Source organism: Dermacentor andersoni, chromosome 5, assembly GCF_023375885.2.
Source record: "Dermacentor andersoni chromosome 5, qqDerAnde1_hic_scaffold, whole genome shotgun sequence".
Lineage (NCBI taxonomy): Eukaryota > Metazoa > Arthropoda > Arachnida > Ixodida > Ixodidae > Dermacentor > Dermacentor andersoni.
Genome location: NC_092818.1, coordinates 133949823 through 134238180, shown reverse-complemented (window position 1 = coordinate 134238180; position 288358 = coordinate 133949823). Strand labels below are relative to the sequence as shown.

Below are 288358 nucleotides of genomic sequence, written 5' to 3'. Positions count from 1 at the left end.
ACATACTCGAGAAGTATAAAATAAAGCAAAAAACATGGCACGTGGCCGGGTGTACACAGCTGGCTATGTAAGAAGGACTAATCAAAGGTAAAATTAATGCGAAGGTAACGAACAGGAAGTGTACTAATTCTCGCAGTGAAACCAACGCGGAACGGCCGTGCGCCTAAATTTCATTGACTTGCCGTTAGACATGAGTCCGCATTTGATAAAGCTTTAGATCTAAAAAAACCGGCATCGACTTAAAGCGCCCATCGAGTGGTGTTTGAAAAATTCCAATGCCTAGTCCACAGTGTATCCGTGTCGAGTTGCAAAATGTTCAAAAATAGAGCCATAATCGCGAGTATAAACAAAAATAAAAATAATAATCCCACCAATAAAAAAAAAAATTAGACCACTTTCTTTTTTACAGGTTATGGCGTCACTTCCACTTTGTTTTGTTTTTTTTTCTACCGGAATTTTCCCCTCCTGACATAGGCGGCCCTAAGGCCCATATGCTGTTCGATAAATACTTAGATATAAGATTGACGGAAGCATCAACCAGTCAGCAGTGAAGATAAGCAAGAGACGTTAGGAGTATTGGTAGATATAACAGGAAAGAGATTGATACGACCGGATCCGTTACGGGAATAGCAGTGGTACAAGGTAGATACAGAAGTTATGAATAAGCGAAAAAAGATTAAAAAGACGCTAGAATGAACACATGTATAGCATACCTGATTAACTCAAGTAGACTAGATGACTGTTGTCGACGCCCCTTTCAAGGGCGGTGCCCATAAATAATTGTCATCGTGGATGAACAGTCATTTTCCGAAAGCATGGACTTTAAAGCTGCTCTACCACGTGGCCGAAACGTCTCAATGTCCTGCTCTTACGTGACCACTGTCTGTGTCATGACGTCATCACGCAGACATGCATTTCCTGAGAAAAGAAACCGAGACTTGTTCATACAAAAGCTATTATAGTGAATTGTTAGGGGCGCTCTGAGGCTTTCCAGTATATTTTCTAACATTTCTAGGTTCAGGTCTTTCAAAAATGAGCAGGGAAAAAAATTATCGCACGCCCAGTCTTTGCAGGCATTGGAAGTAATCAACCGAAATAAGAGCGAGTACTCCCCTGAGCAAAAGTACACGGACCAGTGATTCCGCGATCAAGACGGATTTGCTGCACTGCTTATGAATGTAACTTAATATCGAGGAATGCTGTACATACTTGCCGTGCCGACTTTCCAGCCCAGTTTTCAATTTCACTTCTTGCATCTGACTTGCGAGTAAATGCAGTTTTTTTTTTGTGAGCCTTGGGGTCCGTATACCCATACGCTCACGTGTGTATGCATAACTTATCCGTGCCTCATACTCCCTCGCTCCCCTTTTAACTCTAAGCCGATCGGCCGCGTCGTTCGTAGACCATGTGGTGTCGACACAAGCACTCGATTCCAGATGCGTCTCGCGGCCGTTCAAGGTCAGGTGCAATGATTCGCCTTCGATCGAATCCCGAGTAAGACCCGTGCCGGCGTGTGACATTGGCTCTCGTCTGATGAGGATGCGGGGGCCTGAGATGCGCACTCGGAAAGGCCAGTACTAGGATGCGCCTGTTTGTTTGTCATTTTTTTTTACTCGCGATGTCACTGGCCGTTTCCATGGCGACCATACGTTCTGCGTGTCAACGGTGGAATGCGTTACGATGTGGCGAAGAAACAGTCAGTGTGCACCCGGCGTATTGTTAAAGTAAAAAGGCAAAAATATTTACATCCCGAACCCTTAAGGTCCTCGATTCCAAGGTAGCCCTTGTCCTTCGAATAACTTGAAATTAAAAAAAAAAAAATTATCGGTAGCATTTTGCGCGAATCATTTTCCAACAATCAACTGTTGAAAGAGCGGAATGTTAGTCTTCAACTCTGCGCATTCAAAAAAATGCACTTGCAATTTTTTCTGACCAGGAGGAGCCATTGGCCGACAGGTATTACGTCTGTCGTTCTTTCTTAGTGTGTATGTACGTACGTCTACTATTCTCTGAAATATACTTTCGAGGGACTATTGGGGCAGTTATTGAACAACAAACAGGTATAAATATTTCACGACAACGTTAACTTTAATATGTGAGAACAGTATCAAATGAAATATTCCGCATAATATTATTCGATGCACTTAATCATACGAGATTTTGCATCGAGTCATGGGGCTTTATCTACCCGACGCACTGCACACCCGTAAGCAAAATTCAGAAAGATTCTACGAAGATCGTTGTCTCAACTTCAAAAGGTGCACCCTCCACGCGGCTTCTTCCTTTTAGACATACCCGCAGTTATCGCATAGCTTCTTTATCGCATTCTAACATAAGGTAAGGCAAACAAATAATTAATTTTACCTTTGTACTGTGGGCCTCAGCTTACATAGTACACAAGGCAGACTGCACATACTAGTTAGCTCTTAAAGACCTCACCAGGTCTGACCATTTCGAGCTGACAGGCGTAAAGCATACAATGCGCGATAACGATCGGTTCTGCAAAATATTGCATCGTTACGCGCCGCGGAAAGATCTGAAATGTCAAACCAAACGCCGCTTTCCCTTTCCCTTGCGGCCACCGCGCTCCCAGCCGCAGGATGACGTACACATGCTAGTGCGCCTACGTACATGTGTTCGTGGTGTGACGTCGCTCGTGGTGATACATGACTTCGAGAATTATTCAAGCCAGTATCTGTCATTTGTGTAATATGTTGCTGGAATAGACGAATTAAAGCTTAGAGAAACAATAAAACACACAAACCGTATGTCTGCACGTTGTTGTTTTACTTCGCACCGCAGCATGGTAAGCAATTCCATTTCGTCTGCTTGTTCCCACGTCCTGCAGTAGCACGCGTAGACACAGAAACTATGTAATTTTCTACTGTGTTCCAGCGCGGCATCATGCTCTGTGATCCACTGGTGTCTGCCACAGTATTTGTGTAGCACAGACATATACCGCTAGTCACGTGTCCTCGTGCACAGTGCCGCGAAATCGTGTGCTGCGCGAAACGAGACAATCGGAACAGCTCGCACGCGACGCCGTAAACAAGAATGCACCGCGCAGAAAAAAAAAAAAAAAAAAACTCTGCGCCCGTAATCTATGCATCACGTGATCCTCGAGGTCCGGTATGGGAGAGCGCAGGGAAGGAATTGCGCTTGCGGAGGCTAGACGGGGCAAGTAGAGAGATCGTCTGTTTGCAGCGAAGCTCGCCTCCTGAAATCATGGGTTCGCAGCACTGGAATATCTATACCTCGGCTATTAATGAGCCGATTTGAAAAAAAATTCGCGGCAGAAGGCTTCCTAGAGGACACGTAACAACTTCCAGCGTATAACAAATATTTGCTATGGGACCTAGTGATTGGTCTTTTAACTCAAAATGTATGTGAACAACGTGCTTTGCCTACTATATTACGGTTCTGCAATGTGAAATGTCATACATTGGTGCAATAACACGCAAGAAACCTCCACCTACTTAACTTTGATATTTGAAAGTTTTAAATAACACAATAATTATCCTACTGTCCTATACTTCGTTAATGCTGGCAAAGAAATAAAAAAACTAGCTCGCATCTCTGGTGTTGAATCCGTCACGTATTACGTGTAATTAATACATTGCACCGTGCTTTGGTGAACTGAAATGTTTTCGTGTGTTCTGTTCAATAATAAAAAAGGAGCACACATCGCTGTTTGCTTGACTTGTTTTATTAAAACAGCCTCAGCATATGTACAATTGCCACGCCTGTGTTACGCGTGGATGCTTTAAGTTGACAAAGATGTGGCACGCATTGTAAACACGAAATATCGAACACTGAAGCTGGAACGAATAAAAGACAGAGAAATAATGGCGAGACCTCGTGGCGTCAACACTTGAAGCAACAAACGATTGCTTTAGGAAATATTTTGGAACTGCGGCGAACAACCAGCTGAGCTTCGACTTCGAGTCTGTCTTGAAGAACCGCATTCATCATTGGCTGGCTGTGAATTGTATTGAACATAGTGCTTGGTAAAAATGTTTACAACTCCGTTAGGCAGGGTTCAGCGGGTGTCCTTTTTAAGTGCTTTGCGGGAGTCATTGCCGTGCTCCATTTGGGAGTTGGCGAACTCTCAAGAATGGGTTTGAGTATGGAACATGCATGCAGTCTCTCGTGCGAATGTTACGTGCCAGGGCTTTCTTTGCTCTTAGAGTAAAGAAAGTTCGCCGCGATTAGGACGCAGTACACGCGCTAGCAACAGGCTCAACAGACTTCGCTTCGATAACGAAAAAAGTTTTTTCTTTGTCATTGTGGCAGCTGCACGTTTTTCAGAAAGAAACAACAGATTGAGCATGAACTCGTACGAGGAGACGCAGAAGCCTGCGACGATAAAACAGCGACCTGAGCCTGTATTATGTGACGATTCCATTCATTTTTCTATTCTTACCCCTTCGTAATTGGTTTGCACGCAGAGACGCTCCCACTGTCACCGATATCAGCAAGTCAGCGGGACGGACGAGCAAAAACAAATAGCATCGGGCGAAGAGAATCCTTATATAACACGGCCCCTCTTCCCCGTGCAACGATTTCTGCACTAAAACTATGCGACGATACATAGCGTGAAGTTAGTGACACTCTACCACTATGCATGCATGTTTGGATATCTTACATCAAATAATGAACACTGGATAGGCAGTTGAATGCACTGAATCGACTTTGATCAAGCTGTAATGATTATTTCTGTTGTTCAGGAGAAATTGAGAGGCAGCGCGTTTTTCGGTGAATGCTCAACGTTTTATGACAAACAGGAACAATTGTCTGGGACGCCACGCTGTGCATATTTGATCTTCGTCGTCGTAATCGTTGTCGCCATCGTCATTATCACCGGCTTCGTCATATTTTTTTTTTTTTTTTTTTTTTTTTTTTTGAAGTTTGAAGTTTGAAGTTTATTTCCTTTCTTCACTACAGAAAGAGGAAGCAAGAGCTAAAGGCCAATTGGCCTGACAGGGGCTCTTGCTCCTAAGTGCGTTCGGCTTACATGATGATTCCATGTACTAAAAAAGCAAATATAACAAGAAACAAGCAAGTATGATGTAGAAAATACAAATAAACAAGATAATGTGTACATTATACAATGACTATGTGATAGACATTTCTGCTTCAATTTTTGTTTGTGCAATCACATTACCGCGCAGATTAAGGAATACATATATAGTGCATAAAAAACAATTTAATGCGAGAGCAATTTATGTGTAAATAATTTGATAGTGTATGAGTAGGTTTTTTATACATTGCTTAAAATTTGGCGCACAGAAATCAATTTTTTGCTCAACAATGTTTAGTAGCCTTGGTATTTGATAGTTTATATCCTGACGTCCGTAGTTAGTACGCGTGAATGGTATTTTCTTGATTTGATAACGTAATGGGTATCGAAGAGAAGTGGGTATGCTGACAACATGGAGCCTGTGTTTTTTTATATGTAAGAGTAATCTATAATAAAATACTTGATTTGCTCGGATCAATAAATGTTTGACGAAGAGATTGTGTGTGGGTAAGTCACGCGGCCTACCATGGTAGTTTTCAAAAATTCGGACTACTCGTTTTTGCAAGCTTAATAACTTATCATAGTTTTTTGTTGTAGTTGTTCCCCAGATCAAGACACAATAAGTTAGCTTCGAGTAAAAAAGGGCGTAGTATATTGCTTTCTTTAGCCATAAAGGTATTAGATCACCTATTTTATATATACAGCCTACTACTTTGCTAAGATCATTGCAAAGCTTATTGACATGATTGTCCCAGGAGAGGTTTTCTTGGAACCATACCCCCAAAAACTTTTGCGTTGTTACTTGTTCTAGCCTCTTTGCTTGAAATAGAACAGTTATATTAACAGGCAATGGCTTGTTTATTGGTCTAAATATTATATATTTGGTTTTGCTGACATTCAATTGTAGTTTGTTGATGTACAGCCATTCAGATAATAAATTTAAATAATCATTTATTTCTTTTTGTATGCATTGCAAGGAAGAATTTGCAAAAAAAAGATTAGTATCGTCTGCGTACATGATGATATTAGGTGAGGAAGAAATGTTAGGAAGGTCATTGATATATAGATTGAATAATATAGGACCAAGGATGGATCCCTGTGGCACGCCAGTCTGTATTTTGAGAAGTGAGGAAGTGGCCTGATTATATGAAACAAACTGGTAACGATCCGTTAAGTAACTTCTCATTAACTCTAATGCTGTACCACGTATACCGTAGTCATAAAGTTTGCACAGAAGTATACCATGATTTACGCTGTCAAAAGCCTTACGCAGGTCCAGAAATAAGCCTACCGTGTATAAACGGTTTTCCATATTTTGCAGTATTTGATGTTTTATATTTAGGAGCGCATCCTCACATGATTTATTTTTTTGGAATCCGTACTGCGCCGTACTAATAATAGAATATTTCCTTAAGAAACCTGCTAGTCGAGTGTTGAGAACAGTTTCAAAAAGTTTTGAAAAAAGAGGTAGTATAGATATGGGTCGGAAGTTGTTTACACTATGATCAGCACAGCCTTTATGAACCGGGCAGACTCTGGCTATTTTAAGTTTGCTAGGAAAAATTCCGGACTCAAACATTTTATTAATAATATGAGCTAATACATTAGAGATGATGTCAGACACATATATTATAGGAGATGCCATGATACCGTCGAAACCTGCAGCACTGTTTGACTTAAAGTTTTTGATCACGCTTTCTACTTCGGTTGGTGTCACCGGAAATAGCATTAAAGAATTTTGCAGAGACGGTTTCATAGCATGCCCTATCTCTTCTGGATCTGCTGCAGAAATGTTGCTGCAGCATTGAACAAAGTGAGTGTTTAGGATAGAGACGGCTTCTTCACCTGAAAGAGTGCCGTTAACCGAAGTTATTTGTAGCTCTTGAGGGCTAGCCTTTCCTCCAGATATTTTCTTAATTTCCAGCCAAACTTTTCTTGGATTCGTATATATGCGCGAGAACACCTTCTCATAATATTTTTCTTTTGCCTTTTTTAATTCTGAATTTACATGGTTACGGTACTCCTTAAATTTGGCTAATTCATTCATGTCTCTAGTTCTAAGGAATGTATGGTACATTTTATTTTTGTTTTTGATTTTTGTAAAAAGCTCTACATCTATCCACGGCTTTCTAATTTTTTTGGGTCGTTTTGTAGCACTATGTTGTGGGAAGGCTATGTCGTAGCAAGTGATTAGTTTATCGAAAAATGAATTGTATGCCTTATTTGGGTCACTTTCAATTAGTTCAGATTCCCAGTTTTTTCCCCGAATAAGAGAGCGAAAATAGGCTAGCGTCGTTGTATCTATGAGACGGTAGGAATATACAGGCGCATTATGCTTGTATTTCTGCGAACAAGGCAGAAAGCAAAAAATTGGAAGATGATCGCTTATATCAGAGGACATGACACCAGCAGTCACAGTGGAATCATGTACATTAGTGATACAGACATCTAATAAGGTTTGGCTATGTGCTGTAACTCGTGTTGGCAAGGTTATAATATTCGAGCATGCGTAAGAGTAAAGCAGGTGATTATATTCTCGTGTTATTGTATTTTCAGCCATCATATCTATGTTCGTATCACCTAGTATGGCAAACATTTTGCCGGTGCTGCTGAGATAAGCTAGCAGTTTATTCACAAAGGAAAAGAAATCTTTTTTGTTCCCACAGGGTGGTCTGTAGACTACTGAAAATGTTCCTGCTTGAAGACGAATAGTGAGGCATTCAACGTTGCGATTAATTAGGGAGAAATCTGCAATTTTCTCCGAGTTTAGATCATTTCGTACATATGCTGCTAGACCACCACCTCTTGCGTAGGTACGGTTTAGTACGTGATGCCTGTAGTTTTCGAACTGTATGGGGTAGTCCTTATCAGATATCCACGTTTCAGTAAAAAGAAGAACATCGGGATTAGTGTTGGTGTCTTGAAACAATTCTTCAATTCTATCTTGTTTATTTTTTATGCTTTGGACGTTTAAATGAAAGATTGAAATATGTTTTTGCAAACCCGCAGATATATTTGCAAATGAAATGTAATCATGATATAAAGATTTATCGACTGAAGCCATATCTGGACTTAAACCAACAAGAATTATTCTGACGAAATAAAGCTAAATATTAGGTTATCATCTTGCTGATATCTTCAGTGCTGAAAATATGCAGAATAGGAGATGTTTCATTGCGCCTCGCCATTACTTTCCCTCCAGTGGTCCAGACATATTTCCAACCAACCTCATTCTTCCTTTGTTTCGCAGCACTTAGTAATTGTTTACCTTGTCTCGTCAAATGCTCATTAATGAAAATAGGACGATTCTCACCAAAGCCAAGCATTCTGGCATTAATTTTTTCCTTTCGCGATTTAGCAAGAAAACTGTTCCTTTTGAAACGGCGCACAAATCGAACAATTATGTTCTGTTCATTGTGTTTCGCTGTCGGTACTTTATGGCATGCATCAATATCGGAATCTTGCACTTCCTCTGCAACAAGTTCGCCAATCTTCTTTATAATAGCTATTGGCTCAGCATCAACAGGAACACCCTTGATTTCCAAGTTGTTGGAACGCTGGTACGTTTCAAGCTCCTCTAGTTTTCGCGTCAGCTTAGCATTTTGCACTTTAAGTACCTTGTTTTCTGTTACAATGGTATCGATTACTTCTTTCAATGCTCCTAAGTCCTTAATTTCCTGTTTCAGTTCTTTTAGATCCTCTAGACTTTTTTTTATCTCTCTGAGTTCATCAATTATCTCAGCGCGCAATTCGTCCACAGCTTTCTTTGACATGAGGCTTCTGGACTATGACACTTTTTCACGCGTGTAGAGTCTACAATGTTTAAGATGCAGCTCGGCAGCAGTGCATAAATTTGAGAGGGAGGAAATCGAAAATGTATAGCGCTCACCTGCAAAGCAGATAGATTTTAGTTGTGTGCTCAAGATGCACTGCTGCCGAACTGCAAGCTCTGTCGTCGATCCGCCGCTTTTTAAACCAGCCGTGCTGTCCTGCTGCCCTCTTGTGGTAGAGAAGGCGCCCAGGGAACCACGTGGGTGTCAGATAGGCGATACAAGGCCAGGGCGATGAAGCTCCGCAATCTTGTAGGCGTCACCCCACTGTTCCACGTGCGGCAAATCCAGCGACGAAAGCGATCAACTGCAAAGCAGATAGATTTTAGTTGTGTGCTCAAGATGCACTGCTGCCGAACTGCAAGCTCTGTCGTCGATCCGCCGCTTTTTAAACCAGCCGTGCTGTCCTGCTGCCCTCTTGTGGTAGAGAAGGCGCCCAGGGAACCACGTGGGTGTCAGATAGGCGATACAAGGCCAGGGCGATGAAGCTCCGCAATCTTGTAGGCGTCACCCCACTGTTCCACGTGCGGCAAATCCAGCGACGAAAGCGATCAACTGCAAAGCAGATAGATTTTAGTTGTGTGCTCAAGATGCACTGCTGCCGAACTGCCCTACTCCGTGACAAAAGAATCTCAGGTATTTCAAATTACTCCTGTTTCGCGTCAAAATGAACTCGTGCTGTAGCTGCAGATTTCGTCACCTCAACCTTGCCTCGTTTGCCTATGTTTCCCTTCATCTGACATCGGTGCTGTTCCACACAAGTTCTCTCCTTCTTTGCATTAAGTTACCTTCCCAACTCCACTAGTCCCCCTTAATTTCAACTAGAATATAATCGACTCTTGTCCTATTCGCGTCAGCACTGCTGTTTTTCTACTCCGTGACGTTACACCTATCAAATTCGATATAATTGCTCGTTTGCACTTCCTAGCTTTCTTTTAAGTTAATTTGTTATCATGAAAGTTTCCGCCCGATACTTACGTACTGGAAGTATACGTGTCCATAGGCAGTGGTTCCGCTTTCCCTAAAATTGATGCACAATTATATCTAAAAACGTTTTCCTTGAGACAGGTGAACCTGGAATGAGTCGTGCATTGATAGTAAGCAGAGAAATAGTTGAAGGCGGAAGGACTGCATGAGGTTATTTTAACGTCCTCTGTTTTACGACAGTTTTCACTTCTATCAGTTAGTTTTCGCCCGTCGTGGTGGCGTAGTGGTTTTACCTTTGCGCTGCTAAGCCCGAGGTGATAGAATCCCGGCCACGGCAGCCGCATTTCGATGGAGGCGCAATGCAAAAACGCCCGTGAAACATGCACGTCAAAGATCTGAAGTGAAGGCGGTAAAACGACGGTGGACGAAGAAGGTCCACCGTCGTTTTAGCGCCTTCACTTCAGATCATGCTTAGCCAACACGCCCAACTATCCATCCTAACGTCGTATACTTATTGTACATCGGACTCTTCATTATGTGACCTTTTCCATCCACCGTCGTTTTAGCGCCTTCACTTCAGATCATGCTTAACCAACGCGCCCAACTATCCATCCTAACACTTTAAAGAACTCCACGTGACCAAAATTTATCCGGAGCCCCTCACTATACGGCATGCCTCGTAATCATATCTTGGTTTTAGCACGCAAAGCCTCAGAATTTATTTTTTAATTTTATGAGTTAGTTTGTCGAGAAATGCATTAAGGCTATACGGGTATCAACAGTTTTACCGCAAACCATCGAATATTAGTTTTTTTATGCTCATGAATCGACAAATAAATCAGGGCTGTGCGTAGAGTCGTAGATAGTTACGTATTAAGGAGTCACATTTTATATGAATTCTCATTTGTTACTTCTGTAGTTGTCCCGATCTGATCGCAGCGGTGCTCTGTGGTAATCATCACAAATGAAAAACTGACAATCACAAGTGAGGAAATGATTGGTTACGTTATCACGTTGGTGATAACGTATCACGTTGGTGATTATCACTTATAAGTGCACCTGTAAAACAATGGATGCGTTACTACAGATGCACGCAAATGTATTGTTATAATTTTTTTCACGGAGATCCTTTTAAATTTGAAGTGGTACCATCTCTACCAGGAAACGAAAAAGAGGAAACACACCAGAACGGTAGTAATTAAAATGGTAGCTTAAGCACATGAAGCTAGTTAAGCCCCTGTATGGAGGCATGGTGGTGGATATGAATGACTACGTGAAGCACAAACTACCTGGGGCAACTAAGCAACTTGTGCTCTTGCGGACTTTATTTGGTTCTTGTTTTTATACTGACACGAATTGTTTAATGGTTTCGATTTTCGCACCGAAGGACGATGGCTAGGTTAAACAAAGGTGAACGGTTGCCACGTAACTGGAGCTTACCAGGTAGTCGTTCACAAACTGTTATGATAGCCTTGAAGCTAGAACCAAGTGAAAATACTAAAATTGATTACAATTAAGCGTCGATGGTAAAAGTATGCTCAAGCATTCGTCCTTACAAGCGTGCGCAGGAAATGACTGCGTCCGAAGAACACCCAGGCCATCCATCACCATACGTGCGTATAACCTAAAGCGTCCTGGAAATGACTGAACGTGACAAGCACTGCCTTCGCCACTCACGACGACACAGTACGCACAAGAATGAACCGAAGGTTGTGCATTAGTCACAGTATTCCATCGTAAGCAGGAAGTAAGCCATCCGCCGTTATGGTGGCAAGCGATGTTACTGCCATACGGCTCCGTCTCGGTTGGTTATTGGCACAATTTGACTTAACGAGCACGTAATCGTGCACGCCTTTGTGACCGGTGCAGCCACACCCTTTCTCCTTGCCACTTTCGAGGCTGAATGGCTGTGACTTCGAAGGAATGTGCAGACTCCTCGGTGTCTGCAGCCTGCTGAAGGCGCTACGGACTCACTCACGGAACAGCGCCGCATGCGGAATCAGTTCAGCACTGCAGCACAACACTTGGGCACACGTTCTGCTTCTTTAGCCACATACGCTGACGCTAGAACCAACCAGCAGGCGTTCGCAGTAATCACGGAATGCGCACCACGTCACTTAAGAAACGCGCACACCTGTTGGTTGCAGCGCCGAAGTAGTAGACGGCGAAGTACAGCCATCTGGACATCCAGAAACGCCTCCTGTGCAGAAGCGTTGCAGACGCTAGCGGAATGTTCCCGTCGCCAGACACTCAGTACGACTCCATTCGACAAGGTCGCTTTCCGTTTTCCAAGCGTCCGACGGAGCTCTTCCAGAAACACCCACAAGCGTACATGGTGGCAGCGTGTGACACAATCTGCCCAGTGGTTCCGAAGGCACAGCGGCGTCCGGAAGTGTCACCCACCACAGCTGTAGATTGGTCGACGGAACGAGCGGCACAGACCGACCTTCCTGAGTGAGTATGCGCGGGGACGGGTTTGTCTTTGGTTGTCGTTTTCCTTTCGGTCTCTGTCCGATACCGTGGCGAAACCAGGAGGCCTCGATCCTAGGTGGCCGCTAGCCCGGCCTCGCAGCCCTCGCTGACGCAGACACCACGAGGGTTGAGCGTGACCTCCTCGTTTTCGTCGTCCCCTTCCGCGGTCGTGGTTATGATGGTGGGTAGTTGGGGAGCGGCGGCCTCTTTCCGGCGTCTCTCCCAGCGCGAAATCCAGGGAAGTGGGAGGCACATGAGACCCGAAAGCGTGATGACCGATCCGGCGACGTAGAAGGAAGCGTCGTATGTACCCGTCAGGTCGTAAAAGATACCTGCGGACAAAAAATGGGGGTGGAATGTGCAATTTTGTGAGACGTAAGCGAATATACTGCGTAGGATAACGAGATGGAGAACTGTCTTATTATTCAAATTTAGAAAAAATTGGCTCCGTGCGTTCGTCTGCGTAATTCTGCGCAGGGCGAGCGGTACTGTAAGTCTTTCTCGTTATAACAAAAATACGCAAGGTTTGCAGGTATAGCTTTTGTTAATTGAAGAACACAGTTGCCATTGTTTATTATTAAGGATCAATCGTACAAATACATGGGGCAATGCGCTGCTTCCATCTCTGACCCCACGGGGATCTGTTGCAGCTGACATTTGAATGTGACACCACCGCTCCTCTATTGCTTTTATTTTTTTTAAAAACTAAGCTTCTATACTGAGTAGAAGTAACTTGTTTGGTACTTAATAACCGTAATGTTTTGGTGTTTTAGAAAGCTAACATTGACTTTCTTGTCTTTTTCAAGGACAAAGCCCTTCCTCAGCTTTCAAATATACATCCCGTCCTACGCGGATCAGGACCACAGATCACGGCTTCGCAACTGCGCACTGTCGTAGGTGGATCAGCGATACATTGGTGAGGCAGCCTTTTGGTAGTGAACAATTGTGTTTGCTGCCCTCGGCAGAGATCGAGTCCATTTTCTACTCATGGCTCAAAACCACCTCCCCTGTGTCATATTGTTTAATTAAGGTAAAAATGTGCAAATTACATCACTTGTCTTTCGTCCTGCCACGTCTCGGTTCCCGAGGTAGTCATTAGTCAGCAAACGAGGAGTTAAATATGAGTAGCAACGAGTCAGGGATAGGTAGTTGCTGAAATATTCGTAGACCTCGCCACTGATATCTTCACCATGTATAATAAGAGTTTCATAGGTGCATCTGATTCGTGACTTTGTCTCTCCTTCTTTCCTATCCATTAATTTAGTCTAAAAGAGCATCTATAGCAGTGTAGCACCACGGCAGGCAATGGTCAATGTTAATCAGCTTAACGTGAATTGCAACTTACCGGCGACAGGCGAACCGATGACGGAAGCCACACCTTGGAATAGCAGCAGTAGTCCGAACGCATTCGTGAGTTTTTCGACGCCGAACATCTCGACAGCAATTATAGACCGAAGGGCAGCAAAACAAGCTGTAAAAAAGGAAGAAGAGAGAGACGCCGAAAATTTAAGTTCAGAAGTGCAAAGTGAAGCGGATTTCATTTTAGTTGACCTGCGTCGAGAAAAGGAAATGAATGCACTGGGTTGGTGCTTTATGTATACGCAGTTACGCACACAGCAAATCTCACACGTGAGAATTCCAGCAAAATAATAATACGGGCATCCTTGCACACTTATGAAAGGTACTTCATGACGTGTCAATCACTGGCTCAAAGAAATATTCACCACAGCATGGTACGCTGGGAAGTTATGTCCTTTACCAGCATTTTTAGATGTCCAGCAGAATGAGGTATAGAATTATAATAAATTTCCTTAAATGCCTAGGTCTTTGTTTCTCTCATTCATAATATTGCTGACATTTATGGTAAAACTATGTGCGAGACCTCAGCGTGGAGCCAACGCTTTCACATGGGGACCTGACTTCAATTTTCAAGTTTTAAGTTTATTTTCATTACTGTTACAGTCTGCCATTGAAATGTGTAATAATTTGTTTGGGCGAATATCCAAAGGCTAGATTATAGGCTTCGTCGAATCCAAGCCCCTTTGTCGAAAAGTTGGCAACAGGACGAAGCTTTCCCTGTTCGGCCACTGTTCCATTTTCCTTTGGCGTCTGTGTGTTATTTGGATTTTGACATCACGAAGAAAGTTAAAAAGCATGCCAGATAAAACGAAATAGTTGCAGGTCATCTACGTAATGGGGGTCTGTGGGCCACCAGTACGTGGATGACACTGAGCTCTTACATGGATGACACGAAACTTAACACTAGCAACTACTCTTCCGGGATGGAGCGCTTGTCCTCTGCTTAAAAGCGCTTTAGAGAATTGTCGTGATTCACATTTAATGGGCACAAGAAGGCTAAACGCACTCCGTACTCCTTTAGAGTGCAAAAAAAAATTTAAAATGTGGAGAGATCGTCTCCCATTATAAAGAGGAACGCAGGCGCTTCCCGCCTCCACACCCGAATCTATGCAGATCTCACTCGATCACGCTTAGGATGCTTCAGACGAGGTCATATCCCTCGCGAGGTTTCTTAAGCAGGATTTACCCAGAAATTTACCCACACTGCCAGGATTGTGGGGAGGAGGTTAGCACTCTATCTCATATGCTCTGGCAGTGTCCTGCGTTACGGGATACATCCTTCACCAGCGAACGGGACTGGGACGAGGCCACATCTAGTACGGAACTCAAGCTCCAGTCCATGGCCGTCCAGAGGGCCCGTGAAAGAGCGGAGAGGCTTGGCCTCCCGATTCCGACATGGGAGCAGCCAGCGGCGAGCCGGGGGCCCCAACGGGTCTCCGCCGGCTAGTCCCTCAGGACCTCAATAAAAGTTCATTGTCTGTCTGTCTGTGGAGTTAAATTTGGGATCGCACCGAGGAGTGTCGCCAGCACTCAAACATATTCAGCTTGTATGAACTCACCTATGGAGAAACCGAACACGGCACTGTAGACGAGGAGCATAGTGTAGGTCTCGAAGAAAGGACAAAGCGCCGTGGCGACGCCGCCCACAGTGAGGGCAACGTTATTGATGAAGAGGGCATTCACCTGCGGCCGGTCAGACACCCAGCCGGAGAACACGCGGCCCACCGTGTTGGTGATGCCGATGGCAGACAAGATGAAAGCGGCCTTGTCCGGTGAGATGCCCGACAAGATGGCCTTGTCAACAATGTACATGAAAGGAACGAAAAAGCCCGCCAGGGTCAGGAATCCGGACACGGCCAGAGTCACGAATGTAGGGCTTTTCAGGAGCGAGACGTCGAGCATCTGCGTCAGAGTGTCGGTCATCTCCGGCGAGAGGCAGCCCCACTTTTTGTGTGGTCCCTCCTTGGGCAGGTTGGCGATGCTCTGGTGGTAGGAACCGATGTCCCTCTGTGAGCGGTACTCCGGTATGCGCAGAAGGCTGGCGCTGAAGAGGATGTCCTGGCGGTAGAAAGGCCTCATTTCGGGCGCCGTCATTCGACGAGGCCTGCTGTTGTTGCTCTTGGTGAAGGAGAGCTTTCGAAGAACGGGAGGAGCCTGGTACGCAGGTTTGTGCTCGACACGGAGCTGGTTGTTGTTGTGGCAGCAGCTAAACTGCTGCTCGTCTTTTACAGCTTCGGAGTAAGGCGGAGGTGGGCTGTTGTTGCTGCCGCTGGTAGAGCTGGAAGCACTGCGTTCTTCACTGTTCAGGATGACATCATGGACGATGCGGGGCGGAGGGCAGCTGTGCTTGCGGCGTGGCCCACCGCCGGTAATGAGCGTGTCGTCGATGCCATCCTCTTCTGAATCCCACTTGGTCATGGCGTCGCGGGCTTCCTTTATGCGCAGTAGCAGAGGCTTTAGTGGCACGGGCTCCGACTTGGGCTGCGGCTCCTCTATCGGCCGGAACAGGGCGCCTACCACGCAACAGTTGAGCGTCATGCCTGCCAGGATGAGCATGGAACCTCGCCAACCGAATTCGGAGACCAGTAGCTGACAACAGGGCGCCATCAGGAAGCCTCCGATTCCGGAACCGCAGACGGCGATGCCCGTGGCGAAGGCTCTCTTCTTCTCGAAGTAGAAGCTGATGTTAACGGCAGCAGGTAGGAAAATGAAGCCGAACCCAATGCCTGAAACAACATAAACGTATGGCATTATCTAGGTGAACAAAGCGACGAATAATATAACATAGGCGCATGAATCGATCAGCCCAAGAAACATGGTGCAGTTTGTGCAAAATTTCAGTGGTGATTTAGCGGTACACGCGAGAAAAATGCTTTAGCATTACGTTGCACTTCTTTGAGGTTCGGGATCCATGATTTAAACTGCGCTCACCACATTCGCCACCGTCGCACTTCAACGGGGGCGGAATGCAAAAACGCTCGCTTACGTTAAGGCGTATACGTAAACAACCCCAGATTGTCAAAATAAATTCCACACTGGTGGCTTGACTCATAATCAGATGTGATTTTGGCACATAGAACTCTGGAATTTAGTCAACAAAATTGGTGAAGATATGCAAATATGCATATATAGAAACGTCTTAAGAAATTGCTTTCTGAAATCTCAAATTGATCCGTTCTAGCAGATTTGAAGCCCCGTTTACACGGCAAGCGATTCACCTGACCTTTACGTGAGTGGTCATCGCACTGTGAGCTGCAAAGCGTTTTATTACGAGTACATCATGGGCGGTTCTTATGTTGCCCAACGGTGCCTTTACAAGATCGCCGCGATATGATCGGCTAGCTTACCACTAAAGAGTCCGATGGTGATGTAGAGTTGCAGGATGCTTTGTGCGAAAAGTGCACCGCAGAAGCCGGCTGCCGCAAGCAGGCTGCCGCCGATGGTCACGGGGCGACAGCCAAAGGCATTTGCCAGGCCCGCAGCCACTGGGCCTGTTCAACCCGTAGAGAAGGTAACACGAACAAATCAGTGAAGGACGCAGAAACATTGTTTTGCGCGCATAATCTCTGTATGCGAGCAACTGTCAGTTTAAAAAAAAGGACACCGTAAGAGAAGACACAAAATGTCAAATTTTGTGGCCAAGTGCTGTTGTGTAGATGAGGAAGAAAGCACTTAACAGAGACTGAATGCAATGACATACTCAAAGGGCGCAATATTGGCGAGTGAGTGAACTGTCCAACCGAAAGCACAGCAGTCCGGGATACATAAGATCTTGTTCTTAAGAGCTAGCACCTTCTTCTTAAGAGACTGGGATTAAACAGATACATATACAGATAGAACGTAAGGCAGGTGGCCGTGAAGCATGCAACCAGGTGGAGCTCCGGGCTCCTGCGCCTGGAAATCTTGCGTGGACACAACTGTCTAAGCGTACAGTCCAAGCCAATCAGCTTCTGAAGCCATTTAGCATCATATTGTCTGTTTATTTATTCTATTTACTTATTTATTTACTTGCATACCAACATTCGCCCTGAGGCATTGTTGTCGGTCGGTGTTTAGACTGGAAAAAGTACAAAACAAAGCAGTTACACTTAGAAAAAGCCGTGCATTGTTAACGCGACATGTCATACCCTACAAGCCCAAGTCGGTTCACTTCACCACCATACTGCGTTCCTTAACAGTCACGTGCTGCCATTATTGTCGACACGCATTTAATTTAGCTGGTTTTGTTTTTCGTCACAAACACACTACGCAGCGGTGGCAAACGCAAGAGTTCGTCGCAGATAAGCGCGGTCCCGGGTGTAACGATCTGGAATTTCTTATCGGCGGACACTTCTTCAAGGAGGAGGAATGCCGGATAACCAGATGGCGAACTGTTGAAAGACGTTGCGCGTGCATTCGGCCCGTTGGCGCACGCGCGCCAACTGCTTCGAAACCCCGAATAGAATCGTCCTTGCACACAAGTGGGGACCCCGATCTCAAGGAGTGCGCGAGATTATCACGGGCTGCGCGCAGCTCCACGTCACGCATGGGCCGACTCCTCTTGGAGGGAATTGCGCGCTCTGGCTATCGAGACAAGCCACGCCTCGCTATCGGTATCACGTGTTGGCCGACAAGCGGTTGCTGGCCCGTGCCGCGCACCCTGTTGGACAAGAACTTTTTACGGAACGGTAGCCGAAATGATCGCAGCGATGAACGCAAGAGCGAAATTCGCTCGACATTTGAAGTTCCACGCATTTGAGTTGTGAGAGAGGGCTACCGCTTCATGGTTAGTGGTACTTCTGTGGCTTACACGTTTCACGTTTGAGTGTGCGTAATAGAGGTACATGCGAAGAATAGTCTACACTGTTACAGTTACATGTTCTTCACTGGCCAGCGCCTCGACTGGCTGTGTTTTTTAACTATTATAAAAGGTCATTAGTCATAATCATAGATCGTTATTAGCGACACAGACGCGCAAAAATGGACGTGCCGATCTCTTGTGCACGTCAATGTCGCAATGAACTCATTGTGCTTTGAAGCAGGACTAACTTGGTGAACAGCGATATAATAGAACAGAAAATTGAGTAATTAAGGATTCGTGGTTTAAAAGTTTAGGCATAGAAGCCACAAACACCAGAAGAGTGAAAAGGCGTTAGTACTGTCGTTTTCGACGAGTGCAGATCGTCTTCTTGTGTCATTCACTTCTATATGCCTATAACATTTCAAGTCATGAGCGTATAATTTGGGTCATCGTCGGGGTGCCGGCCTCTCATGAGATGTTCTTGTTTACAAAATATTGTGCGAATTTTCGGCGTGCATCTGTAATAAACACTGAAACGGTTGCTGCGAATTTCGCGCTGCCGAAATAACAGCAGAAATCATAGCCACCACAATTTTAGAGACTTCGAAGAGCTTTCTGGAAGCCACCTCTGTGCGTTCGCGTGGTCTCAGCACCTGTGCCAGGTTTCAGTGGTTAACTAGGAAATATTACGGTGTATTAAAAACCCACTTGTTTCTTTTACCATATTAGTCGTTATCATCATTACTGCTAATACCATCATAATTGGCACAATTATTTCCAGCGGAGGACAAAGGCCTGTCCTAAAGATCTTCATCTGCTTTAGTCCAATGCAACTTGAACCATATTATAACTGGAGAAATTTTGTAATTTTATCACTTATTCTGACTCTCCGCGATGTTCCAATGCCCTTCTTTCAACTTAACACTCAATTTGCTGCTCTAACAGGGCACATGTTATCTTATCTATGCTTGTCAAGACTTGGCCAGCTTCACTCCTACTTCTTAAATTGACTAAGTTATCACTTCATGAATGCTCGGTTTAACGTAATTTATTGCTGCAAACTTGTGTCACCATCCTCTCGGACAAATTCACCTGGTGAACAAATGAATGAGGGAGTCAGCCTGCGACAACCTACGGAGAGATGCTAAAATGTTCGTTCTGTGAACAAATTGGACGATGAAATCGGCGGCACAATGTGCAATTCCTACATCGGTTTAATGGCGCGCAGAGCACAGTGCGCACAAGTGATAAAGCAAGATGGCTGGGTGGGCGAAACTTTGGGCCAATAAAACCATTATTATTCGCTGATGCCCAAAACTTTGTCACACCGAAAGTAAAGGAAGAAAAGAAACAGCTAGTGCACTCGCTAAACGCGAATATAGGTAATTTTAAGCACCCGTTTGGGAAACGTACCAGCAAGCAGGTAGCAGCCGGTCTGTATGGAAGCCACCCAGGCCGTGGCCCCCTTGGATTCTCCAAAGGTGGCGGCGAATTCACGCAGGAATATGCCGAACGAGAAGATGATGCCGTCGACGATGACGAAGCAAATGAAGGAGGCGAACACGATGACCCATCCGTAACCACCGTCCGGGGGACTAGGCAGCTCCACGGCTCCGTCCTGGTCGTCGGGTAGTGACGCGGTGCCTTCGTCGTCCTCTTCCTCGCCCTCTGTCGGTAGGGCTTCCTCCTTGCGCAGGGATTCGTTGGACTTGTCGCTGCTCATGGTTGACTGCTGTTGAGGGCACTGCTTGTCAGCCCTTGTCACCTCTCCTTGTCACTGCACCGGCCGAATCAGTCTTCTCGGCTCAACTCTCTTCCGGGCTTCGACACTGCGTAGACACAGAGAAAAGACACATTGCTTCAAACGACGCGCAAGTATCATCGGTTGTGCTTCCAACAATTAGAGAAAAGAAAATGGGCAGAAGCCATCGGCGGATGATTGTCAAAGTTTAGCGATACCTTCTCGTTACACCCGCTGAGAAGTGCTGCTGGGTAGACTTCTTGGTTAGCTGTGTTCGTTAATGCAATGAAGTGTGTGGTGTACTTCAACAATACACTCCATGACCGGTACTGTCAACGGAGATCGAATCTGCATTTGACTCAAGCCTTACGAACTTGCAGGTAGTAAATGCTAAATGCTTTGTCAGAAGTTTAAATTGGAGACACACAGTGAATGGGCTTTGCTGATGTACGCGGGTGCACTGCGTGGTATTTGTTTCTAGATTTTTCCACAGTGAAATATGAGAGTTATAGCAAAATCGCTATATTGTTTTAAACTCGTACGTGTTTCAATGTATCTTTGAAGAGCTCCTGATCGAACGCCCAGTTTCCAGTGATGGACGTCACACTGGATCCATCATTTCCTCTTATCATGCGAGCCTCAAAGTCACCGCGCAGACCTTCAATGACCGCACTTGCAGGTACATACGTTCTGAAAGCACGCGAGACAGGATAGGCATTATCTGTTTTGATAAGCGGCAAAAGCAGCAAGCGAGATGCAAACCGCATCAGAAAAACAAAAATGCGGGACGCTTAGCTGCTGGTGTAGCGCAGAAGCCTTTGATGTGCCGCGTCCTCTCGTGAACGGAACGCTTTGATGCTCAGAGCATTGGGCGAGTTTCCTCAGATAATTAGGCAGCGAGCTTCGAGAAATTCAGAATTCTGATGTCAATGAGCGATGTGAGTTCAATTGTCATTCATGTGGACGACAACTTTATCTTTCGTGTTCTGATACCCTTTTCGGTCTGCAGGGAGGCGTATTTGCTGTCAGTGACGAAAAAACACTTGAACACATTTGGCTCCTACGCGTGGATTTGCCATTGCTTCTGATTGTGACTTACCCAAGGCCCCCCAAAACATATTCATGGTATTTAAAAAAAAAATTGGTGCGTATGTTATTTTTCTTCGAACCACCATTCGTACTGTGCCTCGTTGACCTTTTGCTTCGAAACAACTGCAGCAAAAGCTGGTGTAAGACAAGAGTCCTCTCTCGGAGTATATAAATTGCCGTAGAATTGTATGGTCATCGTAGGGGAGAGCACACGTATGACGAAATATCATCACTGTCGCACTGAACGTAGTGTTAGCGAGATAAACCAATTGATGGTAGCTCGCATGATGCAGGACTCAAAAGTATTGGAGTCTACAGTCTGCACCTTTGCATAAACTGCACGTTACGATAGGAATGAACAATTGAAACTGATCGCCAAACACAAGCATAATACAGATGGATATTTCCCTAGAGTGTAGAAATTAGCACAGGGCAAGCGGGACCACTACAACCGCAACTCTATTGCAATGAATTGCCCCTTAAGTGCCAGTATGTGCCAAATTGAGAAAAGTAGTGCCTCTGTTGTCACTGTGTGTTTAAAAGCGACATGTCCAACGAACTCGCTGCAATATATCGCTGCCAACTCACGCAAATATAACGCAGGCTTTCAGAACCGACACAAGAGTGAAACACAAAATCGAATAGCCGCAATTCTCAAACTCCCGCCACAGGCAATCTTTCCAGCGGCAGAGCCGACACTTCATCACCCTACGGTGACGCTGACAATAGAGCCCTTGTATAGCCCACATGGTAACCCTATTCCAACACCAACTGCACTTTCAAGGCACAAGGAATAGCCTTTCGCGTTCACGTCACTGCGAATGTGCGCACAGTATTCCTGGCACAAAACGCGTCGCTGACCAGGCAAAGGATTCGCTCACCGGGTTTTTCGCCGCTGCGGCCACAGCCGATAAGGAGCCTTCCAACTGATGTGAAGCCCGCGACTCGAAAGACCCCGGAGGACTCGAGGCAGGACACATCTTCGCCGGTGTGGGTGCTTATCGGTGCCGGCCGCCGAGTGGCAGATAGGGCGCGCGCGCATGCCTCTCCGAGGCCGACCGATTTCTCGACGACGACCAAGAGCGAGCCTGCCTTCAAGAAGACACTTCCCTGGCTTCTCCTCTAGTACGTTTGCCCCATGTGATCGATACATGCACTGCGTCTACGGACTACCAGCTATCGTGCAATGCTGCTTCTGTGGTGGACACCCGGGCCGCGAAACAGGCCTTGAAGTGTACACCAGCTGCAGATCTCCCAATTCGCCAAGACAGCCCTTTCTAAACCTCAATGTCCTTCACTTTTCGGAGAGCTGGAAGTTACGTTTTAGTTCTATGGGATCGATAGGTGCAATACGTCCGCAAGTTTCCAGGTCGCGTGCAATGCAAGGGTTCGGGCGGATAGCCAGACAATGAACAGGCCTTGAAGTGCACAGCAGCCACTGCAGCTCTTCCACTTCAACACAACCCTTTCTCTGCCACTGGTTTGGACGCATGCGATGGATATATGCACTACGTCCACACGCTACCAGGCCGATTACAATGCATGGTCTGCGGTGAACATAACGACAATAAACAGGCCTTGAAGTGTGCAGCAGCAGCCGCATCTCCCCCACTCTCAAACACTACCGTTTCTCAACCAACCAAATCCTATACTTTTCGGCAATCTAGAGTTGGCATCGCAGTACCATTGATCGATACATACACTATACGTCCTTACGCTACTAGGCCACCTGAAATGCATGGTCTCATGGGGACATCACGACAATGAACATGCCTTAAAGAGTGCAACAGCGACCGCCTTTCTCCGACTTTTCCAACGCGATTCTTTCTCAACACCCCATAGGATAGGATAGGAATAACTTTAATAAAGTGCCGGCAAACGACGATTTAACGAGTCGTGACGCTGGCCAAGCGTCGACCCGGGGTTATACCCTACTCTGCACTAGCCCAGTTGGGCCCGTTTGTAGTGGGTCATGAGGCTTGTATTTTTCGAGCGCACCCCGGGCCTGCTGGACGGCCCATAGTTGTGAGTCCTTGTCTGCAGACTGCAGTGCACTTTGAAGTTCTGACGGGTAAGTCCTGGAGGTAGCTGCCGTCGGGAACCTGGCACAGTCCCACATGATGTGCCATTGGTCCGCCGGACCCGCTGCACAAACACCGCACAGCCCACTCGGATAGAGCTCTGGGTGAAGCACGTGCAGCATTGCGGGGGCGAGGAGTGACGCGGTCTGTATTTGTCTTAGGATTACGCCCTCCTCCCGACTGAGTGCCGGGTGGGGAGGCGGCATTGTCCGTCGAGCTAAGCGGTAACACTTGGTTGCTTCGGCATAACTAGTCAATCTGTCCTTGGTTTCGAACCACCACACGGAACGGTCACTCTCGGGGGCGCGGAAGGTAAGCGCTCGCGCCGCCGAATGGGCCGTCTCGTTGTGGTTCGGTGAGGTTGCACAATCGCCGGCGTGCGCCGGGAACCACTTGATACGGACGGTGCTGCCGCGGTCTTGAAGTTGGAGCTTGCCAATGATGGCGGCCGCCGGCGCGCATATTCGCCCCTTGGCAAAGTTGCGCACGGCATTCCTCGAGTCGCTGAGCACGGTGCGACACTCGGCCTCGGTGATCGCCAGAGCGATGGCAACCTCCTCGGCGTCTGTGGCGTTCGTGCACCGCACGCTCGCTGCCGTTGTCTTGGTGCCGGTAGCCGCCGCAACGACCACTGCCGCGAAGCCTTCCCGCTTGTATTCCGCGGCGTCCACGTACCGGGCGTGCGGGTCTTGGGCGTGTTGCTCGGTGAGGGCCTTGGCCCGCGCCTGCCGCCGTTCTTGGTTGTATTCTGGGTGCATGTTCTTCGGGATGGGGTCCACGTAAATGTGGGCCCGCGCCTCATCTGTGATCTCGCACGGTTGCCGGCTGGGAGCTTGGGGGTTGTAACCCAGGGACGTCAGTATACTGCGGCCCGTCTTGGTGGTAGAGAGGCGCTCGAATTGCGCGGTGAGCTGCGCCTCGGCTATTTCTTCTAGGGTGTTATGGACGCCGAGCTGCAAGAGCCGAGCCGTACTCGTGGTCTCCATTAAACCCAGCGCTGTCTTGTAAGCCCGTCTGATCAGCGTGTTGATCTTGGTCCTGTCAGTGACGTGCCAGTTAAGGTAGGGCGCAACGTAGGCGATGTGACTGATCACGAACGACTGGACAAGGCGCACGAGACTGTCTTCACGCATGCCCGCCCGTCGTGTAGAGACTCGATGTATGAGCCGGATGGCGTCCATTGCCTTGGTGGTAAGCTTGTTGATGGTCTCGTCGTTGCGGCCGCTCTTGTTGAGCAGCAGGCCCAGGACCCTGATCTTGGGAACTTCGGGGATGCGTTGCCCCGATGCAGTCACAATTTTGATGTGATCACACGCCCGAAGAGGAGCGCGCTTCCGTCCCGGTCGAAGCGGTGTGACGACGAACAGCTCGGATTTGGCGGGCGAGCACATTAGGCCTGTGCCATCAAGGTGCTGCTCGATGGCGGTAACCGCCGCTTGCAGCTGTTGCTCGATGCTGGCGTCGGTGCCGCCGGCCGCCCACAGGGTAATGTCGTCGGCGTAGATCGTATGCCGGACGCCGGTCCCCGTTACTGCCCTCGCTACCCCGATCATGACGAGGTTAAAGAGCAACGGCGATATGACCGAACCCTGTGGAGTACCCGTACTGCCGAGCTTGTGTTCGGGGAGCTTGAGGTCTCCGGCGTGCAGTTCTACCATGCGGTTGGTCAAGAAGTCTTGAATATAATTGTAGCTCGTTACCTCCATGTTGAGTCTTGATACTTGTCCTAATATGGCTGAGTGTTTGACTTTGTCGAATGCACTTTGTAAATCGAGACCCAGAATTACTTTGCTGTCTTGTGTCTTGTTGTCGACGATTTCTTGTTTGAGTTGTAACATGGCATCTTGTGTGCTGAGTCTGCGCCGGAAGCCGATCATCGTGTCAGGATAGAGGCCTTCCTTCTCTAGGTATTCCTGCCACCGGTTGGCGACCCAACACCCCATATGTTATGCTTTTCGGGGAGTTCCAGGTGGCTCTATTGCGAGCTTTGCAAGTTGCTTAATAGCAGTGGATCACCCCCCGTGAACGTCATGCAACGAGTACCCAACACCGCTTCCTCCTCGGAAGGCGAAGTGCATAGAACTCGAATAATATTTTTCTCAAACATTATTGTCTTTATTTCATTGCATCATTCCCGCGTACTGTCTTGAAAAAGAAGTGTCTGGCTCCGTCTTGGAAGTTTTGCGGGAAAGATCACGTTGGAAAGCGAGAGATTTGCCGTCGTTTACGAAACCGCTGATATTCGGCATCGGAGCTCGGGGTATCGCTAATCTTGCAGGTTACGACCGGACAGTAGCTGATAGAAATTCGCTGAGCTCTTAGGTAAGGCTTTTAGAAGAGAAGCACTCCTGAATAGTGCTTGTGAAGACATCGATCTACGGCGTGTTCATGCTGGTTTTTTCTAGGAGGTGGTTGTGAGCGTCATTTTCTTGTGAGTATAAGGAATATGAGGGCACAAATAGTGACAAGTGGAAAAACCATATGGTCGGCATTTTATATTGAAAGAATAAATAGATGCGTCGACACTGAAGACTTTCTGTGACATGAAATAAATTGAATGTTTTAAATATTATGTTAAAGAAAATGTGTGCGTGTGTGTGCGAAACCACACACACGCGTCTGCGCAGCCGGACACACAGACACACGTGCACCAATCATTGTGGTTGGACGACGACAGGAGAAACGCAATACCAAAGCGCTGTTGTTACTTTGTTGGTCAAAGGGGAAATAGTCATCTATCCGTATGTAGCACCGCCCGACGTTTCAGCCCGCTGAGCCACGCATGGCCGCGGATTGTCTATGTTCGCAGGCACAGGCTTTCCACGCATATCAGAGGGCACGCCCTTAATTGGCAGCCCCGCCGCTAGATGGCGCAGCTTCTGTAGATGGAAGTGCGAGAGAGGAGCCCGGCTGCACTACACGCCGCATACGTGACGTGTTTCCGCTATTTGCATATTTGCATAGTCATCATTGTAGATGATTTCGGCGCAAATTTTAGTGCGCAGCTCTTAGGCGCCCGTTCCCGCGTTTAGCGTCGGCGTCCCCCAGCGGCGCCCTTCGGCGTATTCCGATCCAACAAGTACAGCGAAGGATTAAAGAGCGAACGCGGAGCTCAGCAGGGGATGAAAGACGGCGATGAAGAGAGCTCGAGGAGGAAAGCTGAGGAAGAAGGTGCAGCAGAACCATGAGGCGGAAAGCGGAGGAGGAGGGCATGGCGAAAGGCGTGAGAGGAAAAGCGTAGTGCCGCGCACGATGGGCTCTGCGGCGACGAATGCTACGAGATTGCGCCAGAGTAAAGCGCCCTCGTCTGTTCACCGATGGCATGCAGCGAGCGCGTCCACTGATAGCATATAGGAAACAAAGCGCTGCATGAGCGGAGGTCTGTCTGCGGCGATTGCTGTGAATCGCGCCCACGCGTCACACACGCGCTGCCTGCTGTCTTTCACCATTTCCCGATCAGCGAGACAATCGCGCCACACTTCGCTTGGTTTGTAATTTACCGCACGATACAGGTTGTCCGCGCCAGCCAATATATCGCTAAATGAAAACACGCATGGAGCTGCGCTCAAATTTTGCATTAGGGAGTATGTAATCGCCTGTAAATATTTGTTCCTGAATAACTGCTCACTCACTAACTTCTAAAACAACTTTGACGAGAATACTGATAGCTCGAACCTATTTTTTTTCGCCCAAACCACTCCAAAGATATAACCATATTGCGAGAAAGTCCCGAGCGTTCATAAAATTGCTCAGCAAAAGTACGTTGTCCTGAAATTGGTGCTTCCAGCGGTGTTTTGCTCCGCCGCGCAACTTGTCGAGCCTGCCGCGGACGCAAGCCGTCGTACCCGCTCCTTCAGTGGTGCGCTGTCGCGCTCACAGGTGACGTGCAAAGGGTTCCGGTTCTGTTTCTGTTGGTAAACCCAATAATTTAAGTGAATTTTCGCCCCATAGACATGATTTCTTTTTTTGCTTGGTTCCCATGTGGAAGCGCGCCACGCGGAGTTATTTACTGAGCGCAACTACTCCGCCATTTTACGCACAGTTAAACTGGATTAACTGAAGGGGTTGGAAACAGTAGGGCTCCAGCTACTACATTTCGCTTCTATGCAAAAAAAAAAAAAGAAACAATTAACTTTATATTAAATAAGAATCGAAAGTAAAAGGAACACTAGCATGCACAGACACTCAAGCATGTAAGAGTGAAAGAACAAAAATGATCACTCTCCGTAATCGAGAGTAGATGTAAGCATTAAATGGCTACCGGCAAAGCGGATTGGTTGGAGTAATTACGACGATTACTCACAACCATATCCTAGCCATCCCACCCATCTCGCAAGCATCCGCGGCGCGCTGGACGCTGCCCGCGTGATCACCAGCGAAGCGCCATCTCTCGAATGGGGCGGTGCAAAACCCGCGCCGCAGAACTCACGGGCCACTGGCATTGAAAAAAGCACAGGCAACCCTGTCTCAGTGCCAAAAGATGACAGTCAAGTGTATGGTGCACTGTATCTGCCTTTTGAATGTTGCTATTGGAAAATGACAAATACAACTTCAGCTTACTAGAAGTTACAGCTTCAGGGATATTGTGACCAAGCATTAAAAGCACCCCAACATGCGGGAGCACATCACGGTGGCCCCCTATCCCCAGAATCATTGCACCCGGAACATCATTCCGGTCGTCGCCAAGCAGTCTCCCCACCACACTATGCACAGATGCCACGCACTACCCCCAAAAAGCAGCCATGACGGCCAGCGTTGTCGACCATAACCTTCTAGAGGTGGTCTTAATTACGGACCGCACTCGCAGTGCCATCGATGCGGTGGAGACAGCCATCGCCTTGGCCATCACCTCTAGTCTAACCAACGAGCACGTCACAATTATTACTGACTCCCAGTCACCTTGCCGTAGCTACGCGAGAGGCAGAATATCTTCCATCGCCCACCGATTCCTCAAACAAGCCTCCCGATTCCCGGACGTTGAAATAGTATGGACTGCAGGATAGGAGTCTCTCCGTGGAAATAAGCGTGGGCACACTGTAGCCCGAGCTCATGCCTCACGGGCGCCACAAGAGAGGTATACGGCCGCATCTGTGCAGCCCGTACATTTAACATACAACGCCATACTACAACACCACAGATTAAACAGACGACAATGCCCACCTCCACACAAGACCCTCTCATGAGAAGACGCCGTAGCATGGCGACAGTTGCAAGCCAACACATGCCCCCATTTAAGCAGACTACACGCAATACGCCCTACACTATACTCATACAAATGTCCCTTTTGTAATGACGACGCCTCCCTATATCACACCACATGGGCGTGCCCAACGTAAAGGCAGCCCCGCAAATACCCAGCCCCGCACCGGAGCAGTGGGAGGCCATGCTGACTAGCTCGGACCCTCGTGGCCAGCAGCGACTGGTGCGGCGGGCCCACGAGACAGCAAAAGCCGCAGGAACCCTGGACTGAGGGCGCCTCCCCACACAAGCAGGAAGACACCTGCCTGTCCTTTTTTTTTTCGATAAAGGTTTTTCCTTCTCCTCCTCAAGAACTCGGAAGAAATATTTTTGTAATTCGTTTGGGTAGTAACTAGCGTATGTAGTGCGGTCTTGTACAAAGGTTTGGGGACCAGAGACCACATTTTCTTAAGTTTTGACTGGTTACCCGGGTGGTCTCGTTTTGTTATCGCAATTACCCGGCTAACGACTCTGGCTTTTGGCCCAAGATCACTTGAAGGTCGCCGACAACGGGAGCTAAAAGCATTTCAGGCTTAAAATAAATGAAACATAACAATGAAAGCGAGTCACTGCACATAATCGTCCCTATAGTAGGCTGAGTCCATGTCGATACATATAAATAAGTATTTAACTGTACAGAAAGATGTTATTTCAAGGCCACTAACTGACCACGACCTGAGTATTGTCCCAAGTGACCATGAATATAGAGACGTAAGTTTCAAGCGCAGCTGTCGCCTTTGCTGGACGTGGCAGTCCAGCAACACGTGGGCTATTTACTCGTCCGTCACTTAACACGTACACGACGCGGGCCTTATTTTCCCACCAATTTTCTAATTTATGCTAGTTTTCGTACCGTGTAATGCTGCAATTTTTTTACTCAATCCGTCTTTCAGTTCTCTTTATACAATGTTGCGCACATGTCTAGCACACGCTAGTCCATGCACGCGCAGAGCGATTCCAGTCCTCCTAGCGCTAACACTTTTGCTGTGAGACCTCCGCTACAGCACAGATATGGTTGATGCATGGTTTCTGTTCCATTGAAGGAGGTATAAGACTTCGTCGCAGGCGTAACAGGAAATGTGCGTTTTTTTTAGGATATGATGTGCCTGGTTACATGCTGCGAAAAAAGGTATCGATGCGCACGCTGTTTGCTGAGAATCGCAGCATGTCAGGCTTCGTTCAGGCTTCGAAAGTGTGAGTTGTCCTTTCGAGAAAGGAGAGTGTCGGTTGGTTTGCATTCTTTTCTTATTTTCTTCTTGTTTAGTTTTTTTCGAGGAACGCATTGAACTGCCTCTCCCTCTTTTTCATCATCGTCATTGTCATTGTAGTAACTGTTGTTTTGAATCGTAACAGTGGCTTTAGTTAGGAGTTGGGAGACCACCATAGTTCTGAAGGTGCAGTTACGGCCCAGCCGCTCGCATTCTTAACCAAGACAAAGAAGAAAACCTCTGCACTTTAGCTTTATCCAGACGCCAGAAAAAAAATACTTAGAGGCCAGCAGAAAAGACAAGTTTCACAGAGCATGTTGGTTACGGGTTTGAGGAAGGCCGCGTGCGAGCGACATCTGTGCGCGGGTCCTCGTACTATGCGCGCCCAGGCTGTTCAAGCGCCGTATCTCTCCTCGGGCACCGGGAATCGGGGGCGCTCTTGTTTATTACGTCGGTTGATGGGTTCAGAGAATGGCTTCTCGAACGCGCTTGCTACCAGCAGCCCGTGTTGACACACAGCTTGCGGACTCCCGTTTCTCAAAGTGCCCCGCGGTATCTAGAAAGGCTGCTCTAAATATAGCCGCACGTGCTGCTCTCGCGGGACGCCTTAGTCCTGCTAATCACTGACAGAAACCTCAAATATACAAACAAAAAAGGACATTTTCTTCGTTATCTATACAGACAGTGATAGGCAGGGCAAGAAGCTCCTTGGAAATGCATGTAGTACGGTCAACAAGATTAGCAAGCGGTTCACCTGTGCAGGTGTTCGCCGAGTTTTTGACGACAATGTGGCAATCGCCCGTTGCGAGAATGATAAAATGTCTTCGCGACACCCAATTCCACTGCGAAGAGCAGTGTCCTGACTGACAAGGAAGGTAAGCAGACGACGGAAACTGATTCCTTAGGAGACGTAGCTGAAGAGGGAAAAGGAGAACGTGGCGCATAAAAGTGAACAGAGACAACAACAGGGATAACTTATGATGGTAAGCTATACCGGCAGCAGTAGATCGAATCAAGTGCTAGTAAAGGAGAACGTGCAATGGCATTGTTGCGCCAGTTTAGGAATAAAAACACAGGGATGCGTACAGCTACGTTGCTGATGATTTATTAACTTTACATCCGCCCCAGTCTCGAATCTGGCTGTGTTCTTTTTTCGGGATGTGCAGCATACAAGCTAAGACCTTTAATACTACTGGAAAGGCAAGCGCTGCGTCTATGCCTTGGGCTGCCATATTTTGTGGCTGACCATGTAAAATAGAAGTAACGGTGGTGATATGCTGTGTTTAATAGCCCTCTCTTCTGTCACGGTTTATGTATTCTCTGTTTGTTGGTGTACGATGTAATTAACTTTGTTTTGATGCAACTCCTCGCGTCCGACTGTTCATTATGCCGAGTGGGCTCGACAGGTCGTGCTTAGCGTGACAAGCAGTAATCATCCCAAGCTATTTGCTAAAAATTTGCAGAACATCCGAACTTTCTCAATAGCAAAGGTACCATGGCCACATGTATCGCGAGCTGAGAAAACGGCAAGTGCATCGCTGCAGTTCCTGAAGTCGACGGACCTTAGTGAGCGACTGTAGTTTCGATGCGCACCTCCGGATAGATGAAGCAACACCTAAGCGTTTTCTCTCCTTTCTATGTTTTCATCCTTTAAAACCTTCCCCATGTGTAGGGTAGCAAACCGAACGTGCGACTGGTTCGACTTCCGTGGTGTTCTTTCTCTTTTGAAAAGAGGCGCCAGGAATGGGATGTTAAATAATGGTGCAATCATTTAGGCTGTCGGGGTTGCTATTACATTTAACCATGCATGGAACGGTTCGCTCACCACAAGTCACGCGTAGAGCCTATTCCCCTGCGAAGAACCGGAGACATCTAAGGAGCTTTACGTAGGTACCTCTCGACTAATGTGGCGATTCACGTGTCTACGGGTTCGTTACAGCTCACTGAAGCACGCATAGTACAGCTCGACCATTATTATGTATGTATGGAGGTCGTAAAGTAGCCTTAATGCGGACACAATCGTGAAATCATGAACCTATATAGTTGTTTAGAGTCGCAGTATTCTAGACCCAGGAGCAGCCTTACGTAAATAATTGAGATGTCTTCAGCGCAGGCGGAACGAGTTCGAAAAGATATTGAGGAGGAAAGCCTGACATGGCTCGTTGCAGTGGCTCATACCTGAAAAAAAAAAAAAAACAGCGCCTGGTTCAGTGATACAAAAAAGTAGACGAGTGGTGAGTGAGTGAGTGAGTGAGTGAAGAAACTTCGTTATGGATGCCTGCAGAACGGTTAGCCTTCCCCTGTTAGGGAGGCGTCACCGTGACGCGGCCACGACGTCTTCGCGGCGTGTGGCGCCTCTATTTCGGCCGCGGGCGCACTAGTTCCTTTGGTCGACCGCGCCTGCCCCTCTTTTGGGGTGGGAGGTGCAAAAAATATCATCAGCAACGGCTCATACCCGAAAAAAATAAATAAATCTGGAATGGCTCATACCCCCCTAAGCAAGCAAAAATGCAATGGCTGAATATGAATGAAAACACTAAAGAGAAAACTTCAGCGTCATGCCACTCTGTGAAGGTGTATGACCAGCGAAGCTGTGTATGTGGGCTCCTTAATGGCGAACTGTCCACTGCCGGGCGTGAAACGCCGTATGCACATGAATGAAAGGCGAGGAGCGACTAGTCGCTCGTCCACAATGTTGTGCCTCGGAAGATGATGAGACGTCAGGGGGTACACATACCCGCAAAACGCGGCACACCTTTCCTTAACGAATCCCGGCACGTAGAAGCGCACCTCACCGCACTCCGAGGGCACACGCTGTTTCATCGTAGCCAAGGCGATCGTGCGTTGGTCGACGTCCCGCAATGCAGTAATGGTTGTGAGGTCACTCGAAAACCACAAGCGGTCACACACAACACAGGCCACACAGAATTGGCTTCCCCACAAACTCCCTATGAAACCTGGCCGTTGCTCCGGCAAAACGTTCCAAGTTTGCGGGATCGGGCCCACATGGACGGTTTGCATTTTTTTTTTTTTTTTTGCCTGGCGGGCCTGGCAGCGCGCTTATGGGACCGCCACCACGGGAGAACGGAAGGAAACGGAAGGAGATGCGCAAGCGCTTGGAACGCCGACAGAGAGAGGGCGGTGGAGCGTAGATATGGCCAACCGGGTCAAAGTGTAGCATCTTTTTTCATCAGCTTAATATCTGATACGGGCAGTATTTGGACCTGAGATATTTAAACTCATACTTGCAAGTTGGTGGAGGGCTTTAAAGCATGCTTAACTTCCGCCGGGGGTCTGCGCGGTATTGCACTATCTTCGGGATCGATCCACATAGGGGGAGAGATTCTCGATCTACGCCACTCTTGCCCACGGACACATTTTTCATCAGAACCTAACCATATACAGCTTCGCTGTAAAAAGAACGAAGAAAGAATCAACATCAGGAGTGGCTCATACTCCCGTAAGAAAGCAGATGCAATGGCCGAATATGAAAGAAGAAACGAAAGAAACAAAGGAACCAAACAAAGAACGAAAGAAAGAACGAACGAATGAAAGAACAAAGAAAGAAAGCACAAAGAAAGAAAGAAGGAATTAAAGAAAGAAAGAGAAGAAAGACAGAAAGAAAGCGAAAACGAAAGAACTTTTGGGCAGTTGATTAGGTGCTCGCAGGTGTCGTTAAGGGGATCGGCCTAAAGCGCAATACGTTTACTCTCCACTGCAGTTCGTTATGTCTTGCAAGAAGTCTGATTCTACCGATCGGATAACTTAATGCATTGCCACGTGTGCAGCATGTTTTCGCGTTCACGTGTTACAGGGGTGTAACATGCTGCCGATATTTATCCGGACAGTCCAGGCATAACTAAACCTGAACAGGCATGACCAGCCGCAACAACCATCACGCGTAAACGGTTGCCAATGAAATCAAACACTAGTATCTTGCGGTGCCTCTCTGCTGCTGCCGCGATCGCGCATGGCAGCACGACAACGTAAGCATGTTGGCGCCTTCACGCGCCGCCATCCACAGATTCTAAATTTTCGTTTACAGAAGTGGAGTGTCTGTTCTCATTGTGGTTTTGCAACTTTGCAAATGTGGTGCTTCGGTTCTCAAGAGCACCCGCTTCTGGGCGAGTTGGTTGCGCATAGTAGATCACGCGGTCAAGCGCGCACAAACAAGGACAGAGTGGGGAGTAGACAAGACAAGCGTTTACTTCCAACTGACCGTAGATTTACAAAATTGCATCGTATGAACACTTCCCTTCATGACGTCACAAGACCGAAATGCCCACATCAGGTGGCCAGGCTCAGAAACTTAGTTCCCTTGCACGACAGAAAAGCAGAAGGTGCGCTGACACACGACACACCCACCTTTCTAATGTAATCTGCTTCAATTACCTCCCTAACATCCTGGTTCTTATTTTTGGCTACTATCTTACACGTGTTGAACGAGGGTTTGCACGGTTTCTTGTTCTTAATTCCACAGTCATGATAATGCACAGAAAGATTCCCATCGCGGTAGGTCCCCACCTTCCTGCCGTTTTATGGAAGTATTTCATTCAGACACCTTCTAGTCTGACCGGTATAGCTGGAACCACACGATAAGGGAACTTCATATACCACGCCAGACAGACATATTACAAAAGGATCACGATGTCTGACAGCGCACGGCTCTTTCTTTTCCTGGAAAGGATAAGTCATTTCGAAAAGTTTCCGTAGCTTCTCAGGGGCGGATAGCACTACTCTGACGTTGCTACGATTTCCTCTCTTTTTTAGGCGGTGTTACGTGACTGCATGAACAGCAGGTTGCCACTATCCCTCAAGAGGAAAGTGTATAACAGCTGTGTCTTACCAGTACTCACCTACGGGGCAGAAACCTGGAAGCTTACGAAAAGGGTTCTGCTGAAATTGAGGACGACGCAACGAGCCATGGAAAGAAGAATGATAGGTGTAACGTTAAGGGATAAGAAAAGAGCAGATTGGGTGAGGAAACAAACGCGGGTAAATGACATCTTAGTTGAAATCAAGAAAAAGAAATGGGCATGGGCCGGACATGTAATGAGGAGGGAAGATAACCGATGGTCATTAAGGGTTACGGACTGGATTCCAAGGGAAGGGAAGCGTAGTAGGGGGCGGCAGAAAGTTAGGTGGGCGGATGACATTAAGACGTTTGCAGGGACAACATGGCCACAATTAGTACATACCGGGGTAGTTGGAGAAGTATGGGAGAGGCCTTTGCCCTGCAGTGGGCGTAACTAGGCTGATGATGATGATGACGTGACTGCGCTTCTCACATATTCGCGTGAACGAAACTTCCTCTAGACACCTGGAAAATATTGGCAAGATTTATTGGGCGTATAGTTACGAAAACTATTACTGTAACCTGGTCTCTGGATAACAGTTGCTCTAACCATTTGCGCACTTTTTAATGACACCTGTCATCAAACAAACGTTAAATACGTATTCTAAGATCGTAGTTATAAGCAACATGTTTAATGGGAAGCACCTGTAAAGCATTAACATCCATTTATTTACTATTCTTCAATGACAACAGAGAACTTTAAATTGCATTCATGTCTGTCGGGAATAAGAGAGTGCAATTTCTGTTTTAAGAGCTGAGGTATTCTACAGAAGACGGTTTATAAGCTCTAGTAGCCAGAGAGATAAGTCATTAAGGGAATTGGCCATCTTTGTTTCGTCAAGCATTTCCGTGTTTGCCGGAAGTTTTATATCTTGAGTGGCTGGCGACGAGTGAGTTAAAGCACAATTCATTCGCTTCCGCACGTGATCACTTCTTTTCGAAGTGCTAGCATTAAATAGCTTATGCACATAATCTTTTCTTTTTTCTTGCACGGCAAAAGGAGGCGGTAGCGTTATTTCTGCAGGTTATTAAATTTTGAAAGATCGTCGGGCCACGTACTGTCCAGAAGGCACCGATTGAGGGCATCTTGCTGGTTTGTCATTTTCAGGCGCCTCTCCTTCTCTAGGCAATAGCTATAACGCAGATTGTTCTTAAAAGCGAAACAAAATTCCTTTAGATCAGTCGAGTGGTTTTCCAAGAAGTGAATTTATGTGTTTTACGTGCATACTTCATTAAGTACGTATATAAGCAGCTAAATATTCAACTTAGGTGCCGCACCTTCCTGAAAGAATATAGTGCTGACGTTGAACGATATTTAGTGAGCTGTCTTGTGAAAGACAGCGAAAGAATGGCACGCGCGCAAAAAGCAGAACTTCACTCCCAGGAGTCAGGGCAGCGTTATTGTGGAATGCCACCGGTGAAAGTTACTCGACGAGGCGTCACTATCAACGGCTTGGGTCAATAGCCGTTGTGAGTACCTCGCTTAGGGAAGCGATTTCTCAAGGCAACCACTCTAGGCCTCTTAGCCTTGCTGGCTTGCGATATCTGGCATATCCAACATGTGTTCGACACATGCCGGACGACAAACAAACACGAGGCCCCCTCAGATGCCCGTTCGATATCCGCAAGCTTGCGTTTGATACCGGCCGTGAAAAGACAAAGGCAACCGTGTAGGTGGACGTTGTACCAGATGACGTAGTCGCCCAATTCGTAGAAATGCTTAGTTAATTTGCCTGAGCAGCTAAATATTGTGCACCTAGACAACACCTCTATGCATGCGGAGCAGTTCAACCTCCGTTAAACCCAAATTGGTGCCGTGCGACAAGGTGCAGGGCTGAACGCTTCAAACGCGATACTCGGGGTGCGTGGCTACCGGTGGGCGCTGGGGACACCGAGCGTTGCGCTGCTGAGCTCGAGGTCAAGGGTTCGATCCTGGCCGGGGTGTCCGTATTACGATTGGGGTGGAATGTAAGAACGCTCGTGTACCGTGCATTGGGTGCACGTTAAAGAACCCCAGGTGGTCAAAATTATTCCGGAGCGACCCACAACGGCGTGTCTCACAATCAGATTGTGGTTTTGGCAGGTGAAGGTCCAGAGTATATTTTTTTCTGGGAGCGGGAGGGGGGCGCTCAGCTGATGCATTGTGGTATATACGATGAAAATAAGAGCCCATGTGACGTATTGTGACTGCATTTCGTTAACTGCCATTAGTGCTGAAAAAAAAAAATGGCGCGTTGTGTGAGACGTAGTGTTGCGTATTATCACCTACGACGAAAAAAAAATGTTGCACTTTTTAAATGCAAGTAGATGATGCGGAAATCCAGATTAAAAAGTGAAGACGAAGAACCGCTATATAATATTAAGCCTGTATCCATCTTCTCAAGAACACAAAGGGCGCTTTTATCTGAACGAACTGGAGAAATTGACTCAATATCGACTCGGGAGAAATTGCTGGTGTGAGCATGTGTCCTTACAATTCGGTCGAGCTTGCGCTTTCTTCAGACAGACCGGTTGACAATACGAACCGACTTGGAAAGGTATTGCCACTAGGATTTCATTGGCGTGTGAAGAGGCTAACGTCGTAGCTCATTTCAGGTGGCCAGACGCAGTAAAAAACGAATGAAAAAATAACAAAGTTTTAATAAACGAACCAACGAAAAAATAACTTATTAACCCGCCGTGGTGGCTTAGTGGCTATGGCACTGCGCTACTAAACCTGAAAGCGCAGGATCGAATCTCGGCGGCGCAGGCCGTACTCCGATGCGGACGATATGCAAACGCCTTTAACCTGCATTGGGTGCACGTTAAAAACACCCAGGTGGTCAAAATTAATCCGATGTCCCTCACTACGGCGTGCCTCATAATCCAGTCGTAGATTTTGTCACGTAAAATCCCAGAATTTATTTTTTAATAATTGGAAAACGTCAGTCAGCAGCACTATGAACGGTCACGGCACCTATACGTCTTGAATATTTGGGAGCCGACTCGCCACAATTTTTAATCTATTTTAGCAGTTGGGCGCGTTGGTGCATAACCATTATAGAGGTACTGTGGCGCAAAGTAGACGCCAGAAAAAGAAGTGGGAACAGAAAGAGCGCCAACTTGCAACTAAATTTGTTTCAGGAGGCAACACCTAATATAGAAGCACGGCACGTGCAAACGAGCTATCGCAGAGCAGAATACAAAAAAAAAAAAAAAACTGAAACTCGCACTTATGAAAAGAGACGGAAGCAACAGCGATGCAAGAATCCCTTTTTTCTTTGTTGTTTGTGTAATGGGCTGCCTGTAACTCTCGAGTGACCGCATACCGGCCTCTTCCTATCACGCGCTGTGTCCCCAAACTGTGGCACGCAAGCACGCTGTCGCGCGAGGCACATCGGATAAGCAGGTGTGGCCTTGTGCCGATAAGTGTGACAATATACTCCTCATCTTGGGCCGATATTTAGGACCAGGAAGTACAGTTGCACAGTGGCTCAAATATTTTGCAAATGATAAGATATTGGAACTCTGCAGCTTTTTTCAGCGAGTAAGGTTGTTCGTATAAGTAGCAATAGTGTTAATGCGTTGGATTAGGCAACGTCAATTTGAGAGCCAGCCTGCAATGACGCTTTTATTCACGCCTGCATCGCACAGCGCTCTTGTTACTCTCTTGTTTTTTCTGTAAAAACTACAACGTCAGCAAAAAAAAAGTAAGAAAGCGACAGAAAGAGACTGCAGAGATTATTTGGCATGAGTGCGATTCAGAATGCTACGGGCACATGTTCAAAATTTGCTGTCAACATCATTTCGCTGTAGATCCTGGCTGTGTTAAATGTAGCCTTCCTCATGTCATCCGACAAGACGGAAAGAGTTCAGTGTTTGATGAACAAGTCTATCACTGATGACATCAGGCACAACATCCGTAGAGAGGCTAAACTAAAGCCGAATGTCCCTGAGGAATTCGCTCTTTGGATAACGAACAACACGTACGCGAATTCATTGCTGCAGCACCTACATTAAAAGGCCTGCATACATTCATTTGGTGCTTCTTCCTAATTTACTTCCTACACATGCTTTGCGGTAACTCCACCGAATAAACTAATGGGTAGGAAAATGTTTATCACCTTATTCTTGTTTTCAGATTTCCCCTTAACTTCTATGGCTGCCCCTCGACACTGTTCGTTTTCAAAGGCTTACCTAGCTCTACGACAGCGTTTCAAGAATAACAAATGAGTCTAATGCACAGCTTGTGTTTTGAACCTCAGCTTTTCTTGAACTTTCCCCAGTAGCATTTCTTTGTGTTGTGGCTGCGTCATTGTTCAAACACTTCAAGAAATATGGAATGCGAGCTGATACTCGCATTAGAGGTAAGGCTAGTCAGTAAGTGAGTTAAGATGTAGGTGCTGCCGTATGTCCACCGCATTTTGCACAAACTAAAAAGGCCGGTGGGTGAATGAGATGTGCCTGTGGTGTACGGTCCACCTTCCCAACATTGCTTATGCGTGAGAATCAGTTGAGGTAATTGCACAAAACTATAGTGCACAACGAAAAACTCTAAGCTGTTTGTGCCGTGTACCGTCGTTGTCGTTTACAACATCCGCGTGAGCTGTGACCGTGCGCATCCTGCATCCCGAGTCGTTGTCAACGGTAATTTCAATTAGTTCCTTTTTTCCGAAAAATGAAATAGAACTGGACAAGTAACATTTCATTTCATCTTATAATACAATACCAGGATGTTTTTGTAATGAGTAGTTGAGCACTAGTGACAGAATTTAAGTGAGGGGTGCTTCCGTCATCGGACAAGTTCTTGAATGCCCCGGGGGAGTCAAATCATGTCCTCTATTTACCTCGATTTCTCCATTATTAAGGCCCTGTTCGATATAATATTGATGCCATAGCGATTCTCGAGCACTAATCTATCCCTTTAGTTTGACTTAGTATTTCCCTTTAGTATCACTTTAAATTGCCTGGATTTCTGTTTTCGTCTCTCTCTATGTTTGAGCATGCAGCATAAAAATAAAGTTGGTGGGCGAATATGCTGTGTACCCGCTGCGACAGTACGGTGAGAGATTGCAACTCTGAACAGGTGTTTACTTCGTGAGTGGTCGTTTAGACTTTGTCGCAAGGCACCCTATCATTAAATTTCATGTGAACACGTTATTACATTTGTAAGCAGGAAATGCTTTTAGCTCCGGTTGTCGGCGATATTCAAGTGACCTTGAGCCAAAAGCCAGAACCGTTATCCCGGAACTCAAATGAGAACATCCGGACAACTTACGAGAACAAAACGAAATCACCCGGGCAACCAGCAAAAAAAAAAAAAAAAAAAAAAAAAAAGCGGTCCCTGTCCCCATACCCTATGTACAGCACCGCATTACATACGCTAGTTACAGCCCAAAGAAGTTACAAAAATATTGCTTCCGAGTTCTTCCTAACGTTTATTCACAATATCCCTCAAGCTGTAACTTCTAGTAGGCTGCAGTCTTATTTGTCATTTCCAATAGCGACGTTCAAAAGGAAGATACAAGGCACCATAAACTTGATATAGTTTGTAAATAAATATTAGTATGAAACTGAGTGAAATTCATTGTCATCTTCTGGCGCTGAGACAGGGCTGCTTGTTCAACGCCAGCGGCAATGGCGTACCAACTATTTCTCGAATGGGGGGCAAATCGCAAACGATCTGGCCTCTCCCTCTCCCTCCCTCCCTCCCTCCCTCCCCCTCCCTCCCCCCTCTCTCTCTTATATATGTATAACGAATTACTACTGCGAAGTGTTGCACTTTCGCTCGAGAGGCGAAGCATCGATTGCGATAGCAAATTACAAATTAGTAGAAAGCCATATTAAGTAAGAACAGTAGTTTTATCTGCCGTATATATGGCATCTCGGTCGATGAAGGAACGCCCCAATGGCAGGCGCATCCCGCGACCACCGAAACGCATCGGAGTTCCCCTGGCGTGTTTGGCATTAAATCTTCGCGAAATCGAAATTTCCCTGATGTCTACAATGCTCCGAGTCGACTCTACATGTGGTCCTAGAGATGGCCTTTATTTCACCATTATCAAACATTTCTACAAAGCCTTCATAGAATTCAGCTGTTCTACTTTGACATTTGTTTTGTACCGCCGGCACGACACAGTCATATGGTTCAGATATATTCACTTCCTGCAAGCGTTGGCGCTTAACCCAGTAGGTAAAACACTCGGCTTCTGACCTGGGGTCGTAGGTTCGAAACTCGCCACCGCCAACGTTTCCCCTTTCGAAATTATTTTGTTTTGTACATCATTTACTTTAAAGCGATCCGTCTTACGCGATAGATGGATGGAGGGACGGGTTTCTTGTCGGGTAGGCATATAAATGCTGACGTACTTAAAAATATGACACCAACGCTTTGCAAACCTCTTCCGTTACGTGTCACTTTTTCTGCATCAGTCTAGTGACACCAGGGCAACTCACGCGACAAGCGTAAACACGCCCAAGCAGCCTCGGTGCAACTGCAGAAAGTCAGCCCACGTTCCGTAGTATTACTGTTCGCAGTTCGTGCCGCTATTTAGAACAGCGGCATGGTTGCAAGAAAATTGTGCAGCTTCGCACCGTATGCAGAACGGCGGAAAAGGATGTTTGACGCGTCCAACATCGCCATGAAACTTTAGTACATGGTAAACGCGCTTTATCGGCAACTTCTTTCCTCAATAAGAGACATAACTGCCGCTAAAAGACGTACACGAGAACACAGAACGAATGAAAACAATCACAATGACACAGGGGGTACGAAATGAATGTTTTGCTTTGCATCATTTCAGAGGCAATTACGTCTCACGGCAAGTACCAACTAGTCGTATATTGTATCGATGCCTGTATGTGCCCATGCGTTATACGTTATCACAGTGAGAAGCTTCTTTTGTCATCTATGCGTGAGGTGCCAGTCCACACATTTCAAGATTTGCCCGCACATTAACAAAGCACGCCCCCCACTTCCTTCAAATTTAAATTCAGTGCATCATTTAGTTCTCTGAGGTCACCGGGAAAGCACTGATACAACCTTTTCGAGCGGTTAAACCAGACGACCTTTCGTAGTATACAACGCGTGTGTGACGTTAGCGCACGAGCCGCAATATGTCCCACAGCTCTAAGCTCTACAAGTACTGTGGTCGTAAGAGATTGTCACTCTGACAAGTCGGCAGCACTCGCGTGAAACATGTTGTAAGTCCCCAGGAACGTTAAGCACCGAACACCTTGGCATTCTGTCCTCCACTGAATTTTACATTCTTTATCTAACTATTCTTTAAATATTTAACTATTTTACATTATTTATCTAACACAGGTGCTTGCACAATATCAATGCCATTTTAGTGCATTTTCTTTTTTGCACTGCCTTACACATTGTTTTCGACGGATCAGCTCACGTGCACACGAAAGTCTTGACACGTCACGTTGAAATGCTTCATCATTATTGGAAAGTTTGGAGTAGGCGCTACGGTGGAGCAATTGCCGACAGCAACTGCAAGGCTAATCCCACTAGTAGCCTACGACCACTCAACTTAACTAGGTGTAAGGAAGATGACGAGTAGTTTCACAGCATCGTTCAATTGTAAGTTGGCGCTCATGGTGTTCCGTGTTCCTGCTTTGCTGTGTCTTTTGCGCTGGCTTAATTAAGTCAGCGCAAACTTTTAGGCGACGCCACGCCACAGTGCGCACGAAACGAGCGTCACTTGCTGCAGTAGTCTTTCCAATCATGCTGTCATAGAAGAAGCCGGGTTTCTATCATGACGCGTTGTACGAACGTTCACGAAGAGGAAGCGATTTCTGATACAGAAGCAAAGTTGTAACGAATACAAAGCCGCCACCCAGTACGCTGTACTTACAGAGTGCCATTGTAACAGGCGGAGTACTTTGCAAGACCCATAGTTTCTTCTTGGAGGAAGTAATAGCAGTCTGACTGTCCTATCTATAGCAGTTTACCCACCTGCCGGGCGTACGCGATTATTCGCATATAATATTTCAGTGGAATTAGCTGTTCCTCGCAGAGCCGCAACAAATTAGGCGTTTTTCTTGCCGTGGTTATTTACATACGCGTATGCTCTCACGGTGCTTTGTTTTATTTTGTAGCTATTTATTGTTTCTCGCACGTGACACCATGAGATGGCTCATCGTTGCGATTTCCGGTGAAGACAGTTACGCCGAATTCAGATAAAAACGAACCAGCATGCGCCTTGGCTGCACCGAATATGTCCACGGTAGGCCATCATTCGCTAACATTCCCAGGAAAACCCCCTAAAGGTATTACACACTGTGGCAATCATTGCCAACTTGACCCTCTGCCCAACAGCTCACATCGTAAGCTCTTTACGCGAGCATTCCACACTCGGGAAGCGCTTGCGTCAGTTCTCTACCGCCATCCTCTAGGATCAAAAGAAGGCCAAGGTGCTTTTCAGGTGTGGTCCTCGTGCAGAAGTCACTTCCCGGTATCGCTTAGGGTAAGACAAGTACGTGGGAGGTTCAGTGCTGCAGCCGGGGGCGCCATATCGCGCCACCGCTATTGGTCTTCCGCGCGGGCCAGTATCTCGAGAGGGGGGGGGGGGGGGGCTCTTGTCACCCCTTTTTGTCATCTCTCTATCTCGCCAGAGAAAGGCAAACTGCGAAACACAGTAGCACACGGAAACACGTTCAACCACGTTCATTTCTCGCACTGTGAGCCACTTAAATGTAAGCCCTACTGTTTGCTTTGGATCTCGGCGCTAATGGACTAGCAGCCCAGTTTCTTTTCGCCGATGACTGCAGATAGCGCACAACGACGATCGTTATTGGCGCCTGCCTCATAGATAAGCTGGCAGTCCTCTCAAGGTGCACGTGAGTGCTTCTTTGACATGGCCATCAATGATGACTCCGCTTCCAAGGAAATATCATGAACTTAACTCGCTGCTATTATTGCAGTTGCGTGCTTACGACACAATGTGCAAACCCAACTGGCTGCGTAATAAGAGCTCTTGACGGCATGGCTCATTTGTACGAAACATTGAGCCTGTATGTAGTGCCCTAGCGTGCTAGAAAAATGCACAGTGAGGCGAAAAGAACAACAACAAAAAAGACCGTTGCGTTGTAGTGCTTTGCGCTTCATTTAAGAGACAATGTTTATGGGTCGACAAGTACAGATCAAGTTTATTTTTTTCTCACCATGTGTCACAGCGCTACGTGAGGCCCATTCGTAGTGATCGCGCTGTGCGTAACCATAAATGTGCGCACTTGCCAGTGGATTTCAGCAAAGTTGAACAGACATCAGTGAAGCTCCGCACATGGCCTGGCAGAATGTCGCTGTCACTTAAGGATTTCGCAATCACCGAAAAATTTTCGTTCACTCCGTATTCGATGCTCAACATGCCATAGGAAGCAACTTTGCGTTCCGAAAGTTTAACGGTCAATGTCAAATGTATTCATCCCTGCAATTCCTGGCCTTGAATCACTCGTAAATACCAATATTCGGTACTACGCGTGCTTTCCGTGCGACATCTATATGTGATAGCAGTCAGTCTGCGTATGCTTATTATACCTAAATGCTTCTACAGTACCTTAGAAATACACGCGCGCACACACGCAGGCACCTTAGCAAGAAATAGAAAGCAACACAACGCTTGGAAATCTGACGCAAATAGTACAGCGCTTCTACATCATTAGCATAAATGGGCTGTGTACTCATGTCCTTCGTATATCAACAATGAAACATGTATGAGCTGCTCTTGACTTCTCTTTCGTCAAATGACGCTGCCATTCCCTTTCAGAGAAAGGACATAGAGATACGGTGTTACGAACAACACATTCGATCCTGGAGCCTTGGTTGTGGCCTATATTAGGCATTATGTACGTCGCGTTGTAAAGTAAGTTCTTTCTTCGCCGTGCTTCCCTGTGAAACGACGGAATACGCAAATATCATGCAGTAAGTCTGACAACTTACCTCACTCACTTACCTCACTCACCCGCTGACACTGTATGCGCGCAACAGCGTGACGGCTTTGTGAGACTGAGGGCTGTGTCAAGCTGGTTGGACAAAGAGGTAAGCTTATAGCTAGGCCGTTTGCATCGAGTCCATTATGCGCTGAAGTATTTTGCGAGGCCTCGTTGTTTGTCCTTGTCGCGCGTGGAGATCTCGTCTTCAAATCCTTGAGCCCAATTGGGCACTGACAGAAATTTCGCCGGGGGATAAACGCGTATCGAGGCGTTTCTTGTATCTGCAACATACGAGCTTGCCGAGAGTGAACTCGACGTGCTACTCGCACATTGAACTCGCAGCTGTGGTTGCACCCCGCATTGGCAATCTGTAGGCATTTAGTATGTGTGCGCGGGTTGGGTTACTCCACACAGCTAGCCTTGCATGCTGTTGGATATTTCGCTCTTGGCCGTCCTTCATACCAAATGGACGACCAGAGCAGAGTTCATTGCTACTGGCCTGCGAAAGCAGACTCCTCTAAAAGACGACGAAGTAAACTAGTGACTTCTATTATTTTTAATGTGAATAGCATTGTTTTCCTACTTCAGGCGCCTTGAACCAGTCCGTCCGTCCGTCCATCCACCCATCCATCATTGCATTGTCATCATTCCAGCTTTTGCCGTTATCATCGCGCCAGCGTCGTTACACAGTCATCGTTATGTCGTCGTCATCACGCTGTGGTTTTTTCACTGTCATCACATCAGTAACATCGTCCTATTGTCGTGATGCCGTCGTGGTCGTCATACCATCGTCGTCATACATCACTCGTCGTTCCACCGACGTCTATCTTCCTTCTTCGTTGTATTGTAGTCATACTATCGTCAGTCAATCGTGATTATAGTGCCCTTGTCCTGCCGTCATCATCAATCGCCATCATGCCTCTATTGTCAGCCCGTCGTCGTGACACCGCTGTGGTCGTGCCATCACCGTCACTCAAGCTACGTCATCCAACTCTCGTCATGCTGTCGTCGTCACGCCATTGTCATCATACACTCGTCGCCATCCCATTGTACTCATGCCGTGGTCTCGCCATCGTCATCACTACGTCCTCATACCTTTGTTGTCATGCCAGTGTCGTCAAGCTGTCATTCCACCATCGTCATCACTTCAGTATTGTGCGCACTTCCGTTGTCGCCATGCCTTCGTCGTCATACCACCTTCGTCGATCCGTCGACGTCAATCCTTGTTCCTCATTCGATCGTATTTATGATGCCAACATTCAATCATGAATATGCCGTCGTTGTCATGCCATCGTCCTCACACAAACGCTATCATGCATCCGTTTTCATACCGTCTTCGCCATGCCGTTTTGGTCGTGCGATAGTCGTTATTCTCGATTCATTGTCCGGTTGTCGTCACGCTGTCGTCGTCACGTCATTGTCATCTCATTCTCCTCGAGTCGTCGTCGTCGCATTCTAGTCGTTATACGCCTTTGTTCCATTGATATTCCTCTTCTTCATTACATCGCCTGTGCGCCGGCATCGCACGGCCGTTGTCATGCCTCCACGCTAATGGGTGACCTTGGCAAGCGAGTGCCGCAGCAAAGTGGGATGATATCGAAGTATTTGTCATATAGCCCAATCAACGAAAGTCTCAGAATTACCCACTGCATCGCTACATTGCTCGATAGCTATTCGCATCACCGTCGACAGCCGGCGTGATACGAGTTCTTTTGCTTTTGTGCAGCTGTACGTAGCTGATAAAGATAAGCTCTTGAGTACTAGTGGCGTCGGTAGCCACATCGTCATGTTTTTCTTGTCAGAATTAGTGTCCAGAAAAGGATGCGCTGTTTGCTCTACTTTATGCCGGCTTATTTCTATGTCAGAACTGCTAAGTAATGTGTGCCTGAGTTATACGTTGAGCACGCAAGCACTTAACATTTTTTTCTTCATTTATATCGGGTTCGAGGGCTTTTCCTCGTTGTGGTGGTTTCACACGGTAGGAAGGCATGAATAACTTGGATATGTACAGTCGTCATCAATACGAAAGGGAGAACGATTTTTTTTTAACAATAACTCGTGATGCGTGGGTTCAAATTTAGTTTACAATTACTTGATACATAACGGTTAGTTTACTGTTCAAGATTCAGTCTCCATAAATACTTATGAAGAACACGTGTGGTTAGCACCTATGGGCGTCTGAAAAAAAAACGGTGTTCCCTTTCATATTACCGACGACTGCACGTCCCAATTTTCACTCGCAGCTCTTCACTGTAAAATGTTCGCTGGCACCAAGAAGCTATCCCGCAGAGCTCACACATAAACAGCGTTTCTGCCCCATTTCATTTCTGAGAAGGTCTTGAATTGGGCACTTTATTGTGCACCTTTTCTTCGTTTTGTCCTGCAGTCCCTTCATTCCTCTTCGGTCTGCCTAGTGACAGCAACTTATCTTTGTACGCTTCTTATCGGGAGCGCGAAAACACTCCAGATTGAGGAAGAGCTACATAATAGCAATAATGTCGACCCACAAATGATACAGGGCTGCTGGTGGCCAGTACACACGCCTGAAGGCCTGTTTGCCAATTGAGGAGTTTGCTATCAGCCGGTTCAAAGGAATGCGCATGAAATGACGCTAGTTTACACTGCTGCAAAGCTTAGGTTAAGTCAGAATACAAACTCTCCCCGGCTACCTCTAAGCGGGCTACAAACGCGTGCCATTGTGTACATATGTGCCTCTAATCAACGAAGCTCTTACACATCGAAGCCGGTCACTGCAGATGGGGGACCGCTGTTTGAAGAAACTCTTTGACGCCGGCTTGTAGCCATGGGCATGTGCCATTCGGTCTGTGCTGGTCCTCAATCAACCTCTTTGATGCCAACTTGGGTTACTGGGTATGTGCAGCTCCTCAATTAATGTATTTTATGCTAACTTCGATAGCTATAGGCATGTGCTACTCGTAATGTGCCGCTCTACAATGACGAAAAGGATCCCTTAAATATGTCGATGCAGAGCGGAATCGAACCTACGTTGCAAGGGCTCCTCAAGGACAGCAACCCGAAGCATTAGCAGGCTGCGCCGCAAATGAACGTATTATACAGGGGTTGGATTCTAACTTGTCAAGTGTCCGTTTAAACCCACCTAGTGGTAGGACCCAGGAATACCATTACAAAGAGCTCCGTCAAGCCAGTGCGGTTTCTTTTCGCTAGTGCCCCCACGTATATTTCCATTCGATACTATATCGTGGTACAATGACTGAGCATACCTCTCGGGGGGCCTGAACCTTTGTCAAGTAAACTAGTTCTCACTTTTTGTTCAGGCAGGCATCTCTCCATTCCTTCGTGGAAAATAAACCTAATATAATACACAAACGAATTCGTGTACTGAGAGATTGGAAAATGATATGGAAAAGGCAGGAACGTTGACCGCAAAACCACCCATTCGTTTTGCTCTTCTCTACACTGGGTGAGTGGTAAGAGAACGCAAAAAGAATGAAAAGGAGAGCGGAGAAGTGAAGTACTGACACATAAAGAGAAAGAGAGAGGAAAAAGGAATACAAATGCAGGGAATAGGCCATTATTGCGGTCACCGATATCAGCAAGAAGGATGCCGCCTTTGCTGGTGCAGACAATGGTGTCGAATGTTTTAGCCAAAGGTAAAAATAAACGCTTCAATTACCAATCAGTGCTCGCGCTCTCTCTCACTCTTCCACGTCTTTTGTGCTGTCTTCACTACAAGAAAGCAAGACTATAACAAAGAATGCAGCACAGCCACTGGAATAGAAGAAAGGAAGAAAATATCCGGGATTCTCATTAAATCGGAGAACGTTACAAAACTCTCGAACAAAGAAAGAGCGTGTCTGTGGTTTGATCCGTGAATGCACAGACAACAAAGTCACCGACAGATTACCACACCACAAATGCCAGCCCAGTTCAGTTACATTCAGGTAAAGCATAATTACGCGATGAACCTCGTACAGATATGCACGGCGACCATTATATGAATATTCATTGACGGTGGCGCACAGCGGAAGTTGAAAAATAATATTCTGGGGTATTACGTGCCAAAACTATGATCTGATTATGAGGCACGCTATAGTGGGGGACGCCAGAAAATTTTTACCACCTTGGCATCTTGAACGTGCACCCAATGTACATCACACGGGTGTTTTTGCATTTCGCTACCATCGAAATGTGCCCGCCGCTGCCTTGATTTGATCCTGCGACCTCGTGCTTAGACACGTAACGCCGTAGCCACTAAGCCTCCACGGCTGTCCAAGGCCATCCTCGCTCTTGCCAATCTCGAGGCCCAGAAGGGCCTCCTGGACCAAGCTGGGCGGATCGCGGTGGCCACTGGAGTCTTGGAATAGGGGACCCACCCTGCACCGCTCCCTTTCGCCCATTTTTTCCTTCATCAATAAATGTTTATTCCTCCTCCTCCTCCATGGCGGATTAGCTAGAACGGCGTGCGCTTTTCTAATAGGGCATTCCACAATCAAGTAATCAAGGGTTTCGAAGGATCTGCAGAACGCAAATGACGAGATTTCGGCGTGTTCTTGTTGGTGCTAGTAGTTCAAATGTCATTGCGCATCCAACTTGTATCTGCAGCAGTAGGAACATCTTAGCAAAAGGAGGCACACCTCGGGCGTGGACTGGAGAAGAGAATAATTTGGTGGATACAAGGCTGGGCGGGTTGCTGCCTGAGCAGATACTGGCGAATCAACACACGTGTTTCGTCAAAGGCACACTGGTAAAAATGAACGCTTCTAAAAGTAAAATTCAATCGCAGCTGATGTTATGAACATTTCATACGCCGTAGTCTGATAGATGTGACAAAAGGAAGTACGACTGGAGGGAAACACAGCACACATTCATTGCTTAAACACGCAGTCTGTCGGAAATACAATACATTGGGTCATTCCAAACCAAATCAACCAGTGTTTTTTTTCGACCATCACAGATATAGTTGAACAAATTTCCACTTGTTTGTTCAAAGTTCAAAACTCATTCCTCCCGTTTATTTTCCATCCCATAAATTTTTTGAATTTTTGTGAAAATTTATTTTTCTTGCCCAGCTGAGCCAGAAGGCATCAATATTTTTTTTCAGAGGCACATCTTATGATCCAGTCGTTAAAATGGCGTGTATGGCAAGACAATGAAGTGATGTGACTACTAGAAAAACCAATATTTCGAATGTTTGAATACTTTCGGTGCTTTTGGCATCGGCAAAAGTTGGTAAAATTCCAAAGTGTAAATGATTTTCTTGGAACTCGGGAGAATCCAGAGGCCACAAATTAAATACGGAATGGTAGCCCGGTTGACATTGTACAGTCGAAAGAAATTTGAAGCAACCGCTGCTTCCACCATTGGCAGTTGCCGGATATCCAACTGGAAATAATTCACAAACAAAACAATGCCTCCATGACGTCACTGATGATGTCACATGGTAGAGGGAGAGGGCGCGCCGTCGGGAGGAGAAGGCTTGCCACGAAGCATTGCTTTCCCACTTCGCATGCGAGCGGGCTGTGTGCGTACTCTCTTGCAGGTCCGCTTGCCGCGCGGTGACATTGGCCAAATCCCGGAGCAGAACCCGCTCAAGTGTGCCGTGTTTACGAAACGCTTTTTTTTTTCTGCCGCGTTTACATTCGAAGCTTCTATTCATCTTTTAAAGCACTGGAACAGCGCCCGTACACACCAGTGTCAAGCGATTATAATGAAAAATATTCATATAGCAAACCGTTCTTAAGTACCAGTATTCGCGTGTAATACGTTACATTTCGTCATTTCGTGAAAGTAGTCGCCTTGAAATTCCTAACTTGTGTTTAAGTTTAGGGCCGCAGTTCAACTAGTCCACAGATATAGTGGGGAGGTAGTATAAAGAAAACAACTTCCTGGCACCTTGAATCGTTAATTTTGTTCGCGTGTTGTGGAGTGGATCAACTAAAGCTGGCCGATTCCCTCAGTCAGCCAAAACTCAACACAAGTAAAAGTTGGGCGTTGTTGTTTTTATTCACACATTCAGTGCTGGAAAAAGACTGACCTCCACGCATTGCGAAAGCGTCAATGTGCACAAGCAATTTTCATTCACAACTTCAATTTGTACATAATGAGCCAACATAGATTCCAGAAGGTCCAAACAAATGCGAAAATTAACCATCATGGACTGGTCACACGGAAATTGACTATCACGAGCGGTCTTTTGCTTGCTCTTTCCTGGGATTTTCACGCCGCGGAAACGTGGTTCACAAGTGGGACAGCTACTGCAATGGTGAGCAAGATGTGTATTCTCCTTATTAGATAGATTTCTTTTGTGCTCCCTGAGTCGGTCATTGATGCATCGCCCCGCCTGGCGGATGTATACTTTTCAGCAGGATAGGGGGATCTCGTACACGACGTTGTTGGCACACTCGACGAGACGCTTTTCATAGTTCTTTTTACAGCCCCCATTTTTGTCTGCACAAGTGATGCGACGGCTCAGCTGAGCAACCTTCTTGGGGTACCAGCCGTGGTTGCTTAGTGGCTATGGTGTTTGGCTGCTAAGCACGAAATCGCGGGATCGAATCCCCGCCATGGCGGCCGCATTTCGATGGGGGCGAAATGCAAGAACACCCGTGTACTTAAATTCAGGTGCACGTTAAAGAAACCCGGGTGGTCGAAATTTCCGGAGTCCCACACTACGACGTGCCTCATAATCAAATCGTGGTTTTGGCACGTAATACCCCAGAATTTAATTTTAGGCTTTTTGGGGGCTGAAGAAAGCATCGGCTCGTTAAACCAAGTAGCCACTTTTTTCAGGTAATGTGTCACCTTGTGCATGTACGGAACCACTACCGGCCTCAAAGTACGCACCAGGATTCCCGCGGCATCCTTGCAAGCACGGCGCTTCATTTTCTTGAGGAGCGTTTCCGCTACTGACGGGATGACCGACCCAGGCAAGCCAGCTGAAGAAAGCATTCCCAATTGTAGATCAAAACTGGCTTGCACATTGTGAATACACGACTTTCGGAGCGCGGATTCCAAACAGTGTTGCAATGCCTCTCTTAATTATCTTAAAGTGAGCCGATTTGTATGGGAAGAGCTCTTTCTTGCGCGCGGGGAATACGCCCAGCGCACGTACGTTTCGCTGAACTTAAGACGTAAATCTAAGAACTACTCTTTCGTTCATCCGGACGCTCATATGTAAAGGTAAGCCGTTTGCCGCGAGTTTTAAAATCGCCGAGAACACAGTTTTGCTCATGCTCATACGAGATGGAGCACTTCTTAATAAGAATTAAGTTGTCCTGATAACGAAAAACTTTAACCCGCCGTGGTTGCTCAGTGGCTATGGTTGTGCGCTGCTGAGCACGAAATCGCGGGATCGGATCCCGGCCACGGCGGCCGCATTTCGATGGGGGCGAAATGCGAAAATACCCGTGTACTTAGAATAAGGTGCACGTTAGAGAACCCCAGGTGGTCGAAATTTCCGGAGTCCTCCAGCGCGGCGTGCCTCACAATCAGAAAGTAGTTTTGGCACGTAAAACACCATAATTTTTTTAAACTTCAAGGGCAGTGTCATTGTTAGTGTAAATAAAACGATCGTGTAAAGAGCGGTCAGTAGAATATAAAAAGATGTGGCACAACACAGGCGCTATGCAGGAACCAATGTAAACGCCTCTTTGTTGTAGTCACATCTGGTCGTCAGATTTGATGAAAGTACTCTGAAGACAAAATTCTAAAAGGGCTAAAAGGTTCTCTAATGATATGCGTGCCGCAATTTAGAAAACAACAGCACCATTTTCATCTATGCAATGTGTAACTGCAACAAACAGTTCCCAATGAGGTATAGCTTAAGAGCGCTCTTTTACATCAACAGAAAAAGCAATCTCAATGTCCTTGTTGTCTTGAAGGAAACGCACCACATCACCTGAACTTCTTGTCAGGAATGGGTCACTTATCTCAAGGTTATTGAAGACTTTGAGCAAAAACTTACTGACACAATGCTGCAACGTGCCATTTTTGTTCACAATATTACGAAACGGAACATCGGGTTTATTCGTATTAACACTGAAGAAAACTTTCAGCGCAATACTTTTACTGTTTGTTATATCTCTTTCGAGCCTTAGTAAATCTAAACGCTTGCAAAATTCTATGGCTTTACTCTTAAATATTGTTTGACCTTTTTATACACGAAAGAAGTTCCTGCTGACAGCCAAAGCAGCTTTTCCTTTGTACGTGGTTTTTGGCATGGTGACAAAACCACCTACCTTATCCGCCTGCAGAACGCAAAGGTCATTTTTCCTAAAAAATTTTACAAAAATTTTCAGACGATCTTTACCACGCATAGGACCAGGCTGTAGGGCGAGACAGTCAATCCCTTCCAAGAGACAGCGTTCATGATCTTCCATCGAGGCCTTCGCCGCAATCCGTCGGTTCAAGGCCGTGAGTTCATGGGGGGCAACAGAAGGCTCCAGTTCAAACTTGGGTCCTTCTCTAGAAGAATTGAGATATTTGCAGGAATGGAAGCTCCACCCGTTAGAATTAGGTTTCTCTTACGATTTCCCGGATTGTTACCTTTCTGGACTGTTATGTTCTGACCGTTGTGTGTGACCACATTGCGTGGGACCTCTTTGGGTCCCGCGTGTGATGCGAGTAGTTCAAGGGCGTGTTACAGGTGCCCGAGCCCACAGGGTATGTGCCGTTGAGCTTGCACCCTTTCCGCAGTATCACCAAGATCTGCCCACATGATGATTTGTTTTTATCGACATATCGGGGGAGGGGGGGACACATTTTTTTCCAGATCCTAGACATGGACAGCTTCGCTTTAAAAAAAGCTAATGGGTGCGTTCTGGCTCAGTCGGGCAAGAACAATAAATTTTCGCCAAGGAGCTATAATTTTTTTTCAAAAAAATTGAAAAGCTTCGAACTTCAACAAACACAGGGAAACTTTTTCAACTGTATCTATGACTGTCGAAAAAACGCTGGTTGACTTGGCGTGGTATGACCCTATACAGAGAGCACGAAGCAGCATTTAGGGACCAAAATTAATGTTTCTTTACACATAAGCCAGTCAAACACTGTCCCCATCCTCATCAGCAAAGTACGAAATATATTTTCCGACAATAATTTCATTTCGTGCAGAAATTGTCTTGCAGGCACTGCTATCACACTCAAGCAACACATGCTAAAGAAAAGAACGTGAGCGCCGATTACGCGAAGCGTTTAACCGTCGTCTGCACTTTTACTCTTCGTCTTGTCCGCCTTGTTGTAAACATCAGGAGAAATAGTATGCGCTCATGTTTCACCAGCTTTAGTTAAGAACTAAGTAAGCCTTCGATGCTGCCAGAAAGCATTGCGAACGCTCCGCGATCCACAGTCGAACACCTCTCATAATCAGAAACGTTGGACGACTACATCGCTATCACTGTGAGGCATTTCGCACTCGGAAGGTGTGAAGGCCGTACTTCCCACTAATGTTGTTGCAACGACCCTGCCCTGCCAACTTATCGCCGGGGTCATTACGTTTGAATCCAGGTCACCGCGGTATTTCTGCTTCGGTAAACACGGTGGAGTTAAGGTGCAGTGCCTTTGTTGCAGTCTTCGCTATAGTGACAGCGATACTCGGAGAAAGTGCGAGTGGCGTTTTGAAGACCACGCTGAAATCCGGAATCGGCCGGTTACCGCCTGCTGAGCATTTATCACCTCGCGTGAGTGTTTCTTATGCTCACCCATCAAGCCTCGGCACTTGCGAGGCTGTCTGTTAGCTGATGGGTTGGCATCAAGTGTGTGCCTCACCCAACCACCATGCCAAGTCGTAAATACTGGCAGCCCTATCAGTTCATAGAAACACGCGTTCTATGTAAGCATTTGGGAAAAAGCCTCACTTCTTGTTAATGAAGGGTAGTAGCAACAAAAAGCGCCCCCTGCCATGTTAGCTTAGCGGCTATGGCGTTGCGCTGCTAAGTACGAGGTCGCGGTATCAAATCCCGGCCGCGGTGGGCGCGTTGCCATGGGGGCGAAATGCAAAAATGCCGGTACATGTGCCGTGCATCAGGTGCACGTTAAAGAACCCCAGGTCGCCCAAATAAATCCGGAGTCCCCCACTACGGCGTTTCTCATAACCAGGTCGTCGTTTCGGCACGTAAAACTACAGATGTTCTTTAGAAGCAAAAGCAAAACTATTAGTGTTGTACTCGATACTAGTGATCACCGAGGAAAAAAAAAATGTTCAAGACGAAAAGGGAAACTTTGTTTGGCGATGGCACTCTTTAGTAGCTCTGAGAAAAAAAAAAACGACGCGATGCGTTATGTCAAAGATGAACGTCCGTAAGAATTCCACTCGGGCCGCGTGTGAAAACAATGGCTCGCACGACCGGACTCTTCCAAACATTACGTCACTCCATGAGTCGCTACCTCGCCCGCTTGTTCGTACAGGGGTGAGGGGAATGTGTGGAAAGGGGTGTCTACCGCTGCGACGATCGTGTTCTCGCAGACAATCTCCGTGCTCCCACACGACGTCTATGGAGGCTCGGGACATAACGCCACGCGTTTTCTGCTCCTCGCATTACATCACCAAGGCCGCATGACGTGCGACGTTCCAAGCGGTGGCATGCACTATGCACACACCGCGTGGAGCAGAGACATCTGTTTGTCGAAGCTGATCCCTGTGTCGTCGTCGTCACGCAGATCGTTTAGCATGGGGAAATGCCCTCGCGCGGTGCGCGATCGAGGCATGCGCTGGCGATCGACGAGTAGAAGAGGATGTTTTCGGTGGGACAGGAAATGGACCGCGGTCAGCGAACGGGACGATGCTTGCGATCCCGTGGCCTGCTATACGAATGGCCCCCGCGTGTCTGGTTTGAAGCGATCGGTTGAGAAGGAAAACACACATACACACATGTAGAAAAATGAGCTCTGCATCTGTCGTGTTTGTGTACTCCTTCCATTACGGTCAGTTAGGAAGGTATCCCTCTCGCCTCGCATTCATTTTTCTCTTAGTGCTTCTCACATCTTCTTCTTTTATTATTCAGGTGCTCCCATTGAAGTATTCATAATAAAGCAAGAGAAAAGACAGAACAAAATCTACCCTGTATTATGTATAACCGGCAGAGGCCTGTTGTGCGTTCGAATGGGAAAATTTGGGAGAGAAACCAACGTACTTTGCGTAAGGCAAAAAATAAACAAATTTGCGTGCCAAAAGCACGCTATGATTATGAGGCACGCCGTAGTGGGGGACTCCGAATTAATTTTGACCACGTGAAGTTCTTCAACGTGCCCCCAATGCACGGTACACGGGCGTCATTGCATTTCGCCCCCATCGCACTGCCTACGTTTAAGCCCGCGCCCTTGTGATTAGCAGGGCAACACCAAAGCCACTGCACCACCAGAGCAGGCGAAAAAAAAAAAGTCGAGAAATTTACAGTTCCTAGGGCAATGGAGCATCGAAGTTTATGCCTCACACTTGAAACTACGGATTTTCCCGCACAGTGCTGATGAATGATGATCAATATTTTGACAGTGACATCGAAAACCACATCCTAAAGTACCGTCGTCTGCGCAGATCTTGCATCAAAGCTGCCTCATTGGGGAATTTTGCTCCGCTGAATAGCTAAAAGACATGTTTTTTTGCCGCAAGTTAAAACAACAAAACACGTCTTTTAGCAAGCACCAACTAGGCCAACAAGCAGTTATTTTGCAGTTGAATAGCTGTTGTGAAGTATTTCTGCGGTGTGCAGTTCATCTTCTCCAACACGTTCATATTTACACATGCGCAGCATCACTGTACACGTGTTGGAGAGCCTTCTCATTTAATCTTTGAAAAATTAATTGATGTCATCGCATTTTCAGCACGCTTCTGTGTATTTAACATGCCAGAGAATAGCAGTAATCTGCACCTTCAGCAGGTGACATCATGTTTTTAAACCTTAACAAAAAGATTGTAGGCAGTCTGGCAACATGTCAGTTACCCACGTTTCTAATAAATGTCAATAAGTAAATCGAAACCAGAGCGTAACACGGTGCGCGGTAGCAGCAAATGTTGGACAAACTTTCCGCAATACTGCAACAACTTTTGTCCTCACCACTACAGCAAAAAGAGAGAATGGGTACTTAGCCGTGGAACCGATTCTCAGCTACATCGTAGGTGTCCAGGCAAGGAGATATGTACGTGTGTCCCCATCAAGCTGACAATCAACAAAAAGGAAGTGTTTACGATGAACACGTGCAATGTGTTGCGCTTTGGAACATTTCATTGTATGATAGCGAATCTGAAGGGGTAGATCACGCATTTCTTATCACTGCAGTTCATCTGTGCTGCTTCGATAAGCTTACGCGTGTGCCTCTCGGCGTAAATATTGTGCGATATTTATCTCCAGCTTGTTTGTGAGTCTGATCATGATGTGCAGTACAATCAATCAATCTTCGGTTGCGTAAACGTTCAACATCGCCTGCACCGACAGGGACGTGTGCCGAACCCTTCGTGGCTCGCTTGTGGACACTCCAGCGAAGTGCTTGGGCAATTGTTAGAATGTCCAACTTTCTGCGGTTGTCGCTGTGCCCTGATGAGCAAGTTTCAACAACTTAGTCTCGCGCGAACTGCGCTTTATGATATATTGTTTCCGAAGGGTCATGCGTCAACTATATATGCGGCTCACAAAGCTGTACTAGAACATTTGTCAACCACCGGACTAGATTCTCGTCTGTAACGTTGTTGCTCCGCGAGCGACTGCGGGATGTGACCTTTATCTCTCTCACCGCATCTCTCTCTCTCTCTTTTTTCTGTATCTCCTTCTTCTCTATCTCCTTTTTCTCTCCTATGCAAGCGGATGGGCGTCGCGCCCCTTTTAGGAAACGATTGCTAGCCAGCTTTTCTTTCGTTGTGATGTTTGAATTTATATTCACATGATTAATAATAATAATAATAATAATAATAATAATAATAATTCAAGGCAATACATGCATATAGTAGGAGGGTTCCTTGAGTTTTTACTCTGGCACCTCCTAACACGCTAATATATTAATGTCTTTCTTTGCACTTGTACTCGAAACAATGGTAATGAAATCTCACCTCCCTAAAAAAGTATGATGATAGGCAACGTCACGTTCTCGCAATTAGATAAATGCCCACGCTCTTCCTATGTGTTCTTGTAGTCTGACATTGCTTTGGGGTCGAATTCGCAAAGCTTTTCGTTCGTAAGATGTGTTTGCTATCCCCGACGCCGTCTTATTGATACCTCCAACATCATGATTGGCTGGCGCGTGCGCTTACGAACAGTTCCGGCGTAAGAAATCCTTTTTTGTGTGTGTGCGTGTGTATGTGTGGATACAGGTCGTGGTGCACAATTTATCTTGGCGTTAAATTTACCGATTTGTATGTCAATTACATAACCAAAGACTCATGTCAGTTACATAACCAACAATGATAAACGCACGCTTGGCTATCTACGGAGAAACTTTTCCAATGCACCTTCCCCTCTAAAAGTCTTCCTTTATAAAACTCTTCTTCGTTTGAAGCTCGACTATGCCAGTTCTGTGTGGGATCCCGGCACTGACACTCTTATTCGTACCTTGGAATCTGTACAAAATCGCAGCGCACATTTCATTTTTTTTTTTCAGAATATACGCGCACATCTAGTGTATCGTCTATGGAAACAGGAAGCTGCCTCGTTTATTTCTGTTTCACAATATCTATCACAATCTGCTATTAAAACATGATCTTCCGAAGCCGTCCTACGTGTCGAACAGATTTGATCACCAACACAAAGTACATGTTCCTTTCTCCCATACAAAGTTCTTTTATGATTCTTTTATTCCAAGCACCTTGAATGACTGGGACCACCTGCCCACCTCTATTGCCCAACTGACCGACGTAACTGCATTTAAAGCTGCAGCTGAATGTTATATATACTCTTAGCCGCCGCATTATTTTGTTATAGTCGAAGCTTATATCATTCTCCACTCCCCTCTGTAACGTCTTCAGGCCTTGAAATAAATAAATAAATAAATAAATAAATAAATAAATAAATAAATGTTCACTATGCGTCAGCAAATATCACAACGCTTGAAAGCTTGTATAGATTTATCGAAAAAAAAAAAACGAAAGTGCAGTTTCATGAAGTGACAGTGTTAAACCTAAGAACAAAAAGTTACAACAATAATTACGTCTTTTCGCTCGTCACATTCATAGCGACAATGCCGTCTGCGCTCTATAAGGAGAACAAGCAAATAAATACGTAAAACAACCATCTAGTATGACGCTTATGTTCCTTTGGCACAACATTGAATCAAAGAGCTCGCGGAAAAAGAAAGCAGCTTAAAAACTCGGGCAACTCACGCGCACACGTGAGCTTCAGGATAATGCGGCCTGCGAAGATATGCGCAGCAGCTTCACTAGGTCGCTTTTATAAGTGTGCATGAAGCTACAGTGCCGCTATATTCTGTTTCCCTCCAGCTACCGGCAAAGCAAGAAAGGCGATAATACCGGAAGCGAGAAAGCGGGTTGCAGAGCACGTGCCGTCCATCTCAAAAGGCGAAAAACAGTTAAGCGCTGATAGTACGGCCAGTACAACGTCGCCCATCGTAGCGGTAGGTCTTCCTGGAAAGACAGACCTTGCATCGCCACCGCCGCACATGTGACCCACACATGCAAGATGACGACATCGGCGGCGATCCGCGAAAGTTGCCACTCCTCATTCGCTACACGGAGCGGACCGCTTTGAAAACAAACTCTGCTCGGAAGCGGCGGTCTCATCCGTGTTGCGTCACGGGATATTATTGCAAAACGCTTTGCATCGTTTGCCTTCGTATATAGTGTTACGTCGGCCCGCCACTGCCTCTTCTCACCCCCGACGTCTGATCGTACGCAGCGCCGCAACCTTGGAGCGGCCGCCAGCCGAGAAAAACTTTCCCGTCGGTTCGCGCGCACTCAGCAGCGTGCACTGTGGCTTCAAGGAGAGAGCCAGCGCTCGGCCTAGCTTTGACCACGTCCAAGTCTTAACCCTCGTCGCGTCTCGTGTTTGCGTCATGCGGCGGCGTGAGCGGTTGGCGGTGGCGGTGCACCACATGGATGGCCTTTGACGGCCTGCCCCATCTGGCCGCCATTTCCAAGAATAGGCTCATTGGGTGAGACAAGCGGTTGTCCGCCGATATTGAACGCACAGAACTTCTAAGAGGCACCACGCTGGCTTTCGTTCACGCCCTACCCAATTGAGCAACCGAGCACGTACTCCGATGTGGTGTTCGTCGACGGTGCCTTCGAATGGCAGAAAGGTGATAGAGACCTTTTCGTCGTAGGGTGACACCAGCTCAGTCGTGCTGGTACAACTTCGATGATCTTGATGTCAAGGGCACTTTTCTTTCGAACTAAATGCACCCAATCAGCGTAATCGGCCGGCTCAGTCAGTACTCGCAAGGCTGGAAGAAGATAACGCCATGAATAAATCGACTCGGCGCCATTTCTCTTCAACGGTCATGACTGTACGTGGCATTGCGTTTCATCGCTGCTTTAGCACATGCATGCCTTCACGTCGGATGTCTCCTCCACGTGTAAACAAGTGCCTCCAGCTAAGAGAGGCATTTTTCATGCCCATGAAAAAGATTTATTGCCGCTGCCAATTAACGCCACCCTCTTTCCAGTTTTTTCCCTTCTTGGCAGCTCTGGCATATTACAACACGAGTAACAGCCAGGACTCACGCGATGTTTCACGCTTGGTAGCCATAGCAAATGAGTCAATACTACCTGTAGTATTGAGCAGGGCACTTACAAAAGCATTTCTGAATGACTTCACAAATGAGGTGTGGTGGCAAGTAGAGGGCGATAGTCAGGTTCCAGATCTGCACGCCAAATGTTTTCTGTTTCAACGCCGAAACACCGCAAACCGAGCGTGTATTTTTTGGTCCTGGTAACTGCTGAAGACGAACACGCGGTCATGCGTAAGCTGTTCGTGTAGCAAAATTTGCGGTAAAGTGGTGACGTATGCTCAGAAAAGCAGCTGACAAGAAGTCAGAGAGTGGTCGTACTCTTAGGAACTGAAACAGTATATTTGTGACACACACTGGCAAATGACAATTTACGTGAAATATGCACGCTAGGCAAAATCTCTGTAGCGTTTCCGACAGTCTTGCTTGTGGGTGAACTGCCTTGAGAACTGCCTCCGATAGGCTATAAATAAAAGACAAGTTCATTAAAACAATAATTTTATTACCAAAAGATTAGTACAGTTACGGTTACTTTTCGACATAATCACCGAAGAGATTGAGGCATTTGTCATATCCGTGGACAAGCTTTGCAATACCCTCTTCAAAAAAAGTTGCCGCCAATGAATTCAAGTAGTCCTTGACGTTAGTTTGAAGGTCGCCATTAGTTTGAAAGCGCTTCCCAGCAAGCCACGTCTTCAGTCCAGGAAAAAGATGAAAGTCACAGGGTGCTAAGTCTGGACTGTATGGCGGATGATCGAAAATGTCCCATCCAAATTGTTCGAGAAGCCGTTGAGTTGCTCCAGCAGTGTGTGGACGGGCATTGTCATGGATCAGAACAACTCCAGCGGTCAGCTTTCCTCTTCATTTGTTCTGAATGGCTCTACGCAAACGTCGTAAAGTTTCACAATAAACAGCTGCAGTGATTGTGGTTCCGGGCTCCCTAAACTCCACGAGCAACACACCTTGTTGATCCCAAAACACAGTAGCCATGGTCTTTCTGTTGTTGAAGGTTTTTTTTTTAATTTCTTTGGTTTGTTTGGTGAATTTGAATGCATCCATTGTTGTGATTGTCCTTTTGTTTCCAGTGTGTCGTATTGAATCCAGGTTTCATCCCCAGTCACGATTGATTTGAAAAGGTTGTCTCCTTCATCCTGATAACGCTCTAGGAACTCCAAAGCTGACGCCATTCGTCGAGTTTTGTGGCCATCCGTCAACATTTTTCGGACCCAACGTGCACAAAGTTTTTTGTAGCGTAACCATTCAGTAACAATAGAGTACAAAACAGACCTTGAAACTTCTGGAAGTTCCGTAGATAAAGCAGTAATTATGAATTTGCGGTTTTCTTTAACCATTCTGTCAACTCGTTGAACCAGGTCATCTGAAACGACAGATTTGCGTCCTTGGCCCCCTTCATCATGCACATCATTACGTCCATCTTTAAAATTTCGACACCATTCACGCACAACACCATCACTCATGAAGTTTTCCCCATACACTCGACTCATTCTCCGATGGAGTTCTGCAGCACCATGGCCTTCAGCCTGTAGAAAACGAATAACACTTCGAAATTCACACTTGGCGGAAGCAACAATAATGGCAACCATGTTTACGTGGCTGTAGCACAATGCCGACTGACGCCTGAATGTCAACAATGGCGGAGTGTGTAGTGCGAGAGCTGCGCAGTTGCCTACAGCGCATGTCCGCTTTCTGCTGCCCGCGTAGCGCCTGCACGGAGCGATCGGAGGTTGAAAAAAAAAACGGCCCTCGTATATGGTCTGTGCGCTTCTTAGATACACGGTAAATTGCGCTGTAATGTGAAACATTTCAAACGCGCCCGCTTGTGTGAGACTTTCGAATTCACATTGCAGTTTGTTCCTTTGAAGATAGAAGACAGGAAATAGCAAAAAACAAAAAAACAAGTACGCCCTATAGTGTGTGAAAGTGCTTCGCGGTGTCGCAAATATATTGTCGTGTTTCAGGAGCCTACATGGAAGTCAATGGTTGTGCAGCTAAGCAATGCAAGGTTACGCGCGCACACGCACGCACACGCATACATACATACATACATACATACATACATACATACATACCTACATGCATGCATGCATACATGCATGCATGCATACATACATACATACGTACATACATAGATGCATACATAGATGCATGCATGCATGCATGCATGCATACATACATACATACATACATACATACATACATACATACATACATACATACATACATACATACATACATACATACATACAATCAAGTTGTCTCCGGCGGAAAAGTAGGCAACGCAATAAACAGTTGTTCTTTAAGCAGATCATGAACTTTTGAATTATACTGTTCTTTACAAACTGTCAAATACTGAAACATGTTTGATTGGACGACGAAGAGTAAACAATTGTATAGGGTGTTAAGAACGGCCAGCTGCAGTGCAAGTTTTGCCAACAAGTTGTGACTGTGGAAGCAACATCTCGGGAGCATCGCCGCCAACCTCTAGCCACGGCGTGGCGAAGTCGACTTTGTGTCGATATCAATACGCGCATCCTCCACTCTCCATCGGTTCAGCTAGGATGCGTTGTGGCTGAAAGAGTTCGACGCAGCAGGCTTTGTGCGCAACACGACAAAGCGGACCTGATCTCCTACGGGCGGGGGAGCTGCCGCGGGAACGCTGACGGACACTCCTTCCCACGCACCGACCAAGACGCAGGACAACGCGCTACCCGGAACGGCTCCGAGTTCTATGAAATTCGTGTGGTGTCGGTTTCGGACCGTAAACACGTGTGTGTGTGCATGTGTGTGTGTAGACCGTCCTGCGGAGAGGCGGCTAGTTTGCGATGACTAGACGAACGTTCGCGTCACCTTGTATCGAGGGGGGGACCGAGTGTTTAAAAACCGCTGTTGTGCGGCTGCTCAGGTCACTCTCTCTCAACCAGTCATGTTAGACTGATGTACTTTCTCAAACAGTCATGTTGGACTGATATAAATACTGTAAATAAACCCATATTCCTCGTTCTCGATGAGAAGCAGTCCTTCCCTTCATCAACGTCCTCAGCGTGGATAAGTTGGACGACGGCATGGGCCAGCTACCTTCTAATTCATGCCCGACTCCAATCTTGAGAACGGATCACGAGCGATGGGATTGAGCCCCCAATCATAACAAGGGTCAAACTGCAAACAGGCTCGGTTATTTGTACTAACATGCGCGTTGAGAAATCCAGAGTGGTCAAAAGTAATCCGCAGCTGTGCCGTACGGCGTCCCTCACAATCTACGCACTGTGTCATTTCGGCGCGTTAAAGCCCACACACACAAAAAAGGAGAGTTACAAAGGTATGTTCACACTGCAGTCATAATGCTAGCAAAGCGCCCATCTGTCGTAAAGCCCGTATTGCGCGTTACTAGCCTTAACATCGTTAACAATGCTGGTCGTGCACATTGTAAGTTGCATACGTTACAGCTATTAAGACTGGTCAATCAAAACTTGAGCTGGCTAGTTGCGTCTCGGTGGTTGTCAACACGGCGAAACCACCGAAAAACACTAAGCGACGGCACCAAAGAAATACGGGCGGCGTTGCAGTTCGAACGACGCACATACGCATACGTAGTCACGACTGTTGCTCCAACTGGGGATGTCGGAAGTCGCGTCACGGGAAATTTAAAACCGAAGCTGCGGCGCTAGTTGGCCACGTCGTAACAGTCGTATCTGCATGAAACGTAAAAGTAGCGAGCCTTCCAACAAATGCGCTTGCGCGTGTGACAACTTTTGCGCTCTTAACGCTTCCTGCGATTGTAGCCCGAACAATTTAGTCGCGCTTTTCGCATTTGCGCTTGCGTTTCTTGGGAAATATCTGCGCATAACTTACGTAGTCTAAACGTAGCTTAAGCTAAGTAATTACTCAATTTGTCGTTTTATAAAACCACGCTGTCCACTTTCAAGGTTTACGAGTCAAGGAATACAGATGATACCAGTGAAAAAAAAATGGACTTCAAGGTCCTTTATGAATTTTTTTTTCATAGGCAGGAACAAACGTTAAGCGGAATAAATACGGCACACACATTAAGTCACAAACTAAATAAATAAATACTGAGTAATAAGGGACTTGTAGCGGCACAGCACAAACAAGCAAGAAAACCCAAAACATATTTTTATTGCTCGACTTTTTACAGGAACACAGCGCCCGCAACGCACATGTATAAGCGAATGCGGGAGCGGACCGTTCGGAAAGGTGTTTGCGTTGTCTATAACCGTAGGTAGCTAGTTCGAGACGACTTTGCTTCGAGCATGCGTCACCTGATCGCATGATCCGAGCTGTACTTCTCGCTGCTGCGATCGGCTTTCTGCGGTCAATGGGTCAGTTTTATCAACGATGCCGCACTACGCCGCGCCAGCCTGAGCAGTCGCGCCGAGATGCAAAACGAAGGCACGTCTTATCGTATCGCGTGACCTATGATACTCACCGCTCACTGCATGCGGCGGCTTCCTTCACAGCAGAGGCGACAGCAGCGCGACTAGCGCTGGCCTACTAATAAGGCACCACTTCAGGAAGAAAAAAAAAATTCTCAGCGTCACCCACTAGAGGAAGCAAACGCACGTTCACGTACTAAGCGCAACTGTTCGAGGTGCCGTGCATCCCTAGCGGCAGATCCGACCCATCACGTCCACGATACAAATTGGACGCCAGGAGTAGATTGAAAATGGTATACATCGGGGAGGTAATGCGGACTCTGCAACCGGAACATCACGTTGCAGCGCAGTCAACTTCACGCAACTTCGGCACGGAAGGCGAACAGCAGCAACGTTGACACGCGAAGCCACCACAGGAACTACGTGAACAAAAAAGCAGCCGCGTATCGCAGTGCCAACAAGGAAAATCTTTGTTTATAATCATGTCTCAGAAGGTGGACGAATTTTTTCTGGCATATTATATTTATCGGCAAGCCAGTCAAAAGTCTGCGGAAAGGACTAAACTGCAAATTCAGTGGTGGGATCGAAGGATCGCTAGACTCTGAATGCATACAATCGTTAACGCGATAGGGCTACCACTCAATTAAAATTTAGTTAAAACAATAATGATAAGACTGAGTGTAATGACTCTTGCGTTTTTCATCACTTTTGCTTTTTTGCTCTGTAGAGAAAAAAAAAACTGGACACTAAAGCTGCAAAGCTACGAAACGAGCGCTGGTTTTGTCGCAGCTAATAAACCTATATACTATTAATTTACAGCCTCGAATACCTTCTTGCAATATTTCGTTTGTGATGCACCAGACAGTTGGGAGCGACTGTGGAAGATTTGTGTTTTCTTCGGTTTTTCAGGTGTCGTAAGGACGTTCATTTGTGCCAGATCCGAGTCGTTAAAGATAAGGGCTTATCGCGAATTGCCGCTCATAAAAATCTCCAAAGCAAACGCGGCCGGTTCTTCTGCGGAATATGCATCGTTTCAGGCCTCCGCGCCGGTTGGTGCATGTATACGTTCCTAATATCTTCATCAACACGGCATATTAAACTTAATGCCAAATTTTATGCCTTTGTTATTTCATCTACAGCTGCTGCGACACATGCTTGCAAATATTATAAATCTTTAAAAAAAAGGAACGCGAGGCCATAGTAAATAAAATGGCTGGTTACAACGTTGTTGTGATGTCCTTTCTTATCATATGACTATCCCGCCCTTGCAAAACATCGACAAACATTACAACTACGTGTTACGCGTTCTAATGAAGCTAGTGAATTTTAATCGTGAAGTCAGTGATTATAAGTAGCGACCGTTGCATCTATGGATTATTCAAGCTATCTTCAAGTGAGATTGGGTTTTTACGTGCCAAAAACGCGATCACACTGTGAGTTACGCCGGGGTTGCAGACCCCTGGGTAATTCTGATCGGCAAGATTTCTTTAGGGTGCACACAGTGTCCGGTATACGAGCGTTTTTGCATACCGCCCCTTTCGAAATGCGGCCGCGATCGAACCCACGACCTCGCGCTCGACAACGCAGCGCCGTAGCCACTGAGCTACCGAGGTGGGATCGGTCTTCATGTCGTGAGGCATTTCTTAAACGGGCTAATCTGTCAAGCGGTAAGGGAGGAAAAAAAAGTGTGAAATCTCCATGAAGACTGCTTCACTTAACGTGAACCTCTGCAACGAGTATGGGATGACCTCATTCGTCAACCTAATGCTGCAAGTGCTCCTCTCTACTGCATCAGACCGAGAACTGACGGACAAAATATTCACGTTCACTATGAACTCGATTATGTCTTGGTACCAGCTAGAATAGCGTTTTTAGGCGTTCAGCGCTTAAAAGCGACACTTACACGTTTAACCAGTGTTTTTTTTTTTTTGTTGTTGTTAGCTTCATTAAAGAACGGAATGAGTGATGCGATTCCTTGATCGCTGAACGTTAAAACAGTTAATTACTAACCATTACACAAGGTATTATTTCAATATGCTTCCTTGGTATACGCGTGTTTTATTATCATGCTAGGTAGTTAAGAGATAGAAAAGGGTGGAGGGAGGGACGGTTATGCGGCGTACAATACTTCTCATAGAATGCCCATCTTTTCCCCCACCTAAACGAGCTGTGCTGAGAAATAAATGGTTTATTCATTCATTAATTATTATTCTATGGTGCTTTCGTTGATCCTTCTTGGTGCAATATATTGTGGCATTTGCCTTGTAATGCATTTGTGTCCTTCTCCCGTTATATTGACACAGGCTGCCGTATTCAAATAACGCGTGCCGATTCCAATGCGCCATCCAAATTTACAGCGCACTTGTGAAAGCGAGCAACTGCGAGGTGGTGAATACACGCACTCGCACGGTATGCCGTGGCCGCTATCGATCCATCGCGCAATTTAAACGTGACATGACGCAAAAAGAAAATCAGCCTGCGAAGGAGAACAACGTACGCTCAATCTGCAAGGTAGGCTGGAGCTTACGTTTGCTTGCTGAGCCCAAGTTTGCCCAAGATAGGCTAATTATCTACATTACAACCCTTGAACTGTTTTGTAGAATGTGATGGCTAGCAAAGGGCGTTTAAGGGCTGTAATAATGAATGAAGGTGCACATTTGGCATTGCTGTAGGTGTTACAGCGAAGCTGGTGTGGCTAGGATTCCATGTATTTTTGCGTTTGTGCGTCAAGAGTAAAAAAAAAGTGAGCGCAAGCAGATGCCGGAGATAGTGCGATACCGGGCCGAACCACGCCGTAGGTGAAGCAGGCTTGAAGCACTCCGCCCATGATAATAATAATAATAATAATAATAATAATAATAATAATAATAATAATAATAATAATAATAATAATAATAATAATAATAATAATAATAATAATAATAATCTTTATTGCACAAAGGAATACAGAAAACAAGAAATGGGCCTGTCAAAGCCACAAGTGGCTTGAGGGACTTGGCCCGGCAAATCTGCGGACGAGCGTGCAATATCTACTTTACCATAGACATCTGGCAAGATAATGCAGGAGGATTAAAAGTTAGGAAGGATAATAATAATAATAATAATAATAATAATAATAATAATAAATGAAATAAATAACTTAATATGCATTATTTCATGTCGATGGGCATACTGGAATCGTTTGTGATCAGCACATGGACTCACAAGCAAGAGGCGTTGCCATATATGCAAAGGACACAATGTATGTACAACCGTACAGCTTTTACTCGCAAGAGGACAATGCCACCGACAGTAGGGATGCATGTTCCGTACAAACGAAAGACGGAATTGTGACGTCCACAGTGTATATATCTCAGGAATACCCAAGTGTGATATCGAGAAGTTTATGAATACGCAGTTTGCATGGGTTAGCTATGATGACACTACCCCTGTGATCATTATTGTAGACTTCAGTATAGAGATTTCAAAATCGTACAAGAAACGGTTCACTCAGTTCGTGCTAGAAGAGTTTGGTTTGAAGTGCCACATCAATCCAAGCCACTCAACTCCTCAACAACACTCGTGTATAGATTTAACTTTGGCCAAGAATCCCATCGATAAATATGGCGTAGGGCGTCATTGGTTTCCACGTAAACGATACCAGCGTACACTTCTGAGGTGAAATCTGGAGACCTTGTTCGCCAAGATACGCCGATATTGAAGTCGCGGCTCTTTGAAGCCTATTTTATGTTCTTATGTTATGTTATCTTATGTTATGTTATGTTACGCCAGGACGCACATATTCTTAGGGGTGATCATTCATCGAGACCTCAGCTGGAGTGCCTACGTGGCCTACCTGAAGGAAAGCCTACCGGCCGTTTCACACCTTTTCAAATTTATTGGAGGAAAAACATGGGGTACATCAGTACACGCCATGTTACAACTGTACAGGACGCTGCTTCTCGGGTATCTGAGGTACAGCTTACCTGTACTGAGCAATACCTGCAGAAGTAACATCCGTACAATGGAGAGTGCATAGGCGCGGGCACTCAGAGTCTGTCTTGGATTGCCGCGCTGCACATCAACAGTGGAGCAAATTGCGATAGCTCAAGATTACCCAGTCACAACTGATATGGCATTCCACGTGCTCAGATCACACACCGGGCACGTTGCCCGCGCCCCTTTGCACCCCCTCGCCGCGCTACCAAAAGACCGACCCAGTGCTTCTTTTTTCCAGGAGATATCGGCATACCGTGACTGTCTCCCTACAGACCATACGCCTGCCGAGAGGCTCTTTGCACTTCCTTGGTGTTTGGCTCGCCCACAAGTTTGACTTTCAGTACCGGGAATTCGAAAGAAAGCAGGACTTCCGTTGCCAGCTCTCAAGCAGCTATCTCTACTCATGCTGCACGAGACATACAAGGATCACCTCCAGATTTACAGTATTCGCTCGACAACTGTGGACGGATCCATAGGAGCTGTGATGTTCCCCGAAAAAGCCGCGACCATCCAGTTTCAAACATCTCACCGCACAACATCGACGGCTGCGGAGCTTGCTGCACTTCGCAGCGCTCTTCGTCTGATCCATGAAGATCTACCACGAAGATGGAGCATATTCACCGACTCGAAGGCAGCTCTGCATTGTTTGCTATCCGCTCTACATCTTGGACCACAAGACCAACTTGTGCTAGAAATATCAGTTATATCACCAGCTAGCAGAGAAAGGACATGCCTTTTTAGTGGTTCCCAGGCCACTGCGGCATCAAGGGCAGCGAAAACGCCGATGAAGCTGCTAGGAGGACTCACGCAAATGCCGTGAAGGAACGCATCCCCCTATCAAGAACTGACGCATCAACAAAGCTTCGCATACTAGCGCGTGATACCACACGATCTATGTGGAACACGCCAGCTTTCCGACATTCTCGACTGCACCGCCTGCACCATCCCTCCGATTACGCATTCCATCTGAACTATCCCGAATCGAGGCAACTGTTATCTGCCAATTATGGCTAGGAGTGTCTTTCACGAATGCATTTGCTTGCCGCATTGGAATGATTGACAGTGCTGCCTGTGATAGTTGCGGCAACGAGGAAACAATCGAACATGACCTCTGTTATTGTCCTAGCTACAGCTCCCATCAGCTCATTGAGGTGGCTCCCGACTGACTTCGAATGCAGCCGCAGATCACGTTCCGTCTTGGTTTCTGGCATGCCGTGTGGGATTGGCTTGTCGTCCGACACGACGCTCATTAGAGCATGGGCGTTTTTTGAGGGGTCAGAGGAAGAACTACGCGAAACAAATTTTAGCTGATTCCTGCGAAACTCCGAACGCGAGGGAACAGAGTCACGCCATTGGCGACTACTACTGACCCAGTCAAGCCTCGCAACAGACCTTTAATTCCCCGACATGACAGATGACGAGCAGCGCTGTCCGCGCTATCGTGCCCTCTTCCTCGTGTTTCTTACGAAGACGTATCGCGGATAAGTCAGGCAGACAGGTGGGACCGGCCGTGGCCAGCTCGCAGCGGGAACCCGTTAACGGCGCACACAGCGCGCAGTAAATGAGCAGGCTGGCGTGGGCCTCGGGCACGGCAGAGTTGCGCAAAGGGTCAAGCTCCGGGGCCGAACCGCGAGAGACGTGTTGCGTTCGAAGCACTAATAGGTAGCGACGGCACTATAGCTCGCGTGCCTTGCCGGTCTTCTCGAGTATGATGAGAAGCGACGTGCTAGCGAGAACTGCGAATCTACAGGAATACAAAATAAAGAATAAATAAATGCTGCACATATTGCAACAGCGATAGCTCGTCTTGCTTTGTGCATGGGGCGTTGTTGGATCTATCTATCTATCTATCTATCTATCTATCTATCTATCTATCTATCTATCTATCTATCTATCTATCTATCTATCTATCTATCTATCTATCTATCTATCTATCTATCTATCTATCTATCTATCTATCTATCTATCTATCTATTTGATTGATTGATTGATTGATTGATTGATTGATTGATTGATTGATTGATTGATTGATTGATTGATTGATTGATTGATTGATTGATTGATTGATTGATTGATTGATTGTGCTTAACGTCCTAAGCCAACATAGCCGTTATGGGAGGCGCCGCATATCATTCAGACCCCTTATACATCATAATGCGCCTTGCCTCCAATCTTTCTTAAATTTAACTGTGAAGTGATTGCATAAAATATTGCACGATATAAAGTCAGATGGTTTCGGAACCATACGGAAGCACTTTACTCATATTCTTGCGGTCAGCTTTCGTGAAAATCAAAATTGATCTGATCTGTAGACCGCTGTGTTGTCACAGACGCCAAAGCGCACTCGTGAAGTGCGTTTTGAATACCGCCAGTTGCCACGAAAATCTGCGATATAGAATTCAGCATGCCAACCTATACCACTCACTGCTACCTCTTCATATCCGTGCTAAACAAACAAACAAAACATCGGTTTTGCTATAAGAAACACGAGGAGCTCGTTATATTTTGTCCACGTACATGGAGATAACGTTTTCAGCATCTAACCAACTATATAACTGATGTTGCCAAGCGGGCTGGTTGGTTGCTAGATTCTTGATACGTATACCTGCGTGATAGAAACGGGGCATAAAGAGAAATACGCCGACGCGACAAACGCTGGACTACAACCGAAGTTTACCTAACACCAGGCTATATACATCAGCAAGAACCATAGCATTGTTATACCTCTCTCTCATCGTAATCTCTCTGTGTTCAGTTTCCTGTTGCGCTGGTAATATGAGAAAAGCGTCTGATCACGGTATTTGAACAAAAAAAATGCTTCATTCTCTATCTCTTTCTCTCTTTCTCGTACTCGTAACATAACGAGAACCGACTTGAAAAGCAATTGTGTCCCTCATCTTTCTTCATGTCCGAGGAAAATATGAAGGAGAGCTCCGGGTTCATTTTGACCACGTGGGGATCTTTAAAATTCACCCGGAGCTAATCACAGAAGCATTTTTGCAATCCGCTGCCATCGAATGTCATTACCCCGGCTGGTGATCGCCACCTTGAAGCCTATACTCAGCGCGCGCATCCGGCGTGCGTGTGCATGTTTGTGTGTAGGTTTCTTTCTTTAATGTTTTTTAATCCTTCTGTCTCTCACCTATCGCATCCCCTTGCCCCTCTCCCAGTACAGGGTAGCCAACCGGAGCTAATCTCAGGTTGTCCTCCCCGTCCTTTCTTTGCCTTTCTCTCTCTCTCTCTCCGCTGAGTCTTCGCGCAAGCTGCGCATGCGCGGGGACTTCACGATTTATATTTTCGGCGATCTGGAAACAGTGTTTTTATGTCAGAATCAGTGGCTTGCAAATTTTTTTTACTTATTGGATCCTCAGGCAGATCCAAAGGCGACATGTCTCCCATAAACCCATTACTGCCTGCGCAGTGGACTTGGCTTCCCGGGTGATTTTGCTGCGTACAAACTTGATGTCGCGCTCTCCTGTTACCAGGACGGGAATGACGGGTCTTAATGCTAACACGTCCCTTAACACTACGGCAGTCAGCATCATCGTTTTATTCGTGATGCCTCCTTAAAACGAACGCACCGCATGCTGAATGCAATCAATGCTCAATGCACAACCCATGCAAACTGAACGCCATCATACGGCAAACAGCGCAGAAGCTGGACAAAGAATTTACGGAATTGAATCCATAGGCGCTATTTTTGCACTGTTTGCCGTATTATTTGGTCATATACCAATAAGGCCGGCTAACAACTATATTGAAGCTGAACGCGTGCAAAAAAGAAAAAAAAAAATGAAAAAGAAAATGCGGAGCGCGTGCTGAGATGTAGCTGTTTGGGTCCTTGTACACTGTACAAGATGTTGCAGCTTTCTTTTGTATGTTTTTTTTTCTCTGGCGCCATAGTACGATCGAAAGCAGATGGCAATAAAGAGGTGAGGCGGACTTGGTGCCGCCCAACGACGCGTGTTGTATACGTATATTTCGAATGCTCACAACAGACGCTTGACTGAATTCGAGGTGTCACGCGAAAGAGACTAGCAGACGTAAAAAAAATTAAATTATGGGGTTTTACGTGCCAAAACCACTTTCTGATTATGAGGCACGCCGTAGTGGAGGACTCCGGAAATTTCGACCACCTGGGGTTCTTTAACGTGCACCTAAATCTAAGTACACGGGTGTTTTCGCATTTCGCCCCCATCGAAATGCGGCCGCCGTGGCCGGGATTCGATCCCGCGACCTCGTGCTCAGCAGCCCAACACCATAGCCACTAAGCAACCACGGCGGGTAAGCAGACGTAGAGGCCAACGGGTTCACCCTGGACCGTTTCTTGGAAATGTCCCTACCTTTCCTCTGTTTGATCTATCTATCTATCTATCTATCTATCTATCTATCTATCTATCTATCTATCTATCTATCTATCTATCTATCTATCTATCTATCTATCTATCTATCTATCTATCTATCTATCTATCTATCTGTCTGTCTGTCTGTCTGTCTGTCTGTCTGTCTGTCTGTCTGTCTGTCTGTGTCTGTGTCTGTGTCTGTGTCTGTGTCTGTGTCTGTGTCTGTCTGTCTGTCTGTCTGTCTGTCTGTCTGTCTGTTTCTCTCTCTCTCTTCTACCATTATTAACGTTCCTTTGTGGGTGGGTGCACACTGACGCGTTGTACTGTTTCTTATATTTTTTCTAATCTTCCTCATTTTCAGGACTCTTTCTCCTTCTCCAAGTGTGGGGTAGCCAACCGGGCACAACCATGGTTATCCCCAATGTCTTTCTTTTCTCTCTATCTGTATCATATTAGTGCGTTATTGAATTGCACTAGATATTAACGTCGTAGACGTACAGCAAGTGTTGTTAGCTCACAGGCGTTATTTGGATCAGGGCGGCGTGTCCCATGTCAAGCAATGCGCCAGCGCAGGATATTCTTCCAAACACTGATAGCGTTTAACTCGTATATTAACGTTGCAGCGCTTCGACACTCGGAGAAGTGCTCAGATATGTACGTGTTGTATTTTAGTTGCTCGAAAAATATTGTACAAGCCCAAGACTAGCGTCTATCCGCGCCACTAGCTTTATAGCGCCGGAAATTGAGTATAGGAGATGTCCGCTGACAGCGCATCGTAGAGTTGAAGAAAAATGTAGTGCTCAATCTGTGTTGTCCAATCTGTTTATCTATTTTTGATTAGCCGGCCCGTACAGGGAGAAAGAAGATAAGACGTGTGGAACGTCATGTCAGATGCACTGGTTATGAGTTACCTCGAGCGATGTTTGCGAGGAACGTCGGTGGACATCAGCCTTGCATAAACGCGTCAACTTCCGCAGCGTGTATACACTATGCGCTATCGCAATCGGCTGCGCGCAGCAACGTTATTGGAAGACTGATATTCGTAGCTGAAAGCTTCAGGACATCGTGCAGGCAGCCACGCTTTATTTTCCTGCATTCTGGATTTTCATATTGCATGACCCCCGTCTCCTTACTCCTGAATCTCGCACTTCTTTCTACGTTTGTCTGTGAAGGAGGCGATGGTAACGTTTCCATATATGAACCTCTATGGCAGTTTCCATTCGAGGAAGTCTTAGAAGGCGTGCGTTCTAACTGTCATCCATTCAAACATAGCGCTTCACACCAAGTTCAGTGTTAAATTCATAACACAGCTCGTGTTGATTGAGTAGACGAGCATTGCAGCATCTTTATCCATGCTTTTCTACCCTTTCGCTGATTCAGTAGCTTGTGGATATGGAGATGTAAATGACGAATCAATCAATTGATCAGCGACCTATCGCCACACAAAGAATTGACACAAACCTTCTGTACTCTGGTTGTGCAAAAAGAAGAAAAACAATCGCTCATTCAGTCAGCCCGACGTTCGTTCAACTTCAAAAAAGAAAGCGTGCGCAAAGCGACCAAATGCAATACCGTTCCGTCCATTGCGATGTGGGGTTAAGAGTGTGGAACATTCTCTCCTTCCCACTCCCCCGCCCCCTTCCCTTCCAAGCTTTTCGCCTCCCATCCTTACCAGCCCAGACCCATTACAGCGTTCGACCTGGGCGCCCAATTTAAACCGCGTCAACACGTGGAGCGGGAGCAGTAAGACTGAATGAATTCTACAGGTCTGAAAACAAAAGAGAACTGGGGAAGCCCTGGGAGGCGCATCCAAATGAATGCGCGTGGGACGTCTTAAATAGAACGACTAAAGCACTAAGCGGAGCTACGGCAAGTCAATGCAACGGCACGCGCTAGCCTTTGTGTCTGTTGCTCCTTCGTTTGCTCCTTCGCTTTGTTTTCTTTTCCCAGCGCGTTGTCTGGCAGCGCGGAACCCGCTGGGTTTTTTTCCGCTGCCTCGCGACTGCCGCATCCTTTGCTCGCGCGACACGCGGTCTCGCGTCTCCCGAGTGGCTTCGCTCATCCTCGGCGCAGTTAGTTGCATGCAGTACTTGCCGTGGTGGCGCGATGGGTATGGCACGTATAGGTAAGGTTAAACGGGATCTGAGTGGAGATGTTGGAAGCAACACGCGTCGGACTACTCCATTCACCTGTATGGCAGAACAATAAGATAATAAAAAATAAATAAATCATAAGCTTGTTTCAAGAATGAGTAAAAAAAGTAAAGGTAAAGACATGGGGACATCTCGCACCGCGGGAATCTGTGTTACGAGAAGCATTTTGCTGGTAGCTGGCTACCCAGCATCGTTTGGTATTGCGCAAAGCGTTACCAGGTAGACCAACGCGTTTGTGCAAGACGAACACCTATGTGTCTCACGCGAGCATGCGTGTGACGACAGAAGCACGACGACGGTGACTGCGATCGTGTGACGCCGACGGCGTGATTTCTACACGATCTTACGATGTGTCGTTTGTTGAGTTTTACATATAGATACTGGCCAAGGGCGTAAGCGAAAGAAACGTGGATTGGGACGTCATCGACTACATGTTGTACAATCGTACGTACCTATACGGCTATGTCGTGTGCTCTATATTAGAACGACAACGGCATTTGCACTCCAGCAATGAAATGTTGAAAACTGTTCGACCAGAGCCGATCATGAAGCTGGTACAACGTAGCACAGTTTCTGCACAGCGCTAGCTGCAACGCGGAGAGTACAGAGGAATGTGGGCCGATCCCAAAAACGACAGTCTGGCACAACTTCTTAAAGCGCGAGCTGTCACAGGGAAAGAACACGAGAAACTGCCACGTAACGCACGTGCCAACAGTCTCAAAGAGCTAGTCGGCTTTGGCACAAGAGGCGTTTGCGTGCGATCGTAGCCTGTGTGCTCAATGGAACGCTCGTACGCATGCAAGACCGAAATGCAGAAAGGAGTTTCTTCAAGGATAAGTTTCACTCAGATTACTATGCACCTGAAGCGCATTTACGATCGAAATGAATATCAGACAGATTGGTATTCACTTTTCATATGCGATGACCATTTGATGCTCATCATATTGCAAATAGTTCCTGAACGTCGGCCATTTCATTCATTGTAATGAATAACTTGCGAGAAAAAAAGACTAAGTTAATCGCGACCTATTGCTTAGAACATTTGTCTGCTGTGTTAGAAGATAAATTTTAATTCCACAGTCGGTGAAAATTTTTTTATTACACGTAGTCGGCCTTCAAGCCAACGCTTAATAAAGACATTTCATCATCATCATTACAGACGGTCGAAACGAGGCAATACAAGAAATACCTGCCTACCTACTGACTTACTGGAAGATGCCTGGAATGAAGCAAGAAAAAAAAAGAGGCTTTAGCACGCACAAACGACAAAGTAATGAAAGCTACGACAGAGTAATGAAATGTTCTTTTACTGCCATCCCAGCCAATAGAAAAATAAATAAAACATCATCAATGAAGACGAGTCACTGCATAATATTGTCCCTAGTATGTCGCGCACACGTCCGTACTTATAAAAAATTATGCAGAAACTCCATCGGAGTCGTCAAAGTGTGCTTAAGCAAGCCCCCAAACTTCATTTGGCCCACCCGTAAACGGCAACCTGGGACACCACTACCATAGGCTTCCCGATGCATATTCTATGGAGCCCTATGTATGTGGGTATCCTCTCTGATCATTCCTTTTTGTTTTGTTTAAATTGTTCCCTTTCACTTATAAAGCTACCAATCATATACTTTAACCCTATTGTAACGATTAAATCTCTTCGTAAATTGCGCATTTTTTGTGCAGATACAATGCATTAAATGTTTCTTGCCAAAGAATGCTTACACATTAAATGTCTTTCACAATGGCTCCGGCATTCTGCTGCAAAGCATGCACTGGTGGCGAGTTCCATTCTCGGCCGTGAATGCTTCATCTTGATGAGGTTATAAATGCAAAAGCGCTGGTGTACTTAGATTTAGGTGCACGCTAAAGGCCTCCAGGTGGTGAAAATTAATCCGGGGCCCCCTCCACTACGGCGCCCCTCACAGCCCTGCGGTCTTGCTTTGGGAATTGAACCCAATGAATGAATGAATGAATGAATGAATGAATGAATGAATGAATGAATGAATGAACTAATCAATCAATCAATCAATCGGGAACTGCCTCTGACGCATGGAGAGGTGCGAGCAAGCGTTCTGGTATGGTGGTGGCGTTAGTGGGCTGTTAAAGCTGCACGTCAGACAACACAAGAGCAATACAAATAGCGTCATATTGAGCTTTCGTTAGGAATTAATTGCACATTGAGCGAGGCCTAATTGCTTTGGAATGTTAATTACTTTGATCTGTGATGCAATGAGGGAGGTTGAGGGCGTTGTTTTCTAACGAAAGCCGCGTTTCAAGAATAGTGCAGGGAAATCGGGAGGCTTTCGCAATGGTGCGACTTATGGAATTGCATCAGAATTGGTCCAAAAATAGGGCCAAGAAACTATGGCTAATGACTGTATTGCGCTAAAGGAAGTGCACTAAAATAACTTGATATTTTTGCCTTCAGGAGCATGGACTGGCCATGGCATTCAGAAGAAAAAGCGTGTCGCACTTCTTGGCAGAACGAAAATTAAAAGGATTCGATTGGTCCACTTGAGGCTCACTTAAACTAATTTAAAAAGGGGAATGAACATGGCGGCATTGGCGTCAGTAGACCAAACGACGTTCGTAAGATATTACGAGCAGTACAGCAGAAAATTAGAATTTTATTTTACTACTACCACATCCAATGACAAAGCTATTCTGTTATAATTTTTAAAGAATTCTAGCGAGTGAGACTGCAAGGCATACCCATTTGAAAAGAATAGTGTGGGAGACACCATGTACGAGATATGCGCCGTCATACTTGCGGTAAAAGTGCACTATCTTTCCATTTGCTTTCTTAACGAAACGACGTTTTATCTACTCAAACACAGAAATAACTAGAACGCCAATGCATGTCTCCGGAAAGTTCGGGAATTAACACCTCGAAACTGGTGCCATAAGGTAATTGGTAAAAAAACTTAGTCAGTCAATTTGTTAGTTAGTCGATATTGCATTTCAATTTTTGGTGCAAGTGATGTCCGCTTCTTCAAGTACACCATCTCATGGATTGTGATTGTGCTATCTGCCACAAGCATTAAAACAATTTTGAAAGTGTTCCCTGAAAACCCGAGATATATATATATATATATATATATATACTCTTGCAACCTAAGGATTTAGGAGAAGCAATTCCCTCTGCGCCCGACAAAGAAACAGCTGCGCCACGGCTTGCAGAAGCACAGACAAGATGCGCCGCATTGTTGCGCGCAGGGATCATGGAGGGAATGTCCAGATGTCGCCTTCCAGGAAACTCTTCGCGTGCTAACTAGAATTCAGGGGCGTGTACCCCCGCGTGAAACAAGCGCCACGGGAATCCGCGTTAATTCCTAGCCATCCGTGACGATCATTTGAGCCTCTCGCTCGAAATCACCTTTCTGTGATGTTCGCATCACTGCTTCGCCTAACGAACGCGAAAGAAAATCTACCCGCTAGCGCCAATCCTGCTTCGCTTTCTCTTGTGCGCGCGTGTGTTATCTTTGAGTTCTCATTCACTGCTGCAGCGTAAGTCACTTCCAGGTTGTCCCACAGTTCGATGACATTTTCACTCGGTCCTATCCTGTAATTTTTGGGGGAGAGGATATACTTTCTTACGCCAAGATGCGCTATACTTTGTTGTCTGTGCTGGGTGAGTTTACGAAGCGGACTAATTAGTTAAACCGCTGTAATTTCATTACACGTCGAACACGCATCAAATTAAACCCACGGTCGGAAGAAAAGTCAGCATCGCTACAAAGCCGCCCCGTGATCCAGGCACCTCGCTCATTCACGGAATTTTCCCGCTTACTGGTTGACTCGCTCACTTACTGACTCACTCACTTGCTCAACTACCCACTCGCTCACTCTTTGTCAGTTCTTCAGTCGCTAATTCTCAGATTCGCACACTTGGTCACCTGCCCATTGACTCGATGAATCAGTCGCTCTGTCGCTCACTCATTCATAAGCTATCCGCATATTGATTCGCCTCATTACCCGACAGCATACTCTCTTGCGCACTCAATCACTCGCTTGCTCACTCACTTACTAATTCACTTAATCATTCTCTCAGCTCACTCGCTCAGCTCCCTCACTCACTCGCTCATTCAGCTCACTCACTCACTCACTCAGCTCACCAATCACTCACTCACTCACTCACTCACTCACTCACTCACTCACTGAGCTCACTTACTCAGCTCACTCACTCACTCACTCACTCACTCACTCACTCACTCACTCAGTTCACTCACTCAGCTCACCACTCACTGAGCTCACTCACTCACTGAGCTCACTCACTCACTCACTCACTCACTCACTCACTCACTCACTCACTCACTCACTCACTCACTCACTCACTCACTCACTCCAGTGTCGGATAGTTCTGCGCGCAACAGCTAGCAGTGCAGGAGAGGCGAAGTGCGCTGTCGCGCTCCGCGGGGACATCAAGGCGGCAAGTTCTGCCGTGCGGAGGCGTGTCTGTTCCGCATGTTGCTTCCGGCACGGTGATTAGGCTAATCACGCCGTCGGCGGGGCGTCTTCGTGAACGACGTTTCTCGCGTGCGCCTAGTATGCGGACATCGAGGCAGGCGCGTGAGCCGATTGCAGGCGTCTTACTTCTGGCTGCTTTTGCTCTTGGGCGACGATGTCTCAGGCGCGCAGAGCGGCGCTGCGAGCTGCCCTGTTGCCATGCGCGTCCCGTCTCCCGTGTATAGCTCGCCGAGCTAATAGCGGGGTCACCTCGCGTCAGTGTGCTGCTGCGTGCGGCAATCAGCCCGTCAAAGTGGCGAGGGGAGCGAGTTGGGAGGGATGGGACTCCCCGTACTCCGCAATGTTTACACGTGCCACGTCTACAGTGATATTACGGAGAGGGCACTCGGTCCTATTTGTCCACGCTGTTTATTTGTCCTCGTACATTTTCTTAGAAAAGCCATCAATATTTAATAGAACATTTGTGTCGTCTCACCGCTCCAAGAACTCAAAAATGGTGGCATCTTCTTTATGGTATTTATATCCATTTTCGGCATTTATTGCAGTCCCAATTAAAAGTATTCATGAAGCCTGAAGCCGTATTCTCTTGAAGCCCGTTCGAAGGCATTGAAAACGGAGGCAGAAGGGCCGCTCTTTGGGCCATGGCTGTCTTCAAAAAGTCACGCGACTTACTTTTGAATTGTTCCGATTAGGGACAAGAGAAAGACTTTGAACATAACGCTGAATGCAAGCTCAACCCTTTGCTAACCAAAACACACGTCATAAGTCGTTTTAGTTCGGGGAGGTATATAAAATTGTCGTGTTTTAACAAAAGGTGCTCCTGCAGGTTTGACAATAAATTCAATATGTTGGTCGATATCACTACTGTTAATTTGAGTTCTTCCTAGCGTCACAAGGCCCTCTACTCAACACTAACCAGCAAATATATTCGCAACAAAGCTTTTTTTTTCATGATGTAACTCATCATCTGTCAGAGGCCATTATCCATAATTATATATATTTAAATATAGAAGGCCGTGCAAGCGCTACTGCGCTTCTTGCGATCTACCAACCTTTGTGAATGTCTCTAACTGGAACGCCCTTCGTGTGTGTCTCCGTGTGCGCATCTTTTTAACCCTTTCCTCTTTGTCCTCTTTCTAACCCCTATCCCCCAACCGTAGTGCAGGATAGCAAACCTGAGACTAATATCTGGTTAACCTCCCTGCCTTTTCTGTTCATCTCTCTCTCTCTCTCTATCTCTCTCTCTCTCTCTCTTTTAAATACGATGGCTGTCTTCACGTGACTTGAATGCTTATGTTACAAGTGGGAAATATTGTTTTGCAATGCTTGCGCCGTGTTTGCAGAAAGAATATCAATTTGGAGGTGCCAGAACACCCCTGCACATAATTCGCGGCTAAAGGGGCTAAAACTCGCACATGAAAGCACAATCAGCACTTAAACATTCATTTAATTGTACTAAGGCACACGTTCAGTTGCGGACACTAATGAAGTGAGAAAGAGAGAGAGTGCGTGCGTGCTTCGTCAAGGCCGACAGCCAGTGCGGCTACGGCCTCGCGCCAATGTGGTCGTTCAGTGATTTCCTGCACTGCCGTCTGGGGCTGAGCATAAAAAAAAGAAAAGAAAAAAGAACCAGCCCAAGCGCAAAAAAAAAAAAAACCACACAGGAGCGCCTTGTTCTCCCATAGCCGTCCTCGCGTTGGTCACTTCTCTGTGTCTCTGCGTCACCGCTTGCGTCCACGGCCTTGGAAGAACGCGCACCTCGCGGGCTTCGCGCGCTCCCCCCCTCACCCCCCACCCCCCATTCCTATCGCTAGCGCCTGCGTTCGCAGCTCTGTCGTCTCGTGATTGTTTCCTTCTGTACTGTAACTGGATGTGTTCTGATATCTTTCTTTGGTCACAACCGTAATCGACCGCAGCCTACATAGCAGAAAGCTCGTCTTTCTTTTTTTCAGACTGTTACCTGCTTGATGAGCTACTTAACATAGCCATGGCTCCATGGGCTCGGCTGCGGGAGGTGCGTGATTCGAACTCCACTGTCAGGGCACCCACTGGTCTGTTAGACTGGCATGCAAGTAGCGCCACGGCCACGCGCCCCGGTTTTCAGGGGGCTTGCGAGAGGCGAATGCAGGCTTTACAAGAATCGTAACAAAGGGGAACACGAGAAGCTAATCCCCTTGGGTGGCTAGTTTGCTTGAGATTTTCGAAGGGGGAATTACAGCGCGTCTGCAAAAAAGAAATTAACGCAGGAAGTTGGGCTAGTTGGTGTTGATGCAGGGAAATATTTGAGGCGTATGGCATTTCAAAAATGATGAATGTGTAACCGCTTCATCTCTGGCACTCACTGATAAAGAAGTGTTGTACCTTGAGAAGAACCTGGTGAATGCGATGTAATGGCCTGTTGTGAGCTCTTATCGGCTTCGTTGCGCATTTGGTTGTCTCCAACGTGGCACATTCGTTTATGCGTCTGTCTGCTCATTTATTTGAGCATATGGTGGCCTAGCTCTTTGCGTGTTTTTCTCAATAAAGCTTGTCAGTACTAGCGCTTGGTCTTGTCCTATCCTTTTCTTTTTTTCGTTTGTATTGTTCACGCTAGTAACTATGTCACAGCAACTGCGAGGAAGAAACCGTGCAAGAGGACACACATAAATAGTGTAAGCACACCTGCACTGTTTCTACATATCTTTATGTGTGGTGTCCCCTTTCCTTGTATTCGTGCCGGTAATCCCTTACTATAAGTAACTTCGATTTTGAAAACCTAAACTTACGGAACGTGGCGGCATGAAGGCCCGCTCTTATAGTCCTCTCGACAGTGACACCACTACTGGTGCAATCTACGACCTGGACGTCTCCATCTTCAGCGCTGACTTGCCTATTCTAGTGAAGCCAGTCGTTGATGGCTTCGCCATAACTCACGTGTTTTGACTCGGCGCATTCCGCTGTGTGAAGGTAATTTTCAAGGGCGAATCTCTTCCCTCACACGTCAAGGTGGGCCACTTTAGACAACCACTGTCTGACAACCACTAGGCCACTGCAATGTCGCAATTGCATGAGGCTGGGGCACGTAAGCATTGTGTACGAGAACAGGAGAGTTTGCGCGCGCTGCGCAGAGCCCCACGCTGCAGATTCCCTCTGTAGCTATATATGGTTCTCGAGTGCCCCAGGTGCATTGGGTCTCATGATGCTGCCTAAAATCAGTGCCCCAACATGAAGAACGAAAGGGATGAGGTCTTGAAGCATATGGCGAGAGACCGTTCGTCTCGTCGGGAAGCTGTTCCGGCTCCTAGAAAGCGACGCTCCTGACGCCGTCGGACTTCAAAGAACACAGATGCCTCTGTGAAGAGCGCTCCACAGCCGAAAACTCCTCCTACTCTACCCCCTAAGACTGGCGGAGTCGAGTCTAAGGTCGTGCCGTACAACACCACTGTTGAATCTCAGCCCGCGCTACCAAAGCAACAGCCCCCACCACAGCTGAAGCCACAGCCGAAGCAACAACTGGAGCCACGACCGAAGCCACAGCTGGAGCCACAGTCGGAGCCACAGTCAAATCACAGGATACCGCAAACCGCGGTAGAGTCCACAGCGCCGACTCTCGATAAATTGTCCGAAGGACACCGGCAACTGGTTGTGATGCTTCGGTCCCTCAGAAATACCCTTCGTGTACTTTTCAGCAAGTTGAATACTCCGTCAGCGTGAAGTGCAGTGCAAGTGCTGGATGCTCTTAATCCAGTGCTTGCAAGTCTCGAGTAAGCCCCATAGCTCACACGCAGCTTCCTATACGCGCAACGACCACTGGCCGTTCAGTCGTCCCAGATGTCATCAACGCAGATCACCAGCTATGGAACTCCACCTTGGTGTTACGGTGCTTCACTTCACAAACAGTCATCACTCCCTTCTTCTTTTCTTCTTTCTATTCCTCCTTTCCTTTGCCGCAAGTGTAGGGTAGCAAATCGGACGCTCGTCTGGTTGACATCCCTGCCGTTCCTCTCATTGGTCTCTCTCTCTGTCTCTCGCACCAGAGCGAAATCACACTGACAGCGACATTCACCTGCGTTTCATTTTTAATTGCTGCAGTCTGCATATTTCGAGTGAAATATATATCCTTCAATGGGGCAGCTATATCATCTCAGCTCGATAAGTTTGCGGGATATGACATCACGGTAGTTCCTCTGACGCATGCGGCCTTGTTATTGTGCGTTGATGCAAAACGAGCAATCAGTCAACAAATCTAGCTTTCTTTCATGAACATCGTAATCGGGCCATTGCCTTGTGTTAGCAAACAATAACTTCTGTGGCATAGACCAAGCGGTGCGTAAACCTTAAACGTATGCCCAGCCAGGATTCCTGGAACCTTGACTGCGATCGAGCACCGCAATGTTTTGTATCCCGTAACGGCTACCAGCTACGGAAAAAAAAATGCTATCTGAGCAGGATATAATTGCTTATTTGCCCCTTACACATTGTCATAAGGGAGCGAAAATAAAGTGAGAGTGCAAAGTTTTCCGAGTGTGTATTTTATATCGTTTATGAAAGACATGAGCAGGACTATCTTACCAAAATCGGAAAGCAATTCTAACAGCTGCTACCGCGACTTCTCCGCACGAACATCGGTGCTGCAGTGAAACACCTCCTCCGGGAATCACTGTTGTACTAATTTTCTTGCCAGTTAGTATCATCGCATAGGCCCCACACGAGCGTGATTTTTTTCCTTGTTGAGATACAGGTCTTGTTCATTTAATATTTTCTTTTGTAAAGAATTTCTAGAAATTACGGAAAATATATTTTTTTATTATTAACTTTCCCTTAGCGCCATTCTATAGCTCCACCTTTTCTTGTTTTTTTCTTTTTTATTTGGCTTTGTTATTGATAAGATACAAAGGCGACATTAACGCGTGCACGCAGTGCCGGCTCCCCCTTGTCCCATAAACGAAATGCAGTCATACACATTGCATACAACTTCAATTTTTTATAACCCTATGCACATACAGTGACATATTTTCCTGCGCTTGTCTCTTTGATCGCATAAGTAAAACGGATGCTGTGAGATCACGCCCTATCTGCAGCTATCCTGGCTTGCATGCTGGCATATCTTTGAGACAAAAAAATACTTCTCTAATGAACTAGCTTCGAGTGGCGCTAAATGTCGAGTCTTTCGAAGGAACCGTTTCCAGTAATTTCCGAAAAAGAAATGAATGAATTAATTAATACATAAATAAATAAACGCAGGCATATATCTATATATATCGACGGCTAAATGCGCTAACTTAGACATGCAAGCCTCTTAGCCTTTTCCTTTCAACCTTTCATTTCTACGCATTAGCATTTTCCACCAGGAAAATTCCACTCCAATTTCCTTCGCAGCTTTCGTAATTGACAGCGAGTTGCAGCTTAGGCCACAATCAAAAGCTCATATATCGACACACGCTCGGAAGCATACGTCTAGAGGTCCGAGCGCTACTTTATCGCGGGGCACATGCCACGTATATGGTTTTATCGAAGAAGCCCCCGTTCGGCTCAGACAGCATGGTCCATTTCTGCACACGTCAGCTGGCAAGGATTCTGGGAGACGTGCGAAAACCGACAAGGCGACTTGAGGGATCACCCGTGAGACGATAAGATTGTTGCCTTCTAACCCCAAGATTGGGGTTGCGCCGCGCATTCGACGCTGTCGTAAACCTCGTTCTTGCCTCATTTCTCTCAGTCAGCGTTGCTTGTTTCGTTGCGTACGTTTTTTTTTCTAGGGAAGCTAAATAGGGCGAAATTAAGCGCGCTAGTATATGGCACGTGGGCTGCGTGAGCAGTCGTCCACGGTTTAGCACGAGATGCGCGAAACGTTCGCGTGAGACCCGAAGGCCACACGCATCAACGAGAAAAGTAAACGTTACGCTAGTCAGCCGACAGCCGCATTTACGGAAAGGTGACCTTTCTTTGGGGTACACGTGGTCAAGATACGTATAAAGAGAGGCCCGCGGAAGATAAGCGAGCGAGAGTGTGGCTGGTCGTAATGCAATAAGAAGACAAGCGGGGCAGCGGGACGTTGAGATGGCCGTAGATATACTGGGTTAGCTTCCCAGCAATGCAAACGACTGTCAGTGGTAGGTGCTTGCACCCCGACAGGAGACAACGGTCGCATTCGACCTACCGCCAACAAGGGCTCCTATACAGTCCGTACTACACTATATGGCATGAACTCCTTGCGGCGAAAGGTACGGGTCATGTCAGCCAATCGGAAAAAAGAACGACGACGAAAGGGTCCTCCATTGTGCGCCCCTGAGCACGTCACGCTCCTCGCGAAGCTGGCCAAACAAAATCCCGGCAGAAAGATTACAAGCCGTATTGTGGGCGAGCCCTGTTCGCTTCTGTGGAACACGTAAGCGGCTCTCGTTACTAATTAGCTGACACAAACGCTAGCCTTCGCTGCATTGTGCTGATGAGATTGAGCATAGATTACATTTCAGCTAACGGTGTTCGGCGCCCGCGTCTGGTACTGCCGACCTTTGTTAACCATATATGAGCAATTGTTTCCATAGCGGCTTCGTGCTACATTATAGAGTACTTCTGATGAACGTATCTGGTTAACGTATGCTTTTGCAGTTATCTCTTAAATTCGTTATCCCGCCAAGAACGGTTAGACTTCCGGTTAAGCCAACTGGTGGAGCTATGCCCCCTGAACAGGCTCTAGTCAGACCACAGAGCAAATATTCTTTACCTGCGAAATGTCCTTCTTTTTTCTCACGAAGAATGTCAAATTTTAGGGGAGAGGACTTTTCCATTTCATGCCAGCCTAAACCTTACGAGAACGTAATAATGTCAGAGCTGTTGATTTGGACAATACATCCAACGCTCTCGTGCTCCAACGCTATTCCTTACGCTTTCCTAAGGAAAACGAATTTGTAACCACGTGCACTACCCACCCTGAGGTGCAGTAGCGCAGAAATATAAGCTAACGTAAGAAATAAACATGTTGTGCGCAGAAGAAACACCACACAACAAAAAGTATAGTGTGCGTCGGTCTCTATGGCGTCTTGTGCGCGCAACATCTTTATTTCTAAAAATCCCCAACTGTAGCTCAACGCCAAGTCGTTTTGTAATTGACCAACTATAGCTTGACGTTTACTGTCCGTTCCTTTCGGACCAGAGCGTGCGCACAACGTTCATGTCAGAAAGGGAAGGCAGAACGCTCTCCTGCCTCCGGCACCGAGCCGATTGAGCGGAGCGTTGACGGTGCCTCCACTTCGCTTCGTCGCGTTTTTGCAGCCAAACACACTCCGCGTCTCTGCAGACCCTCTAAGCCACCACGTGTGAGCCGCGCATGGGCCGCCGATGGCGAGGAAGCATGATGGCGGCGCTTACGTAACGGATGGCGGGACTTGAGCATCCGTACAATCGCCATCGCAAAAAAAAAAAAAAAGCGTATAGATTCTGAAGCCTCGAGTTTAGGTCAGCGCTAAGCTCTGTCACCGGTGCTCACTCCAGTGCAGGCTGACGTGCACCAACACTCCCTGACAGTCACTCCCGTTGACCGGCACTCGCTGCTGTTCATACTCACGTCCCGTGGGAGGACCGCTTAACGTAACGTACCAACTCTTATCGCACAAGAAGCAGTGCTCAAGATTACTCTTCGCTTGAATCCGACTTGCACAGCTCAACATGCGCCTCTACGAACGGTTTAATTGATCTAATAAGAGACGGTTCAGGTTATCCATAACATGAGCTGTAAAGTGAGCTCACTTTGGTTTTGTAGACACAGGGCAAACGTGCTCGACTCAAGAGCACGATATAAAGCGGAGTTGAACGAGAAACGAGAACTTGCTATGACACAAGACTGCAGCCTGACATGCGCTCCCATTTCGGCAAACATTTATTCCGTAACTCTAGAAAGCTTACCACTCGTTATGTGCTATTGCGGAGACGCGACGCACGTCCTACAAGGTATTGAACTTGTTGCCTTTCCTTTGAAAGAGTCTAAGGAAATGTTTGAGTTTGAAGGAGGTGCCGGATTTTCTTCTGTGGCTTATGTGTAAAAGCGCTGGAAATACTGCGATCAGAAAGGACACGACAAGGCTGTTCCCAAAGCTCAGAAATCTGGATGTTCGGATACAAGTCCCGCACGACTCGCACAGGCCGGCTTACTCACTAACCGGTACACTGACTGATACTCGCTCAACATTGTGCCGTGAGTATCAATGTGGTTGAGCATCAGGGGGCTTTAATGGGCGTGAGTATGAACAGTAGCGAGTGCCGGTGAATGTGAGTGACTGTCAGGGAGTGTGAATGAAGTACCCAACCTTCAAAGATAATTGTGAGTGAGTATACGTGTGAGTGCATACATATTCTGCCGACCTCTTCTCATGAGTGCAACGCCACGAACACGTCATTCGCGTACATGGACACCTTAGGTCTTATTTGTCGCCTTCTTGGAGATTCCCAAGCCCTAACTTCATCATCAGCAGCATAATCCTTTTACTGCACGTAGTCTGAGCAGCGACGGTTTTGGCAGTCTGGTAAAGCATTGTAGCTTCTTCGAGGAAGAAAGCAGTCATTATTTAGGTAAGTCTACTTCAACGTATAGCATGGATGTATAATGTACTTTTTTTAATATAGGTTAAAAGATGCACGGCCATATTTCTGCGTTGGTTTGAGTTTTACACGATGTTTGAGTCATACACGCGATTTAAATATACAAAAATAACAATATCTACATGTACACTTTCATGTTTAAATACACATGTTACATCTGAAAACCAATAAAGAGTATAAAGAGTACATAATAAAATTACGTATTAAACGGGAAAATGTTATACACGCATAGATGCACCTACGCATTCTTAATAAAAAAAAAGATCGACAAACCACGGAACCTATCTCAATTCGCACATAATTCACATACGCTATGTACCGTCTCACATATTTAAAATCCTCATCAGGTGTCGAATAAGAGATATTGTTGGCAGGAACCAACGTTCCGTCAGGGAGCTTTGCCTCTGTCCTCGACGAAGAACAGTCTCCCTCTCGAAACGTTGGTTTCGATCCGAGAGAAATCTTTGGTCGAACCACTGTTCATTCAAGTCTCCACGTCCTGGGAATCTTTTCTTTGCGTGCGGTAAATTGTGAATCATGTACTCGTTTTTTCTTTCTCCGCCGCCGCGGGTTTCTCTTCCTTGTGCGCTGTTTTTCGACGGTTTGGCTTTGCTCCGACAACATTCGTGCGAAAACATTTGCTTTTCGCAACTCGCGCCCACTGCTTCTTCGGCAAGATGCGTTGACAACCCGATACTGTAGTCAGCACAGGAGTTGGCGGTATCGCAAAAGGAGCTCTCAAACGCGGAAACCCTGGCGCTTTTATCGAGGATACGAACGAGTGGGTCTGCTATGCTGCCGTTATCGCGAATCGTGCCTGCAGAGGTCGAGAATCGGACACGCGCTCAGCGAAGGAGCCTTTCCTGCTATCGATCCCTGCTTGCGAGCCCGTTATCGACACTGTCCTCGGGTCAAGCGTCGTGGTCGCATCTCAGCCGGACCGCTCGTCCATCCGTTTGGCACGACGTAAGCCCCGTATCGAGAGGCCTCAAGAGCCGTTGCAGCCTGAGATCGAGGGTTTGCAACTGCCGCAGAAAACCTCGTCGAATAGAAGGGCACAAACTTTGCTAAATATTGCTTTGAAGATTTCAACAAAGTTGAATTATTTTATAATCTTGCGTTCTGCGAAGGATCCTCTATCGCTTAACCTTCTATAACTGCGAAGTTTTTCTCGGTGTATTTCTGCAGAGATCCCTGAGGTACCATCAACGAATATAAATGCCACTGTGTTTGCGGTGTGTGTGTGCGGGGGGCGGGCGAGGGGGGGTTGGAGGGAGAGGATTCTGGAGGCTTCATTTACTGTTCGCGGTAAGCCGTCATGAGACGTACAAAGACATTCGCCGTCCGCTATGCTAAGGTTACAAAAATCTAAATTGTCACGATGACAGAAACAGTGACCGAGATCCTCGTGAGTATGACCGATGGGCATAGCACTGAGGTGTCGTAGTCAAATTAGCGAGATCATGTTCGCCTCATCGTAAAACACGACCGGCGGCAATCGAGACCGCATTGCCACCGGTGGTTGTTTCTGCCGAAGACAGCTCCATATATATGCTTAAGTCGTAATCTCCGATTGTCTTGAATACTGTGGTTCTCGATAAATGTCCACATTCCTTCTGGACGCTTTTCTTGAAGATATGAAAGCCGAATTTTACAGCGAAGCTGTGTATGGCTAGGGTTCCATGCATTTTCGTTCTCCGTGAACAGAAACTATCATCATGAATGGCTCATACCCCCGTAAGACAGAGACCACAATCACTCAGCAAAGTGAAGCGAACAGTGCTTAAATTCTTCCTAAACGCGCATACAACATGCAGAACAGCATGTCGAAAATTCAATGTCTCTTACTCCCGTGAGCCCCGTGAGAAGGGAGGCAGACCCAAAGATTGGAAGCCAGTCTCCGAAAGCAGCATCAGCCTTCGAACTTGTGACGGGGAGGTGGTACCCAGGGTAGACGTAATTCGGGTTCTGCGCATGTTTGTCGAATTCAACGGCGGGAACGGAAGCGCTCTCTGCAAGATCATCGCAAAGACGGACAACGCTTTCCGCCTCGTTCGCAGAATTGCAAACCGACACCGAGGCATGAAGGAAAACAATCTCCTCAGGATGATCAACGGCTTCGTACTATGCCACTTCACGTATATGATTTCTATGCACAAATGGCTCAGAGCGGAGCGAGCCAAGCTTAAATTATGGGGTTTTACGTGCCAAAACCGCTTTCTGATTATGAGGCACGCCGTAGTGGGGGACTCCAGTAATTTTGATCACCTGGGGTTCTTTAACGTGCACCTAAATCTAAGTACACGGGTGTTTTCGTATTTCGCCCCCATCGAAATGCGGCCGCCGTGGCCGGGATTAGATTCCGCAACCTCGTGCTTAGCAGCCCAACACCATAGCCACTAAGCAACCACGGCGGGTCGAGCCAAGCTCAACGCTGTCATCCGCAGAGTAGTCAGAAGGGCTCTCGGCCTTCTGACTCAGGACCCATACCGAGGATCTCCTCAAGCTTGGGATACATGACACCGCCGAGAAGACTGCCGAAGCCCAAGAACGCGCGCAACTAACTTGCCTGACCACCACAGCGGCAGGTAAACGCATTCTCCAAAATCTGGGTTACCACCCTGCGGGATTCCCCATGGTCAGTACCCCGATCCCTAGGCGCATCCAAGACAAGATTGAAGTGGCCCCCGTGCCCCGAAATGTCCATCCCGTCCACAACGTGGGCAGACGCAAGGCCAGAGCAGCAGCGATCCTCAAATAGATCAAGCAACAAAGCATCAGAGCAAGCTTCGTCGATGCCGCGGAGTACAGCGATGGGCAGACCGTTGCCGTCGTCGTGGTCGACTCCAGCGGCAAGATTTCCAATAGCGCCTCGATTCGCACTTCAGACCCCGAATTCGCCGAGCAAGCCGTCATCGCCTTTGCCCTGCTAGATGGTCGTGGGTCCGAGATCTATAGTGATTCCGAAACGGCAGTTAGGGCTTTTCAGAAGGGTTGCATCGCCGAGCAAGATTCTCGTCTTCTTAATGTCTCGAGTCCGTATGCGCTCACGCATCATTTGATTCACTGGTTTCCCGCTCACGTAGGGTCGGTCGAGGATGCTCGTCCGAACCTTCTCCCGAGGCTGCGACGTCACTGACGGCGCTTCCTCTTGGGGGGAGGGGAATCGGCGAGGACCGCCGATTCCCCTCCCCCCAAGGGCTATAGGGACGCTCCCGCTACTCACAACGAGGTTATGAAATTCTTCTACAAGTCTATAAGGTTCTTTCCACCCCCTCAGGCCAAGTTGAATAGGGCGCAGGCCGTTTCTCTTAGACTGTTACAGACCGGCACATATCCGTGTCTGGCGTTGTACACGCTTTCACAACACGTATATCGCGACGGCACCTGCCCGTCCTGCGGGCAGACCTCCACTCTAGCACACGTGCTCTGGGAGTGCGGGTCGAGATACCCCAAATTCAGCTAGGAAGACTGGGACTCGCTTCTGCGTAGCCCCGCTCTAGACAAGCAAATCCTGGCTGTACGGCGTGCCCGCTACCGGGCCAGTGGGCTACACCTGCCGGTCCCGACGTGGGACTAGCTGGGTGCGCGACGAGTTCGCGTCCTCGCCGGACGTCCAATAAAGTTCTTTCACCTATGTCCCCGTGAGTAATGGCTCATACACCCGTAAGCAAGCCGAAACTGCAATGACTCATAGTCCCGTAAGGTTCATGATTGCTCACTTTGCGTGAATTAGTTGCGCTAACACTACCCTTGTTATCGTTGTCGGTGATTTCAATGTGGATGTGTCGGTACCCAAAAGGGAGCGGTTTAAGCGTTCCTTGTTGTAGACATATTCATTGCAATGCCACACCGATCTGGCCCAACCAACCACCCAGCGGCGTACGTGCATCGATTTGACATGAAAGAATATGATTGCAGTTGTGAGTGAGATAATGACCACTGATCAAGACAATAAATCCAAGACAAATAAAGAATACGATTGCAGTTGTGAGTGAGATAATGACCACTGATCAAGACAATAAATGAGTGTGCATACCTTTCATCGCGATGACCACCCAACAATACAACGAGTTCGTACCTTTGTTCAAAATTATGTGTTGCCTCCGTGTCGTGTGCTAAACAGCTTAGCTGGTCAACCACTTTCCCAGAGTGGAATGGCTCACGATTTTTAAAGCTGCATATACCCGCTTCTAGCGAATCCATTAAAAAAATATTTTTTTTCGACGTTAACTGCCGACATACTGCCCTGAGGAGGGAGCGAGTGGTGAAGTCTGTATGGTACGTTACTTGGTACGGCATAGGATACTGCGTAGCCAAGCGATTTCGTCAAGAGAAAGCATCGTCATGACATCGTATAAAGACAGGATTTGCCAATACTGTACTTTGTGCAGTTATACAGGGAACATCGAACAATGTCTGTGGTCGCGCCCACACTGCCGCAAGGAAAAGGACGTTCTTCTCGAGAACTTGCAGAAGAAATAACTTACGCATGCCTGCCTGCAAAACGTTCCTTTTCCAGAACTCTTATAGCCCTCAAGAAAGCTTCTCGTCTCCTTGGAGTCCTAAGAGGCACTGATTTGCTGGACGTGTGGTTAAATGCACCAAAGTCATTTGAACGGGTTCAAAGGCGACGCATTTGCTAGCTTCGATCGGCAGGCTAAGCCCACCGATTGCACACTCCTCCAGATAAAGCCTCCGCTTTTTCTATCATTAAAGGGGTATTGACATATTTTCTTAGTATTCCTTTTTTTTTCTTTAGACATAGGTTCTAGACCTCTAAATCCTAGAAACAAACAGTGATAAACCTCCGAGTGCCGTCAGTAACTTATATAATAGCTTACCTTCAGCCATATTTGGTTGCGTTTTCCCAGGAGGAGATTCTGTTGTGACTTCACTACACTTTACGTGGACACGTGGCAGCAGAACGTGGGAGCAACGTCACGTGGGGGCGACGTTTGTACACTCGCTCCAGCTCGCTCGGTCGTCTCGTGTGCTGCTACTCCTTGTGAGGGCCGATGTAGCAGCATAGCGGAAGACGGAGCGAATGTCAAAACGTCTCAATGTCCAGCTCCCACGTGACCACATGCTGTATCGCGACCTCACAACACAGCAGAAATGAAACCGAAACTGGCTGCAGAAAAGTTATTACATGAAACTGTCCAGGGTGTGCTGAGATTTGCGAGTATTTTTTTGCTGGTGTTGGGAGGCGCCGGACTTTCATTTAAAGCTAGAAGACTCGAAAAGATCGTGCTAGTGCCACTTTAAACATCCTTTGGTACCTGCATTTTGCTACGGTTCACAAGCACCACCACCACAGAGCAAAAAGAAAAACGAGTAGCCAAGGACTGTAATGGACGTAAATGTTAGTGATAATTATAAATAGACAGAAATAGTTCAGGCGTTAGCATCGGGGAAGCAGGCATAGACCAAAGCTTCTCAAGAAAGCAATTCCCAAAACAAATGACCAGTATAAGTCTGTTTAAAAAGGCCAGTCACGGTTCCTAATATTTTTTTGAGAGTCCTTGAGTCGATACAAATCGCATTCACGTGAGGTTAATAAGAAGATCGCTCTTCGGGACACGCATAACATATTAGCAATGAATGCTACGCATTTCTTCACAAACCAGTACAGGGTCATGCAGTATAGGGACACATTTACCTGAGTCGCATACGAGCAACCATAGGTAAATGCAAAATGTTCAGATATTAGGTAATATCCCATTTCGATATTCGAAACTACTTTTTCTTGAATTTTCTTACTTGATTCTGTCTGGAAATAATCTTATTTGAACCACCGTATAGTAAAAAGAATAGTAATTCCCTTCGTCACAGTGTCTTGAGAACGGTCGAATATAAATGGTAGCATGGGATGAGCTAAGATTGTCCCCCGCGTAGGCGCAGTGCATTCTCAGCTTTCTTCAGCGAAAGGCATAGGATGGACGACTGTGTGCACGTTAAAAAAAAAGAAAGAAAAAGGAAAAATACTGCAGACTTTTGTGAACACAAAGAAGCTGCCCTTATAGCCAGCTCTGTACTTGATTTCTCATCCATATTTAACATATCGCAAGCGTCAACGTTCTGTCCCCACTTCAGGTACATCGCCTCAGTAAAGCGTAAAAGAGAACTCGCGTCACGGACTACAAGATATCAATGCACCAAGTATGCTCACGCTATTCTTCAGTCACTTGATCGAAAGAGGTGAGCTCTGTACTCTATCTCGCAAGTCGTTTGCAGCACTGTAGAAGCTGAAATACTCCTTAGCCAATCGGAAGGCCGAACGCCCCTTGAGATGTGTTTAGCCGCGCCGCGTCTTCTGCTGACTGCCACAGTAATTCCCGGTATACAACGTGCACACGCAAAGGTACTAATATGTCACGCATCGCTGTAAAGTATCATCCACCAAGCCAAAATAAAGCTCTCTAATCCCGCCAATAATCAGACAGTTACGCCAGTAACTATATTCTGCTGCGCAAGGGTATTACCTGTGTACGCCTCATATACCTTCGGTAGCACTGGAAACGACTTGTGAGATGTAGTATAGGCGACAACCTTGTCGCGGCAATTAAAATTTTATTGCTACTTCAGTGGGAATACTGCTTAGTATTAAGGCTACGATACGTTATCAGCGTTGAATAAGGACAATTCTTTGTTGAGTGGTTATAGCGAAATGTGTGCTGAACGTAGAGTTTGCGCAAGTATTTATCTCTTATCAGTTAGCGACCTCCAGTCATTCCTTTGAAATTTAGTGTCATGACTTGCGGGAACATAGGCGTAAATACCGATTTGTTTTCTCTTCGCTTCCCTCAATTTTTGCTAAGTCGAGTGCCGGTTTTTGCTGTGGTATGATATGATAACAGGAAATTCCCCCTTCCATTCCCTTCATTTACTGTTTTGATAAATGCAGCAAAACTTTTTCTCTTCATCATCGAATGAGAAAGAGAGAGAGAGAGACAAAAGGGAGGTTAGCCAGTGCAAGTACCGGCTGGTTGCCCTGTGCTGGGGAGAGGGGTAAAGGGAATAAAAGGAGAAAGAAGAGAAAAACTGAAAAAAATTCACACAGTAACGCGATGCCACACGCTACAACATTCAAAGACGGTCGCACAATTCACAAGCCCTTAAAATCTTCAGCAAAGCCCATAAGGCTTTGAGTCACAAAACCCGTCTGGGTCAGTGTCCTAGATCTTTTTGTTCTGTGAAGGGGCGATTGTCCAGATTTTCGGGCGCGGTCACGAGCAGTTTTCTTGGCACATTTTAACGGCAGTCACAACATGTTAAAGTGAACATAACTGATATTATCCTGGGAATTTTAGCCCCAGGTTTGTTTCCTCCTAGGCTATCTTTCTGCTGGCAGTTTAGTCGGCTTGTTTCAGGAGAGAAGCCCACTACGAAAAATCAGTATGTTTGCTTGTTGTCGCGCATTGACCAACGCGCACGATCTTCCTGTGAACGATGAACAAGTATTAAAAAGAAAAAGTCAGGGAGTGAAGTACTATGCAAGCCCAAAGCAGGCTTACTGTTCGCACGGGTGCATTGTTGGAAAAGCATGTTTACAGGACCAATTCGCCCGCGAAAGGCGTCAGAGGTGGCTGTTGCTTGCCTGCGCTTGGGCAAGCACTGAAATCTCCGCGTTTCACCAACCTCTTTTCTTTTTTTTCACTCGCCTCACCGGGGCTTTGTATATTAGATTTAAAACAAAAGGAAACAAACTCGCTAGCAGAAAACGAGAAAGAAAAAAAATATATAGCGTTGGTGCCCGGACCGCGAGGCATGCCCGTGGAACTGCCTTCGTCGCCGGGAATCTTGGCGCGGCCTCAACTTCACCTCTAGAGAGCGTGCTGTCACTTCGCAAGAGAGAGAAAAAAAAGCGTGTGGCAACCTCCTGCGGTTGGTGGCTGTTTGCATTTGCCGAGACCACTCGACGTGTGTAGCGCTTACCTCGATGCCGATAAGCCCGGCTGTTGCCTCCGGGTCTGCGACGCACAGTGCCGAAGCAGCCGGGAACTTCCGGTGATGTTAAGCAGCAGGTGTGACGGAAACTTGGCCCGGTCGTCCGCCGCGGCGATCACGGCGAAAAAAAAAAAATATATCCCAGCGTGGCCTGTGCAGGTGACGGCAGTCAATTGCGTGTAACTCCACGCTGAGCTTCGTAAAGAAGAGAGAGATAGAAAGCGAAAAAAGAAATTAATAGGGAACACCACACGGAGTAAGAGAACGCTGTACGTCTCGCAGGAGAAGAGGCAACGAGCTCGGACTCTTCGCTTCTCATGCACGCTGGGGATAAGGCTCAGCCACGCGCTCGCACGCACGGTCCGGCAGCGGAGACCTTCGCGAGGTCTTGGAGCGTAGCTCGCCGCCAACGGATGGCGATGCTTGTCCAGGGCCCGGCCGACGCTTGGCCGCACGCGCCCTGCCGTGGCGGTCCCCGAAAGCTGTCGTCACGTGCGCGAGGCCGGCGGAGTCGCGTGACGCGCCGGCGCGAGGCGCGAAGACGCCGCGTTTTGCATCGCCGCGCGCGCGCGCGCGGTTAAACCAGTCTACGATGCAGTGACGGAGTGAGAAGGACTTGAAAAACCCTTGTCAGGCTTCCCTTGTGACACTTTGGTTCTTTCGGCCTTCGATGGCTCATGAAAGGCTCGAGGGAGAGTAGGCCGTGTTCGACAGAGGCGAAAGAAGCATGAAGAACACAAAGTACGCGGACAGCTCGGCCCGTATTCTCCAAGACATTCTTACGACAAGACTGTTCGTAGGGGTTGACGCCAACGAATTTGAATGTCGGACATATTACTAACGAAGGTGACGGCCAGCTGCAGATGGCACCTTCGAACGAAAAGCTTTCTGAATTCGACCCCTGCAGGACACGCGTCTTTCTCAAAACTCAAGGTGAATCGTTCGGACGTGTAGGTCTCAGTAACGGGAATAGACTCGAAGCAAAAAAATAAAGTAAATAATATGCTCGAAAAGTTGTTCAAGTTATTACGACGAGCGTTTGTTAAAGATCAGGCCCGAAAAACTCTGCCGTGTAGTCATAACTGTAACCTTGTTGCTAAATTAACGAATTTCAAGGAGTCCAAATGTATGCTGAGGAACATTTAGTAGGTACCCTTTTGTGATGTGACAAAATAACTGGGGTGAAGCGCAATTGGTAGGCCACACTCACTACTGCAGCGATCCCTTCCGCAATAACCAAAGCTGGTGCATGTCAAAATGTCAACCATGAAAAGGCAACAATCTGCAAGCTGGTGCGTGTTTTCCTCTGCATTTCCTCGTCAGACAATTGTATGCAAGAACAGAATGAGATAAAGCTTATTGTATGTTTACCACTCATCGCCTATTCAAAAATGAAATATAAAAATGAGCTATACAGTTAAATTAGGATTCGTGAAATAATGACAAATAACTCGCAGACTCCTGGTGTCTTCAAGTGGAGATTGTTATGCATGGTATACTGGCATAATATTCATGGTGCCCACATACTTGATTTCACCTCCCTTCTCTCCTATTATATTATTAAAAGAAAATCATTATCGTGCTCAATTTCGAACATCTGTCTGTCAGTTAGGTTACCTTATTTATATCTTGTGTCCTCAATGTCTCAAAAAACAGTGGCAGAAAATATCGGTTGTGATTGTCAAAGTCAGCGGCAGTTTTCTCGTGTAACCTGCTGATATTCTCATGCCAACCGTGAATCATAAAAACCTTATGGGCACATCAACAAGGCACCTGAAGTGGCAATGTCGCGGCCAACAATACTGCCGAGTGATATCGCGACACAGTGTACTTTGTAATTACTGCCACTCCCCCCCCCCCCCCCAATTCAAACAGCCGTCGGTCTTTGCCTGATCGGCCGTTATATCTTAAGAACGTAATCATCATGCTTTTGATGCGAAAGCGCCAAATGGCCCGTTGAGCGAAAAAGCCGGCGTCTGTCGTCTGTAGCAGCGAAATTGCAGGCAAATTCCCATTGGATGCGACGCCACGTCACTACGGCACCTCGACGGAGCAGAGCGGGCGAAAGGGAACGCCTGTAGCCCCCTTAGCGCGTGCTAGGCTCTGCGTGAGGGGAGAATGCGTCGCCGCGACGCCACGTCACGCTCCCTCTCGTTCTCGGAAGCCTGGGGAGGTATTCTGTAAGAGTGGACCTAGTGGACTGTCCATTTCGGCCGCTGCTGGTTGGCTGGGGCCGCTCGTCTCCTCCTCGCTTGTGCAGCTGCATACAATCAGCAGCGGCAAATGGACAGTCCACTAGGTCCACTCTTACAGAATACACCCCCCACCTCCCCCACCCCTGTGTTAATGGTGCGTTCCGTTTCCGCGCAAAGCTCTTGCCTGCGTTCTAAGTATGTCTCGGCAAGGCCAAATCAAAACGCGCCAAGCGTCTCAATGCGCTCGCTTGCCGTCGAGGGGTCCATAAATCGAAGGACCACTAAGCGGCGTTCAATTGCACATTAATGGTTTCGCATTGACAACTTACAAGAAGTGCTTAGGTGTTCCAGGGCATTACTTATTATTATGCATTCAATTTATACGAAAGGGCCATGCCATTATAGTGGTAAATTCATAAGTAAATTCTTATTTGGAATGTTCCTCCCGTCACCGATTGATTAGGCGTTATAACTTCCAAGCGAACAAACGAATGTGTAAATTTCCTCTGGTTACGTTGCATATTTATAATCGGCCATCCGTTCTCTCTTTGAGGGTCAGTGAAAAAAGAAAGGATCACAGTGCTGTGGGTCTCTTTTCACTTATCTTTCCATCGTGCGCAGGTTCACGTGCACGCTACGAACCCAATAAAGATTCTTGATAGAAGGCCGCTGTCGCTGGTGATACTTTTGGGCGCGTGTCTAGTTGGAATATCCGAAGTACGGGTAATGCGTGCACTTGTAGAGGTTTCTTGATTAAATTTATTTGTATTTTATTTCACAATACTGCAGGCCGCATTGGCTCAAGCAGGAGATATGAGAGTCACGGAAAATTGTTTACAGATTTAGAACAGTTGGAAGATTTAGGGCTTGGTATTAGTCTCATATTAATTGACTCAGGCGTGCGCATCGACATTTGCGACACTTGTGACATCGATCCAGCAAATGTGACCCAAAATACTAATTGTACATTCTTGTAGTGTGGTGTATGGCACATTCTCGGGATATCTACGTTCGCTTTTTTTTTCGCACGGATTACAATGCACTTGTGTTCTAGCTTGTGAACTTGGATTGTGAACTAATAGCTTTTGTGCAACCACTTATGATCTACTGGTGGGTACGTTTTTATATGCTATTGCATTGATATAGCTTTGTTATCCCAAGCGTGTTCATCTTTCTAATGCTCGTCGGAGCAGAGGAATAGCGGGTGCCTCTAGAAGGCGCCAAGATATCATTACGTACATATATTTTAAACATATCAGTCCCATCACTATTGCCTGCTGACACCGGCAAATGGCATGGAAGTTCCACACGTCAAAGCCTGTGGGTTAGTCACCGAGGACATTTTTTCACTGATCGCCTTGGTCATTATCGCTTCGTTACTCTCGACACGCCAAAAGCCAAGGTACGCGCACTGCATTTGTCTCATCGCTTGCTACTCCGTCCTACACAGCTTTGCCGCCTTGCTCCGTTAAAAGCGTCCTCCCACTTCCGCGCTTATCGCGACCACGGCAAGAGAGTAAACAACAGTCTAATCTTGTTTCTAGCGGCAGAGCACTTACTTGCATGCATGCTCGCGCTCGAACACACGTAGCTGGCGCTTTCCTCGACTGAACTCGGCAGTGTGGCCACCGCCGATGGTTCGCGACAAGTGTTTTCACCTTGCAATTGCAACAGGAAAAAACAATGGAAGGACGATAGCAGATCGAACACACATGCACGGTGGAGCACGCTTTTTTTTTCACAACACTTTCCTGTTTAGTGAGCTTTCTTTCGCAGTGTTGTGTTCATCTGTTACAAACAGCTGTTTCGTTGCGTTGTGACTACGATATAACGAATAGATTAAGTTCGTATAGTTGGCGGCTCCCATCAAACTTTATTCAAGTCGGCGCCAGTCAAGCTGGAGCGTAACAGAAATTGGTAATTCATTTCAGTGCTTCAAAACACCGTAGTACACTGTCTTTCTTAGGCACCCGCTCACAAGCATTCCGGCGACTGTGACCTACTACTACCCGGCGATTCTATATCGAATTCATGAATACTTCGAATTATCGACAGTAGGCGGACAAGGGAAGCTTCAGGACGGGGCTAGCATTTCTACTAGGAGAATTGTCTTCCTCAAGAAACTGACGAAGAGAGCCTTGTGACAAATTGTTAGCAGAAATTTGCCGACCTGAAGCGATGAGCTGCGAGCGAACAAGGAAAACTTCAGGCTGGCTCCAACGTTTTGCCGGTGGAACTTGGTTTCTCGAAGGCACTGAAGAGCGAGGCTCTGGCAAAACGGTCAACAGAAGCGTGGAGAATTGAAGCACTTAGCAATAAACGAACAAGAGAAACTTGACTATAGCCGGCATTTCCACAAGGCGTATTATCGTCAGGTCCCTGACGAACAGGGCCCTGTGACAAAATCACCAACAGGAAAGTTTAAAATTGAAGCAATCGTCAGTGGGCGAACATGTGAAGTTTCAGGCTTCAGCCAACATTTCCACAAGAGCAATTGACTTATACCCCTGTCACACTGGGAGTTTTAATGTCATTCGAACCGAATGGCATTAGCATCAAATGACATTATTCAGTTGCTACACAGCGATATTTAATGTCATTAGCGCCGAATGACTTCCGCAATCGAATGAGTTCGAGAAACTCATTCGGCTTCGCACTCGGAGCGAATGTGTACTCTCAACCCCAGAAACAAAGCAAAACACGACAGAGCGTTTGTAAATTGAAAGCCGTACTCGTGAAGAAATAATAACTTTTGCGTGTTTTAATGGACTTGTTACATTAAAGAGACAAAATCTGTGCGGCAGGCTGTCGCAAAATGTTGTGAACTCTCCAGCTCAGCAGCGTCTGGCCGCCGCCCATGCCGCCGCCACTCTGCTCGTCGTCCATAGAACGTCTAATCGTTTCCTTTGATTATTACGCCTTGCTCATAATGCAGAATACGCAGCAACTAATCGCTTCACCTGCTGCAACTTAGCGTCGTCGTCTATTGTCGCCATGTCAGCCATTTTGTTTGTTTTCAATTCATCGGCTACTCAGGTGGCTAAGCCTTGTTTTGGCTTATAATAGCCACATAGTCCTAAATAGAACAACTTTTTTGTACGCATTACTAAAATATTTTTTTTTTCAGTAAAGCAACGTCCCAAAATTATGATTAAATATATGGATTGCTTATGCAAGCACTTGATAGCTACCTTGTTCTATTTTAGTCGCCACGTTTTTTCGGGATGATCGCCATTGATATCGCCACCGAATGACATTAATTTTTCTAGTGTAGCACCTCCGCGGGCGAATGACATTTCTTGCACCGAATGCCATTCGATTCGAATGACATTAAAACTCCCAGTGTGACAGGGGTATTAGTCACGGCCCTGAAAAACATCACGGTCTGACAAATGGCTGACGGGAACGTGCGGACTTGCCGATATCAACAGCAGCCGAACAAGGGAAGCTGCTGGCTGGAGCCAACGTTTTAACTCAAAGATTTGACATTGTCAGGGCCCTGACAAACAGGATCATGTGACAAGATGGTTTACAGGAGCGCGGAGAATTAAAGTGATCAGCAATGGGAGAACAACGGAAGTTTCAGGCTGCCGCCAACCGAGATAGGACAAAGGGGTAAATTAGAGATGCATTAGCGCAAGTTCTTGGGCCAATTCGTGCATGATGAACTTGAAAAAAGGGGGTATCAGCGAAACACTAAAAGGACGCGCGCGCAAGGAAAAGGCGTTAGACACGGGCCGCCCGTGTCTAACGGGTCAGCGTCTGTCCGTGTCTAACGCCTTTTCCTTGTGGGCGCGTCCTTTGTGTTTCGCTGGTACTCCTTTTTTCAAGAAAAGCAGAGTTTCACCAGAGGGGTGATCTGGTTTGCTACTCTAGGCTGGAGAGAGAGGGCTTGGAGAAAGCCCTGATAAACAGGCGCCTGTGACAAGTGTTAAACAAGAATATATAGTCTTGAACTGACCAACACTGGGCAAGCAGGGAAGCTTCGGGCGGGAGCCAACGTCTGAGGTTTCTGACGAACACTGGTGTTTTAAAGCCTTTACCGGCCGCGAACTTGCGATTTCGCCGTGGCGGTGCTCCGATGAGGCACATGACGTCACAACGCGCGCCTCGCCGCGGATATTCCTCTCTCTCTCTCGCTCCTTGGTCACTACTGCGCATGCGCCACTAGTAGCACCGAGCCACAGGTGTTCCGCCGCTGCGCAGTGCCGCGCCTTTCCGCCGCCTCCGGTTGGTATGACGTCACACCGCGTTCCTCGTCGTTGCGCTCGCCTCCGCTCGCTTCGCCAGCGGCGTCGCATGCCTGATGACATGTCGGAGGATTGAAAAGGAGAGCTTGCGTGAGCCGCAACCACAGTTGAGGCGGCAGTATGGACGGCGACAATTCTGATAAGCAGGAGGAGGCCTGGAATCGACATCGGAACGAGATGAAAGGGAAACGAATCGCCCAGGAAAGAGACGAACAGCGCGCCGTACGACTGGCTAAACGCCGCAACATAGCTAGACAACCAGACTAACCTGAACTTGCAGTCAAGATTAACCAAGGCTAACCATGCCATGCCTTAGCTCTCACTACGTATATCCTGGCATAGCCGAGCTAAGCCACTGCCAATTTTTATCGAAACGTTGGCTCCAGCCTGAAACATCAGTTGTTAAACCGCGGTTGCCGACTTCAGGGATCTAACTTCGTGTGAACCCTTTGTTTTGTTTGGAAAAATGTTTGCGAGTTATACACGTGATGAACGGAAGTCGACAGCCATGTGGTTAATGAAATCGAGGAAAGTGTGAATAGTAGGATATGTGAATTTGATGGCGGGAGGCTTCTCTGAGAGCCATTTTCGTTACCTTTATATTAAGCTTGATGAAATCGTGGCCGGGTGGTCTAATGGGACTTTATATGCTAAGTTGAATGCCAATTTGTAAAAGCATACTGACGTAAGGATGATACACGAGAATTGAGGCATCTAGCGTTCCACTGCAATAACAAACCACTTCGAGGTTATGATAACCTGTGCGCCATGGGGCCTAATGAAGGCTTGCAAGCGCTCTGTGCAGGGCGTCTACTTGTGAGATTAGGGTATCTGCAGCTTAGTAAAATGTGTATGAAAAGCATCAAGTAGTGACGGAAGTATGACGGCGATCTGTTTGTGTCACAATGGCAATTTCTCAGGAACCGATTGAGCGTTTGATCCTTGCATGTCAGAAAATGGATGGTGCCCTGAGACTGCAGGCCAAGGATCAGCAGTCACTCTCCGCTTCTTGTTTTTTACTTGGTTTCCTTGTCCTTGTGGTAAAGTCTGCTTGACCTGGACAGCAAAGGAGGTGGTAATGACAAACATGGCATGGGCGTTATATAGAGTGAGAGAGATATACAAACGGGATGGGAAAGTTAACGAGATAAGATTGTGGTTTGCTACCCTGCGCTGAGGTTAGGGTAAGGGAAAATGAAAGACGCAATGAACAGGGGAGAGAAAAAGCAAACGAAAGAAAAGACAGGGAAGGTCGTGAACGTCCATGACAATTAGTCTCTCCAAAAGGCCACTCGAACGTAAAACTTTCAAGAGCGCCTTGAGTGTCTTGTGGTGTGATCTCTGTGTATGCCGGCATTTCAGGACTGCCTGCTCCGAAAGTGGCCGGTCGTTAAGACGCGCCAGCGCAGTCACGCGCGTAATCTGCGTTGGTCAGTTCAAGTCACCACATTCCTGTTTAACATTTGTCACAGGCGCCTGTTTGTCAGGGCGCTGTATCGGGGACAATGACAAAGAACATGTTTGATAGTTTTCTCGTCGCCGTTGTGGTCACACGCAGCGCTATCCTCCGTAAATGTTTACTTTTACTTCGTAAATGCGACGCCAAACCACAGTCCGCAAAGTACCGTTGCCTCGGGTCGGGATAGTTCAGGTGGAGGATGAAGTTGCAGACAGGGGTCTAGTCGATGTAGACGTGTGTGCTGGAAACTAGGTGTGTTCCACAACGACTGAAAGGCACCTAATGCCAGCGCTCGAAGTTTCGCTGCTGCATCTGTTCTCGACAGCGGGATTAGTTCCTCCATGCCGTCTTCATGAGCAGATCGAGCAGCTTCATCGATCTGTTCATTTTCCATTATGCCACAGTGTCTAGGGAGCCACTGAAATGTGACGTCGTGTCCTTGCTCAACAAGGCAATGAAGGAGCTCTCAGATTTCTAGTACTAGTTGTTCGTAGGGTCCACGGTGTGAGGCGAAAAGCAAGCAATGTATAGCTGCCTTAGAGCCGCTGAAAATGCACCATTTTTGAGGTGGTTGCTCTCAAATTATGCGCAGTGCGTTACGAAGAGCAGCAAGCTCCGCGGCTGTCGATGCAGTCGGATGCGATGTCTTGAACTTCAAGGTGTGGACTTTCGCTGGAAAAATCACTGATCCTGCAGGACCGTCCACGGTGGTTGAACCATCAGTGGATCATGGGTATTATATCGTTGTGTTGTTCGTAGACCAAGAGCAGCGAAAGTTGCTTGAGAGCTGGTGGTGAGAGCTGTGTCTTCTTTCGAATCCCTGCTACTGTCAGTCGAACTTATGCCTGAGCCAAGCACCAAGGGGGAAGCAAAACTCTCGCTGTGGCGTTGCAATCTGATGGCAGGTATACACGATATGGCAGTATCGTCTGACAAAAAGAGGCGCGTGGTCGGTCTTCTGACAGCGAGGCGAAATAGTGGAGAGGTGCGCCAGCAAGGTGCCTGATGTGTGCTCTGTGCGCTTCCATAACAATGTGAATCTTCTCTGGGTAGTCATGCGTAATTACAATGGTTTCGGATGTTGATATACACCGTGGCAGCCTTAGGCCAACTCTAAGCACTTAGGCCTGAGCACTTTCGAGTGTACGGATGTTAGTTCTGCTTGTTTTGGTCAGCACTGCCAAGCTGTACCTCAGATACCCGAGAAGCAGCGTCCGGTGCAGTTGCGTTATCACGTGTTTTGAAGGACCCTAGGCTCTTCCTCCAAATAACTTGAAAAGAGAGATGGCTGTCAGGTGCTTCTTAAAGTAGGCCACATGGCGACTCCAACAGAGGTCACGGCCGATCATTACCCTTGAGAGCTTGTGTGTCCTTAAGAGATATTTTGTCCATCGGTGCTTATGGCTTCCGGCTAAATTCCACCAATGCACATTTTTCTGGAGAAACCTTGAGGCCTTGTTCCCTAAGGTACGTCGATATCAACGTTGCAGATTTCTGCAGCCTTGCAAGCACTTCAGTACGTGCCACGCCAGACGCCCAGACGCCCAGACGCAGATGTAATCGGCATAAATTGACAACTTCACCGCATTTGGTAGGCATTCTATGAGACCAATGAGCACAAGGTTGAAGAGTATTGGGCCCAACACGCCATCCTGCAGTACTCTATGGTGAGTATAGTGTTGAGAAGTTCAGCCGTATTCGGTGTTCACAAAGAAAGACCACCTATGTAAATAACTGCGTGTCCAGTGATAGTCTACCACCGAGGTCAACAATTTCCCGAGCCTTTAATATAGCCTCATGCAGAGCATTGCCATATGCTCCTTCGATCTTGAGGAACATGGTGACAGATAATCGCTTACACACCTTTTGACGTTGAACGTAGCTAAGCAAATCGATGACGTTGTCAATGGAGTATCGGTTACGTCGTCTTGGTAAACGTCATAGCGTTCAAGCTAGCATTCAAGTCTGGCGAGGATCATTCGTTCCATCACATTCCCAATGTAACTAACCAGTGCGATAGGGTGGTATGAAGTAACCTCTAGAAGAGACGATATCAGCCCGTCAGCCGTTATGACAGATTGAGGATATCATAACGGCTGACGGGCTTCAGAGGAGACGATTCATGTTTCCCTATTATACATCTTACCACTCGAAAGAAAAAACTACAAAACAAGGAAACTTTGTCTCTCCGCTTTTTTGTGTGACATTTTGTGCAAGCGACCATGGGCTGCCAGAAAACTCCATGGTGGCTTGCCTCCCAACCACAAATAATCTCCGCAAGTGTAATCTGCGTAAGTTTCCTTTTCTGCATGGCAATTATTTACGCGCTGTGGCGGAGCTGCGCAGTTTTTTGTAGGGGCGTTCGGTATTGTCTTTAATTTAAGTTCGTGCAACTGTACACAAGTCAATAATAAACGATAAATGCAAAAAGATTCGACGCGCTATCCATAGCGAAATAAAACGTTAACGGCGACGAGCTAAAATTTTCACTTGTCCTCACTAGTGTTGCAGGTCAATTTGTCTATTTCTTTTTTTTTATCACGATATCTGCAATAGTGCTAGAAGCATCGTTCATTTTTGCATTATTTTACTCAGGTAACCATCCTCTGAACTCAAAATATTATGCCGGGACAACTTGTCGTTAAGGTGTGCAATTTCTGTCAGTAAGTTTCATTCATTTGCACTAATTTTGTGCTTGTCACATAAAAGCATGGCTCAGTTGCATCTTTCAGGTGAAAGTAGTAAAGAAAAGAAAAAAAAAGTCACCGACGATTACGATACTCCTTAATGCGAAATTTGAGCGCAGCTCTAAACATGTTTTGATTTCGCGATATATTGAGGCCAAGAAATTGAGAAATACGTGTTGCAGAGTCGGCAATCGTGGAAAACCTGGTCTGCGGGTCAAGCGCATCGGATTTTATACATGGCTCGTTGAAGGTTCCAGTGTAATCGCTGCTGCCGCGTGGCTTCCAGAAAGTACTACACAATTCGCGTCATGCACACAATCATATTGCAATACAATCACGAACCATGACACCCGAAACAAGCGCGAACGAGACCAATCCAGGCAAACCGAACAAGCACAAGTGACAGCTGGCGCGAACGAGAGATGAAGCGAGCAGACGATAGTACGAAACGAGCGGTCCAGCTGAGATGAGATACGAGTATGCATCGAGCGGTTGTGCGAATCCGCATGACACCAGTTTCCCGCCCGCACTCACTGAAAGGGTCGCTCTTATTGGTCTCCGCCGTTCGCGGCTCGCATCTTTGATCTCCCGCTCCGCGTTCGCTCTTTCATCGTTCGGTGTGCTCATTCGCTCGGTTACGCCGTCGACACCAGCGCTCGCCGCAAGAACGGGCGCCTGAGAGCTGCGCTCTGAAATAGCCTTGCAATATAACAGATGCCCGCAGGGGCGTCTGCGTCAGCAGGCGTTTGGTGGGTTGCGACACCACGTACCCGAGCACACGAGGGTTGGACCCTCCCGCGTCTAACCGTGCGTGGCTTAGCCATGTCCGTGGAAAAGGGGATCCCGGGGGTTGAGCCGATGCCGGGTGTTTGGACCTTTACTGCCCCTCGGCGGAGGCAATACACCTCTTTGGCCTCGGCTTCACGTAGACGGCACCCCTGGACTGACCCACCCGGAGGAAATCGGTGGTTGCCTTTTCCTGACCCCCTCTCAAATCTTCGTCTTTCTCTCTCCCTTTCAATCTTTCCTGTCTTCTCCTCTCTTCTATTTACTTCCGACTTTCCTGGCAGCGAGGGTTAACCTTGTGTGGGTGGTCAACCTAGGGTACTCCAGACTGGGCTATAGTAGCACCATAGAACTGGCGAGGGCTTGTCTTCCTCGTAGGATCTGCTACGTCCCCATGTTGGGCTCGGTGGTGGGCGGTTGGCGCTGCTGCCGAACTCATGATTTCTCTATTATGACTTCTAGTAAACCGCTTTCCTTTGATAGCCCTCTAAAAAGAGGGCGCACCGATGCAACCTTCCAATTCTTTTTGAAAAAAGAAATGAGGAACACTTCCCTAAGCACCATGTAATCCACAGTGAAGGTAACACGAGCGTGCGTAAATTCTCCCTCTTCTTGGTGGTGAAATGCCTCGCAAACACGATAGGACCTGGCTACAAAGTCACAAAGATGTCCAATGGAGACCTGCTCCTTGAATTGAAGGACAAAACTCAATATGAGAAAATGAATAACTTAAATTGCATTGGCGATGTAGCAGTCATTGTGTCGGCACATCGAACCATGGACACGAGCCGTGGAGTAACCTCGGAAGACGACTTCTTGGACCTTAGTGACGAAGAGCTGCTTGAAGCTTTTCAGGATGAAAATGTTATCAAGGTACAATGAATCCTAATCCGCAGGAATAACGAACAACTTCGAACGAAGCACATTGTACTAACCTTTAGTACTAGTGTGCTCCCTAGCACACTGGATGCAGGCTACATCAAAGTACGCGTGAGGCCGTACATCCCAAATCCTCGACGGTGCTTTAAGTGCCAGAGGTATGCAGAGGCGAAATGCAGTTCGAATGACCATCCATCAGACACTTGCGACTCATCTCCACATTGTGTGAACTGTGATGGAAGCCATCCAGCCTACTCTAGGACGTGGCCTAAATGGAAGAAAGAAAAAGAAATCATTGCACTAAAGTTCAAAGAAAATTTCGCGAATCAAGGAAACGTCTTTCGTACTTGGATCACACAAGCTTTTCCGAGGTGGCGCAACGGGGGGCAGCGTCACAAATGCCTCGGAAGTCTACAGTGGTCACTGATAGTTGTCCGGCAATCACTCCGCCTGCCCCCCTGGTGGCAGCAGCAAGTGCGGCTCCATCACCATCGAAAGTGGGCCTGCAGACCTCGGTTCCGCAGGTCCCAAAGCTAAACCGAACTCCACGTCCTGGGACGCAAGTTTCAGCGCCTATTTCACTATCCTCCAGCACCTCAGAGAAGGTCATGGAGGGCGTTCAAAGAACCCCAGCGTCATCGACGCCGAAAGGTCAGCGCTTTCAGGAGCGCGCTAGGAGGGATAAGATTGCTGTAACTGCTCTGAGAAATGGACCTGTAACCCAAACGGTTACCGTCCTTGTATACATATCTATCGGTCTTTACCACGTTCTCTTGAACAAAGTCAACAAAAATCTCCTTCGATATGGCTATACAAATAATTCAGTGGAATGCCAGGGGCCTATTTCGCGATCTGGATGATCTCAAATATCTGCTAGAGGAATATCAGCCACGACTGTTCCGTGTTCAAGAAACGCATTCAAAGTCGATGCACAATAACTTAAGACAGTACATAGTTTTCCGTAAAGATCGAAATCATGGTAATTCTTCTTTGGGTGGAGTGGCAATCATAGCCCAAAAGTCAGTAGCATGCCAGCATGTATCACTCCAGAGTTCACCTGAAGCAGTGGCTGTTCGGGCTATATTGTGCAATTAACTTATAACTATTGGCTCTCTCTCTCTCTCTCTCCCATATATATATATCGCCTGTTGAACGGTTTGCACTGCAGGATTTGAAAAGCTGATTGACCAGCTTCTTGAACACTATATATTAATTGGAGATTTTAATGCTTACAGCACATTCTGGGGTGACTCGAGATGTGATGCGAGAGGACGGGCAATATAAAAGTTCCTTCTTTCATCCGGAGCCTGTATATATAACAAGGCAGAGCCAACGTTTTACAGTTCTACACACAACACGTGTTCATGTATAGATTTAGCCATAGGGTCAGCATCACTTCTTCCATACCTGGAATAGAGAGTTATTAGTAATCCATATGGGAGCGATCACTTCCCAACACTCCTAGAAACAACAAAGTGGCACGATGGACCAGCTTACCCCAGAAAATGGAGACTTATAGTGCAGACTGGTCGAAATTTAGTAACACATGTAAACTGTGTTTGGAAGATGTGGACCACCTAGGTGTAGAGGAACTGACCAGCTACATCAGTGAACTCGTCCTCTGTCCTGCCCGAAACTGCATACCTGAGTCCTGCACGGATAAAGTTAATCCAGTACCGTGGGGGAACAAAGACTGTGAAATTGCAAAGAAACGCCGGAACAAAACATGGAGCAGATTTTCACGCTACCTAACAACATAAAATATAATAAATTTTAAGCGGTGCAAAGCAAATGGCCGCCGTACCCGCCGAATATCCAAAAGAGAAAGCTGGACACGCTACGTATCCTCAATAAACCCGTACACGGATGTTAACAAAGTATACAACAGGGTACGTAAACTAAAAGGACAACGTCCAAATCCTTTTTCTCTCATCACTGGCTCTGGTGATACAATAGAAAATCAAGCAAACACTCTTGGTGAGCACATTTAGAGGGTATCAAGCTCGGAAAATTATTCCGAAATGTTCTTACACCATAAAAGAATAGCTGAAAATTTTCCTTTGCGTTCAAACAAGTCATCAGAAGGATACAACAAACCACTAACATTCCGTGAACTCAAGCTTGCCCTAAGCTCTTGTGGCAGCTCGGCTCCAGGCTCTGACACAATAACATGTGAAATAATCAACAATCTGCCTATTGAGACCCTAAACTGTATCTTGGGTATTTACAATAAGATTTTTTCAACTGGTCATATACCCTCATGTTGGAAGGAGGCAGTAGCCCTGCCAATACTAAAACACGGCAAAGACCCTTCCTTATTTAACAGTTACAGAGCAATTGCACTCACTAGCTGTTTACGTAAGGTATTTGAAAAAAATGATTAACCATCGCCTTGTTTAGTTTTTGGAATATAATGGTATATTGGGCCCTCACCAATCTGGCTTCCGAAGAGCGAGGTCTACAACCGATAATCTTGTTCTCCTTGAGTCATATATACGTGATGCATTTGTACACAGCCAATACTGTCTATCTGTATTCTTTGATCTTGAGAAGGCATATGATACTGTCTGACAATACAGTATTCTGCAAGACCTGTGTGACAAGTATGCTTAAGATTTTGCAAAATTACCTATATGAAAGGAAGTTCCGCGAAAGAATTGGCAATGAACTATAGCGCACTTTTGTTCAAGAAGATGGTGTACCGCAGCGAGGAGTGCTAAGTTGCATATTTATTATAATTAAAATGAACTCTCTCCGCTCTGTTATACGATCCATGGTGTCTTATTCTGTCTATGTGGACGACATCCAAATCAGCTTTCAATCTTGCAACCAGTCCATATGTGAATGCCAGGTACAGTTAAGTGTTAATCGGCTCGCCAAATGGACAGACGAAAACGGATTTAGATTTTGTGCAGAAAAAAACTACCTGTGTGCTGTTTTCCAGACGAAGAGGGGTATGTCCTGACCCTTGCATTACGATGAATGGAAGAAGCCTGGTACATAGAAAGGAACAAAATTTTCTGGGTGTAATCTTCGATACTAAGCTAACCGTGATACAGCATATAAAACAGTTGAAGCTGAAATATCTTAAAACTATGAACCTTTCAAAGATTTTATCTCTCTAGTTGTGGGGAACAGATAGGTATTACCTTCTATCTCTTTTTAAAAGCTTTTTGTTGTCACGCATAGACTACGGATGTATTGTTTACCAGTCAGCTTCAAAGACAACAACACTTAAGCTACTCTATCCTGTCTATCACTTAGGCATCCGCCTAGCACTTTGTGCCCTTCGTACGAGCCCTGCCCAAAGTCTCTATGCAGAGTCGGATCAGTGGCCATTGGATTATCAGCGTACGTGTCTCGGAGTCATCTATGCAATAAGAACCATGTCACTAAAACAACATCCATGCAAAGCACTCATAAGTGATCAGTCCACAAATCAGTTGTATTTAAACAGGCCTTCACATGCCCCGCCGTTCCCGTCAGCAGAAAAATGTGCTGCGGAAAAACTCGCAGTAGTTTTCACAGATCAGCAGAAAAGCGACTACGCTGGACCCATCCCACCTTGGGAGCAATGTCCAGTCACCTGTGACTTGTCCTTTACAGAGCTTAACAAAAAGAGTTGTCCAAGTGCCCTCATCCAGCAGCATTTCCTGGCCCTTGAAGACAAGTATAGATCTATGGCATCTTTCACTGATGCTTCAATGTCTGCAACTTCGGTATTATGTGCAGCCCATGGCCCAAACTTCTCCAACTCTAAAACCTTTAATAACCATAGCAGCATCTTTACAGTGGAAGCGTACGGTGTGCTGATCACTGTTGAGTACATAGTACAGCACAAGATACAAAAGTCTGTAATATACACAGATTCCTTAAGCGTTGTCACAGCCCTGGAGGCAAAGCAAGCTGAAACCCTGTGATTAACCAGCTCCTTAAACACATTCGCGTAGCGTATAAACAAAACCTTGCTCTTGTTGTATGCTGGGTGCCAGGCCACTCTGGGATCGCAGGCAATGAAATGGCAGACAAAAATGCTGGACAAGCGGCTCATCGAAATACAATTGATGTAAGCTGGGTACCTGGTGTAGATATGAAACCTGCGGTACGAAAAGCGCTCCGTAATCATTGGCAATCTGAGTGGGACAAGGAAGTTGAAAATAAGCTGCACCTGCTTAAACCGCAGTAAACCAAATCTTTCCGACTGAAGCTTGATAGACACACCGAAGTGACCCTGGCACGACTCAGAATAGGACACACTTATGGCACACATAAATGCCTCTTGACTGCAACTGACCCACCGACGTCTGCAAGCTGCGGTGAGAACCTAACCATTCATGTCCTCATTCAATGTCCTGAACTTCACCGAGAGCGAGTGGCTCATTTTAGGGAACTCTACTCACACCATACGCCCCCGCCCCCCATCCCTCGATGTTCTTATCAGCGCATGCACTTTTTAACTTTAAAAGAGTGCTTAATTATATTGCACAAGTTTCTAGACATCATCTCATTCCATCCTAACCATTAGATTGTGCCTCATAGGTGAGGTACAATCTGATGCACAAAAGTATGTCTGAGCTTTCGCACTTATTGCGTAAGCAAGAATTGTACAGCAAGGGACTCGGATAATCCAGAATAATTTAACATGTGTGCCTGTAGCGAATGCATTTGAGGCCTTATATTTATTTTAGTAATTATTTTAGAATTGATGCACTAATATCTATAGATCTATCTTACGTGTAGGCCTCTATACAGCATTTATTTTAGGTCATAGTCTAAACTCACAATTTTGCTAAATCAAAGCACATGTCCTGGTGCTCTTTGGCCTTAGATGCCCTTGCGCCAATAAACTTCAATCATCATAATCAGCAGCAATATAGCAGATTTGTTTATATTGAAGCATATGGCGCCATACCTGTATCGTGAGCAGCGGTTTATGTTGTTACTATCACATCGGTAAACGATGCAATGGTTATAAGCGCTTACAGAAATTCCAAAATAAGTTTCTGTGCTAGTGTTTAAGATTCAGTTGCTTTTTTGGAGAGCTTTCAAGAGTTGGAGTGCGATGCTAACCCCACCTGAAGCAACACCACCACCATAGTCAACGTGCCCGGTTAGCATGAACGCAAGGAAAACCTTGTACTCTTGGCACGGAAACGTACAAAATTTTAAACAGCATTATGTTGGAAAGGGTTTCCTCTGAACCGAAAGCAGGTTTGCAAAGTTCACAAAATTTTCACTTAGCAAGGAGAGCACGTATGTCATGGTGTTGCTCGGAACCGGTAGCTGGAATACGAGTGCATGCAATAAGTATCACTTAATGCAATGCAGATCAATTCATCGCACGTGCCGATGCAAAGCGCACGGTGATATAAAAAACGGCAACATATAGCTTGGAGAGCGATGAGAGGCTGCAGTTAAATGTTTGCGCGCAATGGAAGAACGTTCGCTTGCTGTCCGCCTTGTTTGCTGGTTTTCCAGCGGCTTAGTCGGTAGTCAGTGCCAAGCATGTGCCGCTACGGGCTTAGGAGCACCTGTCTCATGTGAAGGAAAACAGCTCTAGGGTAATTATCATGCTTGCGCAATGAACCCGATTCACTCAACAGCGCGCGCGGAACAGTGCGAAACAGGATTGCGCTGCTGCTAGGGGCCTTGGCGCATGCTTGCATTTCGATGCTCCTTCCTTAGCAAATGCTCGATCGCTTTAGCCAAGTCGAGATATGACGACCGAGCGCTGAATTCAATCGCGACGCTATAGATCAGGATGGTTGTATAACCCGGCGCTGGTTTCGCGAAGAAGGCGGGCATAAAAGTGCATGTGAAACTGAATTGTGCTTTTTCAAAACATAAAAAGAGGAACTATTCCTTTCGGGAAATGCCATTCAGAAAGTGATAAGGAAAACGTTTAGCATTGTTTGGAAAAAATATCAAATTCAGTTTTAGCGACTAGAACAGAGAAATTAAGACCACCTGTTTGCCTTTCAACCTATGCAACGTATAAATTTATGCAATGGATATGTTTATGGACCGCAAACATCACAACTTCTATGTCCTTTGTGTCACAGTGGCACATACCCATGAATGTGATGCGCTTACCCATTAACAGGTAGGTTTGCCTTAGATATGTGTATCAGCCGGAAGTATGTGCCCAGGCTTTATGTGAGAATTTATTTTTTACTACGCACAACAGAGGCGCGCTTACTCGCACTACTTTGGCGGTGAACATACAATGTTTATATAATATCGTTTACTGGCACTTGCATTCAGAGAACATATAGGCACCGTATATATGCATCTACAAATATATCTAGGGAGGAGATGGCGAGCACTAAACAATGAGGAAGGGGAAAAGAAAGCATCGGTATAATAGATGTCTGTGTTGCCGTGTGGGTAGCAATAAAGGTCATCACACCGTCAGCATGGACTGACCGAACGAGGTTATATGCATGACTGATCATTACTAGCTATCCCGCATTCACGAGACCTGTCGTTTTAATTTCACAATCAAGTTCACCGCTGCATGAGTTCGAAGCCACGTTCCCTTAAATGTCCGGCCATATACACAAGGACACTGATTTGCAGCCGCGCGCATCCCTCTATGAGTACTGCAATGCTTCGCTCTATCGCTCGCTTCGTCCAGGCTGTTCCAGGCACCGGGTGGCGGTCGTTAGGCCCAATAGTGCCACTAACGGCAGCAGTGAGAACAGTGGCATGTGCAAATTGTGTGCAAATGCGATACAGAACCTAGTGAAAATTGCGACGGACGTGCACCCCTCAAACAAAGCTCACCGCGGCAAGCGAAGACATGGAACTTAAGTAGTTTGTTATTTCAGCAGTTTATGTTATGCTCGCTATCATTGTCATGTATTTAATCATGTAGATTGGCGAATAAGCACCAAACTGAGGCACAAGGAGAGGCGTACGTATGTACGTATTCATTTTTCCCCCGCTGCTTCACCGGTAGCATATGTGCCGGCATGTTCCCGTTCTCTGCCCCTCTTCTTATTATTTTTTTTTTTGCGATGCTTCGCCGGTCATAATGTCATCGCAACGAGTCCAATCTTAAGCCTTTGTTTATTTCACACAGCCGTACACGACAAGAACCATTGGCGACGGCCGGCGTACTTGTAAGGCCGGCGTTCACAGGGAGTGTGAACACACAGTTGCGTTTGCAATCGCCTTCGATGCAGAGCACATGTAGTGGTCGGACGCTGCGAGAACCTGGGAAGCGCGAAGGAAGAAAAAGAAATATATGAGCCACTCCACTTTGTGAAGGCGGATGACCAGCGAAGCTATTCAGCGCACGACACAGAGGTGACCCACACTATTAAACAAAGGTACGAGCATACTTATTGTCTTAATCTGTGGTCATCGTGGCGATATATTTACGCACACACATTTGTGTATCACCTCTGTTATTAAACGTGTCCATCACGTAATACAATGAATGGCTCCTACCCCCGTAAATGCGGCCGCCCTATTACGACGACAGAAAAGTGAAATTCAACGCTAGAATGATGAGGAGCAATGGAGCCAGCTGTAGAACAAGTCGACGAAAGCACGAGCAGTGGCATCAGCGCGTTTGCGCGGCTGGCGCCGAGAACTTCCTAACAGTATTTTTTTGAAAAAGTTGTACAAAACTTTTTTTCCAAAAATATCTATTCTTACCCTTGTTCCTGGGCCCTCTTTGAGTCCAACGTGTGACTAGGGTAGTTCAAGGGCACGTTACAGGTTCCCGAGCCCACAGGGCTGTGCGCCATTGACTAATTGGACCCTTTCTGCACTATCACCATGATCGGCCCACATGATGATTTGTTTTTGACAACTAGGACACATTTTTTTTTTCAGATTCTAGCCATAGACCGCTTCGCTGTAAAAATGGATTACGCTTAAGCTTCGCCAATAAAAGTGGAACGCGATAGCATTTAAATATCCCTGACTACTTCTCACGCCTGCCAGCAACTGCAGCTTACGTAGCTGTAAAAGCTTACCGGGATGCGCTGGCGGCGAACACTATGCACGAGGGTGAGCTTTCTGGTATAAACGCGACCTCTTGCGTGGACCTATCCCTGAGGTAGTGTACAGCCACGCCAAAAAAGATTACATAGTTTTGAAGTTTCTGTTATTGTTTCACCGTTATAATATTTCAATCCGAGGAGGAGGAAGCAGGAATAGATTTTAGTCTGAGACTTAACATAAAATGCACGCGCTGTCGGTGTTCTGTTTCATGACATTTATCTGTGGGCTGTTACTCTCAAAATTCCAAGGAATAACTTTGTCAAGGACGTAAGACAAGGTGTGAGCAACTTTAGTGATAGAATGGTGTGGCAATATAACTCGCATATACCGCATGTCACACCGCAAGGCGTGGCATGTACATATACCTAAATATACGTGGAAATTTTCGCTCACGAACAGCTCCACCGAAGCCAACACCAAGACCGGATTTTCTGCAACACCGGGCCCTTAGCACTATTGCGTTAAAATGTCTACAAACCCTCGTGTTTGCCTTCGGTGCCCAAACTCGGGAGCCGTCACACCTGCGCAGGCACGTACATGAGTGAACACACATTTTACTTCGAATGGGAAGCTCTTGCGAATGAACGGCTCCCTTATTTATTTCAGAACTGGACAAAAGCAATGTAGCGTCGGAAGTGTGCGTACCGTTCCCTACGCACCGCGCATATCCAGGCGTTCTGCCTTTCCATCTGCTGAGGCTGCAATAAAAACCGATAGAAGTGAATGGCCTCAAAGCTTGAGTTCTGTTTGAATATTTGTTCACTCACCCAAAAACGCAGAATGTTTGTTCGGATTTGGTTCAACGTGGCATTTCGGCAACGTAAAACAGAAGAAACTACGGAACATAATCAACCAACGTAAGTGGTGGATGCGCTTGCTAAGCTTGACCTCGCCGTCACATGGCATTACATTCGTGGGGCCGCCGCATGAAGGGGCCACCGATACAAACGTCAAGAATGTTTGCTTGAAGTCAGGGGTACAATCAGGACACCATGACAACCAAACATTCAGTGAAACACCTCGCATTCGGCGCTCACGGGAAGACTGCAAATGAAGCTATGCAGATTGATATGGGCTAGACAAGTTTCGAAGTGAGAGAAGCTCGAAGTAAGATTGATTATGAAGAACGACTGGGGAATATGAAAGAAAGTAAATGCTGCGAGAGTATTCATATATTTGTATGGGAAAAACATTGATTCACAGTGGAGGAAAAGAACTAGGAAGCTTAAAAGCAAGCATACGACCTGTATGGTGGGAAACATGGCAACGAAGAGCACCAAGCGGAAAGTCAGACAGGCTGAGAGGCGCATCTGGCCTCCTTGGAGGCCTTGGGTTCAGGGATGGCAGGAGGAAAGTAAACATGTCAGCAATAGAGGCGATTGGAGGTTTGATGGCAGAAAAGTATAGAGACCACAATGAACGGAGGTATATAAAAACGAAGTTCCCAGCAGTGGTTCAGAAAGTTTGATGTTGGAAATTATTTGTGCGTGTGTTTCTTTTTTTTTTCAAGAAGACAGGCAGAACATTAGAAAAAATTAGAACAAAAGCTTGGTGGCGCAACCCACCACACCGTTTCAAAGGTAACGCTCATATCATCCATCCAGCCAGCCACCCTTCGCGCCCGGTCCTGAAGACGATATGCCTTGTGCAATCACCTTTCCTGGACGTTTTGTTAGGCGTAGATAGCTCATGTTTCTTTCGATGTCATAGTTGATTCTTACCAAGGCCATGTTTTCCATTAATCTCGGCAGTGGGTTATCATTAGTGTCCATCCGGTTACCGCCTTCTGCAAAGGTGGTAAAGATCGATTGATCTTACTGTTGGCCGCCTATCCTCATTCCCAGTGAGGTGACTGCCATGTTTAATTCCTACTAGGTGGTAGAGGGAGAAAGAGGGAGAGAAGGAGGAAGAGGAGCGAAGTCAGAGATGTTAACGAGAAAAGCGTGTGGTTGGCTACCTTACGCTGAGGGAAGGGAGGATGGAACAGAAAGAAAAGAGGGAGAGAGAGGAAATAGAGAAGTGGCAAATGCGTGCATGCACGCGTTCACCACGCAGTCGAAGGTGGTCTCACAAGCCTTTCGTTCCCAAAAACATTGAATAAAGTTTTTTCTCTCTCTCTCGTTCCCAGAAAGCCTTCACTGCCTTGTGGTCTGACGATCGTTCGTGACGGTGTTTCGGTAAAGTCTACGCAAAGAGTGAATGATCTCCCGGTCACTTTGATGCGCTGGAGACCATACTGAGGTGAACGGAACAGTGAGTCAGATAACGCCGTGGTGAGAGTGAAATCATATATGATGATGGGTTTTCCGGCGTCATCACCAGTGAGGGTTGAGAATATTGCAATGAGGGAAGTATTCTTTGAAGGAGGTTTACCATGTCGTACCACTACAGATGAACCCAAGCTTGCCAAAGTCACCTGCCATTGTCGCAAAAGGTATTTGTTGTACTCTATGAACATTAAAAAAAAAACTTGAAAGAAAGGCAAAGACGACGATGCAGTAGACTATAGAAAGAATTTAAACCTCACATAAAAAGAAAATGAAGAAAAAGCATGGATAATGCGGCCACTAATAAATCACTATGTTCGTCGTTGTTGCTTATGTTCTTCCTATTCTCAAAGTTGTCTGTCTTCTTTATTGCGTGATGTGCAACCTGCGAGTCAAGCCCTTTGTTTCTACTGTAAAGGCAGTCACTGCGCCTGTGTCTTGGTCTGGGCTGAGGTCAAGGGTTAAAAAATATGTTTTTCCTGGATCCTCGAGTTCTGTGGCTAGATTTTAGGTTTTAGCTTTTCACTGTACAGACCTTTCTTAATCTCCACGATTCACCTTTCTCCAGGTTGCAAAGTCTTTTAATCATTTCCTGAAATGTATTTTTCCGTGCACATTGGCAGAGCTATCGGTTGCCAGCTGTCAAGAAAGTCTGTATCTCACATTTCAATTTTGAAAAATTTTTAATTGATTTTTGATGGTATATTACGAAACCATGGAAAACATTTGCCTGCTTGTGTTCTTGAAGCTCTGCTCCAACAGTATGTTGTTTCATTTCTTTATCGATTTGTCGTTGCCATGAACACGTAGCTCAATATTTAGAAAGGGCAGAGGTTGGCATCTTTCTACATGAATGACCAAACCCTAATTTATCTCTGTGTTCAACCATTGTCTCAGCCCTCAGATAGTTTGGTCATCAGCAACTTCAGGTCATAGCTCTTAGCGATGGTCTCTCCCTTCGTTCTCATTTAACTTCCGGCAAGCGGTCTGTTCTGATGTTTACTTTTTCGGCACCGAACAATTTGCCAGATGTCCCCTTTGTGTGCGTCACCGGACACTCAAGCGCTTTCATAAACATTCATGCACATTTAAGCAAACCCAGCAAGTGCGCAAATACGATCAGCTCACCACACTTACTCCTGAGCTAGAAAAAAGGGCGTCGCTAGACAAAGAGCTACGTCTTTCTTTTGGGGTATTGTGTTCCTCCGTCTGATGTGATTGCCTTTGCGCGAATGAAGTTATGTGCCAACTTCTTATCGTTTTCTGTTACTATTCCTGAGCGGGCTTGTCCCTGTTTCTTTCTTTGAAGCCCTTCTGTTTGATGTTGAAGTTTTCTAAAACCTAAAGTTTTCGATGGCATCGTCGAAACTTTTTTTACTATACTTTTCCAGAGTAAACTGCCGCACTGAAACGAAGACCTCGGGGGCGAGAATTCAGTCTTCATGTCTATATGACTGAAGGCCAGTTCACTCGTGCGAGATGTCGCCTTATCTAATCTGCGGTCGTAAGGTAAGTCGGCCGCTCCTTCACTCGTACACTGACGAGAACACGTGCATAAAACATTGCCGATATCGTGGAGAAGTCGAGACACGTGCCCCAGGAATACCCTACTCTTGGCTCCACGATGTGCCTCTAACGATGCTGAGATTGGAGATGAGGAAGGGCCTCACGCCGACGTGCCGTGACGCACTAATGCAGGGTTGCAACCAAAGATGTGGCCGAGTGGTTAAGCATCGGACTCATATGGAAGAAACGATTGGATGGAATCTGTAGGAGGAGCTGGGCAATGCTACCAGATTCTCTATTCCTCTGAAGTCTCCAACAACGTTGTGTTTGGCCACATTTGGTTTTCTCACTTGTTAAGGGCGTCATGTAGAGAACTTGAGGCGTTGTCTCAGGGCAGTCATTTTTGTCAAGGGCATCTGCAGTAGCTCTGCGATAGCAGACAAATTTCAGAGACATTGACAACTAGCGCTCCGAATAGTCTGGAGCAACCACCGCTTCTATGGAAGAATGTTTTTTTTTCTTCTAATAACTAATCACGCCTGCAGGCAACGGCCCTCGAATAGTCAGTGAAAATAGATGCCCCACGGGGTCTGGCCAGTACATCACGTGTGAGCGGTGCAGTCATTTTGTGCAGAAAACATCTTTTAAGTTATGTGCAAGCGTTGAAGCATACCCCTCTGAGCGAAGCGTCAATGTTTGTGAAGCCATTTCTGAGCAAAGAGAAACGATTTACGAAGTTCAAAATTGGAATGTTACGGTGATTTCAACAAGATTAAGCATCTTTCAACTTGTAATATTGCCTCTTAACACAACTAACATATTTTGCAAGAATTTCTTTTTGTAACACAATCACAAAATAAAATGCAGAAAAAAATCATATAATAACCTAATCGTGAGCCACTGCACTCGTTCAAGACATGGCTAACCGATTAGGAAGTTTGAAGATGAAGCTGTCTTTTAATATATAATTCCGTTCACTGGTTCAGTTCTGGCTTGCTGTGTCATTTTTGTCTTCTTTTCCTATATTCGCGGCTTACTCGCGATTGGTAAAGCACGTCACTACTTTGTGCCACCAGATAAATTTCGATCGTAGTAAAGCTAGAAGACACCACGTGGGGGTCGAACAAGCGAACTCTAATATAATTACTGAATATCTACCGCACGTTGCGTTGTACGACACGTTATTTCTCTTTAAATGCAGCTCAGTCTTTTTTTGCTTCGAAGCTAGCGTAGGCGCTCAGACCCCTCGTCTGAACAATGCAAACTGTTCCAGCTATGCTTGGTCGTCAACGGGGAGACATTTCTGCCTTCTTAAACTTAAGCTTTACTGCGCATGCTCACTGCGTTGACCTACCGCTGGGGATGCTTGCTTTTGGCTTACTTAGTAACTAGCAACGCTGCTGTACTGCTTGCGCAGTAGCTGACGTCTTTCTCAAGACTGCTTGGCATTACACACTGATACTGAACGCATGCAGTGCATTTGCTAGCGTGGAAAACATGCAACGAGACTCGCACCGTTAGAGATCGCGCATGCGCTTTCGTGCCAGATGCTACGTGGTTGCGCGCTCAAGAGCATGCACATCTGCCTCAAGGACCAATGCAGAAAAGAAACACAGTAGGCTTGAGTTCATCAGCGCAGACGAGGTTTGGTAACGTGGAATCCACGAGCTGCACTTAAGCGGATCCCTCCGCTTTGGAGCGATGCTCAACATTAACAAAAAAAAAAGCTTCTGCACACCAGGTAGGGCGTAAACAAATAACAGCTTTATTCTTTTCCAAGAGCTGCGGAGAAGAAAGGATCTCAGCATTCACTCTGCCGTCCTTTAGTACATTAAAAGGCTCTGTCGGCGAACATGCAACCCAAGGAGTCTATCAAGGCCATCTTCTTGACTGCGTGCGGTAGCGCAAGCAGCACTGATTGCACCGTCTGTGTGTGTGTCTCTGTGTGTGTGAATGTCTGTGGGCGTTGCAAAATGGACCGCGTCACTTACATATGCTCTCAAAAAAGGCGTATGCGTGCGTTCTCCTCTATGGCTGTTCCCAACTGACAAGGCTGTATCGGGCCTACGCATTAAGAAATGTTGACCCCAAGGTGCTCCACACTAAGAACACACGCTCGCGCCATCACGCCATAGGGCCCAAAGCTGTTTGCGTGAACGTAACAGCGACGTGTCTGGCTCCTACAGCAGTTCCTACGCGGTCTACAGTGTACAGCACACTTTATTTTAGGCGTTGGTTGGCTCACTCCGGCTTTTGGATCCGTGACGCACAACGGCTCTGTGGCCGACGCTGATTAGAATTACTGCGCTGGAACCAGTAGAACTTTGAACGTGGATGGGAAAATTGATGTATTGTTCAATAAATAATTTAATCATTTAGTAATTGACATGTCTATAAATTGTGATAAACTGCTAACTAGCACCCAGTGTAGCAAATTAAAAGCAGGAGCAAATCAACGTGCGACGTCAGCTTTCGTATTTGTATTTCATCGTCACCTTAAACAAAACTTCTTTCAACTGTGAGCTTGCCAATTACATCTCTGAGGCGCGGCAAACGACAAAATTTAGTTGGTGCTGTCGTTGCTTTTGTACATCATACGAAAACGCTGTGTAGGGGACTGGGTACCGTAAAATATTTTTCACACTTCATGGGCTCATTCTTCTAAACAAGCCGTGATAAATACCGCAACGCAGACCACTAACCGTTCTACTGGCACAGATTCGTCAACCGAAGCTCGCTGAGCAAGAGACTGCAAAGCCACTAACTTACACAACAAAACAAGATAGGACTCTGCTCGCGGCAAAAGAATTTAAAGCTTGGGTTGCCTTCCACTACTCGCTCAGCTCCCGCTTTCTCCGTGGATAATGTGTGAGGTTGCCACGCATATTGGAATGTCTCCTTGTGGACACACATGCGCGTTCTCATGAGAACCAGTTTCAAGTCTAAGTTTGCTTTGTTAACTAGTTACTAAATATGAAGACAATGAATGATGATGGTCCTAAAGTTTAAAACATTAGATACACGTTTGACACCAAATGCAAAAGAAGAAACGCGGAGTCCCGTCTTTTTTTTTTTTTTCTCCGCAGGTAGGGCACAGCGCTGAAGGTAAAAGCAGTCACAACACTACGTCCGCACGGTAGTAACTCTGGCTACACTTTGGCTACGAGAAAAAACAAGAACAAAATACTGTGGTGTTCTTTTGGTGAACAAACACGTCGTAGTTGTTATCTAGAGTCTTGCGGTGTAGCAATTAGCTGTCGGGCCAGGGAGCATATATCACAGATATGTAGTCACTACAATCATGAGTTGTGTGTATTTGTGTGGATGCATTTAACGCACATCCGTTTAACATTTACTTCCTTTAATCTTAGCGAAGAACTTCATTCCCGTAAGTTTCATTGTGCACACTGGAATGCGTTATTCATACGACGATAAAGTCGGGGGTGGATTTCCCCACACGTTGCTTTCCTGTTTTTTTTTTTTGTCTAGTATCATATGTGTTTGTCATAGGATCCAACGCAAAATACAACGAAGAGAATTCCAAAAAGACAAAGACACAAAATAAAGGAGAGAAAAAGGACATTAGCGCACCACTGCCATCACTGCACATAGTACTACTCTCCGCGCATTGTCCGCAGAGGGAGCGCTGGTCGTCTTCCCGAAAGTCACAAATTTCTTCGCCGAGAAAACACAAAAACAAGTGCAATGTCTGAAACAAGATGGCGCCTTATGTGACGCAAACAAAAAGACAAGTTCCTATGCCGTTTCACACGTGTTTCTTGGTAGTTCTTTCGTCCTTTACATCTTGCATTCCATTTCACTTGTCTACTTTTCACTGGTCCGCTTGACCAAAGCACGAGAAAAACTCCGTACGCGAAGCCTCACAGCTTGTCGTCAACGAAAGACATCTTTGACACGGCGTCCTCTGCCTCTTTCCGAAACACAACGATAATCAAACGTCATGTACGGCGATACTCGGTGACAGAAGCGCGAACACTTAGAGAAGCTGAACCTCATTTTTTTCCCGGCATCCACCATTTATCATCAGAGCATGGCACCTTACACTACACACGCACATACTGGCACACAAAAACACATACGAAAGTTATGTGCGACCTTTCAAAGCCAAGAAAATAATCGCTTCTCGTCAAGCGCGCACTAAAACGTACGTAGCGTACAGACGTCCCGATTACCAAGCACGCCCGAATTCTTCAGTGTACCTTCTTTTTTCCAACCGGAGTTTTCGGTGAAATGAGTCGGGGTACATGGCCGCAGAGCGCGTTAGGAAGGATGAAAAGGGCTTTGGTTCGGTTGGCTTCTTTGCGCAGCCGGCGAGGCGCTTGGCATTGCAGGCGTGAAGGTGAAGAAGTGGCGACGTTGAAGAAACCACAACATGTGACATCGTTGCTGCAAGCATCGACATGTGGGAGCGGTAAACGAAGCAAAAAAAAAAAAAAGAGAGAAAAAAGTCGACCTAGCAAATGGAGAAGGGTCAGACACCGGGTACTGGTGACGAAAAGACAAAGCCGGTTGCTCTCGGAGCCAGGAGACAAAGTCATGTCAGGTAGTACCATTAAGCAAGGAGACGTGTGTCTCTAATCACCGGTCGTCTCTCCTTATTCGTAGGCTCTCCCTGTCGGTATTCCTACTTGTTCCATGAGTAGCGCCGCTACCCCATTTGATGTCAAGTGCGAGTGCGGCATATGCAAGCCTCACTTCAAGAGGCGGGTTGAGCCGACCAAGAGCCGTAATGAAGCATGCAGATGTCTCGGTGGGTGGGACAGGTGTGCTTTAGACGATGCTCTCGACGTTATCTTCCTCATCTTCGGGCACGTCGCTTTCCTCGGGGATCTCTTCAAGAGGAGAAGCGATATCCGGCAGCGGTTCTGGCTTGATGGCCGTGTTGCGCACGCATGGTATGAAGAAAGACATGGCGCCAGACACAATCAGCATGGTGCCTGAGACGAAGAACGGAACGTCGTACGAGCCCGTCATGTCGAACAGTGTACCTGCAGTGCACGGTAATGGGAAAGGGCGCAGGGAGGAAAGAAAAAAAAAACTACACATCAGAAACTCCTTAGAAGCAGATAGTACTCATGCATACACATGCGGGCATCATCTGGGAAGACCGCTAAGGCAACGTTCATAGCTTTTATTCATTCTACCAAACACAGAAGTAAAGAAAACGCACGGCAATGAATAGAAACGCTTTGAATAGTTGAAAATGACGGTGAAATCATTCCTATTCTGTTTTTGTTCATGCACGCCACGATAGGAAAGGGCAAAGAAGCAGAAAACATAGTGGTATTCTAACCCACAGCCTGCAGATGTCCCGTGTAGTGCGGCAGTCGCTTTGCATTTGCACTTTGCATTTGCACCTTTGCACTTTGTTGGGGTCGTCAACCTTAAAGAGAAACTCCTCACTGATATTCATTCCTTAATAGCAGTTTGAATTTGACATGAAAGCCTGCAAACAAACATGCTGCTATATTTTCTACCAAGTTCCTGCGTGGTATAGGCCTCACTTTATCCAACAGAAAATAAATTTGGAGGTTGTGTTGGTTTGAGTACGAAGACGTTCTTTTCCCTAAAAGTGAATGTCCATGCACGTGTTAATGCAAACTGAAGTTGAGGGTATTCACTCCGCACGTGAGAATGGTTACAGTTACTAAATATATATTATTTTTAATATTGCAGGCGCCACGTTAAGCGAGGTCTTAAGACCATGCACATTTTAAATAGAGTTTCTTGCTCTATAGCGATGACACTAATACAGAGTTCAATTATTGAGTCCCACGTTGCTGCTGAATCTACTAGTGAGATGCTGAGAAACTTTTCACGCAAGGGCTCGTTCACGCAGGGGCTTATTCATGTTCAGTTTCCTGTTGTGTAACTAAAGGCACAAGTTCCTCCAGTCATGTAACAGGTTGTTTTTAGAGTGAACGCGTTACTTTCATCGTAAATTGCCAGCATTCTGCTCCGGTACGCTCAAATATTCACTACGCGACTCATGGATGATGAACTTAGGCGTAGTAAATGTCTAATAATATCGTGGACTACTGACTATGCAGCCTGCATGATGTGTGCCGTACAGGCAGAGAGAAAACATAGTTCTATCCTAAGTAAAAACTTCAATGTGAGATTCTCACTCGCCTCTTCATATGACATCTTAGATAAATTACGGTATGGCCAAAAGCATCTTTCTGAAACACGCCTTCCACTGATACGCCATTTCATCCTCATTGCCATTGATATCACTTTCGTCACACTGAAGAATTTTGAGAGGTCTGCTAAAATTTTTTCTATGTATAAACTACCACTTCAAATAGGTGGATTGTAAACTACATTCCCTGCCTTACTCGAATATCGCGTGTTGTTTCTTTTCGTTTGCGTGCATATTCTATTTTCGTGAATAGTCCGAATGTAAAAGTAAAGTTAAAAATGTATTTACCTGCTAGAGGAGGTCCGACCATACAAGCAGCTCCTCTGCACAGGCTGAGTAAGCCGAACGAGTTTGTCAGATTGTCCAGACCAAAGAGCTCCACAAGGATGATTGATGTGAGCAAAATATATGCAGCTGAAATAAAAAAACAGGGATGAAAGCAGTAAGTTTTATGACAGTTGTTACAAATATCGTGCATCGTCAACTGCTTCAGAGGTCAATCGCATTATGCTGCAATCCAGATGCCTTAGTTTCATTGCTACGTGACTCAACATGCTTCTAACTACGCTCATGCTTCTACTACGCCCATTGTTTAATCTGCGTCATTCGTACTTTAGAAACCAGAATTGATACAACCTAGTCCACTAGGGTTGCACTCGATTTCTCGGTAAGGCACACTACGGAACCGAATATAAACATAACCCAAACCATAAAGCGGATGTACAAGCCCCTGAACGAATGCTTAGCAGTGTCCTTGTTCGTTGTATTTCATTATTTTAATGCTACATTCAGTAAATGCAATCGTGTACAGAGGCTATGCTTATAATATTTGGGGCATATTAGCAGCGTGTACAAGGCATGTTATCCTTCACAACAGGAAGACGGAAGATCAGATGGACCACAAGAATGAGCAAATACCGACGTACTCCTATAGCGAACAAGAAGACATTGAGATTGAATTTGATGAAGAGTCAGATTCTTTCACGCTTGTGACATAAAAAAAAATGGTTCGAAGGTATTCCTGTTGCATTCCGACCAATCGAAGAAATTAGAATGTAATACCAAATTTAAATGAAGAATGTAAACCCAAATGTTGTAGCCTCAGAAATCGTTGCTCTAGCAAAAGAGAAAGTAGGGTATTTCTGAGTGAACAAAGACGGAAGCTTCTTAGTCATCGTGAGTTCAACGCCTCAGCCACTAGTTTGTTGTCATGTGTATAGGTGGCTGGCTTACTAGTGAAGCCATTTATTCCGGAGTCATATATACGAAATGTTGGCAAAATCAGAAATGTATCTCTAGAATATACAGAACAATTAACAGAATATTTAAGAGAGCGAGGAGTGATATCTGCTAGACTCCAGACCTGTTACATAGGTCAAGAAGATAGCACCGTAGGATCGCGCCCTGCGCGAAGTGTAATTTTTTTAATTTAGCTATGACCGACCAATCCCATAGCGAGTGTACCTTGGCTTCACTAGTCATCCAGTCGAGGAACATCTGGGGCCAGCCAGACGCTGCTACAGCTGCCAGGGATTCGGTCACTTAGCGAAATACTGCCGAGGAACAAGGCGCTGCAAAATATGTGCAGAAGACCACCGTCACGAAGACTGCAAGTCCATAAGACAACCTAAGGGCGCGAATTGCAAGGGGCCCCACATTGCATCATTTTCTGGATTCCCGCAGAATAAAGCGGGCTCTCTTCAATACCAACACGACATTATCTATGGTCGCACACAACGCGGTGCACCGGAACCAAACAAGAATACGATGAACCCAGTGCAACCACCTCGGCCACAAGCGCCTAAGCATCAGGATACTGCTATGTAATGTGCAAAAGTCGCTATGGGACCGCAACACCAAGGGCAAAGTTTTGGGACAGCACCAAGCCAACATCAAGCTCTGCAGGAAGCTCAGGAAGGATCTCGTCAGAAAAGCAACCACATGACTAACATATACCAAATACGAGCACACTGCAACCAGCAAGTGTAACGAAACAGGCGAACTCCTCTGCGTCTATTGCTGAACTCATCATACCAATGCTGTTTTGTGCTTTAAAAGCCGCACTAGCCGCGATTCCACAGGCTAATAAACCTCCCGGAGGTCGACGGCCGTATTGTCGATTGAACAAGTGATATTGCAAAACACTACGTCAGCCACTGCGCAGGCGAGGCATGAATAATTATCAAAATGTCGCATATTCCAGTGGAACGCGAATAGTCTTCGCTCTAAGTATGCCGATGTTAGAAAATTGGTGGCTCAGTTCTCCTTTCCAGTGTTTTACAAAGGCGGGTGCAGATAACGCTTTTAGACTAGCTAACTACGTTATTTATACGTCCTCTGATCTTCAGGACTAAGCAGAGCGATGATCTGGGTTCGAAGAGACCTACCGTCTGCGTTATTAAGTACCGCAGCGGGAGCATCTGAAGTTCGGCTTGGCCGAATAAATATCGCTATAGTCGGGGTTTATCTACAACCTTATAAAAATATCTCACTTTCCACATTGACGGTCTTCTTTCAGAAATACACAGATGTAATATTTTGCGGAGATTTCAATGTCCACCATGTCATATGGGGAAGCGTCTACTGTGACCATCGCGTAAATGAGCTAGAAAGGACAATTCAGAAGAGTGGTCTCTGTCGAATGACGGCTCAGAGACGTTCCAATGGGGTTTTAATTACTCCAGCTGCCGGGACCTCACACTCTACTCAAACGATATTGCATGTGGAGCAAAACGGAGAATAGACACGGAAACAAGGGGTAGCGATCATTTTCCTATTATAATAGAGCATTATAGACTAGGATTTTCGACTTATCGGCGCTCTGCAAAGATAACAAATTGGCAGGCATTTCGATATTACATTACAAATCAAGCTGATGCGTTCAGTGATACAGACAGTCGATTATCCTATAGAAGACAAATTAAACCTTTGTTAAAAGTTTATTAAGATTCCCGAAGGTTGCGCTGGTGTAGACACTGAATACGAAAGGCTCAGAGCTTCAGAGCTCTAGCTTTAGTCTAGAAAGTACCGGAAACGACCGTTGCAAACGAGTCCGGTCAGCTTATTACACGCCCAAGTGCAGCAGTAAAACCACGTGAATACAATAACTCTGTCGAAGAAGTCAAAGCATCGATCAATTTTTCTACCAGTAGTCATCATCATGACCTAGATTAGCCGTTTTCATTAGAAGAATAAAGAACGCACTTGTCAGAAACACTGGCCTACTTCTGCAACTCATCTCATATGGCAACCATTAATTCTAGAAATAGTCACTTCAATTCCTGGAGTAGGTCGCAGATGTGATATACCCGTAGTTGCGATAAAGCAATTAACGTCATCACATCTTCACACTAAGTACGTAGATCGCATTCACATGTATACCGATGGATCACGCTGGAAACAAAGCTTTACATCTGCGTTTTATATGCCTGCATACGAAGAGAAAAGAGCTTATCAGCTTTGCCAATTTACAACGTCCACAACTGCAGAACTTTACACAATACTTTCTGCTTTACGTTATATATGTCAGCTGTCAGAACCACTTCGTTGGGTAATTCTGAGTGACTCACAAGCCTCATGACTATGATTAAATGAAATCAGCTTAAGAAAAGCAAACAGCACATTGACATACGAAATACAGAACACATACACCATAGCGAATGATCTACAACACGACATAACTTTCCAATGAATTCCAAGTCACTCTGAACTCATAGGCAAGATAACAGCTATCACATGGCCCATGCAGCACATCAAGAGAGTGAATTATCACTACTTCCTCTAGCGGCAAGTGATGCGCGATGTCTATTGAACAAAGTCCAAGGAAACTTGGTTCATAAATGATGCGCAGAACTCTAAATTATAGAATATAGATACTGGAATGGGATTCAATATTCCGTTTAAAATTAGTCGATCTGTTGAAACAACAGTTCATAGGCTTCGGCTAGGCACTGCCTATACTAAAAGCTTCTTGTATAGCATAAGAAAAACTAACAGTGCTACGTGCTTATGCAAAGAAGCTGATGAAGACATAAAACACTTTTCTGAAAAACTACTTGGCTTGGATAGGGGGCCCCTACCTTTGGGAAACATTTTAGGTCCATAGCCAAAGAAAAGCTTCCAAACAACGCTACGCACGCCTTAGCACAATTTTCGGAGGAATAAAAAATATCACAAATATACTAAGTCCTGCAACAGTTATTGCTCGCATTGTTATTATTAGCAGGCACCTTTAATTGCATGTCCTTTGTGTCTTCGTGTTCATGTAGCATTTGTATTTGTTATATTTAGAGTGCAGCATTCAAGATAGACCTAATTCGCAACTGCCCAGCATCTTCTGTGTGGACATCTTGCTTTTGCGAACATTTATGCTATGTGAACTCATGTGTTGCATGTGAACACTTCGGTTTAGTGACTATTTATGCTATGTGAACTCTTCTGTTGTACGAACAATTATTTATATTGCAATATTAAGACTTATTACGTGAATGATCGTTGATGTGTTTATTAGTCTAATTTTGTGATTGTTGGCACCTTTCCGACAATAACAATCACGTAAGAGACGAGGAGTAGCCAGCGCCACACGTAAGCACCCTCTCCTTAAATGCATATAACAAAAAATAAAGGCTGGTTGTGAATATCTGCAGAGAAAGATACGCTACAGTACGCAACGCAACACTCACCGACAATTAGCCCGAAGATCATGCACGTGGCCACGGTGGTAGAGTAAGAGTAGCAGAAGGGCAAAATGAACACAGCGATGCCGCTCAGGCAGAGTGAAAGGTTGTTGAGTAGTAGGCAGTTGATCTGGGGCAGGTCAGAGAGCCAGCCGAATATGAGACGTCCGATCATGTTCGTGATACCGATGAGCGAAAGAAGGAAGGCTGCCTTGTCCTTGTCGATGCCCTTGAGCACGGCGGAGTCGGCAATGTACATGAAAGGTATGCAGAAGCCCATCATGCCCACGATGTTGGAGACACAGACCAGAACGAAAGCTGGGTTCTTGAGCAATTCCATGTCTAACATGTCAGCGAGGGTGTCGCTCATGGAGGCCGGCAGACGCAGGCAGGGCGGGCAGAAGGAACCTGCCCCGGGCTTGCCATCTGGAAGATCCACGCCACTGGCTGCAGGGATGGTGTCTGTCGCTGGTAGGGTCAAGACGCTGGCGACGTAGGAACGAACGTCGCCCTGCGACTGACGGTACTCGGGGAGGTTGACTACACTTCCGCTGTAAAAGATGTCCTTGCGGTACATGGGCCGAGCAATGTCTTTCTTCTTGGCTTTCTGGATCTGGCGCGGCCCGCCGGCCACGGTCTCCTGCGATACGCGCTTCCAGACCTCGCCAGACGTAGCCAGCCGGCCATGCGGCCGGTTTGCTGCACCCGTGTACACGTAGCCACTCGAAGACATGCGTGGAGACGAGCTGTTCCTACGCATCTCGGTTCCCATCGTGATGTTGGACAGACACAGTTTGGTGGCGCTTCTGGACGACATGATACCCTTGCGTTTGGCGATCTCCTGAATGGCCGACACGGCCGCTGGCACCGTCACCGTAGGACCACCATTCGGGACGTGGCCGTTCGGTGCTGTTTGGTTAACGGAAGCCTGGTTGTCTGGTTCGGAAGGAATCATCTGGGTTGTCTCGGTGGCTGTCTTCTCGTCGTCAACGACGGACTGCTGCAATGCATCCTTTTCAGGCTCTGTGGGTGCCAGGATTGCTTCCTTGAGCGGTGAAGCCTTCTTAGTACCGCCGTTCTCCTTTCCCGACTCCCCAGAATCGTCGTTTTGGTCTTCCTTTGAGCCCATACGGGACGGCCTGGCCTCCTGAATGGGGGACAGCGTGATGACAGGCGTGTCCATGGGAGACTTGCCCCACTGGTCGAGATACAGGGTCGAGTGGACACCCGGCTCGGTGTTCAGAAGCAGCTTTTGCCTCTTCTCGATGGTCCCGTCCGCGTGCTGCACCAAGAAAAACTGGCTGTTGCAGAGCGAGTCCTGCCGCTGTCGCTCTTTTTCCTCCCAGATCCGCTGAAGAAGCGGCTTGGTGTGCGGGTTGTCCGACGCAAGGAGCGGCCGCATGAGTGCGCCAAACACGGCGCAGTTGAGCGACAGTCCGGCCAGGATCATGAGTGCCCCTTTCCAGTTGTAGACGGTGAGCAGGTACTGGCAGAAAGGGGCGAACACGAACGCACCCATGCCGGAGCCGCAGACGGCAATTCCTGTAGCCAGCGCGCGCTTCTTGGAGAAGTATTGGTTCACGCTCACGATGGCCGGTAGATAGATGAGACCGAAGCCGACACCTGCGAGTTGGATCGAAAGAGGGGAAAACAGGCATGCGCCGTTTTTATTTTCGAATGTGTCTAACACTGGCTGCGTACTTTTCATCACACATTGCTTTATTTTAGTTCGACAGGAACTCTCACTCTCAACTTGCTACAGAAGATAGAGTGGTGGCAGATAAACTGTCATGCAGCACATCGTAAGTCAAATGACCTGCCTGGCCTCGAGGTGTTCCAGGTTGAGATGCTATTTTGTTAAGTCATACATTTTTAAGTGCAGCCGAATGTGAAGTGATTTCTTATAAGCAACAAAGGGACCTTGAGAATAGGCAGCCGAGGATTGATTTCATGTGCACTTTTTCTATCTTTTTATAAACTTCTGGCATGCCTCTATAAATATCTGCTTCAAAATATAGCTAAATAAGTTTTTTAGCTCGAACATTATGGTTATGGTCATTGATTATGACCTTTGGTGGGGTTAATGGTGGTTATTTTTGTGACATGTAACAACCATTTTTTTTTTCCTCACTTGCTTGAACGCTGCGAGCTATTGAAGGTTGTGGATTTTAGAGACGCATACGTACTGATCAAGCGTTTCCTTTTTTTCCTACAAGATACCAAAGCTGTAAACAGTATCCCTTTACCGTCAGAAACTTAATGTAGCGTTTGTATCCAATCTATAGCTAGTTTTATGACTACATCTGTATGACTTTCGTGCAAACCCGAAAGTGCAAGAAAGCATAGGAACTCGACGTTTTCTTACCAGCCATCAAACCAAATGTGACCATTAGGCTGCCCACGTCTTGTACGATTGTGCTGAGCAAGAACGCGATGCAGGCCACCACGCTCCCGCCGATGCACACCGCCCGACAGCCGTACCGATTTGTCAAGGCACTCACCAATGGGCCTAGAATTGCAAAAAAGAGGGGGAAAAGGAAACATAACGACGGTCAGCATATAAATACATGCAGTTAGCTTAACGCAGTCACATTTTGACGAAGAAAGCCTACGAAAACAATAGAGCTCGGAAACACCTTCCGAGTAGGCAGAAGTGGCTTAGTTATTCCAGACGTAGTGCAGTATTTGGGTAGCCACCGCTACAGTCGTAATACTTGTCGACAATCCCACAAGAGGCATCACATCACCGCCAGTTTGTTCAACCTAACGCAAGTCCAGGTGATATAACAAGATGTAGAGTATGAATGTAGCCCTTTAAAGCTGCCTTTGTATCCGTATCTTTATTGGCTGCTGGGACTGTTTGTAAGGTATTCAGCAAATCGCTACTTCTTACGTGTTTCAGTGTTGCAACCTGCTTGTGATGCGTTCGCTTGCTTCGCTCTAAACATCAAGTAAACTAATCCCTGGTACGCTAGCTTATTCATTGGCGCGATGTAACTCCTCCAATGGGTCGCCGACCGAGATAATTCCAGTTGACTGAGCCACATTTTACAAAAGTTCCGAATTTCGATATGCAAATATTCACACTAGTTTTGCGAAGCTCCATAATTCTGAAAGTTATGTCTTAATACAACTGGCACTAAAGTTGCGTGCAGGCCACTCGGGACTGTTTCTTGCGTAGTTAAATTTTTCGGCCCCTGCGACATAAGACGTTATACGAAATTTCACGCAACGCCCGTGGTGGACCCTTGCCATTGTTTCACCATGGCTTAAGTGGGTAAATATGTTTAAATTATTAGTAGGGTATAGAGGATAAAGGCAAGCTGGATAAATTTTCAAGAAGCACTGTCGTGACGCGAACTACCAACTTTCACCTAAGCTTGTGCGTTGTACGCATCCAGGGCACTTCTGTTCTTGCTTAAAGCTACATGGCTTAACTAGGCAATGTAAGTAAGTGTACGTGTGTGTTCATTTGTGCCGGTTTTTGTGCATGTGTACGGGCGCAAGTTCACTGCATGTGCCATTTCGCCTTTCACCTTACACCTGGCGCCGCATTACAAGCATCCATCCAGATTAACGCCAGTAGCTTCTCATTAAAGCCAGCGTATCTCCACCTCTGTTAATGTCCAAACTGCAGAGGGAAAACGGAACAGAATGCTACGCACCGGCGCTCAGGTAACACCCCGAGAGCAATGATCCAACCCAGGCGACGGTTCCTTTGGGTGCCTTGAAGTGGTCCACGAATTCGGGGAAAAAGATTCCAAAGGTGTAAGCGATGCCGTCGACCACCATGTTGCACAGGAACGAGGCGGCAACGATCATCCAGCCCCAGCCACCGTCCGGAGGCTCCGGGATGGCCGCGTAGAATTCCTCCGGGTCCAGGGCTCCGTCATCTACTTCTTCGTCTCCGCCCGCCGCCGAAGCCGTCATCATGGCAATTGCCGCTGCTGCCAAGGAAAACGAACATCACCGTGTTAACTGCTGTTACGTTTCCGGTAGTTTCTGATGGACCGCTTGTGTTGTTAGGTTGGTCGAAAACTCGCAGGTCAATTTTGTTGTGCGATTCGTTTCACTGGAATGGTTGCAATTTCTTTTCTTTTTAAGAATAACACAGTCTGGGTGGCACAGAGTTCCATTATAAGCCTTCCTTGGTGTACTTCCCCGGTCCTAACTTTTCGAAATGCTGGACCAGTTGTCGCTTTTACGGTCGAAGGCCTGCTCTGTAACTGCCATGCTTAGACTGAAGTGTGTTTTAGAGAAATAAATATTTTTGAATGCGGCTTTCGATGGTAGGCGGTCCGGAAAATGAAGTGTTGCTAAGTTCTTTATTCGTAAACAAAATAACAGATTGATCGCACATGACTGAGTGATGAAGGCTCGAGTGCAAGCGTGCGCACCTTAACTATGCCCTTCGTTGTTCTCATCACATTATTGCTGTTGCTTCGCACCAAAGAGAAGCCAACCGCAACCAGTCCTCGTTGCACACATTGTTTTACATACTGCCTCGCCCAACCACAACCGCTTTCTGTCCATCATTACGGAACCTCACTTGCTAATCAGTGCCGTGCTTAGAATTTCCATCCCTACATCCCCGTTTGATCGTTCTATTATCAACCGTAAACCTCAACTAGCTGATCCGACTGCCTGCTCGGCTGATCGTCGTTATGCACGCCGACGAACATCCGTCGCAGCAGTTGCACACGGGGGCTAGATCTTGCGCACTACTGAAAGTCAGGACACAGCTGAGAGTAATCGGTTAGGAGTACGGCACCTGGAATAATAATGATATCCCCATTGTCACTTTCAAAATATAATTTCAATAATTACGTGTATCCTGGCTTCTTAATAATCCTCTCACCATCAAACGCATATTTGGTAGAACTAACGCATTCAGTTTTCCGGCTTTACCTAGAGCCGATAATCTTCTATATGCGGTTGTTTGTATTATAAACGGAAAACTGTTCCGTTAGCATCTCTATGCACGTTTGGCACAACGGCACAATGGTACGCAAATGACACAAATGCAGTTCTTCTGCTACCAATAGCTACTGCTCTTTGTTCCTGTTCTGTTACTGTTCATGCTCACGATGCATGTTGTAATTTGATTCCCCCAGCATCCATTGCTCCCACAGAAGAACAGCTGTCAGTCGGTCGTGCTGGTAAACGTTCACGATGGAAAAGCGCTGCGAAAACAGAGACTTAGGAAGCGCTTTGGTCCAGTGTTCTTCCTAAGTCTCCCTTTTCGCAGCACCTTTCCCTCATGCTCCGACAGAATCCTGCGATTACGTATAATTCAGCGAGTAAATCAATAATTGACAACGTGTTGCTGCAATCGCCGACCGGACAGCCCCACCGTACCTGATGGCGGTACTCCTGGCGGTAGGGCGGGCCCGTTGTCCGTGGGCGAAGGCAGGCCGCTGGGCGGGCCATGCTGTGCCGCCGCCGCTGCCACCGTGGCGATGGTGGCCGCCGATCCGAGGCCAGTGACGCTGCTGGCCAGGGAGGGGCTCGACTGGAGCTGGCATAGGGTCTTCGAGTCCAGCTCCTTGGACATAGACTCTGCGCAAGCAAGAGGAAGGCGTTAACGATCATGCTGGGTGACGTCCTTGCGGGAACGTGAAAAAGTAACTGCGCACTGCGCACGGATTGTAACGACACAGTGATATCTCTTTGCGATGCGGGCAGCTCTCCGCATACCGCGGATGACTTCCGAGCCACGAAATTTACACGCAACGCGTAATCTCGACTCAGACTTTTGTTTGCAGAAAACGCAGACAGGTCGGCCTTCCCTGGTGCGTTCTAGCCTGCTGTTCTACATTGAGGAAGAGGCAACGGGAATCAAAATACAGGGTTGGATGATTATGAGACGAGTGGAACAAGTGGATGCGTTTTTACATTACACAGTGGCGCCACTAATGCCGCATGTCCAGTGCCCTGGCATCGCACCACGTGACATGCGAATAAAGTTTGAGGCACGGCTCAGACAATTGCCGCGTTGTTCTTTCTCCGGCTTCCTGGCGTCTAGTTACCCCAACCTTGAAGGATAACTAGAAAGTCCTATTATTCCTATTTCGCCTTTATACCAGCCTGATACCAATAAGCTTTCGTCCGTTTCGACGTATGTTAGCCCTTTCAGTAAGATCAGTACAGGTAGACAGAAATAGAGAGACTGAGCTGCGTCGAGCAACCTCTCGCGTGATTTCATACTCGTGCATTCAAATATAGTGACAGTCAAAGATTTCAGGACACTGCATATTAACGAAGTTGTCGCATTGTATTGCATCGCATGCGCATAGCTTAAAGAGACAGTGATTTGTGCGCGATTCTGATCATTTTTACCGCTAAACGTGTACGTATCTAGCGTCATTCCAATAGAGCAGGCACCCTGAGCGAAAATTTGCATCACCACTTTGATTGATTGATCGGTCGATTGACTGATCGATTCTCGCTTGTTAGATCGCACGTTTGATCAAAGTCGCGTACCTTCGAAAGCGCAGCACAGTTACGCTGTTGCTGCCAGCAACGCCGGTGCAAAACTAAACGAGTACCGATAAGCAAAGCCCAGAGCACAAGGCCAACGCGATCGCTTCTCGAGGGAGCTCTCTTGTAATGCAAAAGAAAAGAGAGAGCGAGAGACAGAAAGTAATCAGGAGAGAACAGAAGAGAGTGAGTGCTATTTATCACTTGCATCATAAGCGCATTTATAAGTGTTCTTGTAGAGCTCGCGTGCAAGACGCTTGATTGTTCCGTTGCTTCGTTTTTTCGTCCGCTATGGCAGGCCGCAGGAGAGTGCATCGGTAAGTGAGCGCTATCGAAGTGAGCACAGTTCATCAGGGATAAGTGGAACGTGTGTAATGCCCTTTGCAAGAGCTTTCGAGAGGAAACGAGCAGCACGACGGCGTGAGATGCAGAACGGTTCGCTCCGGTTTGGGCCGAGCTGCGTACCGCGCCTCAGGTGACTCGAACGGTAGTGGACACGTGTCCGTCGCTCCACTCGGAGAAGAAGCGAGATAACGTTGTTATTCAAGAGCATGTAATCTCGGGTGACCGCCTTTACGCAGAAAATTTTTTTTTCTGCCTGCAGCTGCAGTAACCTGCGGGTAAGCTAAGTAATCGACGACACTTGAATTACAGCTCTCTCTCTCTCTCTCTCTCTCACACACACACACACACACTCTCTCGATCTCCCTATAACTCTTTATTTCATGAGCATTAGAGTTTTGTGATGACCAGTAAACGATGTGCTACAGGAGAGCACACGATGTTTTCTGAAGTGGAATCCTTATCTGAAGCCAGGCCTTTTCGCACTCAAACAGATACGAAAAGCACAAGTTCTTGGCATTGGAAAACTGCTCTACCCATTAGGATGAAATCGCTTACATTTGAAACAGCGAGTAAAGATCGGCTGATTGATGCGGCAGAGCGGTTACTCTAGGACTTTTGATGATAAAAACTTAAAATGCAAGGCTGACACTTAAACACCACTACTCCTCCTCCACGCATACTACAGTGTCTAAAGCTGACAAAGAGGACATTATGACACCTGGCTTCGGAGTATGCCGCAATAAAGTACCTTAGAGAAACCAGTGTAAACAAGTTAAAAATGTCGCATAAAGTACATCTTAAAGTGATTGTCTTGTATGATTTATGTCTCAGCTTCCTTCAACTCTACCTCGTAAAATCTTTTGTCTTTCGTTTTCTTTTCCGGGGCTCTAACCAATGCGTTCACTTCAGCAGTCTGACGTTAGTCTTATACTAGGGGGGGCAAAGAAAAATTATTCCCGCACTCGTCACTATGAGATTGGTTTCTTTTATATGTAATAAATTTGATTCTATATAGGTTCAGAGATTGCACAATTACAGTGTATTTGAGTTGACAATTTATTTTATTTGAATGCGAAAATCAGAGCTGTGCCGCAGCCAAGGCTCCCTCAAGCACTGACAGCGAACGGCTATACTACGCCCAAAATTAAGAAATGTAATAAAGATTTTTATCTTGAGAACCGTTTGTAAATGATGTGATGCAGTAGTATTCACAAGACGAAAACTTTTCAGCATTTCTGCAATCTGTCATTGCTAAATAAAATCGTTGCTAGAGAGGTCAACCTGTTTTAGGTTGCTTGCGTACCGCGCTAGCACTTATTTAGCACTCCACATAGATTCCGAATTAAGCTTGAAACGGATCTTTCTAACCAACGAATGAGCATCCTCATATTAAAATTGCAGTGTTCATGATCTTTTAGATAATACCGATATACTGGCAGTATGTCACTCGGCCTTAAGGCCTAGCGCTTCTAATTCAATAGATCACTCAGTAGGTCGCAAAAGCTACTACAGATTGAAACTTTAAATTTGAGGCTATGTGCCGAATTCTCGCGAGAATTTAGCTTTCTGGGATGTACCGTGATCACGTTTCTTTGTGGCCGACTGTGTTTGTGCATGGATTCATATTCACCGTTCAAATAACGAGGCTGGAGACGTAGTGCGAAAATTGCCTTCATTATGAAACTCTTTTAAGTAAGCACCTGTTGACGGACATTACAGCGGCGGAAAGTTGTTACGTAGGCGTTGATATCATGCAAATTTTTACATACCCGTCTGTATCAAGCAATAACGTGTTTTGACGCTGGGCAAATGGCATCAAATGGCATAATAACAACGAAGCATTCGCGTGTAGTTAGTCTGCGTTTGCTTAAATTTCCTTTGTAATACATCATGAACATCGGCGCCTCCTAAAATCTGCCATTTGATCGCCCTATTTATCAGATGCGTAAATTCTGCCATGGCGTTACATCCTCTTGCAAATTCTGCAGTGTAATGACTCGTTCGCTTGTGTTGCGCTTGTCAGTAAAGTTATTGTTGCTGAATAATTGTCGGAACGCTGCTAGGTGACGCCGATAGTTGTGATTCAGTGCCGCTGACATCCGCAACGTTCAAGTGCATTTGAATCACAAAGATATGTGGGTAATAATTGATTGCATAAGATTACGAACGTAAGGTATCGGCCTTCAAGTCCTCTTTATAGAAGAATCGGCAAAATGGCGAAAGAAGAGTGCTGAGACACAGGACGGCCTCAAGTCAAATTAGCATGAGGAGACAAACCAGACACATAGTTCAGGACATAAACCGAACACAATAATAATGTGTGTTTCCTGTACATAAGAATGACGTTAGGAGTGAATTTCGCCAACGTAGGCTCTTCGGCTAGCGGTGGCATACGGCTTCATTAATAAAAGATAATAATAATAATAATTACAATAAGAACGACAATGACGAAGCGCAAACTAAAAAAAGAAAAATCATTCCCAAGATTGATTCCACATGCACAAACTAGGAAAGCTGTGAATAAGTAGCCGAGTTACGGCGAAGCGTTATACTGTGATCGAATGTCTAAATGTTTGTTGGTTCCAGCATATACACACAACCGTTTAGTTACAACTTGCGCCCGATCCGTCCGAACGGTGTTCGGTGCACCAGAAATTTCCATGAAATTATTACGTCTCTTGTTCGCCAGTTCGCAACGCACAGCAGTAGCGCGTCAGAAGTGTCGCCCATGTACCAGCGCAACGCAAGGGAACCACGAGCAGGAAAGAGCTGGGAAAGAAGTATTTTCTGAGCGGCGTTCCTTGCCTCGCAGTGATACACGTGGTCACGGCGCGGGTGGGAATTGGTGTCCAAAGTATACGCAGAACATCAGGTCGAAGTTCAGGCAGATGCCTTCAGGGAAACAAACGATTCCTGGCAAACATCACGTACGGCATGGTCGCTGTAGTGCGCAGCTAATTACGTAGGCGAAATCAATGCCACCGCCGTAACTGCGGACCCGTCGCAAATGGCCGAGAGTATTCGCGGCGTTCTGCTCGCGATTATGACGCCACGGGCCCGCCTCTCGGCTGGGGAGGCCGCGTTCCTAACCGCTCTCAATATACGCAGCTTCGCGTGCGCCGAGGCAACGGAGAACCCTGCTTTGGCACGTTCAGACACGTCAATAAGATCACACCCCGCGATAACAGGAAAAAGAATAGTTCACCGAGCCGCTTCCTGGGTTCCGTCGCGAACTTCATCCCGAGCGAGTCGGTGGGGCAGGCAGCGCGTGCGACGGTGTCGGCGGCAGCAGCAGCGCACCGCACGCGGCAACCGCGCCGAGCGAAACACCCTTCTCTCGCCGATCGCCGGCCGAAAAGAGCCGTGCGACCGGCGCGGAGACCTTATACGTCGTCGCTTCCCCGGCATTCCTCGGCGATAAGATACGACGGAAGCGCATCTCCTTGCATGTTACGTTCGAGCAAGCCGTCGCCCTCCGCATGAGTCCTCCACACGTTAGTCTCTCGGAGAGACCACGTTCTCGGTGCACGGATATAGGCGCTCATTTGCTCGTATACCCATTTTCGCGAAGACAATGACAGCGCGAATGCTCAACACCGTCGTTCATTTTATAAAGCCGGGAGGCACGATTATGAGGATTGTGTTTCAACACTGCGCATCTGGAAGGTGGTCACTGGGAACAACCGACGCGATTGCTATTTTTACGTGCGTATTCATTTGCTCAAAGGTCACGAAATTGCAGCATGCTGCTGTTCGGTGTGATGCCCGTCTATTCCTGTGCTCTATTCCTGTGCTCGTGACCGCTCTCGAAAAACTGGACAATCGCCCCTTTACAGAGGAAAAAGCTCTAGGACATTGGTCCAGACGGGCTTCGGCACTCAAGGCCTTACGGGCTTTGCTGAAGTTTTTAAGGACATGCGAATTGTGCGACCGCCTTTGAACGTTGTAGCGCGTAGTTTCGCGTTACTGTGTGAATTTTCTGGTTTCCGTTTTTTTCCCTCTTCTTCTTTCTCCTTTTATTCCCTTTACTCCTTTCCCCAGCACAGGGTAGCCAGCCGGTACTTACACTGGCTAACCTCCCTGTCTTTCTTCTCCTTTGTCTCCTCCTCCTTCGTTTTGCTTTGACCACTAAAACAGTTGAACATTGCCACTAGAGCCTCGGCGTGACTGCGAACGTTTGTAGTAAAGTATTTGGATATCCCCTAATTCTACTGATTTTCCTGATCACGTTCAACTGCAAACGAGATATTAGCCTGTAGACCGGCCTACAACAGCCTTCGTGAACGTTCCGATCACTTCTGTTACTCCCTCGCCGTTTTCATTCAACCTTCGTTATTCAGGCTAGTTTAGCGACACGGATAATTCTATGCCACTTGCCGTGCCGCCACTTTGTCCTCGTTTATAGGATTTCATATCGCTGCTTTAATCGTTGCTTAAAACACGAGTCGTAGAATTCGATTCGTTTTAGCGTAACGAACATAGAGCGACGTTTTATAAACAACGCCAGACTCTCCAGTGCGCCTTGAATAGACTAGACGATCGACCATTTACAGAAGCAAATGTCTTTGGAGCCCGGCCTCACTGCTCATCAGCTCCGAAAGCCGCTCGAACTCTTCTACAGTTTGCCGAAGGTCACCGACTTGAGTACCCGACATTATATACGCTGAACCTGGCTTAGCGCATGTGAAAGTGTGATTGAGACACGTGTCTTCCCTCTTTCTTTCACTCCGCCATCCCCATCTCTACGTGTAGGGTAGCAAACTGGACAAAGTCTAGTTGACCTCCCTTCTTTTCCTTCCTTCTCTCTCTTATGCCGAATAGGCAGGACGAAGCGCTCAACGTTCGCGAATCGACTGCATCTGGGTCTTTGAGAAGCTTGGAAACCTTAAGAGTTACTCTCTCTTTATCTCTCGTGCGTTTCTCTGGCCGTATAGCTGTTATCGACGCCTTCATTTTTCCTATGTTTCTCTGTAACCTTGTTGGGCACCGACCACGCAGTTCGAACCCTTCGTCCAGAGTGAAGCAGTGGGATGTCTGGAGCCGTCGTACGTAGATGTATGGCTGCTCCTTGGTGCGATGTTGACATGAGCTCCTCGTGGCGTGGGATCACAAACAAAAAGAAGTAGATGCCGCATGCTTAATCTAATCGTAAAATACATTTTTTACGCTTTTTCTCCGCTACTCGAAGACTTGCCGGCCCTAAACACTGAATACTGCCAAGTCACCACGTGCCTTGATGTGAAATATTGAAGATGTACTCCCGTGTCTTCCTAATCCATAAGAACACTCATGTCTGCTTGCTACCGCAAAAGCACGGTGGAGTTTTTACGTCTGCTTCTCCTCGTATTGCCATCTTACTTGTGCTATTCGAGGCTACCCACGTGTGAACTATCTTCGCGATTTTCGCGAAGGAACTTGTGCAATCACTCGCTTTAGTGTAGCGAAAGATAGGCAATCTTGAGGAACACTATAATAAGCGTGACGAATTGGACTGAGCCGCGAACAAGTGCGCAAGAGTCCCTTTATCAGCAGTGCATGAGAGAGCCGGGGCATCGACCTCCGCAACCCGAAGAAGGTGGTCGACTTGAAGTTTTGAACAACGCACTGCAATGCAGAGAGAGAGACTGAGAGAGGTAAAGAAAAGACAGGCAGGTTAACCAGAGATTATCTCCGGTTGGCTACCCTCTACCGGGGGAGGGGCAAAGGGATGCAGATTACCGAAATTGTGAGGACGTAATGTGCTGACCTTGATCATGCTTGATCATTAGCAGGGCGTACCGTAAGCCATGAACACTATACACCGTTTTTTCATGGGCGCCACCGTATTGCTACGCAGTGGCGCCATCTATGGGCAGTCGGCATGCTGGCTTGGGCGAGCGGTCCGTTTTTCATGGCAGCTATACGTTCGGCGATAGTTTCTGGTGTTTGTTTGCGCGCTCGCGCCGTCTATTTAGCATGACGTGCGTCTTCTACGCGCTAAACGGTTCTGTGAGACGTACTGAAGTGGTTTAAGTCGGTATGGCCGGACTTTCTGCTGGCACTCAGGTGGACGGAGCACGCATCGCGATGTGTGCGCGCATATATTTGAAGCTACAATCAGCCTCAGAGGTCAATTGTGTATTTATGAATGTTCCACCCAATAATGTGACCTTATTGGAGTATTTTCCTCTAGTTCTAAGCTGCGGTTTAGGAGAAATGAAACATACGCGACAATCGTAACAGCATGGGTACCGTTCTGCTATACGATAGGAGCTGTGCTGTTATACTTTGAGAAGCGTTCAAACTGTTCGCTGCAGGCTACATTGATTGACTACTTGGTTCGATGGATAAGGTTTTCACCCATGAATAAAATAGTTTTGGCTAGTAATAGCAGCATACCTTAGTCTGAATTAAGCTTGTCCAGCAAACCGACCGTTTACGAACTGCGCGAGCGTCCTAAGCAGTGGTAGGTGCTGGATTACAGATATCTTTGTTCTATATAGCTCATAGTCCAAGCATACGGCATCAGCGGTTATATATCGTTATATATATCAGCAGTTGTAATAATGAACGTTGTGCGGCGTGACTCTGCGAGATCGTATTGCGGCGTTAGCTCGTTTTCTCTTGCTTTTTCGAGAAAGAGGATGATAACGAATGTTTTTTTTTTTTGTTCGTTCCATTCTCTATGATGCACTCACACGTATTACGGAAAGCTTGTCCTCAAAAATAGCCATCGCATTCTTTTTATGCGATCCCTCTCATATATTATGGCTATATACAGACCAACAAGGCAATGCCGAAGCACACAGGTTACATATGTATCATGCTGGTTCACTAACCGCAGTGATCGCTGTTTTGAGCAGCGCCATCGGCCTCATGCAGGAAGGCTAGCGTAGGCATATAGTGATTTCAGGCCTACTAGACTTGAAATGCGTGAGAACGATGCCGGTGTATCACAAACATTTGATAGCGCCTGCCACTTAGATGTTTCGTGGTTGCCTTAGGTTGGCCGTGCACGAGCATGTGTTCTTATGTTTTATGTTTTACTCCCTACGCCAAGTGATCAGACAGTGAGCTGATTTAACATTTAATACTGGTAGTAAAGAGACACCGGTTTTCTTTGTTGAATTAAAACCCATATAAGCAATATAGTTCACAACATATACACACACCGCGACTGATATGCGCGTACACCGCGGATGATTATGCGCGTCACATTTTTGCGCCCCCAACACATATTTCTGCCTACTGTAGTTACCGATGAACCGAAATGGTTCCCTGACGACCTTATATGAGCGGACATGGTGTAAATTTCACAAAGTGCGATCTAAAACATTTCGAAATCGTTCCGCCGCACGCGACAGCAATACTTTTGCAAGCAGCGCCGCGCCGGATCGCCAAAGCCAGAAAGGAGGAAAGGCGCGGCGCACCCTATCCTCCTCGCCCGAAAGTTGTCGCCGGGTCTACGCCCGGCGACAACTTTCGGTGGCAGCGCAGCGTAAACTACTGAGCCGAAGCACAATTTTTTTTTTTTTTTTTTTTTTGCTGTGCTTGTGCATGTAATCCATGAATGTAAGCAACTGGAAGCTCCATAGCGTAAAGGAAATCGTACCCACTATTATCTTAATTTATTTGCCTAAGATTTATTTCATAACAAGTAAAAAGCCTGCTGAGGAAATCGATTTTCTTTACTTGCTGTTTTAGTTTTGGCTTTCTGGTGTTCACGTCTGGTTTTCCTGGTCCTGTAAGCTGCCAGCAAAACATCGGCACTACTTAGCGTAGTAACACAAGAGCAGAAGCTCCGAACGTGCGAGTGCGTGCGCGTAGGTTTGGCTGTACTGCCACAGAAAGTTGTCGGGTATAGGCGTTTCCGGGGGTTCTCTCTCCCAGTGACCAGTGTTAATTTAATAGCGCTTAAATTCTGGGGTTTGGACGTACCAAAAACACGATCTGATTATGAGGCTCCCCGTTCCAGGGACCAATGTGCAACATAGCTTAATGCATCTTATATAAGAATCGGCTTATTGAGCACGAAACGAGTCGCTTGGCGTCTTTCGGGGTTTTGCTGAAGGCTGTGGCGCATCTCTGATCTAAACTCCGACTCAAGCACTAAGTTACGAGATTGTATTCCTTGGTGCATGGAAAATTGCTTGCCTTCCAGTCACGCGGAGCGGCTGGTGCTCTTCATTCTTTGCGAGACACTACATTTTCATAGGGAATCGAAGGTGTTCCCATATTCACATATGTCTGTCGCGCTTAAGTATAAGCACAAAGTACATGAGTATCGGCGCTACGGTTATGCATATATGTGTGTGCCTATGGTTTCATCTTCAATACCTCTCATGAGGAGATGCCGCCATAGTTTGAAATAGCGTAAGTATATCAAGATAGGACATTATATCTATCTCGGTAACGGTCACACTTCTCGCTTAGAAACACCAGGTAAATCTGCGTTACGCACTGGGATGCTTCGTTGTCGTGATGCTGGTATGAGGCGTCCTATCGCTTCAACGTGTTCCCGTCTAAAATGTTTGCAGGGTTGAACGCTATGAACGCAGAGAGTTTGGCAAACGGTTATGCGTCGTGATTGGACATAACAGCGACAGCGGTGCCAAGCTCAACAATGCTAGTGCACCATAAGTAAATGTCGAAGCGACTCGGTGGCGTAATTCTTATTTGGCATCGCCGTCGTGTGCGCCAAGCGAGCAAGCAAGTTTGTCGAGGTTTGTATACCCGGAACGCGACGAGTAGTGCCAAGACAACGAGAAAACAGACATAAACTCAGTCGCTTTGTAGCTAAAGTGCTTTCTAGTGCGACCTCGTTTCTTAATTACGACCGCCCTTGCTCACAGTCCGCGGAATGCTTTCTGAGTTTGCCCAGCAAGCGTTCACCATCGAGCACGTTATTGAGGTCATGGGGCTCAAGGGTGTTCCTCTTCTTTTAAATGAACCCGGGGGCGTATCTCACAATTGTGTGCTACTTTCTCTCAAAGATACAATGCCAACAAGATCGCTGCTCCACTCTTACAGTATGTGTTCCTCAAACCTAAGTGTTTCGTGAAACGTGGAACTAGGTTTGTGGATTTGTGCACTCAATATAGTACTCTTAATCTGCCAAGCATGATTGACGCTAAAAAGCAGCAATTGCTATAAGCTTCCTAACGGCTAAGATGAGCTGCGCTTTATCGACTAGGCCATAATATCACCGCGGTCAATGGCATGCTCCGCAAGGAGTACGGAGTGTCACTAGCATATACGCACAATGAGTGGAGTACCCATAAGGCGTTATGCATACTGGCTACACCGTACAGCGTACGTAGTATTTGTACTTCGTATACGTATGCATGCACAGAAGGAGACTCAAGTTGACGGATATTTACCGCTACATTTGGAGATAGGTGAAAGGTGCGAATGCATACTAAGGGTAAATATGAATGCCGTGCCGTCGACACAATGCCTGTCCTGCTGATGATAAAAAGCCAACAATAGTCGACAGTCCCGCGTGCTTTTTCGTACAAAAAAGATTTCCTGATGCTCCTTACCATCTATGATACGACGAGAGCCAGCGTATTAAGCGTAACATAGCCCGATGCAGACCAGATACCCAATCTCACTCGTCCAAAGGCTAATAAGTTATACCATCTGATGATAACCGTGTCCCGCTTACTTTTATTTGCTAGTCGGTGCTGCCGCAGCGAGACGACGCAAGAGTCTACCGACCACACGTAACCATAGGAGCGGATGAGAAGAAGAAGAATAAAACTGAATATGGCTTCTCTCGCCTTTGCGGGGCACACCTTTTTCTTGGGGAACGTCGCTTCAAACATGGACAGGATAATTGCGCCGAGATAGCGTGCGTCTGTTTTTGGCATCGCGTGTCACTGTCGTTTCCGCCTATTCTCGCCCGGGATTAGTGATGCCTGCGGTGCCCCGAAGGCCAATTCCCCGCTCCACTCCATGCGATGCGCTGTTACTCTGGGATGTAGCCGTTCAGAACCTGTTTGCCAAGAAAGAGAGCAGCGCAGATTTTCTGAATTTCTTAAAGGCCTCCAACACATTCACGGGGTATCCAATGCTTCGTTCTTCTCATCAGTAACCGCGAGAAGCGGTTTGAAAGCAACAAGGCCTGGTTTTAATTCAGATGCCCACAGTCACTGAGTGAGTGAGTGAGTGAGTGAGTGAGTGAGTGAGTGAGTGAGTGAGTGAGTGAGTGAGTGAGTGAGTGAGTGAGTGAGTGAGTGAGTGAGTGAGTGAGTGAGTGAGTGAGTGAGTGAGCGAGCGCGCATCTGCGTGTGTGTGTGTGTGCGTGCGTGCGTGCGTGCGTGCGTGCGTGTGTGTGTGTGTGTGTGTGTGTGTGTGTGTGTGTGTGTGTGTGTGTGTGTGTGTGTGTGTGTGTGTGTGTGTGTGTGTGTGTGTGTGTGTGTGTGTGTGTGTGTGTGTGTGTGTGTGTGTGTGTGTGTGTGTGTGTGTGTGTGTGTGAGAGAGAGAGAGAGAGAGAGAGTGAGAGAGAGAGAGAGAGAGATTCTCATGAACCAGCAGTTTACGGGGAGCTTTTTCCGTTTTCATGTATGTGTCATGCTATACACCGGAGGGTTCGCTTCAGTGCAATATGCAATGTCAAGATACACCGCGGTTCGGCATATTCGCGATGAGTACGTGGGCCGATTTCAACAAAACTGAACTGCCAATCTTCCATCAGCTCCGGCAGTGACATGTCCGCCTCTGCGTTCGTCTTCGTCTATTCTTGAACCTCCCTTTTCCTTCAAATAAGTGGCGCCGTAAACACGTCACTAAAGGAGTGGAGCGATATTAAGCGGCGCGAAGTTGTTGATGACGTCACGCGACGAGATATGAATCGTGGAAGCTGCAAATTACCTCCTCCTCATGTCGCATGGTATCCTCGTAGTCCGATGAAAAACAGAAGAATATAGATAAAAAAGAACGAGGAACGCAATTTCCGGCCGCCCTCTACGGCGATAGGGACTCGGTCGTTCCGGCGGATGCATACTTGTTCCCTGTTGCAGCCCACCATTACAGGCAAAAGCAGAGAACAGCGAGCGCTCTCTCAACGCAAGGTTACAGCCGCGCACGGCAAAATTCAGCAGTCATGACTGCGTTAGATTTTTTCTTTTCCTTGCCAATCTTTTAAGGTTGAAATTTTAGCCATTCACGGCGACAGCTGTTGAGGCTATCTCACTGAGATTTCGTGGCGGTTGTATCAAGTCTCATAACCATATTTATTACCTTAATGAATATTCTTCCTCAGCAGAAGAAGCTTCCAGGAAAGCAATAATTCCCTTCTTCCCCTCTTCCTCTTCCCTTACGTAGAGTAGTAGACCAGATGCTCCATTTTCCGGTCGACCTCCCTACATTTTCCAATCATTAAACTACTACTTCTTCATCACGTAGGATTCCAAGGCGGGTGATTGCACGTGCTGCCATTGTCGCCGACATGCCGTCGTCGTTGTCGTGCTACCATGCTGCATTGGGTGGCATTAAAATATTTCGTCCAGAGGGCCACATTTATATTCTCTATATATAGTAGTGTGCGGACTGCCCGATCTGCCAACCTCTTCCGTTCATGTTCCTCGCGGACAGTGACTCCATAAATGTTTGTGAACACTATACATTATGATGTATTTTGAACTTTGTCAAACTTCCTCATGACCAGTTTATGACCTTGTTCTTGAATTATACATTTCTTCTCTCTCTCTCTCTTTTTTTTTTTTGCCGTAATCCATAAATTTGTTTCTATGTTGCTTGCATATTTGTTTACTTTTTTCGTTATTCTTGGCTATGATTATCGAATGTCTGACCCATTCAGTGGCCAAGCTTTCTATATTAACAGCTAGTACAGAAACACTGGCTCCCTTTCTCTGCATTTCTTAAGAACTTGGACAAAGCGGAGCGCTCGTAGGTGGTCATCATCCGATTTGTAATTATGTAACGATAAAACGACGATTCCGTCATTTCGCTGTCGTCCCTGTTTTGGAATCATCCTGATAGTGAAATATTGCAGCAGGAAAGAAGCGACTAGAACTAAAAAAAAAATACATTTTGCAGACAACGTAACAGTAGGCAATCAAGACACACACGCGATTTGCTTAAGAAGTTATGTCATGTGGCCGTCACTAAAACATTTCGTTTGACTGGTCGTTCTGAAGTGGTTTTTGCGCTAGAAGACGCGGACAAAGAGCGTAGGGCACAGGACATCTTTCTTTGGCTGCGTCTTCTAGCGCAAGGACCATTTCACAATGTATAACCGACTCGCCAATGTATAGACCACTTTGACTGGTCGTTGTGCCATTTGAAGCGCGCGCAGCGAGAGCGAACGAGCACAGAAGCTCAAAAGAGACGAGACGTAGCGCCTCTATACTGTCGACTGTAACTATTCCAACGCGTTCGCGGCTGAATTCAGAAAGATGAGCGAAAGCAGTCTCCTCTCTGTCAACACCATGCAGGAGAACTGCAAGAACAATTCCCTAAACAGGTAATGGGATAAAATATTGCATGGCAATGCTGCCATAAGAAACACACAAGTTACGAAGTGTACGCAAAACATCGCCCGAAGCGTAGTTCTGGCTAAGTTACCAGTGACCGCCACACTAAACCACTACGCAATGGTGTCGAGACAGCTTTCAATGTTTTCCAGTGACAAGGTGTTGCGCCACTAGGCAGCAACGCCGACGTGTTGTTCTCGGAACGGAAAGGAGGAAATAATTAGCGAACGAGGATAATCACGCTCCGGTAGTCGGCTGTATACATGTTCTCGGCTGTGCACTGCAGATAAAACTACGTCTGAAGCTATAGGTCAGGGCGTGCTTCCTCGAAACGAGTCGAGAGAGCGACGCTTGGCGGTGTTGCGCCTACCGTAAGCAAGCGGCAACGCCTCGCTCTTCGAGGCGTAGTATTTCGCACGAAGCTTGCAAGCGGTAAATGTGACCAGCAAGAGCGCCGCTCAATTTGGCTATTCAGACTATAGAGTGGGAGTGACGGGAATCGAGTGGCCGTTCATCGAAGCAACATGAAACGTCCTTCTGGTGTATTACATCTTTTCCGCGCGTAATTTCTCGCGAAATATATATTAAGCTGCAGTAAACCATGAGCTCAACATCTGAATGCTATACCACTTTACTGTGAAAAGTTATGTCGTGATGAGCGCAACTCTTGCCAAATTTTGGCGACGCACATGTTCTTAACGACAGGCATTTGTTTATTCCACGAACTAGTTACGAGGTTAAACTTGTTGTAAAGGAAACATGCTATGCAAAGAGGAAACAAGGTGCAACGTAAAATAAATTTACAATTCAGAAAAGTGCATGTCCCGAGCGAAGCATGCTTCCTGCGCTGTATGGGCAACCAGCGTTGAAGCTTCGCCTGCCAACAGCAGCGCCGTAACACACAGCCTAGCGAGCGGTGGACGCAGTTTTCAGTAGCACATACTGAGATTTCGTCTCAGCGAATTCGCCGATCATCTCGAGACACACTTTGCACGGCTCCTCCCATGACAGGAAACCGACGAGCTAGGACGTAGCAGCGCAAGCGCTCAACGCAAAGCGCACGGCATGGCTGGGCGTATCGGGCTAAACAAACGTTAAATAAAGGCGCGCGTATGTTATCGTTAAATATGTTGTGCCATGTTCGTAGATTCCCTGCCCGACGGTGTCAGCATGTTTTAGTTGCGCAGTAAAACTGTCGCAGCGCCTCCTGGCCAGCGCTGGTTCCCCTTAGTGACTGTGAAGAACCAGACAGCGCCAATACGGAACATTAAGAATTTCACTCTTTATCCAACAAACTTGTGGCCGGAAAAGCAAAGAAAATTCAAATCCCAACGGTAACGTCGAGCATGGTACGCCCGCTATTTATACACGTATCGAAGTGGAACCCAGAGTCAGAACTCGTGCTAACTTCGTGAATGGACAGCAGAATTTGCGCCGCTCGTGCAGTCTGATTAGGCAAGCCCTTCGCGCTGCAGAATGCGCGACAATATTCGTGAATTTCGAATACGCCCAGCGACAAAGCGACAACAGTGACAGTGTTCCCTGCGAAAAACGGTCACTGCAAAAGAAGTTATAAAATGTACGCGTGATGATATGAACAAACAAAACAAGGTCGATATGCTCTTTATCATTCTCATGCCAGCGTTACAATGGCCGTCTTGCATGAGTGAATATGATTTGTTTCTTTTTTTTACAGATATTGCTCATGTAACCACATTACACGGCCACGTCACAAGTCTATAGCATCCAGTGCACATGTCGCATCCGCCGAAGCAGAATGCTTCAGACAAGAAACGAGTTCTCCTAGAATTATTAGCCAGGTAGAGAAGCTTGCCGGGCCAGATGGGCGTATATATCAGCCTTTCTTTCTTTTTTGAACCTGACATATGCGTTTAAGGCGAGCTCAGATATTTGAGTTCTAACATCTCGCGAAGCGCATTTTCGTAATCGCGGGCAATCGCGCGTTGTAGCCTTACCCAAGCTGCGTTCCGTTGCTCATTAAGAACACCGCTCGCAAAAGTTGGGTGTTTTTCATTTATTACACGTGTACGCTGCGTCCTAATCAAAGGGTAGCGAGGGAGGCGAGAAGCACGTCTGCAGGGCGCATCGCCATCAGGCCGTGACACGGGTCGTCGTCAAGGCGGGCGTTGCTGCGTCCTCACGCGGGCGTGTGGTGCAAGACACGTGGGTGCGGTGCCGCTTTGACAGCCCCTAGACGGCACGCGATGCAGAGAGACGCTTCGCCGGTATCTGGGAGGTGCAGCGCTTCTCTTGCTTTTACTGCCGGCCATTATTCCGCGAAGCGTTTCTTTCTTTTGTTAATATACATCTTATGTGCATGGACACGCAGCCTGGAAGATAACACCTGCGCGCGGAAAGCTTCCGGTGGCAGCAGCCTGGTTATGGACGCCAGTCAGATCCCGTTTGCTCGCTCAGTGCAGCAGGCTATTCGAAATGAACAAAAACAAAATGACGGCCACTTTCATTACCGTCCACAAATTTCGAAAAGCTAACTAACTTTTGCGCCGTGAAGGAGGTTAATTCGATTAATATGCAATGCTTGTCAGGTTGCTCGCTGGACACTTCTCTGAGCAGATAGCGCCTGTGTAGACCCTGCGCTTCGTGCTTCGTTGTGCACTATGGAGCATGAAGGTGCTGCGTGGATGCCCTCTTTCAAAAGCTAGGCAAATGCTTTCTGAAGGCCTCGCTAGGCACACAGCGGAGAGCGGTAACTGATGTCAGCGAAATTCCGTGCTTCCACGTTGGCCATGGACACGCTCACGTAAGCTTACGCGATACGATCGTGAGAAAAAAAAATCCAAGCATTTGCTCCAGCCGCGCCACGCTCTCATAAATCAGTATTGTGCACCGTACAGTGCTAGTGTTAATTCTGTTGTAAAATTAAAACACAACATGCGTTTGTAGCTAGGGCCAGAAGACGCAAATTAACGACTGGAAGTTTAATGCTCAATGTAAATTTAACGGTGCTGGAAGTAACAGCACGCTGAGCAACATGCATGACGGTACGGCTTCTTGCAAATTAGACTTTTGACATCAGTTCGCGAACAGAAACGTCTAAGAGGCGACACTCTGCATTATCTCCCAGACTGCTGTACCGGTAAGGCTACCGAGCTTAAAGATTGGCAGGCGAACCACACACTGCCACCATGCTCTTCGGCACACTACTTCAATTCCATTGCTTAAAACACGGGAGTACTCTTCTAGCTTTTTTATGAGTTCATTATGCTGACGCGTAATGCGTGGGACATCAAAGCTTCTATAAATTCTGCATATGCACTTTGCAACGGCAAAGTCCAGATGTCCGAATGAAACGCACAAACAGCGGTGCGACCAATCCGTAATGCGCCCTCTGATGGAGGCCCCGCAGCGAGAGGTATTGCGACAACGCTATTCCAGCGAGGCCCCAAACGCAGCCCGAAATAAATGCGTAAGCACGTAATTAAGCCCATTTCCAAGCACGAAGGGTAACAGCCGCCAAGAAACACCGATACACGTGGCGCCTCTGCAGCAATACGCGCCACGGCCGTCGTCCACGGCGTTTCCGGCCAGAACGGTCGCACTGTGGGCAAGCCTCCTGCCAAGTGGAGAGGACGCGGGACCTGCGAATGCGCCAAGCAGTCTAGCGCGGCTTGGGGCCTCCTCCAGCGGTCTCACCATTCCAAGGTGTCGTCGCCTCCGCCGGGCGGCGCCGGCGGCGGTGACACGCGTAACGGTCGCACACTCCATCGCGAGTGACCCTCCTTCACGCCCAACCTCTCTCGTCTGATAGAAGGGCGTTGTCTCCTGGAACTTAGCACCGACGCCGGTGCCAGCAACAGCGTCATAACGTGTACTGCGCGGATTGTTTCTATAGCCAGCTCGTGAGCGTTATGCTCTGCAATACGAGCGTGCGCTCGTAGGGATTAGGAATATTGTACATTTAAACTAGCCAATATAGTAGTGACGTCGAAGGAAGGAAGGCAGGGAGGTTAACCAGTTTTGCCTAACCGGTTTGCTACCCTACACATGGGAGCGGGATGGGGGGATGAAAGATGGGGAGAAGAGATAGAGGGCACATAACACGGCACACACATCGTTGGTTACAGTCTGTCACTCTTGTGCGGTACGTGACATCACTGTCACAGTAGTGACGTCACAGTAGTGACGTCGAAATGTTTTAGCTGTGGATACACCTGCTATAAATAATTTTCGGAAATTCGTGCTGTATGTGCCCAGATAATTTTTCAATTACATGCTTGCAGTCATTTTTTCTTCTTTACGCGTACGTGAGTCACGTGCGTGTGTGTGGTGCAACGCTGATTAGAGGGCTCACTTGTTTCGAGTCAGTGAACGTACGTTAATTTTACCGAAGCCAGGTTATAAAGACTTCCTCCGGCAGTATTGTTTTCTCTCGCAACACTTCTGCCGCACTGTGTTCATCTCTTTGTACCAGTACTTGCGCGGTCAGCAATAATCTTCCGAGATTTTCCCTGTTCTTGTACGAACAAAATACCACTGCATGGTTGCGACGTTGGTACGACTGAAAACATCACGCTACCTCTGCGCAGGTGGATCGCGCTTCCGAATCTACCATTTTCATTCTTTAATCGTGCAGAAACGCTGCGTCGTACCTCAAGCAAGTAATGGACTGCGTTCAGCCTTTTCCTGCGCCCTGACGCACCGGCTCCCTTTCACGTTTTATAACCTCTCTTCTTTTTCCTTCCCTTTTTGTGCGTTTTCTTTCTTTCTTTTCTTTTTATTCCGTGTTGCTCTAGCCGTCCTAGACACGTCGCGACAACGTAAAGAGGGGTTATCTTGCTCAACGCAAGTGCCAACTCCGGCTCCACCAGCAGAAACAACGAACCGCCCAGGCGGCCACAGCAACCCACGCACCCATTCGCTTCACTCGGACGCCTACGTTGGGCTTACAAATAAGAAGCATGGGAGAGCTCGGTGAGTTGGAATGACTCGAAAGTGCATGATTTTTCTACTTGCTTCAACGGCACTGCAGTCTTGCATGCACACGGAGGTCAACGATCGAACACCTTAACGCATCGTCATAAACCCTGATAATGTGCATGAGCTAAATGTGTTCTTTACCTGTTATTTAAATAACCACAGGATATTTACGAAATGCATCTCATGTTCTCATTCGCCTAAAAAATTGTTTAAGCAATGGCGTCACTTTCTCATTAATTGTTTCTTACAGAATGAATACAGCTACACACACGTAAAGTCACATGTTCTTTATATTTCTTTTCTTTTTCCTTCAATGCAACAATAACCCCAAGTTGGGTTCCTTCCTTTCGTAGCAATTTCTTCTGACACCTGTGTTGATTAAAAACGGTAACGTCAACAAGGCTAACGTCGTCATGTGATACAAACCGCTGGTTGGTCAGCCAGGGCGCCAAGCGGTCCTTGTGTCATTATTTACGCCAGTCATTTAGGTCGCCTCGTGGACCTAAATGAATGTGCGAGCGATCGATCGATCAGGCTCGTGGTGGGCACCGTACGCGACACATATATCGGCAAAAATATATTAGTAGCTTGTAAAACTATTGTTAAACACAGTTTTCCGCCCGTAGAACCTACTAGAGAAACATTCTTGATGGTCTTAACGCGGCGATCATCTCTTACGACGCCGTTTCTTACCAGCCACGAGTGATCGATTTGTCACCTGAGAAGGAGAACGAGCGATCTAGATAATATGACGTCCCATACGGCAGGACGCCATGAGACACCGTAAGAGCTCACTGGAGCATTGATTTCGCCGACCCATCATCGCACGGACGGTACCTGGGCTCCTTTAACCCAGCGTAGAGGTAGACGTAATGTTTACTGCAGGCGAATCTGGGAAGCGCTGTCGTTAAGTGTTAGCGGCAGAGGACACAAAGGGCGGCGAAGTGCTTTCCCTGAGCTAAATCCGTCTACAAATGAGTATATAGCTTGGTCGTAAGCGAACAGACCTTGTTTCTGGCTTCTTTTTTTTTTCACTTGCTTGCTTGCTTGTTTTGTTGCTAAGGTGCGTACGACACTACAGGCTAACGTGACTGAGAGATAGATCTACGCCGGGCATTAGTATTCTCGAGTTGTTTTAGCACGAACTACACGCACATCAGTTTTGAGATACAAAAAGAAAAAAAAAGTTATTCACTATAATTATACTTATAAAGCAGCATCGCAAAGTTGAAACGTACACAGGGAGGAAAACGGCACAGACGAAGCGTATAAGTATGATATTTTGACTAACACCACTTCAAGCTTTTGCAGACACTTTTACAGGAAGCGCAATCGTGTTTAGCAGTTAATACGAAAGTGGTGCTGCCATACACTGCAGCCCTGCTGCCGCTTCGGAGGCAGTAAATGTAACGCGCAGGCGTGTTTTTGACCTCTTATTATTGTGCAATGCGACGCTTAGTGTTGGCCACAACAGCGATAATTTATTGACACCCCGCTGCTTCTTCGTCTTTTAACGATATAGTTCGGTGACTGCCCCCCGCCCCCCTCCACCACCCGGAGCATTAGTCTTGTTTTCAGTAAACGCACGCCAGTCATATGCCTCTTGTGCTTGTACAAAATCTAATGAATACTGCTCCACACAAGTTTCGTGACGTGATGCTCAACGGTTTTACCATATCGCCAAGGGCCACACATTGAGCATAGGGCTCTGGGTTTGTTTATCGGCGTTTCTTTTGCGACAATAAAGTTGATTGAATGTCGACTAACTCAATTTGTTTATATGCCCACTCATTTTTATCTATCTATCGTAGACTTAGGTGCGCGGCAAGAAAAACCAGGTGATCAAAACTATTGTGGGGTCGACACTACGGCATGTCTCAAACATATCGGTTTAGCATGTAAAAAAAATACCACATTATCTATCTATCTATCTATCTATCTATCTATCTATCTATCTATCTATCTATCTATCTATCTATCTATCTATCTATCTATCTATCTATCTATCTATCTATCTATCTATCTATCTATCTATCTATCTATCTATCTATCTATCTATCTATCTATCTATCTATCTATCTATCTATCTATCTATCTATCTATCTATCTATCTATCTATCTATCTATCTATCTATCTATCTATCTATCTATCTATCTATCTATCTATCTATCTATCTATCTATCTATCTATCTATCTATCTATCTATCTATCTATCTATCTATCTATCTATCTATCTATCTATCTATCTATCTATCTATCTATCTATCTATCTATCTATCTATCTATCTATCTATCTATCTATCTATCTATCTATCTATCTATCTATCTATCTATCTATCTATCTATCTATCTATCTATCTATCTATCTATCTATCTATCTATCTATCTATCTATCTATCTATCTATCTATCTATCTATCTATCTATCTATCTATCTATCTATCTATCTATCTATCTATCTATCTATCTATCTATCTATCTATCTATCTATCTATCTATCTATCTATCTATCTATCTATCTATCTATCTATCTATCTATCTATCTATCTATCTATCTATCTATCTATCTATCTATCTATCTATCTATCTATCTATCTATCTATCTATCTATCTATCTATCTATCTATCTATCTATCTATCTATCTATCTATCTATCTATCTATCTATCTATCTATCTATCTATCTATCTATCTATCTATCTATCTATCTATCTATCTATCTATCTATCTATCTATCTATCTATCTATCTATCTATCTATCTATCTATCTATCTATCTATCTATCTATCTATCTATCTATCTATCTATCTATCTATCTATCTATCTATCTATCTATCTATCTATCTATCTATCTATCTATCTATCTATCTATCTATCTATCTATCTATCTATCTATCTATCTATCTATCTGTGAGGTGTTAAAGAACATTTCGCTGTCGAGACATTTTGTGCTTTGAAGATTTATCATGGTGTCATTTCATGTGTTTATTCGCACTTTTGCGATGTTGTGTGGCCAACGCTGCCTTTCTGTGCTTCTAACGTAAAAAAGAGTAGCGAGCACCGATCTTTGGTGCCAGCATCTTATTTTTCGTGTCCCTAAAAAAAAAAATAAGAAATGAAAGGAACTATCCACGATTTCCTCTACTCAGCGGCTACATCACACTCGCTACACTAACATCCGCTACAGACACTATCGCAGGTTTAATATATCTTACTTTCAATCGCCGCACCGAGGCATTTAAGTAGAGTGTTTAATGCGACTAGCACTTTTTCAACCCACTTTTCGCTATCTGTGCCGGCATATCTAACCGTTTTGCTTCCGCTCCAGCTTGGGTCACTGGGTATGTGGCGGACACCGGCGTACGACATAACGACCAGGGAAGTCGGCCCATAACGGCTATATATTGCTGCAAAAATAAAACGACTTTCAAAGATAACGTTATCCACTGACGCTGCTACCATAAATTCACAGCGTTTTTTTCCGTGTACCGTCTCAGTCCTGTCAACGCATGTCGCCTATGCCTCCTACCACGGTTCTCACAGGCATGATATGTGTCGGATGTGGAAGGGGCGGGCGAGAAATGGATTCTCGCGAACTGTCAGTGTGCCAGGGGCAGTGCAAACAAGAACGGCGCACGCTGCTTCAAAATAGCCTTCGCAGAATCTAGACCGCCGAGCGAGAAGCCTGTTTTATATGCATGTAACGCGCTATGCTCGCTCGCTCTGGCTCGTGTATTCGCAGAAATCGCAGATTTCGCCACGACAACAGCTGCGCGGAAGATGCGATCCCTTTGTCGTCCCGACTGCGGGACAAGGTCACACGTGTTCGCCGAGTTCGTGCATATTTATTTAGTGCGTAAATGATAGATCCCGCGTTCCATCAGTAAAACAAACAAAAAACAACGCAAAACAAAAACGCGATGTTGCAGAAATCTTAGACGACTACAATGTTTGTACATGCGCGTTCAGTTCAAGGTCCCTACATGGTCCGATTCTGAGTTCACGCATAACGCTTCCGTGTTTCGCATCTGCCTTTCCCACGGGCCATATTTGATATCCACTTCAGCGTTCAATATTATAACTGTAGGCGAACGCAACGCTTCATCCTTTCGCCAACAGGACACACAAGACAACCAACCGACAGAATATTTCGTGTTTACATTGTTGGATGGCCTAAGCACTGGCGTCTGCACCGTAACATACTCAGTTGCCGTGGCGAGTAGAAGTGGCCTCATAAGAATGTTTTAGGCATTTGGTCACCTTCTCAGATCGTATAAGTAATGTAGCCTTTGCTGCATCGTCTGCTGTCTCTCTCTCTCTCTCTCTCTCTCTCTCTAATGCGATGAAAAACTCTGCTTTGGTGCCTGTATATGTAGGGGGATGACATCCTTTGCGTGTCTCCACGATGAAAGTGTTGACAAGTCCGGTCGTACCCAGACGTAGCTTACGAGTGCATAGATGCGCGGTTAAACCAATAAAGCACCAATTGTTTGCGGCTGATATGCAGGCTTGAAGTTGTAAACTTTCATAAGCGGCACCCATCGGGGGCGACGCCGTATAGGGCGAAAATATCGATCTTGCGGAGGCTGCCACACTCTGAAGGTCAACTTAAGAGTCGGTGTGCGCGGGAAAGGGAGAAAAGAAAAGCCCAGGAAGTTTAGCTATACCGTGTCCAGTTCGCTAACCTACACGTGGTAAGGAGGATGAGGAAGTGAAACTAATAGGTAAAGACAAAAGCAAGAGTCGATATCCATCGAGCGCACTAGACGAGGTGGAGCGCCTCGACCGCGCGGCATCCAAGTTTGCCGCCTTCAGGTACTGTATAAAAGCTTCTATGGGTCTCTGGGCCAATGAGAGCGGTAAAACTAGGCCTTGAGGACCTTAGCTTCAGTAAAAGGACGGATCGTTCCGTCAATTCAAGGCCCATGGGAGAGCCTGACATTGTTTGTCGATGTGGGAACAGAGGGAAAGGAGGTTGTCGACAGTCTCTTCACATCTGAACACCTGCAGCCACGTACAAAGTCGACGTATACACTGAGCGATGCACACACCTGTTCCTCTATCCATTCTGTTTATAAATTACTGCTGCGACACTGTCACTGCTTCTCAGTGACGTGGTAGGCGCTCCTGGCGACAAAGAGATCTCCAACATGGGGCCCGCCCGTGCATGAGTACTCGGCTGTAGTAGCTCAATAAATTCTGGATGCGGCAACACGCAGCAGCGAAATAGACGCAACGCTTTCGTAATATAGTTGATCGTTCCTTATGGATTATATTGAAGCAGTTGGGTATGCTAAATGCACTTGAAACAATTACTATAGCTTTCCGCGTAACTTTCTCGTGTTCGGTGCAACAAGATACTGGACTGGTTCCTTAGACGACAATGTGAATTCGACCGTCATCAGGCGGTCTTCATTTGTTTCTCCGTCTTCCACGACGCGAGAGTCCCGCCTAACGACAGAGACTCCTTATAGGGACACCTTCTTGCATGAGAATCCATTCCGAATGGGCCGCATTGCGCACATAATTATGCTTATCGGATGGAAACTTCGGAGGAAAAAAAGAACGTTCTTCACTCAAGAAGACCGGCGCAGGGTGGGATAATGTACACTTCTCCGTCAAGTGCAGCTGTAATAAGCTTTTTCTCTTTCTCCTTTTTTTCTTTTGTTATGTACAGGGCGAACGCCGCCCGGCGCAGCCTTTCGCAAGATTTCAACGCAGCTTCGCTCGCTCGTTGTGGCAGCGTTATAAGCTGCGCTTCGATCTCCGCACGCCGGTCACGCAAGGTGACGGCTTCCGCCCTCTTAAGCTCGATCCTTTGATCCCTCACATTGATGGCGCGAGGAGACGGGACGTGGCATGACGCGAGAAAGGAGCCCGGAGTGAACAACGAGACTCAGTGACGCAAGCTCCATCAGCACGAAACGCGAACGATCTGCCGGGCAAGCAAAAAAGCGTCGCAGAGAGAGAGAGGGTGTGGGAAAACTTCCGAAGGAGAAGAAAAGAGGCGAGCACAAAAGCTGGCCGGTCTCTTCACTGATGCGTTCTCCTTGCGCAATCGCGCACGTGCGACTCTGTAAAGGAACAGCGCGTTGCCAAGGTCACCGATGTGGGCAACGGTCAAGGCCGCATGGTGACGTTCGCCTCTGTGAGGATAAAGTCAGAAGATGAATAAATAAATAAAGAGCAAGAGAGGTAATGACCGCAAGTGACTGCTTGAGTAGTGAAGAAAAGATTAGCATCGCCGGAGGATGGCTCGAAAAGGCGCGTGATCAACAGTTCTCGTAATAGCCAAAGAGACGCGACGAAATATCCGATATGCCGGATTCCATAGAAGCATTTATGATTGTTTGCTCAAACGAATGAGCGTGCGATTTAAAGGATAGAAGAACAAAGCCGGGCCTACTTATATATACGAGAATATGGTGAAGTGGCGTAATGGTGTATGTCCTAATTTATATGAAAACAAGGTCGCAAATATTCAGCAACAGTGCTTACGCGGAGAAACGCTTGCTCGTTGTCACTGTGCTTGATGCGGTACGATCTGACATAGTTAGCGCGCGAACTAAATTAACCTATCACAAATACGCAAACAGGACCAAGTGATGAAAAACGCCTGCGTGAAACGGCCCGATAACATCTGCGCATATATAGAGCATGCTAATGACAGGTTACTGCGTAAATGTCGGCTTTGATTCGGCCCGATAAGACATGCAACCGTTATCTTGCTTCCGTTAGGACATCGCTGATACTTGCAATATCTCTGCGCACTGTCAGGCGAGACAGATAAACGAATTTGGTTGGTTGTAGTGACAACTTGATCCCCTTCACTTCCCGCGCTGCACATACCTGTAGCAGCTTTCCTTTTTCTTTGTCTTCCTTCATTCCAGTGAGCAATTGCCTTTAATAAAAAATTAAACCTCTGTAGAGCCTCGCTTGCGTTCTAACGCATTTCTGGGCTGCAGTGGGGCAGCAGGTTGATAGTCGTCAGCATGGGAGCAACAATTTCGCTGATTCACACTCAGCTGAACAATGTGCCGCCATACTTCTTGGAGATATACGTCTAAGTAAGCGGCAGCATTCGTAACTTAAGTAATTATTATCGCGACTAGCTCTTCTTTCTTCACTTGGGTATAATACGCACTATATTAAAGACTGAACCACATGCCTGACCCAACTCTATACGTAGGGTCGTTCGTGTTCTGTTCGTGTTCCGGTTTTATATTTTTCGAAAGCAGGGTGTTAACAATCCGGAGCTATGTTTAACACTGGAAAACCGGGGAGAAATGGGGGCTTGGTGTATGGCATTCTAAAGTTCGGGATTTTTCTGCTAACGTTTATGAACGATAAACACAAGCAATTGTGGTCTCCTTTTGGGTACAAGCGTGCTTAGTTAAACGAGCAAAATCACTCTCAGGAACAAGTAATGGCAGAGATCTGCTCGCAAGTTATGTAACAAACCCGTCTCTACAAATCCTCGTTGTCAGGCACTACTACTGCATTTAAACGAAACCGCATTAGAATAACAACAAATAGAGACGTATTTGGCGATCCCGGTTTTACTGCGTCCTCTGCACTAACTTATGTAAGGGAAAAGCCGTACGAATGTTAGTGAACACGGACATGCTTCGCAGATGAAATGCTTTTTTACTTAATTGTCTTACGAGCCCTTGTTGACAGGCAGTATTCACTGGGAATATTTGAGTTCGTCCATGACCTATCGGGCCTTTCGTACCAGTCTATCGTCGTTTTGTTTTACTGGTTCCAAACACGTCCTTGCAACAAATATCATGCATTACCAACAAGAGGTATCGCGGCCACGGCGGCCGCATTTCGATGGGGGCGAAATGCGAAAACACCCGTGTACTTAGATTTAGGTGCACGTAAGGAACCCCAGGTGGTCGAAATTTCCGGAGTCCTCCACTACGGCGTGCCTCATTATCAGAAAGTGGTTTTGGCACGTAAAAACCCGATAATTTAACCAACAAGAGAATTCAACCAGAATTCCTTGAACTAAATTTACTTGAGTAAAAATCTTGTCAGCACCGCAGCTACCATTCGCAATGCACAGAAACGTGCAGCAGTGCGTTAATTCGCTTCGCAGCGCAGTGTGCCTCCGTTTACCTGTGCGTTACGTGCGGGAAATGCGATGAAGTGCGTCATTGCTGTGGCCACTAAACAATATAAGCAACAAGCTTTTCTTCACTCAAACGCCGGAAGGCCCTGAATTAACATTTTATATACGTCGGTTTTTGCTTAAAGTTCAAGTGAAAACGGATCTAATACCATACTCATATATTAATAACATTACCAATGTGGTATATAACTCGACCACTGGCTCACAAACGGCGGACAGCGTTCATTAGTGTTGTAAATCCCTGCATTTATTATAATCCTTTACGGAAGAGTAAACTTCGGAGAGAAATAGGCATTAGCCCGATTTTTTATAAATTTTGTTCGGGAGGTGCAAAAAATCGAGATTTATCGGGGTTTTTTCCCGGGAACGAAGGACCCCCTTTATACCGTGCAACTACTTGACCGACCGGCCGATCAACTCTGTACAACTAACAAAGGCCGGTCGATTAAGCGATCTGCGCCGAGTTCCCCGCGCGTATCGCATCTTCGTCGATGGATGTGGGTCTCCCGGACAGCGATAGTCAACCAGGGGACGGCACGGAAGTGGCTGTCTGGGAGGGCGTCTGATCCGCACTGCGTCACTCTGGGCGCACCGCAAGATGTGGAAGGAAGAGGGCGCCGATCAATCACAGCTGAATACATCAGGAGCGCCCGTGGCGCCGGGACACCCCTCCTCCTTATCGCGATTTTATTTTTTGTAGATATCCTCATCTGGGTCAGGTCAGGAAGCGCTTCCCTATAGCGTCGGGCGATAGGGTATAGCGCTGGCTCCGGAGCTCCTCATTTCCTCCCGCATTTCCAAAGGGCGCTCTCCCGCGAATCGCCGGACACCTTCTCTTCGTGGCTGAGATTTATGCTCCGAGTATCGTTAACCTAGCTAATTTCACGTGAGCGAGCTCCTTGCGGAACATTTAATGGGAGAGTGGCGGCGACGCATCAGTTTCCCTATAACCGGCAAGCCACCGCTGCAGCGAGAGTGCTTATACCTTTCGCGTGTTCGTGATTTCAGGCCTCGCGGGCCAATTGCTTGCTGCGAAAACACCACGTGCAAGATTGTGTCTCGCTATGTTTTCCTCATTTTGGTGTAAAAGTGAGAACAGCTGACGGTTGTGGATAGATATGACGGACCGGATTTTCGTTCGTAAGCGATGTTTGCCATTGCCCCGCCGCGTTCGCTGGTATCTACTGCATTGGGACTGGCTGGACTATGCTCTTACGAACAATTCTTGCGCAAGAGCTTCTTTTTTTGTGTGTGTGAATACGGGACCACATGTTTCCTTTCATATATAGTGTTATTATTAGTGTTAGTCATTATTAAAGTGTTCATATCAGCTTCGATTTCTGACGTAAGGGTGCACAGTAATATTTAATGAATAGAGGGGCATCCATTTGACCACTATTTCGAATAAAGTGTCTCTTGCTTAGTAATAATAATAATCGCGTATTTCCCTTACACGTGCCCTAGATTCCACAATTCGATGCCGATGTGACCACAAGAGAAAGCACAAGAACCTCTACACGTCTCAATGTACCAAGTACATCTACGCATAGCATAACATTCTACCCCTGCACCTGCTCAGAACACGACGCGAAGCGCAGCTGCTCGTGCACGCCGGACGGGTTTACGACTCCGCGGGCAAGGTCTGCATCTTCGGCGCAGCAGGTGAGCAAGCGGCCTTTCCTGGCTGAGTCAGCGTCGACTGCCGCAGATGCCGCGTCACTGCCGCGCGCGGCTCCTTTCGACTGCCTCGGTCGATGACATCGGTCTCGCGATTGTGGCATGAGAATGAACAACCGAACATGACGGCAATCGAGCCAACGCAGTGCAGCCGAACAAAGCTTCCACCTCGGTTGTATCTTGCCGGTGCATCGATGCACAACAAGTTGCCACACCAATGCCCACCGAGGCGATGCGCAACGGCGCACGCCAGCCCCCCTTCCCTCCCGCCCCCCACGCCCCGAGATGGTTATTGATGAGGATGATGCTGACTGCGCGGATGCTTACTATGAGTATTAATAATAATAAATTTATCCGCGTCCCAGTGATAAAAACATATTTATTTATTTATTTATTTATGTATTTATTTATTTATTTAGACATTTCTTACAGTCCTCGTATGAGGCAATTAGTAAGGGCGGTGTCAAAATAAGGATAAATGGGTATAATTGGTATATAACAAAGCGCAATATGCATACATGATAAATAGACAGTATAATAATGCATACACCAGATTTTATAGGAACACTAGAACACTGCACAAAAATAATAGGAGACGGTAGTGTACATATTATATAAAAGACAAAAGATGCAGTTCATTCAGCATACAAAACAACAATGTTCAAAAGTAGCCACCCCAACATCACAGGATAAAAAATACAATAATAATAAGTAAAATAATGAACTCAAATAAAAACGCGAGAGTGTGCAGAACGCGTAACGCTGGAAAACGAAAGAAAAGATATCGTGCATTTTTGTTGATGTTATGCTGTGGAATATGAACTTATGAGCTGGCGGAATTTATCCGGATTTGTTTCGGAGACGATGAAATCAGGAATAGCGTGCCATAACCGAATGGCACGAGCAAGCGCCGACCAATGGAATGCACGAGTGTTACCGTAGATGCGCGTGAAGCTGAGGTGATTATGCAATCTGCGTGATTTGCAAGTTATGACTTCAAGCCGTAAAGAAGATTTTCTAGACGCATGAACGTACTTCAGAAATCGCGATAAGAGTGCCACATCACGACAAGTATACTTAAGAGGAAGCTTTAGCTCGGGCCCAACTCCAACGCAGCTTATTCAAATACATGTAAAACGCAAAAACGTTTTCCTGAGATAGCCCCTGGGCCGATTTTAATGAAAGTTATTGCATTTGAGAGAGAAGGGTAAATTCTAGTGACTGTTGGAAGCGGAATTTTTATTTAGGGCCTGAATTTTGTGAAAAGAATTTTCAAAAATTCGGAAGTTCGAACAAAATAGAAGCACGAAGTTTAAATATAAGTAGCTCTGCTTCAAGAACAGATATCGCGGTTCTGTAAACGGAATCCGTTAGATCATTCAAAGCGGACAAATTTCAAATGTCAATTTATATCTTACGTGAATTTTTTACGTTGTGTACAAGGGTTCTGCAAAAGTTGTATTTCCATATTACTGAATTTTCTTTTAATTCATGTGTAACATATCTATTTTGTCCGCTTTAGATGTACTATTAATGCAATTCACAGAATTGTGGTATACATTTTTATTGCTGCGTTACCAGAGTTGTAAACTTGATAGTGTCGTTTTCTGAAAATTTTCAATTTTCGCCAACCTTTATTAAAAAAATGACGACCTAAATCAAAAATGCGGAACCAAATGTCACTAGATATTAAGTATTTATTTTAAATGCAACAGACCTCGTTAAATTTGGCGCACTGGTTGCCGAGAAAAACGAAGTCTGCTTTTACATGTGTTTAGACAGGAGCCCCCGAGCTAAAGCTTCCACTTAAGGGCGGAAGTGAAACGCCAAGTTCTATCTGAGATTATTCAATTGTATGTACAGTTACGTGAGATAGACCTAGCGGCCCTATTTTGAACTGATTCTAATAGGCTTAACTGATTCAATATTCTTGAACCTAAGACCAATGACACGGAAAGACAATGACGACTCACAAAAAAGAAAAAAGAACGAAAAAAAAAAGAAAAGAACTCTGGGTGCGAAAAGCATCTTGTATGCTTTTGTACAAAGCATGGAGGAACGTTTATCAGAAGTTGCAGCTTATTTCAATCCGGCATTTTCATGCCGCGTTAAATGCAACGTCTAAAGTAGGCAAGAAGTGCATAGTGACATATCCGCCACGTTTCTGAAACCGTTGAACGTCATACTATATTGTTCCTCCACAACAATGACGCCGCTACTGTGTCAGCTGCGACTACGGCTATAGGTACCTTTTGTGAAATGTGGGGCAGGGCACGTGCATTCTGTTTTGAAACACGTTCGCGTGATTTCATGCTCAACTTGAATGCACAGCTGCATCGCGAAGATTTCATAAGACAAAACTCACTGAATAGCTTAGCCTCCACGTGGCCTGACCTGCGCAGTTCACATCCTATGTTAGACATTATGAGCGCTGTACGGAATAATTCTGCCTTGAAAGTGATGGTCACCCCGATAAAGTGGAATGTGCGGCTAACATTCGTTGCTGATACTACACAGAACAGAAGTTGCCAGCTGTGTAACCGGCACACGTCTATCGGCATTGTCTAGCAAGATACCAATGGATGCTCGAAGGAAGGCCAGGGAACAAAAATGCGAAAACAAATTGTGTGTGTGCGCGCGCGCGTGTGTGTGTTCATTCACGTATGGGAGAGGAGGGGCGTAGCTGTCAGCTCCCTAGCGCTCAGCAGAATGTGCACAACTTGTGTACCTCTTCAGCTGTCACCGCTCTGCCTTACTGACGGCACGTTTCACTGTCAGTGCGAACGTCGCATATTTTCAAGCGTGAATTATTCGCCCTACGCGGCGCTTAGAATCGCGGCTTGGCCCTGCGATGCAAGGCCGGAACACGCGGCCTCAGCGCTGTTGCCAGGGGCGGTCGAACAAGGGGAGCCCGCAGTGCGTTATGGCTAAGCGCGTGGCGGGGCCGCGGCCTCGACGTTCAAAAGAGCAAGAAGAGGAGGAAGCGCTCCCCCTCCACCTCCCCCTCCGCCTCCTCCATCAGCTGTTCGGAAGAGGGAGGGAAGGCGGGCGCCGGCCGAAGCGACGCTCGCTGTAGCCTTGCACGTGGAGGGGCCGATCGGAGCACTTAGCCGTCGCGCCGCGTGTTAACATCGCTTTGGTCGCAAGGCGGCAGTAAGGACCAGCTCCTTACGCGTGAGTGGAGTTGTGGCCCGCTATTCTGAAATGCAAGGACGACGAGGAAAACTAGGTACCATACACACAAAGTGCGAACCACTGTTTTATTTCAGACCAAACAGTGTTGCATGGATGCGTACACACGCTCACAAAGAGCAAGCAAGTAGTGGTAGCCGAAGGTGCACTATATGTGTTCCAAATCAAGTCACGAAATTCCCAGCGTAAAGTAACAACCATGTCACGATAAACACGCAACTGTCGTTGTCTTCCGTGTATGTTGATGATAATGTGAGTGCGTCTACTAGGTATTCACACCTCCTCGATGGAAAAAATCAAAGAGAAAACGAGCCTCTGTTTCTTGTTGTGGGCAGCTTATAGCGAGACTGGTTTAGGCAGTTGTCATTACAGCGTGACAATTATTTCCCTTCCATTTTGTTGCAGTCTCACCTGCCGTGCTTTTGGCTCATCATATATAATCGCAGCGTAAGCGGGCCGCCGCTCGAACCTATATATAGGGCCGAGCGCAGTAGAGTTGAAAAAGAAAAAAAGAAGCAAATCATTGCTTTTCTTTTTTCGGCATGGAGAGGCACGGATTTCGATATGCGCGTAACTTCAACGCCCCGAGGCCACGTGTAAAAGAGAAACTGCGGGCAGGCTGTATACTGTAGGACTCTTCGGAAGTGATGGGCTGCCCCAGGCTTAGCTAGGCAACAGCTATAAGTATCGTTGTCCACAGCTAATCGAAGTGAACAAAAGTTTACTTCGCTAACCAGTAGACATTCAAATACCACGAGGAAAATTTCGAAAGCTGCACGAAGCGCCCTATAAGCGTTTGTTATATTAAATCGCCAAAAGGCACTGTGAAGTAGTTGTTTACTTTATCCCCGGAATGTTTTCGAGCAATACACGGCCTTCGATAGCGTTAATAAATGCAGGTATATGTGTTAAATTGGCTCTGTAGAATAACTCCATTACTTAATCTACGCAATTAGAGACATCAAAAATAACTAGAAAACGGCTAACATATAATAGAAAGTAAACTAGAAAGCTTAGCATTTAGGCACTTCTGCTTGTTTAAAATTTATCTCGCGGTATGGATCGCGGAGAGGCATGATGTTATTTGAGCAACATGTTATCTCACCGTCTTGCCTTCGGCTGCATCAAAATATTGATGATATCTTTACCATCAGAACAGAGCAAAAAAAAAAAAAAAAAAAGGCGGCACGTAATGAAGGTCAAGATAAGATAGCGCTGTCAAAATATTTTTCATTATTGAAAAGCGTTTATTAATTTTCCTTCAATAAAATAAAGTATTCATTTGATGGTCTATATCATCTTGCCCTTCTTTATGACCGGCGTTATCGCGCTGTTCCGAGAATAAGCCAATGCCAACTTGCCCAACTTTGAATGCCATCGGAGGGATAGCGTTGGGAAACCAACATTTTTTTTTTTTTTTGGTCGAGTGCTGACCCCACGCGCTGCTATCAAACGCAAGGTATAGGCGCCATATCTCGCTGCCCGCGCCGCCGGAACGCGTGAAACGGCAGTCGGCAGTGATGGCTGCAAGGGGACGGTATAGCTGCGGGCATCGATCAACGCCCACCCGCTGGGGAACTTCGGCGGTCGCGAACTCGGAGGAACCACGCGGAGCTGGCAGCGCGCCACGGGGCGCTCTCGCGACCGCCAGTGGCGCGGAACGGGGGGCGAAGGGGGCTTTCACTTTCGGCCGCTTAGCCAACGCTTTTATAGACGGTCTGTACCACGCAAGCCTGTATAGTTGGTTAGCGGTTGCTAGGCGGAGAGTGCTGCGCGCTTGCAGCGAAATAGGACGACGAAGCTGCGTTTCCATGCCCCGGTTTTATAGCCTGTGCTTGGTTCCACGGAAGGAGATTTTCGCTGGTGGCTGTTAACCGAGCAGTTCGTTTTTCCTTTTTTTTTTTGGAGGAGGGTGGGGAGAGGTCACGTATCCACTCGCCGTAGAGATGATGTTACGACAGATGTCATCTTGATGGGATTAGGCAGTCCGCGCATGGTTAATTTCGCTGTGCTGACTTTACGGCGTTGCTCCGCGCGCACTCAGTGCTCACTCTTTCCCTCTTTTTCTCTTTCTATTCCCCTTTCCCACACCCACAGGGTAGGGTAGCAAACCGGGTGCTCGTCTGGTTGACCTGCCTGCCTTTCCTGTCCTTGCTCCCCCCCTCTCTCTCCTTCGCTCTCCTTTGCTCTCCTTTTTTCTTTTTCCGGAAGACGAACACTTCTTTGCTGCTTAGGCAAGCATTCGTTAGCGAAGCGCTCTACGCACAGCGTAAGTGCAATCGACTTCGTCAGGCTCCCTCTCAAACTAAAACGCGGCGGCTTGGCTGTCGTGCTCCTTGAAGAAAACTTCGCATAATATTCACTTGCATCCCAACTTACATTTTCTCGATGGCAATGCAAAATTAATATAGCCAAGGACAGCATATATATAATGACCTTTGCCAGGGACATCCTATACGCTTGTGTATCGTTCAGTCACGTGATGCACGGTCTATCCGCCCACGAGAGCATCAATCCGGTCAACACGTTAGACGTTTACAGGAAGAACGAACGAAGGGCGATTGCGCAATAATCGGCGGCACGCTGTCTCTTTTCTTTCCCTGGAGAAGTCGTTACAAGCTGTTCCGCGAACAGGGCGGCCAGCACGCCAGCGTATACGCTTTAACGGACGCGCTCCTTTCTTTGACGTCACCGAGGCGCAGCGTTCTTGGTCAAGGCTATCTGCCGTCGACACACGCGCATACAAGGTATTACGTGTTGCTTTATGCTGCCCTTCCTTTAGGTATGCGCGAGAAAGGAATTCCCCGCTTCTTTACACACGCGTTGCAGCGGTATGCGCGGAGGCGTACCACCTGGACCGAGGAAAGTTGTCGAGCGTGCAAATCGCCGTCACTAGCCATGCGAAGCGCATCGGCTTCTTCCTAATGGAAAACCTTTTCTGCCCGTCCGACCCGTCGAGCTGCGCACGGAGCCCTTTCCAACGCGACAGCTGCACCCGCATCCTGAGCGGAGTCGATTCCTTCGTGATTACATTGACTGTACCACCGAGACTTTCCTCCTACGTTCCCTCTGTTCACCGATTACCTCCTTCCACATTTCTCTCTCTCTCTCTCTCTTCTTCGTGCTAGGAATAATATCAGATCATTGTTATTTGCTAGCGCGCATAGCAATTTATTCGCTACAAATGAGATGTCGTTGCTGCATTACATGGAACTGAATTCGACACAGGTAGCTGAAATTATTTTGGCACACGTGGCCGTATCTCTTGGATGTGCCCTGCCAAACCAGCAGCTGCGACCGCAGCCTTGAAAGGATACTGGGCGCTACTCGCGTCCCAAACGCACCTCATACGCAATTCGCAAAGCTCACTCCTGCCTTATATATATATATCCACGTGGGCCCGATAACCGCTCAATATACCGAGATACATCTTCTAACATCAAATAAATGCGCATCACTATAAGGTGAGAACAGCTCAAAACACATACGACTGAAAAAACATGACGCACAACCTTCATGTTCTTCTCGCCCCATGTGTTTCGCGCTATTTTACTTTGTTAACGATCTGTCAAATGATACAAACTCCAACCCCTGTGACTTGCTTTAAAGCTCGTAGATGGTCTCATTATAGCAGACATTAGATCTCGCTCGAAGTTTTTGAACCGGTACTTGTTGCTATATATAAGCATGCAGATCCGTTGTTTCTTTCTTTCTTTCTTTCTTTCTTTCTTTCTTTTTTGTTATGACCCCCGAGACATATGCCCGAATGTAAATCGCTCGTGGACCTGATCGCTATACCCGCCATATGTATAATATGTTCATATGTGTGATCAGTGTGCTGCGTATTCAGGCCACATTCGCGTATGCACATATGCGCGCCGCTTAAATTGGTAGTAGCCTTGAATAAGCTGACGACCGCGCGTGTCGTGCCTCTGAAAGAACTGTACGCAGTGTGTACGCTGCACATTGTCACTTTCACTCGCTTTCGTATTGCATCGTCGCCTCATTTTCTTATCTTCCTGTACGTGTATACCGCTTCCCCTTTACTCCAGGCGTGGGGTAGCAGACCAGAGACAAGCTCGTCCCGCCGTCTGCCTTTCCTATGCTTCAACTTTCCTCTCTCTAGTTCCCAGCAGTTCGGCGATCAGACAGCCGACCAGCGCATTTACTGAAAGAGTAGCGTGTTTTGCCGGACGACTGAAAGAGCGCACGCTTCCAGTAACGCCAGCGCGGCACACGAGCGAAGGAACCTTTAACGCTTAGCAACAGCTGCGCTCGTACTGCCGTGTACAGGTGGCTCGCGGAACGGAGACGCCGTGGAAAGGAAGCCAGAAAGTTGTAAACACTCCGAGCGAGCACGTTCCGACGCGCCGACGCTCGCCGTCTCCACTTACCGTCATCGTCGTCGCCGATGTAGAAGTCTACCGCCGTGGTGACAACCGCGCGAACGAGCGCGCGCTAGGCAGGAAGCTGCGCCGCAGCGCCGAGAAGGCTCCACTTCGGTTTAAAGAGTCGGCGACGGACGCCCGTGCGATGCGAAGGAACAGCGAAAACGATGAGGCACAAGACAGTGCGATTCTCACTTCACAAGTGAAAGTGCGGTAGTGCGAGGCAGCGCACGGGGACTATACACGGGAGAGCTAATCGACGCTGTACCGGGACACAGGGAAGCGATGCAGCAGCGAGTGAAACGGAATGGTTTGGCAGGATGTTTCGCTATACTTATGCACGTGGCTGAAAGTTGGACGTTATTCGGTGATGGAGTTGTCAAGTCACTTGCGCAGTCCTTCCGGGTGAGCGCTGTCTCTTTGTGAGCGAGAGTCTGCGGGGGCGCTGCACACTTTGTTAGTCCCGAGCGCGTCTATCCGTTGATCGACGTCGAGCCCTTGGAGACAGCTGGAGTTGAGGAACTCGTAGCGGGGGTCAGGCGGAGAGTCGATCCTCCGCAAAGAACGCGAACGTCCGTCAGCGGTGTCCCTTCGCTTCGCGTGTGTGACCACTAGCACCAGACCCGGTTCAGCACACCACACACGAAACACAACTCCAGAACCCTGCCACTAGCGTTCCTTTAGAAAATCCGGCGCAAACGGTGGCGGACAAGCGAAGGCAAGCGGGCACGTGTGACTTGGCGTCGTCTGCACCGTCGAACCACAGAGCCGGGGAACTTGCAATATCCGTCGTTGTGGTGCAGCACCGCAGTTCTTGCGCGAGCGCGCCTCACGGAGACTTTCCGGCACCTCTCGTTGCGATAGAGTTTGCAGCTGATAGGTGGAAGCGTCAGCTCAGAGAGAAACGAAGGAGCGCTGACGACAGTCGCTGCGCGCGATGTTCTCGCCGAAACTGGGCCGAGGGCCAACGACGATACCCCAAGAACCGAGCGAACACGCGGGGTATTGGAACTGAAGAAGAGTTTCGGTCAGTCGGTTGTGCCGCGCTTAAGAACACTAAGTGCGCTCTGTTTTGCGAGGAACAACAAGTATAACGGTTGTCGAGAAAGAGGAGGAGGAGGAGGAAGAAGAAGAAGCAGCCGGAGGACGTAAACACCAGCTTTTCTTGCGTGTGCAATATGGCACTGACAGAGAAGTGTGGGAGGGAGAAAGGGAGGGAGGGAGGGAGGGAGGGAAGGCGCTGGCGGAAACCTGGGGGCGCGCGCGGTTGTTCGTCGCCTGCAGACGGGGATAGCCCTCCCAGGAAGATTTCGCAAAGCTGCAGCAGCTGCCGACGGAACGAGTGTGACGTCACGAGTGCACGTTGTGATTCATCCGCCGCAGCTATGCTGGAGGTTTCCACGCCGCAGCTGGCGATCGTGGAACGAAGAGATCACGAGCAAGCAACAGCATCGCGCGATGTGCGACCTGTTTTCGCGATTCCAATCGACGGTCGCCTGGGCTTCGAGTTTTATTGTATTATTTCTTTTCGCTTCACATTGGCTGGCTGCTCGCGCACAAACGAGCTGGTTAGTTAGCTGCGACCGGAGAGAGGAAAGTCGGGCGCACTGCCGTTTGCGGCAGGTGCTGTGCGAAAAAACCGCGTGAGCCATCCTCTGAGCATGTTCGCGATTTGTTAAGCGAGTTATCGTTCTGTTTTGCCAATAGCATTTATTTCGACGTAGACATATACTTAGCAGACCGTACCACACCAGGCAAGTTGTAGGGCATTTGTATGCAGCACACTTTACTCTTACCTTCGTCGTAATTGTTGTGTGTTGCTGAAAGGTATGACGACGCTGATAACTAGATTGTGGGTCAAACTGTGACTCCTGTATGGATGGAGGGAGAACTCGCCCGCATATCCTTCTAAAGTGCGCGACTAAAATCGAATTATGGTGTATAACAAATAAGGTAATGTGAGAAAAAAAAGAAAAGGTTACGCAGATCCATCGCACATTTCGGAATCTATGTGAAGCGAAGCTTCCGCGAAGCGCTTAATGAAATGCTATATATTTGCCCAATTTAATTTCTGCGTCCTTGAAGTAAAGGAAACTGACGACACGAGCGCTTATGCTCTCGCGCGCACGTGCTACGCAATGTGACGACTCTTATATTGGCTCGTATTTCCTAATTTCATCCTATGTATCTTAGTTTTTTTTTTCTACCAGCCGTTTCTTGGCTGATCTCCCATTGTGGGTCTGTGCTACAGTATGGAAATCATACTCATCATCAACAGGCAGCGGTCATCTCTAAGAACTAGTAGGCGTTGGCACAAATGTATCGCCCGCTTCATGGGCAATCCCCGCGCGTTATGGTTGTGCGCCACAGTATGGGAATCCAACGTTTCGAATGAAGCGAATGCGTATTTTCTCAGAGCACCGGTTTTTTTCATTCGCAAGAATCGACCGGTTGTTGTCAGGGTTACCTGCGAAATGGAAGCACAGCCGCATGCAAGTTAACGTTGACCGTTATTCCGAGGCCATTCACAGTGCACCACCGATGTGCAAACAGGAACACATCTCAGTGTCATCGTAACTGGCGGTCTCGCTTGCGGTAGGCCGGTAAACGTGCAAGAGTGGTTCGCGTGTTGGAGTCGGGCACTACAAGCGAGTGTAGTGCCAAGCAAAAAGAGAGAAAAGAAAAACATAAAAGAAAGCGTGAGTGCAAAATAGTGTACCACCTGGTCACTCAGCCAGTCTGCGCGCACGTTTCCGCTGTTAAATATGCCAAGGCTCGCTGACCGCGTTGTCGAAAAGCGTGAGGTCCACAATCCACACACTCTGTTAATAATAAAGATGAGCAGTGAGTAGCGTCTTTGTCGAACCGAACCACCAGCACGCTTGCACGAAGGTCCAGTCCGTGCAAGTGTTTCGACACATACCCTAATGAATATTCGAAACGGGGAGAGGGGGGGGGTGCGTTGCAAAAGTACGAACCCACAGTACGTGGTAAGCAAAGTCGGAGGGGTTTACTGCGTGAATGTCCGCAAAGTGGATTCTCCATTTCAGATCGCACTGGTGGGATTAGAGCTCGAAGCCGGTAGGACAGGCGTCATACGTTAGTGCCGGCTATCAAGTTATCTCCAATTAACGTGTACTGAAATGGACAGTTCATTTAGCAGGCACTTACAGAATACCTTCAAGACTCGACATATACCTATACTTGCGTATTTTCTCTTTTATATCGTTCAGCACATTGCAGGTAAAAAGGCGTTCATGTTTACATTTAGTCCAAAACGCTCCTGACAGTGTGAAAAGATTGCTTCTTTTTTTTTTCTGATTGCTGCTTCAGATGAAATGCCAGTTTTTGGAACTCCTTGCTTCACTTCAGGCGTGTGGCCAGTTTGTTGATAAACAGAACAAAATGTGATGAATCCACGCTCATAGGTATCGGGCTCCATCCGTTTTTATGCATTCATTTTGCCATATTTTTGTGCAAGAGTGTGCTCAAACTGCCGCTGACTAAAATGTGCGTGTTTTATTGTTTCGTGTCGTATGTATGTCTGCCTCCTGCATAATCTTCGCGTTGTTTCTCGGTGCGTTAGTTTCCTTCTGCAATGCATGCACGAACGTGCATTATTGAAATAGAACAAAAAGTTAAAAGTTAACTCGACAGAAAAGGAAATCCGCATTGCGGCCCAGCGAACATACTCCTTCGAGGTACCACGACTGGATTTTATATCGAGTTCATAGAAGCGAATATTTTCGCGCCTTCTATGGTTCCATATTCGCGCACGATATGATGATGCTATTTTAAATTTCTACGCGCAACAGGGTCGCGCAGCAAAATATAACCAAATTGGTTGACGTGTTTACGAAGTTAGGATTGAATTGGCGTCAGTGAATAGCAGCACAAAGAAGAGCGAGTGCAGATGAATCTCGAAAGACTCCAACGAAGCCGAGATAGCTTTAAGCGTGCTTCAGTTTCGGTAAACAAGCTTGATGAATCACGCTGCGATAGGTAAAATGTATCAAAAAGAATAAAAGAAGGACTGGCGCAGACTTTTTAGAGCCGTCTTCAATAGGAGACGGGCCGATTTTTTTGTTTTGTTTTTTTCGGCACAGAATAACAATAACGTCACGCCACGTCGCATTGTCAGCGGGTGTGCATCGAGAAGGAGCCGATTAAAAAAATACTTGCGACTCCAGTCGCAAATATTTTTTCGCAAATGTCGCAAAAAGTAAAAGAGCCCGTCGAGCTGGAGACGTACTGGGCTTAGTATACACTACATCATTTTCAGATTTTATTTTGCAGTTCAGAGGGGGAAAAGGGGATTGGGCGCACATTTTGGAGGCTTTTAACCAAAACGTAATCTTCAGGGCTTGCCTTCTTGCGATGAACTGTGCGTTCTGGTGGTTAAGGTTTGCACTCTGACCATATGCCGAATATTTTGCTATGTCCTCCCGGTAACGTCTCGTCTGCGTGACCGGTTAAGATCGCCGATCGCTTGCTTTACGAGTTCGTAATTATTATGATCGTAAAGGACGCCCAGAGAAATTACAGTTTGGGCACTCAGCAGACATCAAACTATCATGTGCACTGACGTAAGACTGAATTGATCTACCTATAATTGTGTGTCTGGCGGTAACCATTTCCAAGGTAAAGCGAGTGAACCAATAGTATATTCGTATACGCTTTAATAGTTATATCAGACGACCGTTTATAGCGTTCCGACTTTAGTTGCCAATTAGTTTCGCTAAAGACAACCTTCAATTTTGTTTATATTATTTTCGATCAAAAAGGACTTATGAATGCCACAAACACAAGCGTTCTTTATCTTCTCCATGCTTTCGGAGCCTCATTGATGTAATTGTCCCGCACGATATATGTATTACATGCTAAATACAACGTCATTTCATGCCGTGACATTTGAAAGTTGCATAATTTGTAACAGAAATTGCCTGTACATTTCGCACGTGCCATATTGCTCTTTGAATATTGGGCTTTACCGAATTTCAGGCAGCAAGTCTCGCGTAACTTTCTTTTCCTCAGTATGCTTTGCTTCTCTTCCGAATGCGCTGACCGCTATACGCTCAAGCACGGTAACTCTTACAATAGCCTTCTGCAACGGGTTGCGGTTTCAATCCTGGCCGTGGCGGCTGCAATCCAATGGGTGCAGAATGCAAGAACGCTCCTGTGCCGTGCGTCGGGTGCGCGTTAAAGCACTGCAGGCGGTTAAAAAATTAATCCGGAGTCACCCAGTACACGGACCATGTTGCCTCGCAAGGCAAAAATACCCGAGACTGCTTGACGAGTATGTATATAGCACAGCGAACGCATTAGCGAGTGCGCAACCAGCATAGGTAATCCCATTCCTTTAAGCCGCAGAACATTTAAGCCGTGGGTCCCTTTTCGAAAAATGCTCCCAAATCGAAGGGGCCCCGGCTTCTCGCCTTACTCACACGTCGTGCCCAGTACAGACCCGTGCGTCCGTCCATCGACTCGTCGATTCTTCGTTCGAGGCGCCGCCGTCACCGGGATACTTTGCCACGTTGCTTCACGCTTGGCCCGCAAAGCGTTCTTCGCACACGCAGCGTTCATTGCCGAAGACCTTGACACTGAAAGACAGCGGCGGCAGCCGCGCAGTGAGCGGCTCAAGCTGGCCGGTCCTTGTCCGTGCGCCGCAGAGACACTTGAGAGGCGTAGCGAAAACGCCTCCTTCATCGCGCAACAGTCACGAGCGCGATGCCTCCGGGCTTGGCGCTGAGATCGAGCCCAAGGAAGGTTGCGGGGTGAAGAGGCTGGCCACCTCGCTGACACATTCGCACTGGCGCGCTCAAACTCCCGATTCAATTTACGGCGTGAGTCGGCGTAGCCCTCGTCTTGGAAGGGCTCTTAAAAGAGCTTGCGCTGATGAAGGAACTGCATGTCAAGCTCGCTTCAGTGCGGCTCCTTTCGTTGTTCTTTTTTTTCTAAATCAGTTGCATGTGCGCAACTTCTCCGTGCCGCCTTTATTTTTGTCTTCTTGTCAGACGTGATTTTGTCGGAGAGACCGGTGCAGCTTAGCGTTCCTCAAAGCAGCTGAGATAAAGAGACAAGCCGTGTGTGCGATCAGACTGCTTCGCTTCACCCGTCTCCGTGGTGCTGGCAAGGTCATAAGTTTTTCACTTATTTACGTTTCTTTTCTTTCGAGAAGTTCCCAATTGACAGTGTGCCCCTGCTGCGCTTTCGTGCAGAGTAGCGGAGCGGGCAGCAATGTAATTTTTTTTTTATTATTGTCTCTCTATACGAGCCCAAACGCACCGGAATGAAATGCCGACGGCGGCAGTCAAATTTCGACGAGGATGAAATAAAATAACGCCCTTGTACGGTGCATTGGGTACACGTAAAAAAAAAGAAAAGACCCCAGGTGCTAAAAATTAATCCACATAACCATATTGTGGTTTTGGCGCGTAAAACAGGTTAATTTAATTTCAATCTTCTTTTTATGTCTCTTTATACTATCCTGCTCTACATACCCGTGTCGTAGTTGCTCTATGTGGACGGATGGATCTTTGTGGATAATTACTGTTTTCGGCACGTCTGCTGTAACGAGGGTGTAGAGGAGAGACATTTCTATCCTGACTTTATTTTATCTCTAGCATCTATGCTGTGAAAGAGAGCTCCGCGAAAGTGCGGTGTTCAAATATAGATACCGTTCAGCATTCCACATACACACAGATCGCGTGGCGGTCTCAACAATATACGTACGCCCCATTGCACTGACTAGTAGGGGCTGCATGCCGCTTATTGTCAGTGCATGCCGTCAATGCTACTCGGCGATTGCAAAGTCGTCCGCGCACCGCTTCGCGCACGCGATCTGTCATATTTGACACGTGACCGAGGGCAGTAACAGTCCGCTAATGCGTAATCGCTCGAAGCGGTTAGTTTCTCAAACTTTCACAAGATCATTGTAAAAACCGACAAGAGACGGGTAGGACGAGTCTGCCCCCTCAATCTCCCAGACGCACTATGTACGTGTCATTACGGCGCTCGTACAAGCCGCACAATGTGCTCGTCCTATAGTCCCCCGTACGCTTTTCGCTGTATTTACGCGCTTTTCCTACGGTTGCACAACTCCTTGGCTACGCGCCAGCGAGCGTGGTACCGAAAACGAGAGCATCGAAGCAAAATTAAAAAGGGCGCTGACTTCCCATGGCAACAACGGACCGAGACCGTACATTAAAAACACGACGCCGCACCGAGCTGTCTCGGTCTGCTTTCGCGCGACCAGACCGAAAAGGGGGTGCGTTGCGAACCGACGCACGCATGCGCAAAGCTCTGTCGTAAGATGAAAACTCCACAAAGGCGATCATACAGAAAAAAAGAAAAAAAAAAACGAGAAAAGGGAGGCATAGCAGCGACACGCATAGCAACCATCAGACAACAGAAAAAGGGGGAAAGTCTAAAGACAACTAAGCATGAAAAAAGTGCAACGGAACTCCAAACTATCCTTTCTAACCTGTTTCTCTCTCTCTTTATTATAGACTCTCTGTTGACCATCGCCGGCTTTATGTGCGCTAACACACTGCCCCCTCCGTGGTCTTCTCCACTCCGGTCTCTATGACTATCCCGTCAACCCCCAACTGCCGGTGCACTCTCGAGCGCACCGAAGAAAGGAAGTCTCTCAGCTCCTCCTCCGGTCCCTTCGAGCCGTGCGCTCTCACCTTGGCGACCGCCGAAGTGGTTCAGCCATACTTTGTGCATTTGCATCTGTCTGTCATTACTGCATCTGTACATCTTTATGCGTGTTGCTTCCAAGCCGGCGGCGCGAGAGAAAAAAAAGCGTGTCCGTGGAGGAGAGGAGACGGGCCGCGTTTATCGTAAACAAGTGCGCGAATGCGAACAGCTGGTGCGGAATCCCGTGCCCAAGCCTAGTCTGGTCTTGCTTCTTTCTTGCCTTCTATTCTTGCCTTCTTTAGTTTGTGTGGGGCGTCCTTTACGAGCACCGATGCTTTTCTGGACCTGCGGGAGTCGCTCGCTTGCTATTGAGGTTCGCGGTATCAGGCAGCGAACAATGGAACGTGCAGAGTGATGTCGCTGCCGTCGGTTCACGCGCTGGTCACGTGGGCGCTACGTGTGTGGAGGGAGCCAGACGTATGGAGCCACATTTTTCAATCGGTCTCTGTCGGCGATAACTTTCGTGTTTGACGCGACGAATGGTGGCTATGCTTTACTGTTTAGCATGCACCAGTGAACAGCAGTCATCACTGATAGCTGTCGCTTCGCATGTAGATTTATCGCGTTTCTCGTTTTGGGAACTGTGTGATATACTATTGCTTTGAAATCATGCTTCTCCAGCGAAGTCCTCAAGACGATGCCCAATAGTCTGCTACACAATGCATGAACCATGAGCTAAACTCATCTGCAAAGACGAGGCAATCGGGCAGCTCTGGAGCTTTCATTTCTGGCTTTTGCTTTCAGGCGCCTCTATCCGCGTTAGATAAGATAGATTACATGTGGCTTTCAATGGCAACTATGCTTGGACTGAGGCAACATTTGCCGCTGGCGCCGAAAGCTATTCGAATGTTTGCACGTGTAGCCTCTGACAGTTGTCACAGTTTCCGACAGTTCGACAGTTGCCCCCCCCCTCTCTCTCTGTCTCTCTCTCTCTTGCTTCTCTCAATTTACTTGCCACTTTCCTTGTTGCAGGATAGCAAAATGGACAACCGTCTCATTGATTTGCCCTAACTCTCTTCCCTATGCTGTATTTGTTCTTATCAATGTGTCCCAGTTGACCACGAAGAAGACATGCGAACAAAGCCCCGACAAGATTAAGGGCACTCGCAGAAATACAAAAGAAAGGGGGGAAATAGCCGCTCAAGTTTAAAGCGCCATTAATTTTGTTCGTAGACATGCTCATCTGTCAACTAAGAGCGCATTTTGCCCGAAGAGACAGATAGGGAGTGGCAGAACGCGAAGCAAACACTAGAAATCACTGCATTGTACAAAGAAAGAGAGAGAACGAGGGAGAGGGGAAAGGACGAAGAACAAGGCAACGTAATAGAGACGTGTGCCAATGTATTACAATGTTGCTATAAGATCGTGTTCTCAATGAAGATATTTCGAACAATACGTTGCATGAATGCAAGCCAACTCTGCATTAAGCGTACGTCCTTTTGGATTCATGGAATATGCAGTTAGACCATGCATTTAGTAAGAGATTGCAAAAGTTGAGCAGAAGAAGTCTTACGAGTGGATGGCGAGCGTATATCCATTGTTGGAAACTGAGATACATGTCCAGATAGCATCTATAGACTACAATTAACGTTGGACAAAAGTGAGAATAATTATGTGCCGTGTTTAAAGACCCAAGCAACACCGAGAGAAAAAGAATGATTTGACAGGGACGGCAAGCCTAAAACAATCACATTATCTTCGGGCCCCTTTTGTTTACGCTCACAAAACAGTGCGTGAGAGGATAGATTGAACTTATCATGGCGGAGCTTGCGCATAAAATCTGGAGGATCTCGCAAAAGCAGTAGATTGAGTTCAGTCTTACGCAGAACGCAGACACATAAAAAAGAAGGGAAGTTAATAAACGCAATGACCTTTATTATGTAGCGTGTATTGTGCAGAAGATGTCTCAGTAACATAGCCGACGCAAAGTAGCCAGTTGAGTCGATACGTGGTGCCCAAGTGTAGGGTAACCAACCGGGCACATCCTTAGTTAACCTCCCTGCCTTTCCCTCTTCGTTTCTGTGTCTCCTCTCCACGAACAGTGTGGGCGACGCAAGTTTTCGCGAAAGAGGTTGCAGCAGCCTGTAAGCCGTCTCTGCACGACTTGTGAGTGCGCCGAATTCCGTGAGGCATTATTTTGCGCAGTTTCTCTAGCTGATAGTTACCCAGTGAGAGAAAGTACGCTCTTTGTACAATCCCAGAGAAGTACCTAGTGTGCTACTCCACGCTGACACAATGGAATGATAATGATATGCACTGTGCGCGTCCTAGATGCTCAACATGCACAAAACAAACCGCAACATACAACATACAAGCTAAAGTACTTCATTGAGACCAATGTATTTAGGGAAGGTTAAAGGTGCTTTCATTGCGCCTGACGAATACGCGCAGCTTTAGTGCACGGGCAAGGGAAGCGTTCGTTTGTTTGCTTCGGGTGTGGCCAAAGTGAAGTTACCTCTAAAGTATACCTGTACTTGTATATTTCTAGCTTTAGTACTACGTAGGTCAAGGCATGCCAGTAACTGATATATATTCAGTGCGGAGATTAAAGGTGTTCTTTACATTGTTACACCACACGTTACACCAACAAGAGCAAATATCTACAGTGATGTTCTTTCTAATGTGAATCGACTGCGAAAGCCGATTCAGTGGTCTATGTGGGCTATGTCTTCCTATGCGTTTCATGCAGAGCACAATGGCGATCTTATTCGTTTAATTTTAAAGAAGCATTTGCAGAGCCAAGCTATATTCAGAGCAGTGATGAACATAATACGGAGGCTCCTCCTCTAACTAGTGATGAAGTTAGAAGGGCCTTGCGACACATGACCATGGGAAAAGGGGCAGGAGAACACGGATTAACAGTTGATTTAGTCAAAGATGGAAGTGATATCATGCTTGAAAAGCTTGCAGCCCTTTATACGCAATGCTTGAAGATTTGAAGCTTACCAGAGAGCTGGAAGAATGCCAATATTATACTAATGCATATGAAGGGAGGTATTAAAGAATGTAAGAGTTATATGCCCATTAGGTTGCTTTCAGTATTGTATAAAATATTCACCAAGTTAATTTCTAACAGAGTCAGGGCAACACTTCAATCCGTTACGAGAACAGGCTGGCTTCAGGAAGGGATATTCTACAATCCATGTCACCAATCAGGTAATTGCGAAATCTGTGGAGTACAATGAACCTCTCTATATGGTTTTCATAGATTATGAAAAGCCATTTGATTCAGTAGAGATACCAGCAGTTGTACAGGCATTGCGTAATCAAGGAGTACAAGAGGCATACGTGAATATCTTGGGAAATATCTACAGAAAATCCACAGCTACCTTGTTTCTCCACAAGAAAAGTAGAAAATTACCTATCAAGAAAGGATCAGGCAAGGAGAGAATCTCTCCAATGATATTCACTCCATGCTAAGACTTATTCAAGCTATTACACTGATAAGAGTTAAGAGTGATGATTAAAGGCTAATATCTCGGCAACCCTCAGTTTGTAATACCTCGGCAACCTTCTTCGCGTTTGCCAGATTTTCAAACGGGTCAGATATAGATCCATGCCTGAAACTACAAACGGGCGCGATGTTTGCATTGGTTTGCAAACAGTGCAAATAAACTTCCAGCTCAGTAAATACGGTCTCGAACCCCTGTTCTGATACCACGTGGAAATAAATAGACATGCCAGTACAAATCACGCCCTCATTTACGGATGTGATTGCATGAAAAGTTATCATTCTTGCGAATGAAAACATAGTTGTAGATAAATTCATTTTTTCTTTTTGCCTGGCTTTAAACTTACAGAGCCCTCCTAAAATGTGCCCGGCTTGCACATGTCGTACAAACTGAGTTGATTCACACCAACAAGAAAAATAGCGTGAACGATTTGAAGCGCTGTCCAGTTTTTCGCGTAGTCCTATCTTTTTTTATTTATGTACTTAGAGTTGGATCTACGAGGGCGAATCAGAAGGTATTTGCGCTTATTTCTTATTAGCCAAAATAATGTACATACAGGTAATTACAGATATACTTACTATTCTACGTACCTTACACAATTTTTCCACATAGTTCCCCACACCGATTCGGACATGTGTCCCATCGGAGCACTAAATTCTATATGCCCATGTCGTCAGAGACGCACGCGGCCTCCCCAACCGTTCCTTGGCGTGCAAGTCTTCACGGCCTTTTGCGAACTCACAAGACCACCGCCTCACACTCCTCAAAGCGAGATACCTTTCCCCATACGTGGGGTGCATTTCCCTGTGGATTTAGATGGGCGCTCGTCCCTTAATTGCTCCATGGAAAAGGAATCACACTACGTTGCTCGCACGCCGGGGACATGTGAAGCAGAACCACCATCTTCGATGGATGGATGGAATGGACGGAAGGTAGGAGCGTCCCCTTTGAAACGGGGTGATGGAAGTTGCCACCATGCTCAGCTTCAACAACTGACAGCAGCGCCACGCCGCGGAGCTACCGGCAGATAAGGCCGGGCCAGTTCAAGAAAGGTCCATCGCTAGGAATGGAAATGTTTCCATTTAGAGCTGTAATTTGGCTAAGAAAAAAGAAAGAAAATAGGGGCAGACTTTCTGATTGGCCCTTGTATGATGATTTTGACTGAACTGCACTTCTTTTATTTATTAATGTGAGTGACCCTGATGGACTCCTTCGACGCAATTGTCTGGTCAACATACCAATGTGACCGAACGAGTTTTGCAGCACTCCACATGGTATAAAAAATTTTGTGCAATAAACTTAGCCGCACAGCTAACTGTGTCAAGATGCGTCAAGGTTGCAATTCTGCTACCCAAAGAAACTTCATAATTCAGAAACAATTCGCTCTACTCCGAAAGCTCAGCCCCGCACAATCGTCATAATAGACCGTCACTCCATCAATGGATATAAATTGCAGGCTAACAGGCTGTAGCGCGAGATAGAGACAAATGCGTTTATTATGATGGAAAACTTTAGAGGTCCGCCTGAATAAAGATTGTGACCTGCTACTCAGCAGCGGAGAAGTGAAATGGGAGTACAATGAGAAAGAGGGGGAGAAAAGTGTTAACGATGAGGATGATATGGTGGTTATTCCATACGAACAGCAAGGACTCACCAAAGGTCCAAATCCAGAATACTCTTGCGCAAGGCAGAATTACTAACTCAATGAGGCCACGGAGGGCTAGTTTTCACGGGTCAGGCTAAAATAAATATTTCGTACATCATCATCCACTTCGCAGATTCCCCGTATGGCTTGCGTGTTTTATAACACTGCTTCAAGGTTTCACTGCTTCAAACTGATAATTTAGTCAGCCTGATATTGTCTGCTAACCTTCCGGCTTATCTGACATGTTGGAGCGGCGACTGCCAACGTCCCGCAGTTCAGGTGTGTTCGATTTCTGGCTTCGAATAAAGACTTATCTGATTGGAAACGTTGCTTTGGGAGCGACCAACTTGGTTCCCTTTGTAGTATCATTTTACAGTGTATGCGTTTGAAGGCAGCTAGTCCCGATACTCTGTCCGATATGCGGTAGGTGCTCCATTAGAAATGTTCCGCCGCAGTACATCTTACGTTCAGAGTAGTTCAAATAAGACGTGTTACACATCCGCGCAGATCTCCACCCCATGACAACAGGCAGCAGCAGCATTCCCCTGGGCAATAGCGAAGCAATATGTCTCCGCGCGCAGATTCCGAGGCACCGCGGTGTTTCCACGCACGTCTCCATATTCCCTTACTTACTTATTTATGTCACCATCATTATATTATAAGCACGCTTTTCTCTACGGCTCGACGCGTGTGCGGAACAGCTGTTGTTGTTTTGCGGCTCCGCAGGCAGGGAGAGAAGCGAGGAGGAGTATACGGCGTGATGCCTTGAGAGTCTGCCTTCCCCTTCGGAGTGAAGAGAGAGAGAGAGAAAAAAGAAAAGGCACAGATGAGCGAGCAAAACCCCGGAGCCCGAGTCACCTATGCAGCCAGCCGCGTCGCCGCACTGCTGTTACTAAGGCCGCGTCACGTGACTCTAATTCCTACCTCTCCTTTTTCTTTCTTTGTGACCTCACTTCCGCTTTCCTCCTCCTCCGCCTCTACCACGTCCCCAGCGCCGCCTACCGCCTGTCGGCAGCCCAGGCGGCAGCCGCGGCGTCTCCTGTCAGTCGGTCTTCGCCGCGCCGCCGGCGTGGCCACTTGTGGCGCACGTTGTGAGCCGGCTGCCAAGAGGTGAAGCTTCCGCAGAGGCTCACAGTAGCATTCAGGGCGGCGAGAACGTGACCGAAGACATCTTTGTTGTCCTTTTTCGTCTTATTTTGTCTACTTTCGTGTTCATTTCTCTTATTTCCTTGAACACCACGTCTGCTTCATTTATTCTTTTCTTTTTCTCTCTTTTCATGAAATTTAGCTTTTACAGAAGCATCGCGACCGCCATTTGCAAGTACTGAAAGCGTGATGAAAATCTTAGCGTTTATCTTATGCTCTTATCACCCAGCTTATGAGCCAGTTCCGCCGACAGTTCCTCTCATTATCCACTGCAGCTTATCGTTGGATGATAAGAGTGGAACTGCTTGCAGAACTGTCGAAGCTGTGAACTAGCCGCCAGCATAACGATCGTGGGGTCACATGGAGCCAGCATCCCCATTATGCCTTCATGTCATTCACATGCGCTTAAATAAATAAAAAAAATGTCGAGTGGAACTTTAGAAATTATTTAACTGCTACGGAAATCAGCGTTAGGTGGCCCGATTGCGACAAAAATGAATTCGAGGAATCGCTCCTGAGTGTCCAAGTTGCCGTAATTACAACAACGCCTCTAAAACTATTTATTTTTTATTCTTTCTTTGTGAGGAGCAGTTTATTCCAGAAACCAAGTTTTGCGCGACAAATTGCAGGATGAGTCGCAAAGCTCTTTACGACACCAGCAGTTGGGTGCGATAGCGGTATCTGTAGAACTAACAGAAACTGCTAGCTCGCAGTTGTTTAATAGCGTTTTAAAATTTGTGGTAAAATCTGCGCGGATATGGATGAATAAGTGCCCACTGCGCGTCAGCCAACTTCTATTCAATGCCCCTGCCTGTGAATCATCGCCATTTGAGAGCTCTGCACATAACATGTGATGATAAATTGTGGCCCTCATCTGTCTCGAGCTACACGATACTTCTTGCGGCTCATAGTCTAGTGGCACGTATTGCGAAACTCGGTACGATTGCTTGCATCAGCCAGTTAAGGTCGCTGTTCTTTAGCTGTAGAGTATCGGTATATCCAGGGCATTAGTGAGCTTTAGCGTAACGCATACTTGCTAACATAGCTTTTATATCAGAAGGCGCACATGCGAGGAGCAGAACAGAAGGGTGGGGTGGAGGGGGGGCGTGCGATACACCTTGCGGCAGTGGGTTTAACTAAAGCGTGTGCAACTTAATGTTGTAATGGCTCACTGCATATGCCAGTTATCTGCTCTGTAACGTTATATATGCATGTACCTACCAACACACGCCATAGTCCTCTGTGTAAACGTGTCGCATCAAAGTTGTGATAACGAAGATATTCTTGCACATTTTTTTTTTTTTTCGAAGAGGAGATGCGAGCGACACGAGAAAGCTTCTAGCGGTGATTGATCACGGCACTCTTGCTGCCGGCTGCGTCCTCCGGTGTACCGTTATACACCTCTGCAGGTTAAACATCTCGATTGTGACTCCAACAACAACTATTCCTTTCTTTCACCGTGTAGAAATAAAGAGCAAAACAGATTGCTTTCTGACGTCTACGTCGTGAAGGTCTTGAACAATGAGCGCCGCACTTCGTTACGTTGTGGTAACATCGCTGCGCCCTGACGTGAACGCAGGTGGTTCGCCGACGATGCTATAAACTATATATGCCAGGCCGTGCTCAACAGCGAGCGGCTTAAAGCAAGAATATAACGTAAAAACTTGCAGCGCTAATTGCTTCAACATGTGTTGAAGCCGCGTTGGTGCAGCCAGGTCAATCCTTTCTCTCATAACGGGCTGGGCGCGCATTTACGCTGCACACCACTGCATGCGATGTCCTTGCCGAGAAAGCAGGTAAGGCGCGTTGCGCGCACTGTACAGAGTAGAACGGCAGCTTACGCACGCACTGACTGCGTCTTCCCTTTGCTAAGCTGAGCCGTTTGCGGTACGGTCGTGGCACCGACGGCTGCTGCGCATGGCTTCGTCGTATTTTCTGTCGCTAGGCGCTCGAAAAGTGCAACCTCGAGTGTTGCGCGCGAACATCGCGCCCGCATAGTCGTAATTGCTCGCTCGTGCAGAACCGACGTCGGCTAATTGCGCTTTCAACGTTCCACCCCTTTCCCACTCTTTCACACACGCGCACGTGCATACAGACGGACCTCCTCTCCCAAGGAGGCTTTCTCATTCAATGTCGCGTCCCCTTAATAACGCGCAACCAACAACTATAGAAAGAGGCGAGCCCGAGTATCCGACGGAGAGACGTGAGGAGAACAAACAAGTTATTCCTCTGGAACAAACGATCATTACCATTTCCTTTTTCTCGCCAGACGTTAGGTACACCCCTCATATACTCTCTCGGGGCGACCCCGACGCGATCGGAGAGATATCTGTCGCAATCGGAAAAAAAGAAAGGAGGGGGGAGTGGAGGGGAGGGGGGTGACCCAGGCCGCGTGCCGAGACCACAACGCCGCTGCGCGATCTCTCGAGATATCGCGCCGCACGAATGCAAATGACAACAGTCTCGGCCGCAGGCGCTGTCCGCGTGTCTGACGCAAACTTCCGACAGCATTTGGTAAGCGATTCGCACAGACGGTACGCGTGCCGGCACAGCAGCCAAGTCTCTTGTATTCACTTGTTCGGAGTAAAACATGCCTCCTTCGCGCGCGTGTATGCATTGTTCGTATTAGGCAAGGCTGAACCGTGCGCATATCGCAAAGGCTGCAAAGAATGGATACGAGGAGGGCAGTTGAAGGGTGCGATAGGATGTTTCGTTGAAAGAGAGAGGCGCAAATGAGAGAAAGGCAGGGAGCTTAACCAGAGTTACAGTCTCCGGTTTGCTACCCTGCACTAGGGGAAGGGAAAGGGGAAGTAAAGACGGAAAAAAGGCTTGATATATGTGCACTTGATCGATGTGATCGCGCTTTCTGATGCAAAGCTCAGCGCGTTTCGTTCGCTAGCATGAAGATGATAATGGCGAACTTTATGCGATTGTGAGCGGCGCGAATGCAACGACAAGCGGACAGCGCCACTTCAAATAAGAAACACAGATACATTTAGTATAAATGTACAGATTATCTTGATTTATGCAAACAGCCGGGCCACTAAAAAGCCTTATTCAAGTAATAGGCAGAGAGGAATGTATATAAAATTACAGCAAATGGACGAAGACACGAAGAAAAGTTAATACCTCAAAACGCCAATTGCGTCATGTGACTAACACTTACGATATGCATAGAAAGATGTAATGAAAATAGGACGGGAAAGTTGAAACCGACGAAAATTTTTCTCGCGTTTCGTTTGCAACTATTTGTATAGTAACATAGTTGACATGTAGCACACCTTGTATGGTTAATAGATGACTGAAATGATAAGGCAATACATTATTCATAATACATTATCCTAACTAAGGGGGCACGTCCAGATTGTTTCTTAGTATCACTGTGCACGCTACACTATTTTTTTATTTATTTACATCCGCATTGATATCTGCTTGTGCAGGGCATCGTTCAGTATTTCACAGTAGTTGAAAGTAGTTACAATTGTCCTAGCACTACACGGTTCCAGGGGCTCATGTTTTTTTTGTTTTTTTTCGTGGAGCAAACGGCAGTGAACAAAGGGACGCCTCCCATAGTAAGAAAAAGGAAGATTTTATAACTCATAGAACAGAGTTTAATCAGAGTTGTCACGGCTACGGTGGGTGACCAAAGGCAGTGTAAACTCGTGAAGTATTTAACGAAATCTGATAACTGTTACTGATTGCTTTTATGCAAGGTAATATAAAACGCGATCAATAAACAGCGCGTACGGCAATGTCAAACGTCGTGCCAACTTTACTCGCTATCCCGCTTTGCCCATCATGGGTGCTTTCGTCGGTGAGTGTCGAAAGGGTCGCATCATTGGAAGGACAACGGCGTTCTTGCCTGACGTTTCTAGTTGCCACTTGCCGGAGTGAAACCGCCCTACTCTTGCAAATTTTGCAGTCTCCTCAATCACAATTTTTTAAAAGGAATCCTTTTGAGAGATATCACACGAGGCGCTTCATGCCATGTACTTCGGCACTGACGGCCACCATCTTTAGGACTGCTTTGGCTGATCGTTTCTTGGGGTTAAAGGAAGTCTCGCAAGTTTCCTCATACGCGATCAGGACACGGAAGACAACGGGGAGCCCTTTTGCGACGTGTGCATCTTGGTTGAGTGCTGATCTCCAATGCTGTTCAAACAAACCAGGACGTCACAGTTCTCTTATCTGGCTCGATACCTACGCAACACGTATCTCACAGAGGGAAGGCGTGAAATGGAGCCTGGAGGCATCGCGTTATCTTCCGGGTGTTGCCTTCGCACCTCTCTCGTCTCATTGACACTGTCGTCATCGACAACTGGCGATGCGGGGAGGACATCCAGCCAGCGGTTTGCAGCTCTCTAAGGCAATCTAAGTGCGATAAGCGCTTGCGTATCACAGGATTTGGCTTCGAAGTTAACTCAATTCTGCCCACAACCAGCGAGTGTTATAAGTCGCCGTGGGAAGACCGTTGTAATCGCTGAGCACGTCTTCTACCATAATTTGGCTAACACAACTCTGTCTTGTAATATTAAGGGCTATGCAGAGAGTTCTGTGCGTTATTCAGAGAGCTACTGAATAATAATGTACCGATCACTTCGTCGAAAACACGCGTAATATAGCGTCATTCGGCACCTCCGACAGTTGCCTTTCTATCAGCGTCATCCTCGCACACGCAAACCGTAAGTCTTATACAAATATTTAGTCAACTGAGTGAGAGAGTGAAAATCTTATTCAAAACGTCTGGGGCCAACTGAGGACAATCTATATATATATATATATATATATAATAAGAACACTGCATAACTTCAGTTGCAAATTTCGTAAAGGCACAAAACGTTGGCTCGGCACTCTCTGTCTCAACGCTGGTGCTGCCTCGTCACTGGATACACACGAACTTAACGGTCGAGTCGGAGTTCTCGACCTGCTTTTGATTCTCTTCCAGTAAATAATTTGTACGCGGAGAATTGGCGTAAGAAGCGCTAAAGCGTTAGAACGTCGGCAAGCTTTGCAAATGCCCGATCACTGAAACCGAGAAACATAACTTCGTTACACCCTGTTATCCGAGCTTGCGCTCACCTATAAAAGACAGTCAGGTGTGTACGACAGAAGTACTGCGCTGTCGATGTCCTTAACCAACTGCAGTGAGCGGAGTGAATAGTTACAAATAATTTACGTCAAGAAACGTCCCGCCCGTGCAATCACAGAGCACACTCAAGCTGTAGTGTGTGACGTAGAAATACCCTACATCTTACAGACGCGCCTCACGAAGCGAATACCAGAAGGCACGTCATAAACCATGATCCATCGATCTCGTCCGCATTTTTTGGAGAAACTGAATTCGTAGGTGCGCGGCGCTTTCGGAGGTCAGCGCTCCGGCGTGGCTATTTTTTGCGAAAGATCAGAAAGCGGAGGAGGAATACGCGTGTATACACCTCTATGCCTGACCCTTATAGCAAGTGTTCGCAAAGACACGATATAATCGCGGCGCCGTACGAAGCTGCTCGTTACAACATATATTATTCAGCGCTATTCACACAGCGGGGCAGGACTTTCAGCCTCCAGAGACGTTCGAACGCTTTCTACGTTGTCTTGTTTCGCCACGTAAGCGACTATCGGTTAACAGCGAGTGCAGTTGGGCCGGTTGGTACATTTTGTCAAACAGCAATTTTTTTTTTTTTTTGACGGCGCGACAAAGGACGAAGTGGACAGGCAACAGATTTCCTTCCCGTGTCCTGTGTCACGCTGTTAAACATCTGCTGTATAACAAGCGACCATCGGTGCCCCAGTGTTACGTCCCTCTATAGTTGCGTCCGCGAGGAGCTTCACCCGTCTCCACGCAGGTCAACTCGGCGATGAGCTTATTGCATGGCGTTTCACGCGCGACTGCGCATGCGTGCCGCTTACAGCGATCGCCTCTTACGTGAACGTGGGCGGTCGAACAGCGCCCGCATCGGCCCACGCGTAGGGTCCGCTTCGCCTCTTGCACGAGGCGGTTGCGCAATCTACATCTTTTGTAACAAGCAGTCGCAGGCGCTTTTACGTGCGCGCGTCCTGGTAAAACGTTACCAGGAGAGAGCCGGAGCAAAATACATATCGCTTAAGTAAGCGTTTCATTGAAGTCTAGCCGAAAACTGCCTTCTACGCCGCTGCAATGTCGACGGGGCCGAGCGCGCTAAACCGCAGCCTGAGCAGAGCTTTGTCTTCGGCTCCATCACGTAAGGCCGTGAATGTGCTGGCTCCAGTGAAAACAAGTTTTGCCGCGCGTATCACGCGGGAACTTCCCGTCGAGGTGACGAAAACAGCTCCTTTACTTTCGATAGTGTTAGATTGCTACTCAGTGCAACAGCACTGAGATAAAAAAAAAAGTGCGTTTATTAGAAAGCGAGCTGGCTCGTCACTATGCTTTCGATTAAAAATGAGAGCAACAACGCTGTTTTCAACATCGGATCCTGATGGACACTCAGTGCAAGCGCCAACGGTTATGTTCCCGTTGAAGTAAATCTTTTAACCCACCTTACTTCATTGTGCCCGGTACAGGGATATTGCGCTAGCAGATAGCCAATGATAGCAGCCGAGCGGTACGGTTCAGCAGCACTTTAGGCCAGTCTGAAAGCGAATAACTTTTTGTCTGCCTATTTCGCCCGTTTTCGTGGCTGGTGAGTGGTCGGACTCGGCAAAGGAAAACCGTTCGTTCGTTCGTTCGTTCGCTCGTTCGTTCGTTCGTTCGTTCGTTCGTTCGTTCGTTCGTTCGTGCGTGCGTGCGTGCGTGCGTGCGTGCGTGCGTGCTACTCGCTTACATTCACAATCATCGTCGAGGGCTTCTGCACAAATTTTCGCTCTCTAATAGCCTTCCTGTCTCCAACCGTTCCGTAAGGCAGAAAAAAAAAAAAAGGCGGACGATTGGGTGACCGTTCCTGTCCGGACGCGATGAACCTTCACCGTTTACACAGCAGGCTCTAACCCCGTTGGCCGGGGCATGGCTTAGCCAGTTGTCACAGCTGCCGACTGTGTACGCGAGCGAAAGGAATGCTCCGGTCTGTTTATTTAGGTTCCTTTTGCTGTTTCACAATTTTTGTTTTCGTTTCTAGGACTTTCCTCGTCCTGGCCTTTGTTGTGTTCGTTCAGCTGGGCACTATGTGTATTTGCAGCTCGACCCTTTCTTGAATAAAACCATATGACGTGGCTCCTTTTCATTTTCTTCCATATATTTTTACATTGTTGGTACCGCTATGCGAAAAAGAGTAGCCGTCACCATTAGGAGGTGACTACGTCTCTTTTATTTTCATTCTCTTTTTATTGTCACCGTACCACGTCCCCGCTCGCGCAGGGACGCGGTTTTGGTGTTTCTGCCGTAAAGTGCTGGCATTGGCGTACCCTGATTCACGAGTGTAGAATGCATTGTCCATATCGTTAATTCGGTGCAGCATTGTGAAAGGCACTGGCCGTTCTCGATTGTGCCGAGCGAAGGAACATCAATTCGTGGACCGCGCCGCTATTCCAAGCGGCCCAGCGAGCAGTTCGCTAAGGTAGCAGTGAGTTTGTAGCAGATATTTCTCTTGCATGAATAAAACAAAACGAGCGCTTCTGGAAAATCTGTGAGGCTGTGTAAATTTATATATGGCTTGTTTCTCTGTATTTGCTCTCCATGGATTTGGTAAATATGTACAGGGTGTCCATAAATGTTTACCCTGATTTCAAGATTAAATATTAATTATATTTATGATGGTAACATTTGTTTTTTATTACAGGTCTACAAGGTAACCCATGAAGCTTCTGTAAAGCTGTGTCTTGTTTAACACTTTGGCCGTTGCAGAATGTTGCAGAATGCGTGGCAAGAGATTGAATACCGGCTGTATATTTTGTGTGTTACCAAGGGTGCACATGTTGAAGCGATTTAAATGTTGAACTGTATTACCTGTGTTAAATGTTTATGTAAGGTTCAAAACTTAACGAGTAGAGGCATACGTGGTACAACGCATGTTTCACTTGCTGTATCCATTTAAGAGCTACATTTTTTGCTATCAGGGTAAACATTTATGGACACCCTGTGCTACTGCATACTTTTCCGTGTGTCATCACAGCGAGCCCTATACTTGAGTGCACACTACGCTCTATCGTACAATCCATCCCATGCAGAGACACAATGTTCTTCTCTTTCTTTTGTTTTTTAATAGATGGTGCTTATGAGATTTTCTCGCCTTTAATTGACGCCGGCTGCTCCTTTTCACATAGGGATATCAAAAAGAAATCACTCAAGAGCACTAAAACTAAAGGTTAACTCCAAATTACTGCAACACAAAGTCCAGTTACATAAGTACACTGAAGTCCTTCGCTCTGGGTTGAACTTCTGACACAAAAATTGTTGCTGAACATTAGAAGAAAAAAAGCCGGCACTTACCTTTAATTATTTAATGTTCTTTGTCATTTATGTGCCACTGTTTGCCGTTTAACAATATACACGTACTTCTTTCGACAGCATTTCTTCTAGTGTTCATGGCTGCGTACAAATCGTATTGATGCGTCGCATGCTTGCGCCAATGAACAGGAAGACATCATGTCGACTGTTTTAAAACAACTCGTTCTTCAAGGATAAGCAACTGGCTGGCTGCATAAAGCGGAAAGAAACGTTTATTCCTCGATGCAAAACGAAACCATTAGGGCCGAACTTCAGTTCCTCAGCAAGAATCATAAGCGTTATAAACGTAAGGTGACCTGAAACAGCCATAATTGTACTTTATGCTCTCAGCAGTCTGTTACAGCATCATTTCTCTGCATTCTGCTGTACATACAACGTAGCATTTGGGTCGAATAAATTACGATATAAATTTTTATTATTTCCGTATTTCTTACTCTAAAAAAATATAAAACGGTACATTATGCTTCATTTACCACGACGCCATCCGTCATAGAAAGTACTTTTTATATTCTTCCTGAGGCTTTTGCTTTGCTCCTTTGTTCTGTGTAGCTTGAAGCTCGCCTGAGAGCGGGAACGCGCGCATCGCATAGCTTTGATCAGAAGGTTGTGACAAGTGGCATCCAAGTTTTTCGTTCACATCGCTGGTATCCCTGCAGCGCTACTGCGCATCTGTTCTGTCTCGCTTACAGCTGTACGCTCGTTCAATTGGCCAGAACACACGCTCTGATGGGTTATGCTCGGTACTTTTCCATAAAGCTTATAGTTCAAGCATTTACTGAGAGAATCCTTAAATACATTCGATAAATCTGGAATTCTAATATAGGCAGGCTGTACACGTCTCTGACGCCCGCCGCGTCCAATGAGCCAAGGCTGAGCTATTTTGATCTATCACGTTTTTTTTTTTAATATCTTACTGTCTCCCCTTACCCCTTCCGCAGTACAGGGTAGCAAACTGGATATTCATCTTCCGGTTAAGCTCCCCGTCTTTCTCGTCTCTTTTATCTCTCTTTCTCTCTTTTTGGAATATTAGGATTCTAAACGAGTATTCCTTGCACTCTCATGGTGGCTTACTCTTGAATACGACAACAATCTGCATTTTCGAAAAGGAAAAGAAGCAGGCCGTTTCTTTTTTATAACGCATTACGAAGTGAAGGAGTTTTAAGTTCTTTGACGTGCCGCCGCTGGGATTTAGCTGCGATAATTGCGCAGAAAAGCACGGCTTGAAGCATTATCAATTTAACCTTGCCAAACCTGAAAGCCCACCGTGAGTCCACTCACTCGGACTCGCACCGACTAGTGAGTGTGAGCGAGTCCGTCCGAGTCTGGTTTAGGTGAGTTTCAGTCCGAGTGAGCCTGATGACATTATGACGAGTCTGAGCGAGCCCTGAGTGAAGTATATATTTTGGGAGTGAGTCTGAGTGGGTTCGGTTTAGTTTGCCGACCTATGAAGCCCATACATCGTCTCCACATAATGCACAAAAAAAAAAAAAATTGTGCGACCGTCTTTGAATATTGCAGCGCGTAGCATAGCGTTATTGTGTGAATATTTCTTCATTTTGTTCTCTTCTTTCACCTTTTATTCGCTTTACCCCTTTCCCCAGTACAAGGTAGCCAGCCGGTACTTACACTGGCTAACTTCTCTGTCTTTGCTCCCCTTTTGTCTCTCTCTCCGCAAGTGTTTCGACGAAGGTTTTGGTGACAGCGATGTCATTTTCTTCTTAGACCTTGTTGTTTCCAAGAAGCGTAACATGAGAGATTCTCATAAGTTCAGCAGGACGCCTTGGAGATTCGTATATGAATGCGAACCGCGCATGAAAGGGCCCTGTCGCGGTTATTTAAAGCTTTGAGGAAGAAGAGTAGTCGCTGAGAACAATTCGACATGTTGTGCCAGAGTGAGCGGAGGAGTGAGGAAGTTTGTCGCGCCTTTCATCTGCTGCTTTACTGAACGCAAGGTGCGCAAAATAAACGCGGGCAGAGGCTAGCACATGCGACCTGGGCACGGGCACATTTCCAGCGTGAGTCCGTGTGCCCTTCCACATTTAATCGTACTAATCGCTCTTTGGGTTAGGAGCCAATTAGTATAGGGCATCAAGACGTTCCATGCCCGACGACTTTCCGAAATGCCCTGCCTTAAAAATTGCGGTGACAATTTACTACCTCACTTACTTGCCGTTGGAAACGCTCCTCATTTTTCTGACTCTCTTTTGCATTTTCCATTAGCAAACTTAAACCACCTCCGTAATTTTCTTCCCCAGCAAGGATAAAGCACCAGCGTGGTGAAACGTTTCAAATTAGTAAGTAGACACAACATTTCAAGCAGAGCTAACTATACAAAGCGTTTCTCTGAGCCAGTGGCAGTGTCCTTAGGCAGTGTCCCGGTTACGCTACAAGATAAGGAGCCCGTCTCGGATCAGTTGAAATCTAGCTCCTACACCATACGCAATGTGATAACTCGCACTGCGCCTCCAGACACTGTCGACGCGGCTGCCAGGGCCGCAACAGCCATTACACCGACACGCATGGCCTCGGAGCCCGACAAGTCACGTTGAGTGGGAAATCTTCCTGACGGAAGCAGCAAACGAAACGGCAGGGCTGAGATGGGTCCGCCGATACAGTATACGCGCTCGTGCGTCGATGTGTACGTACCGCGCTGGGGTAATCCAACGAACCCCGAGGGTCGACGACCCCGCTGGTGGCCAGATGCGGACCTCCATTCGGACGACGATGTCGGAGGCGGTCCCGATCGCTGCCGACGGTTGGCACGAGCGCCGGTGGTGCGTCGGGACGATTCCGGCATGGCGGAGCGATTCGCACGCGTCTCGCGCGCGCGAGGCACCCCTGCAGTCGGTACTGCACCGCACGGCGCCGCGACTGCAAGCCTGGCTCCTCCTGGCACGACTGTCTGATGATGCCGCCGCCGCAGCGACTCTCCTCGGTTACGAGCGCGCAAATGCCAGCCGCTGCTGCTGCTGCTGGCGTTGAGTCAGTTCTTCTCCCTCGCCGCCGGCGGATCGTCCGTTTCTGTATTGTACGCGCGTAAAGGAGAGCCGTTCCTGTGCGCGCGCGCGTATGTTGACACTGGAAGCGAGCTATAAAACGGTGACGAGTCAGCGGCGGCAGGTGCTGCGTTGGCAAGCTTCGGCGGCGACGTGCACCGCATCAGTACGTAGGTGCCTACACCGCACCCGTGCTCACCACGTCTCGTGAGAGTCTCAAACCGCGCACGACACTCGTTTTCTGGAGTCGTTCTTCTTCTGTAGCTTTTTTTTTTTTTTTTTCATGTCGCTTGTTCTTGCGTATAGCGGCACGCGTGGCTCACGTGGAATACGAATGGTGGCGGTATTAAAAAAAAGAAAAAAAAAAAGAAATTGCGGAATGGTGTAGCTTCAACGAATAACTTGTGAAACCGGCAGTACAAGTTGAGTTTGCCGACGGCTGTTACTTCAGTTCCGCGCAAGCCCGGTGCCTACGTAATAGATCGTGCAGCGATACCCGTTTTACGACTCCTTTTGTATTGAACTGAAAGGCAATGAATGTTGTTACAGATGAAGGTTTAGAAAACTGAGAGAGGGAACATCCAGGTTGTTCGAAGCTGCTCAGAATGCCAGGGATAATGTGCCGTAGTGTTCTTTGCGACAGGCATTATTGCCGGTATCGGTATCACAGATGGAACAAGTAGATTGGTTTTACGCTTACGTCCCTGTCGGCTTCCTGTCACACATCAGTAACGTAACTTAGTGCCATAGCCCCCACGTGCACATATGAGTCGCCGGGTTTCCCTGAATCGCCTCAGCAAAATTTTTCTCAGAGGGCTCAAAAAGGTCACGAGTGGCATCTTCCGCGCGTGGCTTCTTGATTCCGAAACAAAGCGGTACTATTAAAGGAAAGCTCTGTTTGGCTATTTCCCCCGCTTAGCGTGGTCGGTTGTCTGGCCATGTAAACGAGGCTGGTCCTTGAGATAGTTAATCAAATGCGGTGACTTCGTGGTTGATACTGATACCAGTGCATGATATGCGTTTTCCCAATGGTTTTAACGCGGTGCGTAACGCAGCCCGATGCTGGAAGCGGCTGACCGATTAGTGTAACCCCAGCAGCATATTTCATCAGGCCTATGGGGAAGCTATAGCTAGAATTTGTCATTAGACGGTTACTGCCCAATTTTTGAAAGCTAAGCTTTCTTTGGCCCCTTCTCCCCACGCTGCGGCTGATTGCTGCTGGCCGCGGATGTTTTTCCGATCATGCAACTTGTGCCGCTGGGTATGTGCGACTGCCAATGGATATGTTTCCAAATAGGCAGCTGGGGTGCACTGGGTAGGTTGCCGAACAGAGAATACGAAGCGAGAAATGAAGTCGGCAACAAAAGCAGATTGTGGAGAAATAGTAAAGGGTACAAAATTGGGGTCATGGCGTGCGCTGACCGATGAGTATTGAGCTACACAGTAGTGAAGGAGAAATGAAGACGTTTCAGTAAGCATCAATAATAATAATTAAAAAGCTTCTGTTATCATCGGTTCCCACATTAGCGTGGGATCCGCCGATATGGTCAACTTTCTTTTCGCACTTACAAGGAAAAAAAAACATACTTATCTGATTTTCTTTAATGCCGTCAGGGATCTAAAATCAGCAGCTTGCCACGAAGGCGTGTTTGGAAGACAAGAGCGTAAGCGTAGAACAAGGCATGCGTCCCAGCCAAGGCGAGTATATAATGTAATATAACCAACTGAGTGGGCCTTCATTAAGAACGTCGACGTTAATTGCGATCTGGATATTCCGTTCACGGAGATAATGTAAACCGAAGTTACCCCATGCAGATGTAAGCCCAATCACCGTGATACACTGTAACGTCGAAGAAAGCTTTTCTGAAGAGACGTTACGAGGAGCGCGTCATGTCATTCCAGCTTGTGAGCAGCTGCTTAGCACTGCTGCCAATTGATCGAAAGCGATCAACTCTACTCGCAATTTGCAATTACGTTTCCTAACCACGAAACAGTTGCGTCAGCGGGAACCGGAGCGCGGTGTACCGCTTTCCTGACAAAGGAACACATGCTGACGATCTGGTCATGCAACTCCATTGTTGCGCAACGACAAGTCACCTTAGCAAGACAGAAGACAGTAGGAAGCTTATCGCTTGTCGCGCACAGCGATGGCGGCCAATTTATTGGCGGTTGGCTACATATTCAGTCGTTTGATTCCAAAAACGTTGCTCGGGCACTGCGGACATCATAACGAGCAGTCGTAAACGCATTTTCCTTACTGCTGAAAGAAACTAAAAGAAGGCGTCTCTGACGGCTATCCTGTGCTGCTCATTGTAGTGTAAAAGAATGGCCATAAACTGAAAAGGAATACACTCACCAGTATACTAAATCAAATACCTCGCTCAGGGCACCGATTTACATTGAGCTGCTTTTCCCAGCCACTGTAAAACCGACCGAAATGTCTTAAAGTTCTCCTGAACAGGAATTGTACGACCGCAATTGTAATATACCAAAGTTAATAGTGTCATCAACACGCCTCAGTGGCATATTGGGTATGACGATCCGCAGTAGCAGATCGTCATAGCCAGTCGAGAACGAAAGAACAATATAGTGTACCGCGCTTTGGATGCGCGTTACGCCTCGTCTTCACACTGCCGTAATCATACTTTCGTCGTCATGCAGATAACACCATTATATTGTCAATCAAGCGTTGTCATGCTGTCGTCGCCACTGCGTCGGCGTGGCAGTCGTTCTCATTCCGGCATAGTCGGTTCCAACGTCGTCAACCCGTCGTTGCCATGCCGTGGTCGTCACGCCGCCCTTGTCATACAGTCTTCGTCATACCATCGTCATTATTTCGTCGTCGTTCGTAGGATCGGCATGTTGGTGTGCCACACGTAGACGTAGTGTGAGGAGTTTCCGGGTGAAAATGTGGCTAGCTTGGTCGTGTTTCTTTTACTAAGAAAGTGTCGCTATACAAGAGCAACGTTCCTCGCGGACACCAATGAACGGTTCGTCTCAACAGAGTGCTGTAGTACATGGGTTCCACATATATTATTTTATTTTTCATTTTGTATATTACCCATCAGACGCCTAGGCTGTGGCTTCTTCGCCGGTCCTTCTGTAATAGACCCCTCTCCCCCCCTCTATAGTGTACACGGTTTGTTTGTGCTCGTCTCTCTTTTTCTCTCGCTCCTTCTTCCGTTCTTTCTCTTTTTGTCCCCCCTTACTACCTCCCCCCGTGCAGGGTAGCCAACCGGAACCACCTCTGGTTAGCCTCCCTGCCTTTCTTTGCGTCCTTTCTCTTTCTCTCTCTCTTCCGGGACAGCGCAAACTTACTCATCAGACTCGCCAGCCACGGCTGGCTGCGGCTTGGGCTTTCGCCGATGGCCCCGCAGTCGGCGTCGCAGTGCGTCTCGGCTTCTTCCCGGTAGAGCGCCGTCACTGCGCGAGGTGAACGTCCGGGCGAGCAGTGCATCGAACAGTGCGCCTATTCTCGGTAATCGGGGCGTCCGTCACTGATCGAAGCCGCAGTGCTGACACTGGGAATGTCATTGGACCCGACTCGGGGAGCGTGTGGCTCGAGTCTGAACGACTTTTCTAATAATAAAGTATCGGCTTTGTTTGTGTACGCTGAATCACCCGATACAACATTCGGCATGAACGCGTTTCCTTCATTACATTTAATCTGTATCGTTTTCGCTGCCATTAAATTTTGGATGCAGAAAGATGCGTTCACCCGAGTCTCCACGGATCATTATCCTCATAATCTACGAAGTAACCAGCGTGCAGCAATTGCGGCGGAACTATTTGCTTACAGTTCATTCCCGATGAACAGCGGGCGTGCAATGGATGTATCAGGCTGAAGCCAACGTTTCGACAAGGGTCTTCATCAGTACCTTCGTCTAAACGTTGAAATACAAAACAGGCCATTCATGCGTTTTCCGAAACTGACCAGAATTGCAACATTTTATAAGGTTCGGCTAATTGATTTAACATTAGGGCTATGAAATACAACCGCCGAGGAAGGCTGCGGATTACCTTTTACAAACTGTCTTTCCCCAGCTTGCACCTAAACCTAGCTATACAAACGTTTTCGCGTTACACCCTGGTAGGAAGCTGGTCATCGCGGCCGGGATTCGGACCCGCAACCTTGAGCTCAGCAAATACGACATACGTATCCACACAGGCACCGGGGAGGTTTGTTTCTGCAGAAAGAGTGTGGAGTCACGTATAGGGCCTCCACTGGGCAAGCAGTTAGCGGCAGAATCGTGCGCTCACGCCGTAAAGATAACGCAAGCGTAGACATAGCAGTTCGCGAGAAGGGATTGGAAAGGGAGAGAACAAAAGTGCAGAAAAAGCGGGAAAGAGACCTCCAGTGGCATCCTTATGAATAGACCGTGTGTTCCAGCTAACTTTAGCCAAGCTGTGCAACGAAAAAAAAAAAAGGATAGATTAAAAAGACACGATGCAAGGTACAATTTTAAAACCTGCAGCGTTCGATCATCAAAAGTCTGACAACCAAACACCGTGGGTATTAATGTATTAAAGTGGTGTCTTCCACTGATTAAAAAAAAAAAAATCTTTGCGCATCTTGGCCAACGTTACCTGGGACACCCTGAATACAAGTAACAGCGTATACATTTGCGGTTTTGAGAAATTCATACGCATTGCATGCAAATGAATCACGTTTGAGCAATGTCTGCGGTTTTATACATTTGTGTGCGCGTCTGTACGCGCGTTTGCAGCGCACAGCCACTCAACTCCCATGCAACCTTTCTTAGTTCTATTGGTCGCTTCCTAGGCTGACCTTCGGGGGCCTCTTATGTAGTCAATCGGTTTGCCAGACATTCGTCACATAAAGCCGTACCTCAAAAAACCGATGATTGCGCCGTCACGGCCTGCTAGGCCTTTGTTTATACAATGGCTGCCGAAAGTATGTACATTTGATATGTTAATTTCATTCACCCTCTTATGGCGCCTTAGATATGTACCACTGATGATTCCTGATGAAAGCATGGACGTTCCACGCACCCTTTACCCTCCCCCCCCCATAAAAACATAATAAATAAAAATAAGTGAATATATCAGGAGTGGAGAGCTGGGGTACAATACTAAAATTCCATCGAGCATTGCTTTAGCGTCGCTACGGTTCAACACGCGCGGAGTGTGGGCATGGGCTGCCGTACCTTGTAGTTCTTTGCGAACCGCGATACATGATCGATACAAAGGCACGTTCGAATTGCGAGCTGTCATCGATTACTCACGCCGCCTTCGATATGCGCTTGCCAGCTAATGTTGTAGTCTTTATATCGCTATTCGCGTGTGTTAAAGTCATCGTTTCGTAGGTTTTCGCTGTGCAGCGTCATTCAGTGATTTGACAGCTTTGATTGATTGATTGATTGATTGATTGATTGATTGATTGATTGATTGATTGATTCATTCATTCATTCATTCATTCATTCATTCAAATAACTTTATTGAGTGCCCTGCGATTTGGTGGGGTGGGCCTGGACTCCGCCTAGGTTTCGGTCAAGGATTGTTGGCCGTTGGCGGCTTCAGCGGCTTGTATGAAAGTTATTGTAGATTTAAAATGCGTCAGAACGGCGTTACAAAGCGTTCACCGTTACTACCTTAGCCATGTTTTTTAACGTTACGTAGAACCCATTTCACTCTCTTTGTCATGACAGCTCACAAAGAATGTGGACGCCGTCCCTTCACAACCGCAGTGGTCACTGCTCACACGTTTGTCAGCCCTGTAGTTTCACCGAGCCATTCTTGAAATGCTGCTCCGCTCAGCATATAGTTACGCTGTTTTATCTTTTCCTTCGTAGTTTTAAGCCGTGTCATCTTCAGTATATTTCGCTTTTAACGCTGTCTGGGTGCCAAGCCCCGCTGCAGATGATGTGGGCACTAGGCCGGCCGGCAGATAATAAATTGCGGGAGACGTTCGAAAGAAAACACTCTGAACGTCCTAATGAAAGACGCTCGAAGCTTGCGCGCCGCCGTCGTCCCCTGATGATCCTGGCGGCGAGCGTTGCGCCAGTCTTTATTTATACCTTCCAGTCTCGACGGTGATCACTGCACTGCAGCTGCGTACCGCCACTACCACCACCCCCAGCACCCTCTCGGCGGTCGCGATTGCGTCAAAGGGGGGAGCCGCAGAAATAGAAAACCCCACGTCGGGGCCGTGGCGCGCTGCTACGTCGGCGGCGCGAGTTTCCGAGCGGCTCGCGCCGTACGGGCGCTGCGTCATCGCCAGTGTCTCGGTACTTCTGCGAACTGGCCTACGTTCTTTGAATCTTGAACGCGCGAAGGCAGCGATCGTTTCTAGTCCGCTTGGCAGCAGTGTTTAGCTAGCAGGCAGGGCCAGGGGACGTTAAGGCACTGCGACCATAAATGTTCTGCTAGCCGAGGCTACTCTAACGAATCTATTTCATTTTCTTTTGTATGTGTGCGTCAAACATTCGTACCGTAAACAGGTCATCATTCATGGACAAGTTGCAAGGGCTACGAGAAACTCCGACAATATAGTGCGAATAGCTTACGAAAATGGTCATAGCATGAAGCATGTAATTAGTGCCATGTCCGTAAAGCGCTGCGACATCTCCTGTGCTTTCACGATTGCCATAGAACGCACGCTCGCATATATTTCACATAAGAGAAACAGCGAGAACGTTTGAGAAGAAAATCTGCATGCTCGTACGAGGCCTCCGCTACCACCGCCGTTTTGCACTTTCTGTCCGCAGCCATCTGCATCGGCTTGCACAACAGCCTCTCATCGGTGCTACGCCCCGCTTGCAGTGAAAAACAGTGCGCTCGCTCGCGCGGCGGGCTCAGTGACGGCACTTCCGACGACAGCTGGCAGCAGCGTCGCCAGCCAGGGAGAAGGCAGGAAGTGACGTAGCAGGGTCGGCCGCCTGTCTGCGTGACGCAACGCGCATCGCCGCCATCACGTGTGCGCCGTCGACCCGCCACTACCGCCGCCAGCTGACTTGGCAGGACGTCGGCGTCAGTGGCAGCAGGTGGTGCATTTAGATGCGCGACAGAGAGCAGCAGCAGTAGCAGCTGCGACCGATGGTGTGCGCAGAAACGTCGCGCGCCGATTACCGCGCGGGAACGCCGAGACCGCAGCGCGTTTCATTATTTTCATTTGACGACGTGTGTGTACTGTCATTGAAAAATGAAACCTGAATGGGAAAAATTCTGATCAGACGAGCAAAACAGAGAAGATAGTTGTTGAGACAGAAGACATGTGGGTGTGCTCGATTAGGCATGCGACGCGCAAAACAGTGTTCTCTGCGGGGGAAAGCAAAGTACACCGTTATTTTAATATCCGTCAACGTCATTCTAAAATTATTTAATATATGTTTCAATGATTCTCTTAGTGTTGCATTTGTCCGCAATGTTACGTGTTTTGGGCGCCTGTCTCACGAAGCCACTTCATTTTTCTCCTTCCACACGTGCACTATCAGTGAGAAATGATCAAATCGTTGACATCCGTGTAGGCCGTAAAGATTGCTTTTTTTTACCCGGGTGCCTGGAGGTCTCAGGGAAGACGTGCTTCGCGGGAACTTGAAGTTTACTCGTTCCTTTCACAGAACTCTTAGAAACTGAGGGTGCCCAATGCTTCGCATCTGTAACGGGACAGGGCTAACGACTGCGAGTATATAAACCGTGCATGTTGTCTGGTAACGAAATCAGGTTGGCAAAATATAAGAATAGGGATATGAGAGAATGAGTAAAACCATGGATGACGCTGACATTTTTCGCTGCTTAGAATCGACCCAAAGAAATTGTTCACGTCATGAAGGGGCTGCGGATATGAAACGGGACACTTAGCTATGTTCACTAGCCTCAGCTGTGCTCGATTTCGCATTGAAAAGTACACGTCCCGCAGCGGCCCAGTTACTACAGTGTTCCACTGTAGAGCACGAGGTCACGGGTTCGTTTGCCAGCCATGGTAGTCGCATTTCGCTTGAATGGAATGAAAAATAAAAAAAAAGCAATGCTCGTGTAGTTACGACTAGGTGCCACTTTAAAAGCACCCCATTTAGACAAATTTAATCCGGATCACTTGTACTACGGCGTCTCTCACAGCCGCGCTTCTTGAGGTGCACCAGGCTATATGACCGCTTATGGTGAACTGAACGGTAACGCTTAATCACGTGTCTCTCGGTGCATACTATGAACTTATCTCCTTCTAATCTTTCAGTCCGATTTCCGTCCTTCCCCAGCACAGGGTAGCCAAACGGGCTCAGTCTGGTTAATCTCCCCGCCTTTCTCTTATCGCTTTTTCCTTTCTCTCTGTATGCCTCTGAATGAATGGATGAAGCGATCACTGAAAACAATGGCAATTGTAGACGCAGATGCCGAAAGCTTCTATACACGGCAAACGCTGTTCCGCCTGTTCCGACTGGGAAACACAAGTGGGCACAAATTAATTTATGTACCGACTATACTCCTTGTGGAGGCAGCCTCGGGATTTGAACCCGTATTCAGAAAGCTTTTAACGCGATAGCCTTTCTTTGGCTCTTCCCCACAGTTCGCGGTTTGTATGTCTCTCGCCGTTTATGGATATGAGAGTGCGGGGCCATCATTTCGCATTGTTTGGCACAGATATTGTCACTTCGCGTGTCTATTGATGTATTGATTAGGTTTCGTGATGCGCGGATGGCATGAGGATATGCAGCACGTTACACAAGAACGCTATCTCTGACTTTGACGATCATCTTCGGTGGTTTCTGCCGTAAGTGTTGTTCATAGGTGTTCTTTGCAGTTGGCCGGTCGCCTTCGCTAATGATGTGCCCAGCTTCAGAATTGGCGAGAATAAATCTAGCGTGAGAGCCCCCCCCCCCCCTTTCTTTTCTTTTTTGGACCGGCGCTGCATATTGCGGTCGAGCTACGAGCATCCAGGCATTTCTACATTGGTTTCTGCGGTGCAAAGTCAAACAGCCGAGATCGTGGTGTGTTTCTAGGAGCAGAAACGCCGCAGCCGCTGCCATTACACGTCGCTACACCGGCGGTAAACCGAAGTGTGCGACCGCGACGTGATATGCAGGTTGCCTGATACTGCGTGTTTCCGTGGCGAGCTGCAGCACGTCGCACGGTGTCAGGTTTACGGTATTTCGGTTCGTGTGGAGCGCGCATACAGCTATACACACGCTGAAACTCGCACCCACGGGCTCTGGCACGCAGTTATGCAAGCCGGGAACGGTGCGTCCTTCAGCAGGCGCCGGTGTGCAGTGCTCGGGCGGCGTTGCTAGCGCGCGATCGCGGCCCACTCTAGCGACTCCAACCGGTTCAGTCTGCGCCTCGAGTTGCAAGCCACTGAGTTGCACCTTGCGAGAAGCGCAGCAACTGTCCAACGGGGTCGCCATGCGGTTGGCGGGAAGTTGCACGCATGTAGGACCTTTGGATAAAGCGCATACGCCTAATTTCGGACATCTCGTGGAGCTTCAACCAGCACGATTCAGACGATTTCTTATTGTCCGTGTGCTTGCCGCGTTCTAAGTATGCAGATTCTGTAGATAACTACAGTCGTGTTACTAACGGTCTGAGCTCATACGTGAAGCCGTCTTCAAAACTAGCTATACTGGTGCAACTAATTCCTAGCTTGCATCAAGTGGACGTCGTGAGTAGGACGTCCATTGGAATAGAGAGCCCAAATGACTCTAGGACGTTTCAGCACCATTGTGCGCTTTAGTATACCAAACTATCTTGACCGCTTAAGTGCTCCATTGGTTCCTTCAGTTACGCAAACGCGCAACCCTAGACCTCATCTCTTCTTTAGTCATCGAACGAGCTACGTACACAGCGACTTAAATAGGGCGCCTGCAACGTTTTCTATCATTTTCTACCTATCATCAAAGCAAATTAGACAATCACTTGATGCTAAGGTGATATCAGTCCAGGGTCTAAAACTATACCGGCAAGAGCGCTTCGTAAGCGCCGCGGAGTTGGGTGTTCCTGCAGAACATCAATGTAAGCCGTTTACGAGGAAAGGGCACAAAACAATGGACGTCATACCCGTCGCATACTTACGGCGCGCCGAACAATACAAAATAAGGAACAGGCAGCCATGCCGACGCAAACAGCGCCGTTGAGATATACTTCCGCGCCCTTTGCGCCTCAGCAGCTGCGAGGCTGCATCGAGATCAGCCAACCCATCCACACAATCACCGTTCTTACGGCCAATAGCCGTAAGAACGCTTCCACTTGCGCACTTTTGAACTGCATTCGAAGAAGATGAGGTCGAGCTCTTATCGGCTTTTGCCAACGCTTCTCGCCAAGTGCGCGCCGCGAACGCGGCCTCAGGCGAGGTGCACGAGAAGGCGTAGAACCAACACTCGAGACAGGCATTCCCAAAGCCAGCGAGCGGACAAGTGGATTCGTCATGCGCGCGCACACACAAACACGCAGGCGGAAAGCAATGTCGCTCGCTGCCTCCGGTTCAAGGGGCGGGCCTAAAATAACACTCGAAATGTCGGTCGCCACTCCGCTCCGTCCACAAACGGAGCGGGACGCTGCCGTCGAAAGGAGGCTACGAGAGTTCCTCCTCATGTACAAAAGGCTGTTGCTCCCTCAATTAATGGTTTCCCCTGCCGCTAACAGCAGTAGTCGCGGAGGAGAGCGCGACGACCATTCGTGGCTTCGTGAAACGAGCGAGGACAGCCGAACGGGCTTTGCAGCAGTAGCAGCAAGGAACTGTGGTCTGTGTTTCAGTGCGCTGATGTCATTGTATGTGAGTCTAGTATGCATTAGGCAGCGAGCGGTCGCCGATTTTTGAGACCTCGCGAAGCTAATAATCTGCTTACTACTCTGTCCAGGTTAGTTGAAGTATTGTAGTCACGTCCAGGCATCCTGGACAGGACCCTTCACATCGCCGACTATTAGAATAAGAACACGAATAACGCCGTGTCTAAAGGCACTGGCGACATGTACTTCGTTTATACTTTTGTAGCTGAGTCGCGGCTCCATTTTGATATTAAAGCGTAAACAATGCTCAGTTTCGTAGAATGTGTCTGCCGGGATGCACGCTCAGTTTGTTATATACCTTTCATTAACTATCTCAGTTTCATTATTTCTTAGCGAATCACTTGCGCTTGGTTTTGCTTTAGAAGGCAGCGCTTGCCCTCGTGATGATCTAACAAAGCACTCCGAAACCACGTCAGATAACTGCTGCTTCTCTAAAGTGCCGCTGTATTTCGACAAACAGCACTATCTGCGTCTTTTTCAAGCATCCAAGCCACTCAGTGCTGCTGCAGTTCCCCCATATATATGTACTACATAGATGTGCCTGGAATTTCGACTTGAGACCGACTTTACACAGCATGCACTCAGTTCTCCGACAGGAAGCTCACGAACAACTAACATACGAAATTGTCAAACTGCACCACGATGTCAAACAGAAAGGCCACGAATTTATTTTCCAGTGGCTACGTGGCCATTGCGGAATTAGTGGAAATGATCAAGCAGGCAAGGTTGCCCGAGAGTCACATCAAGAACAACGCAACGTTCGCATTCCTCTTTCGAGGACAGACGCTGCAAGGCAGCTTTGTCACCTGGCGCGCAAGCTCTCTTTAGCAGAGTGGCACATCCCAAATATAAGGCGCACAATGTTGCACGAACTGAACCCTTCGCTCCAACTCCGACCTGCACCCGGGCTTCACCGACGTGAGGCAGCACTTCTGTACCGGTTGTGGCTGGGAGTGGCTTTGAGGAAGGCATACACTACTTTGATTGGACTGACCGACAATGCTGCAGTGCCGCAGTCTGCAGTCTGCAATGCAATGCAACTGCAATGCAACTGCAATGCGACTGCAATGCTGCAGTCGAAGAGAGCATCGAACGTTTATTGTGCTAATGTCACCGATTTCTGTCGGAAAGACAAATATTATCTATCGCATTGCGACTACAGGACGATCGGTCGTTGTCTTTGCAGGTTCTGCTTGAAGACCGTTCCCATCGCTCGTCGACCCACAAAGCTGTGAAGGCACTTCCGTCTTTCTTGAGGGCAACCGGCCTATGTGAACGCCTTTGACTCACTCAGTGCCTCCGTGTGCGTGCGCGAGCTCACCGCAGCTTTCCGCTCCCTCCCCTCCCTCTATCTCATCGTTCTATTCCGTGTCTCTCCCATCCCCCAGAGTAGGGTAGCCAACCAGACACATTTCCGGTTTGCAGTCCGGTCTTCTATCTTTATTTCCTCATCCTATGTATGTACGCACGGGACCAGGGATAATGAAATGGTAATATTCCAATGCTATTTCTTTTCACGCTTAGTCAGTTGTCCGAGTGACACTCCATCCACGTTATCACCGGCATCGGCTCGCAGTGAGAAGTCGACGTTAAGAAAAGAATAAAATTGGACAAGAAGAATCCTTACATAGGCAGAGTCTTCATTCTCTTCCTTCATACTAACATTCACACATCTCCGACCACCCTGCACACGCCGTAGTGAACCGGATGTGCATCGGGCCGTTGACCTCCTTTGCTTTTAACTGACTCGCATAGTTCTCACGATCTCTTTCTCTGTTCAGAAAGGGGTGGGCGCAAAAGATCGAGTTGATGAACCCTCGCGATACCGCGTACCGCTCAAAGCTTGTGCTTTTATCGAGAATTACAACTCTCGCTGCAGTTGTCGGGAGGGAGATGACCTTTAATAGGCTGTTGTACATACTAAGAAAACAGACAATAATTATGTGAGAAACCATCGAAACCATTGATCCCAGTCCCCACTTGTACGCGACAGCCACCGTCTTTCATAGAATGTAAGTCAATAAAGAGAACATTATATACAGACACCCAAAGGTGCCTTTAGCATACGCAAACATGCCCAGTGAAGAAGAACAATATCGGTGTGCAGACGTGCCGACTTAGGGCACCTTGGCTTTTCCGCGCTCTCGGCATTCAGTGCATGTCTAATCGCTCTCAAATAATGTGCTTGTGTCTGCCAACGTTAAATGGCGCGTGCGCGTTAACGGTAATTGCGCGTGCCAGTATTTGCGAGAGTGCGTTTGTTGATTACAATGAATTCCCCTGTATAACAACACGTGGGTGCATAATCTTGCTTAAAACAGCACATCTTTGATAAACAAGAAGCAGCTGGCGCGTTTTTCACCAAAAATGAAAAGAATCTGAGACAAAGAGCCTGCCTCACTAGTTCCAATGGTGGTGCCGCCTTTGGCTGCAATTCGCTTCACCTTGAACAGGCCCATGAGGGCTAACATTTAAAATGTCACGCGGCATCTGTACCAGCGCGACCACGAGCAGAAAGGAATGTGAAACTGTGGTGTCTAAACTTCGCGAAACTGCAGCAGCGCGCGCCGCCTGCAGCACATCAGGAGACAGGCCGTGTGTGCCCACACACCAAATTTGTCGATAATGCTCTCACGCTCGTACGTGCGTCTAACTCTGTTCTTGATCCAGCCGTGCTCCAACGCTCATCCCTTTCAATACCTCTTTCCTTTTATGTTTTGAATGCACTTATACTGGTCTCTATCCTGCGTCTTGCTGAGTGTGCCTTGCTGACTCACATAAGCTATCCTTTATTTAGGAGCATTTGTGCTAACGTTTGCACTTGTTGCTGCTACTTCTGAAAATCAAATAAAATGAGAAATATAGACGCGTGAATATTTGCGTTTCTAGTACTGTTCTCGCTGCGCGAAACCAGGCCAAGCAGGTTTTGTGAGTACAGGTGAAATGCACAGACACTGAATGACAGAAATGGCCTTCAATTTTTAAGTGTCATACACTCAGCCGCAGAAAAGAACAGCTGCTGGAGAGCGCAAGGCTTTGTTTATGTCTACATTGAAGCTCAACAGGTTCTTCACAGAAACATCCTTGCAGTTTACTGAAACCAAATGTAACCCTATCGGACTGGCAACAATAATTTATATGAAAGTATGGGCACGGACGGTTGTGAAATCAGAATGCACGAAGGCCGAAACGTCTCTGTTCTGTTGAATAAGTCTTTCTTAACTCAGTCGCAGCGCCCCTCGAGCCGCGTTCCGTTACACCCTTTGTTGCAGAAATTGTTTGTATTTACCTTTTTGTTGCATTCAGTATACTTTCTGTCGAGATGAAATTCGTGCATGATTTTTTGCAAGTGCTGGTCGGCGCCTCAGCGACGCCCGGAACATGCGAACACCTTTGGTTAGGCAATCACGCCTGTTCTAACATACTTTTCTCTTCCCTCCACGTAATTCGATACTGGAACGCCAATCCGCCACCGCGTTTCATAATTCACCGAGCCCTGTCCAATAAAAAGGGTAAGGGGGGGGGGTGTTCAGAAGGATGTATAGGGGGTGGCAGAAAGGATGCAGGATGGAGCGCCGGCGTTCTTGGAAGACGGATCGATTGAAGCCAGTAGCGTACGCGCGGATTGGTTTCTCTCCTTGCAGCCGCGCCCCTGACACGCTGGCCGAAAGCGCTGACGCCGCTCAGATGGGAAGTCTCATGCAGTTTCCTACAAAAGAAATTAGAGGGATCTCCGGCGTTAATGTCCGTGGGAGCTGCAAGCAGGACGGTTACGCTAGCGGGGGAACGATGATGGCTAGTGCGCGAATTTTGTCTAAGCTGCGTCCTTCTGGCTTCAACCGGTTCTATGACTCTGCAAGCTGAGACATTTTTTTTTTTTTCAACGGAGATATTACGATATAAGTTTATGCAGCAATTAGCAATCATTATATGCACTATCGCAGCGCCCTATTGCTGAGATGGGCTTAGAAAAAAAAAAAAACGAAATGATGTTTAGTAAATTAAGTAAGGTAAATCATAATAAGTAACGCAACGAGAATGTCTGAGTCCATGTACGTGGCACGTAGATTAGACAAATCCGCGTCCTCCATCAATCATTCCCGTCGTATAGCTGAACAATCGCCGCGCCAGCGGTTCCTTCAAGTATATTTTGAAGGAAACTCTGTGCGGAAGTTCAAGGTCTGAATACCGGGCTGCCTTCGCCAGCACAACATTCAAACGGTGTTTCTACGGTGTCGTGAGTTTGTCAAACCTTGTGACAATATCCGTTGGCACTCGAGAGGCTTAACGCGGCAAACATGCCACTTTGATGCATTGGAATTAGGTACTGCAAGTGGCATGGGACGAATCATGCCGCTTGCTATAGCTTATTATACGTGCATGGGTATTTGCGACCTGCCCGTTTGACTTCGCGAAATATAGCGTTAATTGCAATAGAAGTGGTATTTTTTACTAGTATTTAAACATGCTTGTGGTATGCAAATTATGCAAACGGCGCGATTATTTATCATTATGCCTTAATAACGCTTTAAGTGATTGGGAGGACTGACTGACTGATTGATTGATCGATCGATTGATTCAGTTATTTATTTATTTATCGCAGTCACGCTCAGCTATGTTAGTTGACTCTTTCGACAGCCTCTCTGGCCTCTGACAGAATTGCACTGTACCGGAATCGTACATTGTGTTGCTTCTTTTTAGGTTCTTTTTCCTTCTCGTGATTTCGCGCACGCGATTGACCCATATGCTTGTTTAACCACGCCAGTGGCAACGTCTCATATCCCCTCTTACTTTCTGTAACGCCGACAGAGACGCGTGGAATGCGCGAGGCAACCTTCTGTCGCCGCTGCCTCCTGCCGCGCCTCACGTAATGCTTCGGCGTCTGGCGTCGCGTGACCCAGACACAACGCACGCGCGCGGGTCGCGTTCATTTTTTTGCATCGCTCCACGGTCGCCGCTGTGTGACCCTCCGGGCGGCCGCCGCTTTCGCTTCTTTCCGAGCGCGCGGCGGAAAAACACCCGTCGTCGTCGCCGCCGCCCCTCCCCGCGGCCTGCTTCCGAGGCCTCCGTTTGCGGAACGCATCGCTGCCTCGCGCGAAAGCGCCTCGTCCGCTCGCGTGCCCCTACAGGCGTCCGCATAGCGCAACGCGTCGAGGATGCTTTCCAGAGCTGGTTATATATATGTGCATAGCTGCTGCTAGTATATATAGTTTAGTCGACTACCAGTATGGTTTCGATTTCCTTCCAATGGATTTCTCTAATTTCTTTACAAAACCTATTAAATCTAAAAGGCAAACTATTGCACTTTCTCGGAAGCACATCATGGTAACAATAATAAAAAAAAAAACGAAAGCATAGACTATCCCTATGCTTTAAGCCTGAAGGGCACAAGCATCCATGATTTCTTGATGGATTGAGTTAAACATCTTCAGAAGGCTGCAAACGACTCGAGCCGCAGTAGCGTACCAAATACGGTGTTCTGCCACCGAGCACCATGTGGCGGGTTCGACTCTCGGACGTGGCTGCAACATTTTAAGGGAATTGGAGTTGCGGAGTTTTCGGTTCTCGTTAAAAAAAACCCAGGTGGTCATAATTAATTAGAAGCCCTCCACTTCTCATAACCCCTTTGTTACTTTTGCATGCTAAAATCAATCAATCAATCAATCAATCAATCAATCAATCAATCAATCAATCAATCAATCAATCAATCAATCAATCAATCAATCAATCAATCAAATGGAGTGGATATTATTCTAACGCTTGTCGCCGATCTCTCTGCAGCAGTAAACGCTTCATTTGCGCTTTTTCATGTGTTATCCTGCAATACGAATACAGGACGTCGCAGTAGAAACTGCTTGAACGCCGCTTAAAATATCGTAGGCCATCACGTTACACTGGAGCAATATGAGTCACGCATAGAGATCAATATAATGCAGGAAAAATCAAACGTTTGACGATGAAACTATCAGATCGTGAATCATTACTTGAGGCCTATTAATAATAATTGCGAGCATTCTCAAAGTAAATCACCTAATATGATAAAGAGAATGAAAACAATACAGCAAACCACTTAAGAGCTGTAAGGATTCACTTCAGCTCCCATCATCTTCTCATTCACGCAACCATCTAGGTTACGGAGAAGCCGGTGACGTACGCATGTGTTGCCGGCATTTTCCAATGTCTTAATGAATAAGTTAGTCAATCGTAAATTATATATGCTAGCAAGAACGGAGATGCTGTCCCCATCCTCGTGCCCTCTTTTCATTGTGCCACACACGGAATGCTTGCTTTCTTCAAGTACTTCGCCAGTATCGCGCATTGTCGGGCGAGTGCGGGTTGACCTTAGCCTCCACTTTTTATTGGCTACTCACAGCGCTTGGACGTCCAAGGCCAGTGATGCCGTAGTTCGCGACATATAACACCTACGCTAGGCAAAAAGATGTAAAAGTTATCAAAAGAACGACTGCGAACGTGTCCCAGGAATCGACAAACCGGCGGGCAGGCATTATCCTCTCAATGCCGCAGGTACCGAAACGGGACCCAGGTCAAGTTGCGAAACGTCCCGTCACGGTTGTTAAATCGAGATTTGCGCCGCAACGCAAATAACGACGAACGCTTCTTCGCGCCAACGACATGACCCTTACGCAACCATGGCGCGTCAGTGTAACAGGGGATTGACCTGTCGATCAAGAATCAATGCGCTGGATTGGAACGCCTGGCCAAAAGCCGGGAACCTCGTTTCGCAACTGGCAAGCGATCAAGGACCTCGTGGCCCAGTCTCGCGACTAAATTTGTAAAGCGCTAGATCGCGACCAAATGTCAGATGAGAGAGGCGTAAGGTGACGACCGGTTTCTATGGAGGCAACCTTGCGAGGAGCATCTAAGGGTGTTACTCTTATGGGACGTTTTGAAAGGGTGACGGCGCGCCAGCTCACTATCACGTAAAGTGCGCTCTTAAAAGCAGTCACTGAAATCACCAGTGGAATGAATTATCAAAGAAAAAGAAAAAGAAACTGCCTTTTTCAACAAGGCACAAGGACATACTCCGCATGCGTCCGAGGGACCTCGCACTTGCTGCGTAAAAAAAGTCGAGTCTACTCTTCAACCAATAGCAAGAGACAGCCATGCTAAAGCGTATTCGTGAAGTCTGTCCATATAGAGGACAACACGAGTTGGGAAAGAAAGGCGGATTGCTTTCGGCTGTAGCCCATAAAAGAGGGGGCCGAAGGACCGGTAAGTTGCCGCTAAATGTGAAACTGAACGCGCGTTCGCTGGTCACTATCAAAGTGCTGAGCACCGTGAGTCCGCCATTTGCAGCCTGAATTTGTCCAATAGCCGTCAATGCCTGCAGTGTCAGCACGCATTGACCAGAGGCAGGAAGCTTGTTCTCCAGTTCTCGCAAATTCTTGCAGAAAGTATTGTGGCCCTCAGTATAACCGCAGTAATATTGCGGAAATTTCGATATCTTAGAGACGAAACATTTATATAGAATTCTGGCGGAATACTTAAATATCGTCTCGTTCCACATAAAGCACGAACACCACTGATCAACCGACTGCTTCGCCGCTGCGGGATTTTGAATTATCAAAGATGTCAACAAAGCACGCACGCACGCACGCACGCACGCACACACACACACACACACACACACACACACACACACACACACACACAGACACACACACACAAAGAAGTAAGTAACCAAAGGGTGCACCTGCAAATCGGGTCACGGAAGAATGCATCGCACTCACACACACGGTTCTTATCGCTTCCCGTGGCTGATCAAGTGGCTTTCAAGGAATCTGATTCCGCACCTCCCTAGGTGTCCACCGGCAGATGCCTTCTTCAAAATAAGCCAATTCCGCAAATCGCTCCCACGGCTGACCTCTTTTTTACCCTTTCTTTCAAGAGAGGCCAATTTTACTCCCACGCCGTCCGTCTTCCCACATTTTTTCTCCGCTCCTGTCCACGCCTCTACGAGAAAAGAAAACACGCAGAGCACAACTATTCTTTACGACGGGCAAAGCTCTCTCCATGCTATCCCGTTGCAAGCCCGACCTTAATTTTCTGGCAGTTCAGGGCGCAGGCAGAAAAGACTGACCACGCTTTTAGGAATTCATTAGTGTAACTAGCGTCTATTCGGCCTGACTGTTTACCATACCAACTCGTCCAACTTTCTATCGTTTTCGTCGCCTTCAGTATTCCCCTATACTGGGGCGTCCGAGATACGTTCACAGACGCTGCAATTCTCAAAGTCTGCGTGGTGCACAAAACCCTACGCGAGTTGTTAAGTGCCGAAGCTGCGCGCCAGCGCGCCTCCCACCCGTCTGCATATTGAGGGACACGATTTCAGCCTACTGATGGGCTAACCTTTGCTTTTTTTTTTGCCATGTGGCTATGATAAAGCTAAGGATAAAGAGGCGGTGTGGCGACGAAGGTGGTACTTGCTACTCGGCTTGTTGGTTCGTACCTGAACCAAAGTGAAAAGAAAAAGAAAACGACACTGGACGGGCAAGAGCGTGGAGACGCTCTAGACCTGTCCTTTGTCGTTTTTCACTTTGGTTCACGTCGTAACACATCGTAATAGAGACGAAGACGGCACGACGGCGTAGCGAAATAGACGTACACACACACACAGCAAAGCCATTTTGGAGCCCTTAACTGTTCTCGTAGTTATGAAGGGATTCAGGCGGATGTAATGCAAACGGGGACACTGGTGCATAAATCTGCACCTACTGCAGAAGTAATGTCCTGGACAGAAAGTATAGGTTCGCGGACAGAATTAGGGCGTAGTTACAGACCCTCGAAACGCTTGTATTTCTCTCTCGAAGTATATTAGCAGTATTTCGTATACGTATAGTACAATAATATGACGATTACAGCTTCTGAAGATTTAGTACGAGCAGAATTCTTTACGGCACCACGGTTTTACACTTTTCCTTCTGCGTGGCAATACGCAGAAGGCACTCAATCATGTCAGTGCAATTAACGAAGCGCGGGCAGTCCGCTAAGCGGCGTACTATTACATTAATGAATGCATTCGTCGAGACGCGGGCCTCGCGGCGAGCCGATTTGTTCGGCGCGGACGGGTTATATGCAAGGCTACGCAGGCAAATCACAGGCGGCGAGATTTGAAGAAAGACAGAGAGCAACCGTGCCGGTGCGCTCCTAACTAGGCATGACTAGAGTTACTGTGCATGCTTCCCCGTACAGGGAGTACATGCGGTAACTCTATAGGCATGACAACGGCGAGATCGGGGAACCAGATTCCAGAAGGAACCAGCACGCGCTCTTTCGCTCTCTACGTCTTCTCCGTTCAGCCGGAGGATTCGGCTCGTCTGACAGAAATGATAAGTGGATCGGAAGGGGTGCGTGCTGGGCTGCTCCGTTTGTCGCTGGGCTTAACACAAGCGCCCTCAACGGAAAGGCGCGTCGCTGCCGTCTGCGGTTTTGCGCGTCGGCCCGTTCGCGTTGCAGAAAAAAAAAAAGACAGAAAAAGAAAGAAAAGCAAACAAGCTTTCTTCGACAGCGGGGACCACTATGCATCAGACTCGTTTGGCAACCGTTCGAGATCGGAAGGATCAATTATGTGCCCGCCTGCCCGCGTCCCTGTCCGAACGGCCAACAATTACGCGCCCACGGCGGTGCGCAGTGCGTGTTTCGCGCATGCGACGGCGTTTCCAAGAATCGCGCGCGGTCAATTCGAAGCGCGAACGATATGTTATGACGTTTGTTTCATTCCCTGTATTACTTCCCCGCGTGAGATCAGAGGCGAACGATACGCGGGGATTTGCTCGTGTGCCAGGTTCCTGCATACTTTCTCCGCCCCTTTCTTTCCCGCCTTCCTTAAGAAGTTGTCAATGCGGCCGGTGTATAGGCCATGCGCTCTGCGCTGTAGCTTTTGCTTGCCGTCTTCGTCAAATACATTACAGGGCTTAGAGTGCAAACTAAAGATAGCATAACCACAGGACGTCAGCAGACATCTTGATAAAAGGTTCACTTGAACTAGCTCCTACTACTTTGCGTAGATGAGCCATCGGCAGAATGTCTCTCTCTCTCTCTCTCTCTTGCGTGTATTGGATTAGACGCAGTTGCCCGACTTCTTCGTATTCTTTATTTGTTGTTTATCCTTATGCTTTCTTATTGTTCCTTTTCTTTTTCTCCTACACGCGCTTTGCATTCGGCACACTAAGCAGACGCGCACCAAAATGCATATTGATGTCATCTACAATATCGTTTCGAGGCTGGAGACAATTACGCAACAGTTGTCGCATATACATCTCTGCCCATTACAGTTAAGCTGTTATCGTTAAAATTACTGTTATCGCTATTCACAGCAATAGTCTATTTATTATGGGCAGGAATACCTGCTAGCTATCGCTGCTCGTGCAGGCTTTTTGTGCTGTGATCACTGATATCGCTGCTTAAGACAGCGACGTGTTAGGGGTGGCGTCTTACGGTATTGCGGCTCATAACAGCTGTTGTGCCGTTATCACTTCTCACAACAGCGATATGTTATTGGTAGCGATACCTATTGGTGCTCATTATGGCTTTTTGCGGTTTTATGGAAAGTATGATAGGTGTCACCTGCGTGCTCAATCATCATTGCTGTTTGTATTGAATCGTGAACCTAACTGCATTTGTTAATTTCTATTCACTACGGCGTTCATTCAATTTAAGTAGGCTGCTGAACCCTTCACGATACTTGATGCTATTTCATGGACCTCTCGTCGCAATTTAATCGTCACTTTAAGTGAAAGGTTCATATATATAGTGCGGGACAAAGCGCACTATATATATGAACCTCAGTATCATAAAGCCTGCTTAGCGTTTTCTTTTTTTCGCAAAAGAACAAATTATCGTTGTCCTGCATGCACATATTTACAGCGTTTGAAAAATGTTCCCGAACAAAGAACAAAGGCTTTCAAAATATAGGTTAGCAAGAACAAAATTCTTACAATCTCATAATTTTTAAAATATCGTACTATCGCGCTTGGCTGCTACGAAAATACACGCAACAATAGCACGAGCCCTAGAAACCAATGACGAGGTCGTCACCGTGGGTGTAACCAATAAAGAGCAGATCGTGATGCTTTCTTTCTAAAGGGACAACTTCTGTTCCCCCGCTTTGTGTGTGCTGGCCGCTGTCTTCAACGATGGGTAACGGTCAGGGCTCGAACTAACCTCATCGGTTATGAGACGAAGTAATGGTTGTCTGCTGATCACGGTTCAACAACCACGGACGTACTTTGAGGCACAGTTGGTGCAGTCCGACTCAGTTTCAGTATGTAGCGTGTGCGATAGACTCTGGTTCCTGTTTCTGTCAGCGTCGCGGTGTTGTAGAGCCACAAGTTTATACTGAGCGAGCCGTATCCCGGTGAAAACACGCCCAACTTTGTCGTGCGGTCTACGCTTGCAAACGGTCGCTAAACAAGAACAGCCCTACTCGCAAACACCAAAGCGAAAGCTTCGCCTATAAACCGATTCCACAGCGCGTGAGATCCGCATTACGTTTACCTCGTCGCACCGGAGCCGATGAGCGATCAGAAAAGGCTAACGGGGCGTACCTGCATCGAACGTTCCCTGGCGGTATCAAACGAGGTTTTTTTATATGTGATCGACACCCTCAGGCGATTTAATGTTACGCGGGACAACACTGATACTACGCTAAATGAGATCGTGGACTGCACCTCTTTACGCAGGCTCATACTGACTTTCCGCTCATGCAATAGTTACATCCTTTGATGCTTAACGATGAATGTTTCGTTAATGCAGAGCGAGTTTGCAGACCTAACGAAGCTTTCAATACAATAGATTTGTACCGCCAATCGGCTGCGTTAGAACGAATTTTATTTATATCTGTTTGCTAAATATTTATCTGCTGCTATTCAAAGAGAGAGTGCAACCGGCATCGTTGACAACGTAAGTTGGCATTTGCTGCTCCCTCCGTCTAAAATTATCGGTCCCAGTTTAGAAGATAACGCGGCGAAATTATCACTCCAGCTGCATTACAGCATCACTTAATATATAGGGTGGCTTATAATGACTGAAGTATTTAAACGGATAGGGATTACGACGCGTTGGGTCGCCTAACTGCGGCTGAGATATCCCATTATCATCAGCCACCACGTATTCAACCGACATCTCTCACTACAAACGAATCAGCCCTGTCTTCCGAAAACACCATTTCTGTGCTACTTCATCGCCCTGGGAGTGAAACGAACAGCAAGAATAAAAGTGAAGCAAATTTCTGGACCAACCAACAGCATAGCAAGCTCAAGACAGTTCCGATAAACTGAAACCACAATAGTGACTGCAAAAGAACCAGCTAACAAAACAATACGACGAACGGAACAAAATCAAACCACGCATAGCGATACGACACAGATGGTGTCCGGCTGCGACACCGCGAAATGACCGCCTGTCACCCCCAGCAGCACTCGATGCCGGGGGTTTATCACATAAAAAAAAAAAGAAAAACTAAAAAGAGTGTCAAGAAAATTCTCCCGGTCGTGCATAAGCTTCTTGATTCTGCGTACATCGACACTCGGTGTACGCACACTCGGTGTACGGTGTACTCGGTGGCGCGTTTAAGGAGATCTTTTGATTAACTGTAGCAGTGTATGAGATGGGGGCTAGTTAGTGTTCTATCTTGTTACACAATCTGGTAGCGGGCAAAGGAGGCAAGAAAAGGGGACGTAGGCAAGCGCCGTCTGACATGTCTAAGAAACGTCATTCACGCATGTTTTCCTCCTTGACGATGCCAAGCAACTTACACCCAGAAAATATGGCACTTTCATCTGTTCTCTCTGCGGTGATAGCGCCTCAACCGTATTTGCCTTCCTTTGCATTACAGGAAAGACATATAGGCATAAGCTGTCACAGAGACATAAACGCTCAAGGGGAAAAGCACCTGAAAGCACGAATCCGTTCAGTTATTACGAAATTGACAGCCTCATTGCGTGATTCTCGTTTTGCTCAGTTGACTTTGTCACTGTAACTACTCCTCCTTTGCAGGCTCGGAGAAAGGAAGGGGCTGAAAATGGATGTACGGTGAATCCATCGCCTCCGCCGGCTGTTGTTCACGTGACCAACACTTAGGTTGAACGCGCGCAAGCGCGCGGCACCACCCCTTACGACAAGACAGACCCACCGGTGCGCTGCAGTGAAACATCACGCGCATGCGGCGACAGCTGCGCGCGCCGCGCTGGTCGAACTCGGAGCGTCGCCGCGGCTGCGCGCTCGTCGTCAAGGCTCGCGCGCACTCCATGCCGGTGTCCGCGCTTGACTGAGGCTGACTAAAAACCCATGGCACCAAGCATCATTCAGAGACACAGGGTGGAAAAGTACAAGGCAATAAAATCATCTCGTTTCTCTACACTGATGTTGCCGCAACGTTTTCTTGCGCGCCGCCCCAAAAACAATTCGGACGTCGTTTCTGGCAAACACCGAGAGAGTCGAGTGCTCGCAAACTCCGCGCGTAACAAAAGAATGTCAGATCTCAGCTTGAGCTGTAAGCTAACACAAGGAAAGTTCACGACCGCGCCGGGGGAGCGGAAAGGCGAGATGCGAAGGAAAAAAAAGAAAGGCGTAACCACTCACTGATGTTAAGCGGAGGCATGTCGACGAGGTCTCGCTCTTGCCTCGGGTCCTGGAAATACCCTCGGTCGCCCTCAGAAACGGCACGGCGGCGGCGGGCAGGCCCGCTACCAGTAGGCCTGCCAACGTTTTTCCTCAACACCAGCCGCGGAGGCAGCCAACGCGCCGGCCGCCCGGCCCGGCACCCCGGCCGAAGCGGCGGTGGTGGCGGCGAAGAGGGTGGCAACGACGGCTCCGCCGTGGCTCTGCCCAACCCGCGGCTGGGCGCGCACTCATCGGGCAGTGGGGCGATCTTTCAGGCAGCGGCTTGCGGCTCACGCGCAGCGAGCGAACGGGTACGGCGGCGCCGGTAGCGCGGTGGGGAAGCGAACACACACAGGCGCGCGCGCGCGCGCCACGCAAATCACTCCGTCGAGACGCGCCGTCGTCAGCTGAGTGGAGGAGGCCACAGCACGAACGCCGCGACGCGACGCGCTCGCGCGCCGGCACCAGCAACGCGGAGCCGCTACGCAATGTCCGACGCGGCAGCCGGCTGAGAGACACTGGGGTGGTGGGGGTGAGGTCTGCACCCACTCCGCCACGGATTCTCGCCCTCCTCGACGCTTCCCTGCAGCGGCGACGGATGCGTATGAAAGCGCTTCTGCGGCTCTGGCGGCACGGGCCGGGTCGGCCAGCTGCTGGGGTGGGAGGTCTATGCGCAGGCGTCGTGGAGAGGAGGAAATGCGGTGCGAATAATAATAAAAGCACGATCGTGCGCCATCGCCATGGTTGCGGCCACGCCACCGCTGTCGTGGAGGAAGAGGAGGATGAGAAAAAGAGAGAGAACGCGCTCGAAGCATGGGTGGTGCAGGGGGAGAAACTTCCGGTGCCGGCTCGGAGGAAGTCGTCCTCCGCGCGCGCCGGTGGCAGACCGCGGAACGCACCTCGCCACCGATTCCTTCCGCTGGCTGCGCATGCGCGTCGTGTGTGCCGGCGTGCGTGACGTAACTCGTTTTTGAGATGATGAAAGACTCCTGTGGAAGAAGGGGCGGCATGACTACGCTGACTGGCACCCGGCGGTACAGTTGGGCTGCGGGTGTGTTCAGCTTAAGTAAGACTGATGGATATTTGCAGGCAATTCCTAAATCGTGATCCTTCTTCGACGATCAATGGCGCTTGCTGGCCGTTCGTGTAGCGCACCAGTTATTGGCCCAACAATGTGTCATCCTCCCGACATCTTAGCATCTTCGCTCCGCTATGACACCGGGTCAGTGGGTTAGGCGCCTTCCGTTCAGCCGGCTGCATCCATATTTCTTTCGTTCTGGAACATTATCTAGTCATGGAAATGGCTAGTTACGACATTCTAGACCTTTTTTTCGTTTTTCCTTTCTTGTCGTTTTACATTGAGCGACTTTCGTGACAGGGCTTCTTTGCAGCTTTCTAGGTATTTAGTCATTGTGTCCACGCTTCCGTGCAGCCCATTGAGTTTTACGTTCTCCAGTCGATGCGTGCTCTGCACAGAACTTGCTGACCAACGTTGGCTTGCCTCACAAGGCCCTTTCACCAGCCTTGGAGCAACAACGCAATAATGAGAAGCGCGCTTCTCAGGCGCAAGCGAACACGTTCTTTCCGCAGATCGTCCTTGCGAGGGAATCTAATAAAGTTTTTCTTTAATTATTCGTGGCAATATATTTAAATGATTGATCATGTATGCTAGAAGCTATACCTAGGCTACACAAAAACGAAAACATTCGCTGCACTCCATAACGATGTAACGCGTAACAGGTCATTGTGTGTCATTTATGTCAACGTGGCTTGTTTTTTCTGCAAAACACTATTGTGTGCGGCGAAGTGAAACATTTGTGTGCACAATGGAGCCATGCGGAGCTCGATTCTCTAACTGTTCTTTCAATTTGGCTCATTCTGCTTGACAAATTATAGATCCCACAAGATAGTGGTGGAGTGATGGGATGGGGCCAATCACGGTTGCGTACGGCAGCGAGGAAAGAAGTAAAATGGGAAAGGCCGCAATATATTGCGCACTCGTGCCCACATTTCCATTCCGTCACAGAACGAACCGACCTCCCTTATGTGTTCAGGGTCGCGCTTCTCAAAGTGAATTGTGTTCGGGGTCGGATTTCGTAAGCTTCAGGTCCCTGACCCATACCCGACCTGCAATACAACGGCATAAATTGGGCTTGCTTTATTTTATTTCTTTAAACGTTTTCTTTCGTCCCGGAGAAAGAAGATATTGCATAATCTAAGTTTGAGCTGGATGGTGGGTCATAATTCAAAGAAATTCATGGCGCAAACTAGACGAAGACAAAGAACACAACAGGACGGGCGCAAACTTCCAACTGATATTATTAAAAATCGCAGCTGGAAACGGAAAGGGGCATTGATTTTTTTATAATTGCCCGGGAGTTCATGGCGCCATCTCCATGCGGAGCCCTAAGTGAAATTTAACTGAACGAATCTTTTTGCTCGTTGTACAGAGTGAACTAACGCACAACTACTTTAGGAACTTGCGGAGAAAGAGTGAAACCAAGAAATTACTTCAGGAATTCTTGTTACTCTTTAGTTTTGCTCCTGAATTTTTTTTTGACTCCCCGAAAATTCTGGGGCAGAATCTATGTGCCTACTCTGCTTGTTCACCTTCTACTTTCTTTTTTTGTTATCTTCTCACATTTCTATTTTCTGGCCCTAGCTCACCCTCATTACTTTGCGCACCCCAGCACTTCTGTCTTTCGTTCCTTCTTTCCTTTTCTGAGCTGTTGTGTCATCTCACGTCACGCATAGGCTTCTCTGTTTCTTTCGGTGGTATGCCTATTATGTACGACAGAGACGAGCCTATGTAAGCCACAACATGTTTGGCGCAAGCTGTGCTATATTATCTGAGAAGAAGTAGATGGGGAAGGGGCACACAACACGGCGCTTCTTTCGCAGATTGATATGTAGGGCACACCCATAACGTACCAAGCATTTGCTGCGGACAGCGGCGCTTGTCACTTGCAGTCGCAAAGGAGGCGTGACGTCACCTACGAGGTGAAAGCTCGCGGCCTGATCTGAGTACGGAAATGTCAGAAAACGCCCACGCCTCTGTCCATGAGCTCATATAAAGGTCATGCCTATGTGCCTTCGGGAGAGCGGCTAATGACTGCGTGATTAACACTGTCCGATGTCGCCGAACCGACTGAACAGAATTAGACTTTGCCTGTTTCATATGCACATGCACATATGCATGCATATATGCACACATGCATATGCACATGTGAGCCATGCTCAGATGTGCATATGTCCTAAGAACCCGTTCACTACCAAAACATATCTTCTACTCCATAGTTACGAAGTGCCCATCTAAGCAGCTTTTTAACAACAAACCGAATGCGACGCGACCCCTTATTCTCCGATTTGAAGAAATTTGCCAGGAATTTGGTATTCTAGACACACTGCCTGATGTTGCCCAGAGACCCGAACCACTGCCACCTTGGCACACCTTTCCCAGTGTAGGTGGCTACACACTGACACAATTTCATAAAAAGCAAACTCCACGTGAACATATAATACAAGAATTTTCGGCGCTAGACGAAAAGTACAAAGAATACACAGCATTTTATACTGACGGCTCTAAAACATCACTTTACGTCGGAAGTGCTGTAGTGCAAGATAAATAGAAAAAGGTAGTCAGGTTGCGTTTGCGTCAGTGCGCGTCAATTTTCTCAGCCGAATGTTATGCCATTTCGGTGGCTGTATCAAAAATAGTCGAGGTGAACATTCAAAACAGCATTATCTACACGGACTCGCTGAGTGCAATCACAGCACTGAAAGCCAGAAACGTAAGGGAACCCTTAATAGGAAATATAATCCATAACATAATAACTGCTCAAACACAAGGACACGAAATTAAGCTCTGTTGGATACCAAGCCACCATGGAATTAAAGGCAACGAGAGAGCTGACGCGTGCGCTGCTCAAGCCTGCCATAAGGATGTCAGTACTGTAAATATACCCTATGCAGATTGCATGAAATTAGTAAAAAGAAGCTTAAAAAAATGACAGTGTACATGGAATAGCGAAGAAAATAACAAACTACATTTAGTAAAACATATTCTGCGAGAATGGAGATCATGCAGGCATCAGGAACGTTTTATAGAAGTAATTTTATGCCGCCTGCGCATCGGACACACACACCTAACTCATAACTTTCTACTGACAAAACAAGACAAACCCTTATGTGAGAAATGTGGAGATCAACTCACTGTAAATCACATTTTGTTCTCGTGCACACAGCTCGAACGGCTAAGGAAAAAATATTTTACTGTATTCTACAATGAACGCATTCCCTTCCATCCCAGTCTACTTTTAGGAGATAACCCACTTGTAGGAACTTCATCTGTTTTTAGTTTTTTGAAAGACGCAGCGATCCTAAATGAAATATGATATATAGCAGAACTACTAATTCTAAAAATTCTTACCCAGTTTTTTCACGCATCTTATGATGCACCTTACACATTTTCTCAGTCCTGAGAAGAAGACTGAGGTCTCCATTTGATTTGTTGGGCTCCTCAGAGTCCTTGTCCGGACAAGGACCTTCGCTGAGGATACCCAATTTTTGAAATAAATTATACCATGTGTTTGGCGCATGATAGTCTGAGTTGCTTATGCGCCGTAAAACCCAATACAATACAATACAATACAATACAATACAATAACTCCCCTGACGACAAATAGACGCAGACAAACGCAACGAATCGTCCCCCGTTCAGACCTGGTGCGCTAACAGCTGCGGATCTTGCATCTAATCAACGGGAAATTAACTTGACTTATGAGTGACCTGAAATTGGAATGTGGAAATCACGGGGAAAAGAAAGGGGTGTAGGGCACACTGTGCTTACGACTTTAAAGCCATGTTCTCAGCTGTTTATGCGCAACATTTCATACAAAAGAAACCACAAAGCTTATCGGAAACCTTGGATCACGAAAGAGCTTCTAAAAAAAATAAAGAAAAGAGATAAGCTTTATGCCAGGTTTATAAAATCTCGGAACGGCGAGGATCTAAAATGCTTCAAAATCTTTAGAAATAAGTTAGATAAAGAGCTAGTAAATACAAGAAATCGCTATTATTTACGTACATTCTCTTCATCCGAGGGACATACAGAGAAGATGTAAAACAAGTTAAATGAGCTAATGGGACGCAAACAAGACACTGAACCTATAAAGAAGGTTTCTGTAAGCGGATGCCTTTTAACCAGAGATCCTTTAGTTAATGCATTTAATGATTACTTTACAGACACTGATTCCGATTCATGACAAAGCCCACCACACCACACAAGTCCACATTTCAGTTCCCTGCAACTATGGAGACTATTTTTTTTTCAAGCGACAACCCCTACCGAGGTTTGCTTAGTTTTCTTCAAACTAAAAAATTCATGTAGCTGCGATGCTGATCGCCTCCAAATAAGACCTATCAAACATGTCATTTGTGACATAGCACCTCTTTTAGCTTATATCTATAACTTATGCATAACATCAGGTACTTTTCTGAAAAAACGAAAATCGCTAAAGTAATTGTGTTATACAAGAAAGGTGACAAGCTCGATATAAAAAAATTACGCCCGATATCTATTCTCCCACAGTTTTCTAAAGGTCTTGAACAAATAATTCTTAACCAATTAACATCTTTTAGCAAGAAACATAAACTAATGACAGACGCTCAATACGGTTTTCAACAAGGTAAATCAACAGAACTAGCACTTGTAGCACAGAAAGAATATATACTGCAAAACCTCAAAAATAAGTTATTTGTAATTGGTCTATTCATAGACTTCACAAAAACGTTCGACTGCATAAATCATGACCTCCTAATACTTAAGCTTGAAAGATATTGCATCAGGGGCCTTCTTCATTTACTGACATCCTACCTTAGAAATTGGCGGCAATATGTGTCTACAAACGCTAGCATATTATCTTACGACATATACAAACAGGTGTCCCTCAGGGAAATATCCTTAGTCCATTTCTATTTAACATCTTCATGAACGACATAGTTCTTATCCACAGAGAAGCAATATTCATAAGCTACGCAGATGATACAAGTGTTTTTTTTTATCAAAGAACTCCTATACAGGCCTCATTGGTGCAGCGAACAATCTCTTAACCCATCTCTCAAAATGGAGCCAGAACAACTTTCTAAAAGTAAACTCCAATAAAACACAAGCAGTCATCTTTAAAACAAGAAGTACGTGTACTCCATTGACCCACAAGATATTTTAAAACTCTGAGAATATAGAGGTTGTTGACGCGGTAAAAGTACTTGGCGTATACTTTACCGACACATCGCAATGGGACACTCACGTGGATTTTGTACTCCAATAACTGGGCTCCATAACAGGTATACTACATTGAAATTGGTACCTTTTACCAACGTGAGCTAAATTGATCATTACCCGCCGTGGTTGCTCAGTGGCTATAGTGTTGGGCGACTGAGTACGAGGTCGCGGGATCGAATCCCGGCCGCGGCGGCCGCATTTCGATGGGCGTAATGCGAAAACACCCGTGTACTTAGATTTAGGTGCAGGTTAAAGAACACCAGGTGGTCGAAATTTCCGGAGTCCTTCACTACGGCGTGCCTCATAATCAGTAAGTGGTTTTGGCACGTAAAACCCTATAATTTAACTTTTTTTTAATTGATCATTTATAATGCACTGTTTGCCTCGCATGTAAATGATTGCCATCTTGTATGGGGCACAACATCAGATTCCAATCTCTCTAAAATACTACTGATGAAATAAATAAATAAATAAATATGCGCTATTACAAATGTGCCATACAACTCACACGCTGAAGGTCTTTTCACCAAGTATAACATAACAAAAAGTCATCATCTCTACAAACAAACTCTCCTACGTACCTACTACTTTCAGGTAAAAGATAGAAGCAGCTTAATAACAAATATAGCAAACTTAAAAGAGAATACACCAACGTATGACACCCGCAGCCATGAAAAATGGCTCATACCTTTTTCGAGAACAAATTACAGCCATCAAATGGTCGCAAACACCTTGCCACGGCTACTAAATTATTATCTAGAAGCCGGCATTGACATCAATGCCTTGACACCATCGGAGCTCATCTGTCTGTCGAAAACTATAATTTAAATCACCATAGTACAGTGAAACCACGTGTATTCACAGTGAAAGAAATGTAATTACTCCTTTTAATCGATGTAACCCACTGTTATTTGTTTTTCATTTCTGAAAGTGTTCTTTGCCACCGGTCTGCCAATATGTAAAGGGAGCCAGGGACCACTCAAGCTGCAAATAAGCAGCTTTTAACTTGGCCCCCTCCATTCGCTTGTAAACCGGCCGAGATAATATGAAATGAAAAAAAAAAAACTGACTACTTTTAACTTGTCCCATCACTGTGCTGGCCACAGGAATATAGCGAGTGTTTCAACGAACACTTTTGAAAATTATAAAGGTTGCCTATGGCAGATAGCATAATTCCAGGTCATGAGCTAGTCTGCTGGAAGAGGCGGACGTTACTTGCGCGAAAAATTGAAATGCACGATCAACTAGTTAAAAAATTCGTTAAGTTTTTACCTAACTACCATATCCAGTTACTTTTGTGCTTGAATGCATAAAGCGACGTTTTGATAAGAAAGTAACTCGAACGCCAGTACATTTCTCCGCAAAGTACGGGAATTAATATTTCGAAACTGGTGTCATCCTGAGAATTCGTTCCAAGTGGACCCGCCTTGGGAACTCCCCGGCTAGAATTTATAAGTTGCAATATGAGCCAATATGAGATAATTAGTTTTAAAAACTCAATTAGTGAATTTTTGTTAATTCGTTGATTATGCATTTCAATCTTTTGTGCAAGTAGTGGCCGCCACTTTGAGTAGACTACCTCATGAACTAGAATTGTGTCTTTCTGTCCCAGGCAACCTTTAAGAATTTTTTAAAGCGTTCGCTGAAACACGCTGTATAGAGCAAATACGCAGAAAACAAGTTGCTTCACCGTGAAGCAATTGATGGCTTTTAACGAAAGCAGGATGTATAGAAAGGCAGCGAGGTTAACAGCAGTTAGTTCTGTTTAGCTACCCTGCACCGTGGAAAGAGGGCACGGGAATAAAGAGACAAAGAAAGAAAGGAGCACGACAGAAATTAAGCTACCTATACACTATACCGCGCGGTAGCAAGTGGCATCCTTTGAGTCTGTCATGTAAGCCTGTAGACCTATGATCTGGAACAGCGCAAATATAGCTTTGTACGCGTAGTTTATTTGGGAGCACGTGCCCTTAACATTTTGTTTTCATAATAATAGTGCGGTGGTGCCGAGAGGCAAGCGATGTGCACAGTTCCAGATAGACGATACAGTCGTGCACTTAAGCCCCAACTGAACATAAAGGTATGGGAGGCAGAGCACAGATCGTCCTAGGTAACCCCAAATCATTTTGAGGATACGCACGCGGTTTCTTAGGCCTAACTCCGCCCTTGCTTGACCCATATGCTGTCATTTTTGTTATTGTTATTTTATTCAAGCGTTCACACGGGGACTCACTAGATATTTTTTTTTCATTATCCGTGGAGATAACTACAAGCAGTGGGCTCAAGTTCTCACAGAAGTAAATGTAGAATGAAGTTTGCGTGAGGCGACAGAGCGAGTGTGTTTGCCAACAAGTGCACGAGCGGACGAAACTTAGCGGCGCAGCGTTCGTCATCAGTCAGAGTGTGACAGCAGCGTCAGACGCTGTTTCCTCACTCGAGTGTCAACAGTCGCTAAGTGCATAACTCCGCTGTGGAAACTAAGGCCGAACCGCAGTCTTTCCTGGAACTCCTCGAGCTGCGTCATCTCACAATGTCTCAACAACACTCTTAGTCCTCCGTACCTTGTATAAGCACGGTTTTCTGTGTCACTCGCGACTTTTTCTTAAAGCTCGACTTCTGTTTTCAGGGTGTTCAGACGCATGAAGATATATATATATATATATATATATATACACTAAAGGTACAACCATGCAAAATCACATACATATAGAAATACACAATAAAAATACAAAGAACTCTGAACATAACACAGGCCAAAATTTGTTTAGTTTCAAATAACTTTCAATGTATAAACATTTGATTGCACTATTTCATATATGCAATAAAAGAAATACAAAGGACGTTTGTTTTTGGAGAGTAAGCGAGATCTACAAGAACAGAATGAGCTATTGTTTAAATAAGAGAATTCTTTGTGGCATTTTTTTATATGAATGAATGTGTCTACAACTGTACAGGTATGCTGCTTCAACTAGCTCTGGCTGTAGCTTCAAGAGTTCTACAGTTTGGTAATGTAATGACTGCATCCCATATGTAGTTGTAGTTGTCTGTATGTAACCTGCGTGCCTCAATTTATAACCACACTGTGGACTTCTGTAGATTTCCAGAGATGTTTTTACCTCTTTCTGTTCCCCTTTCCTCCACCCCTAGGGTGCTCGTCTGGTTGACCTGCCTGCCTTTCCTGTCCTTGCTATCTCTCTCTCTCTCTCTCTCTCTCTGAATTGTCGTTGTTTGTTTCTAAATATCCATGTTGCAAGACGTTCATAGAGTGCCTGATATACAATCATAATTTAGTTGTTTAGAAGATAAGATTGGGTGTAAGATTCTTATTCTGAATTTTGTTTAAAGGGACACCAGAGGTTAATATTAAGTCAACGTGGACTGTTGAAATACCATCCCAGAAACTTCGAAACGCTTGTTTCATGCGAAGAAGAGACTTATTTTGAGAGAAAATGTGTTCTGAACCGTCCGCGTACCTCTAGCGCAGTACAAATCGCCCGCCCTCCGATCGAGGAGTGGTGACGTCATGGTCTCATAGTGACGTTGCGCTGTCGGTGAGTAAAACGGCGCCCGCAGACGGCGCTACAGCTTTTCTGCGCAAAATGCAAACGCGCGGCCAGAAACAGAGCCAAGAAAGAGCCGACAGCAGCGCGAAAGCGGAATTATGGTGGTTAGTGGAAGGGAAAGCGCGCGACGATAAGCTGGTTCTTTATTTTATGACGCCAACTTTGAAGCTCTTTGCAATGGACGACCCTGACAACGACATATTGTTTCGCGATGCTGGGCTCGACTTCAGCGATTTAAGCACTGATGAACGTGACCTGCTGCTGAGGGCTTGCGCTAACGGCGTCGTTGCATACTATTACGACGGTAACTGTATGCCATGACTGTACATATTCGCACATTTGCAGCTTTTCCTTCGTGAAAACCAGATGCCGCACTCACCGCCCCGTCTTCGACCTGCAGTTGTTCTTGCGCTTCGGAGACTGCAGGCAAGACCGACGGAACAGCGCTATAGGAAAGCATTGATTTGAAACGCACTCCACCTGACTTCAGTAAGTCGGCGTTGAACTCGTGATCCTCGATACAAAAGTGCAGCGAGCACAATATGCGATTTTTCGGCTCTTTGCCAGCGCGCTGTGGCAGAGGTACGGCACTTAACCACTTCGAACGGAGAGGTTCACTCGTTAGCACACAGTGATAAGTAACGTTGGATTCGCCGCTGCAACTGCCCTTGGCCAAGTTCCGCGGACCGTTCGCGCATCCCACGACATAACATGGACGTGGCATTCTCGCTGCTTGTTCCAAATGGAAGTTTCGCGAGCCAGCAGAACCAGCGCAGCACGATGCGATAACGAGACAACTGAAACTCCAAAACGCGCGCTGCGCAGAGTCGAGCGCGCAGAGTCGAGCGAAAACGAAACCTTTCGACCATCTATACTACTGAAGGGTAACGTCAAAATGTTATTTTTTCTTAGAATCGAACAGAAGTAGACAAATAGCATTTTCTTCCATCTTATAACCTAATGAAATGATCGTTTTACTACGAGTAGTTGAGTAGTAGTGACATAAATGATGATGGGGAGTGCCTTCGTCATCGGGCTAGTGCCGGAATGTCGCGGGGGGGTCTCAAATCGTGTCATGCATTTACCTCAATTTCTCGGTTACTAAAGCTCTGTTCGCGATTATATTGACGCCTTAGACGTTCTAGAGCATTGCTTTATCATATTAACTTGACTTCATAGTAACCTTTAGTGTCCCTTTAAAGGCTTATTTTTCTTGGTAAGTTTTTTATTGGGTGGGTTATGTGTGTAGTACAATTCAGGTGCTATTCAAAGTATACCCCCAAGAACTTATGCGAACTAACTCGTTCGATTCTGTCACCTGGGTAAGCCAGCTTTGTGTTAATGTCAATTCCTTTATTTTTAGCCCTAAATATTATACATTTGGTGTTATCAACATTAAGATTTAGCGAGTTCTCAGAAAGCCACATGGATGGTTCATCAAGCCACGCGTTTGTCATGTATCGTTTGTCATCAAGCCACGTTTGTCATGTCATGTAACCAAACCCACAACCTTCGCATTTCGCGAAGGTTGTGGGTTCGGTTCCCCCCTGCGACAAGTTATTTTTTCATCCACTTTAATTTCCATTAATTTATAGTTTCTTTATTTCATTTATTAAGCACAAGTAATTTCCCCTATGTTGTCCTTGATGTGAGTGTTTGTTGGCTTCTTATGTTGCGGTACGGTTGTAATTTGAAAAGATGAAGCGAACGGAGTTATTTTGTATAAGTTCGAGAGAAGATACAAGATTTTCATGCCCAGGGTCCCATATAGATGACGCGTATTCAAGTTTAGGTCGTATTAGTGATTTATAAAGTGGGAGTTTTAAGGAAGATGGAGCAGAAGAGAAGTTGCTACGTAAATACCCTAACATGCGATTAGCGTTATTGGTAACGTATTCAGTATGGGCATTCCATGTTAAGTTTCGTGATATATGTACGCCTAGATATTTATATGATGCGACGGAATCAAGAGGAATGCCATTAAGACAATAAGAAGGGGAAGTATTAGAGCAGCGAGAAACGAGCATGAACTTACATTTCTTAATATTTAATTCCATTTTCCAAGCTTTGCACCAGTTAGAGGCCAAATTAAGATCGGTCTGGAGAGTATTAATGTCGTTGAAGTTACGTATTTCTCAGAAAATTACACAGTCGTCAGCAAAAAAGTGACTGGCAGAAGACAGCGTGGACGGAAGGTCATTAATATAAATTAACAATAGAAGTGGTCCAAGGACGGATCCTTGTGGTACACCAGATAGCACGTTAGTAAGCGGTGAGGTTGTTCCATTAGTGAAAACAAACTGCCCGCGGTTGAGAAGGAAAGATTGAATCCATCTAAGGACATGTGGATCAAGATTAAGATGACTTAATTTATAAAGCGTGGGCATGGGAGCAGTGACAACGGCATGGCTCCAATGCTTCGTTTTTTAAGGCCATTCTGATAAAAAAAAAAAGCGAAAGCGGGTGAGGGGGTCGGTGTTAGAATAGAGTTCAAGCGCCTAGAAGGGCCTAATATGCTCTCTACATCTACCATTGTTCCCCACGTTTTGGTTTTATTCCATCAACATCAATTTCATCAGAAATGCACCTGAGGAGACCACAGCGGAGCTAAAGCTAGATTCAAAATTATATTTTTACAATTCCTTGCTTTTTTTATAGTTTGCTTTGGTCAAGCCGATCAACTCTGACCTATCGCGGTTGCTCGCAGCTGTCCGCCGTCGTACGCTAGATAACGGCACTAACGACTGCTAACCAGGTTGGTTGGTTGGCCTAGTTGGAATGCTGTTGTGAAAGAAGGCGCTGAAAGAAAATCGGGCAAATGGAAATTGTCTTTCCTGAGTGAATATGCAGTCTGATCACGCACAAAGAGCATGGCTTGGCAAGGGTCTTGCTTCTGGTTCTGCGAAGCCATAAGTTGCATGTGCAAGTTTGGCCTTGCCCGCCGTGCAAGGCAATTAGAAGCCGGCTCCAGGTCACAGCGAACCTAATTGGCGTCATAACGGTGGCACTATCACCAACGGCAGTTCTCATCAAGGTGGAAATCAACTAGGCGAAGGATGCCATGTGTTTCTGTAAACGCTGTGCCACGTTGAGAGGTGCGTGTATGGGACACCGGTCAGTAACTTGGGCGAAGTATCAGAAAACACTTCTAAAATGGTTGGTGGGCAAGTATGTTCATGGTGTTCGGAGTACTAAATGTGCGAAAGCATATAACAGATAAATGAAGTGGAAAAGGGACGACTAAGTACGCTTGTGTCATCCCCTCGCACTTGTCGTCCGTTTTCGGGCCCTTAGTTGTCCTTATAAGTTGTCCTTATAAACATTCCCTAAATATCAAGTCATGAAAAATAACATTAAAAAATAAGTCGGGGAATCAATAGCGAATGTCACTAAGGAGCACGGTCTCGCGAAGATATCTAATGTTCAAACGCACGCACCACTCACTCACTCACTCACTCACTCCCTCACTCACTCACTCACTCACTCACTCACTCACTCACTCACTCACTCACTCACTCACTCACTCACTCACTCACTCACTCACTCACTCACTCACTCACTCACTCACTCACTCACTCACTCACTCACATCACCAAGTGCGTCATGCTTGCCGTCGTGTCAGCGTTTGTCGTCGGCAAGGTTTGCCTCCGTCTCTCCCGCGAATCTCTTTCGGCCCTTTACAGGGTGCCGAACTGAAAAAAAAAAAAAAAAAATCCGCCTCCCTTCTACCTCGTGACAGTGGATGTACAGAGAAGCTGGTGCAGACGTTACACAAACACCGTCACCCCAAATGACGCTAGATGACGTTACACAAGCACCCACCACCACAAGCGACGTACGCCACACGCGCACGCACGTGTGTGGAAGTGGAGCACACATCCTCATTCTTCTAGGCTCACCGTCAAGAGCAAGTGCCTTATTAATCGAAGTCATTTTATGGCACATGAGGTGGAAAATTCGACGTTGTTGACGTTGGCATTACCACACGATGGTACAAAAAGGACACGAACCCTCGACCTTTGGTGGGAGTCGACCAAGCACTAGGTGTCCCAAGAACTGGTCACTCAGCGACTGAAAGAGCATAGGCATCACGCGGGGGTCGCAATGCTTTCGCATTTATCCACGTAGGGACAACTAAATACGCCTTGAATTTTTTTAAACTAAATTAATGTTTAAAAGTAAATTGAGTCAGAAAACGCGTAAAGTCTGACTTACACTCAAGATGGAGACGTGATAGCTTCGGATTGGTATTCGAATATACAAGCAAATACAATCATGTTACGCGAGAACTGAACGAGAAAGCATAATTCTGTTACGCGTGTACTCAAACACAAACCCCTTTTCCAGTTGCCATTTTCTTGGGTGAGCACGCCACTAAAATACCGACCACCTAGAGGCTAAGAGCTTCGCTGTAAACCATTCAGTTCTGGTTTAACGTGCTTGAACTACGTTCCGATTCGATTGCAGTTCTGAAAACAGGTTCGGCGCAGTGCCCTTTAGCCTCAGCCATAGATCGGCTAAATAAAAAAAAATTCGCTCAAACACACTTACAAAATACATATTTTGCTGACGGCTCACGCGGACTCAAACTCACCAAAATTCTACTCAGCCGAACTCACTCCGACTTCGACTCAGGGGTGGGTTCGAGTATGAGTGAACGGACTCATAAGTGAATTTGCCGAGGCATGGCTCTATGTATTTGCGCTCGCAGTCTGGATGGAGATCATCATGACGTCGCCCATAACGCGCATATAAGAATGCAAGACGTCGAGACACAGCGCTTACCAAGAGCGCATCCCAGTCGAACAAAATCTGTGAACCCGCCGTGGTTGCTCAGTGGCTATGGTGTTGGGTTGCTGAGCACGAGGTCGCGGGATCGAATCCCGGCCACGGCGGCCGCATTTCGATGGGGGCGAAATGCGAAAACACCCGTGTGCTTAGATTTAGGTGCACGTTAAAGAACCCCAGGTGGTCGAAATTTCCGGAGTCCTCCACTACGGCGTGGCTCATAATAAGAAAGGGTTTTTGCACGTAAAACCACATAATTTAATTTAAATTCCTATGAGAGAACTGAACGCTAGCTCATGTTGTCGAATCTATACGTATAGTGTGCTTCTCAGTGGCAAGGCCAGGCTCATGTTCGCGCAAAGCATTCAATATATCACCGGCGAAGTCCCCCTTTTCAACGCCCTCGTATACGGTTCTGGCGGTACTGCGCGAAGAGGGCAGCTCTCTTGATTTTGTTCCAACTGAGTGCCGAATATGCCACGCTTTCATCTAGGCGGGCATAAGAAACAAACGACAGCAAAAACGCAAGCCGATAGCGTAAACGCAACAGGCAGCGCTTTCTACAGCAGCTGTTGTAGTGGTTGGCATTCGCTCTTCACGTGTGCTGTCCAAGTGCACAACGCTTTTTGCGTAAGTCCGCTGCCGCGCACCGTACTCGTTACGACTCCCGCAAGTGTACACTACTCTCCCTCCTTGGAAAGCTTTATCTCCAGCTCTTATCGGCGCTGCCCGAGGCGGCGAAGGAAACACAAAGCAAGGTAATGAAACGGTGACACACGGAAAGCGACCGGTAACTTCTGTCCCTGGCATATGTGCAGGGGTTCGCGGAATAAGAAAGGGTGCGTGCGTGGGCACGTCCGATTGGCCTTTCGCGTGGCTTGTTGAGCGGCGCCAGGCTGTCTCCGGACAGCTTTGAAGGGTTTGGAGAGGGGGGGGGAGGGGGGGGGGGTAAGGGAGAGGTGGGCCGGAAGGTATGCAGACCGCAGGGTAAACAAGAATTGTTTTGTCAGTAACCGCACCGGAGCACTCCCTGTTTCACGCAGACTCCTGTTGCTTTATGGCGTGATCAAACAGAAAGAAAGCGAAGGACGGGACGCTTACCAGGTAGCGATGAAGCTATCGTACGAGCGTCCATGGATATCTTTGCCCGGCAGTCGACGCAAAGCGTGCTAAAGGCTCTCTTCGAGCCAATATTTACGGGAAGTTGGTTAGCAAGGACTGCCTGCTTCGTTTCTGATATAAGTTAAAGTGAGCCAGCCCGCAGCAAATGAAGGAAAGCTCTTATCAAAATTTTAGTGACCACTTTACATACTTACAACCCGAATAGAAATCATGTGTGCCTGAATACGACGGCAGAATTTCTTTCCTGTGAGGTGAATAATCTTTAAAAATGTTTTAAAGCAAACAAGATCATTTAAACATATTTCTTTTGCAAGCACAAAATTGGGGAAAATTCCTATCGAGAATGAGGCGCGAGGTATGCGTGAAAAACACGCACTGTGAGAGCATTGACTGAAGTTCCGTTATGAGAGTGAAGCGAGAGCCCACCCTTCAGACACGAGCCGCTCGCCCTTTCTGCAGAGCGGCGTCAGACGAGACACGATAAAGCCACTTGCTCGGAACCTCTTGAAAAGTGAAACTTTCTTTGCTTCTTCCCTGAGGTTTGGCGTTCGTCGTCGTGTCCGCGCCGGCTATGTTTGCGCATATATCTATGTTCGACTTGGACCACTGGCTATGCGCCGCTGGGTATGTGTCCATTCTTGCTGAATCCCCTAGGTCCGATTTGCTAAGGTGACACAAAAGGGCGATGAAGCCTTAAATGCGTTTAGATATGTCGCACATCTCTGTGCATATGTACAACTATCATCAACATAATTGCTCGACAAGCCTCATACATTGCCTTCGACCGCGTGACGCAGAGAGCTACAGGCGAGTACGCAGTGGCCGTGTCATACTCATACCCGTCTGGAGTAGCATGCTATGCGTGTCGACGGGTAAACCTCTCCGGGATGCATTAAAAGGGCCCCTCTCTCTCTCTCTCTCTCTATTTGACACCATCAGCAACAGCTGCTACCTAGCTAGTTCAAACAAGTTTCGCGCCATTTAGATGCCAAATATCCTTGGAGCTGCGTGTTTCCTTTCTTGTACGAGTTATTCGGGAAATTTCTCGTTTCTATAGTGTATCGAATGGGGTATACATTCGGAACGTTTGCCCGAACATTCAGTCCATTTCCGCTCATTAGCGCGTATGAGCAAACATTATTGAACGTGCGATACATATGATTCTTCACTTTTCGCAAGAGCTGAATACGCGTTTATCACACTTAGCTTAGAGAAATTACTGTAATCTCCGCACGAAGTGCCCCTTCACTTACCTTATGTACATGAGAACACTTTTTTTTAGTTGAAATGAAAATAAAAGGAAGAGATGTAGTTACCCTATAATTGTGAAGGCTACTCCTTTTCGCATAGCAGAAACAACAATATAAAAATATACGTAATATCAAAATGAAATGAAAACACTTTGTAGAGCCAGAAATCCACAGCACACAATCCTATACACCCACGAACATATGAATATAAAAGGCAAAGGCAAGTCGCACCACAATGAGTTTGTGAACAGAGGCACAGGTACGCACAGGCGGCCGTGATGTAGACTGTGATGAGCATGTATATGGATGAGAATGCACAGAAAACAAAAGACTATAACACGTAATATACAGGCGCTAATGATTACAAATAAGAGAAGAAAGTTGTAGTCGTAGAAAGTTGTAGTAGATAAATTAGTGTCTCGGTACTTTTCGAAATTTGTACATTCAACTGGTATTTGAGTTGACAGCGCTTGAACTATCTTGATGTGTAGCCATATAACGAATCCAGCAAGACCTCGAGCCCGCTTTGACCCTCAGGCCTACGCCGACATGAATATATTTAAGATGGGGTGCTCCAATTCTACAAGGTCACCATCATGCAACGAAGCATGAGATGTAGGACACTTTCTTTGGTCACACTCATGCTACCACACTGGACGCTAAACGTTTCTCCAGAGCCTACAGCAGAAAGACTTTGTGCATGCGTGCTGGAAAGCATGGTGATTACGAAAGAGCCCCCGTTAACCCGCAAGAAAGTGTTATGTATTCGCCTTACTTAAGAGCCTTGGTTTGCTGATTGTGTGGTGATGCGTCTCAGTGACATGGCAAAATACGTGCAGCCTCAACCATTCTTATGTAATGTTTATTTTCTACCGCGTCATACATGATCGGTGCCAGAAGTAAAACCTCGCATAATGACAGTTGAACAAAGCAACGGAACTCGCATGACCGACAATGCAAACGCAGCAGCCCTCTATACAAATAGCAACACGAAAAATCACGTTGAATCATGCATAAATATGAAATTGGAGGCACGAATTGCGAATCGCGAACTATTATAGTAGGCGTATAACCACCATCACAACCATGGGGTACGCCGAAAGTTACCGCTTTATAGACGCACCCACTAACCTGCTGTGAAGTACGCGGAGCTAGCGACGGAGCTGGCTGCGCTGCTCGCACCGTCAACCTCGGCATGGCTCATCAGGCTCACTGACCGCTCTCGCAAGAATCCCTCCGGTGGGCTCAGATTCACGCCCGTTCCGACGCCGCCGCTCTGCTGGTCGCTCCAGGAGACCCGGTGCTGTCGCCGGCGGCGACGGCCCGCCCGGTCAAGCGCGCTCGGCGGTAGCGAAAGCCTGTGGACGCTCGACGTCGAGGACATGGCCTACAGCTTTTGGTCCGCAAGTGCTGCTCCTGTCCTCTGCACACGACTAGCGGTCCTCGATTGTTGGTGCGCGCTGGAACGGGAAGCACCCAGTCACGCATGCAGGCGCGATGATAGAGACGCGCGAAGGCAGTTAAATGCGCCTCCTCGGCTAACAGCACGATCTCTTCCCTAGGAATTACGAAACTGTGGCACTGGTTACGTAGAATCCATTCGAAACTTGCCCACTGAGTGGTTATCTAGCACTGTGGTATCTCAACAGGTAACTGCTTTCTTTAGCGATAGTGAGGAACAGTGCAACAGCGGAACTTCGATGCTTGACCATGCGGTCGTATCCACGAGGGTGCTTCTTTGCCTTTGAATCGTTCTTGCAAAGCTGGTCTTGAGCAAGCACGCACGGTGGTTTCTTGAACCTTCACAACTTGGTGTTTGTATGAATTACGGGTCCTCACGGCAAGCACATGATGTTCTCAAGACTCGGCCGGTGACGCAGCGGCAGGGATTTGATCCTTCTATTGGCGCGCAAGCCGCAGGACTGCGCACGTTGAGTAATCAAAGGCGTGAAGAAAGGCCACCTCGAGACGTCGGAGGAGCCAGAACGGAATGGAGAGGTGACAGGGTGGCCGGCAGCGTTAGTCCGCGCGGCTGGAGAGCCAGATATGAGTGGAGCGGGCGGTGATTATACTATGCGATCGATTGCAGCTGAGGTGTGCGAAGAAGGAAGATTGGAAGCATCGGTGGTGCGTGGGTGGAGAGATTGGAGGAACAATGCTATCAGCGTCCGTTCCCGTTTCTCCGCAGCGTTATCACGAGATTTGTCAAGCGGAGACTCCTTGAGAGAGGTGGCTCCCCGCCCCCCTTCCTAGTCCTCTGCCCAGTGCAGGGACGATATCGACGAGCGCGCGTGCATATGGCAGTACTGTGGAAGATAGTTCGCGCTCGCAGATGCCTGAGGTCACCATGGCAGTTGTCCAACGTCTACGCGCGATGTCATACGAGAGTATTCACGTTTCCTACATATGTGGCCGTGTGGTCGGCTGGGACAATGAACTCGACAATGCTTGTCGACCTCTTAGCGCTGTAGTTGCTTGTTAAGGCGCGATCGTTCGCTCTCCTTTGTCGCTGTTGCGAAGGGCTTAGCTCGCTGCGCGGAAGTGCCACCGAATGAGTCACAGTGAAAAGAGCAAGCCGGCCTTGCGACAACAGGGATTGCCCTCCTCTTCTTTCTCCTGCAAGCTTTCGAAGGCGGCGTGGCGTACGTGTAGATAGATAAATTCCTGTAGCACTTCACACTACAGTTGGCGACAACCTATGATTACAGTGGCAAATACACCGCTTTCCGACTATTCATGTTGCGTAGACGAACCAGCCAATTATGTTCGGCCATTTTCCTGACGTCACGGCGGAAGCAAACTTCTTTCGATATCGGCGTATCTCGGGAGCTATGTTTCGGAACGCGGTTGCACAGTTTTGTGGCTGGAGTATGCACTGACTCTTCAAGTTGTCAGTGTGCATGGTGTGTGAACCTACATGCGGAACTTCTGTTCATAGCTGTTGTACATGTCTAGGAACTACGTCGTGCTGACGTTGCCCTCGCTCATCGTCCAACTGAAAAGCGCTGAAGAGGACGACCCACTAGAAAGCGCTGGAGAGGACGACACACTATATCGTTAGAAACCCTCTCTACAATTACCCCCGGGAACGAAAAGGGAGCTACCCGGCGACCTAACAGCTTGTCGCCATGAATGGGTCATAGTTTGTCTTGAGGCGGTCGACGTTGAGAATGTCTCGTCCACTACGGCGCATGTCCGAAGACTGTTCAGCGGGCTCGATCGCGTAGTTGACCGAAGATGTGCATTCAACGACGCGGTAGAGGCCTTCATACTTGGGCAGTAGTTTCGGTGAGAGCCCAGGCGTAGTGGAAGGGACCGAGAGCCACACAAGCGCTGCGGGGAGGAACGTGGGGGCAAAAGTGGTGTCACCGCGAACGCTCTTCTGGCGCTCTTGGTCATTTGAAGTAAAGGCCTGCGCGAGATCGCGACACTCTTCGGCATGTCTGGCCGTGGAATCTCAGATGCATTTGGCTTGTACGGGAGGATTGTGTCGATTGTGTGGGGCGGGTGTCGGCCGTACAAAAAGGAAAAGGATGAAAAGCCAGTGGCGCTCTGAGTGGCGTATTGTAGGCGTAGGATGCGAAGGGCAGAATTGCATACCAATATGTGTGGTCGGAGGGTACGTACATTGCGAGCATGTCGCCAAGCGCACGGTTAAAGTGTTCTGTGAGACCGTTGGTCTGCGGATGGTAAGCAGCAGTTGTGCGGTGCACAACGTGGCACTCTTTGAAGATGGCTTCGACGACTTTCGACAACAAGTCACGTTTGCGATCGCTGAGAAACTCCTGTGTGGTGGACCATGACGCAGTATCAATCGGCGAAGCATGAAGGAGGCAACATCGTGCGCTGTAGCCGCTGGGAGAGCGGCAGTTTCGGCGTATCGCGTGAAGTGGTCAACGGCCACGATGGCCCAGCGGTTACCAGCAAATGTCAAGGGAAGTGGTCCATACAGATCGATGCCGACGCGCCCGAACGGCCGGGTAGGGGAAGGTAAAGGCTGAAAAATGTCTCGCGAGAGGCTGGGTGAATATTTATGGCGCTGACAATCGGGGCACGAGCTAACGAACTGCCGAACGCAGCTGTACATCCTGCACCAGCAGTACCACTGTCGAATGCGCTGGTAAGTTTTGAATACTCCCGAGTGTGCACACTGTAGGTCAGAGTGGAACGACGCGCATATTTCAGAACGCAGACTGTGGGTTTTATATATATATATATATATATATATATATATATATATATATATATATATATATATATATATATATATATATATATATATATATATATATATATATATATATATATATATATATATAATGTGTGTGTGAATTTAATTTCTTCAATTTACGAGAAACCCCAAGAGAATAGGTGCAAAGGCAATGAGTGCCTGAGAGATAGCTGAACCCCGCTATAGCAGCAGTACAGCAAATCCAAATATACACAACAATAATACTCGTCGTTCAATCTACAGAAATAAAAATTATCAATAGTTAAGGTAATGGTGTTGTCGAGGTTTTACGCAACGGAAGTACAGTTAAAATAAAGCACATGCAGGTTGCACAAGAAGAAAAACGTGCTACTGTAATTATTTTGGGGAAATAGCCTAAAAATCATATTGACAGACAGCGTCACGAGTGACTCAGCTCGATGACAGAAATTCTAGTCAGTGTTGTAATAGCACGCATTATGAGATCATAACCTGATATCTTCATTTTTTTCTGCACATTCGACAAAGTCGTTTTCGTCAACATCACTAGGATAAGGTGTGATTACACAATCTAACTGGATGGCCAAACGTGTAAGACGTTTTATTCGTTTACAGAAGATTATAAAAGGCTTAGTCTGCAACTACATGCCGGCTACTTCTGGATAATTGTTCAATAGTTACCGTATTTGATAACCCGACAATTACGTGCCATATCCATTCGTAATACCTTATCCAGGCCCAACCCCTCGCCTTCAGGTTAAATATAGCAACGCTAATTTTGTGTTTCCAGATAGGGCTAGAAGGCCCCAGTGAACTCGGGATGATGCAAGCTCCGAAAGCTGAACCTTGTTATGGCGGGAACTGCAAGGCGCCTTCTCCGCAATACCGGCGTGCAAATGGCGCGTTGCGCCGAAGCACCAAGGACAACCCTCCCTGCTCAAGCAGGGGACACGTAATAAAGAAAAAGCATTGCTTGCCTTGTCAATATATGCAAACAGAAAATTTTGCCTCATCTGCGGTTCCCTCGAATTTGCCAATGTGCAGCCGACAGTGCCCAACTTCGAGAGTTTGCGCGTGTGTGTGCGGGGGGGAGGCAGGTTAATTTTTAACAGGAAGGGGACAAGTGCCCCCTGGTCACCCCCCGATAAATACATATTTTCACACACTTACGTATATCCGTCGCCGCTGGCAACGCGTTGCGACAAAAAATAATGATCAAGTCATTTCCGCTGAGCTGAACTTATTTGCTCTTGCCTTTTGAAACGGGTAGTTTGTCACGGTGCGACCTTATTTGTATTGTGGTGCCTACACACGAGGTGACTTTTTAAAAAAAATCTTGACAAACATACATTATTTTAATATTATATGTGTCTGATAGCAGAGACCTACTGTGAAATGTATATTGCTTGAGGACGCGGACATTGGTTGCATGAAACGTCAGAGTAAATTTTTTAACGAATAATTAAAATTTCATTCTTTTAACTAATCACTTTTAAGCGCGTGGCAGAAAGAAACGCTACTCTGAAAAAAACAAGAACAACGCGAGTAGGAAGCTTGGGCCTCTACTTTCTTCTGATCTGCCAACCAGCACTTCAAAAGAGAAAGAAACCAAAAAGAAACAGCGGCAGTCATAGGCCTACTTATTCACTTATGCATTTCGGCGACTCGCGCAAATAATGTCTGTCTCCTTCGGTAATGCTGCTGTGTTCTGTGCGAGAAACGATTTCTTCAAAACATTATCACGAACACGCGTAATGTAATTTCTTCACCTGTTGAATCGCTGCGATTTGATTTTACAGAAATTTGTGCCAAGTGCTACGACAAATACGTTGGACGTCGTTCGAATCCGGGTTTATCCAAGCCACACTAAGAGCACACTAAAGCTATTGCTGTGAATTTTTTCTACTTTCCTATTGTTGCGTATGACGGACCGGACATTGCAGTCTTGCCACGTGGAACCCGGTTCGCTTACCCAACTGTCTTGTCATGGCGAGAAGAAAGGAGAAAGCAAGAAAACACTTGCATCCGCATAAGGTGTTCCGAGGCCTGTCGACAGCGTATACGGAAAAGCCAATGCCTACGCCCTTATTAAAGGGACACTAAAGGATAAAAAAGAAAATGTATGATGATATATTAGTAAGGTAACCTTCTACGATACCAGAAAACCCACCCTCACCGCGAGAAGAGGTTTCATAAAACAAAGAAAGAAAAGAAAGAAGAAAAAAAGAACGAAGCAGAAACAGAGATGCGTGGCGCCGCCACCTTGAAGTTCCCGCACCAGGTTACATGTGGTCTTGGATTTTTACAGCGTCTGCTAGAGCCCAGTTAATCTTTTATCGGTGTTGTGGTGTAAGATACTGTGTTATGAAAGAGTCAAGGACTGAACTGGTACAATTGGCAAGTTTAAATAACTTTTTCCGAGCTACGGCACCCCAAATGCCAACAAAAATATTTTGAAATGCATGACATCCAACTCACGCGCCGGCGTCTGGGATAGAGCGAAAGTGAAAAAAAAAAAAAGCAAACGGAACTTCAATCTCTATTTTCTTTTCTAATAATCAATCTATCACAACGAAATTTATGGAATTACCGTTTTGAAAGAATACATTAGCAGTTTACACTAATTTAGCGTTATTGTTTACACTGCTATTTCGCTCGACTTTGGCAGCTTGAAAAAAATGGCGTAGTTTCGAAACTCTTGATCAGTTTCAATAGCATCAAGGATTGGAATGGTGAAAGAGATCGCAAGTACGTTAGCACTATGTCGGTAAACCTTTCTTTTGGATATGATGACCATACAGTGACACTCATAAACGCTGTTTTCATCCGGGATCCTATGTAATGGATGCTATGCTAGTTGAGCGTAGGGTGTCGTTATCATTTTTTTTTCTTTGTACTACATACTGCCAGTTCAATTCAATTCGGGGACTAAAGCTAAAGTGGTAATTGTTATAAATAGAAAAAGAATGCAATGTGAACAATCACAACGACGATGACATCAACAACTAAAATCAATGCATTAACAGAACATTACATGAAAACAAAGAAGCTACACACCCGGAAGTGACTTGGATTATTGGAAGAAAACTACTCGGGAGTTTCGGCACTAACAGCATGTCTAGGAAGGCTGTTCCAGTGCTGCGCAGTCAAGAAAAAATGAAGGCAAATATAAGGCCTTTATTTTTTAAATTTTCATTTCGGCACGGGTTTGTTTTGCGTTATTTCTGGCTGTACACGACATATTTTCGTTTAGGTAATGGTCTAGTATGAAACCAATGAACGCTTCATTACACAGTGGAAGAGACTAAGCCTTTCTTTTGTCCTTCTATGACTAAAAGAAGGCAGTTTTTCATTTTTGTATGATGGTGTCACGGGGCCCCACTCTCCTTTACAAAAGAAAACAAAGCGCAGTGCCCGTGTCTGTGACTGTTAGGCTTTTGAGAGCGAATATATATACGAGAGTGTTCCGCATCAAATGAACGGCTCTAATTATGTTTTCGCGAAGCAGTTCATAGAAGCACGAAACGTTTCTATGTGAACGAGCGGAGGCCCATGGAAACAGTGGACAATCTGTCCAAGATATAGATCTTAAAAATGCTATACAAAAATTTTTATGTCACCCTTGGCAAATCGAAGTTGTTGTGGCAAGCTACTTCCTTTTGATCACAAAGGAGAGATGATGGATTTAAGGGAAGGTGGAAATGTTAGCATGGCTGCGTGTGTTGTCTACTACTCCATCAAGAAAAAAGTAATTTTAAACTTGCGCTGAAAACACCATTAGCTGGTCTAGACCAGATGATTTCCTCTGTAACTTCGTTTTAATCGACGCGCCCACGCCTATACGCAGTCCACTTCCTGAAAACATGACCTTTCAAGCCGCATGCGCATACAGAACCATTCAGCCGATGATATGTTGACGGCGCCAGCCATCAACGCATTCAACCTTGTCTTAATTTTCTGCTCACTTATTTCAAGCACAGTACCACACGTTGAAAGGAGTTTAACTCTTCTTTCAATGTTTCTATTAATAATTTACCGCGAGCGTTGAGCATGACAAGTCACCTAGAATACACTTTTCTTTTCTTTCGATGTGGTCTGCATTCTATAGCAGACAGTGCGTTAGACAGCTAGGCTGTTGCTGTTCGTACCTAAAAACGTGTTTTCTATGTTTAATCTTTTCTCCGATGCCAACACTCACACGGAATTATTCCGGAAAGACGAACACTCGGCTCCAATTACAGCGGCGAAAGATCGTGTTTATTGCAGCGTATCTTCCCCGCATGGGCCTCTGCGTCAGCAGGCGTTTGGTGTGTTGCGACACCACGTACCGGAGCAAGTGAAGGTTTGACCCTATCGCGTGTAGCCATGCGTGGCTTAGCCGTGTCTGGGAAAAGAGGATCCCAGGGGTTGAGCCGATGGCGGGTGTTTCGACCTTTAAGGCCCCCTGGCGGAGGGTTTCACATAGACGGCACCTCCAGACTGACCCACCTGGAAGAAATCGGCAGCCGCCTTTTCCTGCCCCCTTCTTGAATCTTGTTGATTTCTCGCTCGCTTTCCATCTTTCCCGTCTTCTATTCAGTTCTTCTTACTTGCGAATTTCCTGGCGGCAAGGGTTAACCACGTGTAATATATCCATTCTTGGGTACATATATTATAGGGGCGGTGCATAATTGGTAAAGAACACATAGCTTTAAAAATGACCAGCGCAGACCTTCTAATTGAACTGAAAAACAAACAGCAAGTGCAAAAGCTGCCAGAACTCGCCAGTATTGGTGAAATCAGTCACGATTTCTCCTCATCGCTGCCTAAACACCTGCAGGGGCGTTATCTGAGAGGAAGATTTTCTCAGCTTAAGTGGAGAGGAACTCCTCGAGGGGTTCCAAGAACAAAATGTGATCAAAATTCGAAGAATTACAACCGAAGAAACCATGAACAACTGCCCACGACACATGTGATTCTTACATTTGGTACAAGCATTCTCCCCACCTCTCTCAACGCAGGATATCTAAAGATCAATGTCATACCATACATAGCGACCCCAGGGTGATTATTCAAGTGCCAGAGGTTCGGCAATGCATCACAACCATGTAGAGGCAAAGAAACATGCGCGAAGTATAGTGCCAACGACCATCCGTCTGAAAACTGTAAGGCTTGCCCCCGCTGTGTAAACAGTAAAGGGGATCATCCAGCATATTTACGATCATGTCCCTGTTGGAAGAAGGAGAAGGAAGTGATTGCCCTCACAGTAAAGGGCAAGATTTTATTTTTCGAAGCGAGGAAGCGGCCTCCACCCTTACCTCAAACAAACTATGCCAATGTGGTGCGTCAAGGGGCAGCACGACATCGGACTCAGGAGTCCAAAGGGGTCACAGTCAGTGGTACCGTAGCAACTTCATCCGCCCCCTTGGTAGCAGCAGCTAGAGCTGCTCTGCCATCATCTAACGCGGCCCTGCAGACAGCTGTTCCACAGGTCACAAGATTAAACGAAACACCAAGGCCCGAGACGCGTGTTTCGGTGCCATGCTTTCGATCCCCCAGCGCCTCATAGAAGGCGATGGAGGTCGATGCCAAAATCCCGGCGCCATGACGCCACGTTCTTCCAAGGTTCTAGGCGTTCTTAACAGCGTTCCTCTTAGCGCTCTAAGAAGGATAAGCTCCTTGTAATTGCACCGAAAAGGAGAGAGGTAACCTGAATGGTTACCCTTCATCAAACGAGTATTGTTCCCTAACGCATGTCACCTTTAATTTTTAAGTTCACACACATCAATACATGTTTAATTTTACAGCCATGGCTTTCACTGTACACTGGAAATGCACAGGTCTCATACACAATATAGGTGACATCAAAGACACCATCATTTTTTTGCCAGTTGCAGTGTGTCTTCAGAAAACTAATCTCGGTACAAAAAATAGTCCAATTCTTAAAGGTTTGACCCTTGTCCGAAGGGACCGCGAATACTCCAGCCGCTTGTCAGGAGGAGTCGCTATAATCGTGCAGGACGGCACTCTTACCCAAAATGTTCAATTGAATACATCTTTCGAGGCCGTAGCCGTCACCATTCTGTCTCACAAAGCCATCACCATTTCTTCACTATACATTCCACCCCACACCCATTTTACTACTAAACACTTAGAAAATTAAACAGATAAATTACGGGAGTCATTTGTTTTAGTAGGAGATTTTAAGGCTTATTGTACTCTCTGGTGCAGTGTCAGAACTGACCAAAGAGGGCAACTCCTTGAAGATTTTATTTTGTTTAGTGATATCTGCCTTTTAAACTCAAGTGCGCCGACCTCCTTTTCCTTGACTTCCCGCACCTTTAGTTGCTTAGAATTACCTTCTTACCGTCTCTTTTTAATTATCTTAAATGGGAAGCCTTCGAAACGTCATATGGTAGTGATAGCTTACCCGCCGCCATCAAACTCTTACCATCACCACCAACCTTATTCACTAGGCCACGCCGGTGGAAATTACAGCTCACTGATTGACCGGGTTTTATGGAGAATGCGAAACTGGAAGTTGCATTTTCGCCAGAACTAAGCGCTCACGAACTTAAAAAATTCCCTGAGGTCATAATCTAAGCGGCACAAAAGGCGATACCTCAGTCATCCGGTATTGTGTACAAAAAGCTAAATCCCTGGTGGACAAACGAGTGTGCAGAAGCTAAGAAGGAACAAAATAAGGCCTGGGGATTCCTACGAAAGTAGCCCACCTATAGCAACCTTTTAAACTTCAAAAAGGCCAAAGTCAAAGCACCATTTATTTGAAGATAAGCGGAGAAATCATCATGGCAAAAATACATATCTTCAGTTAATAGTAGTGACATCAAAACGAATGTGGCGCCAGGTAAGGAAACTTAGAGGAGAGTACTCAGCATACACATCGGATCGGAAAACATTTATTGGGCTCTACAAAAGAGATCTTCGCGGCTTCAGACGGCCTCTTCCATCTTCTGATGGATTCTTCTGTCTGCAATCACAGGGTTGGTGCCCTAGTCCAAGGCTCCACTGAGTATGGCCAACCCGCGAGCTCGCTCTACTAGGCGCTTTTGGCCGTTCAAGCTTACGCTGGAAAGCATACTCTCCCACTGTTCCGCACTCGGGTTTTTAATTTTATAGATAGTTGGGGATTCAATATTTTGACAGGCCCATGATATGTGGTATAGATCTGGTTTCTCTCCGCACCATGGGCACTTAGCCTCATACTGTGTAGGGAAAATTTTATTGAGAAGGTTTAGATTCGGGAAAGTACCCGTCTGCAGTTGTCGCCATGCAACAGCATCCTCTCTGCTTAGATCCTTATCTGGGGGTGGGTACTTCAGTCTGACCCCTTTATAATAATTTAGGATATCTGAGTAGCCCATGGGTACTGACTCGGGTTCCTCAAGGCTGGATGTGTCGGACGCCCGGTTGGTATGCCCTCGAGCTATCCTATCCGCCTCTTGGTTCCCTGTTATGCCAGTGTGCCCTGGTACCCAGATTATGGTATGCTGAACTTTGTTTCCCGGGTCGCATGAGCAGAGTATGTGGCGTGCTCTGCGCCCAATTCTGCCGTTTGTATAATTACGGCATGCTGCTTGAGAGTCTGTTATTATTGTTAGGGACCTGCCAGATCGATAGCCATCCAGTGCTGCCAGAGCCACAGCTGCCTCTTCGGCCTCGACTACCGTGCAGTCCTGTAGTGATGCGCTGGTGATCTCCTTGAGGTCCGAATTAACCACCGACGCCACTGCTCTGCTGTTTTGTCTTCCGTCTTTGACGAACGTTGCCGCGTCCGTATACCTTGTGTTGTCCTTGTTCGCCAAGGTTCTCTGCACGTACTCCGCTCTTGCTACATGTCCAGGGACAAAAACAACACTGCAGGACCACGCCGAACGCTTTTACAACGTCTCCAGCTCTGCGAACTACTCAAATAGATTCCTAAAATATATAGAGTCGGCGGAGAAGCAGATACGGCCCACCACCCGGGCTTCAATTGAATTGTATAATAACTGCCTCACAATACATGAATTGAGAGTTCTTTCTGCCAAGAAAAAACAGCAATAGGTCTTGACCGTGTTCACTACACAGTGTTGGCACACATGCCTCAAGCATCGGTACAGGAATTTCGTAACTTTTTGAACAAGATATGGGAGTCCGGGGTAATGCCTACAGATTGGAAAAATGTAGTTATAGTGCATTTTACAAAATTTGGTAAACCCGCAACATCCCCAAGCAGCTACAGACCCATTGCACTAACAAGTTGTCTAGCGAAATCATATGAAAGCACCATTAACATAAGACTCACATTCATTATTGAATCAAGAAGCCTAATAGACAGGCACCAGTGCGGATACAAAAAGGGCTGCTCAACCACCGACCATCTCGTCTGACTAGAACATCAAATACGTGACGCGTTTCTGCACAAACAACACTGTCTCGGTTTGTTTGTCTCTCATTGTTTTCATCGATTTAGAAAAAGCGTGACACCACGTGACGATATGAAATTTCGAGAGACCTGGCTGACATGGGAATTCGTGGCAGAATGCTAAACGGTCTATCTGATATCATGTCGAATAAAACATTTCAGGTACGTCTCGGCACATTACTTTCACGCACATTTACGCAAGAAAATGGCGTTCCACGAGGTTGCATTCTGAGTACGACACTCTTCATAGTCAAAATGAACTCTATTTATAAAATCATCCCATCCTCTTTTATGTACTCAATATATGTTGACGATTTGCAAGTGGCTTGCCGCTCCTAAAATCTATCCACCTGCGAAAGACAACTGCAAATACCGATAAATAATCTCACACAATGGCTAACAAAACTTGTTTCCGTTTTTCAACACACAAAACTGTTATAGTTCTCTTCTTCCAGAAGCGAGGGTTAAAATGCGATCTAGTTGTGACATTGCATGGTACAACGCTGCCGGTCAAAGAAGACTACAAATTTATAGGCGTAACTTGTGACGGAAAGCTGAACTTCCTGGCCCATATTAACAAAACAAAAATCAAGGGAAATAAAGCACTACATATTCTCAATGTATTATCGCGCAGGCACTGGGGATCTGACCGAACACGCCTACTGCATATTGTAAGATCCGTCGGACGGTCCTACCGCTGTCGACCAGATGTAGGAGTCGTCGGACTATCTCGCCGCTGCCACCATTTGAAGGAGATGAAGGTCGTAGACAGGAACTCGGTGAACAGGATTTATTTACATATTAACAGTTTAAGCAGAATACATTGGCAGACTAGCGCGACCCCCATATGGAGCCCGCAAAACTAACATACAGCAAACAGTTTACGAGCACACAGCTCACTAGTACATTTCTAGTATGACAGAGCACTCAGCTCCCGACAACGATCACGACACGAGCACACCCTAGCAGCCGGCAAACGCTGCTTATAAGCTCTCCGCTTGGCGTCATAGTTCGACGTCATCGTTCGGCGGGGACGGAGCAGGAATGGTCGGGAAGGTTCGTCCAAGCATTGTAAACTTGCCGCCGCCCCGCACTAAGGCTCCGGAGTCAACGACCGAGGGCTTCGTAGAACTGTGCTCCGTCTCGGGTGGCGCGGCGGAGTACCACATGCCTGAGCTGACCGCGCGCCACGTGGCTGCCGGTCATCCGCAGTTCTCGGTACCGCCCAGCTTTCAGTGCCGACGTCAGAGGGCTTCGTAGAACTGCTTTGTCCCGGATGGCTCCGCCAAGTACCAATTTCCGGAGTTGATCGCGCGCCACGTGGCCGCCGGCCGTCCGCAGTTATCCGAAGGCCGCCCCGTCTGGTGGGCTTGGAACACGTGCAGCGGGTTGAAAGCTGGCACGTTGCCACCCCGTACGGCCATTCTTAACAATATGTACCGGTCCCTTGTACATAGCATTCTGGACTACGGTAGTGTTGTTTATTGTGCGGCTAGGCAATCTCACATTAAACGACTTGATCCAATTCATACTCTTGGCCTACGACTGGCGAGCGGTGCCTACAGAACGTCGCCTGTCCAAAGTTTATGCATTGACTGCAATGAGCCTTCCTTACAGCACCGCAGAGCACTACATATACTTCCCTATGTACTGATAATTCAGTCATCACGACAATATATATGCTACAACATTGTAACCCAATTCAACTCACTGGTACACTACACAAATAAACCTAACGTGATTCCGGCACTTATCTTACGACATGAGGAATACTCTCAGATTTATAATATTCCTCATGAGGTCCTGCAGGTTGCTGAAAGGCCACTGAGATTTCCCCCGTGGTGCAATTTTACACAGCTATGGGACTTGACACTAACACACCTAAAGAAAGAAGACATTCCACAAGAACACATAATACAAGAGTTCCGAGCTATTCAAGAAAAATATAAAAATTACATGGAATTTTACACTTACGGCTCTAAAACACAAGAATGCGTGGGTGTCAGAATCATAAAGAGAAATTGGGAAAATAGCATTTGCATAAATAATTTTGCTTCAGTCTTCACCGCCAAAGTTTGTGTGATATGAACGGCAGTAGAAAAAAAATTACCGCCTACAAGCACAAGAATGCTATCATTTATACTGACTTGTTAAGTGCACTCAGAGCTCTAAACTTAAACTCCGCATGTGAACCTCTGCTTGGCGATATCCTAAACTTGGTGGCCTATAATAAATACGAATGAACCATACGATTCTTCTGGATCCCAAGCCATGTTGGGATACCAGGGAATGAAGGAGCATATAGATGCGCGTTCATGGTAGCGCACAAAGGCATAACGCAAACAACATTTGTACACAAAGACAGTATCCGAGCGATTCGTAAGGCCCTGGCATCAAAATTGCAGCTAGAATGGGACTATTACATAAATAGCAAGTTATACGCAAAAAAATAAAAATTCTGCTTGGCGAGTGGAAGTAGTGGAGTAACCAGCAACGCTTCTATGAGGTGATCCTATGTCGACTTCGAATTTGGAATGCACACCTGACACACAATTTTCTACTTCGAAAAGAAAACCCGCCAACTTGAGAGAAGTGCCATGAAGCACTTACAGTAATGCACATTATTATGACATGTCGACATATTGAAACAGAGACGGAAGCTTTTACAGAATCTCTATAACTTGCACGTACCTTTACACCCCGCCTCAATACTGGGAGATGATGCGCTTGTGCCTCTCACTGACTTGTGGAAGTTTTTGTATGGTACTGGTTTTCTTTTGTACAGATTATAAGGTAACGCAGCTTTCGCTGCTATAGCATTTTATTTTTTTATACCTTTGTGGGTGGCGAAGCATGGCCTTAGTCGCTTTTGCGCCATGAAACCCGAATTATAACTGAAGAACATAGCAGAGAATTCAGCGAATTCTGTGAAATAGGTAAATAAAGGACGCGACAAAGGGCGTACGCAAAGTCGCAATATAATGCTCGCATAATCAAAGTCCTTCATAAAGTTTCATTAGACCTTGTAGCTTTTAAGGATGCCAAAAGTGACAAGCTCTACAACTCGCTGTACGTCATTCCATGTTTGAAACGCCCCTCATAACATTGCCTCCGCATCAACAACACCGAGGGAGAAGAACGACAGCGCAATATGGAAAACCTAGATGTTTCGCTGCCGTTTTCCAAAATGGCAAATCGTCCAAAAAGGACGATTTGAAAACGGACCTTTTTTTTTGATAAACCCGTAGCAGGAGTTCATTATGGAGCCGCGATATGCAGGCGCACCATCCGTTTCCAAAGGCAGATATTTCTGTTACGTCCATGTTCTAGTGATACTGTGTTTTGTAACAAAATGAATAAAGGGTGTTTGCCCTGCGTGCATTATGGTAGTATTCGTGTACCTTAGAAAAAAAATTAAGGAAAATAAAAGGAAAAGGAGGGACGGGTGCGGGGTGACTACAACGCAAGAAGTATAGTCTATAGCGCCGCTGCATTTTGCAGGCATCAAAAATTAAAACACGTTTCTGGTAGATTTAAGAAAGTACACAAGCATGCGCTGAAGTTTACAGCGCGCATGTTAATAGTGTCTTGACGGGAAAGAATCTCACGGGCATCCGGAAGCGGCAAGCATGAGCGATTAAGACATTTGTTCATCATTTTTCTTTTGTCGGTGTACCTGGAGCACTCCCACGGCACATGCCACTGGTTGGCTTTAACGTGACAGTGAGTACAGGTTGAAGACGGACAGTGCCCTGTTTTGCGTAGCCAGGCGTGTGTGTGTGTGAGCACTGATCCATCCAATAGTTATTGGTGTTCGCGTAGAATTCGAGGGCTCGAACGTGAGTGAGTCAACTAGCTATGTTGTTGCTGTCGCCTTAATTCATGGCCCATGCGCCCACAAAAGGGGACAATAGCCGCACACAGCAAGAAAGAAGGAAATAAAGAATTGACTCGCCATCCCGACCCTGCGAAAGTGGATGGCCAGCGAAGCTGTTAAAAAACCACTGAAATGCCTTCGATGGAGATATGAAATATTTTCTTGTTCTGCCTAGCCTTAGCACTACACTGTTGTTGAGCATTACGGTTTTGCCCTCCCCGACGCTCGAAGTAGTCACGCTGCTCTTCGGGAGTCTTCGCGTGGTCTACCCGTAGTGGTCTTGCAATGAACTGTTTGAGTTGCTAGGCAGGTCTCCCTTCTATATAGGAAGTTTGGTGACGCCTCTCAATGATTCGTATGCTGCTGATGCCCTTTCCCACCGGAACAGCTTATGCAACCGTAATCTCTACCGGGAAACACACGCGGGGAGAAGCAACGTGCCTCGTATTGTTCGCAGGCGCCTTATCATCCATTCTGCGGTTATTACGCTTGTTTTGTGCTTTTCTTTATTAAAATAAGTACTGAGCAGTGTGTTGTACGCCTGATTCCAAAGGAGATATACACAGTATTTTGGTTGAATCTTTTTTTTTTTTTTTTTGCTGATGGACACGAGAGATCCCGACCAACTAGCGGCTAACAGCTTCGCTGTAAAAGCGGAAACATCAGGTCATAGGATGAGAGTATAAGGTGATTTCATAGAACAAACGTAACAAAAGTTAGTAGCGCCACCTGTAGCAGCGCCACCTTACGGACATATGAATAACATTGTGGAAAGCAGATAGAATAGCCCTTTGGCTGAAGTCCAATTGATATGAAGGGGATGAAGATGATTATGATACCAAAGGCTGGCACAAACTCACGACGGGAGATATATTGGCCGAACTGAGATGCACTGAACGATAGCATATCGAAAGCCGATAAAGTTAAACTTCGCTGTATTAGAGCAGATTCGAGGAACATTCCTCGCAAGAAGAACAAACGGCTGCATGAAAAAGAAACTGATGGTTTCTCTCAGGTTCGTAACAAAAAGAAGAGAGCGTTATAATTCAGCGATAATATCGACGAAGTGAAACAGATATGAAATGTCTGCTTCTAGTCTGTGTCCGTGTCACTTCGCGCTACAATCCAGTAAACTCGTATTGCCAGGAAATGCATTTGCCCGTGTACCTTAAAAAAATGAAGGAAGGTTTTGAAGGAAGAGCACCTTTAACCTAAACCGCATTGCCTTTCTTTCGCGAATCTCCCGGTTTTCTCGTCTGCTCTCGACGGGTGCTGCATTTAACAAACACGGTATATTGACAAGGGCGCCCTGTGAAAGCCTGCGTGCTTGAATACGAAATCACACCTAGTAAAAGTGGCATCACGTATAGAATTGTAAATCACTTCACGCTTTCAGCACTCAGTGATGCGCATCAAAGACTCGTGTCGAAAACACGCTTCTTCGTCGGTACACTCGCAGGAAGTCACTCTTGGATGCTGGATGCCTCCTAGCATGTCTACGAAACGAGACAGGCAGTGTCGCGCTATGTACGCGCTATGCAGTCTTGTACACGTTACAGAAGGAAAGTAACTGATTACTATTACATTTACTTCATCAAAAAATGTAACTGATTACAGTTACGAGTTACTGCCCCACGAAAGTAACTGGGTAATTACTAAAAAGTAATCGATTACTTTTTCGTTAGTTTCGTGCCAGTGCATATTAATATTGCACGAATACAGTAAATATATAAAACGAAGTATTTTGGCTCTTTAAGTGCGTCGTTACAGCCACCCAGACGTTCTTCACTAACAATTGTTTTTCAAAATTTACATCGTTCATTTCACTTTCGTTTAATTACATCAGCAGCCACACTGAAACCTCGCTTGATGTGCGCGCTGGAGGAATGCCGCTGCTGTGGCGCATGACCACCTTACGCACGAAATCGTGGTAGCACAATGCCGCAGTGCTCGCGTCTGGATTCTCTTGAATCATAGCGCTTCATTGTTGTTGGAGCTCGGAGAAGACGTTCCTGGTACGCAAAACCTAAAAATGGTGTTCTCAGGTGATTATCTGGCAACAGCTTACGAAGTGGACATAGGTGTGGAGAGAAAGAGAGAGAGAATAAGCATGTTTATTACATAAATGAAGCTTTGGGGAGGCGTCCTCGTAGATGTAAAGTCATAGTCATCAACCAACATTTCACGGAGTTGTTGCCGCCGGCCTCTGCTCGTGATCCATTCAGACTTAAACCGAACAATTATAGGGGACGCCAGCAGAAGTTCCAGTTCCTTGTGAAAGTGGCTAAATCTGTAATGTAATAAAAGCTATACCTGCTCATCCTGCAGCCCTTAAAATACTATTTGTGTTACATTCGCAAAAAGAGTGTACACTAGTCACGTATCATGCAGACAGAAAGGACCATGCCCTTTCAACGGCCAAAAGCTTGTATATATTAGAGAAATCACAGATAACGCTTACAGCGAAGAATGGTGTAGCAACTCTTACCGCCTATGGGCACCGCTTAAAAGCGCCCCCACGATAGGTGTGCCAAACTCGGGTTTGCATACCGAAACAGGCGCATTCACGAGGCTGTCGCGTTGGACGACCACGGGCATCCTACTGTAGTTCCCGCCAAATTAAAGTGCTAGCAGCTGCGTCTCCTGTTACAGTTTGTCTCGCCAGTAAGTAACTGATTACATGTCATTGGTTACTGAAAATGCAATTAAATTACTTTCACCATCATCGAGCAAAAAAAAAAAGCAATCGTTAAATTACAACGTTACCAAGAATTGTAAGTGATTGCAAGTAATTATTTACATGCAATTTAAAACGTACAAGTTTGGAGTTCTCCTGAGTTCCACGCATTGAGCGCCCATCTTGTAAGTGCGAATACCTCCAAATTTGCCACAAGTAACCACTACTTTGTTGTCTTTCCGCCATGTGTTTGTAAGATTCCCTAGCATTGAATGGAACGTCAGAATAGCTTGAAATGAATCGGGCCGCAACAAAAACAGGAACATGAACATAACATAAAGGGTGTACTTTAGAACTCCAGAGTGATTGGGTCACACAAAGGGAGGGTATCCTTTCCTTCGATTCACACCCTACTCGAGCGCAGATGTGGTTTCGCTGAGCGTGTCAGCTGAGCAGAGCGCACCAGTGCTATCGTTGCGCTTTACGCCACACTTCATGACAGCCTCAGAGATTGGCGGCGAGGTTCTGGCAGCTGGACTGCGTTGCGCGGCAATCTCAGGGGTCACGCCAACAATTCTTCGCTCGCAAACTTGGGAACATCCATTTTCCGGAAGTTTCTGCATATCAAGTGCATTCGAACACCTGCCCCTATGGCCACCTATGGTCGCAGTTAGCTAATAACGTACCAGATGTTTCAAGTATTACTTTTATTTAATTGCACATTTTGGCAAACGGCGTATCATTTAAATTAATAATACGCCGTTAATTTACTTACGGTGGCTGAGCCGAATCGCGCACGCGTTCTACCAGTGCAGCTGTGCAGTGATGTATACCATTGTTCTCGCGTGTTTATGTAGGAGTGCGGCTGTGAATTGTCAACTTGGAGCAACACCACCTAGATAGTACAGGACCTGTTCACTACTTCGTGCTACTGGCCCAGAATGTTCATTGCCAAGGCTGCGTGACGAAAGCGGTGACGTCAAAATCACTGTTGCCTACTCGGTAGCATCCCCATTAGATTCTATGGCAGTCGGTCCACTACCATAACGTCAAGGATCGAAGTGAAAAGGCCTTGTGCTGTCTAGGTCGTGTTGCTTGGAATCGCCGTCAACTCCTGTCACGTGTGCAGTCACGTTTCCAGGAACGCCGCTCTCGTCACGTAATGTAAACAGAGAGCGATGGAACGGCCCTCTTTCCTCTCGAGGAGTACACTTCGTATACAAGAAGTGTTCGGGCCGATGTAACAGTAAGCAGCTCAATAAACGTTTACCGCCGCGACAGCTCAGGGCCAACGACGTCGCGCTACTGATCTACAGGTCCTGAGTTCGATACCCGGCCGCGGAGAAATACGAAAACGGTCGTGTACCGTGTATTGTGTATATGTTAAAGGATCCCGAGTGGTCAAAAATGAATCTGGAGTCTCCTACTACGAGGCGCTTCCTAATCAGAACGTGGTTTTGGCATGTACAAGCCAAGAATTTAACAAACGTTTAACGTGCAAATGTGATTCTGCTTTCTCGACATACACCAAGCATTGTCACTGTTCACTGTGTCCAGGAAAGAACAGTTTACCGAACTGAAAGTCATGCAGAGGAGTCTTTTAGCTTTGTGGCACATAAACGCGAGAGAAAAAGAAGGCACGTTGGCTTGGCGCCAGGTGATCTACCAAGTGCTACGCTGACTCTGAACCTTTTAACTGCGCGTAGCCAGCTTACGACAGCCTGTGGCTTAAGAAAGACCTAATTGCAGTGCCACCCGAGAAAATTACTGAACGCATGGCGCTGCATTTGAACATCAAGACGTTCAAACAATGTGGCGTTACTGTGGTAAAAAGATTACAGCAGAGTGATGGCATGCGTGTGTGTGTATGCTTCGCTTGTGGGTTGTTTATTGGTTCAGTTAAAGCAAATTCAGATGCATTAACATTAGGCAAGCCCTCTGGACATTGCAGCGACTAGCCAAGGGAGCGTTTTCGTGCCAACACACCTTCTTGATTCGTTTATCAACGTACTTTCACCTCCAAGGCGCTTACTGTTTAAAAAGTAACTTGAGGTATGTGACCGATAGCAGACACGCAGGATGGGGCGGGGCTATGGAAGTACTCGATTACTGCCTCAGCAAATGACCTTGCGGTTGCTGGAGAGCTCCATGGATTCATCAAGCGTCTCGTCGTCCCATGACAGAGGGCGTCGCAAGGTAAACAATAAGCACAAAATATTTCGCCCGCACGGCAATATTGTCTAGGAATGTGGCACATCAACGTTGCCCTCTTCCCACGAAATATCAGGCCTGCAGCAATCTCGTGGGGCAGCCGCTCTCAGTACGTGTAACCTGCAACGTACCGTAACAAGAACGGTGTCAGCGACAAGGTCGAGCAAATGTGTTCGACGTACCGTAACGTGCATCTCCGTAACGACCATTGTTTACCGTCAGCTCCTTCTAAAGCCGCTTTGAGTCCGCGCCCGCCGCGACGGCGCCTGAGATCTTCAAGGACGGTGCTGCGGTGACTGAAATTTCCCGCGAGCGTCCCAGGCTGCGGTGGGGAAGTATTGAAAATGCAGCACTTAGCTCGGAAATGCGTCAAACAACGCAGGAGCAAGTTCTTCATATTTCACGTGCCCTGAGCGAGTCGCCGCGTTTCGTATATCAGCAGCGTCTGTTTTCGTTTTATAAACGGCCCTTAAGCTCCGATATACCATCAGCTACTGCGTCAGTACCATTCCTTCTCATGTCAAGGAGCGGGAAAAGAAAGCTGAGCGAGGGCCAAGAAAAAGAAAAATGCGCGAATGAACAAAGAAAAAGGTTAGGTAATGTTAACTGTGTTTTGTGTCGGCTATGGATTTATGCGCCACAATTTGTACCTGGAAGTCAAACTGTCAACACAGCTTTTTACGTGGAGGTCCTCAAGCGTCTGAAAGATCATGTTCTCCGCTTGTGAACAAATTTGCCGAATGTGGGGCAGTATATTTTGAACCTCGATAACGTCCTAGCAGATTCTCCACTGTAATACTGCGCGAATTTTTTTTTTTTACACGCAATTCTATCATTAGCCCTCCATACTTGCTGGATTTAGGCCCCTGTGACATTTTTGTTTTTGTTCCCCAAATTAAAACTGGTGCTCCGGGCGACGGCATTTCGGGGAATGTGGCGGCATTTCGGCTATGCGGCGACAATTAAAAAAGAAACGACATCGCTGTTGAAGCGCTAAACTGAAGAGGACTTCCCTTGGCGCTTCCAGCAATGAAAGAAGAGGTGCAACCAGCGTATTGTGTCTAAAAGGGAGTACTTTAAAGGTGACCATATTCATGTATCTGAAAATATATGAAATATTGTTTGAAAACATAGTCCATGAACATTCGGGACAGACCTGGTATAGACCCTTTTCGGGGAGCAGTTTGCTCTAGAGCAAGGAGATGGCACTTTCGGTCGCTCACCTAACGTTGCCTCAGTGAAAGCGCACGAATACGAAACCATTAGCGCTAGGAAGACACAAGTATCGAGCAATCAACACCGTGGAAACAAGGAGATGATGGATCGTCGGCGTCGTGCGGATACGGGGGTCGGGGGGGGGGGGGGGGTCGCAATGAACCAAAGGCCGCAAAAAAGTTTTCCGGTGTCTTAAGCTAAACACCCGAAGTATAGTAAACAGCTCATTTAGAAAGTATAGCGATTGCCCATAAACCCCATCTAATAGTCATTACAGAAACCTGGCAGCATGGCGACATAAAGGACTCGGAAGTCGCACGGCATGGCTTTCGTATTTGCCACAAGGACAGAGATTCCCGCGGCGTCGTCATCGCTATCTTGTATACTTGGGGTCGTTGTGCGTTGCAAGACTACCGGATATTGCCGACGTGGAATGCGTTTTGGTGAAAATTCACTTTCATGAATTCCATTTGCTGATTGCCGGATTTTACCGCCCCCTTAACAGTGACAGCACATTTTTCGAAGCGCTCAACGGATTCTTGTGCTAGAACCGCACTTCTAATATTGTGCTTACTGGTGACTTTAACGTTCCATCAGTAAACTGGAATGGTGATTTTCCTGAAGCACTTCATGTTGCGTTAAGCCGCTTGTATACATTGTTTTGTTACATGGATTAACACAGCCAATAAAAGTACCTACACGAATACAAAATGACAGCCAATCAATTTTGGATCTTTTTCTTGTAAGTGACAGTATACTTGACCGCGACCCGAACGTTGATATATTCAAAGGAATCTCGGATGGTAAACTGCTGTACTTAAATCTATAATTAAAACTCCGATCGAGGTTGACAAAAAGGAATGTATTGTTTCTGTGTTCTCGCGGGCTATATATTGGATGCTTTAGATAATTCATTTGCTTTCTTTACCTCATTGTATGAATCAGATGCATATTCTGTTGAATGTGTAAAAAGCTTTGTTCCACACAAACGTAAATTGCAGCGTACACATAATCCGTGGATGACGAAGGAGATCGCACGCTAGCGGCGCAAACTAAACAAAGTGTGGACAGAGCTCAGATTGCACCCGTCTTCCGGCGGTTCAGATAAAATATCGGAACTACGCGAATAACTAAAGGATACCATTAAAAAGGCCAAAGGTTCTTACGAAAGCATTCGCCTAAAAACTTTCGTATGTCATCGCCAGATAAATTTTGATGGCCCATTTCGCAAAAAAAAAAAAAAAAAAGCCACTCTCCTTTTTCTGTCGATGGTATCCCTGTGATAGATGACTCAGTAATTGCCGAAGTACTTAATACTTATTTTCGTTTTGTATTTTCTGTGGATGATGTCCGCACACCAGAATTTCAGCAGAAGTTTGATAACGTAGAAGGTATTGCTGATTTATGTATCCTAGATGAAGGCACACTTGCGCTGTTGTTAAAATTAGACGTCAAGAAATCCCCAGGTAAAGATGGCATACCTAATATCTAACACGCTATGCGGAATGGTGTTCAAAATATTTATGTTTATTATTTAAGAAATCACTGCTTAATGCGGAGCTTCCGAGCGACTGGAAATACGCAAAAGTCACCCCAATTCTTCAAACAAGTGCGCCTTCAGATGCGTCATCACAAAGATAGATTTCCTTATTATGCACATGTGCAAAGCTCTTAGAGTACACAGGGTTTCATTTTCAAGTAGACATATCTTTACAAACTGATAGGTTCCTTTCAGCATGATTTTCGCCATGGTTATTCTCAGTTCGTCGAGACTGTCCGTGATATAGCAGCTACCCTAGACAGACATAACTGGATTGACATTATGTTTCTAGATACTGAAACGGCATTTGATCGTATTTCCCTTTGAAAACTGTTATTGAAGCTAAAACCAATACTAAAAAAACACCACCTTGCTAGCTTGGATAGAAGCCCACGTATCATCTAGACGTCAAGTCGTGTCCACTGACGCCGTAAATTCGCGTGCCATTTCAGTACTTTCAGACATTCCACAAGGATCCGCCCTTGGTGCCTCACTTTTTCCTCGTGTCTATTAATGACATTGTTCAGAACATTCCTGTCAAACGGCTCTTTGCCGATGATTGCATTATATATACCAGGAATTTACTTCACCTAATGACCATGTTTTACTAAACTCATCTCTGGACCGAATACATACGTGAGGTTCAGAGTAGCAGATGACCATTAATAAAAAGAAAACCGTCGCAATGACTATTACTCGCAAAAAGTATCCCATAAATTTCCCATACAGCTTTGGTAATCAACCTTTAACACTAGTAACCAAGTATAAGTATTTGAGAGTCGTCATTTCTAACGATCTTAGATGGAACGACCATATTGACTATATCCAAAAGAAGGCGATCGAAAAACTCGGATACTTAAGGAGGTGTTTGGGTAAGTCAAAGCTTCTAGCGTGCAAAAACTTTATTCGGCCATTACTAGAATACTCCTCAGCTGTATGGGATCCATACACAAAAAGAAACAGTTCAATACTAGAAAACAAGACATGGGAAATTGGTTAGATTTGTTTATAACAAATACAGTTGGCAAGCATCACGTACAGCTCTCTCGGAAAACGCTAAAATTGAAAAACTAGAGATTTGGCGGCCTTATGAGAGAATGAAACTTTAACTTCTTTACCACGGGCAATTAGGTATTATGAAGGATACATATTTACCGCTCTCTATAAGCTCTCTCCGAAGTTCTCCGGAAGGAGCAGAGACCCCCCCCTCCCTCGCTCCCACAAAGTCTCATTACCAGAGCTCTGTTACCACATCATTTGATGTTTCTTTTACGCTGCCTCCACCTTTTCACTTAAAATTTTATTTTGCTTAAAATATTACTGCATTATTGTTGACCTGGACTCGCACGGCTTTTCATTCCTACTTTCGCTTTATCTCTACAAATCCGGACAACAGGAGGACAAGCGCATTATAAGCGGTAGGGGCGGCTACCTCATCCGTATTTTATCACTTCAATATATATGCATAAAATTCCACTGTGAACATCTGCACAGACGATATATTTACATATATGCACAGTGCAAAGTTTATTAAATTTTTAAGGAGGACGCAGCCAACTAACAATTATTTCTAATGACATGGATAGCTTAGGCCGAGAGGATGACTATGTTGCTGTATGTTTACGTCGCTTCATATTGCTTTGCGTGCTTTACCATAAAAGAAAGAAACCTGCAGACTTCGGTGGCCCCTTCGGCCAAGTCTTTTATCAACGGCATGATATTCGTACAGACGCGCGATTCACCACGACTCCGCAAATGAGATTCATCATCATCACCTGCCTATCTTTATGTCAACTACAGGACAGCCTCTTTCAGCGATCACCAATTGCCCATGAACGCTAACTTATACAACGCGATTGGCAGCACTAGGGACGCGGAAAGACAGCCTGGGAAGGAAGACAGCCGCGCATGAAGTTAGCAGCCATCCTTGATCGGCCTTTATCACTGCGCCCACCAAAGATATGGCACGCGGGCCCCGTAAGCGTCAGCCGCTCACAGTCATTCGCAGCTACGGCAGGGCTAGCATCTACTTAATACGCAGAGAACGGATATATCTTCCTAACGTGTTTAACTGAATCAGCTTGTCGCGCTTGGCTCATCCGAGAGATGTCAGTCTCTTGGTGGAGCAATGGGAATCAGGCTGTGAAATTGATCTGTCTCTTACTATAAGGTCTTCCAAATACCCATATAAGGCCGTCACATCAGGGAACAAATATATATGTATATATTAGTGTGTGTGGGTGGGGTTTGGAAACCTGGTCGATCCTCCCCCCTTCCCCCTTTAAAAACTTTCCGCCCCTGTTGCCGGCCCTTCGCGTTGCACCATTTTCTTTGGAGGAGAAAACAAAATTAACCTTTCCGCCAGCGTTGTATCACTAACGTCGAAAGAAAGGACTTCAACCCCGGAACGTCAGCCAGGGTGAGTACCACTTGTTACACAGTGACAAAGGGAGTAGCGCCGCTTCCCGGCATAGTTTCTCGCACATGCTCAACACACATCCACCCCAACTCACACGCAAGCTTACGCCCAATGTATCGCCAACGTACCAAGAATAAGTAAATAGGCTCAAGCTTGAACCAATGCGACGAAACCTAGATGACGGTGACTATACCTACAACACACGAATTTTCAAAACTGGACTTTTTGTTACGGTCCACAGTAAGCGAGTGAGTGGCGATAGTACGTCTTTGCCACACAAACTATTACAAACTACAAAACGTCTGCATTCCAAGCATCGTGCGCAGCAAGAACAAGTATATCGCAGCTGAGCACACCTGCGAGAAATGGGGCATGAAATGAAGAATTAGATAATGACCGCACCGAAGATATTTGCTGAGCCAGAAACATGACCAGCCGTTTTTTCAAAGTGCTCTCCAAATAGATAACGAAAAACAACACACTGGTGCTTATTTACTTCGTAAGCGGAAAGTTTGGACAGCTTGGAAAACAATTCTAGCCCCGTTTTTAGTACAAGCAACGTATGCGCTGCTCGCACCGTGTGGACAATGATTTTCGAACTCGCTTACATGTCCCGTGGAACTGCGAACAAAGGTTCGTGTCGTCCACCCAGCCACCGTCAACGATATTTGACGAAACGGAGGTTTGCCAAGGGGCACTGGCGTCATTCTTTGTAAACACGGAGGCAGCTGAGGCAAGCAATGGACGCGTCACCACGTGATGAAACATTGTGGCGCCGATGGGATCACTGGCAAAAGCTTCATCTCCCCTCTAGTGCCTACAGCCGCCTGAAGTGAACCTAGCTATCCTGCATTACAAAGAAGGCCAGTCATTGGTCTCTGGTTCTGAAGCAATTGACGATGCTCTTACGACGCCAGATATAATGAGACCACATGCATATTTATACTGATGGTTCGACATTACCTACTAGTTTAGCACAAGCTTTCGTGGTGCCAGCGAAGCAGGTCACAATTAAATTCAAGATGTCACACACAACAACATCTACGGCAGCAGAACTTGCAGCCCTCCGTGCCACTTTGAGCTACACGCCTCTGATGAATCGGCACATGAATGGGTTATGCTTCGTGATTGTAAACTAGCTCTTCAAACCATTGAAGACCCGTTGTGTATTTCTTCTTGCTACGACGTTCAATGCCTTTCTCTCTCTGGATAACTTTAAACAGGCTGGACTCGATATAATTTTCCCAGTCAAACGTACTGAGACCGTGGCGACACTGGTCGCTGGCGCAAAAAGCTATTCGTGCACTAGTGCACTTTTTGAAGTGAACCGGCTTGAGTGACCGTTTATACTCCTCCTTAAAAGCCCCGTGCATTCGCTGAGGAACTGGTGCAACGACGCCAAAACCTCGGCTCTGGCTCAGCATAACCATTCCCAGCAGTCTTCACTCGCATCGGCATTTCGCCCTCGAGGCTCCAATAAGTACCCTTATATTCAAACAGAAACCTCACACGCGCACGTAGTGTTCACTGTCTCCCTCTTTTTATTCCACCTTTCCCTTATTTTCTGTGCAGGGTAGCGAATCAGACACTGGTCTTCAGTGGCGCATAGCCCGAAATTTTGTTCGGGTTGGGCTCACGTTGCAACTCGGCCTCCTCCATATAGAATTTGTCGAGAGACCAAATACATGAATAATAACTGCATTGCCATTGCCAAAGGTACTGCACACGAATTCTTGAACGCTACGCACTGTCAAGACAAGTAAAATATGTATTTTTTCGTAAAAGAATATACTCGCATGTGTCAAAAATTGTGCCCGAAATAACTGATACCAATGCTTCCATGTTTTCTCTCTATTTAATAAGTAAAGAAAATATTACACGAACTTTAGAACTTCATCAGTTTGAAGCCAAAAAAGCAGTGCATGCCGCTGATATGAAAAATGTAAAGGACCCGAAATGAACAGGCTGACGACCAATATTTTAATAAAACTTTGTCATTCAAGAACTTTGTTTCCATATTTGTAGATATGCAACGGCCAGGTAAAATCTCAATGACGTTGTCCTTTTTTACAATGTATTGCGCAGGAGCAGCTGTCACCGGTCGTGTATTGTGAGTAATTGCACCGAAATTATAGTCGCAACAGAGAGCACGCATAAAAAGCAGTTCTGCAAGCTATACGAGGGCGAGTCAAATGAATGTGAGCCAATGCGAATATATGACAAACGGGGTACTTAATTAAAAAGTAGCCTCTATGAGCATTTAAACATTTGTCCCACTGACTAACGAGTCGCGTGATTCCCGTCTGATAAAACTCCTTGGTTTGCTGCTTCAAAAATTCATGATGACTTTTCACGTCATCGTCCGACATAAATCTGGTTCCCTTGAGCTGTTTTTTCAAATGCCTTAAAATGGGGAAGTCTCAAGGCGACAGGTCTGGGCTGTATGGCAGATGTTGCAGCGTTTCCGACTTGAACTTTGCCCGTTTTGTGTGAACTATATCAGTGACGTGCAGACGGGCATTGCCATGAAGCAAGATGAGCTCCTTCCTGAATTTTCCACGTCGTTTATTTTTTACTGCGACACGCAGCCGATCCGGCGTTTCGCAATATCGGAAACGATTGATGCCCTCTCCAGGTTTAGCAAATTCACTCCGTAATGGACCCTCACGATCGAAAAAAAGTAAACACCTTCCAGGCACAAATGACGGTCCTTGCTTTCTCTGGGGGTGGTGCATTCGAATGTTTCTACAGTAAGCTTTGCCGTCATGCTTCGGGCTCATAGTAGTGGCAACATGATTCGTCCCCGGTCACAATTGCTGACAAGAAGTCATCACCCTCATTGTGATACCGGATTAGATGAGTCAAGCCCGCGCCAAACCTCTCCGTCTTCTGGCCGTGGTTCTTAATCTTGGGCATCCATTGCGCACACAAGAACCGATAACCGAGATCTTCATGAATTGTAGTGCGAACTGTGACTGATGTTCACACTCTCTGCCAGTTCATCGGTGCTTATCCTCCGTTCTTGTCTAATCAGCTCATGAGCCTTTGCAGTTGCGTTGGGGGTGATTGCACGGTGGCTTTGGCCCGATCTTGGATTGTCGGTGCAACTTTCTCGTCCTTCTTTGAACCGTTTGCTCCAACGCTTCACAGTGGCCAATGAAATGCAATGTTCAACGTACACGGCAGCAATACGGCGAATAATTTCTTCTTGGAAAACACCTTCAGCTGTCAGCAACCTCACGATAGCATTCTGTTCAACTTTTGTAGGGTAGCCAACCGGACGTTATTCTGGTTAACCTCCCTGCCTTCTACTTTTCTCTTCCCTCCTCCTCCTCCTTTGAAGTGTCCATTATGTAACGCAACCATGTTCAACTCAGTTTATGAGAGCATTAAAGAACCTTTACCCTCAGACCTGCGTGCCACTTTTGTAAATGAGAGATGCCTGTGTGCTACGCGCATGCCTCGCAGACGATGAACCGAACCATTATTGTGCGGGGTGGGTTGACTCACTTTCATCTGACTCGCCCTCGTACATTAAAAATACGAAGATACCCGTGGTCAAGGTGCCTCAGCGGAAATGGGAGCAGGGCAGGCTTTGCCTCAGCAGAGGATACACACGCGTTCCCTGGTCGGCGGTGGGTGTGCACTCCAGGTGGGGTCGTGGGCACGTGCAGACCTCCTGTTGCACGCAGAAGATGCTAGGTCGCGTGTTGTGACCGACCAGTGCAGCCAAGCCGAAGATACAATGGAATAAACAAATGCGAAGGTACAGCTTGATAAAGGGCAGAAAAGTGTCACTGTAAACAAAGTTCACTGCACGTATACACAAAACCTCGCAACGAAATATTTAAATATACGTATAAGTATCCAAGAAATCTACCTATGTAAGAAAAAGTCACTGTATATAATGCGTCGAACAAGGCAAATAAACATGTTGCGCAGCCACAGATTCACAGATCACAGCCCAACCTCCCACCATTCCCCCTGATGAATCGCGCGCGACAGGAGGCGCGCGCTTCCGCCCCGTTTTTCTCCCTTTCGCACACAAGACTGAGCCACCATCGTCGGCTCACCCATGCCACCCTCCCTCGCCTCCCCCTCTCCCCCCCCCTACGCTTTCACTCGCACATACAGCACGCGGCGCGCGGTCGGTCACGATGTTATCGCCCTTGGACTCTATACGGAACATGAGGGCGACAGCGATGGCAGTAATGCGACTGGAGTGTCCATATAATTGCTATCGCAATAATATAATAATAGTATCCCACAACTGAAGCATCCCGTGGCCTATTGCTTATCGCAAAAGAAGTAACAAATTGGACTTCCGCCACGCGATAGTTTGCGGCACCGCAACAATGTATTTTTTCTTCTTTTGTGGGGTGAGGGCATGGAAATAAAAACGCAAAGTAAAGCATGTTGGCCACAATCGAATGCCTACCTTGGGCACCTAACACGGCTGCCCGTGTTTTCTTTATGTGTCTTCCTTTTGCGTGTGTTTTAACTTGCGGCAAAGACATGTCTTTCTTCTTCTCGTCTGCTAGCCAGAAAGCGTCCAAAAGTCTGCCAGGCGAAAATCCACTCCGTCAGAGAAAAACGAACGCGCATCGAAGTGCTCCGCGTGGTCGTCGTGGCAACACGAGAAAAGCGCATGCGCTCTAGCTGACTAGCAGCCCGCGGGTAACGAGAAAAAAAATTGAAGAGGCTCAATGTGTCCTTGCGAATATAATACAAAGTAGAAAAATGAATAAGAACGTAGCTACGTTTGCTGGCTTTAGAGTCTTGACTCGAATGCTATGGCGCAGGTGAAAAAAAAAAAATGTTGATATTCTTTTCTGTGACATGACGGCAAAAATGAACCGCCACAACGCTTCGTCACCTCGGACCTCGCTACGTGCTTTGTCAACTTGTCTGATAGTGTTTTGATTAGGCTTGTCTCGTTGTATGGTCTGATCTACGACTTTAGAAAAGTCACTGCACCTTTGGCGTCAAATGTTTGTAACAACATTAAACGCACTAAGTTCCGGAATTGAAAAACTAAAGCACGACTTTGCAAATGTCAATGCACCTTTCGCATAAAAAGTTAATGAGGACTTCATACCCATGAAGTTTCCGAATTGAAATTCATGTGCCCCGTCGATTCCGCGGCCTCCGCGAGATACCGCTACGAGCCCGCTTGCCATCAAAACGCCTTTGAAGCTTTGTGCTTGGATGGGGCTGCTTAGGGGGCGTTATGTGACTCTCGGTGCATGGGCGTTGCCGCGAAATCCAACCAGATTTCGTAATGTTTGTGCTGAAATGTGTTTTCGAGCGTGAAGAAGGCATTCTGGATAAAATCTAGCATGATTTCCGGCCCCGGGGGTTGTTTTGGTCGGCGGTGCATGACAGCACGAAAATGTTTCGGGGGAGGGGGGGGGGGGTGAAGCCCCATACCCTCCCCCCCCCCCCCCCCCCGGCTACGCCCCTGCTGTTCTTGTTAGGCTCCCTGTCTTTCCTTTCCTTGCTTTATCTTTTCTCCCAAATCGAAAACGAATATTAGAGCAAAACGTGTCGCGGCAGGTCACTGGCTATAGTTTTGCGCTGCTAAGCGCGGGGGCGCGGGTTAGATCCAGGGCCGCGGCGGCCGCATTCCGATGGAGACGTATTGCAAGAACGCTCGTATGTACCGTTAAGTGCGTGCAGGCTAAGGAACCCCGGGTGGTCAAAATTGCTTCGGAGTCGCCCCCTACTTTCGTGCCTCATGATCTGACAGTGGTTTTGTCAACTAACACCCCAGAATTTAATATTCAATAAAAGCAACCTTCGAATATGGAATAGAATATGTTCAAGTTCCTAACTAAAAAAAGAAGTATAGAAATTGTTCCTGAAGAATGCTGGGGGAAAAGATTAAATTTATAACGTACGTGCGATGCCATTTACAACAAATTGTCGAATCGAGTAAGGAGCATATAAATGATAAAGAACTGTAGTCTGACATTCGGTGTCGCTATGACGACAAGTTTAATAAATTCTGGAATAATAATTCTGGAAGGGTTTTACTGCGAACTAATCACAATTACGCTATAATGCCTTATGTGCGAAGAGTTGATGTCTTTAAGGACTCTTTCATTGTCAAGACAATAGTTGAGTGGAATAAGTTGAATTCTTGTGTGTTTCCGAGCAATAGCATGGTTGACTCTTTTGAAGAAAACTTGAAAGCGTTCTTTGCGTGAACATTGTGCTCTGTATTCCCATCCTGTAACAGCCCGGCAGCGCTCACAGTAATGGAAATAAAAAAATAAATAAAAAGAAACAAGGAATCAGCACGTCTCCGGATGCACGCAGAGTGCCTCGTTTTACGTAGATAACTGTGATACTACAACACCAGCGCACATCATTTTATTGTGATGCAAACAGGACGAAACTGTCCAAATAATAAATTGCTTTGCCTAAATTTCCTTAGGATATCCGTACGCTGCGCCTACAAGCGAGGCGTTCTTATTGCACGCCCGTAAATTATTCAGCAGCAGTTATCAGCCCCGTGCATACGCTGAGGAACTGGTGCAACGACGTAACAACCGCGGCTCTGGTTCAGCATAACCATTCCCAACAGTCTTCACTTGCATCGGCCTTTCGCCCGCGAGGCTCCAATAAGTGTGATTATCCCTTATATTCGAACAGAAACGAGAATTTTGCATAGTAAATTCTGAATTGAATAGCATGAGTACTGCATTCCTGTTCGCATGTTTGATTATCAGCACGTCAAACAGCGATAATAATAATAATAATAATAATAATAATAATAATAATAATAATAATAATAATAATAATAATAATAATAATAATAATAATAATAATGAATTCACGGTGATTTGCGTGCGAAAGTTGCAGGTCTGTTTGGAGGACTTCAACTATACCTGAACTTTTCAGCATGTACTGAAATTCAGGACATCGGTACTTTTGCCTGCCACACCTATTGGCATGTGGTCATCATGACGTGTGGTCACCACAGGAGAAAAAAAGGAACTTATGTTTTTTTTTCTATACCCAGGGATCGCCCTTGAGAGCTTGTGTCCAGCGGCATAATGCCATCGCTGTAATTCTGTATTGATGCGTATCGCCAGAAACGCACCTCCACTCCTGTGTGTCTTTCTGTCCTTGGCGGAACGCACAGGTGAAGCTATAGCGAGTGCCCAGAGAACAACGCGAAGGAGGGCTTTGACGAGGGCTCTAACCGAAATGCTCGGCGGTACTCGGGAATACCGCGTTCGCCTCGCGCATTGAGTAAGCGCTGCACAGGGCACGGCAGCATGGGGCAAATGGCGCTGAGTGTCTAATTTGCATCCGGCGACACGCTGCCGAGGCACGCTGCGCCGTTGTCTCTGCGCAGACGACTTATCTGCGCGGGTGGGCTACTGAGTTCGAAGCAGTCAGTCGGGCTTAACGTGGTCCAACCCCGTGCAACGCATTTTCCACATATTTCCTACGCGAAGCTACGTCCTGGTCCGCAAACGTGCCGCTAGAAAGCAGCGTTATAGGTTAAGCTGTGTTGGTAGATCTCACTTATTCAATTGCCAAACGGACATTCTTGCCGTGACAGAGGCTGGATGAATCAAACAAAAGACGGAGAAATGAAAGACCAGTGGGTTTTACCGCCCTCACGTTTAAGCACCGGGTCGTTGTGGCGCCATGGATTTTCGCAGCGTCTGTAGGCACATGAGTAAGTGTCTCCCACTAAAGAACGACGGCATTACAATCTAAAGAAATTGAGTACTCAGAGTTCCGAGAACTTTCGCTTCAATTAAAATGCATAAAAAAGAACATTGGTACTCATGACGTTCCAGTGATGTAATGGCACTGAGGTGTCACAGTGAAATTCCAGAAATGGGAGCGTGGGCTTGATTTTTCTTGCACGATAATATTTCTTGGGCTGAAAAATCAAGCAAGACCCCAGTATTTGAAATAATAATTTGCTAGTCTGAACTGGTTTAGCGTTAGTTCCTTGAGTGCTCCTTTAAATATCTATTTCTTACCCGCAAAGACTAGCAAGTGTCCTTTCCCCGCCACACATTATAATCGAAACCACCTGAAATAAAGATAAAGCTATTACAACCGCGTCAACTCCTGCCATGAACAAATATCACGAACAATACTACCCCTAACTTGCTGATTATAGGAAGAACACTATCGCGGATTTGCATGCAACATTGGGATCAACCTCGATTGGGCAACTTCGCGACGGGAATCTGGTATGTTGTTTTGTCTTAAAGTGGACGTCTCCGCTTTTGTTGCAACCATTGTATAACGCAGCCGTTTTCTATAGGAACGAATGACACGCGCACACTATTTTTTCCCGGTGACCGCTTTTCACCGGCTAGACAATAATCATTGTTATATAAAGCTATTGCTCTGCGTCGGGACACGCCTACATGCATCGGAACATACCCGAATGGTGTCGCCGATTTTATAGCCAAAAATGTTTGTCTAATCAGATTGCGCGCGCGACACAAATAGTGGTGTACATTCTGCAACACACACGAGCACGAGTGATTACGCTGGAACCAGCAGGCGATTAGGAATGTATAAATAGCCGACAGACATGACATGTAGATCAAATTTTCAGCGACCGACGACTGTGCGCGTCACTATCATCGTGCTTTGAATGTCACCTGTTTGCTGGGCACAAGTTCATCCAATGAAGCGTTAAATGTGTGACTCACAATTTTGCAACTGTCTGGTTCTTCACCGCCACTACAATAGTACAATAGAGCCCCTCCTTCCCCCTGTATTCCGTCCTACGCGTTGTACAGCAATGCGCCACGAAGCGTTGTATAACTAAACCTTTCTATCTTCAAAATGATTCCAGTGCACTACCAGTTGCACAACATTCCAGATAAGGAAACTTTGCCGAATAGGAATAAAATTTCATAGCCTACTTGAGAGAGAAGGTGCCCTGGCAGTTTGGCGCGGTGTGCATTTTCTTTTCGTCTGCTCTGCAGCGCAGGAAAAATTTCATTACGATTTCTTACGCATCACGACAAGATACGCACTGTAGATTTGAGTAACGAACAGCAGCAAGCAGTGTACGCCTTCCCGCTGCACTGGTATGCTCTCTTTCACCGCATCCGACGCCGTGGCGCTGTGACCCTACCTGAGAATAGAGAAAGTGAATTGGATGCAAAGAATGGGGAAAGAAGAGCTATGGAGATTTACAAGAAACGGGAAGAAAGAAATTGGGAAGGAAAATCTGTGCGAAAGTACAGAGGGCAGTCCCTTGCTATTTGAGGCTCGATGTAGTTGTCTAAGGACAAAAGAGTCGCAGTTTCGCCCAAAAGGCGAAGCATCGATTGCGATAGCAAATTGTTAGACATCTATACGAAGTAAGGACAGTAGTTTTATCGGCCATATAAACTTGTAAATGTTCGCTTACTAAGTAAATTAACAAGCATGTTGTCCTGTACACACAGGCAAACATGAACACACTTCACTCGATGACCGCGGACACTGGTTGTCAAAACGCTGGCGTAAAGAAGAGCGGCAGCAGCAGCGAGCGAAATGATCTTCGTGCTGCCTCTCGCTGCAACGCGAACTAAGTGGCGAGAACACAGCGCACACGAAACCATCAGCCATCGGTGCACCTAGATTCACTGGCGACCTCAGATCGTTTTCGAGATAGGGCCCGCGCCGCGCGATCGCCTGAAGCCTGTTTCACATGATGCAATTTTAGTCGCACCGAAAGTGCGATTTCCGTCGCTTGCGACGAAAATCGTTGTCACAGTGCCTATTCCCTCCCCACCCCCCTCATTTTCGGCTGCGACAACCAGTTGGTCGCACTGTCGCAGCTATTTTCCGTCGAAATTGCGCCGAGAGCTTAATAGAAATTGCGCAGAGAGGTTATTTATGCATTATGACCCTGACTTTATCGATTTCTTCCTTGCCTTTTTTCGCAGCAATACTCTAAACGTCCATCATGCGTCCATCATCTTTGAATCACAGCGCAAGAAACAGAAAGATTGAAAAAAAAAAAGCAATTATAAATGGGCATTTTTTCTATATCAACAATATCCCATTTGGGAACTCACCGAAATAATGACTGTTCAGGGGTCAAAAGCGTTACTACCACAGTGGTCAAACTTTCGGAATTTCCCAAAGGGGTGTTTTATTTAAATTTTTTGCAGAGGCTCTGTTCAAGCGAACACATGATTACCGTATTAAAGCGAAGCTTTCTATGTCTTCTTTCTCGGCATTTGGGGCTTCTGCTCGATCGGCTTCTTGCCGAGCCCTTAAGGGGGGCTGGCGCTGAATAAAGTGCAACAGTAAACTGAACGGATCCACGAGATGGCATGGCGAAAAGTGGGCCGATCCTGGAGACAGTGTGACTCGCGGTCGCCTGGATTACGTCGGACATGCGCAAGCGGCGGTTTTCGCATTTTGCTAATTTGTTGGGCAGGCACGTAATCGTTTTACTGTAAACTTCGTTGCAGGAGTTGAGCAGTCTTATAGCGTTTGATTAACCGCATGGCATAGATTCCAAGATTTGCGTTGAATCTGCATAATATATGTATATATATATATATATATATATATATTTTTTTTTTTCGCATCAGGAAACTTCGTTTCATCGTACTTGCAAAATTGCTTAGCGGAGGGGCCGCATGATTTCACCGGCTCGTTGCGCAGGCGGCAGCGTGCGTGTTCTCTTTGTTTTGCAATTTTTCTCGCTTGTCTCTTCCGCCGTGGCCGGTCGTGTCACATGAGGCTGCGGGCGGCGACAAGCGAATTCGTCATGCTTCGCGACAGCGATCAGTCAGACCAGAAGTTGCACACCTCGCCCTTAAGACCTAGCATCGTGGCACGAGCACGAAAAAAAAAAAATCAGAAAACACTTAGCGTAGGCGTAGTAAAGAGCCGTTGTGTAAGGGTGGCTTCCGGAGAAGGCGAGAGCGCACGCTTCCGCTTTTTCCTCGGGCTCCCTGTTTCCGTCGAGATAGATTCCGGGAATATCGGAGGAGCACGGCGTTTCTGGTTGGGAAATAGTCGCGACAGTTATAACGACAGCGTCAGCGAATTTGCGGGGAGTTAGCGGCCCGCGGATTGCATCTCGGCGTTGCTGCTCGGCCAGACGAAACGCGCGGCTGAAATCGGAGCCGCGGCGAAGCGACGAGGCGAACACGCCCCCATTTCTTTTGTACCCAAGGGGGAGGGGGGAGGAGGGAAGGTGCCAAGGTCAGAACCGGCTGTGTGCGGAGTCTCGAAGGGGTAGGAGTGAAGAAGACGGCAGCAGCGGCAATCCATAAAAGCCCTAACGAACCTCTTGGTATAGTTATCGCACCGTGGTTGTGGAACTTCTTCGTGCTTGCCTCTTCTTTCAAGTTTTACCTGCCTTGTTTTTTTTTTCCTTTTCGATCTATCTTCAAACACACTTTCAAAAGTTTCTGTATGCATTTATGTGTCTTACTCCATACTTGACGGTGCACGACTAGAACAACTAAGTTTCTTATTCGGGATTTCCCATTTCATTTGCGAACCAGTAATAAAAGTAAAAATTCTTGCAAGACATAAGCATCATTCGACGCTATTAAGAGAATTTGCACTATAAGACAAAGGACAATGCCTGGATATTTTGGGACCGAGATGGCTGCCTGACGACACGAACATACCGGAGCAAATATTGACAGCAGGGTCAGGCATGTGCGTGTTACAGCGAAAGTCTGGAAACGACTCGGCGCATGGTAATGGAAGGCCAAAAATATTCACCGAGCGAGACCCGCAGGAAACGTTCACCTTCCAATAGAGCTGGGATTCAAAGAGAATGGAATCATTAACTATTCAACAGCCGAGGTAAGTAAAGTACATTTTAATTACTGGTAGGGAAAAAGCAGGGAACAGGTTGCTATAGGACCCGATCAGTTTCCGGCAGAAATAAGTGCACAATATAAAGAAAGAGCTTTCAATGAAGAAAGGAAAGATCAAGTAGTGATGGGCAAAATGCTCGACTGCGATAGATGTTTAAAACCTGAATAAGTAAAGCAGACTATAGGTGACTATTTGCCGCCACCCCGTGTCATAGGTAATGCCAATAAAAAGCATAATCATTAGTGGATAAACATACATCATCCGATCCATTTCTACAAACGTCTGGTTCATATGAGGATTATTTCTACTGTAATTCCGCTCTGTATATGCAAAGCTGGTAAAGCTGTTTTGACCACACTGTTGTTTTGAGTTTCTTTGTAATGCTCTGTTGTTTAGGGTGTTAGGTAAAAGAGTGCGTACTACATAAAATATACACTGCGTATAAATGTGAAGTTCATTATATGTTACATGTGCAAAAGTATCAGAGTTATGTGTAAAAGTATATTGCAACATATGTATGTTAAGCTCTTCATGAGACAAGGAACAGCAGCACCTCATTATTACGCCGGCACTTTTTATTTTATTGCATTGAAAAATAATATTAAATGGCATAGTAACTGAAGCCGTCATAGCACCGCGTGGCCGGTGATATCAGGTAGATCGGAATAAATAGCAGCCAATAGGCCACCTAATTGAGGAAAGGCACCGTTCACCAAGACTTTAGAGTACACATGACAATTGCATCACCCCAAGTGTTATCCTCCTTTGCCATGATAACCTTGATGCTCCGAGTGAGCCTCACGTATGTATTTGCTCGCAGGCAAACCTGGCCTTTCCTGAATACATAACAAGAAGAGAGGCAAAGAATCTTTCCCCTATCTCACCTTCGCCCTTTTCCTTTTTTTTTCTCATTTAGGAATCTGTAGCGCAATTCATTTAGGACGGATTTTTTTTTCCTTCCATCTAAGCTGCTTTATATACACCCACTGAACTGTACATATACACGTACCTGTTCCTGCGCAGTCGGTCAAGGAGATCTATATATACGTGCGGTTCCGGATCTTGCTATCCAACGGCGTCTGAAGCCTAATTTCTTTATTTCTTTGTTTCTGGTTATTTATTTTCTTTCGCCGTCTGTTTGCCCCCTTTTCCGTGCGCCTGCTCATACGTATTTAGCCGCAACCCGCAGGGAACACTTGACACCGCCGCGCCAAAACAGCCAGCTCCGTGTGAGCTGAGTGTCGCAATGCGTGTGTATCGAGCAGTATTTAAATTTGGGCAAGTTTGATCATAGTCGACTGATGACTACGAGTGCCACTGTCATCTAGTTGTAGTAAAAAAAAGTGAACAAAAGCTACACCAAATAAATGCATGCAGCCATGTGTAATTCAGGTGCTGCTGCAATGATTGGGCGCAGTTGTCCGTTCTAGAAGCTGTTTTAGAAGCTGTGTATATGTTTTCAAAACAAAAATATTGCCTCACTCGTGTCGGCGTCGGTGTTGGTGTTGCCGTGCGAAAAAAAAAAAAACCCAGGCCGCGCGAAAATAAAAATTGCTTGTCGGGCTGCGGATTCAAACTACCAACCTCCGCGTTGCGAGACCACCATGCTAACCGATTCAGTCACTGTCGTTTTTTTTCTTTATTACATGGAAAATAAAACTGAAGATATATTACAGAGCGGACATATCTACACACTCAAAGCTCGGGCAAACACGCACATGCGCCCAACAAGTGCACCCAGTCTGGCGGAGGTTCCTGCGCAGCGTACACATTTCTCACATAAGCAGCACTTTCGTAAAAGGATGTTGTAGACCGTGGCCTTAGGGCATGACGATCACACAGTCTACATATCTATAGGCTGTATAAACCGAGTACTATGAACATGTCATAGGGAGGACCGCCCTTTATTTTAAACGGTAGAAACATAATTGAATATGGAGTGATGTCAATGTACTTTCTAAGTGTCTGTTGTAGAATGTCCCCTCCCAAAAATACAGCATTCCTACAATCTATCAAACAGTGACCTATGGCCTCGACACGTTGTCAGAGTCGACAGTTTGTTGACCACGGCACAAAGCAGCCCCTCGAATTCAGCCAAGATTTAACAGGGAGTGTTTTCGAATGTAATTTGAAGAAAGATGTTTTTACTCCAGGAGCTACACACATTTTTCGGACGCACTTAATTACATCCTCGCAGTGTCGGCTTAAATAAGGTGCACGACACAAAGGATCTGGGAAAATCGAGTGCACCAGTGCCGCAGAAATTGCTTTTGGACTCGCAGCGAGCATGTACTCCAAGCTGAATTTAACTTTCAAGAAATGTGTCAACGACCTCCTTGAGAAAGCCCCAGGGGGGCTGTGGGACATCTTTGGCATTTTATGACACTGCTATATTAGAAAGATAGTGAACTAATCGGAGTTGCGACATTTCACGCAAAAACGGATGGTCACTGTCTCTAAAGAAAAACAGGCGAGAAACAATTAGCTTGACGAAGAGATGGACCAATCGCAGACCACAAGGTCGATTCATGATACGCGCCCAGGTATGTGGGATTCATCATCAGCGCTTGTATGTGCAAGGATGTGCGAGGCATATTAGTTGGTGTCAACGCTATATAAAAGATTACAGCTGCAATTTGCATGGAAGCGCAAAATTTGTGCAGTGTATTTACGCAGTCGTTCCGTATGCATTTTCCCCGTCGCCTTTGTAAATTCAACGCAGCGTTACGTGCACGACACTTTCCCTCTACTTTTAACGTGACCATGTATCCCTGGCATTTTCTTTCAATGACCTTTTATCTCAGCTCCAGCCATTTATACCTTTCGCATTGTTTTGTAGAGTGTGTCTTATTTTATAGAATACATTATTTCGAAAAATCACCCAGACATGGCACACAATTCTACTTCTTGAGCTAGATTTCTCTCAGAGGCAGACATTAGTTTCACAAAAAAATGAAGGTGAGTGTTTGAATAATTATTCTTTTTGCTTATTAACTTTTAAGCTAGTTACTTTACGCCGCATATTGCAAATTACAAATTGTAGCCGATCACATTTAAAGCCATATTCATTAGGAACGAATCTTGAGGATGACAGCAGTTTCGAGGCATGCGTTCTCAAAGACTGTGAAGCATCGAAGTGTGTTCCATTAACATTTGATATTCAATGCAATAAAAAAAGGCGTTTTGTTAGAAATGTAAATGGAACAACAGCGCATTGTTGCAGCATGACTGACTGCTATTGTTTCAAAACTGGTGCTTGTGTCACAATTCGTTCCAAATGTATGTGCTTTGTCAAACCACTGGCTTCAATTTATATACTGCAATGTGTACGCTAATGCAGTTAGTTGAAAAATTCATTATTGAAATTTTGTTAATTATGCACTTTTGTCCATTGATTGCCAGTGTAAATAATGTATAGCTCTTGGAGTGTTCCAGCTCAATACGTAGATTTGCGCAAAGTGATATATATATATATATATTCGGCTGGTGGACCAGCCTTCGTCAAAGGCTGGTCCATATATATATATATATATATATATATATATATATATATATATATATATATATATATATACATATATATATATATATATATATATATATATATATATATATATATATATATATATATATATAGATTCCGTTCGCGTTACAATAAAGTAGTACCCGGTATATCAATGTTGTAATGCGGCCACGCTGGGCAGGACGCTGCAGGCATGCTAGTACCATCAAGTCTGTCAGCAAAGTACCATGCATACTTTTTTTGAATTTGAATGAATTAGACGGCCAGAAGTAGAGGATAAAACACTGCGCTATCTGTGATGGCGTATGTGAATGACCACACGACTTTCTTGCTCATCGGCAGATCGGGCCATTAATGCGGTTGCTGGTTTTGTAGTAGTTTGCGTAAACATAGTGGCGCGCCACTCGTGCTTTGGAAAACGCAGAGTCTGCAGCGCAGGTACCGTTTGCAGTTCAGAGGATGACTAGGAGAGTGAAATTAATTACAAAATATCATTTACCCTTTTTATCTCAGTGGTTAACACTGGCGCACGTTAAGAAAGGACGCGATTACGAAGGCATGACATACATATACATATATTTAGCTCTCTCTCTGCTGTGAGTTCCTTGTTTGTCTGTCTTTCTGTTGGAACCCCTTTTGTAATCCTTAAAACAGTAAATATAAACCTGGGTGAAATGAAGCGTCGTAAACAGGGGAATCTGTCGACCAAAGCGTTCATAAAAACTGGTAGAAATGATTATGAAATAAAAAAAATATGAACGTAACGATCGTTAAGCAGGCACCTATAAAAATGGGCAAGAAAAACTGGAGCCGAATTAACGAATCTTTCTAATTGCAAGGGCCGATTGCCGTTGGCCAGCCGCTTTCACTAACAATGTGTCTAAAATCTAGATTAGTGGCACCTGCTCTCATGAACAGTTCCAACGTAGAGCTTTTTGTGTGTGTGTGTGAATACTCAACCCCGTATAGTGCACCTAGAAGCCCTCACGCTTCGCACATCACTTGCTACCCGCGCGCGTAATCGCGTCCTGTTGCCGACTCGTCCGCAACAAGCACCGCGGCGAACGCGACGGCGAGCGATGCTCTGGCGAAGGATACGCGAATGCCCTATAGGTGGATCCGCCGTTTTCTCCACGAAGTCTAAAGATACCCAGAGGCCGGAAAGAATACGCAGAAACCAGCACCGCCCGTTACTCTTGTTCCCGTTCTTGTGCCCATTCTTCTTCTCCGCCGCTCCTGCTATGGCCTGCACTTACACTTGAAGCCGCCTGGGCCGTGCCACCCGTCACCAGAGCTAACTGCTCCGGTAGAAAGCGCCGTTAGGGAACACCGCGAAGCCAACGTGCGCCGCGAACCCACCCATCGCCAGGGGATTTCCCCGTGCCCATTCGTAATGGACGTGCACCGCGAGCGAATGAGTGAGCGTTCGCGGTCCCAGGAAGTGCGGCCGAGTTGGGTCACCTGGGTGTCGGTAGCTGCGGCGACACGAACACGCGCGCCCCGGGGTGAACGCCAGTCGCTGCCCCCTTTGGCGCCGTCGCTGTCACTGGCCGCTTATTTAGGCCAACAACCGCGCCGAGCTAATCTGCATGCACTGACCGCTTGGCCGCGCAGCTGAGACGAGTCAGTCCTTGCGGCTCTGAAAGTGAAGAGATTGGCTTGTCGCTCGTTGGCTGGAGAGTTCTTTATTGCTGTTCGCCCCCCTTTAGTCTGTGTACGAGCGAGACCACACGTAGGCGAAGGCATCCCGTCGTGTAGTTCGACTGCAACGGCGCTCGTATGCCGGGCAAGGCGCGTCCACGCGCTTAGGAGACGGAGCGTAGTTGGGTCTTGTGGCAATAGCAGCTAGTACTAATTAATAGCAGTATTAGTACGGCAGTGGCAGTAGCAGTTAGCTGCAGTAGCGGCAGCACCAGTAGTAGTACTTATCGCCGTTGTTGTTGCTGCAAACAAGTCCTGCAAACTTTTTCGGACATGAACAAAAACCAAGCACGGGGTTCGGGAGGACAGCGTCCGCATGACACGAAATTGCGTAGTCAAAATACTTTGCGAGATCGATTTCTGTGGACACACACACACGCACGCACGCACGCACACACGCACACGCACGCGCACGCGCACGCACGCACGCACGCACGCACGCACGCACGCACGCACACGCACACGCACACGCACACATGCACATGCGCATGCACGCACGCGCGCACACGCACACATCTGCAAAATATCGATAGGGAATGTAGCTTGAGACATATTTAAATTCAGTTTTCAAGTACATGCTCGCTTTCAGCCTCAATACGTAGCCGCCGCGACATCGGCATCAACGAGCGATGTCTTGACTGTGTTACAATATTCGCCGTAGACGGCAAAGTAGAGAGCTAAGCGGACAGCGGGCCATCTTAAGTCTTGTTCCAATTCTGACGAAGCCATTAGAGAAGACGTTTCACGAAAAAAGCATCGATATCAGAAGCGATGCAGTCTAAATTGCTGGCGGGTTCACAGGACGCTTCGAAATTATAGGCTTGTCGAATGTCAATTTTTCGGTTCGTAGTGAAGTCGAAGCGAATAGTAACTAGTGTCGAATAATTTCGTAGCAAATAGTTCGAATGATTGTGAGATTTGCATAAAACCTTGAAGTGAAAGCCAGATGTTGGCAAAAATGAAGCTTGGTTCTTTGCTTGCAAAAAAGGAAACAGGTTCCTCTCTGGGCTTAGTTTGTTTTCAAAGTTCAATTGTTCAGAAATTTTTATGCGAAAATGCCAATTCAAGATTACTTGCTACCGCAGCTGCACAAAAAGATTGTTTAAGGTATCTTGTTCACTGTTATGTTTCAGTGCGAAGTAAAAGTTTGTGGTAGTTGAAGTCGCAAGAGCGTTTCACGATCGCCCATCGTACGTCGTCTCGATGCTCGGAAGGGTGACCTTGACTGCGCGACGGCGGTAGTTTATGCTGTGGTGCGCAAATACAGCTTGATGTTTTTCGTCTACGCGCGAGCTTAACGCATTGTGTTTTGCAAGCGCATAGATGAAATAATTTTAGAACTTTTAACAATAAAATCGGGATGCGGTTTATATGCGAATTTCAACTTGAGGTGCAGCTTCACGGCAGCGCCGAGTCCCCTTCTAGGTGTGGTTTCACTAGTTACAATGCCGTGAAAGCCCCCTTAGGGCAGAGTTCTCCGCCATCAGCGTCACCGCAGAGGCGGGGAACCGAGCCGCTAGCCGAAGATAAAACGTGGATGATTCGTGCAACCGCGAATGGAGATTGATTTTACGAAGATTCGGCCGTTGGATGCTGTTGTGGCTGCTGTGGCCTCAAGAGTCTGCGGGTTATAATACGCTCGGATTCTTTTTTTCTTTCCGAGATGGTGGAAGGGGGGTGGGGTGGCTTATAAGCGGAAAAATATGCATATTCCAGGGCCGGAGTAGATTATGGGCTAAGGGGGCTGCAGCCCCGGGCCCCTGTATACCATGCACTCTGAAAAAGAAGGTCGTCAAAAGAGCTAACTAAATGCGAACGCGTTACTTGTCACACAAAACACTACCTTCTTAGTGAATGAAGGCAGTAAAGTGATATATAGGACTAGTCACTACCTGCTGAAGCTAGTTAATAACCCTAACATGGTGCTCATTGTATGTTAGTAATCGTTTAATGTGATATTCATTTCGTGCAGTTATTAACACAATTTAAATATAATCAGCAACGATACAGTGGGGCCTATTCGATTTATAAGTGCGGCTTGCATTGTCATATTAAGTCGATGGTAGTGTAAAAACATAGCAAGCTAAAGTAATATATACAAGAAAAGAGAGAACCTTATACTTTCGCTATATAAGGCATGAGTTATTGTTGCACCTAATGCTTAGCAGGGACCTGACGGCGCAGTGACACTGGATAATTATGCTATTAAGCGACAATAAACAAGAAGACGCGCAGAGAACAACGACAAAGGTACTACGCGACACATACTCCAAGAGCAAATTCAAGAGCTCCAGTATGGAGAAGCACATGTTGCGCCCGTGAGCACACGTGAGCATCATCTATTTGGGCAACTAATGAAAGTGTTGTACCCAAATTCCTATAGCCCACTGTCTGCAGAACGTATGCTATGACGTCGCACATAATTGTTAATCCAACGTAATCAATGCTACCACAGTTCATCCAAATATAGTGTAAAACTGTCACATTCACAGCTATGGCCAGACGAGGGAGTAGTGGCTTCGTAGTTGCTTAGTGAAAACTACTGGCTAGTAACGTCACCAGGCTACTAAATTTTCTAGCCCCTGGTGAGTACAGAATTGGTATGAAGGTAATAAAGTACACAGTAAAATAGCAAAAGCCTGTATTTGCTAGCCATTCAATACCTTTATTTTTAATAGTGCAGGGGTCCCAACGAAAAAGTTTCCTGATGGGCCCCTCACAAATTTTAGAGGGTCCCTTATTAGGGCATTGTCGGAAGCCCCTCACGAATTTTAGAAGCCCCCTCCATTAGGGCACCGTGGAAAATTTCGTTTATACACTAGAAGTTCTAACACGCCTTCAAGGCAGCGTTCCCCCCATCACAATAATTCATAAAATGAGTTTAGTAGTGTTCGAACTAGATTCTGTGATTAGAAAAAGGCGAAGAAAAGGTTAAGCGCACTCTAAGCGCTCACCACCGTGAGTTAGGTGTTACCAAGCATGGCAGTTAGGTATGGCTAGGCCGTGCAACCGCAGTTGAGACAAGTGACAAAGATTCTGTTAAATAACTGGTCGCTCAAAGAATCTATTTCAATCATGTGCTGAAGCGCTCAGTGGCTCTTGCCAGACTGCTGGCTGTCGAGGTTCAGCATTTAGAGATCGCAAGCTGAATTTCGGGCCCCCTAGAAATGATAATAGTTTGATGGCATTTTATAGAGGTGGTCGCCGAGTTGGGCCCGCTTCTACGTGACCACATCATTCACCATGTCAACAAGCGCAAAGGTTATCCATTCTATCTTTTTTAGACGAGCTGCGACGAGTTTGTTGACACGGTGGCAGATACTGCAAGGAGACAGATTGTTGAGTAGGTGCGAGAAGTCAGACATTGCTCCCTCGTTGTCGATTGCACACCAGGAGTCTCTTGTGTCGACCAGCTTTCCAGTGTCCACATATACGGGCGACATGAGGACGTTCGCGAAAAATTCATTGAATTTATACCAATGAGTCGCACACTGATGAACATACGGCAACCACCGTGGGTTCTGTTCTTCAGAATAACGAAATTTAAATCGACAACTGCCACGACCAGCCCTACGACAATGGCAGCAGCATCGATGAGAAATACACATACTTACAGGCGAACACAAAGGAGGAGAATGCATTGGCTGTCTAAATACCATGCTGCAGTCGTTCTAGGAGTTCGTGTCGCGTAGTACCTTTGTCGTTGTTCTCTGTGCGTGTTCTTGTTTATCGTCGCTTGATGGCATTATTACCAGGAGTGAATGCGCTGTAATGTCCCCGCTAAGCATTACGTGCAACAATAAATCATGCTTAAACTTGGTTGGTGTTTGGAGTGTATCTTGTTTTATAGCGACCGCAAATGATTTCTGTCTAAGTCTCAGCAAAACAGTAATTCTAGGCATTTTCCCTAATGTCTTCGTTGTCCTTTGAATTTATTTGAGTATTCCAGTTTGAGGCTATCAGACCGAACGGTCATTGTCAAAGCTTTCCTTGATTAAGAATTTCCTGCGCTCCACCCTCGGCTAGAGAACGTTGAAATACCTAGCCGTTATGTCTATCGAACGGGACTTGTTGAATATTTCTTTTGATGAAGCTATACCTGTACATCACAGTTCCCAAGGTGGAAAAGACGCAAGATGCATTTTTTGATAGGAAATTTGTTGTGTTTCCCCGTGTTGTCATAGCTTCAATTTTTTTTATAATATTATCAAGTGTCACAAGGGCACTGTTTATTGCCGTATTCTCTGATTGGTGATCTCTGTGAAAAAGTTGTTGAGCGTTTCAGTTGCCTAGTGAATCAGGTCGTAAAGTGGTGTTCTGAATTGCACAAGCTATAAACCGCTGATCCCGTTTTTAGGATTAAGGATAGACTGGAACATTCGTTTTCTGGCATTTGCGTAGATTGCTAAAATGTTCATGTATAATTAAAAGGCTTGTTTCTGTACTTTTTATCTGCGAAAAAGGACGACCAAAAGAAGGGGGGGATGGGAGATAGATGTAGACAAGTGCTGCCTTCGTCCCGATATTTTTGCGTCATTTGTCTCCTTTGGCACTGTTAAACATGGAATACCTATTAGCTCGTTCTCATCCCTTACTGTTACTTCTTTACAGAACTTGGTTCTCTTCTTTTTCTGAGCGATGGCGATGAAGACGTTGGAGGATATATGACTAACCTCACTGTTTTATTATAGTGACGTGCCCGTTGAACATCAAGCATTAGATAACAGCCTAACAGAATCACAGAAATGATGTCTCAAAGGATTTCTCAAAGCAGAAATATTGGAAACGTTATATGAATATGCAAGGTGCCCTCGTGTGTATATCCATAGGTCTGTATAACCTCTTATCTGAGAATAAACCTGAAAACAGCAGGCGCAACCTGTAAATCTACATAAACATTCGGCCTTTGAACCGGTAAGTAGTGTAGTCATCATTATCATAATTATCATCATTATCATCGCTGCCTCTGGTGAATCATAATTATCACCACTGGGGCTCCGCGGCAGATTTAGCTCCGGGCCCCAACATTTCTTAATCCGGCACTGGTATATTCATTCGTTTCGAACACTTCGAAAAGTTCCAATACAGAAATTGGAGTCGAAGTAAATATCAAATACGATAATGTTCCATCGAATATTCGAAAATGTTGAACATTCTCCTGAACCTATTGTTAATTAGATGTGATAGTCATGAAGAAAACGTATCCACGCTTTCCCTAGCGCTTAATGTAAGCGACGTTTTGTTTTTCATAGGTTCTCACGCACAAAGAGTTGAAATACAGAGATAATATGCGCTTTTCATAGCTTCTCTTGCTACCTTGAGGTTGCCTCTTCTCGCAGAGCCGTCTTTCAGACGTCTTATTCACCCTTTTCGCGAAGCAGTTTGCTTTAGAGAAACGAGATGGCGCTTTCGGCAGCGCGCCAGACATT

The 288358-nt window shown here is 46.6% G+C and overlaps 2 protein-coding genes and 1 non-coding gene across 9 annotated transcripts; 1 reads left to right on the top strand and 2 right to left on the bottom strand.

The window, feature by feature from the left end:
• Positions 1-10778: 10778 nt before the first annotated feature.
• LOC126531212 (monocarboxylate transporter 13-like) lies at positions 10779-96470 on the bottom strand. 2 transcript variants are annotated; one of them, XM_050178646.3, is made up of 6 exons: positions 96041-96470; positions 19802-20217; positions 16956-17099; positions 15168-16334; positions 13595-13720; positions 10779-12581 (listed from the first exon to the last, which is right to left on the bottom strand). In XM_050178646.3, exons 2-6 carry the CDS (start codon positions 20109-20111, stop codon positions 12322-12324), a joined length of 2007 nt encoding a protein of 668 aa, XP_050034603.1. In that variant the 5' UTR covers positions 20112-20217; positions 96041-96470; the 3' UTR covers positions 10779-12321. The 2 variants fall into 2 exon arrangements, with proteins under 2 accessions (XP_050034603.1, XP_050034602.1); XM_050178645.3 differs by lacking the exon at positions 96041-96470 and adding an exon at positions 22100-22216.
• On the top strand, positions 32898-33080 carry LOC126532495 (U2 spliceosomal RNA). Its single transcript, XR_007599802.1, has one exon. It is a non-coding gene; the product is annotated as a U2 spliceosomal RNA (small nuclear RNA).
• Positions 96471-114971: 18501 nt separating the features above from the next.
• On the bottom strand, positions 114972-241300 carry LOC126531211 (uncharacterized). Of its 6 annotated transcripts, none has more exons than XM_055071026.2 (7): positions 240449-241300; positions 136295-136495; positions 134602-134883; positions 133302-133445; positions 130943-132559; positions 126549-126674; positions 114972-115526 (listed from the first exon to the last, which is right to left on the bottom strand). In XM_055071026.2, exons 1-7 carry the CDS (start codon positions 240699-240701, stop codon positions 115348-115350), a joined length of 2802 nt encoding a protein of 933 aa, XP_054927001.1. In that variant the 5' UTR covers positions 240702-241300; the 3' UTR covers positions 114972-115347. The 6 variants fall into 6 exon arrangements, with proteins under 6 accessions (XP_054927001.1, XP_050034597.1, XP_050034600.1 ...); XM_050178640.3 differs by lacking the exon at positions 114972-115526 and adding an exon at positions 121840-125106 and having other exon boundaries at positions 240449-241294; XM_050178643.3 differs by lacking the exons at positions 114972-115526; positions 240449-241300 and adding exons at positions 121840-125106; positions 222291-222864.
• Positions 241301-288358: the final 47058 nt, after the last annotated feature.

What these genes read in the sequence shown, in the direction of transcription:
- LOC126531212 (XM_050178646.3), bottom strand. Translation starts at nt 20,111, where the DNA reads ATGAGCAGCGACAAGTCCAACGAATCCCTGCGCAAGGAGGAAGCCCTA. An exon ending in CGTGTTCGGTTTCTCCATAG is followed by an intron (nt 13,721 to 15,167) that starts GTGAGTTCATAC and finishes CCTTTTTTACAG; the next exon opens with CTTGTTTTGCTGCCCTTCGG. An exon ending in CATCGGTTCGCCTGTCGCCG is followed by an intron (nt 12,582 to 13,594) that starts GTAAGTTGCAAT and finishes TTTTGTCCGCAG; the next exon opens with GTATCTTTTACGACCTGACG.
- LOC126531211 (XM_050178640.3), bottom strand. Translation starts at nt 240,701, where the DNA reads ATGTCCTCGACGTCGAGCGTCCACAGGCTTTCGCTACCGCCGAGCGCG. An exon ending in GGGGTGTTACCTGAGCGCCG is followed by an intron (nt 133,446 to 134,601) that starts GTGCGTAGCATT and finishes TTGCAATTCTAG; the next exon opens with GCCCATTGGTGAGTGCCTTG. An exon ending in GGTCGGACCTCCTCTAGCAG is followed by an intron (nt 125,107 to 126,548) that starts GTAAATACATTT and finishes CGTGCACTGCAG; the next exon opens with GTACACTGTTCGACATGACG.